General features: G+C 50.5%; 3 protein-coding genes, 3 long non-coding RNA genes and 1 other non-coding gene across 12 annotated transcripts; 2 read left to right on the forward strand and 5 right to left on the reverse strand.

The window, feature by feature from the left end:
• Window positions 1-7,214: 7,214 nt before the first annotated feature.
• Window positions 7,215-8,732, reverse strand: LOC125404916 (uncharacterized). Its single transcript, XR_015004238.2, has 3 exons — window positions 8,576-8,732; window positions 8,324-8,379; window positions 7,215-8,025 (listed from the first exon to the last, which is right to left on the reverse strand). It is a non-coding gene; the product is annotated as an uncharacterized LOC125404916 (long non-coding RNA).
• Window positions 8,733-24,052: 15,320 nt separating this feature from the next.
• On the reverse strand, window positions 24,053-45,283 carry Pard6b (par-6 family cell polarity regulator beta). Its single transcript, XM_085696189.2, has 3 exons — window positions 44,940-45,283; window positions 38,553-38,775; window positions 24,053-26,840 (listed from the first exon to the last, which is right to left on the reverse strand). The coding sequence occupies exons 1-3, from the start codon at window positions 45,003-45,005 to the stop codon at window positions 26,017-26,019; spliced, it is 1,113 nt and encodes a 370-aa protein (XP_085552315.2). The 5' UTR covers window positions 45,006-45,283; the 3' UTR covers window positions 24,053-26,016.
• A 304-nt stretch (window positions 45,284-45,587) lies between these two features.
• Window positions 45,588-50,274, forward strand: LOC146892728 (uncharacterized). The gene is made up of 2 exons (XR_015004239.2): window positions 45,588-49,039; window positions 49,946-50,274. It is a non-coding gene; the product is annotated as an uncharacterized LOC146892728 (long non-coding RNA).
• A 31,816-nt stretch (window positions 50,275-82,090) lies between these two features.
• Window positions 82,091-151,399, forward strand: Ripor3 (RIPOR family member 3). 5 transcript variants are annotated; one of them, XM_048441148.3, is made up of 22 exons: window positions 82,096-82,517; window positions 125,227-125,342; window positions 131,670-131,816; window positions 133,496-133,574; window positions 135,756-135,779; window positions 136,012-136,068; window positions 136,919-137,068; window positions 137,155-137,218; window positions 137,483-137,526; window positions 137,624-137,749; window positions 137,826-137,971; window positions 139,032-139,161; window positions 140,453-141,001; window positions 144,046-144,176; window positions 144,881-145,004; window positions 145,480-145,615; window positions 146,042-146,203; window positions 146,897-147,058; window positions 147,505-147,707; window positions 148,756-148,839; window positions 150,211-150,301; window positions 150,679-151,399. In XM_048441148.3, exons 2-22 carry the CDS (start codon window positions 125,236-125,238, stop codon window positions 150,771-150,773), a joined length of 2,811 nt encoding a protein of 936 aa, XP_048297105.3. In that variant the 5' UTR covers window positions 82,096-82,517; window positions 125,227-125,235; the 3' UTR covers window positions 150,774-151,399. The 5 variants fall into 5 exon arrangements, with proteins under 5 accessions (XP_087767091.1, XP_048297105.3, XP_085553111.2 ...); XM_085696985.2 differs by having other exon boundaries at window positions 82,098-82,517; window positions 136,015-136,068; XM_048441149.3 differs by lacking the exon at window positions 82,096-82,517 and adding an exon at window positions 120,663-120,809.
• LOC125405116 (small nucleolar RNA SNORA42/SNORA80 family) lies at window positions 86,257-86,388 on the reverse strand. The gene has a single exon (XR_007233468.1). It is a non-coding gene; the product is annotated as a small nucleolar RNA SNORA42/SNORA80 family (small nucleolar RNA).
• An 875-nt stretch (window positions 151,400-152,274) lies between the features above and the next one.
• On the reverse strand, window positions 152,275-200,876 carry Ptpn1 (protein tyrosine phosphatase non-receptor type 1). 2 transcript variants are annotated; one of them, XM_048441146.3, is made up of 9 exons: window positions 200,696-200,876; window positions 169,635-169,725; window positions 166,776-166,876; window positions 164,892-164,990; window positions 160,020-160,157; window positions 157,336-157,545; window positions 156,866-157,027; window positions 155,995-156,215; window positions 152,275-155,234 (listed from the first exon to the last, which is right to left on the reverse strand). In XM_048441146.3, exons 1-9 carry the CDS (start codon window positions 200,756-200,758, stop codon window positions 155,021-155,023), a joined length of 1,299 nt encoding a protein of 432 aa, XP_048297103.1. In that variant the 5' UTR covers window positions 200,759-200,876; the 3' UTR covers window positions 152,275-155,020. The 2 variants fall into 2 exon arrangements, with proteins under 2 accessions (XP_048297103.1, XP_048297104.1); XM_048441147.3 differs by lacking the exon at window positions 200,696-200,876 and adding an exon at window positions 173,483-173,616.
• A 4,497-nt stretch (window positions 200,877-205,373) lies between these two features.
• On the reverse strand, window positions 205,374-207,247 carry LOC125404750 (uncharacterized). Its single transcript, XR_007233360.3, has 2 exons — window positions 206,985-207,247; window positions 205,374-206,077 (listed from the first exon to the last, which is right to left on the reverse strand). It is a non-coding gene; the product is annotated as an uncharacterized LOC125404750 (long non-coding RNA).
• Between the last annotated feature and the right edge of the window lie 77,787 nt (window positions 207,248-285,034).

Below are 285,034 nucleotides of genomic sequence, written 5' to 3' on the forward strand. Positions count from 1 at the left end.
GAAACTTTTACCCCTTAACGCCTCAGGCCTGCTCAGCATATGTGCTAACCTGACTGCCGGAACCTTCTGGGGGAACTGGCTCTCACCTGGGACCCACTAAATGTTTCCAGAGCAAAACACTGGCTCTAATAGTAACCCCCTCCCAGGTACCTCTGACGCTCTGGTGTGGAAGGCCATTGAAATGTCTGTTTGGGGAAGTCATGCTGCTGGGCACAATAGCAGGTGCTCACTTAACCTCTAAGCCTGTGTTGCTGTTACTGGTTGGGCTCCCCCAGACTCTCAGGCCCACTGTCTGAAGGGGCTGAACCTTTACTGCTCCCCCTTTCTGGGTAGGTGTCTTGTGCCCTGGGAACAGCCACGGTCACAGTCTGGCCTCAAGATGGAAGCCTCACACCAGGGTTGCCTTCTATGCTTGCCTTAAGGGATCCTAACCTGGCTGGCCATGGTCATGGGGAACCTTAACTCCCAGTTCTTCTTCACCCATCCTGGACAACCAGCTCCAGGAAACCGTTGGGGTGGGTAAGGCAGAGAAAACCCAGGGCACTGGGAAGCAAACTTGACGACAAGCAGACCCGGTGTGTCTGCCTGGTCAAGAGGCCTCTCTGGGCCTCACAGGCCTGAAGCCATTTCCTGGCGGCCTCCATGTTTGCAGGGCAAGCTTCAAGGCGCTGAGGAGAGTTAAATATAGTCTCGGGCTCCCCGCTGCTCCACCACCAGCATCCACGCCCGAGAGCGCCACCTTGTGGCCGGCTCCAGGCTCCTTGGTGGGATAGAAACCATCTCAGGGGAAAAGAGTGGATCAAGATGGCTGCCCAGGAAGCACTGAAGGGGAGGGGGGAGGAGGGAGGAGGAGAGCAGGCATGCGATCCTCCCCTCCCTGCTGGCCACTAGCCCATTCCTACGGGTTGCCAAGTCACCTCCAACATGGCTTCCCCAGAAAACTCCAGTTGAGGCCTGGAGAGGAGCCGTAAACCCAGACCTCTGGAGCCGACCCTCAACATGTCAGTCAGCTGCAAAACTCTCCCAAAGCCAGGAGCCGCCTCCACCTCCCTCGCCTGCAAAGACAGCGTCCTGCCATCAGCAATGGTTTCCAGGGAGATAAACCCCTTCGTGTTTTTTTTTTTTTCTCTTGAAGGAAGGAATTAGGAAAGAGACGCCCTGCTTCTTGCAGACCCCAATCCTTTCCCAAAGCTCCTTAAACCTTGTTTAAAATGGCGGTGGCTGACAGCGAGCTTGACCCCCACTCACGGAGGGCTGGTTAAGCCGCCTCAGGCCATCCTTCCCACCCACCTTTTGGAAGAGACAGAATAAATAAACAAACAAACAAACAAATAAATAAATAAATATTGTGAAGGAATGGCAATGCTGCCCTCACGCTTGCTCTACACTGCAATGCCGCTGAGCTGGCAGCTCAGAGAGGGGCGGGTCACCGTCTAAGGTTGAGAGCTGGAGTCCAAAGTAGGCTGGAGCCCACAGCCTTCAGGCCTGTGCAACCTGCGGGAAAAGTAGGTTGCGGGTGTCTTTGGGGCGGGTGGGGGGGGGGGTGACACGACGACAGCTCAGTGGGCAAAGTGGCGACTGTGCAACCCTAAGGATCTGGGTTCCGATCCCCGGTGCCCACATAAGAAGCTGGACACACCTGCACATGTGTAAGTGAGGTCTGAGGGTTGGTAGGGGTGAGGCTCTGGTGCAGCATAGGCCAGGTCTGAGGTAGGTAGGGGTGAGGCTCTGTGGTGCAGCATAGGCCAGGTCTGAGGTAGGTAGGGGTGAGGCTCTGTGGTGCAGCATAGGCCAGGTCTGAGGTAGGTAGGGGTGAGGCTCTGGTGCAGCATAGGCCAGGTCTGAGGTAGGTAGGGGTGAGGCTCTGGTGCAGCATAGGCCAGGTCTGAGGGTAGGTAGGGGTGGGGTATGGCTCTGTGGTACAGCACAGGCCAGGTTTGGCTTAGTAGGCAAGTGGCCCTGGCTTCTATCCACAGCTCCACAAATAACCCAAAACAAAAATAAACAAGAAAAATCCAGAAATTCTAACTTTCTGGGAAAAACCCTGACAATTTCCAAATATCAACTGTGTTTGCTTGTTTTTCTTCGGGACAGGGTCTCACTGTGTGGCCCTGGCTGTGCTGAAACTCCCTGTGTAAATCAGGCTAGCCTTGAACTCATAGAGATCCTCCTGCCTCTGCCATCTTGGTGCTCAGATTAAAGGCACATGACACCACCACCCAACCAGCATACACTTCTAACTAGTCACAGACCATAAACAGGACCCTGCTTCAGAAGCCCTGTGGGTACCCAGTTCTGACTGGTGCCCACTTGTGCAAATCTGAGTCTGGCCCCTTTCCTCTCAGAGAGACAAAGCCGGCATGGGCAGGCTAATTACCAGGCACAGAAGACCAAGCTCACCCAGGGTATGAGCCCCTTCTCCAGCTGACCCTGTCTCTGTTGCCTGATCCCACACCTGAGGGCTCCCAGGCAGGCACTTCTCCCCCTAAGAGGACAAGCAGATCAAGTCCAGCGGCCGCCAGCAGGAGCCGCTCCCACCCCACAACACAGACCAGTGCGCAAGCATCCTCTCCCCAGTGTGGTATAAACAGGACCAGGTATGATTCCAAGCCCTGGACCCTTAGCACAGCCGGACCATTTCTGGGTTGTACCGCATAGAATCCACAGAAAAGGTCCTCAGTGAATGGGAGGCAGGAGGCATGTTAGCAGGTCCAACCCCAAAAAAGATCATGCTAAGAGATCATGGGTGATGGTGGCACCATGGGGTCCGATCCTGCAGGCCACCATTTCTCTGTCCCAAGGAATTGGAAGAGCAGGTGGAGGGGTGCTGAGGACCCTGAGAATAGCAAACTGTCAACTCTGGCTCTGCCCCTGTCCAGGGCCACCAAGGCCCAGCTGATCCAGAGGGACCAGTTCTTGTGAGAATCAGTTTTGTTTATTTTGTTTTTAAACCAAGGTTGTTCGCCTGCAAAAAACATTTCATTTCCTGAACCTCCTCCTCCAGCTACGTGCTCACTCACTGATCACATCAGATTGTGATGCTGATTCTTGGTCACCAGTGGGACCTAGGGTGGTGCCCGGAAGCAGGGAGGTACAGAGACAGGCTTATTGACTGGCCCACTAATGGAGGGGTGATCCCAAAATATTTCCAACCCACAGGAAAGCACTCAAGGGCTGTCACCCCCCACAAATCATTCACAGAACAATTTTCTCAAGATAATCTCCTAAGTGGCCTCAGACAGGATTCCGCAGGCCACAGCCCACGCACCTTTTCATTGGTCCGTCTCTTTGTAAACTCCCTGGGCATAAATTGTTCTGCTCGGAGGGGAAGGAGGCACAACCTCATTTAAGGGACGTGCAGGGGACAACCAGTGAATCACGCTTTCTCTTTCTTCTTTCCCGTTGCCCCTTCTGCTAAAATGCCATTCTAAGCTTGCCAGTTGGGTGGGCAAACACCTGGAAGGGCTGGCACTGCCTAGGAGTGAGGGACAGAAAGTTGTTCTGCCTATGGTCGCTTCCCACTCAAAAGCAAAGACATGTCCAGCGGCTCAGGTCAAAGACTTCAGAGCTTCCCAGCCCCTCCTTTCTCTCCAGTTTCCAGCCATTCAGTCGGGCAGTTGGTCCTCGATTCTTCCCTCAGAAGGAAGGCTCTCACCATCTCCTGCCGCCACCACTCGGCCTCCTGCAAGGACTGGGACCTGAGGCCCTCTTTTGACCTCTGTGGGCACCAGGTATGTAGGCAGTATGCAGACATATATGCACATGACACACTCATATACATAATATAAAACATTAAATTTAAATGAAAGAAGTAGAAATCAACCAGGCAGGTTGCAGGTCTTGTGGCTCACTGGGGAAGGGCAAAACAAGGTCACACATTCAAAGTCATTTGGACTGTGTAGCCTGGGCTTTTTTATCTACACACACACACACACACACACACACACACAAAGCAAAGCCAGGTTCCTTAAGATGGTTCAGTGGGCAGAGCCAGCCAGCCAGTGTGAGTTCCATGATGGAAGAAGAGAACAGGCTCCACACCACACAGCTGATGACATATAATTAAAAGAAAAACCATCTTGTGGTTTCTCAAGACAGGGTTTCTCTGTATAGCCCTGGCTGTCCTGGAACTCACTCTCTCTAGATCAGGCTAATCTTGAACTCACAGAGATCCGCCTGCCTCTGCCTTCCAAGTGCTGGGACTAAAGGTGCGCACCACCACCACCCGGCTTCTCCAGCTGAGAATTTCAAGCAATGAGTTTTCATCATATTCACTTCTTTGATCATATTCTTCTCCCTCTGGTCCCTTCAGATGCCCCTGCCACTCAGTCCTTCCCAACTCCATGGCTCCCTTTTTCTACCCCCAAAATAATCTACTGAGTCCAATTTGTGTTGTCTGTTCATGCGTAGGTGTGGAGCCATCCACTGGATCATGGCAGACCTACCACACATCAACACCTTTATAGCAAACTGACTCTCCTCCTTCCCAGAAGGCATCAGCTGCCAATCATTTCTCAAGCAGGGGTGAGGGCTGTGAGTCCCTCCCTGCTCCATGTTGACTGCTTGGTCTTAGGTAGGGCCTTGTGCAGGTGACCACAGCTGCCAAGTTCATGAGTTCAGGGTCCTGTCTCGTCCAGAGGACACTGTCTGGCTCGGGTCTTTCATGACCTCGGACTTTTACAGCATCTCCACCCCCTGCCCCCATTGGAATTCTTCTAACACAACACCTATAGTTGTAATGCCCCAAGGCCAGCGGGTCAGAAGGCCAAGACACACCCCAGTTCTCCCACAGGTTTGTCAGCTGGACAAGGAGAATATTCTCGATTTCACAATGACACAGTCTTGCTCATATTTTTCTTGAAGTTTAACACCATCTTTGGCTGACTTATGTTTCCATGGTGTCTTAGTTAGGGTTTCTATTGCTGTGAAGAGACACCATGGCCACGGCAACTCTTATAAAGGAAAGCATTTCACTGGGGCTGGTGTACAGGTTCAGAGGTTTAGTCCATTATCGTCATGGTGGGACATGCTGGCATGCAGGCAGACATGGTGCTGGAGAGGTAGCTGTGAGTCCTACATCAGGACCAGCAGGCAGTAGGAAGAGAGACTCTGGGCGTGGCTTGAGCATTTGAAACCCCAAAACCTGACTCCAGCAACACACCTCCTCCAATGAGGTCACACTACAAGACCACACCTCCTCCAATGAGGTCACACTACAAGACCACACCTCCTCCAATGAGGTCACACGCACTACAAGACCACACCTCCCAATAACGCCCCTGCCTGTGAGCCTTTGGGAGCCATTTCTATTCAAACCACCATACATGGTTTAAACAAACTTCCATATCTTTTAATAATTGTGATAATTATAAATAATAAAAGTAGAAGCAGAAGTCGGGCAGTGGTGGCGCACACCTTTAATCCCAGCACTTGGAGGCAGAGGCAGGTGGATCTCTGTGAGTTCGAGACCAGCCTGGACTATCTAGAGTGTGAGTTCCAGAACAGTCAGTCGCTACACAAGAGAAACTCTGTCTCAAAAAGCCAAAACAAACCCCAAACCAAATTAACCACCCCCACCCACAACCCCATATGCACGCGTGAACTGATCTAGCAGAGTACAGAGTACTGTCTCTGTCTCCAGGACATTAGTCACTTTTAACTCAGGCCCCAGGCCTCTCTCAGCCCTCCCTGCTACCTCAAGCAAAGACCATGGGTGTGAGAATGCCCTGGTCCTTCATTTTTTCCCTCCTGGCCATTCTATTCCATGTGAGGAGATGAAACTCTGTCTACTCCTCCTTCCACAGTCCCAACCACAAACTAAAGTTGGGATACACCAAAGCTCACCCCAGGAAACCAACGAGTTTATTGGGCTTGCTTACAGAGCATGAGTGAGGGGATACTGGCTGGAGGATGGGGGACCCCAAAGCAGCCACTTTGGTAGCTCACTCCACCATGGCTGAAGAGTTACCCTAAGTATGCAGATGGGTCCCCTTTTCAATGAACCCTCCACAGCCTATATACTGTAGCACCTCCCCAGACCCTCAGTGAAAGCAGATCTGCAGACATCCAGGCATGGTGGTGCACACCTTCAATCCCAGCACTAGGGAGGCAGAGGCAGGTGGATCTCTGTGAGTTAGAGGCCAGCCTGATCTACAGAGCGAGTTCCAGGACAGGCTCCAAAGCTACAGAGAAACCCTGTCTCAAAAACAAAGGCTGCATACAAAGGGCTGTTGGCTGTGAGGAGGCTGAGTCTCCCACGGGAGCCCGGTGACCCTCCTCCTGTAAGGGAGTGACACCAGCCAACAACTGGACGGTGATGGGCTCTTCGAGACTGAGCACGGTGGATGGGATAAGGTGTCAGCCACTTTGCTCTAAGTACCTCACAGCACGACAAACGTAACCCTGTCCTAGCAAGAACACAGAGCTCGTCTGGTCCAGGGAGCAGGATCTGGAGAGCCCTGAGTCACTTCCCTCTTCAAACACCTGGCTCCCCCCTGCCAGCATGTGGCTTCCAGAGACCTTCCCTGAACTGCCTGTCCTCAGAAGAGGAAGCAGGAGAAATGTGGGACTACTACACTGCCTGCCAACTCGGCTCCTCTGTCCCGGGGAGGACAGTGCCAGAGGCCTGCATGGCTCTGCCAGCTCCCACTACAATGGCGACCCCTCTACCAGCAGGGTCTTTCTCTTTTCCATCCTGGAGCTCTCTCCTAACACAGGTCCTTTGCAACGAAAGATCCCTGAACCAGAAAGGTTTGTTTTTAGATTTATTTTTAAAAGTTTTGAGTGTATGTGTGTACATGTGTGTGTGTGCGCGCGCGTGCGTGGCCTCTTGTCTGTGTTTCAGGTGTCTGCAGTGCCCATAGAGGCCAGAAGACGGCATCAGACCCCTGAAGCTGGGGTTACAGGCCATCCAGTGTGGGTGCACTCAGGCACTGGGCCGGCCGTCTCTCCAGTCCCTCATTACATTTCTTACATTGCTGAAGATAGGGACGGAATCCGGGGCCTGGAGTGTTCAAGGCAGGTCTCTACCACTGAGCTGTGCTGGCCCCCTTCAAATGAACTGCTATCTCTATTGGTGTGTGTGTGTGTGTGTGTGTGTGTACTGCTGGGAATGGTACATGGTACTACCCAGGGCCTTGTACACAGCAGACAAGAATTCTACACGGGACCAACAACTCCAGCCCTGAGGTTTCTTTTCTTTTTTTTTTTTAATATTTATTTATTTGTTTATTATGTATACAGTATTCTGTCTGCAGGCCAGAAGAGGACACCAGGCTTCATGACAGATGGTTGTGAGCCACCATGTGGTTGCTGGGAATTGAACTCAGGACCTTTGGAAGAGCAGGCAATGCTCTTAACCGCTGAGCCATCTCTCCAGCCCCCAGCCCTGAGGTTTCTGAGACAGGGGTTTGTTATACATCAAACTCCTCCAAGCTCTCTATCAACTGCTTCATATCAACAGCTCCACTCTTTATTTCAAACACTCGGTCCCACTGTGGGAGTCTTAAAAGAGAGTGGGTGTAGAATTTGGGTAGGTGACTTCATTCATACACCGCAATAGACCACCCACCACAGCTGGAGTCCAGTTTGAGATCTCCTTTTTTTGGTTTTTTTCAAGACAGGGTTTCTCTGTAGCTTTGGTGCCTGTCCTGGAACTAGCTGGCCAGGCTGGCCTCGAACTCACAGATATCCTCCTGCTTCTGTTTTCCGAGTGCTGAGAATAAAGGCGTGTGTCACCACCACCAGGCTGAGATCTACTTTGTTTTTATGTGTTTAAAATAGAACCTGTGACCAGGATGCATATTTTTCTTCATAGCAACCATAGCTGCCCAGGGCCTCCAGGCTTCCTGGAACCCACGTGGCCTACACACCGTTCCTGGCATCTGGCTCAGCCTGGGGGAGAGCTGAGGGGGCTAAGACCCTGCAGCTGAACCAGGTCCTGCCTTCAGGGTCCTGTGTGACACCAGGTGGTAACTCTGGACATTCTCAGTCTGCTGCACTGGAAACCTGGGGTTGCTGGGGTCCCTGTGCAGAGATGAGACTGTTGTGGGGATGGATCTCAGATGAGGATGAGTCCTAGGTAGTAGGGATGGGACCAGGGTGGGGACGGGTCCCTGTTGGAGATGGGAGTTGGGGGAGGGGGTGTGAGTCCTAGGTAGGACTGGGAGTAGGGGGAGGGGATGTGGGTCCCAAGTGGGGATGGGACCAGGGTGGGGATGGGTCCCAGGTGGGGATGGGTCCTAGATGGGGATGGGACTAGGGGGAGACAATATGAGCCCTGAGTGGAAAAGGGTCCGGGTGGAGAAGGGTCCCGGGACGGTACCTGGGTGGAGACGATCCGAGTGGTGTGGTGATGGACCTGGGAGGGTCTCTTGGTCTCTGCAACGGGGCTGGAGTAGGGGGGAGAGGAGTGTCAGACGCATCTCTGGGTAGCTTCAAGCAGCCACAGTCTGGAAAAGTGACTTCCTGTCCCCAACCCTGTTGACGGCATGGTGAAGCCGAGGTCGTTCTCGGTTCAAGGCCCCCGACATGCAATCTGGCGACCGCGCTGCCCCGCCGGGTTCTCCGCCCTTACCTCTGTCCGGGCTCTGGGATCAGAGAGAACGCGAACTCGTGTGTCCCACCGGCTCAGCTGGTCGTCCGAGTGCCACATCTGGAGGATGTCCTGTTCTGGCCCGCTAAGGTCCCGAGGTCCGCCTGGCGGAGGCGGAGCAGGTGCGAGCGCAGGACCCAGCGCCGGCCGAGCACACAGCGCCGCCCAGTGGCAGCAAGTGAGCACTGCAACGGCTGCAACCCGCAAAGCTGGGACGCTCGGAGCACACCCGGGTATCTGCGTGCATTTTCAACAGCCCGGTTCCTTGCACGCCAGCTCCCGCTGCATGGCAAAAACCCACACGGAGCTTTTAAACCAGACCAGGTGTTGTTGCTCACAGCACTTCCCAGATAGAAGCAAGGGGATCAAGAGTTAGTCACCCTTGGCTACATACATAGGGTGTTCAAGACCAGTCTTGGCCTTGTAAGATCTTGTCACAAAAGCAGCCTCCCCACCCCCCCACAAAAGACCTAATTAAGAGTCCTGGAAATGAGGAGCCCATTTTAGGGGTAGCGGGTAGGCAGCTCTCCTCCAGGAAGCTTTTATTTATTTTACAAGTATTTATTCAGTGTGTGTGTGTGTGTGTGTGTGTGTCCTTCCAGCTTTTAAAATCAGTTCCAATCCCTCTCACAAAAGTAAAATGGTGCAGGTGAGGCGGCCCGGAAAAGGAAGGTGCCTGCAACCAAACCTAAGGACCTGGATTAGACCACTGGGACCCACACGCAGAGCGAGATCGACTTCTTGAAGTTATCCTATGAGCGCCACACACCTGTGGTGGCATGTATGCACCTATTACATGAACACCCATACTAATAAAATTAACGCCAGGCAGTGATGGTGCATGCCTTTAATCCCAGCACTCTGGAGGCAGAGGAAGGCAGATCTCTGAGTTCAAGGCCAGCCTGGTATACAAAGTGAGAAATGGGACAGCCAGGGCTACACAGAGAAACTCTGTCTCGAAAAACCAAGAAGGAAGGAAGAAAGGAAGGAAGGAAGGAAGGAAGGAAGGAAGGAAGGAAGGAAGGAAGGAAAGGTAACAGATGTAAAAATATAGCACACGTTTGAAAAAGCTGCAGGAGGGAATTTGGTGAATCACACTCCTTGGTGGCTCCTTCCCATAATTCCAACAACCTGGAAGCTGAGGCAGGAAGACTACAGTGAGTTTGATGCCAGCCTGGGCTGCAAAGTGAGGGTCTGTCTCAGAAAGGAAGGAAGAGAGAGAGGGAGGGAGGGAGGAAGGGAGAGAGGGAGGGAGAGAGGGAGGGAGGGGGAGGGAAGAAAGAGGAAGAAAAAAGAGAAAAAAGAAAAGAAAAGGAAAGGAAAGGAAAGGAAGCTCTGACTGTGAGCCGCCCAGGCAGGAGGATCACCTGGACTGAAGAGTGGGGCCGCCTCCCTACAATACAAATGGGAAAATTCAAAAGGCAAAAGAGTCAAACTGTAGTCTAGTGTTGAATTTCCAGCTGATGTCTTTTAAAATATTACATTTATTTTCCAATGGGCTGATCTTAGGGCTGAGAATAAATACCCACTGCCCTCGTCCTTTCTCCCCACTGTGTATGCATTATACTCTATCTGGCACCCTAGGCATCTAAGCGCACTTCATCTGACTGTTGTGTGCTCTAGCGATGGTAGCTTTCCTCCCCCAGATGTGTGGCTGCTGGGTTTCCATATCCATCTGTTCCCTGTGACCTTCCGGCCAGCGTCTTCTAGAAAATTCTTGGCAGAATCCCAGGTGCTTGAATTCCTATTATAGAAATCCACCGAGGCACACGTGGCCATCCATCCATCCATCATAGTTACGACTTTCCTAGTTCTGGTCACACGGTCACCTGCTGTCTAACAAGCCGGCCAGGGCTGAGGACAGCTAAAAGAGCCCAACTGCCCTTGGGTGGCTCCAAGTGAGTGGCTGAGGTCTGGCAGTGTGTTCTGCTGTCACCCGGCAAGGCTACATCGTGCGTGGCTTCAGCTGTGGCCTGGCACGATGCTGTGGAGGGGCAGATTTTGGGCTGAGAGAGAGGAAGCTGGGGAGGAGTGTGCTCAACGTTTGAATATTTGGGGTCTGTTTCTTTAGTGAGTTAGTTATAATAGCCAACCTTTAGCGTGACCTTGGGAGGCAGAGGCAGGAGGATTAATGTTTTTAAGTTTGCAGCTAGCCTGGGCTAGATGAGTTCCTGTCTCAAAAAACCGACCTGGACTCTTAACTGTAAAATGTGAGTGGCTTGGGGAGGCTTTTCTGGGGAAATTATCACACTCCGGGTAGAGCTGGGAGCTAGCAATCATTGTGCTTCTAGAAACCGATGCCATTGATCGGTGTTGATATTCAAAGTCTGAGAGCCACCCTAGTTCAGAGCTTCACCTGGCCCCCCTGTGCCAGGGACCCTGCCCAAGCCACAGGAAGGTTTTAAACAAAGGGTTGAATTTGCCCTGCACCACGTCTAGCCTGCCAGAGGGAGCGGAGCTGCGACCCGCCCTCAGGCCCTGCTAATAGAGGTCTTGCCCAGGCTCCTCAGCCCTTGGAAAGGCCTGGGAAGTGCTGTGCGCCTGAGGCCTGGAATGAAGCCTGCAGAGGCCGCACCCTGCCCAAACCAGTTTGAACCAGCTGTGGGAAGGAGCCGGGCCAATCCCTTGGAGCTCCCTCTGGCGCCCAAGTGGGGCTCAGAACTGCAGCGGGTTTAAGAGGTCTGTCTGTGCGGTTGGGGGCGGGGCCCCAGCAAGGCCTGGGGATGGGAGTGCGAATGCGCAAATACGGGGTGGCGATAGCAGGGTGGGGTGGTTGGGGGTGTCTGCCGGTCTCTGCCCTGGCAGAGTCTCCCGGGGACCCCAAGCTGTGCCCCAGGCCACGCCCTTCCGCTCCAGCACCTTCTGGTTTTACCTCTAGGGCTACAATGGTTGTCAACCTGCTTTTCAAGGTTCTCTTGACCTCTACACACAGGTCTAAGCCCTGTGGTGGTTGTTTGTCTGTAAAAGCCCCCACTTGAGGTGGAGGAGAGTCAGAAATTTAAGGGCATTCTTGGCTACACATCAAATTTGAGGCCTTGATATGTATACAAACCTATCTCAAAGAGCGAAAAACAAAACAAAACAAACAAAAAAACCCATGCAAGTTGTGGCCTAGCCATGCTTCCCAGATTTGTGTGCACAGTGGAAACTTTTTTATGTCACATTTTAATTTTGATTGCATTTACTTATTTATTGTTGTGTGTGGGTGTGCAGGTGTGGGAGTCAGAGGACAACTTGTGGGAGTCAGGTCTCTCCTCCCACCATGTAAATCCCAGAGATTGAACTAAGTCAGCAGGCTTGGCTACGGACCTCTTCCAGACACTCTGAGTTAATTGGTGTGGGGGTGGGGGAGGAGCCTTAGCGTTGAGCTTTGGATGACCCAGGGTCAGTTCACTGTATCACTCTCTGGACTTCCTCAGCGGTGGCACTTCCAGGCCCTGCAAGTGTTATCACATCAGTGGCCCAAGTGTCACCATGTGCCAGGCACTGTCCTCAGCTCACCGGGTCCCCATCCCACCAGTGAGAAGGTCAGCCCTGCCGTGTTCCCATTGTACGAGGTGGAGGCGGGGCGGAGGAGCGGAGAGGTTAGGCCACGCCTCGGAGACCAGGACCCAATCAGGGATAGTCTGACACCAGACACACCTAGCCGCCACTGCCATCTTGACCAGCGCAACTGTGACCATCCACAGGGGTCCCTCGATCGGGCCTGCGGCTGTTCTGTCTCAGAAAGATCTAGGGAGAGTCTGGACCCTCGCCTGAGATCCCAGCCAGCCCCTCCCCAGCTGTGCGCAGTTCTGTTCCTGTGGTCTGTGGTCTGAAGAGTGTGTAGACCACAGGCAGATAATGACGGGGACTCCATCCACGCAGGTCTAGGGAAGTCATCTCCCATGTCGGGTGCGGTGGTTGAGATAGAAATGCCCCCCCATAGGCTCACATATTTGAACACTTGTCCTCCGGTTGGTGGTGCTGTTTGGGAGGGGGTTATGGAACCTTTGGGAGGTGCAGCCTTGCAGGAGGAAGTACATCAGCCAGGTTACTCCCTGTTTGCTCTTCCTGCTTCCTGTGTGCAGCAGAGTGCCGATCTCTGAGCCTCCAGCTCTGGTTGCCTGTGGCCGTGGCTGTTATGGCCCCCTCCTCTGGAACAATAAGTCAAACCCCGCGTTCTTGCCTAAGTCGCCGTTGGCCGTGGCGTTTTAAACACAATGGAAAAGTAGCTCACAGGCCGCAGCTGATTTGGGGTCACTTCGGTTCCTACCTCATAAACTGAAACCCCAGTAAACTCATTGGCTCAACAAGCTGAACCTAGGCAGAATGTGTGTTCCGGTTGGCCGACAGTGCCCTAACTGGAGTGAACAGGAATGGACTCAGTTCTCTCCAGCAGGTTCACCATCAGTCAGGCCCTGGATGGCTACTGCGTATGCCTGCCAGGTCTCAGCCACAGGGGGAGCTGGCGTGTGACCATATCACACAGACAGCTTTTCTGCACAAAATACATGAATAGCTGCCTCCAGCGGTCTCAGCGAGCCCCCAGAAAAAGCTGAAATCATGGCTGGTGAGATCCCTGTCAGGTAATCTTGTCATCAGCCCTGAGGACTTGACTTGGATCCCCGAGACCCACATAGTGGAAGGAAAGAACTGATTTCTGCAAGTTGACCTCTGACCTCTACTCTTGTGCTGTGACAATGTGCACACCCAAAATAAACAATTCTTTTCTTTTTAAACAAGAGCGGAGGCCGATGTGGTAGAGCCCATCTATAGTTTCAGCACGCAGGAGGCAGAGGCAGGCAGATCTCAGAGTTTGGGGCCAGCCTGGTCCACACAACTGTCCTCACGTTCTGGGATATCTCTTTTTTGTTACTGTTGTTTTTGGTTTGGGTTTTTTGTTTTTTGTTTTTTTTTTGGTTTGTTTGTTGGTTGGTTGGTTTTTAAAACAGTCTCTCTGAGGTGCCCTGGCTGTCTGAGTATTGGGATTAAAGGTATATGCTACCTCAGCTATCTAGGTCCTCTTGAATATGGCAGGCAGATTTGGAAGGAACTCTAGTGGCCACCACACAGCGGGTGGACCTAACCTATGTGGGTTTGAAAATTGCCTGCACGGCTACCCTGTGTGATCTTGGTGGAGTCGCTTAACCTCTGTCAGCCTCCTTTCCTTCATTACCTAACGCTGCTGCGCTGCGGCCTGCCAGTGCGCTAAGGGCTGCTGGGTACTCACCATGTAGACGCCACTTCAGAGCGTCTGACAGAGAGAAAGCCTCACCTCACTCTGCACTACACTGGGAGCAGAATGGACAAGCTGGTGTTTTCAAGAGAGGGCACAGTTGGCCAGGTCACAACGTTAACGGGTGAACCTGCCGGGCAGGGTCTTGATGAGCAAGCATCCATTGGGTCCTCTGAGACACTGCAGTATGTGGGTGTGCCAGGGGCTGCTGTGGAGACTAGAGAAACCGATACCCTGGAGGATGATGGGGAGGGATTCAGTGAACTCTGTGGGGTCTCTACAAAGAGGATTCCCAGTGAACCAGAGATATAATGGCCCGCCCGATTATGCAGGCTGGTCGGCCCCTGCCAGGCTGCAGAGCCGGCACCTGGCGCTGTGCTGTGGAGACCAAGGATGGCAAATTCTGACTTGTCCTGGCTATGCCTGCCCCCTGGTGGACATATCTATTATGGCACCCTCTCAGAGCTTGGGCGGTGGTTCCATTAGTTGCTTGGGAGTTCAGCAAAGGGATTTGTTTCTCTAGGGCACACTCGATGTCACAGGGCCGGCTCTTTATGAGAGCTGAAAACTCGGAGATGGAGAAAGGCTTAGGAGACAGCAGAGGTCCCTCCAGCTGGCCAGGAAGGAAGTAGGTGGCCTCACTGTGACCAAGAGCATCTGGTGTTCAGGAGTCTGGGCTGCAGGCCTCAAGTGTCCCTGCACCCTCCTGAATGCACCTGGAGGAGGCCTGAGCCTCGCCAGGACACACCCTCTACTCAAGACATTTGGTCCCCCTGACCCCAGGACAGTTCTAACAGAGCGGCAGCAACCTCTCACACATTCCTGACACACGTAGATGAAGTTCATTGTTGACGTAATGTTGACAGACGGCAGCGTAGATAGAGGTCTGCCTCAGACATAAAAGTGACCCAGGATCCCCGGTGTTCCAAGGCAGTAATAAACCATCCGGGGAGTCATTAAAATACTTATGAATATATATGTATGGGAGGGGGGCATAGGCACACGTGTGCCACAGCATGAAGGTGGAGGTCACAGGACAGTTAGCCAGAGTCCAGTCTCTTATTCCGCCACAGGAGTTCTAGGTTCTAGGTTCTAGGTTGCCAGGCTTGGCAGCAAGTGCCTTGAGTCATTTTACCAAGTGTGCTTGGGGATTTGGCCAACGTGAAGCCTGAGCAGGCCAGTGTGGTGTCCTGATGGCTGTTGTTCCTAATGTGATGTTGAGGAGAAGGTGGTAGAATTTTTCCCATAGCCTCAGAAACATTTTTCTTTTATTATGTGTGGTGTGTGTGTGCATGCATGTTTACATGTGTGGGTGTAGTATGTGCACAGGCAAACCCGGCCGTGTGTGTGTGTGTGTGTGTAGGCCAGAGGCTGACGTTGGAAGTCTTTCTGGGTGTCTCTCCACCTTATTCTCTGAGGCAGAGTCTCTCACGGGAATCCCAGGCTTGCCATTTGCCTAGGTTAGTCAGCTAGCTAGTTGCCCCAGGGAATCCTGTTTCTGCTCCCAAATGCTAGGATGACGGGCAGTTGCTGTATCCAGCGGGCACTTACAGGGCCCCGGGGACTTGAATTTGCATTCTCATTCTTGGGCAGCAAGTGCTTGATCTGCTGAGATCTTACACCCCCCCCCCCCCCCCCCCGCCTCCACGTCTTCTTTCCTGGGACAGGACGGAAGAGCCTGGTCCCCAGGAAGGCTGCTGTATTTGTCTTGATCATGGGTGTGTCCACCATCTGACAGAGGAGACAGTGGCATATCTCAAACGGCTGAAGTTTGAGGTTTCCTTCCTTGTGCGCAGCCTCCCTGACCTGTGACTCCAACCCTAGGCACCTCTCCTGTTCACAGTGTGTAGTTCAGGGCTGCCTAGTGTGCACGGAACCCCGAGTTCCATTCCCAGCACACACAAACTGACTTGTTTCTGTAATCCCAGCACTCGGGACGGGGAGACAGAAGAATCAGAGCTTCAACACCAGCTTTGTGGTGTCAGCCTGGACTACATAAAACTCTGTCTGAAAAAGGGAGAAGAAACTGAGTATGGTGGCCCACATCTTTAATCTCTGCATTTGGGAGGCAGAGGCAGGTCTGTGAGTCCAAGGCCAGCCAGGATTACAGTGAGGCTGCCTAAAAATGAGGAAAGAGAGTGTCTTAGCTGTGTTTCCATTGCTGTGAAGAAACAACATGGTCACAGCTACTCTTTTAAAGGGAGTGTTTAGTTGGGACTGGCTTACAGTTTCAGAGATTCAGTCCACTATCATCGTGGTGGGGAATGCGGCAGCACTCAGGCATCATGGTAGCTGAGAAGTCTAATCTGGATCCACAGGCAGCAGGAAGAGACAGACACTAGGCCTGGCTTGGGCTTCTGAAACCTCAAAGTCCACCCCCAGTGACATATGTGTGCCTCGTCTTTCCCAACTGGGGATCAAGCATTCACACACATGGGCCTATTGGGGTTGGGGGAGACATTCCCATGAAAACCACCACAGAAAGAAAGAAGAAGAAGAAAACTAAACTGCCTGAGGGAGTCAGCGGCCCACAGAAGTGGTGATTTCAGAAGCCATTGGAAGGTGAAAAAGAAAAACTGGGGGCTGGAGAAATGGCTCAGTAGTTTAGAGCACTGGCTGCTCTTCCAGAGGTCCTGAGTTCAATTCCCAGCAACCACATGATGACTCACAGCCATCTATAATGAGATGTGCTGCCCTCTTCTGGCGTGCAGGCATACGTGCAGGCAGAGCACTGTATACATAATAAATAAATAAATCTTTAAAAAAAAATAGGGACATGAAGCTGCAGTCCCCACTCTTGGGAAGCCAAGGCCAAGAGGACAGAAAGTTTGAGGCCCAGCTACATAGCAAGACCCCACATCAGAGTCATCCCTAAATTCACGGTCCAGGCTGGACAATGGCTCAGTGTATACAGGCGCTTGCACCAAATCTGATGACCTGCCTTCAATCCCCAGAACCCACATGGTGGAAGGAAGGAGAGAGCAGACTCCACAGACTCCTTCAGGCTGTCCTCTGACTTCCGCCTTGTTTAAATACACATGGCCCTCCTAGGCTCATCTATTCGAATGCTTAGGTACTGGGGAGTGACTCCACTTGAGAAGGATTAGGAGGTGTGGCCTTGGAGTAGGCGGGGCCTTTGGTGGAAGTATGCCACTGCTGGAGGGCTTTGAGGTTTCCAAAGCCAAAGTCAAGCCCAGTGTCCTTCTCTTTCTGCTTCCTGCTGATCCAGATGTAGAATTCTCAGTTCCTTCTCCAGCACCATGTCTGCCTGCATTCTGCCATGTTCGCTGCTGTGACAATAATGGACTAAACCTTTAAACTGTAAGCCAGCCTCCATTAAATGTTTTCTTTTATAAGAGTTGCATGATTATGATGTCTTGCTGTTGACTGAGGTTTCTGTCCTGCTTGGTTCCTGCGGTTGTTAAGTCCCAAAGAAATCACACAGAGGTCTACATTAGTTATAAACTGATTGGCCCATTAGCTCAGGCTTCTTATTAGCCCTCATAACTTATATTAGCCCATTATTCTTGTCTATATTAGTCATGTGGCTCGGTACCTTATTCGGCGAGGCAGTCACATCTTGCTTCTTCTGTGTCTGGGTCATGACTGCAAACTAAGCTTCCCTCTTCCCAGAATTCTCGTTACCCCCACCTCTATTTCCTGCCTGGTCACCCCGCCTATACTTCCTGCCTGGCTACTGATCAATCAATGTTTTATTAAAATACGATCGACAGGGTACAAACCATTGTCCCACAGCATCTTGCCACGGTGATAAAACACTGAGATAGCCCACACACACACCATAGCATACTTGCATGCGTATACAAACACATAAAATAAAAATGTAAAAACAAAAAAATCATGATACTCAGATGATCATGTGACCCCAACCTTTGGTTTATCCTTGTATTTCTAGCTCTTGGGAGGTTAAGTTGAGATGATTGATTATTAGTTGGAGGCTAACCTGTGCTACATAGTGAGACCTTATCTCCAAAACAAATCAGATGAAACATGCAACCTAAACAGAGGTGACTGCCCAAGCTTCCCAGCATGCACCTGTATCGCAGGCAACATTGAGCACAGCTCGGAAGAACTGTGGGTGACTCTTTCAGGTTATCTCTGCCACTGCAGTGCCGGACTGCAGCTAAGCCCCCTCTCGACACGTGCCTGGGGCCAGGCTGCAGAGAAGACCCCTCTCAGCACATGCCCAGTGTCTCCTCAGGAGAATCCCCAGAGGACCAATTGCCAGTGGAAGCAGATGCTGGTTTTCAGAAAGAAAAAGGGAGACTTCTCTCCCTCCCTTTGGTCCCTCCTTCCTTCCTGCCCTCTCTCCCTTCCCCCTTCTCTGTCCTCTCTTTCTCCTTCCTTCCTTCCTGACAGGGTCTCCCCCTTCTCTGTCCTCTCTTTCTCCTTCCTTCCTTCCTGACAGGGTCTCATGCAGTTCATTTTGGCCTTATACTTGCTGTGTAACTGGGGACGACCTTGAACTTCTGATCACACGTGTGAGTCACCACCCATGGCTGGGCTACTTTTCACAAGTAATGCTCAAACACAGAAACACAGTTCAGGAGGATGCCAGGGGACAGGGCCCTGTAGGAAGAGAGCTTCCCTTGCACGAAACCTGGGGTTCATTCCTACCATGACACTGGCTGGAAAGGCTGATGTGTGCTCCAGGGGTGGAGGCAGGAGGATCAGAAGTTTAAGGTCATCCTCTACTATGTTTTGAGTTTTACACCAGCCTGGACCACGTAAGACCCTGTCTCAAACTACACTAAACTAATTAACTAATGTTAATTTTTATCATTTATTTATGAAGATGTGTGTATGGGTACACACAGGCCATGGTGCCCATATGGAGGTCAGAGGTCAAAGGTTAACTCATGGGAGTCTATCTATTCTTCTTCCACCATATTGCTCCTAGAGAATTAACTCAGCTTGACCCACTGGGCCATCTCACTAGCCCCCCATCCCCTCACCCACTGGGCCATCTCATTAGCCCCCACGCCTGTTTCCCCCCCTTCCATTGTTTTTTTGTTTTTTAAGACAGGATCTCTCTGTGTAGCCCTGGTTGTCCTGGAACTTGCTCTGTAGACCAGGCTGGCCTCAAACTCAAGAAATCAGCCTGCCTCTGCCTCCTGAGTGCTGGGATTAATTGCATGCACCACCACAGGGCCTCTGCTTCTGTTCTGAAGCCCAAGGGTCAGACAGGAATCCAACAAACTGTAGTTTTTGCTTTGGTTTCCTGTAGATGAAACAATATTGGGTGCTGCACTGTGATTCGGGGGTTCCATGTCCCTAGGTAGATTTCTTTCCTAAGTGTGAAGCCCTCTGTTAGGTAGATGCCCAGCATGGAGACACAAACCAAGGGGACACGATCATATCTACCTGTCAGCAAGAAAAATGTAGAACAATTAGCATTGGGAAGAAAAGTCGAGCCAGGCAGATGTCAAGGACGGAAGACGGTTGGTTGTCTGAGCAGCCCTAATGAGGGCAAGGCTGAGGGCCGGAAAGGAGCATCAACCAGGCCATGAATTATGCATGGCCGCTGTTAAATATTTCATCCACTCTTAAGCACGGTTTATCTTAGCACAGCTAAATGAGGAACGAAAAAAAAATGCTGCGGTCGGAAGCTGCATTGGTCTAGTCACAGAACAGCCACCGAGCTCCCAAAGACGGCAATGCAGGGGCACACTGGTGCAAGAGCGGCTTCACCTCCCCCTTCCGGCCCGCCAGCCTTCCAATCAGGACCATATTCTTCGGCTCAACATGCTGGTTTTAAGACTGTATGCAGGGTTCCTAAGGGGCCTGAGTTCCCCTGGGAGTCCCGCAGTAAGTGGGCAGTCCAGCAGGATGTCTGCACTTGAGGAGCAGAGGCGGGAGGTGCCTGGCCCGCCTGGCCAGCTGCCCAGCCCGGCTGCTTGTTGGCGCTTCTCCCTTTACCACGGATTTTCTCCGGCTTCCTTGGCTCTGTGTGCCCGGCTGTTGGAGGCACACGCCAGCCCCACTGGGCACGGGCACTGGGAACACAAGCCAAGGCCTCCTGGGGAGGAGGGCACTGAGGCCAGCTCCCAGGGAACAGGCTCCAGGGGCAGCAGAGCCACACGGGCTTTCCTGTGGCCTTCTGCAGGGGCTGGGAGGACCACAGTCGGGAGAGCTTTGCTTGTGTTGCCGGTGTGCGCCTGTGCAGGAAGCTTAACTGCACATTCAAGTGGATCGTGTGTGTGTGTGTGTGTGTGTGTTCAGAATTTTCTGATCAGAATTGGGCTGGCTTAGCTGGTCTTATAAAGGCGCTTGCTGCCAAGCCTTATGAGCCAAGTTCCATCCCCAGGACCTACATAAAGGAGAAGAGGACTGACTCCCACAGATTGTTCTCTGACCTCCACATGTGTGGTACAATGGCAAATGCACATATACACTCACAAGTAAATAAAAAGCAATAAATTAATATTTAGGCCAATGAGATGGCCCAGTGTATAAAGATGAATTTATGTGCTGAGTACAACCCCAGAACCTACTTAAAGGTGGCTAGGAAGACTGACGTCACAAAGCTGTCCTCTGTCATCTACGCACACCATGGCATGCACACTCTCCTCGATTAAAAAGGCAAAACAATGAATAAATGAATAAAGCTGGGCGGTGGTGGCACACACCTTTAATCCCAGCACTCGGGAGGCAGAGGCCTCTGAGTTCAAGGCCAGCCTGGTCTACAAGAGCTAGTTCCAGGACAGCTAGGACTGTAACACAGAGAAACCTTGTCTCGAAAAATCAAAACCAAAAAACCAAAACAAAATAATAAAATAAATGAATAAAAAAAGTGTGCCTGTGGTTTTGAGACAGGTGTTCTTACAGAGAGCACAGGGAGATCGCTGACTCTCAATCCTCCTGCCTCAGCTTCTAGGTACCAGGATTACAAGTGTGGACTTTTATCCCTGCCAATGTGTATCAGTTAATTTATTCAGGGACTAGGGAGATGGCTCAGTAGTTAAGAGTACTGGTTGCTCTTCCAGAGGACCTGGGTTCAAATCCCAGTACCCACATGACAGCACACAACTGTCTATAACTCCAGTTCCAGGGGGTCTGATTCCCTCATACAGACATACAGGCAAAAACACTAGGACACATGAAATAAAAATAAATAAAATTTTTTAAAAATTTATTTATTAATAAGGTCTCATGTAGCTCAAGTCAGCCTCAAATCTGTTATGTAGCTGAGGATGACCTTTGAACCCCTGACCCTCTGGCCTTTACCTCCAGAATGCTGACAACCAGACATGTACCAAAGGGCTGAGTTAACGCTGTGAACGCTGTGGCCACTGGGCAAGCGCTCTACCAACTGGGCTGTAACTCCAAGCCCCATGTGTTTTTACTTATTTTCTGAATTTTTCACATTTATTTATGTATGTGTATGTAGGTACTATGTGTGCCATGGTATGAATTTGGAGGTCAGAGGCCAACTTTCAGGAGTCAGCTTTCTCTTTCCGCTACGTGGATCTGGGGGATCAAACTCAGGCATCAGGACTGGTGGTAAGTGTCTTTCCTTGCTGAGCCATCTCACCAGTCCCCTGTGGGTTTGGAGACCAGAGGGTTCCCCGTGACTCACCCAAAGAAGTGGTACCCTGTGTGGGTCACGGAGTTGTAGCCGCTTTCTGATTCCAACCGAGTCAAAGATCGCTCCCATCTCCCTGGGAAGCCATGTGGATGGCACTGTTGCCCGTGTTCGGCACTGTCCTGGCATGCTTGGAAGGCAGGCACTCTGACTTGCCCTCCAGCCCTCCTCACCCATGCTCTCCAGCTCTCTGCTAAGTTAATGATTGAGTTTCTGAGTCACTAAGCACACATTTGGACAGTCGGTGAGGGCACACACCTGAGACAAGTCACTGGAAATAGTCTGATTAGGATCTCCGGCCCTCCTGGTCAGGTAGCCTGGGAACTAAAGGTATGTTCTAGAAGAACTCGGTGGAGGCTGTGTGCTCGCGCTGAGAGCAGTCTGCTCAGGTATTAGAAATGAAGGAATGAGTGCTATTTGCTCTCACGTCCTTAAGCATCTTGGGAATCCGGACGGAGAAGAAGGCTGTGCTGATAGGCATTGGTGGTTGTACTGGGTCCAGTGCCAGCGTCTCTCCTCACAGATGACACAGCACAGAAATGCAGACTGAGCCTCTCGGGGGCTCATTGTCGGCATGCCTTCCGCGAGCCTTGCCCTGCTGTAGGGAGTGACTGGAGCCATCAGAAATGTTTCTGAAGGGCCACATTCCTGCACCTTGGTGACCTGCAGGCCAGGACTGTTCCAGACGATTGAGTTACTGCCATGAGAACTTCAACCATACTGGGGGGCTAGCCTTGTCTACAGAGCCAGCCAGTGACACCACCGCAAACAAAGTCCAAGCTCCTGGAATGGGCGCTCTCTCCTTGAAGTGGCACCAGAGCAGACAGGGTAGAAGGCAAACCCCTTGAGGGCTTATTAAAGCTAGAAATCACAGAGCCAAGGGTGCCAGTCAGCGCTACAGTGCTTGCCCAGCCTGTCCAAGTTTCTAGGCTCAAGCCCCTGTGGGGCAGGGAAAAAACAGCCAGGTGTTGTGGCTCATGTTTTATAATTCTCAGGACTTGAAAGTCAGAGGCAGGAAGATGAGGAGTCCAAAGTCATCCTGGGGTACATAGTGAGTTGGAGGCCAGCCTAGATTGTCAGGAATTGTTAGGAAACCCTGTCCTAATGTCAGAGAGAGCAGGCAGAGTGGCTCAACTCTACAGCCCCAGCCCTCAAGCTGGAGCCTCTGATCTGCACTACCCATTCCAGACCAGCCAGCACTACACAGTAAGACCCCACCTCAAGAAAACAACAGATTAATTAGGCCGGAGAGGAGGCTCTGTGGTAAAAATGCTTGCTGAGCGATGGAAAGAAAGGACTCCTGAACGTTGTCCTCTGACCTCTACGAGCTCTAAGCTACCCTCTCATACACAGACTCCACACACAAACACATACGCTTGAAAATACTGCAGTGAAACTCATTACTTACAAAATTAATGGGGGAACAGTGGTGGTGCACGTCTTTAATCCCAGCACTCGGGAGGCAGAGGCAGGCGGATCTCTGTGAGTTCGAGACCAGCCTGATCTACAAGCGCTAGTTCTAGGACAGGTTCCAAGGCTACAGAGAAACAAAACAAAACAAAACTAACAAATAAAAATTAACAGGGGTTGGAGAGATGGCTCAGTAGTTAGGAGTGCTGCTTGTTTTACAGAGGGCCCAGGTTCGGTTACAGCATTCATAGAGTGGTTCATAACCATCTGTAACTCCACCCAGTTTTCTGGGATCTAAAGCACTTTTCTGGTATCAGTGGGCATCAGGCACGCACACAGTATGGAAACATACACACAGGAGAAACACTTGTACACATCAAATCAAATTTAAAAGTAAATAAAAATTAATGAGGGCAGCCAGAAGAGATGGCTCAGTGGCTAAGAACACTGGCAGCTTTTGCAGAGGTCCAGAATGTTTCGTGTGACACTGTGGGTTTCTGGAATACCCTAAAAGTCAGAAGTGCAGATAGCCTCGGGCCGACACATACCCAAATGGTATTCCTGGAAGTGCTGAACCCCTTACTCTGAAGGTTCAGGGGCCCCCATTTGTCAGCCCCATCCACTGTAGCACAGGCCACAGGAGGCAAGAGTATGAGTTTCTGGCTAACCTGGGCTACAAGAGGAGCCCTTCCCTCACACAGTGAAGAAAAGCTACTTCTACAAGCTGTTCTCTGATCTTCATAAGTAAGCCGCGGCACACATACAAACACACGTGTGCTCAAACACAAAATAAATTATCTAAATACTGCATGGTCTACAGTTGGATCACAGAGATCCAACTGCATCTGCCTCCTGAGTGCTGGGATTAAAGAAAGGCATAAAAAATTTTAGACCTAAAATTAAATTTTAAACCTAAAATTAAAAAAAAAAATAACCCCAGGTAATAGGACGATAGCCTGTGCCCGTGATCCCAGCTACGGGAGACTGAGAGCCAGGAGTTCGAGGCCAGTCTGACTAGTGAGGAAGACCTGTACAAACACAAAAACAACAGAGGCTTGGTGTGTAGCTCAGGGTGGAGATGTGGTAACGGAGAGACCATGTGCTCAGTCCAGAGCACTAGAAAGGGAAGTCAGTGAACCAGCTGCGACTCAGTCTCCCCCCTATGGACCTAATGGATGCCTGATAGTCTAGAAGTACTCTTTTGATACAATTCCAAACAAGAAAGTAGCCTTTGCACAAGTCCGTCTTTATTTGTAAAAAATAATATGTAACTAAAGCTAACTTGATTTTTAAAATCAAAGTTCATTTAGTGATAATGTACATTTTATAATAAAATTGTAGTAAAATACTGACATTTGATAGTTTAAACAAAGTATCATTCATGTAAAAATCATGTTATAGCATGTAAAATTTAATTAGAAAATTCATGGTTCACAACAGCACAGCATCTTGTTGACACAGCTGAGGGCAGAACAGAATTCACAGTGAGGCTCGACGTTCGCAACAACAGACCCGCATGCCAAGCCGCTAACGCTCACGCTCTCGTAAGGTGCACTGAGAACCCAGCCAGCGGGATCGGACCCCCCACAACCAAGGCTCGTTGGCCTCACAGAACGACTCCGGGTCACTTACTTCAGGAAGACCTTGGTGCAAACTCTATTGTCCTCCAAATTAAAATACGCGTCAGCAGCTTCAATCGCCATTTTCGGACAGAAGATAAATCTGTGTCTTACAGTTAAAATCTGTACAAAAGTCAAGCCCTGAAGTGTTTTCCCCAAGAGAAAAATTCTAATGTTAAAACTCTGTTTAAAAAAAAAAAAAAAAGGAGACAGAGAGAGAGAAGAGAGAGGTAGTATGTGGAAGTATTTGGACTTAAAATGTTGAGCCCGTGTGCTACTTAGCTCATGAATACAACTGAGCCTTCCATACCTAACGTTACCTTCCACCTGAGAGCCACACTGTGCTAACTCACTCCCGGTGTCAGAGCTGGACCGCTGCCAGCAAGTGGTGCTGTGTGAGAGGAAGAACTCGGTGAATGCAACAAAGTCACTGGGTCGCCGCGCCCAGCCTTGGCTATGCGCCTGCAAAGAACGCCTTCAGTATTGAGTCCAGCTCCCTTCACTGGGTGAGACTTCATCTCCGCGCTCTCACCACAGAGAAAGAGTGTCCTTCAACTCGGAGTCTTCGCTGTTGTAGGAACACATCTGGGAGGCATGCATACTTGCCCCGCCAGACGGTTAGGTAATAAATAACTGTCAGCCTCGGGGATCCACACATGTGGATCACGGTGCCTGTGCATGCCACACGAGGGCCTCTGGCGAGGGAGGACAACTGCTGTCCCCTCCTCCTGAACGGATGCACAGAAGAGAATAAATAACTCAGATAATTAACACCCCTTCGGGTGGTGAATGTGACTCGGGCTTCCCGAGGTGCAGGCAGCGCCCTAGAATCCCCAGGAAGAAAAACTCCATCTTTTGCATAAAAAGTGCACGCTTGTCCTGTGTGTTAAGTCTTTTAACTTGGGGTCCTTTTATCCAACATGATCCACACTGCCTGGTACACTGGAAGAGTGTGGAGCACACTAACTGCACAACGCACGCACGCACACACACACACACAAACACACACACACACACACGTGCGCGAGAACAATCTCCAATGAACTAGGGGTCCACTGGTGGTCAAGAGGTTAAAGGGCAGTCAGTAGGAGAAAGGCACCCTGCAACTCTGACGCTACAGGGTGGAGACAACAACAGGGGGTGCTCCAGGGCTGGGTGGTGGGAAACACCCCTAAACATGGCCAGCTAAAGAACAGAACGAAAACTGCACTTGAAAAAACAATGTCACAATCAACAGAGGAACCTTTTTAAGGGTCAGAATACATCAAGGTTGGGAATCCAAGAACTGAGGTTCCCAGTGGACCAAGGAGACATCAGACATCACAGAGGACAAACGAACGGCTCTGAGGGGCAGGAGGAGACAGGGCACTGCAGCAGGGCTGCAGGCGGGAGCAGCATCCAGCGTTGTAGAGAGCAGCACCGTCCCTGCAGCCATGCCTCTCACATGCACCATCAGTCTGCCAGCAGCCACCCATCCCAGCCACGCCTTAGGCTTGCCCAGAGAACACCGAGGCCCACAGTGCCAGTCTCGTGCCACATCTGTAGCACCTGGAAAACATGCGTGGCAGGTTCACAATGTTATGATCGTGCCGTCTTCCTCTAAAAGTCTCTGGTCCGGAGCCCGGGGTTCAAACTCTGTGTCCAGGCTGCTGGGCACAGGCACCGGGTCCTGTATCGGGGAGAACCCGTTCTGCCCTGACTCAAAGCTGAGCTCAATCTGGGTCAGGGACTCCAGGCTCTGGGCATCAGGGGCAGCCTTCGGGATCTGCTGTGGCTCGCCACTGTCTTCGATGATGATGTCGTCCTCATCGCTATCCTGGTCCTCTGGCTCAAAGCTGGCTTCCACCTGCTGCGGGTAGCCCAGCAGGCTGTTGTCGGTAGACTGGCTGGAGCTGCCAGAAGTCCGACTGTTCCTCACCACGTTGTTCCTCTGGTTGGCTGGCCGCACAGTGATGATGAGGTTGCGGCTGTTGGCTATCATCATGTCGGTCACCTGGTCCAGGCTCTTCCCAGACACCTCTATACCGTTTACTTCTAAAACTTCATCATTGACAGCGAGCAGTCCTGTGCTCTGGGCCAGACCCCCGGGGACGAGCCTGGATATGAAGATCCCGGGGACTTTCTCTAAGCCATGCGGTGTCACCCGGACACTGGAGCCGTCACGGATGTAGAAACCCAGGGGCTTCTCCGTGCCATACTTGTACAGCCGGACCCTCCGGTGGGTCTCCGGGAGGATGTCCACATCTATGATGGATGACACCGGCCGGAAGTCCTGGGGCATGCTGATGACGATGTGGGGCTTCTTCCTGTGGTTGTCAGGACGTAGCACGTTGCTCAGCACGTTCTTCTTCCGGATCAGGGTGTCCGTACCAAAGGCACTGTAGTCAGCTTCTTCTGCTCGGAGAAAGCAAACACAAGACGGTTACAGAACTGCTGGAACATAGTTACCCTCTATGGACCTGGCAAAGGATGGCGCCAGCCAACATACATGCTCAGTCGTTAGTCAGAACTTCCTCAATGAGACAAGGACTGCAATGGTGCCTGTCATGCCATAAAGAAAACACTAGAGGGCCCCCTCAGACACAGCTCAAAGGTACTAACTATCAAACTGGCCAGTGAAATTCTAATACAGCCAGGCGTGGCCCACACATCTAAGTTCAAGGCCAGCCTGAGCTATATAGCAAGCTTGAGGTCAGCCTGGATTACAGGGTGAAACCCTGTCTCAAAATCTAAAAACCAAAACAACACCACAATAAACTGCGGCTCACAGACTTCCCTCCCCCTTTTCTTGGGTAGTGTCTGGCGTTGTTAGGCTGCCCTCAGTTCCCCAGGCAGCTGAGACACTTAACTCTGGGTGTAGGTATGCCACCACTCTAAGATACAACTTCACTCCACGCAACCCCCTGCAGTGTTTTGCCTTGTACTCAAGGCAATCCTCCTGCCTCAGCCTCCTAAAAACTGGATTACAGGATATGCCACAATGCTCAACTCTTTGTCTCTTTTTTGGGTTTTCAAGACAGGGTTTCTCTGTATAACAGCTCTGGCTGTCCTGAAACTTGCTTTGTAGACCAGGCTGGCATCAAACTCACAGAGATCCGCCTGCCTCTCCCTCCCGAGTGCTCGGATTAAAGGTGCATGTGCCATCACCACCTGGTTTCATTTTTTTTAGACTTTAAATTTTTTTTATGTATGTTAAAGTTTTGCCTGCATGTATGTCTGTGTGAAGATGCCAGATCTCCTGGAACTGGAGCTATATAGTTTTGTACTGCCGTGTGGGTGCTGGAACTGAATCTGGGCCCTTTGGAAGAGTAGCCAGTGCTCTTAACCACTGAGCCATCACTCCAGCCCCCTATAAACTCATTTTCAAAAAATCAGTTTGGGCTCGCAAGATGACTCGGTGGTAAAGGTAATTGTTGTGAAGCCTGAAGACCTGAGCTTGGTTCCCAGGACCCACATGGCAGAAAAAGAATCAACTCTTAGTTCTTCTCTGAGCTCCACACACACACTGTTGGCACACACGTACACACACAAAGAAGTAATCTTAAACCAGACATAGTGGCTCACACCTGCAATCCTAGCCCCGGTGCAGCAGGGGCAAAAAAATCAGGAGTTCAAGGGCAATCTCAGCTACATAGTGAGTTCAATACCAGCTTGGGCTACATGAAGCCCTCTCAAAAATATTTAATTTAAAAATATTTATACATTTATGGGAAATTTGCCTTCATCTATGTATGTACACCACATTTGTACCTGGTGCCCCCAGAGATCAGAAGAGGGCATTGGATTCCCTGGAAGAATAGAAGAGATCTTAACAGTTAAGTTATTTCTCCAACCCAAATAAAAATCATTTGTGCCAGGCATGGTGGAGCATGCCTTTAATCCCAGCATTCAGGAAGCAGAGACAGGTGGATCTCTGTGAGTTCAAGGCCCACCTGGTCTACAGAACAAGTTCCAGGACAGCCAGGGCTACACAAAGAAACCCTGTCTTGAAAACAAACAAATACAAAACCAACTTGAGATGTGGTTCCACTCTGCAGCCTAGGCTGGCCTGGTACTCACTACATTTAACAAACTGGAGCAATCCTCCTGCCTCTGCTGTGCTAGGATTACAGCGCTGTCCCAACATGTCCACTTAAAGCAGCCCCTTTAGATTATGTTCTCTTTCGTTTAATTAAAACACTTCCACTCTGTATATTTATTACATCCAAAACAAGGACAAGGGAATGGGCACTCAGTTCAAGGAAATCAAGAAAGCAAGATGGCTACGGTGTGGCAGACAGGAAGGGCACTCGCCCCGAACTGGTGAGGCCCTGGGTTCAACTTTGGCACCAGCAACTGTAGGGGTGGGAGGGAAGGGACCTAACCCACGCATCAACCCTCACAGCTTAATTAAGTGAAGCAAGAAGGCAGCAAATACTTAGAACACTTGTCTCTCGGCAAATAAAACTCCCTTCTGCCCCATGGGCTCTCAATCTCTCACCTCCTGCTGCAGCAGAAGCAGAAGTGTGGCCCCAGTGCCATGACAGACGGGTGGGGGTGGTAAAGGCTGGCAAACTTGGAGCTCCTGAGTCTCCATTCTCAACATCCCCCTCCTTCACGATGAAAAGCCCTGTTTTTTCAAGTAAAACTTTGGGTTTTTTTTGTTTGTTTTGTTTTTGTTAGTGAGATGGCCCAGTGGTTAGGGTGCTTGCTGCTAAGCCTGATGATCTGAGTTTGAGCCCCACTGCCCATCAAGTCGAGAGCCAACTCCTGCAGCTGTCCTCTGACCTCCACATGCGCACTGCAGCACACGTGCCAGATACACAGAAAGAAGAAAAAACGCTGGTGCCTATTAAGTAACAACAAAAACATGTGCTGCCTAATTGTGCACCTGCAGCTGAATTAATTCCTCAAGCCAGCCAGCCTGTCACATGCTAGAGACACCGCTGTCACCAGGTGAAGGCGGAAAACACACAAACACCAGGGACTGAAGGGCAACAAGGAAAAGGAAATGAGCAGGAGGAGGGCTGAAGGCCACGTCAGGGCTGGGTTTGGTGCTTGTGCGCAAGCCTAGACTCCTGAGGCTTGAGAGGCCCAGGAACACGGAGCCCAGGCTGCGCTGCGCCAGGGACCTTATCTCAAAGAACAAAGCAAAATCTAAACCAACCAACCAAGCAATATCCAAAGTCAAAACTAACTGGGAAAATGGTCAATTAACAAAATATACTTCAGTCATAGGAGTGCAGGGCTTGGGACATGGAGGCAGAATCAGGAACCCAAGGCCATCGTCCTCAGTTACCCAGTGAGGACACTCTGAGCTACACGGCATTTTGTCTCAACAAACCCAAACCACTAATGTGCTCCTTTATCCCCCAAATACCTAGCTGAGATCCACGTTCCTGGAGGCTAGAGCTAGCCAGGGCCCCGAGCAACAACAGCAGCCTCCTCACAGGACCTCCCCACAGCCAGGAACCCCCATCATGATCTTCAGTCCCCAGTCCAGGGGACTAGGGGTACAGAATAATCGGAGACGGAGTGAGCCCAGGATTCTTTACTGGACAGGTGACTTCCAGGTTCCTACCATGCGGGTAAGGTATGGGCACCTCAGAGGGTAGGAGTGTCTGACTCCTTTTCTCAGGCTGTGTGACCAGGGCCAGGGACACCATGTCTTGGCATCCCCCACCCAGAGCCTCTCACATGGAGTCTGTGCTGTGCCCTTAGGCAGAAGTTTGCTTTATAGTTTGGTCTGAGAAGTGAATTAATTGAAACGGGAGTTTTTGGCAAAATCTCACGAAAAGTCGTTAGGATTACTTGTATACTAAACTATTTACTTCAGAACAACCAATAGCAGACGCCTGCATAACATGTCGGGGGAAATTCCAGACCACAGCACTGAGAAAGCAACAGAGCTGCTTGCATGCCTGCTCATGGGAAACCCTACCGAGAAAACCCAAATCTGCATAATTTGGCAGGGCCTAAGACTCCCTCTGAATGCTCGCTCTAAATTCTCAGAAGCACGGTGCCCGCACAAAGGCGCCTCTGTTCTCCCACCCAGCTAATCAGTTTCCAGCCACTGGGAAAGAAACAGCTGGCCTCAGGCCAGGGCGCAGGGTGTGAGCATAAAGTGTAAAGGTGACCGTCCAGGAGGGCCCAGCTGGAGGCCAAGGTCACTCCCAGAGGCCCCGGGAGTCCCACAGACCCACAGCAGACCTGGCTGGGGCCATACAGGAACACCCCATCGAGAACTCTGTCCCTCACTCAACAACCTCTGCTCACTGTCCTTGTCCAGGATCCACCCAGAAGCTTCTGAAGGGTCAAAAGGCATATCTTCCTCACACCGGCTCCCAGCTTTACTAACAGTGAGCCCTGCAGATTCTCTCTCTGAGCCGAGACTTCTTTAAGCCTTAGTTCTGGGAGCTGGTTCCCTCATCTGAGCTCACCGAGGGCCCAGACTCATACACTCTGAGTGAGGGTGAGCCAGGCCCACGGTGATGGTGGTAACAGAAGAAACGGCCACAGTGAACAGAAAGCAAACCTGGCCAACAAAAGCCTCAGCACGGCACCAAGCATTCCTGGACAGAAACACACGGTCCAGTCCTCAGGAGGCTGGAGAGCTCGCCCCATTGGAAGGTCAGAGGAAGACAGAGCAGCTGGGCTTGGTGGCATGGCCTGTAATGTCAGCTACTTGGAGGCTGAGACAGGAGGACTGGCTCCAGGCCAGGCTGGAGACCTTAGGGAGGGAGACCTTGTGTCAAAATAAAACAAAGGGTTAGGCAGGGCTGGACACTGGGGAGTGCGGGAAGAGGATCAGGAGCTCAAGGCCAACTTTTACACGGCAAGGTCAAGGCTAGCCCCCCTTAACAAAAGCAGAAAAGAAGGGCGGGCTGAGGTTAGCACAGAGCTCACACTCCAATGGTAGGACACTGACCTAGCAGGCATGAGGCCCTGTGGTCAACCCCTAGGAACAAGAAAAGAAAAGAGTGCCAGGTGTGATGACATTCACATCACTCGGAGCTGAGGCACAGGGAATGGGGCACGGGGGACAGACGGGACAGCCACAAGGAACTGTGAGTTCAAGACCAGCCTGGGCTACACAGCAGACCTTGTCTGGTTCCACAAGGCACGTATGTAAAGGAATAAGTAGATACGTTTCAAGGAAACTTTATAGAAAGAAACGTCAGGCCTCTACTTGCCATTCCCATCTAATGCACAATGAAATGAAGATCCTGGGCAGCTCTGGGGCTGGCAGAGCAGGGCAGGATTCTCTGTGGGAATGAGTTGTCTCCTGAGAAGAGCAGTAGCAGGTGACTGGGTAGGTGGGGAAGACGGTTCCAGATGCAGAGAGGGCGTGTATGTTGAGGGGTGTGTGTGTGAAGAAGTCTGAAACACTGGGAAGGAAGGGGGACAAACTGGAGGTTCAGAGCTCCTGGGAAGGGCCTTGGGCTGTGAACCCAGAGATGGTAATCTCATCTGTTTTTTTTGGTTTTTTGTTTGCTTTTGCAAAGTTCCCCGCAGCGGGCTGGAGAACACTGGGCTCTGTAGGCACTGAGAATGGTGACCAGCTTGAGGCAGAAACAGTAGGGATAGGAAGGAGCATGTGGAGATAAATCAGGGCATGCGGTGAGCTTAGCGACTGAGCACAGGTTTTCTCAGAGGTGGGATCAAGCTTCTAGAAGGAGCAACTGACATCATCTTGTAAACTATGGCTCTACAGTTTTCGTAGTAAAACCTTTTTGTGCAAGTATTTATTTTTGTATTTCTTCTTTCTTTCTTTCTTTAGTTTTTTTGGTACAGGGTTTCTCTGTAGCTTTGGGACCTGTCCTGGAACTCGCTCTGCAGACCAGGCTGGGCTCAAACTCACAGAGATCCGCCTGCCTCCCGAGTTCTGGGATTAAAGGTGTGTGCCACTACCGCCCGGCATATTTTTGTTTTTATTTTGAGGCAGGGTCTTATTGTTACAGAACCTTGGCTGGCCCTGAACTGACTTTCTACCAGGATTGCAGGCCTGTGCCCCTACTCCTTCCTCTTGTGAAAATAACTACTATGAGGAAAAGAAAGAAAGGAAGAAAGAAAGAAAGAAAAAACCTGTGTATTCCTTGGTTGAATTAAAATTAAACCCTGGCTCATTAAAATGTAACCTTAAAACACAAAGTCATGTCCAGTGCTAGGTCAAGGTCTAAGAACTGGTTTTCTGCCAGTTACAGGTGTGTGAACCACATGTAGAGCAGGAGGCCCTGCCAGCACCTCACAAACGCAGGACACAGCACGTTAGTCACACACAGAACACCAGTACAGCGAGAAGACAGGGCATGGAAACGATTAGATTGGGGAGAGGGTCTGTGCTCTAACATATCTTGGGATCCCAGACTGAGCAGGTCTGCTTGGAAAGCTCTAGAAACACATCACCTGGACTCTGTTCCAATGCTACAGGAATGACCTGGTGGATTTATTTTGTTGTGAGACAGAGGGTCAGTATGTAGCCCTAGATGTCCCAGAACTCACCCTGTAGACCAGGCTGGCCTAGCACTCAGAGATCTGCCTGTCTGCCTCTACCTCCTGAGTGCTAGAATTACAGGCGTGTGCCACAATAACTAACACATTCATTTATTGCATGTGACTGAGTGTGTGTGCCTGTCTGTGTGCCCAGGCGTGCATGTGGGGGTCAAGGGACAACTTGAGGATTCAGCTCTCTCTTCCCACCACGTGGGTTCCAGGAATCAGACTCTGGTTGTCAGGCTTGTGGCAAGCACCTTTCCCCAGGGAACAATGTTGCTGGCCCACAGGGAAACACTGGTGCTGGTGGTCAAGTCCCCACGCCGCTGGCCTGACATGGGCAGTTGTTAAGGCAGCCCAGCACTTTTAGCCTGTCTAGTGCAGCCTGTCTCGCCGCAGTCTCAGCCTCGCCCAGACACAGCAGGACAAACTCCAGCCCCAGGAGCCCTCTTTGTGAAAATAACTTTCAGATATCAGGTTTTTGTTTTGCTTTATTTTGGCTTCCCTGAAGACAATCAGAGAAACAGAATGTGGGATTTTTTCCCTAACAGAAACTTGTCTTTCTGAAGCGTGGGACATGATTGTCTAGGCACCAGCTGTGAGTGTACACACTCGAGCACCAGCTTTCTCCCCAAAGAAACTCCATTCAGTAGCTTATCAGGAGATTCTCAAAGATCACACACTCTTTAAACTCTAAGTGACTTTGGTTAAGTTTCTAGAAAAAAATCACTGCGGAAGACGGCACAGTCCAGGGTGGTCAGCCTAGTGCTTGCACACGGAGGCCTTAGTTTTGAGACCTAGAACCACCACGAAACAGAAAGGAAACAACAGCTAAGAAAATAGACCAAGGCCTCACCTTACCCAGCACACAGGAGGCAGAGGCAGACAGGTCTGTGAGTTCAACACCAGCCTGGCCGACATACCAAGTTAGCAAGTTCCAGGCTAGCCAGTCTTAAAAGAAAAACCAAACAAACCAGAACAGAGACTGCTGCGATTCTGCAGTAAGATGCAACCAGCCTTAACCCAGGCTCTCCGCTGGCTCCACGCAGGGTCAGTGTGCTTGAGCCTCTGTTCCTTCTGTTTAAAAATCGTTCCATCCGATTCAGAGTCAAGTCTCTGCCTTGTTTGCTGGGACCTGGTGGTCAGCAGCACATGAATAAACCAGGTATGCCTAGATCTGCAAGGAAAACTGGCCAGGGAGGTCCTGAGACCCTCCGGCAAGCCAGAGGCAGAAAGCAGGGAGCTTCCAGTCCACAGGACAGATGAGGCCCTGAGGTAGGCCAACTGTGAACTTGCTGGTTCTCGTGCAGGACAGTCAGGCTGCACTTGCTCACCCAGGACTCCTAGCTGCAGTGGTGCCCTCACACGATGCTTCAAGCAGTAGTTGACGGCTCGACCTCTTTCCAATTGTCACTAAAGTCATAGTGTATTCAAGACACGTATGCATATGCTACATTTGCACATACTCTGTGCCTTAAGAATTCTCGCCGTTTTGTGTGTGTGTGTGTGTGTGTGTGTGTGTGTGTGTGTGTGTGTGTGTGCGCGTGCAGCATGGAGCTCATGCGGAGGTCAGAGGACAACTCCAGGAGCGTCTGACAGTCTTCCACCATGTTGGGCACTGGGGATCAGACTGAGGTTATCAGTCTTGGTGGTAAGCACCCTAACCCACTGGGCCATCTCACTGGCTCTCACGATGCACTTGAGGTTGACCTGGAACTTAGCCCAGGGTACCCACCAACTAACTCTCAATCCTCCTGTCTCTACCTCCTGAGTACTGCGATTATAAGGGTCAGCAACCAAACCTGACTTAAATTTATACATGTACACACAAAAATCAAATATATAATACATATATTTACATTACACTTTTATGTGTGTTGTGTGTGTGCACATAGCCACAGCACATATGAGGAAAGAGAGCAAACTTCAGAAGTGAGTTCTCTCCTTCCACCATGTATATTCTGGGGACAGAAAAACTCAGGTTGTCAGGCTTGGTGGCCAAGAGTCCTTATCCTCTGAGCCATCTTACTGTCCTAAGCCTTAATTGTTTTGTTTTGTTTTGTTTTTTTTTTTTCTGAGACAGGGTTTCTTTATGTAGCTTTAGAGCCTGTCCCAGAACTTGCTCTGTAAACCAGGCTGGCCTCGGACTCACAGAGATACACCTGCCTCTGCCTCCCAAGCGCTGGGACAAAAGGCATGCGCCACCACCACCCGGCCCTAAATCTTATTTTTTAAAACTAAAAATTCCGTCAGCAGTGGTGGCACAAGTTCTTAATCTCAGCACCCGGGAGGCAGAGGCAGGTGGAGCTCTGTGAGTTTGAGGCCAGCCTGGTCTACAGGGTGAGTTCCAGGACAGTCAAGACTACACAGAGAAACACCATCTCAAAAAACAACAACAACAAAAACTCAAAATAACCACCACCACAATAAAAAGCAATAAAATCATTTAAAATTCTGTATTTAGTTTTGTTTGTGCTTACGTGCATTCGTGTGTGTGTGTGTGTTGTGTTTGTGTTGGGGGGTATCTTGTGAATAATGGCGCACAAGTGGAGGTCAAAGGGATTAGTTCTCTCTTTCTACCCTGTGGGTCCCAGAGATTGAATTTAGGACATCACGCTTGGTGGCAATTATCTTTCCCCTCTGAGGGACCTTGCTGGTCCCCTCATCAAAGTCTAAGGGCTATTAATTTTACTGGGTATTCTACTTTTGTCACATAGAAAACCTTTATCCACATATAAACAAATTTCTAAACCTTGCTGCCCACGAAGCTGGCTATGGTGGTACACACCTATAACTCAGTACTAGAAGGCTGGAGTGGGCCCAAGTCACGGTTGGACATCTTGGGCTATAGCGCATTGAGTCTCAAAACAAAAAGCCAATGAAAACAAAGACAAAACCCAATGAACAGATGTAAAATAATGAAATGAAATTCCATTGACCACACTGGCAGAAAGACTGAGGCTTGATCAAAGGGGACCCTAACAACACGTTCTAAGGGGTGTAGCTTAAAAAGCTATCTTCAGACAACACCGCGGCTCACATGTAATCCCTGACCTTGGGAAACTGGAGCAGAGGAACTGATGGGAGCTTAGGACCAGCCCTGGGTTACTGAGTAAGACTCTCAGGGAGAGGGGACACGATTCAACTGGTAAGGGTGTTTGCTGCTCTTACTGTGTCTGTCTCTCTGTGTTGATTCCCAAAACCAACACGGTGTAAAGAATAATCCCCATGCTGTCCTTGACCTCCACAAGCCTGCTGCGCTGCGGCATGCACGTCCCTCTCCTCTCACAAAACAAATGTAAAAAATGTAGATACACATATACACATATAACTGCTAATAAGAGAGGGTCATTATTAGCTTCAAATGATGGGTCTCATCAAGTGTCTCGCCCTCCCCTCTGCCTGCCCATGTGACACACACTACCATTCCCTAGGTCTGGCTTCAACCTACTGCCTTGCTCACTAGTCTTGCTGCTCTTACAGCTTTTCCGTTGTTTTGTCTTTTTGAAACAGGGTCTTGTAATGGAGCCCAGGCTAGCTTCAGACTTAGTACTCTACCTGCCGTGGGCTCTTGTGCTGAGATCACAGGCATGGCCCTCGGGTATAGCCTTCACATTTCTGGCATACAGATCCCTGGACTCCCACCCTCAACTCCAGACTGTCATTTCTAATCTGCATGGTGAAATAATTTGTTAAGCCTAGAACCAAACTCCTTATTTTTCCTGCAAGCCCACTTCTCTGCTGGTCTGTGACAACGACTGGTTATTGGGATCAAAAGCACAGCTGTGCTCTGCTGTGCCCCTCGCTGTCGGCCAGTTTCCCTCCTCACCTCTCTGCCACCTGCTCCTGACTTTCCACACAGATTCTTGCAAGCAGACACCAGGGCCTTTCGCAGTCGGTCTTTGCCCATAGTGTGCCTGCGTGGAGCTTGCCATCCACCTAAGGGCACTTGGGAGCATTAACTCTAACTCCCTCAGGACAGACTTCAGCCCCTCAGCAGATGCAGCCAACAGACTTCAGCTTCTCCAAATCCAGAAACGCAAAGTAACAAGGTTGTGGACATGTCAGAGCCCTGGGAGCAATCTAATACTTACCATCCTCCCTTTCTAGCCGCGTTCTGGGTTGGCCTGAAACCAGTGAGGTCTTTATCCCACACCACTCAAAGCTCCGAAGTGGTGCTTTACCTTTACCACCAGAGAGAAAGGAGCGAGTGGTGGCCAACAGGACAGGTTGTCCATCCCTCCCGTCTGTGGCATCAGTGTCTGTCTCCTTGTCTCACACACAGGGCAGGGCCAGTCTAAAGGAGTTTTAGGACTCAAGGCACTTTTTGAGAGACCATATTTACAGCCCCCAAAGCCATCACTTCCCTTCTCCTTTCCCAGCTAGTTTTATATTTACACTACTGTTGTAAATGGAAGATTCTGTTGGGTGCCACTAAGAGCTGGGTGCCACCCTTCCCTCAATTTGTCCGTGTGGTGACGCTACAGACAGTACAGCCACTCCATAAAGAATGGAGACCAGAGCAGCCTGCTGCACTGTCCAGGAGACCAAAGCAGCCTGCTGCACTGTCCAGGAGACCAGAGCAGCCTGCTGCACTGTCTAGGAGATAGTGAATGAAGCCTTGGAGGTGGATGAGCCTCTGCTATCAAATTTACTCTTCCCCATCAATCCCACAGTGGAATGAAGACTTACTATACACCTAATTTGGCATACCCTGCCTTCCAGACAGGGTTTCTCTGTGTAGCTTTACTTTTTTTAAAAAAAAAATATTTGTTTGTTTATTTATTTATTATGCATACAATATTCTGTCTGGCATGTATGCCTGCAGTCCAGAAGAGGGCACCAGACCTCATTACAGGTGGTTGTGAGTCACCATATGGTTGCTGGGAATTGAACTCAGGACCTTTGGAAGAGCAGGCAATGCTCTTAACCTCTGAGCCATCTCTCCAGCCCCCTCTGTGTAGCTTTAGATGTCCTAGAAGAACTCCACTGGCCTCAAACTCAGAGATCCTTCTGACTCTGCCTCCCAAGTGCTGCTGGGATCAGAGGCATTTATCACCACCCTACAGCTCTTACTTTGACTTAAAAAAACAAAAAACTCTGTGAGGGGGCTGGAGAGATGACTCAGTGGTTAAGACCACGGGCTTGTTCTTCCAGAAGTCACGGGTTCAATTCCCAGCACCCCCACAGCAGCTCACATCTGCCTGTAACCCCAGTTCCTGACACCTCTGGCTTCTACCTGTACACATGTATGCAGAACCATGAACGCACACACACTCACTAATACACAATTTAAAAATAAAAATAAACATAATTTAAAAAACGCTAAGAGGGAAGGGCAGCGGCAAGACTGTTACAGCAGGTCAAAACACTACCTGCTGCCAAGCCTGTGAAAAAACTGATTTCCGTAAGCTGTCCTCTGACTTCCACAGGAGTCAGTCAGTCTCTCAGTCTCTCTCTCTCATTAATGGTTAAAAGCACAGATTTTCTTCTGTACATTCAGAGACGGCTTGGACATTAAACAAGCCAGCAGTATCAACGTGCGTCAGCCCCTTGCAAGGTGCAGACCCACTAGGTCAGAGGCAAAGCCGCTCCCTCGGAGGGAACGTGCGGGCTCCATACGAGGGTACTCACCCTTCTTCTGTATAAAAATCCTGAGCAGTGGGTTGGCGGTGGAAACGGCCTTGTGGTAGTTGTCATCGTTGTTTATGGGCAGCAGGTCCCCGTGGATGTCCGCGTAGCCCACGAGCACGTCGACATTGGGGATCTTGTGAACATGCTGCAGCAGCCCATAAAACTCCTCAAACTTTCCAGGTTTGGATCTTTCCAGCGAAAAGCGACGAAACTCGGCTCCAAACTACAAATGTAACATATCAGAAAACAGGAAGTTAGCAGCCATGGTGGTGCATGCCTTTAGTTCCACTTGGGAGGCAGAGACAGGAGGATCTCGAATGTCAGACCACAGAAAGCCATGCTGTGAACCTCACTGCAGGAGCCGAGGAAGAAAGGCACAGGCCGCGGGCCCCTGCCTGCAGCTGCTGCCTCACTCTGTGCCCAGGTCTCTAACTGTGCCTGGAGCCCAGACCAGGGCACCAGAGGCATTCCTACCACTGCAGAGCACCCCAGAAGAGGAACTACCCTTTTACAGCCCGACAGAGTGAGGTCTAAGTGGGGAAAAGGACTTTGAGCTTAGTGGCCTGAAACAAATGACATCATCATGTAAGAAATAGGTCTAATGACAGAGAAGAAGCATCTTCCCCGAGTTAGTCCAAGAACAAAAAAGCTAATTAACAAACACATCAGCTTTAAAATCCTGCCCCATCTGGCTAAGGAGCACAGCTGTCCCATCCATCCATCTGTCCAACTGTCGGTCTGTCCCTGTGCTGGGCTCTGTGTTGGGCTGCAGGGACCAGGAGGCCAGCCTGCTTCAAAAGCTCAGCAATTAGTGGATAAGGAGAATAATCGCCTCAGGGAGGTTGGAGATCACAGGACAGGCAGGGAGCACCCTCTGTCATCCTATTCACCTTCCAGGTTCCCTAAGGCCACACATTAAAGGAGTTCCTAAATCCCAGTGGGACTGGTGTGGTGTGCTCTCAAATGGGAAGCCCAATAAAGGCTCTTCAGGCTTCTTCAAAAAGTGTCCCATCACACAATTTTAGGAGTCACTGGGTATAGAGCATATTAAATGTTTAGTTAAATGCCAGGGGCGGGGCTGGAGAGATGGCTCAGCAGTTAAGAATACAAGCTGCTCTTGCAGAGGACAGGGGTTCAGTTCCCAGTACCCTTACAACCACCTCTAACTCCAGTTCCAGCGGATCTGGACCTTCTGACCTCCAAGGGTACCAGGTACACATGTAATGCTATACACACACATACAGGCAAAACACTCACATACAGTAAACAGAGGGGAAAAAAGGAAAGGAAGGAGGGATTTTTTTGCTCATGGGGGGGGGATCTTAATTTTTTCTTTGAGGCTGGAGGCGTAGCTCAGTGGCAGAGTATAAAATTAGCATTAGAACCACAAAGAAAAGCGCAAAGTAAATGTTCGCCAAACATGTTTGACCGGCAGACTTGTTTTCTGTCTAAATTCCTAAGATGGCCAGGAAGCATGAATATTCCACGGAAACGTCAGGTGCCAGGCAGAGAAAGGCCCTTATCCCAACAGGCTTTCACGATCATCGCAGCCCAGGGCACCCAGCCATCCAGTCTTTCCCTACCTATGGCCGACGTCCTCTTGCTTGCATACCCACGGTTTGACATTAAAACAAAATTCACTGGTCTTACTCCTAGCAAATTCAAAGTTTCCAAAACACATTCCTGAGATATAAACACTAACATTTGTCAAGAAAAATCAGGTGACTCATATCTAAAGCTCTCAAAAAGTTAGTCACACCTACACATTTCAGAGTAAATAAAGCCCAGGGAACACCCTCCATATCAGTCCGTCTGACTGATGCTATCAAAGGCAGTTTCTCTGCTTTCTGAAGTCCACAGTGCAGGCTGACTCACCCCAGGCTATCACCTCCCCTCCCCAGGAGTCTGAATGGGAATGCTCCTAATGATTTAACCCTTTAGGTTTCCCCAAAGCTTCTGCATGCAAGTTCTTGGCTCAACATCTTCTTCTCTGGCTTAAATACTTAGATTAAAAACAGCAGGTGACTACAGCAACCAGTGTCGGCAAGGAGGGGAAGCGGTGGGAATGGGTTACCTATGCAGCAAAGTAGGATTGTGAAAACTTTTAGGACATGAAGAAAAATTAGAGATCAAATTAACCCAATCAATAATTATTTACCTCGGATTTTTTTTTTTTTTTGGCTGGACCAGTTTGCCTGGGTCTGGATGTACATGGACTTGCTTCCCAGCCCCTGTTGGCATAGTCTAGAACTTGGTTCTTTGGAAGGAAGAGGAATGAAACCTGGTCCTCTGGAAGAGCAGCCAATGCTCTTAACCATGACCCATCTCTGTCCCTAACTTTGTGTAGTAGGATCTCCCTGTGTGGCTTTAGTTGGTCTTGCAGAGGCAGCCGAGATGTGAAGTGTTTTTAGAAGGACTGTAAACTCTCCGTGTGCCAATGAATAGCAATTAGGAAGCTGTCTGTTTCAAGGCTGTCTCAAGGCTGTTTGTGAGGGGCAAGCGTCTTGGCTGTGAGGGTAATGCAACCAGGCCCCAGTTTGTCAGTTAAGCTCTGGTACAACAGCTACAGCCCCCGCCCTTGGGACCAAGGTTACCTAAGGACGTGATTACAGAGAACTTTCCCAGTTCTGGAGAAACAATCAGGAAGATAAATCAGTTACCAAAGAAATCACCCAGTTGCTGGCATCACACTTCTAACCAGACCTATATTTACACCTCCCATTACTGTATTATCTGTACCATGCCTCCCTTTCCAGAGTAAAGATGATAAAGTCGACACTACTGTTTCTCTTTCTTTCTTCAAGACAGACAGACAGACAGGGTTTCTCTACACAGCCCCGGCAGTCCTAGAACTAGCTCTCGTCTCTAACTCAGAGATCCGCACGCCTCTGCCTCCTGAGTGCTGGCCCAGTCACCTCCCAGCTGACTCTTTTGTCTCTGTGACGAAGGCTCCTAGTCGTCATGACCTGCGTACTATCCAGTTTGGGTTCCAATCTCTTAATTGTGGTATTATAAAACTGACATCGAACCAGCAAAATGGCTCAGCAGATAAAGTGCTTGCCACCAAGCCTGATAACCTGAATTCACACCCAAGGCACACATGGTGCTGAGAACCCACTCCCAAAGTTGTCTTCTGACCTCTGCACCCACACTATGGTACTGGTGAACCCCCTCCCAAGACTCATGCACACAAAGTAAATGATCAAAATGTAATAATTTAAGGAATTTTTACCATCATGTAGCACAAAATGTAACTCTTTCTTTACAAGCCGCCTGACTAAGCTAGGACTACTGCACACACCTTGACTCACAGCAGAGGAAGGCAGACCTCTGTGAGTTCAAGGCCAGCCTGGTCTACAGAACAACCGGAGCTATGTAGAGAGACCCTGTCTCAAAAACAGAACAACAACAAAACAAAGCATGAACTGCCCTTGCAGAGGACCGAAGCGTAGTTCCCATCCACTTCTGGTGGCTCACAAGCACAGGTGACTTCAGTTCCAGGGGAACCAACGCCCTCTTCTGGATTCCACACACACCTGCATTCATGCACACATACACATATAATCTTTTCTTCTTCTTTTTAAATAAAAATTAAGTAAATTCCAGCACTCATGAGGCAGAGACAGTCGGATTTCTGAGTTCGAGGCCAGCCTGGTGTGCAGAATGAATTACAGGACAGCCAGAGCTACACAGAGAAAGCCTGTCTTTAAAAAAAACCAAGAGACAACAACAAATTTAAGGTCCTATGTTTTCGTTTATTGGCACGTGGAACAGCCGGACTGCATTTTACTGAGTACGTGTTCCGGTCGCCTTGCTGCCCCGGGGAGTATACTCGCTAGGAGTGCGGGATGGCAGCTGAAATACACACCACATACTTTGGACAGAACTATGTAAAATATTCAAAATCAGTAGATGGAAAAGAAAAATAAAAAACTTGAAATCCCAGTCCCCAAGAACTCGGTTTCCTACCACCAGAGACCCACTCCTACCTGATTTATTGGCACATCTAGAATTGCTACTCATTTCTTCCTATGATAAAAAATTAAAGACTCACTACCAAGATCGGACCATAAAACTGAGTGGTTAGCATTGCGCAACATCACAAGTGGTTTTCTTTTCTGACCTCAAGTCCCACAAGCCAAACTACAAAAAAAAAGTGCCAGGAGAAAGTTCATGTGCTGGGCACAGACAGTCACAACAGGGCCAGAGAAAAGATGTTCGTTTCTGGAGTTACTGTTACCCTTGCATTCAAACAAGTCACCTTAATTGGCTATTATGCCATGGAGAACTCTGCCTGGGAAGAGTATGCTTCTTAAACTACCATACAGTTTTATATTTTTTGTAGATCAGGCTGGTCTTGGACTCAGAGATCCACCTGCCTCTGCCTTCCAAGTGATGGGACTAAAGGTGTGCACCACCATGTCCAGATCAGTTTTATTCTAAAATACAAAACAACAACAACAACAAAAAAAAAAAACTTTAAAAAAAAAAACTTTAAAAAAAATTCTGGGTACATATGGTCTCTGTATGTGTGCTATGTGCAGCTGCCCTGGAAGCCAGAGCATCAGATCTTCTGGACCAGTGAGGGGCTGGAGAGAAGGCTCCGTGGTTAAAAGCAAGGCTGCTCTTCCAGAGGCTCTGGGTTTGGTTCCCAGCGCCCATAACGTGGCTCACAAGTAAAACTCCAGATTCAGGAAATCTGATTCTTTTTGGCTTCTGTGAGCATTAGGCATGCAGGTGGTACACAGACATATACGCAGCCACTTATATACATAAAAATAGGAAATTTTTAAAAATTTACAAGTTCTGGGCTAGAGAGATACCTCAGCGATTAAAGCATTGGCTGCTCTTCCGAAGGAAGAGCAATTTCCAGCACCCACATGGCAGTCCACAACTGTCTGTAACTCAAGTTTCAGTGGATGTGACCCCCTTGCACGGGCATATACGCAGGCCAAATACCAACACACATAAAAATTAAATAAACAAAATAATCACTTTAAGAAATTTAAAAAGCTGTACAGGTGCTTTTTGCTTGAGAGGGGTGAGAACTGAACGTGGGTGTCCCACAAGAGCAGTGCCCATTAGTACCATCTTTCCAGCACCAACAGCCCTATTATTACTAAACAGATCTGTGTTTGAATCTAGTGCCTATTCTGGTAGCTAAGTCCCTCCCTCCTTTTATTAAGACTGAATCTCACTGTATGGGCCAGGCTGGCCTGGAATTCTTCCAGCTTTACTAGTCTGGCTACATGGTGAGTTCCAGATTAGTCTTAAGTCAAAGTAGATTAAAAAAAAAAAAAAGACATTAAAAGCAAATGTAGATCTGTGATTCTTAGTGAACAGAACACTGCTCTCAAGCCCGGACACCACACTTCACCCAAAGGCTCCAGCAGCTTCCTCAGGCTCCTTGAGCTTTCACTCAAACCACTCCTGGGACCGACATTCCCCCACGGGTCCCTTAACCAACACCCCATGGGTGTGCGCTACACCGCTCCTGTGTGTCTCACACCTCAGTTCTATCCTAAATTCTCAGGGTCAGCAATGCCCTCTGACCACTGTTCTATAAATTGTTCCGTAAAAAGTCATCCGGCAAGACTTGGTTCTAGAGCAGAGCTAGGAGGAAGTCACACCCTGTAGAAGCTGGTCATCTTGTCTCAGAATTCTCAAAGAACCAGTCTGTATTATTATTCCAGCTCCTTCTGGCCTTTCAAAGTCAGGAGAAGCTTGCCTACTTGTTCCGGTGGCTGCAGATCACCTTCAAATTCCATCTGAAAAGCTCCCTTGGGAAGACCGCATTCCCTAGCTAATCCCCCACAGGCCACTCTGCTCACCGGGCCTTGAGACTGAGGAATTCCTCGGACACTGAAGTCACTATCAGCAGACTGGCAGACCCGCCAAGGGGGAAAGCACTCGACGTGAAGGGTCGCACTGAAAAAAGAGCGGCTGCGTCTCAAACTGTCAAGCGCTGCTCCAGAGTAAGGCGATAGGGCTAATTCCACAGATTAAGTGCATACCAAAGTTACAGCTGGAAAAAGAGGCTCTCCTCCATTCGACGTGCCCCTTAACCCCAAGAAGGGTGACATGAGACAACAGGGTGCTCCAAAACCCTCTGACTCATGCCCGGGTGAAGGGCTTCCCCAAAGCTATCTTATCACTTAGCATTCGAGCGGTCCCCATCCCACCCTTAAAGCAAGGCGGGAATACGAAGGATGGAAAACAGAGGCTGTGATGCGGAACAGACGCAAGCGCTCCCCGCCGCTGCTCTCCACCAAGTTTCTCTACTACGTGCTCGGTCCAGCAGATCGCCCTCCGCCCGCGTCCCCACCGAGGAAACCCGCGTCCACCATCCCGCCACCCCGCTCCCCGCCGCCCCGCCCGGCCGCGCACCTTGCTCTTCACCTCCATGGTGCCCAGGCAGCCGCTGCTCACCCCGTGCCGGTGGCCGCGGTTCATGCTGAGCGCCCGGCCGGCGGCCGCCTCGACGGGGGCCGGCCCTCGGGAGCGCGGGCAGCGGGGCCGCGGAGCGCGGGCTCGGGACTCGGGACTCGGAGCGCCGCACGGCGCCTCGTCACCGCACCTGCCGAGGTCCGCGCCGCGCTGAGCCGGCTGCTCCGCGGCGGCCCGAGGGTCGGACTGGCAGTGCGGCAGGCGGGGACGCGGGTCCCTCCCAGGGAGGCTCGGGGGCGGCGGCGGCCGCGGTGACGAGAGGGCGGAGCACAGTCCTACAGCCGCCGCAGCCTCGCTCCTCGGCTGCCTCCCCGCGGGCACGCGCGCGGCCCGGCGCTCGTGCACGCAGGCACGGCTGCAGCCGCGGCGGCACGTGCGCGCGCTCACCTGCAGCCTCGGAGCAGCCTCAGCGGCTCGCGCTCCGCCCACACCCAATAGGAAGCGCGCACCTGCGCCCGCGGCGCCAGCCAATCGGCGCGCGGCCTGCGCGGCTCGCGCGGCGCGTGGGAGGGCCTCGCGGGCCAATAGCCCCGCCTACTGCCTCGCGATTGGCCCTGCGTTGCGAGGGAGGGGCGGGATCACCTGAAACTCGGGGGCCTCTCTGCATTGAGGAGGGGAGCAGGAGGACGCATGCGCCGGCTGGGAAGTTTCCGCCCCGAGAAGGCACTCGGGAAAGGCAAGCCGGAAGCGCGAACGCACCTGGACAGCGGCTCGGGAGGGTGTGTGTTCTGCGCACGCGCGGGAACGCTCCTGTGCACCCCAGTCCCGGGCGGAGTCCTGCCGCGATCATCGGAGGCGGTTGGGCTCCCGCGTCCCTCTTCGGCCCGAGCCGCCGTGTTACGGAGTTTAGGCACCCACTGCAAGTCTTGGCCGCAAGATTCAAGTTTTCCCGCCTCTGCGGGGGTCACTAGGGGAGAGGCTGGGGGCCCTGGCCCTGGTTCCGTGGGAGGAGGCTTTAGCCTAGATGGACGGTTCTCAACCTGCGGGTCGCGACCCCTGGGGCGGGGGGTCGGGGTTGCCAGCTTACGATTCATCACAGTAGCAAAATTACGGTTGTGAGCTAACAACGGAATAATTTTATGGTTGGGGGTCACCACAGCAGAAGGAAGGTTGGGAACACTGCTCCAGATCCTATCTGTCCTTAGGGTAACCTGGGCCCCGGCAGAGGACCAGAGAGCTGAGGTCTGCCATGATCCCGCAGGCCCTGGCTCCCTGCAGACCTCACCATCCGCCCTCTCGGGGCTGACGTCTTCTCTCCATGGAGCCATTTCTTGGCCGTTGGCTGTTTGTACCAACGCCAGCCTTTGGGTTGTGTTCTGTTCCCCCAGTGACTGAGCTGTGTCCCTGGGTAACACAGCACCAAACCTACTCTCTGAGCGCCCCACACTGGGGCTTCTGCCTCTTTTCAGTTTTGTTTACCTGTTGACCCTGCTGAAGTTAGAAGAAAAGTGAAGTTCAAGAGACCCTCCAGATTCCCCCGGGAGCCAGGATGGGCTGAGAGCTGAGGAGTTCATCAGAGGGCTTCCCTTCTGTCTGCCCCTCTCCTTTTACTGCAGAGCCTGACACCTGAGCCTTCCCTTTTCCACTGTGATGGGGCCCAGTCTTCCTATTTTCTTTTGTGCATGTGAAGTTTTTGGTTTTGTTTTGTTTTCAAGACAGGGTTTCTCAGTGTAGCTTTGGCTGTCCTGGAACTAGCTCTGTATACCAGGCTGGCCTCGAACTCACAAGAGATCCACTTGCCTCTGCCTCCCTAGTACTAGAATTAAAGGCATGAGCCATCCCTGTGAGTTTTGAGCTATGTTCCTCTACTTAAACGAGAGGTTCCCAAAGGCTGGCATACCCCTGTTTTGCTAAATTGAAACAGTTCACAGAACCAGTCTTCTGATATGCTCTCGGGTATGCCTTTGGGGACAAAGGAGCCAAGTGTGTGACTTCTCCAGGCTACACCCTATGCCTTCAAAGATGAGAAACTCTTTCCCTTGAACAAATTGGCTCACTGGATGTTAGTAGGAGACACAGGTTTCCCTGGCCTTTGAGCACTGGACAGAGAGAGACTGTCCCAAGCTGAATTGTTGGGGCTCTGTTCCCCACCAATACCTATGTAGAGCCCTAGGGGGAAATAAGAAATTTGGCCAGCCTGGTCTACAGAGCGAGTTCCAGGACAGGCTTCAAAACTACAGAGAAACCCTGTCTTGAAAAACCAAGAAAAAAAGGAAAGACACCTAGTTGTGAGCGGGCAGCCAAGCCTGGAATCCTTGTGTCAGCCCAACAGTTGCAGCTGTCTGGGTCCCAACACCCCTTTAAGTAAACTACGAGGTACCTCAAAGTTTGTGTATGTCTATGTGTATGTATCATATTGGAGTTAAAAGCGAAACTGGTTTAAAACAATACACAATATGCATTTCAAGCAGTCAAAGATGATGTCATCATTTGTCATGTCCCTTCAGGACAACTTCATTTGCTCCTGAGACAAGGAAGGTGAGAAGTGACACCTTAGAATCATGAGAACAATTGGACTTTGGGAAATCCCCTAGCAAGGGTTCCAGGTACCAGTGGATCTGTGCGGTGTGCCAGGAAACATGTCCACCTTTGCGGACCTCCAATCTCGGCTTCCTCCTGCCTCTGCCCTGAGCAGGGTCACACTTTGAGAACCCTGTGGCCAGAGCACCACGCAATGATGCCTGGGTGGCTGCTGTAACTGTTATCGGGATTGCTTTATCAGAGGCTCTAAGGAGGAAGCTCACGGGTGCCAGCACACCTGCGTGGGCCCTGCATTCCTGGAGCTGTCGTCACATCCGTCCTCCCGTCCTCCCGGGTGTGGCATCCTTCTCTACCTGGACTTTCCTTTCTAGAAGAGAGGGCCAGCCAGAGCTTCCTGGATCTCTCAGGCCGATCTGCTGTGAGCCAGGGCTGTGTAAGGAAGGAATGTAGAAAATGGTTTGAGTTTGATAAAGGTGTTGTGGGGGAGGGGGCGCCTTGTCAGTTTTGCTTAAGAAACCTGAAGACCAGAGGAGCTATGTGGATTAGGCCTTAACTCCTGCCTCTCCAGTTTACAGACTGATCCTAACCTCATTTCTCTGCTCTCCCTGCCCCCAAATCCTCAAGCCGGCGCTGATGCGGACTGACGTGGGGCATGAGAAGCTTCGCGAATTAGTACTCAGGGGGTTGAGAGATAAGTAAAGTGACTGACCCGGCTCCATAAATTACAGGCTCCTGAGATCATGAGTCTGGAGTGGGTCACCAGAGCTCCACACCCACACACCACCATCCCAGCCCTGAGACGGATCGAGCGGGCGAGGGTTAGGGTTCACCTTATCTTCTTCCAACATGGACTTTCTTTTACATTACAGTCGGCCCGGAGTGGTGGCTCAACTTGTAATACCAACACTCTAGGAGGGTGAGGCAGGTGGATTGCCTAAATCCAAGGCCAATGTGATCTACAGATTGAGGCTCTGTCTTTAAAAATAAAGACCGGACCCGGTGTGGCAGTGCAGGCCTTCACTCCCAGCATCTAGGAGGCTGAGGCAGGTGTCTTGAGCTCAAGGCCAACATGGTCTACACAACAAGTTCCAGGCCAGCCAGCAAGTTGGCTGAGCCGGCACCACAAAGTCTGACAGCCTGAACTCCATCCCCAGAACCCACAGAAACAGACTCCCACAGGTTGTCCTCTGACCTCCACACAAATGCTGTGGCATGTTCACCCCCACACATACACACCCACAGGAGAAATGCAAATATACACAACCAAAAGGCAGTCTGGGCATGGCTTAGCTGGTCAGGTGCTTGTGGAAGCACAGGAAACTGCGGTTCATCCCAGAACTCATGTGGGAAAAGAAAATCAGGCCATGGTGGTATACCCTTGCAGTCCCGGCACGAGGGAGGCAAAGGCAGGAAGACCGCTGCACCTTGCTCACTGGCCAGCCAGCCTAGCCTATTTGGCAAGTTCCAGATCAAAAAAAGAAAGAAAAAAAAAGTGGGCAGCACATGAGGAATGACTCCTGAAGTTGTCCTGTGGCCTGCACGGGCACACACACCCTTAGGTACGTGTGGGTGCACTTGCAGAACTGCGCAGGCCAAAACTCCAAACACTGAAATTCTTTAGACATCTACCTTGTGTGATGGAAGCGCTTGGTAAATTTCCACGGTGATTTTTTTTTTTTTTTTAAGCATTTGACATAAAGATCTTCTTCCTCCAACTCTTAGAGAAGGGAGGGAGTGTGAAAACCCAGAGGGGGCGCAAAGTCACACACGGTGCCCTGCAAGGAATGTCTCTACCAGCTCTTTCTCTTTGGTTGCTCAAGTCGCAGTCCTGATGGAGCTAGTTAATGATTTTTTGAGGAATAGCTGAAGTATGTGTTATGAATCTCTGGCTACTCACCCGAGCATTCTAAGCCCTTTAGTCGAGGTGGAATTCGTCACATGTTCTCTCTTCTGGTTAATGACTTATAATGCTTTACTGGTTTGGAGGGGCCTGGGGCCCATGGCTAGGGAGTGACTGTTGCTCCCTGTAGCCTTTTAGAGTTCAGCTGCTGCTTTAGCTAAGAAAACTATCTTTGCAGGAGGCATCTGGGCCAGGCAGCAATGCCTCTGCCTTGCCTTGTTCTGGTACTGCCGCGGGTTAACCCTCTCAGGGACCCAGTTTCTCTGTCTGTAGCAGGGGCCAAGGATGAGGTCATCTTTACTATCCCTCCCAACTCAACACTCCGTGGCTCCCGAGGGATCTCAGAGAGTGATGGTATTTCAACATTACCAGCATGGGCAGGAATGGAAAAATTAACCTTCCCATTGTGATCCATGGTCAGGTTGCAATTATTGGCCAAGAGGCTTTTCCCAGGAGGAACTGATGAAGATGGTGATTGTATTAGCATTTACATGAAACCGAACAGGTGCCAAGACCGGGCCTAAGTGCTTCTGCACGGTTTAACTAATTTAATCTTAAATTGCAGGAAAGACTGTAGTGTCTGGAGATGGTGACCGGAAGATCTGGCTTGTTTTCCAGGCTGACAGGTCACTGAAGTCCTTGCTGTGCTCCTCACCGGGTGGCGTGGACCCTGTGCACTGAAGCACCTGGCACTCTCTTCTCTTCTATGAAATGGGACGATAGTGTCGGCAGTGTGAACTCGTATCTAGTCATGTGGCTCAGAGGAAGAATAGCACAAGACCGCTTTGCAGGCTATCAAGTCTGGGGCAGATGTGCATGAGTCTTACTGGCTAAACCGGTGCCACCAACAGCTCCGAAGGCAGTGCCTAGAAATAAAATGGAAATGTGGCAAAACTGTTTTTGTTTTCAAAGGGGGCTGGCTACTTTATGTGCGTGTGTGCGTGCGTGCATGTGTGCGTGTGTACACTCGTGAGCGCTTGTATTCATTCGCAGGAGAGTACAGCTTCATGCACCTGTGCTCACAGATGTGGAGACCAGAGCAGGGCCTGGCTGTCTTCCTCCATCACTGTCCCCAGATAAACTTTTTAATGAACGTCTCTTTAACAGGTCAACAGTCAACCTGGAATGGTGGGGTTTTTGTTTGTTTGTTTGATTTCATTTATTTTTATGTATATGGGTTTTAGCCTACAGGCATTTCTATGCTAATCACCCTCTTGTTGCCTGCAGAGACTAGAAAGGGTGTCAGTTCCCTGGGCCTGGAGTTTGGAGCCTTGTGTACTGCTGTGGGGGGGGGGGGGGCTAGGAATCAAACCTAGTTTCTCTGGAAGAGCAGCCAGTGCTCTTAACTGATGAGCTGTCCTCCAGTCCAAATGGTGGGGTTTTGTTTGTTTGTTTGTTTGTTTGTCTTTGAGACAGTCTCCCATAGTTGTGTAGACTGAAACTGACTCTGTAGCCCAGGCTAGCCTCCAACTTGCAGTGATCCTCAGGCTCCCAACATGCTGAGATTACAGATGTAAGCTGCCATGCTGACCTTAGAATGGTCTGTATGTGTGTGTGCACACAAGTGTTATATGTGTGCATTCGTGCATATATGCATGTGTGCACCAATGTGTGTGTCATATGCACATGCACATGAAGGCCGGAGGTTGACACCTAGTGTCTTTTATCACCTCCACCTTATTTTGTGAGACAGATTTCCTCACTGAACCTGGAGCTCGTAGGTTTGCCTGGGCTGGACCATTCAGGGGTCCCACCCCCTTCTCTGCCTCTCCTGCCCCTCCCTGTTCAGGTGAGCCTACTTTTTATGAGAGTGCTCAGTATCTTCGCTCAGGCCCCCATGCTTTCAAAGCAAGCTCTTTATTGACAGAGCCATCTCCCCAGACCTTAGAGATGTCTAAGACCATGGATTAGGGACAGGAGGGGCAGTTCCCTGGTAGAATATTTGCCAGCATGTCGATGGTCCTAGGTTTAAGAGTCACTATAGGGCCGGGCAGTGGTGGCGCACACCTTTAATCTCAGCACTCGGGAGGCAGAGGCAAGTGGATCTCTGTGAGTTCCAAGCCAGTCTGGTTCCAAGCCAGAACAAGTTCCAGGACAGGCTCCAAAGCTACAAAGGGAAACCCTGTCTTGAAAACAAAACAAAACAAAACAAACAGTCAAAAATCCAGTTTTTAAAATATTTAGAATAGATTTTATGACTCATGCCTAGCCTTGGGAAACCGAGGCAGGAGAATTCAGGGAATTGTCTTAGTTACTGTCCTATTGCCGTGACCATGTGACCATGACCAAAAGCAATTCAGGGAGGAAAGAGCTTATATTTCACTCACTAATATATAACAGTTCATTTTTGAAAGCAGTGAGGACAGGAACCTGGAGGCAGGAGAGGATACTGAGACCATGGAGGGGTGCTGCTTACTGGCTTGTTCTACATGGCTTGCTCAGCCTGCTTTCTTATAGAACCCAGGACCACCTGCCCACAATGATACCACCCACGATGGGCTAGACCTTCCCTCAGCCATCACTAGTTAAGAAAACACCTTCTAGGCTTGCCTGCTTACAGCACAGTCTTCCGGTGGCCTTCCCTCAATTGAGGTTCGCGCCTCTCGAATGACTATAGCTATGTCAGGCCAGCTTGGACTGCAGACTCATTCCTAAGCTACAGAGTGAGACTGTTAAAAATCAACCAATCAATGAAACAAGAACAGATCTCAGCCTACAGGTGAAGCCTGTCTCTGCTGCACATAGTGTGGGACCTTAGTCAAGTCCTCAGAGACTCCATTAAGACATCTGTAAAATTAAGATAATAAGAGCTAATTGTCTGATGGTCTTAATTCACACACAGCACACTTAGACTACATCACAGGAATGAGGACTCCACGCAGGGTGCCTTCGCTCTCATTACTGCTGTCTAATTATTTTTATTGTTCGTTGTCTTAATAGGCTTCATTAGAGTAGTAGATGTCACCATACCCCCACACGTGCACAGGATCCTGGCAGAGATGTGGCAACAACAGAAATGAGTTTCTAAGGAACCCCCATGATCCCAACATTGGGAAAGACGGATGGGAGCAGAAGGATGCAGAAAGTTCCGGGCCTGCCGAGGACTACAGAGTCCTTGTCTCAAAACCAAACTCAAGCTAAACAACATAAATGATGCACTTCCCACCCCAACCCTTCGTGGCTTACAAACGGTCACCTAAGGTCAGATGAGGAATCCGGGAGGATTCAAATAGAGTGCCTGTTCCATTAAACCCTTGAGAGGTAACCATGAACGTCCTTTGTAGGCAGTGGCCCAGGATCATGAATGGAGGGGACCACTAGAGTTGATACCAACCAGAGAACCCTAGGTAGGACAATCTCTCCTTAGCGGAGAATCTGGAGAAAGAAACATCCACCTTCCTTCACCTGTTAACAGTTATCCAATGCCTGTTCTGTGCCCAGTAGTTGAGAAAACATCACAGCTGGGCAGTGGTGGCAAACACCTTTAATCTCAGCACTCAGAAGGCAGAGGCAGGCAGATCTCTGCGAGGCCGGCCTGGTCTACAAAGGGAGTTCCAGGATAGCCAAGGCTACACAAAGAAACCCTATCTCGAAAAACCAAACTAAAATCAACCAAACAAGCAAAACCAAAAAACTCTGCTTTTGTGGCACTGACACAGCGGGGAGAGCAAACTTGGATTGACTCAGTGGATAAAGGGGCTTGCGGCCAAGCTTCCTGATGACCTGAGTTTGATGCTGAGCCCCGGGTGATGGAAGAGGAGAACCAAGTTCTACTTCTCCTCTTCCTCCTCCTTCTCTTCTCCTCCCCTACAACTCCTTTCTTCTGGTTTTCTGAGCTAGGGTACCTCTGTGTAGCTCTGACTGACTGTCCTGGAACTCACTCTGTAGACCAGGCTGGCCTCAAACTCAGACATCCACCTGCTTCTGCCTCCCAACTGCTGAAATTAAATAAAGGCGTGCACCACTACCGCCCGGCAAGAATCATCTTCTGTAAGTTGTTCTCACAAGCACTGGCAACACACACACACACACACACACACACACACACACACACACACACACACATATCCCTGGAGATGTAGCTTAGTGGTGGGTCACTTGCCTTGCATGTGGGTGTGATTCTGAGCTTAATCCCAGCCCACAAGTGACCAAGGAATAAAGAGGAAGATACAATATTTGAAGTAAGTGAATTGCTATGGTGAGCTACAGACAGGGTTGGGGAGGCCCGACTTGGGGTGAGACATTCAGGAAGAAAGGAGACTTCCATTAGGGAACTGTAGACCACACCTGTAGTTCCAGCAATTAGGGAGGCCGAGGCAGGGGATCACTTGAGCCCAGGAGTTGGGCCACAGAGGAATACCCTGTGGATTAATTAATTCCGTAGTGTGGCAGGGCTGCCTCTGGGGGTTGGGTTTGTGAGTAAGGCTTAAGTCTGTGGCTGGGGGCAGGGCAGCTTACCCAGGCCCAGTGAAATAGCTGAAGAGTGCTTGCTCTGGTGGGTGCCTGGCACATTCGAGGGCTGGCAGGGAAGACACCAGCTGCTATTTTGAGCTATTACTCAGAGCTCAGGACAGAGAGAAGAGGTAGAACAGAGAGAATGACTAAGTCAGCAGGAGGGTGAACTGTTTCCTGGGTGAAGCAGCTAGGGCAAGAATGAGTGGGAGTCCGCTGGGGAGGGGGTGGGGGCATTCCAGGGACAGAGCGCAGGGGGAGGGACAGGGAGCTGACAGGGTGGGCTGTGAGCCAGCCCGGGGCTGGGCAGGGACTGGAGGAGACCTCTATGGAAAATGGGTGGGAAGCAGATGGGGAAAACCTCAGAGGCTCCTAAGATGCTTAAATGCGGGGGTTGGAAGAATCGGATTTGTGTTTCCTTTCTGTAAGATTGACTGAGGGAGGCGGCATGGGGGGCGGGGCGGGGAGTTAATGAGTCTGGCAGGCTGGGTGTGATTAGATGGTCAGATGAGTGAGGTGGCCCATGGGAGGAGGAAGGGCATTTATTCAGCTCCTAGTTTGTGTGTGAGAGACGTGAGTGTGTGTGCGAGTGCATGTGTATGTGTGATTGTGGTGTGGAGCGTGCGTGGGTGGGTGTGTGTGCCTTTGTTGAGATCTCGCTGTGAAGCAGGCACAGGTCAAATGCTAGGCTAGTTTGGGGAATAAAACTTTGCACAATGAAGATAGTTGGAGCGGGAAACGAAGTAGACAGGCAAAGACCAGAATTCGGTGGGTAGTGAGCTTGGTGGCCCAGGCCTCTCAGTAGTAGAGGTGCTGAGGGACTGCAGAGGGCAGAGGCCCTGGCTGAAGGTGGAGAGCTCACTGTAGTCCCTGTGGCTGAGGGACAGGCATCTTCAGAGGGACGCCTTTGTGCTGGACACACTCTTGTGACACTTGTGATTGGTGAACATCAGCTACAAGTCAGGCAGGATCAGGGACTGGAGTGTGTGTGTGTGTGTGTGATTCTATATACATACATACACACACACACACACACACACACACATATATATGCACACACATACTATATACACACACACACACACACATATATATACACACACATACTATATATACACACACACACACACACACACATATATTGCCAGGTATGGTGATACACTCCTTTAATTCCAGCACTTGGGAAGTAGAGGCAGGAGGATCTCTGTGAGTTCAAGACCAGCCCAGTCTACAGAGCAAGTTCCAGGACAGCCATATCTACACAGAGGAACACTGTCTCAAAAATACAAAAGAAAAAAACTTTTAAGAAAAGATTTGTTGTCTTTATGTGTATGAATATTGTGCCTGCATGTACAACAGATGTGTGGCTGGGGTCCGGAGCCCCTAGAAGTGGAGTTACCGGCAGTTGTGAGCCACCATGGGGTGATGCAACCTAACCTGGATCATCCGAAAAAGCCACCAGTGCCTTTAACCACTGAGCAGTCTCCCCAGCCCTCCCCCTTGAAAACAATAAAAGTACAGCTTGTGTATGTGTGTCCATGTGTGTGAGTGCCCGAATGCCCAAGGAGGTCAGAAGCAGCATTGAATCCGCTGGAGTTGGGGTTACCCCGGAGGCTGTGAGCAGAACCACTTGGATGCTTGAATCTGAACTCGGGTCCTCTTGTTGAGGGAATTCGGTCCAAGGTACATCCTCTTGAAGGGCATTATGAACTTTTACACACACGCACACACACACACACACACACACACACACACACCGCCCCCCTAAGCTATCTTTTCAGTCCAGAGTATCTTATCAGCTGATAGTCTGGAACGAAATGAACTTCAAACTTCAGAGGGCAGAAAACGGCAGCTTTCCCACCTCCTAACTCACTTAGGGACCAAGTGTTCCACGAGCCAGGTGACATCAGTCGTTCGAGAGGTCTGAGATCAAGGTGTGAGCAGGGTTGGTCCCTTCCAGAGGTTCTGGGGACAGACTGTCCTAGGCCTGTCTTCCAGCCTCCTGTAGCTGCCCCTTACCACGGGACTGCTGGGGTTTCCAGCTGAGTCACCTTAGTGTCTCCCCTTGGTGTTCTTGGCCTTTCCAATGCAGGTTTTTCAGTCTCCAGGCTGTGATAAGGAGCTGTGATAAGGACCCGATTGAATTTAGCACCTACCCTAAGAAGCCTATCTGAAAGTGATAAGTGTTTTAAAAACCCTGGTTCCTTTATAGTCCCCTTCCCCTCCTAGGTTCCCCCCTTCCTTCCTTCTTCCCTCACCTCCTTTTCCCTCCCTCTCTTCCCAGAACCAGGCAAGCAGCTCTCCCACTACCCCACCTAAGCCTGCCTTGCGCACACTCTCTAGTCCAGTGTGCACTATCACACTGCGTGTTTTACAGCCTGACACAAGTGGTGTGGTCTGGGGAGAGGGAAGCCCAGCTGAGTAAATGCCTCTACAGACTGACCTGTGGGCAAGGCTGCTGGGCATTTTCTTGGTTAATGTGGGAGAGCCCAGCCCACAGTGGACAGTGCCACCCTGGGCAGGTGGTCCTGGGTGCTAGGAGAAAGCAGGTTGAGGAAGCCGTGAGGAGCAAGCCAGTGAGCTGCGGTCCTCTATGGCGCCTGCTTCAGTCCCTGCCTCTAATGTCTGCTTGCGTTCCTGCCTGACTAAAGGTACATCTGTGCGCCACCACACTCAGCTTGGCTATGAAATTTGTCACAGCAATAGACACCTTAACTAAGGAACTGGCGAGAAGGCAGAGTGGTTAAGAGCACCGGTTACTCTTCTAAAGGACCCACATGGTGGCTCACAACTCTCTATAACTCTAGTTCTAACAACATCCTCTTTGGGCCTCCAAGGGCGCTAGTATGTGCGTATGGTTCAGCTAGGCATGGTGGTACAGATCTCTAATGTCAGCATTAGGGAGGCAGAGCCAGGTGGATCTCGTGGACCTTGGTGAGTTCAAGGCCATCCTGGTCTACATCGCCAGTTCTAGAGAGGGCCATGCGAAGAGACCCTACATTAGAATAAAGAAATAAATAAACCTTGAAAGAAATTAAGAGGGCTGGCTCAGCAGTTAAGAGCTCTGGCTGCTCTCCCAGAGGACCTGGGTTCAATTCCCAGCGCCCACATGGCAGCTCACAACTGTCTGTAACTCCAGTTCCAGGGGATCCAACACCTTCACACAGCCATACATGCCATAAAATAAAAATAAAAAAGAAAGAAAACCTAATTAAGACCCCCCAGGCAGATTCTGGGCCTACCCATAGTGGGTGTCACAGTCACAGGTTTTTTGGTTTGTTTATTTGGGTTGTTTGTTTGTTTGTTTTGATTTTCGAGATAGGGAGATGGGGTTTCTCTGTGCAGCCTTGGCTGTCCTGGAACTTGTTCTGTAGGCCAGGTTTGTCTCAAGCTCAGAGATCCAGCTGCCTCTGTCTGAACTAAGGCTTCGACATAGCCTTTATGAGGATGCAATTTAATCTAGAGCAGGGACTTTTGATGGGATGGCAGCAGTAGCAGCAGCGGCGGCGGCCGTGGCCGGCTCTGTGGGAAGTATTTCCCAGCATTCCAACAAGAGTCTGGTATTAACACATCAGACCTCTGACCCTCCATGGGGTTCCAGCCAGGGCTTGAAAAGAGGTGCAGAGTCACTCACTCGCTATGTAGCCCAGGCTGGCCTCAGGCTCACAGGGACCCTTCCTCAGCTACTGTGGGCTGAGATGACAGACTTGAGCTGCTGTGAGGGCCCAGCTTCCTTATTTAGATGAAGGTTATGGAGGTTAGTAATAGACCTGCCCTGCCCCTTAGGTCTGTCATGTGGACCTGATGTAATGCTCCTAGCACATTTGACTTGGTGCCCAGTATACAGGAAACTCAAAAAAAAAAAGAAAAAGAAAAAGAAAGAAAGAAAGGAAAAGGAAGGAAAAAGGAAGGGAGGGAGGGAGGGAGGGAGGAGGAAGAAGGAAGGAAGGAAGGAAGGAAGGAAGGAAGGAAGGAAGGAAGGAAGGAGAAAAAGAAAGAAGCCTGCCTCTGACCTGGGGGTGTGGCATGTGTGAGACCTTGGACCCTAGCACTGGGGCACAAATTGTCACTCTACTGCATACAGTCCAACCCTTAAGAGGCAGAGAATGCTTGTGAGATGGCTCGGTGGCTTTTGCCGCCAACCCTGCTGACCTGAGTTTGGTCCCTGGTCCTTTGTGATGGAAGGAGAGAACTGTTTTCCTCTGCCCTGGATCCTCACCAGCCCAGCAGGCGTCCCTGCGGGCCCCTCCCCTCAGGGCGTGGCGGCTTACAGGTTTCCTTTCCTTGGGACTCTAACTTCCCAGCGAACCCCACACCATCGTCACAGTCACAAAGACCGTACACCGACACTATTACCCTCAGCTTGTAAATCTGGGTGTTTGTGTTTGACGGATGTAGCACAGGCTAGCCTCAAACTTGCTATTTAGCCAAGGCTGACCTTGAATTTCAGATCCTCCTGCCTTCACCTCCCAAGTGCTGGGATCACAAGTGTGTGTCACGTGTTTAGCTTAACTGGGAACCCTGTAAATTTGTAAATGCAATCATAGATCAGGTAAATTCCTGGCCCTGCCCTGTTGGGCTTTCCCTAATCTTCTCTACTGCCCATTATAGGACATGGGGCATATAGATGTCTGTGGCTGGCTTAAGACCATTTTATTATATTTTTTAATTTTTTATTTATTTTTTTGAGGAAGGGTGTCAACATGTAACTCTGGCTGGCCTGGAACTCTCTCTGTAGATCAGGTTGGCCCTGGACTCACAGAGATCCACCTGCCTCTGCCTTCTGAGCACTCCACTCCTGGACTGAATTGTTCCTTTAAGGGTAGAAGAATAGTAGAGCGTTTTCCCTGCGCTCTGAAACAATCCACGGGTATAAGGTGAGCTGAGACTCAGGTTGCAAGGCTCATTGCCTTCCAGAACCTTCTAGAAGCCGTTGCCTCACAACCCACACCTGAGCAGGAAGGGAAGGGTCAGCCTTGGAGAAAAGACTAGTGACTCCAAGGAAGGGGACAGGACAGTTTAGAGAACTCTTTATTCCCTCAGATATTTAAGAAGCGAGCTTTTAGAAAAAAAAATTCAAGGAATGCCAGCCAAGCTTATGTAAAACTAAACCAGCAGGGACAGAGGCTGGGGACAACAACAAAGCCAGCCAGAGGCAGTTCCCGGGAGGGAATCTCAGGGAGGCCTAGGAGCACAGGTACAGCCAAGTGGGCGGGGCCGTGCCACCCTTGGGGCCTGGATTCCCCCGACAGCGCTCCCTCAGAAGGGCTTTGTGGGTTGGTTTGTTTGCTTGTTTCCTTGCTTGTGTTTTGTTTTGTTTGAGACAGAGTCTCACACTGTAGACCAAGCTAGCCCAGAACTTACAAGCTAGCCCAGGCTGGTCTCAGACTTTCAGTCCTCCTGAGGGCTGGAACTGCACACTGGTACCAACACTGGCCATTTATTTTGGTTTGCTTCCCACCCTCCCCCACCCCGCCGGCCTCCGTGTAATTCCAGACCTGTTTGTATCTGGAGAGCGCCACAGGTATGCCTGGAAGTCTTCTTGATTGAGGCATTTCCCTCTCAAGTTCAGGCAAACATTTCAGGTAGAAGGTGTGTACCGCACAGCCCAAGGGCTTCTAGGTGTCCTAAGGCTGTTTCACCAGGAGTCACCGTCCAGGAATCTGAGGAGTGTGTTCAAAAGCGCTCACCAGCAGCGTAAGGCAGGACACCTTGCATGAACCCCCGGTTCCCTGCTAGGGCCTCAGGAGACCTTGTGGAAAATTTGCCTCACTGGCGTCCCCTTCTGATTCTTCAGCCCTCAGCAGCCGATTCTTTTTATCAGCTTTTGGGCTTTCTTTCTCCACCCTTTTCCTCAGTTGATCAGTTCCACATTGTGGAGGAAAACTCCTTCCTGGGTGTCACCTTCAAAGTCAGAGTATGCTGGGATGGTGACATGCATAGATTTGTTGTGGTTTGGTTTTGTTTTGTTGGTTTTTCAAGACAGGCTTTCTCTGTGTAGCTGCTGTCCTGGAACTTGCTCTGTGGACCAAGCTGGCCTCGAACTCCCAGAGATTCGTCTGTCTCTGCCACCCAGGTACTGGTATTAAAGGCGGGCACCAGTACAGTCTGGCTTTTCTTGTTTGGTTTTTTGTTGTTGTTACTGTTGTGGTGTGTTTTTTTTTTTTTTTTTCAAGACAGATTTTCCTGTGTAGCCTTGACTGTCCTGGAACCAGCTACATAGTGATTTTGAGGCCAGTCTGTGGTGCATAAAACCCTGTTTCAATCCAGCTAACCAACTATATCCCCTTCCCCGTTCCTACTACTTAGGAGGTTAGTCTCTATGAATTTATTCTACAGATGAATGTACTTTACCTGCATTATACAAGGAAATTCTTCTGCAAAGGAAACTGCCCTTCCCTTCCCCCTTCCTTCCAAGGCTTCCATTATATACATACCAAACATAACTTCTGATAAGTCTTGCTCGGTACACTCTCTGCAGCGTGTCATGGGATATTTCTTCTCATGTGCCCTCCTAATTCTTTTTCCTGGTTGCCTAGCTTTCCAAGTCACAGGCACACCATACTTTACTTAGGCATCAAGGTCACTGTGACTCACTGTGTTGCAGTGAGCAGCCCGAGGGGTTGTCCTGTGCTCTCACACATCTCTAGGGTAGGCTCCAAGAGGTCAGAGGGTGTGCACATTTCAGATGTGTCTAAGAAAGATGGTCTGCTGATAGACGGAACGGGTTCTCAGCAGTCTTAGAGAAACAGTTCACTATGGAGCTCTCCTGCAGGCCAAGAGGCTGAAAGATAGAAGAAAAGCATTTATCAAGGTATCAGTAAAAAGGAACAACCAGGACTGGAGAGATGGCTCAGAGGTTAAGAGCACTGACTGCTCTTCCAGAGGTCCTGAGTTCAATTCCCAGCAACCACATGGTGACTCACAACCATCTGTAATGAGATCTGGTACCCTCTTCTAACCTGCAGGCATACATGCAGGCAGAACACTATATATATAACAAATAAATAAATTTTTTAAAAAAGGAACAACCAAGCTCAGCTGAGATAGGAGGATTGCTAAGAGTTTGAGGTCAGCTCGGGCTTCAGTGTTGTGATCCTGTCTAAACAAACAAACAGACCAACAACACCTCTACAGCTCCCTGAACCCGGTGAGGCTGGATTTTCCTGACGCTGGCTTCTGTTTTGTTTTTCCTACTAGTAGGTGTTCAACCCAGAGCCTGCTGCATGCTAGGTAGGTGCTCTACCAGTTAGTTGAGCCACATCCAGCCCATTGTTTTCTTCTAAGGGTTTATTTATTTATGTATTTTATGTATATGGACATTTTGTTTGCCTGTATGCACACCCAGGAGGGCATGAGATCCCATGAGACCAGCCACAGATGGCTGTGCGCTCCCATGTGGGTACTGGAATTGAACTCAGGACCTCTGGAAGAGCAGTCAGTGCTCTTCACCACTGAGCCATCTCTCCAGGCCCCCTGCCTTCCTTCCTTTCATTTTTTTCCTTCTGTTTGCTTTGTTTGTTTTTTGAGAGAAAGTCTCACTAAGTAGACCAAGCTGGCCTTGAACTGCAGAGATTCACTTGCCCCCTCCTCCTAAGTTGGGGTATTAAGGTTGTAATTAAAGGCAGGCATGTCCGCTCTAGCCTCTCTCTTCCTGCCTCCCTTTCTCCCTTCTTTCTCCCACCGCTTTTCAATCTTTGTTTGAGACAAACCATTGCTATATAGCCCAGGTTGACTTTGAACTTGAAGAAATCCTCCACCCTCCTGAATGCTGGTTTTACAGGCATGTGTAGCCAGGCGAGCTTTGTCTCCCTCTTAAAGAGTCCTGTGGTGCCTGGTAGAGAGAGAGAGAGAAATGGCTCTGTGCTTAAGAATGCTTGCTGCAGCTGCTACAGCCCCTTTGCATGTCAGTGTGGTGATTTCTCAGAAAATTAGGAAACAGCCTTCCTCAAGACCCAGTAATACCACTTTTGGGTATATATCCAAAGAATGCTCTATCGTGCCACAAGGACATGTGCTCAACTGTGTTCATAACACCATTGTCTGTCATAGTCAGAAACTGGAAACAACTTAAATGCCCCTCCACTGAAGAATGGATAAGGAAAATGTGCTACATTTACACAATGGAGTACCACACAGCAGAAAAAAATAACGACATCTTGAATTTTGCAGGCAAATGGATGGAGCTAGAAAACATCATTTTGAGTGAGGTAACCCAGACCCAGAAAGACAATTATTACATATACTCACTCATAAGTCGTTTTTAAACAGAAAGAAAACCAGCCCACAAATTACAATCCCAGAGAACCTAGACAACAATGAGGGCCATAAGAGAGACATGTATAGATCTAATCTACATGGGAAGTAGAAAAAGACAAGATCTTCTAAGTAAATTGGGAACATGGGGACCTTGGGAGAGGGTTGAAGGGGAGGGGAGAGGCAGGGAGAGGAGCAGAGAAAAATGTAGAGCTCAATAAAAAAAAAAAAAAAAGAATGTGGGCTGGAGAGATGGCTCAGAGGTTAAGAGCACTGACTGCTCTTCCAGAGGATCCCGAGTTCAATTCCCAGCAACCACATGGTGGCTCATAACCATCTATAATGAGATATAGTGTCCTCTTCTGACATGCAGGTACATGTGCAGGCAGATACTGTATACAAAATAAATAAATAAAACTTAAAAAAAAAAAGAATGCTTGCTGCTCTTCTAGAGAAGAGCTCGGTTCCCAGCACCCACATCCATAAATCCCAGTTCCAAGGACTCCTTCTTGGGCATAAAAATAACTCTTACAAGCAACAAAGTTCTGTGATCAGGCTGGCAAGGTGGCTTGGTTGACAAACAGACTGGATGACCTTCACACCCGAATCCCTCAGAACTGTGCTGCCGGTCTCCTTTGCCGTGCGTCTCTGTGAAGGGCACAGTGATTCTCTGGTCTCAGGGACTCTGACTTAATTTATCCCCTTCTCTCGCTAAGCTCCACGAGCCACAGCGGCTCCTTCTGTGGTGGTCAGCAGTTCCCAGGCTAGACTTCCCTTCTCCTACCAGAACTGAACACCATACCCCAGTGTCCCTGTTCTGTCTGCAGCCGGATGAACTCGTGCCCCCAGTGTCCCCGTTCTGTCTGCAGCCGGATGAACTCGTGCCCCCAGTGCCCCCGTTCTGTCTGCAGCTGGATGAACTCGTGCCCCCAGTGCCCCCGTTCTGTCTGCAGCCGGATGAACTCGTGCCCCCAGTGTCCCTGTTCTGTTTGCAGCCGGATGAACTCGTGCCCCCAGTGTCCCTGTTCTGTCTGCAGCGGATGAACTTGTGCCTTCTCTGTCTCTGACTGCACCCACTCCTGGCGCACAATGGTGACACCACTCTCAGTGGCCTCCAGGCCTGGTCCCCGTCATCTGCTTTTGGTTCCCATCCCGGCTGCTGGACACCTTTACAGGCATGATGTCACTCCCCTCCCACACCTTGGAAGACAGGAACAATTATTAGGCTGTATTTCAGGACAAGGAAACCCAGAGCTGCAAGAGTGAGGGAGTGACTCAAGGCCATTTGTCCAGGAAGTGGCAACACGGGATCTGGGTCCTATGGGTCTTAGCTGGGTCCCAAGTACTGGTCCCCATGTCCTCTAAGGTCATCTCATGAGCTGAGCACTGCGGTAAACTGTAATCCCAACACTCAAGAGGTAAACATAAGACCAAAGGCTCAGGGATAGCCTTGTCTACATAGCAGATTTGAGCTAGCCTAGATTACACGAGACCTTGTCTTAAAGAAGGTCCAGTAAGAAGTCAAAAATGGAAATGGCAACTGGGTGTGATGGTGCACACCTTATATCCCAGCACTCAGGAGACAGAAGTAGGAGAATCTCTGTGAGTTCGAGGCCTGTCTAGTCAACACAGAGAGTCCCAGGATGACCAGAGCTATATAGTAAGACCCTGTCTCAAAACAAAAGAAAACAAAATAAAAACCATGCAAAAAGGCAGGAGCAGAGGCTGTAGAGACAACTTAGCAGGTAAGACCACTTGCTGCTCTTGTACAGGGTCCAGGTTCAATTCCCAGCACCGACATGGCAGCTCACACCCGTCTGCAACTCCAATTCCAGGGAACCTGAGACCCTCTTCTAGCCTTCTGGCCTGGCACACATATGATGCATAGGCATACACGCAGGCAAAACACCAATACACACACACACACACACACACACACACACAGAGGCTCACAGAGGCACACACACACGAAGGCACATGCACACAAAGGTGTCCCGCGCTACCGTCTCGCCAGCAAGAACCATGCGGGACACATAGGATCCTTCTGCAGTAAAGCTTTATGTCTCTTGGGAGCTAGAGCATAAGCCAACATGGCCGGGGACCCAGATAAGATGGAACCCATCCCTTATATAGGAAACAGACCCTGCTCTGGACGTGTCTTTCCTGGATTGGTCAACTGCTCCCAGTCCCAGGTGAAACCTTGGGAGTAGTGGAAAATACCAACACATGTGAGCTTTCTAGCTCACCTGGCGGTGCAGCGCCATCTATGGTGGAGAGTGTGGTTGCGGCCCTCTACATCTCCCCCTAATTTTACTTCTTTGCAGAAAGGCAACTCCCTAGGAAGGTAAAGATAGAGGTCGCACTTCCCAAAATGAAAACATTAAAATGGGCTTACACGGAATCTGTCCCTAGGCTCATGACATCTGGAACCTATCCGGCCTGCCCTCTGCCAATTTTCTGGGAAAGGGAATATATGGCAGGAAACCCTTAAGCAGAGCGACTTATCTCTCAGAGAGGGTCATTCTCTGTGCGATGCTCTTAAGCTCGACAACCTTCAGGGCTAGCTAAGCCAAGCACTCCACCCTGTGCAATGGACCACAGTCCTAGGGGTGCAGGAGCTGGTTGGCTTAAACCTTACTGTTTTAACATAGATAACCACACATCAGTAGAGGCCCCCTGTTCCAGGGCAGCCAGCGCTGTGCAAAAACCACTTTATCCCTATGGCTTTGGGATTTGAGTCAGCAGACCATCCAGAGGAGAAACACTATTCCATAGCATAGGACTGTTCCAAAACATTTCCACCCCCACCCATTCTTTGAAGTAGGGGATGAAGGACACAATCCAGGACTGGAATTCTTTGGCCAGGCTTATGTCCATTCGCGTGGAGTTGATTGTCATGATGGACCGTCTCAAGGAGGACAGCAAATCATCAAAATTCTCCTGCAAGATACAAAGACAATTCTCGGGACAAGTTAGCCACTTTTATAAAGTTCTCATATGGTACACTGGTCATATATAAGGCTGGAGTTTTCCATACATAGCCCAATTGGGCAAGCTGCCATAAGCTATCCACCTGTTTTTTATTTTACCTCTAATAGATGTATCTATGGTAGCCTGTTGATCCAGGGCTGTAGCCACTGTGGTAGATAACTGATTGAGGGTCTTTGTTTTTTATGATATAGGCCGTGCTGTCCCAGTGGCGCCTAGGAAAAACCCAGGCCCTGTTTGTTGATATTAGGTTTAAGATTTATTGGCTCCCGTACTCCTTGCCAGTACGGTGGCCTCGGGTTCCAGAGCCCGCCCGCCATCCAAGGGCTGTGTGCGGCCCTGGACCTGCTCGCTGCTGCGGGGATCCCTGTGTCCCAGGCCAGGAAGTGGTGGCTCCACCCCCAGGCGCCCCTGCCTTCCCCGCGGGGCTAGCCTAGTTCTCTGAGGCTGTGTTGGTGGCGGAGTGTGGCGGGAGCTGACACTCAGACCGAGGCGGCACAGGCAGCAACATCTCAAGGTCCGCGCCAGAGCCGCTGCGGCTCAAGGGGCCAATGGGAGAGGCGGCGAACAGGGCCGCTTCCCTACTAACCAACTCTCAACATCTGTGCCACAGCAAAAGCGGCTGTAAACTCTCACAGATCCAGCCAACGACCCAATCACCCCAAAATCCAAGGGCCCTTCGCATCCACCTCCCTGTGGATCCTGAAACATCAGACAAGCCAAGCGTATACATAGCAATCTTTTAGGAGGACTTGAGTTCTTAAAATGTTAAGCTGTTCTTAAAAACTTAAGTCGCACTATGTAGATGTAATACGGTACTGCCTGTTTACTGCGTTTAAACCTTAATTGCGCTTTTATTATGATAAATACGACCAGCCCTGCCTGAAGTCAGCATCGTTTAGCATAGCCAAATGGAACCAAGCCATTTTACCCTCAGAGACCAGCACAGTTTTAGGTACATTGTAAGCCTTCTGGCCCGGCTGCCTGTGGCACCGCTGTGACATCCTCCAGGCCAGGCACCAACCGAGCCGCACCAATTGAGCCGGCGCAACGTGCTCCCCACCATAGCCATAGAGCAAAGCTCCGCTCCAGCCGCCCTCCAGCCCCAGCTGCACCCATTCCGAGCCCAAACCGGTGTACGGAGCAAAGCGGAACTCAGAGAAGCAGGCTTGAAAGGACCTCATTTAATCTTTTAGGGAATTTGGGCGTTGTTTAGTCTCTTTGGCTGCTTCCTGCTGAAATTGGGCCGTTGCATTTTAGGGGTAAACTTTATAACATTTCAGGAGGTCTCGGTGATTCAAACCACATAAATCCCAAGTACATCCTTAGGCTCTCCTTTTCTGTGGAGACAAAAACAGAACCTCTTTCCCAAAACATCATATTCTTAGCAGTTTCTAAATTTAAATATCTTTCTCCTATCCAGTACATAACAGACAACACATATAACATAACATAAAGCTTTTGACCTTGTAAATCAGCCTTCTCCCCCATTTTTATTTTTTTTAAAATCATGGGGGGTCCTTTTTAACTTATTTTCTTTTTTGTCTCCCCCATTCTTTACCGGAGGGTCATTTTTAACTTATCTGGGTGCGCGCACAACCTCCCACTGCTGCTCAGTTTCTGATATGCTCTCTGGACTTTAGAACGTACCTCTCTGAGCACGCATGCCTGCAGTTCTGAATCCTCCTTGTGTCCAAGGGGTCTCCGGCGGTGCAAAGTTCTTCTTCTTCTTCTTCTTCCCGGGTATGGCACCAGATGTCCCGCGCTACCGTCTCGCCAGCAAGAACCATGCGGGACACATAGGATCCTTCTGCAGTAAAGCTTTATGTCTCTTGGGAGCTAGAGCATAAGCCAACATGGCCGGGGACCCAGATAAGATGGAACCCATCCCTTATATAGGAAACAGACCCTGCTCTGGACGTGTCTTTCCTGGATTGGTCAACTGCTCCCAGTCCCAGGTGAAACCTTGGGAGTAGTGGAAAATACCAACACATGTGAGCTTTCTAGCTCACCTGGCGGTGCAGCGCCATCTATGGTGGAGAGTGTGGTTGCGGCCCTCTACACAAAGGCACACACATTTGTGAGCACACACGCACAGAGGCATACACATTTGTGAGCATGCACACACACAGACACATACACACACACAGGCACATACATACACAAGGTTTACACAGAGAGATAAGGGCTGGAGGGCTGACTCTGGTTAAGAGCACCTTTTACCCTTGTGGAAGACCCGAGTTAGTTCCTAGCATCTGAGACAGACAGCTCACAATCACCAGTAGCTTCAACCAGCTCTAGGAGACCCAAGAGTGTCTTCTGGCATCCTTGGGGATCCATACAACATAGTAGAAAACGTATAGATAAAAATAAATCTTTAAAATAAGAGAAAATTGCTGGGCATGATGGTGCACACACCTTTAATCCCAACACTCGGGAGGCAGAGGCAAATGGATCTTTTGAGTTTAAGGCCAACCTGGTCTACAAAGCAAGTTCCAGGACAGTCAAGACTATTACACAGAAAAACCCTGAGTGAAAAAGCAAAACAAAACAAAAAAGATAAATCTTTAAAATATTCCAAAGAAACCAATCCACAAAATTTTAAAACATGGATGTGCAAAGACCCAGCTTGATGTGGGAGTCCCCTCTGTGTGTTGTGATTACCATTAATGAATAAAGAAACTGCCTTGAACCTATAGCAAGGCAGAACTTAGGTAGGCAGGGAAAGCTAGGCTGAATGCTGGGAGAAAGAAGGGCGGAGTCAGAGAGAAGCAAGGAGCTGCCTGAGTCAGACATGCCGAAACTTTGCCAGTAAGCCACTGCCACATGGCGATATACAGAATAATGGAGATGGGTTAAATTAATATGTAAGAGTTAGCCATTAAGGGGTTGGAGAGATGGCTCAGTGGTTAAGAGCATTGCCTGCTCTTCCAAAGGTCCTGAGTTCAATTCCCAGCAACCACATAGTGACTCACAATCATCTGTAATGTGGTCTGGTGCCTTCTTCTGGCCTGCAGATATACACACAGACAGAATATTGTATACATAATAAATAAATTAATTAATTTAAAAAAAGAGCCATTAAGAAGCTAGAGCTCATGAGCCAAGCAGTGATTTAAATAATACAGTTTCTGTGTGATTATTTTGGGGCTGAGCAGCCGGGAACCAACAAGTGGCTCACCCTTCTCCAACACCAGCCTTTGTTTTCTTTTCTCTTTTGAGACAGGATATTCCTCTGGAGCCAGACTGAACCAGAACTCACAGTAATCCCCGGCCTTACAGGTGCAGCATAGTAAACCACCATTTGATGTTTTCAAAGATTCAAGCAGAGTCAGCTCCATCCTTGCTCATGGCTTGCAGGAGCTGCAGGTGTCCCTGTCACCACCACCTTCCAGCCCTATGGCTCAGCCTCCTCTGTGGTTCAGGATCTGACTGGTTCTCACCACCTCCAGGGCTCCCACCCTCAACTGGTCACCATCGCCTCCTGCAAGGACCATCGAGGGAGTTTCTTTGAGCTCCTTCTCCACTCAGCTCCTCTGCAGTCCAGTTTGAGAAGCCAGCATTCTGGTAAAATCCAGCCAGATGATGTCTGTCCTCCCTAATAGCTGCTCGGTCCCAGTCAGGGGTAAACGGTTAGGATAGCCAGACCACTCTTGAGCTTTACTCCCTAACTTGCCTCGTCTCCCCGTCACCCCACCTGCCCCCAACTTGCTGCTGCTGTTGAGAGCGATCACATCCTCCTCCTGCATTCATCACCACCATCTCTATTTGCTTATTCTCTCCCCTTACCCCCTTACAGGAGCACACGTTCCCAGAAGTCAGGGAATTAAGAATTTTCTATTTCATTTCCACACATGGGAGGGCGGAGTCTAGAATTCAAAGCCAGCCCGGGCTCCATGAGACCCTGTCTCCAAACACTGAGAAAACCAAAAAGTCTTTTATTTCAGCATCCAGATCCATTCTATCACACAGTCCCTGCTAATGAGGAGCTGAGGGCTGTCAAATCCTGTGCATTACGTAAGGAAGCATCAATCATCAGGCATCGGAACAACATCCCCTCTCTCCCAGTGAGGAGTGTACTGTGATACCATAGCTCAGGGAGTTAGTCACTCACGTGCTTGCTGCACACACCCCGTGTCACTGTGGGGTAAACACACAGCACGTGTAATTAGGCACAATTGCAACACTTGGCTGCGGTGGCCTATGAGGTTATGTTGTGTTGTGTGGCTTCTGAGCTGTACCCGTCATTAACTTAGAGTGCTTTCCTACTTATAAAATCAAGTGTGCTGTCAAGGAGCTGGCTGGTGGCAGCTCATCCACCTGCGTGTGTCATTTTTCCTCCAGCTTGATTTAATCTCTATTGTTTTGCTCAAAGTGGCCCTGGAGGGATTGATCTGTCATTACACACCAGGCAGGGCTCCCTCTCTAGGATTTTTTGGAAAGAAGAAGAAGAAGAGGAAGAGGAGAAAGAGGAGGAGGAGGAGGAGGAGGAGGAGGAGGAGGAGGAGGAGGAGGAATTTTTTTTATCTATCTATCTATCTATCTATCTATCTATCTATCTATCTATCTATTTATAGATAAGGTCTCACTGTGTAGCCCTGACTGACTTAGAACTCTCTTGTGACCGACCAGGTTGGCCTTGAACTCACAGAGGTCCCACCGCCTCTACCTTTTGAGTGCTGGGATTAAAAGTGTGCACCGCAGCTCCTTGTTTGTCTGTCTGTTGGTTGTTTGTTTGTTTGAGACAAGGTTTCTCTGTGTAACAGCCCTGACTGTCCTGGAACTTGCTTTGCAGATCAGGTTGGCCTCAAACTCAGAGATCAGTCTGCCTTTGCCTCTCAATTTCTGGGATTCTGGGATTACAGGTGTGCACCACCATGCCCGGCCACATACACGTTTTTCTTTCTTTCCTTCCTTCCTTCCTTCCTTCCTTCCTTCCTTCCTTCCTTCCTTCCTTTCTTTTTCTTTTTCTTTTTTTTTTTTTTGCCACAGCACCTTTGAGGCAGGGTTTGTGCAGCTCAAGCTGACCTTGAATTCTGCAAGCCCCTGTGCTGGGTTAAGGTGTCTGCCTATGCCGCAGTCTTAGCTGAACTACCTTGCCAGCCCGTTTTCCTGGTTCCTGAGGTAACCCTATTCTGGATATTTTTGAGAAGACTGGAAACCCTCCTGTAGGCTAAGCTGGCCTTCACTGGAAATGATCCTCCTGCCCGGCCTACAAGTGCAGGGACAGCAGCTCCAGAGCACACACTTGATAATGCTGGAAGTAATGATGAGGGAGGCAAGCAATGAGCTTATAGTTAGACCCACCCAGGAGGTGGGGACAGTGCAGGTGTGGGGGGTGAATTGTTGTGAGCAGGGGACACAAAGAGGGGGTTGGTTTACAAAGGGTTCCTAAGACTGTCCCTAGTTTCTTCCTTTTATTCCTCCTCCTCCTCCTCTTCCCTCTCCTCCTCCTCCTTCTTTTAGCTTTGAAGCCTGTCCTGGAACTTGTTCTGTAGAATAGGCTGGCCTCAAACTCATAGAGATCTGCCTGTTTCTCTTTCTTTCTTTCTTTCTTTTCTTTTTTCTTTTTTCTTTCTCTCTCTCTCTCTTTTTTTTTTTTTTTTTTTTTTTTGGTTTTTCAAGACAGGGCTACTCTGTGTAACAATAATTCGGGCTATCCTAGATATAGCGTTTGTAGACCAAGCTGGCCTCGAACTCATGGAGATCCACTTGTCTCTGCCTCCCCGAGTACTGGGATTAAAGGTGTAGGCCACACTACCTGGCCAGCTACTACTTTCTAAGCAAGTACGGAGCAGTCTTCTCTTGACTTTCCTAAGTCCCAGGAAATGCAATTTCTAGGTCCCAGAATTCCCAGAAAATGCAGAGTCAGTTCAAATCACACAGAAGCTCCTCTGTGCTTCTATGTGTGCTTGGCATGTTCCTGTCCACGTGGCTGTGCAGGTGAAGTGCAAGCATGAGTGTGTGTGGAGGGCAGAGGTCTATGGCAGTGTCTTTCTTAATCTCCCTCCTTATTGTTGTATTTTATTTTATTTGAGGCAGAGTCTCCCTGTATAGCCTTGGCTGGCCAGAAACTCTCTAGGTATCCCAGGCTGGCCTTGAATTCACAGAGATTCACCTACCTGAGCTTCCTGAGTGTTGGGGTTAAAGGTATGTGCCATCGCACCTGGCTAAATTTATTTTTATTCTTAAAATTTATTTATTTATTTATTTCAATTTTTAAGATAGGCTTTTACTGTATAGCCCTGACTGTCCTAGAACTCGCTCTGTAGACCAGGTTGGCCCCTAACTCACAGAGATCTCCCTGCCTCCTGAGCACTGAGATTAAAGGCATACACCACCACCACCTGACTGTTGGTTTTAAGTGTGTGGACACTCTGCCCTGCTTGTGTGTCTGTGCACCACATGTGTGCCTAGTGACCCCAAAGGTGAGAAGAGAGCATTGGAGCCCCTGGAATTGGAGTTATGGGTGGCTGTAACCTGGTATGTGGGTTCTGGGAATTGAACTTGAGTCTTCTACAAAAACAAAAAGTACTTAGAATGCTATAGGCGGAGGCTGCTTGTTCATTTCCCTGTTGCCCAGCCCTGAAATAATCACACAGAAACTACAGTAATTAAAACAGTGCTTGGTCTATTAGCTCAGGCTTCTTATTAACTAACTCTTACATCTTAAATTAACCCTTTTCTATTATTCTGTGTGCACAAGGCTGTGGCTTACCAGGTAAAGTTCTGGAATCTGTCTCCTTTGGCAGCTATATGGCTTCTCTTTTCCAGCCTGGCTATATTCTGTCCGGCTATAGGCTGAAGCAACTTCTTTATTAACCAGTGGTAATAAAACATATTCGTGGCATACAGAGGAGAACCCCACATCAGAAGATCGGGCCATTGTTCCTGCCCCTATTCTTTATTTTTTGCTTATGTGCAGTCTGTGTGAATTTAGTCCATGTGGGCGCAGTCCCTTCAGAGGACAGAAGAGGGCACCAGATCTCTTGGAGCTGAAGTTACAGGTTATTGTTAATGTGCCTGATATGGGTGCTAGGAACCGAACTTGGGTCTTCTGGGAGGACACAAAGGACACATAACTGGTCAACTCTCCTTTTCTCTCTCTACCTTTCTCACTCTCTGTCTTTCTCTCTCTCTCTGTCTCTCTCTTATTATTTTTTTTTTTTGACAGCGTTTCTGTGTGCAACAGCCCTGATTGTCCTTGAGCTTTTTTTTTAGACCAGGCTGGCCTTGAACTCACAGAGATCCACCTGTGTCTACTTCTCGAGTGCTGGGGTTAAAGGTGTGTGTTACCACCATGCAGCCCTCTCTTTTATTTGTAGATGTTTTACCTGTCTGTATATGTAGCACCTGCATGCAGTGTTCCCTGAGGCCAGTAGGGGGTGTCATATTGCCTGGGATTGGAGTTACACTTGGAAGCTGCCATGTGGGTGTTGAGTCTGAACTTGGGGTCCCTGGAAGAGCAGTGATTGCTGTCAACCAGGGAGCCATCACTGCAGCTCCCATCTTCCTCTTTCTTTTAAAGATTTAAATTTTTAAATATTTTATGTGTGTGTGTTTGCCTGCATGTATGTATGTGCACCACATGTGTGAATGCTGCCTTCGGAGGTCAGAAAGGGATTGGAACCTCTGGAATTGGAATTACAGGCAGTTGTGAGCCTTCAGGTGGGTGCTGGGAACTGGCCCCAGATCTGTAAGGACAGCCAGTGCTAACTGTCAAGACTCCTCTCCAGCCTGGCTTTTTTACGGGGCTGCTGAGAACCCAACCTCAGGTCTTCCTGGTGGTGTTCTACCCAGTGAGCCACCTCCAAAGACCCCTCTCTATAGATGGCGCGCACTCCAGATTAACCTGGTTCCTGATGAGATCTTAGAGTTGGGGGTGGAGCAAGTCCCTCCCCCACCTCATTTTTGAGTCAGTCAGGACCTGAGTGAGCCTTCCTGACCCCTGGTCAGGTATGTTCTGCACAGCACCAGGGCAGTGGCCCTACCTTTCACCCCATTAGCAATGTCTCATTTTCTTCCCACAACATTCTGAAAGTCTTGATCCCTCACAGACCCAGTTTAGGCAGCCTAGCAGTCTAGGTTTGTGACATTCCTGTCATTCTATTTACAACCCTTAACACAGTGCTGTGGACTCAAATATTTCTTCATCAGGTCTTTTTTTTAAGTTTATTTGTTATCACTGCAGTGCCAAGGATAGGACCCAGGCCTTTGCTCTCTAGGAATATGCTCCACTGTCAAGCTCTGCTCCCACCTAATAAAAGAGACTTCCCTCAACCTGCCACTGCTGTTGTTGGAACTGCTAGCAAAGGTCCTGTGCCACCTGAGTCCCCAGTACAGTGGGGACTCTTCTATCCCAAGAACAGTGGTAAATTCTGAGTAAATGAATGTCAGCAAAATCACATTGGACATTCAGTGTCCTAGTGAGTGAACTAGGGGATGTTAGCAAAGATCCCTGTCTCTTCTCATCCTCCTCCCTCCCTCCCTCCCCCTCCCTCCCTTCCTTTCTTTTTCTTTTTTTAAGCTGGGTCTCACTTTGTAGCCAACCTCAAACTTACCGCAATCCTCCTGCCTCCGCTTCCCAACGCTGGGCTCACTGGTATGAGCGACCATACCTCGTTTATTTTTCTTAATTTATTTCTTCCTTCCTTCCTTCCTTCCTTCCTTCCTTCCTTCCTTCCTTCCTTCCTTCCTTTCTTTTGAATTGTTGCTGTTTTTGTTTTGTTTTGTTTTGAGACAAGGTTTTGCTCTGTAGCCCTGGCTGGCCTGGAACTCACTACATACACCAGGCAGGCTGGCCTCAAACTTGCAGTGATCCTCCTGTCTCTGTCTCCCAAGTACTGGAATTATCAGCATGCACCACACTTGGCCAAGTTTTGATGGAAAACTCTTTTTTGGGGGGAGGGTGAGACACGGTTTCTCTGTGTAGTCCTAGCTGTCCTGGAACTAGTTCTGTAGACCAGGCTGGCCTCGAACTCAGAGATCCGCTGGCCGATGCCACCTGAGTGCTGGGATTAAAGCCGTGTGCCACCACCGCCTGGCATGATGGAAAACTCTTATTTGAGGTTGAATGTGTGAGCTCATATCTGTAATTGTAGCAATGGGGATGAGGAGGTAGAAGAATCCTAAATTCCAGGGCAGCCTGGGCTACATAGTCAGACCCTGTCTCAAGGAACAAAACCAGGGCTGGGGGTGTAGTTTAGTGGAAGAATACTGGCCTAGGTTGTGCAAAGCTCTGGGTTCAAGTCCCAGCACCACAAAACAGACAACACCTAAAGTCTGTCTGCTTTGAGGTGTAGGGACTAGGGTGAGCTTTTATACTTCTGTGCCTCAGTTTCCTCCTTATTTTAGTGGGACTACTCATGCCTATGGGGGCTGGGAGGGTGTAGGGAATGCACGGGGATTGAGCACCTTCAGTGGAGAAGAGCTGGCTGGAGACACTAGTCCAGAGGCCGAGCTGGCAGTATGCCCACTGCATGCACACTTGTCGGTTAAGAAAGTGGCTTACAGAAAGCAGTTTGGGGTCCCTTAATGTAACCACACACTAGCAACGCCAGCCTGTAATGGCCTGCTCCTGGCTGACTCTCATTTCTAGCCCCATTATGAAGTATTTGTGCTTGGGATATAAATTATAAATCTAAACACAGGCAGGGGTTGTGTTGTGCCCGCCCCCCCCCCCCAAGCAGATTCCGAGAAGCACGAAACAGCCAACCCAAATAAACTGCGCACTGGCCCATTGTTTCCAGAACCACGTAAACCATCGAGCTTTGAAGAGGGGCCTGGGAGCAAGCGCCCCGCCATCAGGGTTCAATTTAGGCTGTGCATATTTGAGTGGTTTACTAGAAATCTGTGGCAAAGACAGGCATGCATGGCGGGGACCCAACAGGAGTGTCGTATCGAGTCTCGAAAGATGCCACTGAGGGTCTCGTCCCAAACTCAGGCCTCTCACAGAAGGTCCTGCACACCAGGGGCCAGCAGGATTCCTCAGCTGGTGGAGTCATCTCCGGAATGCAAGGCTCCCTCTCCGTGGAATGTCAGAGGACTGAGAGTCAGCACGTGGAGAAACACAGGCCCTCCAGACGCCCCCAGAGAAGCCCCATGGGTGCTTGTGTGTGGAAACAGTTTACTTAACTGGACTCGGTTTCTGCAAAGATTTAACGTGGGCGGGGGTGGGGGGGTGGGGGCGAGACTGGGCCGGGGCGTTGTGTGGCTTCTCCAGCTTTCTTTAGGGTCAGGCCCCGACCTCTACTAATCGCCCCTAACTGATAAGGTTTCCAGATTTCAGCGCCGCTTCATTTCTCTGCTAAACTGAGGTTTCTGGTCCATGCCAGAGGAGGACCTTGTCAATCTGAAGGCTTTCTTGGCTCAGCAGAGCCTGGGGGGTGGGGGGGCTCCAGGATCACAGTCAGTTTGTCATGAGGGAGGAGGTGTCAGAAAGCCTGGAGTGAGGCTCCAGAGAGGTCAGATGAGAGCCCAGAGGTGACAGGGGCTGATGCATTAGAACATTTATCTCCAGGATGGACCAGGTAATCTGACCCGGTCAGAGCTGAAAGTAGTTGCCATCGATAAGGGCTTCCCTCCTGGTCACTGTCTCCAGTCCCTCCCCCACAGGGATCCCTGTCACACTCTGATGTCTCTTGTCATTTTCAGGAAAGGGATAAACTGCAAAGAGCTCAGTTAGCCTGGTCACCTGGCTTCCATCCAGCCCTCCCATGGGAATTAGGCATGGGACCCCAAAATGCCAGAGGGTTGACAGTAAAAGTCTCTCCCCTCAGCCATGGGGAGATGAGAAAAGGGTAGGATAATGGTGGTGTACATTTATTAGTTAATTACATTGCCTGGTTAAAAAATTTGTTATTTTTTGTTTGTAAAAAAGACATTTTATTTCAGGCAGTGTCTTTAATCTCAGCATTTGAGAGGCAGAGGCAGGAGGATCTCTGAGTTTAAGGCCAGCTTGGTATACAGGGAGAGTTCCAGGATAGCCAGAGAAACACTGTCTCGAATAACCAAACCAAATAAAACTGTGTGTGTATGTGTGTAGGCCTGAGTGTACATCATGTGTGCAGGTGTCTTCAGGGGCCAGAGAGGGTGTCAGATCCCCTAGAACTGGAGTTATGGGCAGTTATGAGCAATCATGTGAGTGCTGGGAACCAAACCTGGGTCCTCCACAAGGCAAGTAGATAAACAGTGAGTTATCTCTCCAGCCTGGCTTGGTGTTTTGAGACAGGGTCTCATATAGTCAAAGCTGGTGGTGTCTTAGTTAGGGTTCTATTCCTGTAAAGAGACAGACACCATGATCACAGCAACTCTTACAAAGAAAACATTTAATTGGGGCTGATTTCCAGTTCAGAGGTTCAGCTCATTATCATCATGGCGAGAAGCATGGTGGCATGCAGGCAGCCATGATACTGAAGAAGGAGCTGAGAATTCTTCCATTTTGACTCACAGGTAACAGGAAGAGGTCTGTCTCACTGAGTATGGTTTGAGCATGAGTCCTCAAAGCCCGCCTCCACAGTGACAGTGACACACTTCCTCCAACAAGACCACGCCCACCCCTATAAGGCCACACCTCCCATTAGTGCATTGCTTTTGGTGGCCTTGCCTTGCAAACCACCACAGGAATATGATTTTAACTGTGTAGAGGAGTGCTACTTTCGCCTATGCTGCATTTGTTTAACTATGGAAATGTGTTACATTTGTTTTCCCTTGCCTGCTTAAGGCACCTGATTGATCTAATAAAGAGCTGAACAGCCCGTGGCTAGGCAGGAGAGAGATGGGGCTGCCAGGCAGAAAGAATAAATAGGAGAAATCTAGGCTCAAGAAGAAAAAGAAAGAATAATGAGAAGGAGGAGAGAATGAGGGAGCCACCAGACAGCAGACACAGAAGCAGTGAAAGTAAGGTATACAGAAGGAAAGAAAAGGGAAAAGCTTGGAGGCAAAGGTAGATAAAGAGGAACAGGTTAATTTAAGTTAAAAGAGCCTATGCTAGGCTGAGCATTCAAAACTAGTAAGAAGTCTCCATGTCAGGATTTGGAGCTGGTTGGTGGCCCCAAAGAAAAGGCCTGGTACTAAAATAAAACAAAACAACAAAAAACACAAACAAACAAACAAAAAAACCTGACTGTTTCAGCTGGGCATGGGGTGCATGCCTTTAATCCCAGCACTTGGGAGGCAGAGGCAGGTGGATCTCTGTGAGTTTGAGGAGGCCAGCCTGGTCAACACAGTGAGTTCTAGGACTATGTAGACACCCTGTGCCATGGAGTAATCCTTCTGTACCCTGTGAAAATGTGTTGCTCTCATTGTCAATAAAAAGCTTATTGGCTGAGAGCTAGGCAGGACTTTCGGGACAGAGAGAATGCTGGGAAGAGGAAGGGTGGGGTCTAAGCAGTCTGGAGCCAGACAGGGAAAAAGCAACATGGTAAGTTCATAGATGAGGTAAACGAGCCTCAGGCAGCACCTAGATGAATAGAACCGGGTTAAGTTGTAAGAGCCAGCTAGAGACAAGCCTAAGTTATTGGCCAAACATTTATAATTAATAATAAGTTCTATGCGGTTATTTGGGAGTGGCCTATGGTCCTGTTGAAAAACTCCACCTACAACCCTGTCTCAAAAAAAAAAAAGTTTCCCTTTACTGTGGGCTATTAAAGGTCTTTTGTAATGCTGAGGATGGTTAGTGAGAACCCTTGTCTAACATAAGACCCTAGGTTCATCTCCAGCACTGCAAAATAAGTATGGAAATATTTAAAATATTCTAGGGCAGGCGTGATAATGTATTTCAAAATCCCAGCACTTGAAGCCTAAGATAGGAGACTCTCTCCAAGTTTGACGCTAGCCTGGGCTATTTAGTGAATTCAAGGTCAACCTGGGTTACATATCCAGTCAAAAAATAGTGGGGTGGGGATGGGGGTGAGTCCCAATATTTAAATGACCATTTGTTCTATTTGGGCCTCATTTAGCCCAGGCTGGCCTTAAACTCACTACGTAGCCCAGGCTGGTCTTGAATTCAGTATGTACCAGAGGATGGTCTTGAACTCTTCCTGTCTCTGTCTCCCAGGTGCAGGGGCCACCATTCCCCATGACCTTTTCATTTTTATTTCTCAGTAGGCCGTTGTGTGTGGAGGGCTCTGCTTGGATTTCTCGTTGTTTCCTCATGGTCCACTTTCGCCACTGTGCAGTACTCAGCACAGCTGAGGGACAAATAGTAACACATTGTCGCTACCTGAACTCCACGTGTCCTTCAGGTCACGTTCATTTTCCCTTATCAGGTGGATCCATTTTTAAACTTTAAAATATTATAAAAAGGGGTTTACAAAATAGCTCAGTGGATAAAGGTGCTCACTACCAAGCCCAGTGTGACCTGAGTTCAATCCCTGGGACCCACAAGAACTGACCCTGACTTCTGAATGCACACCACAGCACTCATACACATACACACATTCATGCACACACGCACAGACATGTACAATAAATGAATATAAGTACAAAGGGGTCAGGTTCATGGAAGATATCATCTCTGGTCCACTTGACTCCTCCTAGATTCTGAGAGTACAGGGACCTGAGCCCGGGGCTGTTGTTTCTACAGGAAGAGAAATTAGCCAGTCTCATAGAGGTGTGAAAGCCAGGCCTATTCCTGGGAGACACCAGGCCCATTGGGGTTGAAAGAGGTTTGCCTGAAGAGAAAGTCTTCTGTCTCTAGGAGATCCAGGGCTGCTGAGTGCTCAGTCTACAGGACATCACCATGTCACGTGATATTCATGTCAGTATGGCCCCACCCTGTAGGACCCCCCCGCCCCCACACACACACAGGAAATACCCTGCCTTCTGGTTATGCTGGGAACCAGAGGACAGAGTCAGGGCTGGCACTGCGGAGCGTGTCATTTGTCTTCTATGGTGATTGCCCTGCAGGGCTCCTAACATTAGCCGGTATTTGCCCAGTGCAGAATGGGACAGTGCCCCCTGGAGGAGTCCCATGGTATCACAGAACAAACTCAGCAAGGGTCAGGAGCACTGGGCTTTAAATGAGACAGGGAAGGGGTGCCAACTGACTGTCTCCAGGGTCTTTCTGTGACCTCTGATCTTGTGCTCGTTCCTTCAAATGCTCCCCACGGTTTATGAGCTTGAGAAGATAGCATTACTGAAACTGAGCTAGGGCCAGCACAGAACCTTGTGGTTGAGGAGGTACCCTCGGACACTCAGCTTCTTGGGGTAACTAGTTGCTGTCCAACCTGGAGGGCTGTTGGTCTGTGGTGGCTCACTGTTGCTCAGGTTCCTGAATTCCCTCTCAGTGTGATTCAATACGGAGTTCACAGGATTCTAAGGTGAAGTTTGAGCCTAAGCCTTGCCTTGACTTTTGTTTTCCAGACAAGGTTTCTCTGTGTAACAATTCTAGTCATTCTGGAAATAGCTCTTATAGACCAGGCTGGCCTCGAATTCACAGAGATCCATCCACCTCTGCCTCCCAAGTGCTGGGATTAAAGGCGCGTACCACCACCACCCAGCTGACTTTTTTTTTAAAGGTTTATTTATTTATTTTATGTGTTTGGGTATTTGCCTGCATGTATGTATGTGCACCAAGAGGAAGCATTTCAGTTTGGTTTACAGCTATTCAGGACTTCTTTCTGGCTTTATATATTTCTTTTAATCATATTTCATTTCATTAGCGTGTTAGGGGGGCATGCTATACAGTCAAAATTATATTGACTGGGTACCAGAATATACAATGTAGTCCAACTTCTTGGGAGTCTCACTTGAGGCCAAGAGTTCAAGACCAGCTTGGACAACATCTAAAGACTTTGGTCTTGCCGGGCGGTGGTAGTGCACGCCTTTAATTCCAGCACTTGGGAGGCAGAGACAAGCGAATCTCTGTGAGTTCCAGGCCAGTCTGGTCTACAAGAGTTAATTCCAGGACAGGCCCCAAAGTTACAAAGAAACCCTGTCTCGAAAAACCAAAAAAAAAAAAAAAAAAAAAAAAAAAAAAAAAAAAAAAACAACCAAAAAAGCAAAACCTTGGTCTTTTCTTTATTTTCTTTTTGAAGCAGGGTCTGTTGCCCAGGCTGGTCTCAACTTGCTACGTAGTTAAAGATGTCCTTGAACTTCTGATCCTCTTACCCCTACCTCCCAAGCACTGGAATTACAGATGCCCAATCACTATTCCTGGCTTTTCTACTTTAGAGACAGGGTCTTGTGTAGCTCAGGCTGGTCTTGAATTCCTGGTCTTGCTGCCCGGGCTTCCTAAGTGCTGGGATTAAATATGTGAGTTTCTACTCCTGGCTTGAGACCCCTGTGCTAAAAACATAAAATGGGAGTCAGGTCTTGGTACTGTACTCCTTTAATTCCAGACATCTACCGCTCTGGAGGCTGAGGCAGAAGGACAAGTTCTAGGCCTGCCTGAATTACAGAGTGCACTTGAGGCTGAAGACTTTTCTGAGCAACCAGGAAAGATCCTGACTCCCCCCCCCCACCGCCCAGTGAAAAGAAGACTAGGGGGCAGCTCACTGGAACAGTACTTGCCTGTCGTGTGGGAGGCCCACACACGGCAAAAAAGTGACCTCATCAACTGACTAAATCAATTAAATCATGCAACTTAAAAACCATTGTCTGTTCCCATTGTGTGTGCGTCCACATCCGTGTTTACACATGTGCACATCTGAGGGAGGAAAGAGGACAGGTGTCCTTCCTCAGGTGCCATCCATTAAGTCTCTCATCGGCCTGGAACTGCCATGTAGGCTGGGCTGGCTCCTAGCCATGATCATTGCTGTCCTTCCCAGGGCAGTATCCAGGAGGTCACCACTATGACCTTGGGGGACTTCAGGTCCTAAAGTGTGCAAGACCAACTCTTTCCCCACAGAGCTCCTTTCTCAGCCCATCCTGGGGCCTTCCCACTCAGTAGTGTGTCTCAGAGGCTGGCGGCTGTGTCTTTTTTGTGTAGCTGTTATTGCTTGAGATAAGGTCTTGTCATGTAGTCCAGGCTAGCCTCCCACCTACTACCTCCTTACTTCAGTCTCCTGAATGCTGGGATTACACGCACAGGTCACAGCACCCAACTAGTGGTTGCCTACTGCCCCGTAGTCCAACTTGCTTCCATTTTATTCAACTGACTGTTACATAATGGCTAGGTAAGTGCTCTCCATTTCCTGTACCAACCCATTTACAGTACATGTGTGTGTACACGTGTATGTGTATATACATTTATGTGTATGTACATGTGTGTATGTAGATATGCGTGTGTGCATGTGTATATGTATACATGTGTACATGTGCGCGTGTGCATATGTATATGTATGTGTGTAGTGTGTGCATGTGTATGTGTACATTTGCATATGTATGTGCATACATGTGTGTATGTATATATGTATGCATGCACGTACGTATGTGTGTACGTGTACATGTGTATATGTGTATGTATATGTATGTGAGTGAGTGTGTGTGTGTGTGTGTATCTGTGTGTGTGTTCTGCTATTTGGAGATGCTCATTCCTGTTGTTCAAAGTTCCTGCCAAGTTAAGCATGATAGTTGACTTGAGTCTGTCATCCTTAGTTACACAGTGAATTCTGGGGCCAGCCTGGGCTACTTGAGACCTTGTCTCAAAAAAATAAAAAATTAAAAAACCTGTATTGCTGGCTGCCAAGCCTAACAGCTTGAGTTGGCTCCTGGAACCCTTGTGGTAGAATGAGAGGGCTGGCTCCCCCAAGTGTGTCCTGGCATGTGCTCTCTCCCCACAAGTGTGTGAGTGAGTGAGTGAATGAATGACAAGACAAAAAAACCAACCGGGTCTGTAGAAGCTGGGACCCTCCCTCTGGAACCCCAACCCCAAAGCGTGGTACAGAGCGGGAGGCCCTGCTGGGAAACCAGGTCAGCTCAGCCGGGTCCCTGGCAAGGAGGAAAGGGGCTAGGGCCCGGAAGGAGGTAAATGGCAGAAGCTGGAGGGAGGGATTCCGACCCTGCCTGTGAGTGATTAATGTAGCCCCGTGCAGCGCAGTAAACGGAAACTTCCAGGCGTCCCCTCGGCTCCCTCCCAGGCCAGACAGGCATCGGACCCCCGCATAATTAGTTTGAGTCTTCGGGGGCCAGAGCCTTGCTCAGACTTGGAATCAGCAGAGATGGGAGTAGGAGGTGGCCTACTGCAGCTACGGCAGGGGAGTGTCCGCGCAGCACGGTGACACGACGGGCCAGCGCGGCATCCGGGGGCGCAGGGCCGGGGCTGGAGGCTTCCGGGAACCCCGGTCCCTCTGCCGCTGCACCCTGACACCCACCAGATAAGCTCTATCATAGCGGCCAGAGCTGGGGACAGCCGGATACAGGGGCCACCGAGTGCATTCCCAGAAACAGCACTCGTGGTGGCCAGCGGGCTGTGGGGAGCTCCGCCCGCCCGCAGACAGTGACAGCCAGCCGGCGCCGGACCGCGGGATTCGGTCCGGGAGGTCCAGACCCGCTCCACGGTGAGTGTCACTGCGGTCCCCAGGAGGCTGGCACGCGCAGGTGGAGAGGGGAGGGGCCGGTTCCTCGCACTTACCTTGAGCAGTGGGACCAGGAGAAGGAGTCTGGAAGGGAGCCAAGAGAACTTTGCTGTGTAGCCTTGGGCAAATTCTTTTCCCTCTCTGGGCCTCCAAGTGTCCCAGTCCATCTCTAAAGAGAGTGGTTATCCGGAAAATCTTTAAGGGGCTCTTGCATGACACTATGCCTCAGGCATAGTGCCGGGCACTTTTGAAGCGGATTGGTACAAGGAATATTTAGGGGATACCAGGGGTTCCCCCTTGTAGAGGTTCGCTGGAAGTGACTTGTCCAGATAACAAAACCCATCAGTGTCATTGACAAGCAACGGAGTCGGGTCTTTATCCCAGGCGTGGGATGAGGGGAGGAAGCATGGATGGAGTGGGCTAGACTGGATATCTATTGCCTTAGGAAGGGGCAGAGGAGGCCAGCATCAGTTCTTCAAGCCACTGTCAGCTGTCAGGAAGGCGACGGTTGCACTAGCTAGGTCAGGCACTCTGCTGGGAGGACAGTGCCTGTTGCTACTGCCTCACCTTGCTGCCTAGGGGTCCCCAGAGACTTGAGAGAAAAAGGGATGCCGTTGGGGGTGGGAGAGAGCTGGGGGTGGGGAGTGTGGTTCATGCCTTGACTAGGTTTTGTTCCAATTTTATTTTGCCTTTTCAAAAATCTGTTTTAAATCATCCTGGGCCCCCGCGTGGCTCCTCTGGACAAAACAGAATTGTGAAACACACTAGCACTTTCCACACGCCTCCCCTGGGGGGGAATCTCGTATTAATACCATGGCAGGCTATTTGCATACCCGTCTCTGCTGCTGCGGCTGGCAGTGGGCTGGGAGCAAGTGATAGACAAAGTTAGTTTGGGTGCTAGGAAGGAGGCTCAGCTACATTCCAGAGCCAGGAAGTCCTCAGCAGCATGGGGCGGCAGGTGGGAAGCCCCCAGGGCCAGGCTCCCATCCAGAGGTGAAGGTCTCTACACCCAGATGTGGCCTGTCTAACTTCCTTTGGAATGTTCCACTGGGCAACAGTCCTGGGGTGGACCCACACCTCCTTCCCTTTCTGGGCGGCCTTAGAAACTCCTGCATTGAGGATAGGTGGAGGCTTGAGCTGTGGTCCCAGGAACCCCGTCATTCCTGGAACTAGCTCTTGTAGACCAGGCTGGCCTCGAACTCACAGAGATCTGCCTGCCTCTGCCTCCTGAGTGCTGGGATTAAAGGCATGCACCCCCACTGCCCTGCTGGGAACCTGGTTTTGTGAATTTAGCCTCAGTTTCCTCATCTGCAAAACAATAGGTTTATTTGAGAAACTCTCATTTCTGTAAACTGGATTCTGGGAGTCTGGGCAGGAGCATTCCCAGGATGAGGATACTGTAGGTCGGGACAGGGCACTTGTCTAGGATGTACTAGGCCCTGGGTTGGGTCTCCTCCCAATGATAGGGTCTCCTCCTAGTGTGAGGGTGGGGCGGGGTGGGGGAGGCAGGCGGGGGGCGGGACTTGGAGAGTACTTCCTGTCCATCATCCTGTTCCACAGGGTCTGGGGATGAGGACTTGTCCGGAGAACACCAGGGCAACAGGAGGGTGGGGTGCCAGGAATGCAGGTGGGCTTGCAGACTTGGTTGCTGTCCCATCCGCTGGAGGCTTGAGCTACAGGTTTGGAAGCTTGAGCTGCATGCAGGCTTCGAGGCTTAAGTCCTCAGAGCTGAACAACACGGGGGGGGGGGGGGGGGGGGGGGGCGGGCGGGAAGCGCGCACGAGGCAGGGAATGGGGGTGGGGTGTCAACAAGCTTAACATGGCTGCCTGGGCTCCTGCCTAGCGATTTCACCTGGAGGTCTCAGAGCTTCTGCTATGTGTGGCTTCCGGAGATGGAGCTAGGCCTCCAGGCTCGTGAAGGCAGGTTTAGACACACTGAGTGGACTACACTGGCTTGACAGGACTTCTTTACTGTGTGGTTCCCACACAGGGGCGGGGAGCCTTGCTGAGAAAGCCCACTGTCAGATTCTTAGGAATTGGGTGAGAACTGCTTGCTGAACCCAGAATTATGTAAACGTGCCACAAATTCCGGTAATAAGGTAACAAGTACACAGAGCTTGTCACTTGCCCTTCTCACTGGTGGTGGTGGGGATTGAGTCTGGGCCTTGCACACGACAGACAAGTGCTGAGCTGTGTGCCCGCTCTTGGTGTTTTGAGATGGTCTTACCAAGTAGCCTAGAACGGCCTCAGCCTCACAATCCATTAGCTGGGATTACAGGTACACATGTCACATGTCACTATGCCCAGTTTATGAAGTGCTGGGGTTTGAACCCAGGGCTTTGCGCATTTTAGGCAAGCACTCTGTCAACTGAGTTACATTTCTAGCCCTCTCACCATTTTTTATTTTACACATGTGAGAGTTTTGCCTATAGGTATGTTCTATGCCTGTAGGTATGTTATATGCACCACATGCACGCCTGGTGTGGCACTGGATCCCCTGTAACTGGAGTTACAGACAGTGTAAGCCTCCATATGGGTGCTGGGAATTGAACTCTGATCCTCTGGAAAAACAGCCGGTGCTCTTAACAGTCCCCTAACAATCCTCTTTCTGGCTCCGCAGCCAGCATCTTTGTGCTAGGAACAAAGCCAGGGTTTGGGCTGTGCTCAGCATGTAGCCCACCACTGAGCCACGTAGCTCAGAACTCACTGTGTCAGTTCCAAGCCTCTAAGCTGCGTCCTGTCGCGTCTGAATGGCAGGAACACAGAAGGTGGCAGGTCACTGCACAGTCCTTCCCAATTCCACATTCAGCGATTTCATCTCTGAAGTCTGAAATGGGCTTTGGTGGGAAATTGCCCAAAGGCCCAACCTGGGTCTGGCTTTGTTATTCTGTGTGCTGTTGGGTTTGAGAAAGTGCCTGGTTAAGGACTTCACAGTTGTCCCTGTCCCTGTCCCCCCCTCCCCCACCAGTGGCACAGGGAAGGGGCTGCCTACACTTGGTGACCCAGGGAATTCCCTCCCAGGTGCAGGCACTGAGGTACAGGGACTGCCCACCAGTATTCCCGGAAAGCCGTACTCCTTCACTCGCGGTCTGTGCAAGAGTCAGAATAAAAACTGCCAGGAAGGCTCCAGGCAAATGAACGGATCATTTGAGGTCTTCAGAAAAGTCGTGTGTGACGCCCCTGCTTCAGCCTCCCGAGGGCTGGGACAGAGCATACATTGTCTTGCTTGGCTATGTAAATCTTGTAGTAATATCATTCTTATTTAATTTTTTTAAAATATGTTGTTTTGCTTGAGACAGGGTTTCTCTGTATAGCCCTGGCTGTCCTGGAACTCACTCTGTAGACCAGGCTGGCTTCAAACTCAGAGATCCAGCTACCTCTGTCTCCCGTGTGCTGGGATTAAAGGCATGCATCATCACCCTGGTTGTTAAATAAGCATTTATTTCTATTTTGTGTGTCTACCTGCTTTGTCTGCATGTATGTCTGTGTATCACATGTGTACAGTGTTCAAGGAGGCCAGGAGAAGGCATTGGGGGGCCTGAGTCTCTGGAAGTGGAGTTATGGATGGTTGTGAGCCACCATGTGGGTGCTGGGAACTGAAGCTGGGTCCTCTGTAAGAGCAGCCAGTGCTCTTAAACACTGAACCATCTCTCTAGTCCCTGTAAAATTTACTTTTATTCCTAAAGTGTACGATATACATTCTTCATTTTTTTTCTTTTTCCTCTGTACGACCCATTTCAGTGCCAAGAGCCTACAGGCGGAGGCTGGGCAATGGTTAGGAGCCAGTTTGCTCTAGCATGGGACACTATGAGAGGCCCAGGGTGACAAACCTGCCATAAATCCAAATCCATGCACACGATATACATTCTTGATGCATGTGTGCATGTACATGGGTTTGTGCGAACACAGAGTCCTGGGTTGATTAGCCTTTGACACCACGACACTGGCTCCCTGATGTACATACCACTGCCCCGCGGCTCCGAGATCTTATCTCTGACAGGCCTCCACCTTCCCGGAGTTTCAGACCCAAACCCTCTGCTTCTCTCTTTCACTGGAGGACAAATTACCAAACCCGCGGGCCTCTCTGGCTCCAGTCTTGGGGTGAGAGCAGGGAGAACCATCCCCAGGAAGGGCACTCAGGTTCCTGCCTCCAGGGTCATCAGAGCAGGGACACACACTTCAGAGTTCACTGCACTCTTGGGCTTTGCACCTAGGCTTCTGCACCTGTGGTCCCTGCATCTTTGGTGCTGCAAGCTCTGCTTCCAAGGCACATTCGGAGTAGGTTCCCTCAGTGGCAGCTTCTGGTCTTGATCTTGCCAGCCTCTATGTCCCCGTGCATTGAATGACGGTGCTAATAGAAACAATGTCTTGGAACAATTCAAAGGAACAGCTAAGCCAGTCCTATGGAGGAGTTAAGACAGCATTCTATTTTTAGAAACCTTAGGAGCCAGGTGGGCCCTTTCCAGCCGCCCCAGAGCTGGCCAGAGCAAGGAAAATCTTTCTCACGCCCAAGTCCCGCCTCTCCTCCGTTGCCGGGCCAAGGAGGAGGCCCAGGTGGGGGCATTAACTAAGCTGTGATAGAGGAGCGGAGCCAGGCACACGGCGATTTGAAAAGGCCCTACGGTGTGTCATGCTTTATTATTTGGTGCAGTAGGAAGTGTTCAGAGGGGGCATCCTAGATATCCCTGTGGCTCCTCACCAAAAATCCTCAGGACTCCAGTACCCTGCTTGATAACCCGCGTGAAGTCAGGTGTCTCAGCCTGCGCCCTTCCTCCCTCCGTTCCCCTCCCCTCCCCTTCGTTTTGGAACTCTACAGCAGCAGGCTGGGCGGGATGCAGCTCAGGGGCAGAGCACTTGCCGAGCCTGTGTGGGCTCTGGATTCCATCCCCAGCACCACAGGCTGGATCGCACGCATGAGCGCACCCTGAGACCGGTCCACCCATGTTATTCCACACCTCTTCCTTTTGCTTGACCGTGTATCCTGGATGATTTTCACATCAAGATTTGAACATTCTGACCTGGTGAGATGGCTCAGTGGGTAAAGGCGATTGCCACCAAGCCTCGCAGGGGAGAAGAGAACTGGCTCCCACGAGTTGTCCGGTGGTTTCGGCACCTCCACTTCTGTGTACATGTGCGCGCTCACGCGTGTGCGCACACACCTACACACCCACACCCGAATTCCACCTGTCTGCCTTCTAAGATGGGTTTAAGGGGTCAAACAGTTTGACAAACACTCTCTAACCAGGTCCCATACTTTTTGGACACACTTGTATAGAGCCCAGCAGCTTCGACTTTCCAGTAAAAAAATGGAACTACGGTGGTGCTGTCCTCAACAGCGATCCAGAAATCCATGGCTTCTGGTCACCTCCACTGTCCCAGCAAAGTCACACCTATGTTCTTGCCTTTCTTCCCAGCCCGGGTCCCCATCACTCAGAACACAAGGCCTGAAGGATCCACATCCTTCTAAGGCCAGGTCAGCATACCCTCTCCATGCCTGCCTCTCTTAGCCAGGCCAGAGATGGCTCTACCTTAGGACCCAGCATCGCTTCCTCTCTGGTGAAGCCCGTCTCCTGGACCCTCCAGGGCTTGCACAAATGCCACGTCTCAGACTAGGCTTGGTCTTAGGTAATTGCCTCGAATGCAGGAGGGTTTGGGTTCCATCCTCTGCAAAACCAACTAGCAATACCTTCTTATTTCAGATAAAGCCAAGGCAAGTGGAGTATGAGCTCAGATTCCGTAGTGGCTGCAACTGCCAGTGTGTTGTCCCTGAGGGTCCCCTGCTATCGCTGACCATATGTCCTGGGTCTTTGTCTTATGGCTCCTCCCAGAGGGTTGGGAGCCTGACAGCTAAATGGCAGGGGGACCTGCCAGAATAGACACTCAGGACCCAATGGCACCAGCCTCTGGGGACGCTGTGGGAACAGGACATATTTTTGCTCTGTGATAGGCATTGGCCGCGTATCCCACACTCAGGGGCTCACTCTTTCTTTGGATCCTAAAACCAGAGCCTTTAAGAGTTTTTGCAGAGGGGAGACCGAGGCACAGAGAGTGACAGTCATACGGCTTGTAGGTGACAGAATGGGTGTGCATCTAGCTCCTCTGGTTCTCCCCACCCTGAGTTCATGCCACTCGTGACTGGATCGAGCAGCTTAGCATTAAGTCCTCAGTCATACATACTCAGATCCTGAATCCTCCGCCACAGTGCTGTGTGTCTCTGAGCAGATTACTTCCCATCTCTGTTCTCTTTAAAAGGCATTGTTATTATTTTATTGTGGGGATGTGGTATGTGTATATGGGCACATGCATGACATGTGTGGAGGTCAGAGGACAGCTTTGTGTCATTAGTTCTCTCCTTCTGCCTTTATGCGGGTTCCAGGGATTGAACTCAGGTCTGCAGAAGTCAGAAGAGGGCATCAGAGGCGCTGGAACTGGAGTTACAATGGTTGTAAGACACCGTGTAGCTGCTGAGACTCGAACCCTGGTCCTCCGCAAGAGCAACAAGTGCTCTTTAATGGCTGAGCCATCTCTCTAGCTCCCGATAGTGAATTTCAACACATCTGAAGTGGAAATAACTCTCTTCTGGAAGTACGATTCCTTGGTTTTTGTTTTGAGACAGAATCTTGCCAGGCTCGGGTTCTACTTAGCAGAAGTTCAAAGCAGGAAAAACGTGGGTTTAGCTGGGGAGGGGGCTCGGTCAGTAGAGCGCTTGCCTAGCATGCAGGGAGCCCTGGGTTCCGCATAAACCTGGTATGATGACTACACAGCTGTGATTCCAGCCCTCGGGAGGCAGAGGCAGGCAGATCTCTGAGTTTGAGGCCAGCCTGGTCTACAGAGCGAGTTCCAAAACAGTTAAGGCTGTACAGAGAAACCCTGTCACGAAAAACAAAGAAACAAGCAAAGATCAAAGTCATTCTTGACTTATAGAGAACTTGTCAGCACCCTGGATGCGTGCACGTGTACGTGTGCGCATGGTGCGGGTACACACATACACACACACACACGCACACACACACACATGCACATACACGCACACACACGCATGCACGCACGTGTGCACACTCAATGTACTTTCCTCCTGCAGACTAGTGATGAAACAGACTGCTGGTGATGAGGGGGTCCCACTGGGGGCTGATCGCTAGTGAAGGGTCCCACAGATTGTTTGGCTTTCTGGAAGCTAGGAAGAAACTCACGGTCTTGCCAGGCCTTCAGGGACTGTGGAGAGCATGTGTGATTCCTGTCACCCTAGGCGGAGGCCCTGGCTGCCTGCACTAGCTTCATCTGCTCCCCAGGCTGGCTGAACACAGGACAATGATGCTGAGGGTTTCTGTTCAGGTTCCAGAGCATTCCTGGCAGAGGAGGGGAACACTTGGCAACACAGAGCGGCTGGGAGATGGTTCCAAGTAGGCACCAGATTTTAGCACCCAAGCTGTTAGCCAGGAGCCTTGCAGAAGGCTCTGGACCCCTTGGTCCTCAGTTAATGGATATTGAAGGAATCCTAAGAGTTCCTGGGGTGAGGAAGGACCCGAGTGTGCATGGAAGGGGCAGAGGCAGCGTCCTTCCAGAACGCCAGCTTTGGGGTTAGCTCACGCCCTTTCCCTCCTCCCTTCACAGGAGTCCTCCCCAGGGCCCAGGGTCCTCTGCCTTACCTGTCACCAACTTAGACCCTCAGATCTGGAAAGCAAGACCCTGAGATGCGAGGTCAGAGTTGCCGGTTTCAGCTCCAACAATCGCCTCTAAAACCCCAGCCTGTATGTCCTCATCCAAAAACCTGGTAACTGTTAATTACACCAGGGACAACTCACAGGAAGGTCTGGGAGCCTCAGTCAGAGACATAAGACACGGGGAGCACAAAAAATCCAAACTAGGGCCGGGAAATGTCCAGCTTGTCGGAGTGTCTGGGCCACGGGAACCCGCAGGCTGCAGGAAGCAGAGCAGGAGGAGATCGGGGCTCTCCCTTGGCCAAATCCTCTCGCTCTGCTGGGCGTTCTTGGATACCAGGCTACTGACGGCACAGAGCTCCCGGGCGAGATCAAATGAGGCAGAAAGCACATGGCTTTGGTCCTGGTAAATACCATGGTGGCTTGTTGGTGCACTGATCAGGAGTTGGTATCCCTCCATGCATGCATGCAATTGGCGTCCAGTGAATACAAACGGTCAGACTGGCAGAGCTGAGGGCACCTGGTGTAAGCCTGGGCCTCGGGGCTGGACTGATTACTTCCTGTGTTGTTGATGTATTTTTATCATTGTCAGCTTTATTTGAGACTGGGTTTCTCTGTGTAGCCCTGGCCATCTTGGAACTCACTCTTTAGACCAGGCTGGCCCTGAACTTGGAGATCCCGCCTGCCTCTGCCTCCTGAGTGCTGGATTAAAGGCGTGCGCCACCCACCGCCCGGTCTTGTTCTTCTATCTTATTTACTTTCTCTTCTTGTGTTCATGCCGCAGTGGGCATGTGCACGTGAGAGGGTAACTTTCTGGGGCCGATTCTCTTTGACCTTTGTGTGGGCTCTGGAGGTCAAACTCAGGTTCCCGGGTTTACCCTGCCGAGCAGCTCCCTGGCACAATCCCTATAGAACTCAGCGAGTCTGGCACTTGCTTTTTAGCCCAGCTGGCCTGGAGTTCTTGGCAACCCTCCTGTTTCCCCATTGCTCCTCGCTTGTAACTGAGCCTTAAGAGAATAGAGGAGGAAGCCTGGGACGTGTCCAGGTGGCTGGTGACCTGCAAGATGACCGACAGCAGGGCATGGCCATTCCATTTCAAAGGTGGGGAAGCCAGAGCCTAGGATTGGGCTTTACCCCACCTCCGCCCCAGGGGAAGAATGTGACAAGCCAAAGCCAGACCCACTCCCCAGAGGCAGCTCCTGGCCCTCTGCCCCTTGCAGGAAGTGGACATGGGGTGAGCTTATAACCCTCTGTCCCTCTGTGGCAGACAGAGCCCTTGTGCATTTCTGACATTTTTGCATCTTGGGACAAAGGGTGAAAAAACTCAGATGAACTGGGCTGCTTCCTGGTGGAAAAACACTTCCAGCTGCAAGGCTGGTCTTTCCTCTGTCTCCTTCTGTCCCCGCTGCTCCTCACTGGAAACGTAGAAAACTCAGGACTTGGGGATCCAGATATCGGGGCTCAGGGACTCAAAAAATTAAGGGTATGGGGTGGGCCATGCATACTAGCCCCACCACTGCTATCAGAAATCCTGGAGTGAGTGAGCAGATGGACACACTGATGCTTCAGGGCATTCTGCCACTGTCCCTACCCGGATCCCATGGCCTCTCCCAGCACAACTACCAGAACTTTCCAAAGTGACCCAGGCATAGGGCCTGGGAGTCCGACAGACCTTGCTTGGCCCATCCCCGAGTCCCATGATGTAGGACGAGCTGTGATACATCTTATTCTGTTTCCTCATCCTCAGGATGTGAACGGTACCATGAGGCCTGCCAGAGAAAGTGGGTCCTGGCTTGGCCCAGAGTCGGCTCTTAGAGGTTTTTATGACCAGATAGTCTGAATACAAATTAGTTTTGGCTATGAGTCCCATCATACTCTCTGCTAACTGGGCATGGGCAGTCACCTCGATTACCTCTTTGTACACATGTCTATCAGCATATAAATCACACATAATGATAATGGGTTTTATTATGGCGTTTTCATTTTCACTGTATAGAATGTGTTTTGATCATGGTCATCCTTTACCCCTCTGACCCGTTCCTGATCCCTTCCTAACTAGCGCCCAGTTCTACTTTTTTTTTTTTTTTTGGCCCAATGTGCTCATTATGTGAGCATGGGCTCCTTACCAGTAGCTACACCTGTGAAGAAAACATCTTCTCCTTCCTCAGCAGCTGTGACCCAACAATCACTGCACATCAGGGAGGGACCTGTGACTCCTTGTGTAATCCTTGTGGTCTCCTTGTGTAATCCTGGCCGGCCTGGGACCTATACCTTGTTATGTAGACCAGGCTATTCTGAAAATTAGCAAGATCCGCTTGCCTCTGCCTCCAGAGTGCTGGGATCAAAGGCATGGGCCACCATGTTTGGTAAATCTTCCCTTAGTTTTGAAACTTGGTCTCATGTAGCCCAGGCTAGCTTCAGCCTCACCATGTAGCTGAGGATGACTTTGAACCTGAGCCTCCTGTCTCCATTTCCCAAGTGCTGGGATCAAAGATGGGTACCACTACAGTGGCCTTCCTTTTTTTTTTTTTTTTTTGAGACAGGGTTTCTCTGTAGCTTTGGAAGCTGTTGTCCTGGAACTAGCTCTTGTAGACCAGGCTGGCCTCGAACTCACAAAGATCCGCCTGCCTCTGCCTCCCGAGTCCTGAGATTAAAGGCATGCACCACCACCACCCGGCTACAGTGGCTGTTTTATGTTGCTGCTTGGTGTGGTGGGTGCGCAGTGTTTGGAGAACCCTGGGCCTAGCGGCTACCTGTATCTGTTTCTTGGTGATACTGAAAGAGTCCCACAGACTGTCACTAAAAACCACTGTCATTGATTCTCTGTCTGAACCAGTCTCTGAGGTTGTAGGAGCCCCCCCCCCCCTTACTCCTTGCCTCGCGGTCCCATCATCCCAAACCCCACCTTAGCCTTAATGGTTTTTTTGCTTGTTTGTTTGGTTTGTTTGCTGCTGTTGTTGTTTGGAGTTTTCTGTTTGTTTTTTTGGTTTGGTGGCACTGCTAGGGACTGAACCCAGAACCCTGAACACGCTAGGCGTGCATTCTACTGCCGAGCTGTATCCCTTGGAAATCGCATGGCCTTTCTCTGTGTGTCCTGCCCTTTTGTGAGGACATCGGCCACTGGATTCAGGTTGTCCCTAATGCAGGACCACCTCCCCTTCACCTCACATCTGTGAAGACCTATTTCTAAGTCTGGTCCCAGGTCTTCAGTGCTTTTCGCAGATCATCCCCTGACAGACCCCACTGTTGGTGGGGTCCCCTTTCCCCTGTGACCTCACTCTCACTGTGAGCCCAGTGTGCTCCAGGTTCCTTCTGCTTTAGCAACCGTTCTGTTCTGAGGAACAGAGAGGTGAACTCAGTTTCCCAAAGTCACACAGCCAGCAAATGCTAAATCTGGGAGACTTTTCTTTCTGCCTCTGAAACTGGATGGGTTTTGAGACCCTCCCACCCCACGTCAGAGTCAGGACTCCTAAGAGGACACCTATAAGGGAGATGCATTCTTTCCTGCCTGGCTTTCACCATCTTCCAGGTGTTCCAGGTGCCTCTCTCTGCCGTATGCTGGTCCTGCCACTTTCCTGTGGGGAGAAAAACGTGTAGGGGGACATTTGTGGGGGAATAGGGAGATTGTTCTGCAGTTGAGAGCTTCTGCAGAGGGTCAGAATTACATTCCCAGAATCCACAGAGTGCAGCTCATAACTGCCTGTAACTCCAGCTCCAGGGAATCTGAGGCCCTCTCCTAGGGTACCCGAGTATATGTGTGCTTACACACACATACATAGACACACACACACCCCAAGCAAAATGTTTATATTTTTACACTTTCACACGTGAATAGTGCATTTTACATTATTTCCATTGTTTCTTCTCCACCCTCCAGCTCCCACCTCTTTTCAAATTCATAACCGCTTCTGTAATTATTACCATTTTACAGACACACACACACACACACGTGCACACACACACACACACCCGAATGAGTCCATTTAGTGTTGCCCAAATGCACATGTGTTTGGGGCTGATTCCTTGACTCTCAGAAGCCGTCGTTGTTTTTTTTTTTTTTAACAACACAGTTTTTTTAATATTTATTTATTTATTATGAATACAATAATCTGTCTGTGTGTATGCCTGAAGGTCAGAAGAGGGCACCAGACCTCATTACAGATGGCTGTGAGCCACCATGTGGTTGCTGGGAATTGAACTCAGGACCTTTGGAAGAGCAGGCAATGCTCTTAACCACTGAGCCATCTCTCTAGCCCCCAGAAGCCGTCGTTTGTCTGTAGCTTTTAATATAGGAATGAGGCCTCAAGAAATTTCCCCCATCCACACTGGCATAGTTACCAGTGTGGGTGTTGTTCGGGCCACCATATTGGTGAGATTTCACGAGTGCAGTAGCTATCTGTCTTGCCTGGAGGACACTGTCTCTCTGCAGGATAAAATAAACCTTAAAAAAAAAAGAAGAAAAGAAAAATGCCAGCCATGTATTGATGTGGGATGTCCTTCTCTATGCTGTGAATATGTGTTGCTTTTATTGGTTAATGAATAAAGCTGCTTTGGCCTATGACAAGGCAGAATAGAGCTAGGTGGGAAAGGCAAACTGAATGCAGGGAGAAGGAAGGCGGAGTCAGAGAGATGCCAGCAGCCAGTGGAGAATCAAGATGTAAGGTAACAAGCCATGAGCCTCGTGGTAAAATATAGAATAATAGAAATGAGTTGATTTAAGTTGTAAGAGCTAGTTAATAAGAAGTCTGAGCCACTGGCAAACAGTTTGTAATTAATATAAGCCTCTGAGTGTTTATTCGGGACCTGGTGGGTAGGAGAGAAACCTCTAGCTACAGTAAAGAAGTATGCACAACACTCATGAACCTGGCAACATTTGGGGAGTCAGTATTGGGGCTACATATTGAAAGTGTGACTTGTGGCTGGTCATAATCACACCTTTAATCCTAGCACTTAGAAGGCAGGTGGATCTCTGTGAGTTTGGGACCAGCCTGTCTATGTAATGAGCCAGGGCTATGTAGAGAGATCCTGTCAAAAATAAAAATAAAATAAAATAAAATAAAAAGTGACTTGTTTGTTCTGCTCTGAAGCAGTAACTCTGCCAGGTCAGCAGTGGGAACCTCTTAGGCCAGACCAGGAGAAGTCCCTGAAAGAATGTGGCCTTTGCTTTGATATGGAGGAGAACACTGAGGACAGCCAGGGTCTGACAGAGACAAATGATTGAGCCACCAGGTGAGATAGGAATTTACATTCCTACATGCATGGATCCCCACCTGGGCTAAGGTCTGCTATTCTGAGATGTTGGAGCTGGGATGGGGGTAGAGGTGGGCAGGGTCCTGACTTATGGGGCTCTGGGCCAGGAAACAGCTGCTGTGTCAGCAAGGAGAGTAGTGGGCAGGCTGGAGGCCCCTAAGGAGATAAGGGTTCCCCCAAGGATTTTTCTGGGAGCAGCTAGCAAGAGGGTCAGGAGCCAGCCACATGCCTGGGTATGAATCCAGGCAATTGAGCCTTCGGGAACTATGGGCTAATTGGAGCCCGTGAGCTGAAGGCCTTTAGTGAGATCTCATTCAAGGTTCAGTGCTGTCTGCTAAGGTGAGGAAGGCTGTGGAGACAGTCTGTGGAAGGGCCTGAGAGAAGCCTCAGAGGGCATCTAGGAGCCCCTCAGTACTCAGCCCAGCAGCCCACAGGCTTCATGTGAGACAACTGAGGGTGGTGGACCTGTGAGGAAACACCGGTGGCCCACAGGCCTGCTGCCAGCCCATCTCACATCTGGAACTCAGGCCTGTGTTCCTCTCTGTCTAGAAGGAGAGACAAGCCACCAGGCACTTGGACCCTTCTGCCCACAGGAAGATGAGAAGACAGATGCACACTGCTGAGGTCTGTCCTGTAGGTCATGGGCAGGAGGGGTTGAGTTAAGGGGCATACCTCTGATGCCCAGGTAGAGAGTTTGGTGGGTTCAGCCCGGGTTTGGGGGTCACAGAAACTTTGGTCCTGGAACCCCTGCACACTTAGCCTCGACTGCTTCGACTAATCCGGACCAGTTAGCGCTGACACCCTGAAGAGGTTTGAATGAGAATGGCCCCCCAAAGGTTCGTACATTTGAATCTTTGGTTCACAGTTGGTGGATTGTTTGGGAGGTAGTAGGAGGTGTGGCTTTGCTGAGGGAAGTGTGGCCTTGCTGGAGGAGGTGTACCATTGGGGGTGGAGATTTCCAAAGCTCACACCAGGCCCTGAGTCTCTCTCTCTATCTGCAACTTGTGGATCAGATGTGAATTCTCAGCTACTTCTCCAGCACCATGCCTTCCTGCCTGCCACCAAGCTCCCTGCCATGATGGTCATGGACTCACCCTCTGAAACTGTAAGCCAGCCCCCAACTAAATGATTTCTTTAATAAGTTGCCTTGGTTACGGTGTCTCTTGACAGCAATAGGACAACAGGACAGTGAAGGAGCTCAGCCCCCATGAGGGTGCATTCTTAGCTATACAATGCTGTTGATTTGTTCATCTCCACTAAGCCAAGTACAGGCTTGTGGGCAACAGTGGGCCCCAGGCCAATCACGCAGGGAGACGGCAGAGCCCAGGAGGGCAGGACCAAGAGCCTTGGACACACCCCTTCCATGCCCTTTTACAGGCCTCTGAGACTTCTGGCCACAGTTGGATCCAGCCACTGGTTCTTTGAGGCCCTAAGAGTTTGCCTAGTGGAGTGAGGATGGAGGATTTCCTCAGAGAGACACCTTCCTTTCTCTCATGGGCCTGGAGCTCACTGAGTAGGCTAGGCGGGCTGGCCAGCGACCCCAGGGATCTTTCCACCTCTGCCTCCCCTGCCCTGGGGTTACAAAGTGTGTCTGCCACACCTCGCTTTCACAGGGGTGCTGGGACCCAAACCCAGCTCATGCCAACTCTTTATGGATGGAGCCATTTCCCGAAAGGCTTTTCTTTTGAGAAAAGGTCTCAGGATATAGCCTAGGCTGACCTCCAATTCACAGTCCTCTTGCCTCAGTCTCTTTAGCCCAGGGATGACAGAGTGGCCGTGTGCCACCATACCATTAAATGTTATTTAGTGTTCATAAAAATAACACAGGACTAAGAAAACGCCTGGTCCTGTGGGGAGGTGCTTATGTCATGCCTGGTTTTAACTTTTGTTTTGTGGGGCTGGGAAAGGAACCCAGGCCTTTGAGTGTGTTGAGCACACAGCCTTCTGCTGAGCTGCAGCCTCTGCCCAATTTTAGATGAGGTGCCCCAATAAGAGATCAGGTAGGTAACTGGTCCAAGGGTCAAGAGCTAACAAGGGCATGTCTCCTGCTGAATACCAGATGACCCCACAACATGGTGGATTTGGACACGCATTTATTATTGCATGTCCTCTGTGGAGCAGGGACCCAGCATGGGTGCTCTGGGTGTGCCACTTCAGAGACTGTCATGGAACTGTATCCAGGGGTCAGTAGAGGCTGCTCCCCAGCTCTCTTGAGGGAGCACTGGGCTACGTTTTCCAGTCACCATGAAAAAACACCCTGGCAAAATCTTGGAATTGAACTAGGGAAAGAAGGGTCCATTCTGGCTCACAGTCCATCATGGAGGGCTAGTCCTGGTGGCAGGAGTGTGAGGCAGCCTGTCACTGTCACCCACAGTCAGGAAACAGAGAGAGAAGACTTCAGTCCACAGCTCCTGGTGTCCCTTTTATTCAGTTGGCCCCTGGCCCCTGGTCCCTGGACCGGCCTCCTACTTTAGGATGGATCTTCCCACCTCCTAACCTAATTAAGGTGACCACTCACAGCCATGCCTGAGGCTTGTCTCCAGGGTGCCTTTAGATCCAGCCAAGTGACAATCTTAACTGTCACATGGGTTCAGCTTCTGTAGACTGCTGGCTGCAGGTGCTTTGAGTATGTTGCCTTCAGGGTATCTTCAGCATGGCGCTTGCTTTGTTCTATTGTGCAAGCCTAGGAGAAGGTCTGGAGGGAGATGAAGGGAGAGAGAGGTGCTTACATCATGCCTGGTTTAACTTTTTTGGGGGGACCTGAGAATGGGACCCAGGGCTTTGAGCATGCTGAGCACAGAAGTCCCTGCTCAATCCTGAGCTATAGGTCAGCAGGGAGATTAACATCTCACCTTTTCCTCTTTCTCTCAGCACTGAGTAGACTTAGGGCCTTGCCCTAGGCAACACTCTATCTCTGAGTATGTCTGTGGCCTTATTTCTTTACAGACAGCTAGCTATCTTACTTTGTAGCTCAAGAGGGCCTCTGATTTGCAATCTTCTTGCTTCAACCTCCAAAGTAAATGGGTTATAGGCATGAGTCACTACACCCTGCTTGAAAGCCGCTGCCTCTTCTGACCTCACCTTTGCCATGTTCTAACCATTAGGTCGTCTCTCTCTCTCTCTCTCTCTCTCTCTCTCTCTCTCTCTCTCTCTCTCTCTCTCTCACACACACACACACACACACACACACACACACACGCACGCACGCACGCACACACACACACAGCTGGACAGAGCCCAGGCTTGACAGCGTGGCTTGACTTCAATGTCTTTTCTCTGCAGAAGCTGAGCTAGCTGGTCCTCTATCTGTGGACACACTGGCCAGCTGGACACAGCACTTTGCAGACCACCTGCTGAGGACCCATCCTGGGCCTTAAGGTTGCTCAACTACCACAGGGATATGTGGAGAAAACTATCTGTTAACTTCCCACCTTCTGCCGGGCAGTGGTGGTGCACACCAGCACTGGGGAGGCAGAGGCAGGCAGATCTCTGTGAGTTTGAGGCCGGCCTGGTCTACAGAGCGAGTTCCAGGATAGGCTCCGAAGCAACACAAAGAAACCCTGTCTCGAAAAACAAAACAAAACAAAACACTTCCTGCCTTCCTCTCTCCTTGCTTTCTTCTCTGCAACCATCTGGCATTTCTCAGAGACCATCAGTGAACAAGGACCAGGGAGGCTATATCCAGTGTGATCAGCTTCATCCTTAGGGCTTAGGTAGTGCTCTGTCCCAAACGTCCCTCTGCTCCTTGTAGCTCTCCCATGGGTGACTGCGTGTCTCAGGTGGGGAATTGGCACTTCAAGGCAGGTGGCAGCAGGGAGAGGGGACACTCTGGGCCCAGCAGCAGCCGGGTGGCTTCTCTGCCTTGGTTGATTTCTATCGTGTCTGAGATACTGCCCAATCAGCTACTGCCATTCCTGCTGCAGTCACTCTCCTTGTCCTAGTGCGATGAACTCCCCAACCTGACCGTGAGGGACCAGTATCGCCAGGGAAAGTCGAACTCAGGCTTCCTTTCCATCCACAGTGCTTCCAGGTCCCAGCCCTGCCTGCTGGGGCGGGGTCAGGGGTCACGCCTGGTGGAGACAGCTCAGTTCACTGTCTGGTAGCAAAGCACAGCACTGGAGCGGTCGAGGGTCTTCCTTTCTGCAAACCTTCCCCAGGCAGGTGGCTGCCTGGGTCCCCAGAAAAGTCATAGATGCTGTCATGTCTGTCATCTGCCACAGTCCTGATCCTGTGGGTGACAGAGGCCATCCACCATAGTCCAGGGGTCATGAGAGGTGAACCTGAGCCAGGTGCCCTCAGGGGGCCAGAAGAGCAGTGGACGGCTGGAGGCAAGTGTGTGTTTATGTTCTACGAGTGTTCGAGTGCATGCATATATATGTTTGAATACTCATGTGAGTTTTCACACGTGTACACATGTGCATATAGGTGTGGGTGTGTATATTTGCACTCCAGTAAGCATTCACCAATCTGCGTGTGTTGCTATGTACACGTGTGAACAAATGTGTGTGTTTGCACTCCTGTGAGTATTCACATGTGTGTGTGTGTGAGTGAGTGTGTGTGTGTGTGTGTGTGTGTGTGTAAAGACTCATTGGCTCCTGGGTTCAAGGCCGTCCATCATCAGCATGCCTGGAGAGCCCCTTCATGAAGAGCAGGAGGGATCAAATCAAAGGAGGAAGTGACAACAGGAAAGCCTTTGAGGGAGGCACTGACCACCATGGGCCTGAAGAGACAGAGCATGTGGGTGGACTGAGAGTGGGGGAGGCTGGCAGGGGATACCACCTATGAGAATGTCTTTCCCTCTGTCCTGATAGCCTCAGTGCCGCGGTCCAGGATGCTGTGGCCAGAAGCCTCTGTCAACTGACTACAGGAACTGGGTAAAGGCCCAGCCTCAGTTTCCCCACCTGTGCACTGGAAAGAATATGCCACCTGTGGATTCTCCAGGGGCTGACGGGGTGAGCCCCAAACTGATGGTGGCTGTGGCAGTTGGTGAGGACTTCACGGCAGAATGGAGAAGCAAAGGTCCCAAACACTTCCTCCCCCCTCCCCCTAGTCTAAGCCCACCTAGGGGAGAAGCCAGATCGCTAATGCGTGCCTACCGTCTGCTGCGGCTGGCGTTTGCCCTGACCATCTCAGCCAGTCAGCACAGTGGGCAATGGCAGCATCCCCTTCTCACAGAAAAGCAAAACAAGCTCAGAGAGGGGCTGGAGAGACAGCTCGGTGATTAAGAGTACTGATTGCTCTTCCAAAGGACCTGAATTCAGTTTCCAGAACCCACATGGTGTCTCACAACCATCTGCAATCACCGCATGAACATGGCGCACAGAAATACAGGTAGGCAGAACATCCACACACATAAAAAAAATGTTAAAAAGAGAAGAAGCTCAGAGAGGTTAAGTGACTTGTCCATGGTCACAAAACGAGAATGGGGAAGCTGGGCTTGTCTCCGGGTCTGCCTGACTCAGGAACCTCTGCTGTCCTGCTCCCCTGGAGAGGACCTCTCTTAGAGTCAGGCATCAGGCATGTCATAGGTCTGCTGGACATCAGATCTAAGCCTGCCCCTCACACTGTCAATAGGATGTTAGGAACCAGTGCAGCAAGCTGGGAAGTACCTTTGGGTTGGGGGCGAGGGTATCAGGGACTTCCCTCGAGGGCCGTGTGGGTGGGAAGAGACTTTGTCAACTTATAGTTAGTGGTCCTTCTCAGAGGGGCTTCTGTGGTCCAGAAGTCAAGGGGAAAAAAAAAATTGGTAAAAGTTTTTGTTGGGGAGAGGTACAATGCATGCATAGATGATTCCAGGTCTTAGACTTCACCAGAGCAGGGATCGTTTGACCACAGCGGACTGTGAGATGTACAGGTGTGACAGCACAGGCCTGTGATCTCAGCGTAGAGAGGGTAGAGGCAGGAGGATGGTGAGTCTGAGGTTAATCTGGGCTACACAATGAGCTATTAAAACTTAGAAGAAACAACAACAAACATCCAGAATGTTCTCTCCTGTGTTCTAAGAAACCAATGTCGGGCTGGAGAGATGGCTCAGCAGTTAAGAGTATAGGCTGCTCTTTCAGCCTGGTAGCTTACTCTCAGGCAGGAGGATTGCCCTGAGTTGGAGACCAGGCTGACCTGGTCTCTGTGAACAGAGACACACCCAACAGAAGCTGAAGAAATGCAAGGTGAGGGATGTCATTGCTGAAGGAAACATGCCCCAAGGACAGGACAGGATTATAGCCCTCCTACCTGTGAAGCCAAAGACTCAAGCCCAGGGATGACCCAAGTATGACCTAGCACCTCCTGGAGCCCTGGCACACCCCTCTGAGCCATACTGTGAGCCTCACGGAATTCTAGCACAGCCTGGTACCTGGCACTCACACCCCGATTTTCCTGGTGTGGTCAGTGGTGATTACTATTGATTGCACGTGGAACTTTACTTTTCTTCTTTTTGTGGGGCTGGTGCTGTGCTGTGTAATCTTCTGCACTGGGGCTGTGGCTCTAGGTCCAGGAAGCTTACTTGCAAATCTATTTGGTTTCTCTTTCTTTCCCTGAGATTTCTGTCTTTGGTACCTCTGATGACCAAAGCAGCTGCTCCTGGGTTGTCTGGGACCCACCCACGCTTCCCTGGGGTCTAGAAGAGGCAGGAGAAGGGTAAAGTTTGTGGCTGATCCTTTTCCGCCTCCACAGTCAGCTTCAGGAGCCTCCTGAGCCGTGGTGTCTGTTGGGACCGTTGATGGGAGAAGCAGGTGGAAGAGCAAGGCAAGGACAGACGTGGCTCCATGGAGGCCTGGCAGGCAGCAGACCAGGCTAGTGTGGAGTGAAAGGGGCCTTGCTGGGGGCCCAGCAGACCCAGGTCCTAGTCCCAGCACCCAGCACCAGCACCAGCGTTCACCACTGAGCCTCACTAAGGTGAAGCTTGGTGCAAGCTCACTGCCTTCCCTCCCTGTTGTCACCATGCTCACCTCCCCTCATTGGCACCACAGTCGCCTTGCCTGGATGACCCCTGTGCTGCGTGAGCCCCAGGGAAGGGTAGACACACTTGACACACTTCTGCCTGGACCCTGCCCCCCCTCCCCATTGCCGTGTGATCTCAGGAATGCCCAGTTTCACCCTCTGTCCTGGATTTCCAGAGACAGCGATGATAACAGTGGTTCTAACTGGGGAAGGTTGTTAGAGGACAGCCTGTTCCTAAACTTCTTTGTCTCTCCTTCAAGTGCCCTCAGAAGCAGGGAGGGTCAGGTCACTTGGGACACACAAGAACATCTGACTTCAGTGGGGTTGTTTGTATCCCGTGAGTCAGAAATTCACTCAGACACACTTCTGGTCCATGTTGGCCACAGTGGGGCACACCTGTTGATCCCAGCACTTGGGAAGGAGAGACAGGCAGGTCAGGAGCTCAAGGCTGGCCTGGGTTATGTGAGTCCTTGCCTCAAAAAACAAACAAAAAGTCCAAAAAAATAACAACTAAAAAAGAAAAGAAAAGAAAAACCCAGGATCTAGAGAGACGGCTCAGCAGTTAAGCACATTGGCTCTTGCAGAGGTTTGGTTTCCAGCACCCACTTAGCAGCTCACAAGCACCTGTAACTTCAGTTTTGGGGGGATCTGATGCCCTTTTCTGGCCTTTGTGAACACCTGCATGCACATGATATACATATACAAACAAGCACACACACACACACACACAAATAAAAATAAATAACTTAAATATATCAAAAACCAACACTAACATTCAGACTAAGAAGGGCTACGTTCATTGCATGGAGCTACAGATAGAACACTGAAAGCACAAAACCTCAGCAAAGTTCTTTAGAAGAACACCTAGTTTGTTCACTAACCGAGGAGTCTGGGGGTGGGGGTGGGGGCGCTGATCAGTTTAACTGTCACCTTGACACAATCTAAAGTCATCTAAGAAGAGGGTCTTGGTGAATTATCTAGGTTGGGTTGGCCTGTGGGCAGTCTGTGGGGGATTGTCTTGATTGTTAATCGGTATAGGAAGACCCAGCCCACTGTGGGCGGCACCATGCCCTAGGCAGAGAAGGTCCTGAGCATTATAAAAGAGGAGAAAGCTACCCAAGGGCAAACAAAGCAAGGGGCTGTGGTCTGTTCTCTCTCTGCTCTCCACTGTGCCTGTGGTGCCTTGACTTCCTGCAACAGCCAGGAATGTAAACCAACTAAACCCATTCTTCCCCATGTTTCCTCTCATCACGGTGTTTGTCTTGGCAACAGAGAGGAGACTGGGTTTTGGGGGAGGCTTGCTCAAGCCTTTTGTAGTTCACTGAAATCCAGAGTTCCACAGCGCTCACCCCTTTGCTGCGTATATCACCTCCCCTCCACCGTCTCAGAGTGGGCACCCCATCCCCAAACCATGGGTCTTTGTCTCAGGAATGGACTCAACTGGGATGCCCTTTCTTGTAACAAATCTTTCTCTATCCTATCAGTTCACAAATAACAGCACAGAAATTTCTTATTAATTATGAAAGCCCGACCTATGGCTTAGGCTTGTTCCTAACTAGTTCTTACAACTTAATTAACCCATTTCTATTAATCTACATTCTGCCATGTAGCTCAAGGCTGTTACTTCTGAACATCCTGCTTGTTCTGCATCTCTTGATGTCTCCCCCTTTCTCTTCCCAGAGTCCTCTCTGTTTCTGGAAGTCCCACCTATACCTCCTGCCCAGCTGTTGTCCACTTAGCTTTTTAATGCGCCAATCACAGCAATACATCTTCACACGGTGTATAGATACCCCACGATACTTACCTGACTCCAGATTCACATTTCCGAGGGAGGAAGCTGATATCTGGGCTTGTCAATTAGGACCATACATCTAACGCCATGTTTGTGACCAGTGAGTGCATGGTCTCTGCTCTGTCCAGTGACTGAGGTGCGTTCAGTTGCCAGTGACCAGACTGGGAGACATGTGTTGTTTCATAGTGGGAGCTTTAAGCAGGGGTGTAGGCCAGTGAGTCCCCCAGGACTCAGCCAGTGAGTCCCCAAGGACCCGAGATGCCTACCTGCCTTGTGTTCTACCAGAATAGGATTAACTTCTTCCTAGTTTGTAGGAAAAGTTTAAGCTTGACTTTGGTTAGAATGTTGATTCAGGGGCAGTGGTGGTGCACACCTGTAATTTCAACACTCAGGAGTCAGAAACTGGTGGATCTCTGAGTTTGAGGTCAGCCTGGTCTACAGAGCGAGTTCCAGGACAGCCAGGCAACACAGAGAAACTCTGTTTCAAGACAAACAAACTGAACACTGATTCCCAGATAGTCCTAAATTTGCTTCTCATTTCACTCTTTAGTCCAGGTTGGCCTCAAAATCACACTGTAGTCCCAACTGGCCAGGAATCTGTGGCAATCCTCCTGCCTCAACTCCCCAAGTGTTGGAATTACTGCCATGAGCTACCATACCCAACTCTTAGGGGTTTGTTTCTGGCTCACTCACAAATGCCATTTAGACTCTGGTTCAGGAAATGTTTTAATCACTGTCCCCGGGGAGGTGGTCAATAACCACACGTCCATCGTGACCAGGAGGGGCCGAGGGTCCATGTCAGATGGCGGTCAGCAGACCGGCTTCTGCAAACAGCCGCATTCTTTTATTACTTCCACACCAGGAAAAGGCTTGATCCTGTAATAGTGTACCGGCGTCATCGGCTGGGCTGGAAGAACTTGTTTGGCTAAATTTAGAACCCGCAAGAAGGTCGGAGTGGGTACATTAAGAGCCCAACTCAGCCTCTGAGGCTCTTCCTGGTGAGCTTGGCCGTGAAGGCCCTGGAGTCCTTGAGTGCAGTGTAGAATAGAATCTTGCGTCCTCTACCTGTCCACTATGGGAACTCTACCTGTCCGCTATGGGAACTCTGCTGGGGAGTCTGGCTCCAACCCAGGCTCTGCTACCCTTCAAAGAATGGAGAGGACAATAAGATCTTCTTATAGGACGCTGCCAGATCCGGCCAGACATTTCCCATTTTGTGTGTGTGTGTGTGTGTGTGTGTGTGTGTGTGTGTGTGTGTATCTGCTGTTTTTTTTTTGTTGTTGTTGTTGTTTTGTTTTTTAAATTTTGAGACAGGGTTTCCCAGTAGCTATGGAGCCAATCCTGAAACTCACTTTGTAGACCAGGCTGGTCTTGAACTCGAGATCTGCCTGGTTCTGCCTCCCAAGTGCTGGGATTAAAGGCAGGCGCCACCACCGCCCAGCCTGCCGTGGCTGTCGTGGAGACCAAGGACAGCTTCAGGAACCAGCTGTTTCCTCTATCAGGGCATCAGGTTTGGTGGCAAGTGCCCTTGCTCACTGAATCTTGACAGTCTCAGACATTTTCCTTTCTGCTTTTAGAGTAATTTGTTTTGTTTTATATGTATGGGTGTTTTGTCTGCATGTATGTCTGTGTGCATATAGTGCCTACAGATGCCAGGAGAGGGCGTCGGATTCTCTGGAATTGGAGGTATGGGTGGTTGTGAACCACTACATGGGTGCTGAAAGCCGAACCCAGGTCCTCTACAAGAATAAGTGCTCTTAACTGCTAAACTGTCTCTCCAGTCCCCCAGCCCCTTCCTTTTGAGACAGGGTCTTGATAACAATGCAGGCCGGCCATGGCTTCCCCCAGCCCCTTGTCCCAGGCTCCTGAGTGCTGGGTTTTTATCTATTTATTTTTATTTTGGTTTTCTGACAGGGTTTCTCTGTGAATCCTGACTGTCCTGGAACTCACATCATACTCCAGGCTGGCCTCGAACTCACAGAGATCTGCCTGTCTCTGCCTCCCGAGTGTTGGGACTAAAGGTGTGCACTGCCACACCTAGCATGCTGGATTATAGATGTGTGAATCTGGCCCTGATTTTTACTGACTTTCCCATGCTTGTCTGTTTTTCTGCTTTGTTTTTGTTGGCATTGTTTTTGAGATAGGGTCTTATTATGTAACCCTAACTGGCCCCTAGACCAGGCTGGCCTTAAACTCACAGACTTACCTAATTCTGCCTTACAAGGACTGGGATTAAAGGTATGTACCACCAAGCCCAGCTGTACTTTCCCCCCTCTAAAACCTGGGGGTAAGAGGGAAGGGCAGAAAGCGGTGTATTAGATCAAAAGAGAAGGCAGGAGTAACAGTAACTGCTTCTCCACAGGCTCCTGAGGACGACACAGCAGGGCCTTGGCTAAGCCGCTCAGTTCACAGCCCTTGTTTTCTGGCTGCGTGCTCTAGCTGGCCCTTAGCTGATTGCTTGTTCGTGGGAGTGGTGCTGTGGCTGAACACACACACACACACACACACAGAGGCGCGCACACAGACCACGCAGACAGAGACCGGAGGCAGACAAAACTCAGCCATAGCCAAAACTCTGCGAAATCGATGTGTGTGCTGTTGCAGCCACAGCTTTCCAAAACGCAGAGCTCAGTGAAATAAATATTTTTCCTGTGAGAAGAGGCTCAGTTCTGTGAGCTTTAACAACCCAGCTCTTTCCAGCCTCGCTCCCCGCGGCTGGAGTCACTGTGCCCATCTTGATGTACTTAAAGTGCCTGGGCGACCACAGTGCATTGTTTCCTTGCTTTCCCTCCTTCCTCCATGTCCCAGGGGCCCTGGGTGAGACAAGAGCTGCTCCTGGGGGTAATTTCTAAGCCCTTGATGCTCCTCACCTTCACCATTTCTTGGGGTCCTGACTATCTTTCCCTGATAAGTCTGCACTAATTTTTTTCTTTTCAAGAAAGATGGGGTCTCGTGTGGTCCAGGCTGGCCTCCAGCTTGCTGTGTTGCCTGGGATAACCCTGAACTCCTAATCCTCCTGTGCCCACCACTTCCTGAATGCTAGGACCACAGGTGTGTGCCACCCACCACACCAACAGCAGAGATGGAATCCAGGGTTTCGTGTATGCTGAACAAACATTTTCCAAAGGGGCTATGTCTCTAAGTCACCTCTATTTATTATTTAAAACAGGCTTGGGAAGGAGAGGTGACTTGGTGGGTAAAGCTGCCACCCCTGACGACCTGTGTCCAATGGAATTCAATACCAGAAGGAAATTAAATTAGGGACACAGAGCCAGTCCAGGTGCACGTTATCCCCTGCGCTGCTTGAGTTCAAGGCCATCCAGGGCCCTGTAGTGAGACTGTTGCGGAAAAACAAAGAAAACTCACTGAAAATTTTAGGAAGACAGGGTGGGACAGGGTGGTGACAGTTTTAGATAAGGAACAGGGATGGTGTCCTGAGAAAGTGGTGGTTAAGATGTGGCCTTCAAGAGAGATGGGAAGGTGTTAATTACTAGTGACTCACCACCCATCCCCTAAGCCTCTTTCCCAAGGATCTTTCAGGCCTGACTGTGCCGGTTCGAAAGTCTCTTCATGGTTACTGTGACTTCAGACACCCATCTCCCCTTTGACACTGCAGAGGCTCTGGTGGCTGGGTAGGTGCTGGACGCATGCTGGCTCAGTGTGAGCCTGCTTGCTGTCTGTGGGAAGATGCTGACTCAGCAGTGACATGTCACCCTCCAGGACACATTGAACTTGGGGGAGTGAGACATAAAGAGTCATGTTGACCTGTGACACAGTAGTGCTAGGCCTGGGACATTTGTGAAGGTGCCGTATGAGTGACAGTTGGGGCTCCCTCAGGAATGAACGAAAGGATGATTGCCAGTACCCCTGTCAGGGTGGCTGGAAGGGGAGCTGTCCCCTTGCTCTGACAGGACAAGGAGGACTTCCCACAGAGGCTACTTCTGGGGTTCATTTCTAGTGAGTTTATTCTGCTGCAGGTGGGAGCTCAAGGCTGGGCATGGCAGCCCACAATAGGAATCTTGGTATTGGAGATGCTGAGGCAGGAGGATTGCTGAGAGTATGAGGCTAGGCCAGGACTACAGAGTGAGACCCTATCTCAAAAAACAAAAGAGGAGCAGAAAGAGGATCATGGAGCCCATTACAGATGGAAAAGCAGCATGAGCTGAGGCGGGGTGAAAGGTCAGGGGGCACAAAGTCAAGGGCGAAAGGTAAGACGTCAAGGTGAGGGGAACAAAGTCAGAGGTATAAAATAATACATTAAACTTTGCCGGGATTAAAGGCTTGAGCCACCACTACCCAGCTTACATTAAACATTTTAAAAAGAACCCCCAACCAGAAAAGAAACACCTTTGTTAAAAAATGGAGATGTAGGGGCTGGAGAGATGGCTCAGTGGTTAAGAGCACTGGCTATTCTTCCAGAGGTCCTGAGTTCAATTCCCAGCAACCACATGGTGGCTCACAACCATCTGTAATGAGATCTGGCGCCCTCCTCTGGCGTGCAGGCAGACATGGAGGCAGAATGTTGTATACATAATAAATAAATAAATAAATAAATCTTTAAAAGAAATGGAGAGGTAATTCATATGATCTTTGCCCTCCTACAATACACACTTGATCAGTTAGTGCCCTCACAGAGTTGGACCATTGTCACCATCTAGTTCCAGGATGTCTTTGTTACCCAGGGACACTCACACCACAACCACCTATGGTAACTGTCCTGTTTCTTCCTCCCCATTCCCAGATGTCACCTGCCTTTTTCTGTCCCCATATGACCATCTGCCTTTTGTGTCTGCTTCAAACGCACAGGGTTTACAAGGTTCCCGTACCATTTGGGTCACAGGTTCAAACCCTTGGTTCCCCAGTGGGTGCAGAAGTAGCTCCCTAGGGGCAAGGCTTGAGGGTTACAGCCTGGGCTAGCAGAAGTAGCTGCCTCCAGGCAACGCTTGAGGGTTACAGCCTGACTTTGATGCCTGACTCACCAAGGCATGAACAGTCTGCTCCACAAGCTGCTGCCACAATGGACCTGATGCTTCAATCACAGTGATGAACCTACATCCCCAAACCAGGTAGTCTCTCACTGATCCTGGGGTACTGGTTAAGCGAGGCTGACTGGACAGTCAGCCCTAGGAACCCACCTGCCTCTCTCCAGTGCTGCGATTCCAGAGTACATTGCTGGACCCAGCTTTTTTATGTGGGTGCTGGGAACCCAAGCTAGAGCACAGGACCTTCACTGGCAGCCATGCCCCCAGTCAGTCCTGCTGCAGCGCCCGTTGGTGTTGATTCCTTAATATGACTGAACCTTGGCCCAGAGTGTAGATCGTCTACACTGGCTTATCCATCTGCAGCTGGGGAATATTTGCGTCCTTTTCTTGGCTGCCGTGGACATTTGTTTGTTTCTCTTTGGTGCATCCCTACTGGATCTCTGGGTCAGATTGTGGCCTGGGCTCCAGCCTTTGTCTTTACAGAGGTGTCTTGGGATTTTCATGGCTCCGCATCATGAAGCACTTGCTATACCCGGATGGGCCTGGTGATTGCTGACTGACACAGAGGGAGAAAGATAAGTCAGGAAGGCCTTGGAGTATGAAGTTTTGAAGAATTTGGAGGTGTGAGGGACCTGAAGAGGCTGCATGCAGGAAAAAGCTGGGAGACTGGACCGCTCCACAGGTCCAGGTCAGCTTCTCCCTCTCAGGGCCTCAGACATGCCACAGCAGACTAAGGAGGTTTGACTGTGGAGGAATGTCTTCAACTCCATGGTTCCAAGGAAAGCCAGCGAGAAGGGGCCAGAGATGGACACTGGACTTGGGCTTCATTGGACGGACTCTGCGTGGTGCTGATCTTGTGCCCACTCAGAACACCATGACCGCAATGTCTGCTTCCCACAGGAGGGGGCCGTCCTGCTTTCCTGTCAGACTGGGGCTCCCTGTGTGGGCAGCCATGCCCAGCACTGGTCTCACATGACCTTTGCAGATTGTTTTTTTTTTTAAATATTTATTTATTTATTTATTATGTATACAATATTCTGTCTGTGTGTATACCTACAGGCCAGAAGAGGGCACCAGACCTCATTACAGATGGTTGTGAGCCACCACGTGGTTACTGGGAATTGAGCTCAGGACCTTTGGAAGAGCAGGCAATGCTCTTAACCACTGAGCCATCTCTCCAGCCCTGCAGGTTGTTTTTAAAAGTTTTTAAAAGTTTATTTTACGGCTGGGCGGCGGTGGTGGACACCTTTAATCCCAGCACTCAGGAGGCAGAGGCAGGTGGATCTCTGTGAGTTCGAGGTCAGCCTGGTCTACAGAGTGAGTTCCAGGACTGCCAGGGCTACACAGAGAAACCCAAGGCCACTCACTGATGGAGAGACTGTCTCCCAAAATCTCTCTTATCCATGGAACCACTGTCTGACTTGCTCTTTCCCTGTAGCATGGTTCAAGAGTCCTAACCTCAGATCCACCAGGGAAACGTGTAGCGACAGGTCACAGGAGTGGTTTCCGTGTAGCGTCTGAGACACAAAACTGAACACAACAGAGGGGACCAGGGACTTCCTTTACTTGCTCAGAACTCTGTAGAATCAGACAAGCTGCTATACCGGGGACCTAGTGCCACTCGGGTGTCTGTGTTATCCTGAGGTTCTGGTTCTTGTACTGATATCCTCACCCTCCACGGCAGCGACAGAGCAAGAACAGGGGCTCTTCTGATTAGGGCTGGAGGGTGGAATCTTCCCAAATGGAACCAGTGCCATGAAAAAAGAGGTCCCAGAGAGATGCCCCAACTATTGTTAGTTGTTTTTACTCTTGGGGGGAGGCAGCACCCAGCTCCTAAATAAATATACATGGAGAATTATTCTTTCTTATAAATGCCCATCCTTACCTTGGCTTATTTCTAGCCAACTTTTCTTAAATTATCCTGTCTACTTTTTGCCTCTAGGCGTTTACCTTTCGCTTACTTCTGTATGTCTTTTCTTTCCTTCTTATTCCATGACTGGCCGTGTGGCCGTGTGGCCGTGTGGCCGTGTGGCCGTGTGGCTGTGTGGCTGGCCCCTAGTGCCCTCTTCTACTTGTTCTTGCTGCTTGACCCTCTCAGATTTCTCCTGCCTTCCAGTCCTGCTTATCCTTTCTCCTGCCTCGCTATTGGCCATTCAGCTCTTTATTAAACCAATCAGGTGTTTTAGACAGGTAAAGAACCACAGCTTCACAGAGTTAAACAAATGCAACATAAAAGAATGCAGCACATTTTTGCATTATTAAGCAAATGTCCCACAGCATAATTGAATGTAATACATCTTAAAATAATATTCCACAACAATCAAACCTTGTTTGTTTGTTTGTTTATTGATCAGGATGACTACATGTATTGATGCAACCTCCTAGCCTATCACATGGCCATGGCCAGTGAGTGACAGTATGCACCAAGTAAGATGACACATTTGAAAATCCTTTTATTTCACTTTCCTTTTTCCATATGTTGCAAATGTTTTTTTCCCCTTGGATTTGTTTTTTCTTAAATATTGTATTTATTTTTATGTTTATGTCTTGAGTGTTTTGGCTGCATGTGTGTATGTGCTCAGGCTAGCCTGGAACTCATTATCTGGCTGAAGATGACTTTGAAATTCTGACCCTCCTGCCTCCACTTACAAAGTACTGGAATCACAGGCATGAGTCTGGGTTTCGGTGTGTGTGCACATGTGTGCACAATCATGTGACGGCCAGAGGTCTACCTCAGTTGCTCCTCAGCTGTCCCCTTCATCTCTTTGGCTTGGAACTCATTGCTTGGACTAGGCTGGGTGACCACAAAGCCCCAGGGAACAGGTCTCCACTTCCTTGGCATCTGGATTGTAAGCATACTACTACCATGCCTGGCTTTTTTCTTTTCTTTTCTTTTTTTAAAAATATGGGTTCTAGGAATCAAATTCAGGTCTTCAGGAGTACTTGACCCACTGAGCCATCTCTCCAAGCCCCCCCCCCCCTGTCCACCAACATATAGCTCTTCCTGGTTGGCTTCAATCTTTCTGCTTCAGCCTCCCAAGTGCTGGGATTGCATGCATGCACCACCACACTGGTTCCTCCAGAGAATTCTTTTATTGTCTTTCTACTACTTGATAAGCATGTGAACCAAATGCCACTCTTTTCCGCATCGACCCCACTGTGTCAGGGTCTGGTCCGTGGGTTTCCTCCATGACAGTAAACCAGAAGCCTCATTGGTTCAGGATCCCTGCAGCCTAGGATGCTCCAGCTTAGGGAGGCTGCGACTAATCCTTGGCCTGTGGTGAGGAGGGATGAGGCTATGCTTCTGTCCCCAGTTCACCTTCTAGGAGCATGTCTCTGACAGACAGCTGGAGTGAGCCGCTAGAGCCCAGATCTGCAGGCCTCTGGCCAGGGCTCTTGGCACCCACAGCATTCCTGCCTCCCATTAGAAGCCAGGCCCTCATTGCTCTCCCTGGAAGGGAAGGAGCCACCTCCTGCCAGTGGGAGGGGGTTGGGCTTGAGGGCATTCATCCCTGGAAACTCTTCCACGAGGTGGCCAGACTCCAGCTCAGCTCAGCATTTGCAGGAACTGCCACTGGGCCAAGTGGGTCCACGTCGGGAGGCAGGAAAAACAGCAGAGTCCAGGGGATGGGACCAGAGCAGCACATGCGGGGAAGGACCGGAGGAGGTGTGGCTTGGGGTGGGTGCTGGCTGAAGCAAGGGTCCATCAGAATAGCTCAGTGATCACACATCTCTGGGTACCACATGCTAGAGCCGGCATATAGCTGCCTAGCTCCCGACTCTGCCATCCTGTGTTTCATACCCAACACACTGAAGCTTGCTCCCTTCTGATTCCTTTATTTGTTCCTTTAGCTTTCCTTCCTTCTTTTCTTTTCCTTTTTATTTATTCTGTATACAGTGTTCTGCCTGCATGTATTCCTGCTGGCCAGAAGAGGGCACCAGATCTCATTTATGGATGGTTCTGAGCCACCATGTGGTTGCTGGGAATTGAACTCAGGACCTCTGGAAGAGCTGCCAGTGCTCTTAAACCTCTAAGCCAGCTTCGTTTCTTCCTTTTCTTTTAATTGGGACTTTTGCTGCATTTTGTTTTGAGACAGGTCTCATGTAGCTCAGGCTGGCCTTGAATTCACTATGTAGCTGAGGCTGGCCTTGAACTCCTGATCCCACTTTACAAGTGTGTGTCACGAAGCCTGGCTACCACCAGGTATTGAGTCCAGGGTCTCGTGCACTCCAGACATTCTGCCACTAAGATAGAAAGACACACACAGCAACCCACCTTTTAATTTTTCTCCTGGGACAGGATCTTCCTACATTACCCAAACTGTTGAATTTGGGATCCTCCTGCCTCAGCCTCTGGAGTAGCTTGGATTATAGGCTGGGCTGCCAGACTCAGTCTGATTTGTTAATTTGTTGTTGTTTAAGACAAAGTCTCACTCCATAGCTCAGCCTGACCCCAAACTCAAGGCAAATCTTCTGCCTCAGTCTCCCAAATTCTGGGATCACAGAAGGGAGTGGGTATACCCAGGGCTTCATTTATTATAATTTTATTATTATTATGTGTGTAGCTGAATGTGTATATACACACAGCATGGTTTACTTAGTGTATTCCAGGCCAGCTGTGACTTCATAGAAAGATCTTATCTAAAACCAAACCAAACCAAACAACAAAACAAAACCCCTTAACCCTCCTCGAGCTGCTCCTCTCCTCTCCTCCCGACTTGGATACTGCTCCAGCTCTTCGGTTTCCCTGACACTCCACTGACGCAGGCCCCCAGGTGGGTTGGCTGGGAGCTGTGAAAGATTTTTCTGTAACCAGGGGTCTCCTGGCAGCCCCATGTGGGTGAGGGAGGGATTCGCCCATTTCGTGAGTTCATTTCGTGAACTGTCTTCAAAGAGCCCCAAATTCTAGTTTGTTCCCATATATCATCTTTCTTTTCCACAGAAACTCAGAAGTTAGTAACGGGGCTGAGGAGATGGCACACATACAAGCGTGAAGAGGCTTAGCTTGGAGCCCCAGAATCCAAGTTAAATCAGACAAGGCAGTGTACACGGACATCTCAGTGGAGATGGAAGCCGATGAGCCAGCTGGTACACAGTGGTGATGAGACCCTACCTCAGAGTGGAAGGAGGGGACTGGAGCCAGAGGTTGCCCTTTGACCTCCACACTCTCATACACACAACCACACATATGCACACAGTTCTCCCCCCTCCCTCTGTCCTGATGGGATCTACCTCTTCCAGATGGTTACCGCTTCTCTGCGAGCCAAACCTTCGTCCTCTGCTAATTTTCATTCAACTGCCATGCATTCCCAACTAAACCATCTCCCGGGAGACTCAGGAAAGAATGTTTGGCAAACAGTGGACTAATTGATAAACAGCTCATGGTTCGCACTCTAGTGTCAGCCTAGAATGTTCTGCAATACTTTGGAAATTCCAGGATTATGATTTAAGCCCAAACTGGTCAGCTACACACATCTGTCCGGTGCTTGGGACCCATGGACCTCACTTTGAGCGTGTGAACCGAGCGAGCCTCATCCTCCTTTGGGTGGGAGATTATCCCTGTTGGTGAATCAAGGATGCAATACTGAAGGTGACCAGTAGGGGTCTCCCTGCTGGAAAAGAGGTTTGTGCTCTAAGGGCTGGAGAAAAAGCCCGCAGCGCTTGCCCAGCAGATGTGAGGTTCTAGGTTTCTGCACTCCAAAGCAACACCCACCACCTCCACACTGGGAGAGAACACTGGGTTCTAGAAAACATTCTGTCCGTTTGGGAAGAAATCACCCTGTCGGGGAGATGAGTCGACCATCTGGCATAATTTCTGAGAAAGGACGGAGAAGGGAATGGAAGACGCTGCTGTCCCTGTTCCCTAGCGCTGATGCGCTGTGGGTCAGGGTGGCGCTTGGGCCAGGACCCAGGTCCTGGACCAGCCTCTGTCTCCCCAGGAGCTAGGACGAAAGAGAAACATCTCACTGGACTTGGAAAATCAGAGCAGGCTGTCTGCAGCTCTCTCGTGACTTGTTTGTTGTGGAGTGAGTGACCAGATGGCTTATCTCTGGTTGATCACTTGGTCCCTTCCCAGGCTATGAACAGTCTTGGTCAGCAAACAAGCAGGCTGGCTGGGGAGCCCTGTGCTCTGGGTTCTGCTGGTCTCACAGCGGCCAGTGTCGGCAGAAATGGTTGTCTTATGTCAGTCTTTGCCTTAGTGGGACAGGACCTGGTGGTAACTTCATGTATGAGGGTGTGTGATGTGGTCTATGAATGCAGGCATGCACACTCCACAGTCCGTGTGTAGAGGTCAGAAGATACCCTCAAATGTGTCATTCCTCCTTCTACCCTGCTCCAGCGATACAGGCTCTCTTTGTGGTTCCTTGCTGTGTGTGCTCCTGGCTTCTGAACTTCCAGGGATTTGCCTGTCTATGCAGTCCATCTCATTGTAGGAACACTGGGAGTGCAGATGTTCCTGTAGCCAGACGGATGTCGGTTCTGGGGACCTGGGCTCAGATCCCCACACTGGCACAGAACGCACCACATGCACTGTGCCTTCTCCCCAAACCTTGTGACTTATTTTTGAGAAACAGAAAGGGACATAGGGTGGTAGGCATTGAGCTCTTGACTGTCCTGTCCTGTTCCTCTATTGCAGAACCTGGCCGTTTGCAAGTCTTCTTCTTCCTCTTCCTCTTCCTCTTCCTCTTCTTCTTTCTCCTCCTCCTCCTCTTCTTCCTCCTCCTTCTTCTTCTCTCTTCCTCTTCCTTCTCCTATCTGTTCCTCCTCTTCCTATTCTTAGTCTTAGTCTTTGCGATGGGGTTGCCTGTAGCCCAGGCTGATCTCAGATTTGCTGAGACGTGGCTGAGGATGGCCTAGCAGTTCCCGCCTGTCTCCATCTCACAAGTACTGGGATCATAGGCAGGTGTGAATCACCACATCTGGCTTGCAAAATTCTCATCGTAAGAAATACCTAATCAAAGGCTGGGTATGGTGTCACGCGCCTTTAATCCCAGCACTTGGAAGGCAGAGGCAGCTGGATCTCTGTGAGTTCAATTCCAGGTGGGTCTGTATAGGGAGTTCCAGGATAATTAGGGCTATGTAGAGAGACCCTGTCTCAAAAAGGAAGAAAGGGGCCAGGTGGTGGTGGCACATGCCTTTGATCCCAGCACTCAGGAGGCAGAGGCAGGCGGATCTCTGTGAGTTTGAGGCCAGCCTGGTCTATAAAGTCAGTAGTAGGGCAGCCAGGGCTGTTACACAGAGAAACCCTATTTAAAAACCAACCAAACAAACAAATAACCACCCCCCACAAAAAGGGAAAAAATAAATACCTAATCAATGTATTTTAAATATTAATATATTAAACCAATTAATATCCGCCTGCCATGAACATTTTTGTGCATATAACCATGTTGCCCCACCTCATGCCTTGACAAAAAACCAGGAGAGGGAGGCAGTGATTATTTCTTTGCACAGGAAAAGACTAGAAAAACTGTATTTTTTTCTTTTTAGAAAACAGATGTAAAATATCGCATTCTTAGTGTCAAAAGTGTTTCTTGGGAATGTTTGAAGAAGCAGTGTCTTATTTTGTATGTAGCTACGTGTCACTGTACTGAGATAACCCTGAGTCTAGGATTTAATTTTTCCCAATTGTTATCACCGCAGGGATGGCACACATGCACGGTGTGTGTGTGGTCAGAGGGCAACTTCGTGGAGTCAGTTCTTTCTTTCCTTCCTTCACGCGAGTCCATCCAAGATGAAGTTCCGGTCTCCAGGCGTGGGCAGTAAGCACCTTTACCCCCTGAGCCTTCTTGCCTGGCCACATTCAATGGTTTCCTCTGTTTTTAGTTTTGATCCTGGGGATGGAACCCAGGATCTTGCAGATTCTAGGCAGTACGCTGAGCTACACCCCAGTCCTATTGTGGTTTCTTTTCAGTCATTCTTATACTCCTGTTTGTGGCCCAACACTTAAGGCATAAGGGATGGAGCCCAGTGTGGTGGTGCACACCTTCAATCCCAGCACTCCCGAGGCAGGGGCAGGTGGATCTCTGTGAGTTAGAGGCCAGCCTGGTCTACACAGCAAGCTCCAAGACATCCAGGACTACATAGAGTGACCCTGTCTCAAAATAGACAAAACAAGCCAGACAGTGGTGGTGCATACCTTAATCCCAGCACTCAGGAAGCAGAGCCCCACCTGGTCTAGAGTGAGTTCGTTCTAGAACAGCCAGGACTACACAGAGAAACCCTGTCTCAGAAAACCAAAAACTAAAAAAATAAAAACAAAAACCAAATAAGATAGTGTGGGTGGTCGGGCAATGGTGGCACACGCCTTCAATCCCAGCACTTGGGAGGCAGAGGCAGGCGGATGTCTGTGAGTTTGAGGCCTATAAGAGCTAGTTCCAGGACAGGCACCAAAAGCTACAGAGAAACCCTGTCTCAAAAAACCAAAAAAAAAAAAATTATAAAAAAAGATAGTATGTGTGGAAGGTGGGCTGGAGAGCCGGCCTGGCAGTGAAGAGCACTGGCTCTATCAGAGGATCTGGGTCCGATTTCCAGCACCCACATGGTGGCTCAGTAACTTCAGTTCCAAGGAATCTATTGTCTTCTTCTGACTTCTGTGGACACCAGACAAGCACAGTACACAGAAAAAAGTATATGCAAAACACTATACATATCTAAAATAAAAATAAGTTTAAGGTGTGGGGGGTGGAAAGCCGGCCTCCCTCCGCTGCTCCACTGCACACCCTAGAGGTGCCTTCTGGGACTGCCACCTTGGCCGATAACGCCCTGCTGGAAACCGGTCACCGAGGAGGTGTGACAGCGGTGTGTACCACAGGCTGAGGACCGTCACTTGGGGAGCTGATTTCCTGACCAGACTGCACGGAAGCCTCTTGTCCAGATTGGGTGTAGCAAGCTGGTGGCTGGTTTTATCTATATTTTCTGCTATTTTGCTTTCTCTTTTATGTTACTTATCATGTTTACTTTTGTGGTACTGGGACTGGAACCCAGGACCTTTTGCTGTGCTTCTCAGGCAGCTCTGGCACTGAGTCCCCAGCTAGAGCAATATCTAGAGTCGCATCGGCTACTGGATAGCCCAGGGTGAAGGGGTGGCCGATTGCCTGGGTAGAGTGGGCTGGAAGAGGTGGACTCTGGTGTGTCTGAGAAAAGGGGGTCTTTGATCGTGATCTCTTGCAGGGACAGGGGTTGGGACACTGCTGGCTGCAAAGTTGCAAGAAGATGTAGGTTTTGTCAGGGCACTCTGTCTCTGAGGGGAGAAGTCTGTCCACCCTAAAACACAGGTGGGAACAAAGGAGAGCTTGGTCACATGTGTCTTTCAGGCATGGTCATGCTCACATGGACATGTTTTCACCTGTGTGTGTGTGCGCGCACACATGTGTGTGTGCATGGGAGGCCAGAGGTTGACCTTAGAAGTTTTCCACAATGTCTCTTCACTATGGCAGTGAGGATTGGACCTACATGTGTGCAAGACAAGCATGCTACCACAGAGCTACCACGGCACTACTCAACATCTTGGATCTGAACACTTCCTTCTGGCGTCGGCCATCCCTCTACACCATATTCTGAGGATCACCTGCTTTTCCTCTTGAGGGCCAAGTGCAGACTTGCCTTTCCCTCTCTCCCATGTTCAGCTGTGAATGGCTATGCTCACACTCTGTAAAGTGGGCAAGGTGTTGTGTGAGCCATTTGGGGGACCCACCTGTTCACCCACAGTACGGGCCCTTGGTGAGTCTGTGGGTTTGGAGAGTCAAGGGCAGGGCACAGGCTGAGCAGGACAGGACGGTGTCAGGGCTGTGCTGGGCAGAGGAATCCCTGGTCCTTCCTCCCATGGCTGCCAGGGGCAAGGCTGGGGCAGGAGCTCTGCTCTAGCTGAGACCTGTGTTTAACACCTGTTAGGCACAAACACACAGACAGTCTGCTCTAAACAGAGGTTTTCTTAAAATAATTCAGCAGCCGGGTGTGGTGGCACATGCTTGCCACCTCTGCATTCAGGATCCAGCAGCAGGAGGACAGAAAGTTAGAGGCCTGTAGGAGCTGCATAGCAAGACCTTGGATCAAAAAAAGTAGCAAAATCAAACCACTGCCACCCCCAAAACTTAACAAAACCACCAATGAAGCCAGACTTATTCTCTGAGAGCTTGGCCCCCAGAAGTTAGGCTTGGCAGCATGCGGCTGTAACCCTAGTTCTGGCAAGGCAGAGACAGATATATTTGTGGGGCTCACTGGCCAGTTAGTCTAGTAGAATTGGCAAGCCTAGTTAGTGGCCTAGTGACAACTGTATGCCCAGGGCCTGCATACAGTAGGTACTCAGTACATCTGACTGTGGAGGTTTGAATAGCTATAGTCTCCATAGACTCATGGGTTTGAATGTGCGGCCATAGGGAATGGCACTGTTAGGAGGTGTGGCCTTGTTGAAGGAAGTGTGTCACCGCGGGGGGTGGGCTTTGAGGTCTCATAGGCTCAAGACTGCCAGTGTGACACGGTACACTTCCTGCTGCTTGTTGATGGAAATGTAGGACTCTCAGCTCCTTCTCCAGCACCATGTCTGCCTGCACACCACCATGTCCTGCCATGTTGATAATGGACTAAACCTCTGAAACTGTAAGCCAGCCTCAATTAAATGTTTTCCTTTATAAGAGTTGCCATGGTCATGGTGTCTCCTCATGGCAATACTTAAGGAACCTTAAGTAAGACACTCACTGAGCAAGCAGATGGAAGGAGAAACCTCAGAAATATCTCTTCCATCATTCATTGTTACTACTAGGTCACGCCCAGAGGTGTGCATGGAACAGAAACGGTCCAGTCTGGGAACAGAGATTCTTGTGAAGGATGTAATGAGCCCTGGCTCGGGCAGAATGAGGGATAAGGCTTCTCCAGTCAGGGCTTGCTCAAGGATGTCTCTGGAAAGAAGAGGCCTCAGCTGTGAGCCCTAAAGGCTTAGAGGAGGCTTCAAGGGAAGACCCTGAAGAAGAGGAAGCTGGCAGAAGGGCAGCCAGTGTAAAAGCCCCGGGGCAGCCCCAGCGGAGGACTTTGATGGAGCAGTGGATCCAGCTGAGTGGGGAAGCGGTCAGTTTTTTTTTTTCTCTTCCAGGCAAGTCACGTGAGCATGTGGTAAAATGAGAGGTTGGCTCCCTTGGGGGCCCCCTCTGGGTCAGACAGTCTGGTTCCAGGGCCTTCTGCTGGGTCGTCCACCCCTCTTGTTTAGGCTCATTCCCATCCGGGTCTGATTTACCAGTTCCTCTCAGGCTATACCAAGGGAGCTATTTCAGAAACTGCCAAAGGCAATTCAAGCCCTGGCCGTCATTTAGGAGAGAAACAAAAAGAGCCATAAATGAGGGACTCAGGCATAAAAGCAGCCTAGCCCCACAAGCCTGCCATGCTAAATTTAGCCACTTTGCCTCGCAATGAGGTGAAATTGCAGGTTTCTGGTGGGCGGTGACACAGGGTGACTGTGGACAGCCGAACTTCTGCTTCCTGTGGCTGCACCTGAGGGCAGAGGCCCAGTACTGTCCCCAGGGTCCCACAGAGTCGGGGAAGCAGGACCTCGTGAAGCCGCCTTCAACTGGTCTGCAGGGTCCCAGCGGTACCAGACACCAACCAGAGCCAGGCAGCAAAGGGCAGGACTGAGAAGAGGTTGCCCTGTCTGCCACCAAAGGTTTGGAAACTGCAGCTGTTGTACCTGCTCCTCTGTCCAGGGGTCCGGTTGGTCCTGACTGTTCACCTTGCCTTCTGCAGACAGTTGGCTGCCCAGGATGACTTAGAGCCACCCAAGGGTCCCTCTGCATAACCAGGGCTTCCGTTCCCAGCTAGCAGCTTTAGGGTTAATGCCAGCCACAGCAGAGCGAGTTGGAGGGGCCAAGGGGTCTCCAAGGGCCCCAGTTGTCCACCTTGCTTTTCGCTTTTGTTGTCCTTGTGTGCAAGCATCAAGGATGCTAGAATGTTCCCTGGGGCTTGTCAGCATCTGCTCATGAAATCTTGAGCTGGCCTGTCTTAGTCCAGGGAGCCCAAACTCAATCCAGGATTGGGAAACTACCCTTACCTGGCTGGACAGGAGGGGGCGCTGCTGGCAGCACAGCTCAGTTGCTGTGTGGCCAGAGTCCCTTCTAGCCCTGCCTCAATCCAGGCTTTTTCCTCCCCTCAGCTGCTGGCTCAGGGGTGGGGGGTTCTTTAGTGTCCCTGGGGAGGTGAGCACAGCTTGGTTCCAGGGTAAAGCGCAGTGTGCTGGCTGGAGTCTCAGTCCTGGGGTTTCCTGTTGACCACCTTGGAGGAGCCATCCTCTCCCCAGCCCGTTTTCTTTTGTTTCTCTTGTTGCTTTGAGACAGTGTCTCAGTCTGGAGTTTTGGCTTGCCTGGAAGTCACAGCTATCCTTCTGCCTCAACTTCCCAGGTGCTAGGACGACAACTTCGGTTTCTTTTCTAAGATTTACTTATTTTATGTGTATACGTGTGTCTGAGCGCATGTGTGTGCGTCATGTGCTTGCAGGAACCTCCGTGTCTGAGTGCATGTGTGTGCGTTGTGTGCTTGCAGGAGCCCTTGGAGGTTCCTGAGAAGAGGGTGTCAGGTGCCCCGAAACTGGGGTGACAGGTGATTGGGAGCTGCCATGTGCGTGTTGGGAACTGAACCCAGGTCCTCTGCAAGAGCAGCAGGTATTCTTAGCTGTTGAGCCATCTCTCCGGCCCCAGCTTCTTTATCTAAGAGTTGAGATAGCGGACCAAAGTGGTCCAGCCTCAGGCAGGGAGCAGGTTGTGGGCTGTGAGGCCTGTGGGGTGTGGGAGACGCAGGGCCATGTCTGCAGCAGGGCCTGGGATAGTAATCCAGTAGGCACTGGTTCTGTGATGGCGTCATTGGTGACTGGTGATGTGGCTCAGTGGGTAGTGCTTGCCCGGCATCTCCAAGGCCTTGGGTTCTGGTACCACATTGACTGGGTGTGTATGTGATGCCTGTCATCTCAGGAGGTAGATGCAGGCGGATCAGCCTTAACTGCACAGCACGTCTGAGGCCAGCCTGGGCTACCTGAAACCCGTCAACGCAGTCCTGCGCACACCCATACCCTTTCATTTCCATATCACTCAAGTTCCTTTAGTTCTGAAGTGGCTGAGCAGAGCAAAGGTGACTGATATGTGTGGCCTGAAAAGACAGATGTCCCACCTAACCCTCCATCTGCCCTTTGCCTATCTTGCCTGGTGGTCATTGTTCTTTGGGGCTGCTGGGGTACTAAGGGGTAGATTCATCCTCTCTTGTGGATCTCAGTTCCCTGACCATGAACTGGAGTCTTTCAGATACCCCTGAGCCCAGAGAGCCACTTGAGGGAGCCTTGCCAAGGAGGAGGGCAATTCCCACTGTCCATCTGTGCTGACTGCGGGACCCAAGGATTCTGGAGACAAAGGGTTCTGACCTCAGTCCAGACCTGGAGATCCCATACAGGAGACACCCAAGAAAGTTGGCCCGGAAAGGTGGCCAGGGCCAGAGGGTGGAACTGTCCAGGATGTCAGTCCTTGGGGACAACTGCAGAGTGTCTCTGAGTTGCTGACTCCCTCACAGTGAGATGAGTGGGGTCATAAGGCCTCATAGCGCTGGCTTGTGTGAGCCCTCTCAGGGGGAACAGTGGCTGTCGCTGGCTTGTGGGAAGCCCCAGCCTCCTGTCCCTAGTCCTCAGGGGACAGTGACTGTCACTGGCCTGTGGGTGCCCCAGCCTCCTGTCCCTAGCCCTCAGGGGACAGTGGCTGTCGCTTTCAGACACTAGGACTGTTCAGCATCTGGACAGAAACTTAATGAAGACTTCGGGAACCCCAGGGATCCTCTCCTGGATCCCTCTTTCCCTGGCCTGGTAGTGGGAGAATGTAACAGCCACCCTAGACTAGACTAAAGGCAGGAGCCTTGGTGGGTTGGTGAGACCCAGTAGAAGGAGGGACAGCCCAAGCTGGAGTGTTCATAATTTTCATTGTGGCTGACTGAAGCCAGGAAGGGGATGCAGTGGCTCAAATGCCTCCCTGAGGTGGTATAAGCCAATGGCAGGGGTAAGGTGCTTCTCCTTGGGGAGGGGGCTGTGTCCCCAGTGATAACTGGATGCCAGGTGAGACACATACACTCCTGGGCTCCAAGCTGCCTTTGCGGTTCCCCACTAGGGTCCACAGAAGGTCTCCACTACCTCTCCGACCCTCAGTTTCCCCATCTGTGCAGCTAAGCCATCAGTTGCTCCTGCTCCTTAGGAGGTAGTGTGGATTGAGTAGGGGAACTTATCGGCTGCATTTATCACAGGGCTTCACCTCTCCTCACACTGCCTCAACTTCCCCATCTGTGTGCAGGAAACACAGTTGCCCCTGGACAGTCAGTAGGGACTCAGCAGACACCGCAAGACCCCTTCACCAGGGCAAGAAGTTGCTCCTTTGATCCATTCAGGGCTCTGGTCCCTAGTCAGTGCACAGTGAGTCACACACACACACACACACACACACACACACACACACACACACACGAACATGCACACACACATGCACATATACATGTACACACCCTTGAGCACGGGGAACACCCAGCACATCTAGCTCTTGGTTCCTCTGAGAACCTCTGAGCCCATTTTAAAGTTGTAACCACCATGGCCCTGGCCAGGCCTTGACTGGAGCCGAGGCTGGCTTTGTGTGTCAGATGCCTTCCTGTATACTGTGCCGTGGGGCAATGCTGCAGGGTAGGAGGCAGGCTGGGAAGGTTTGCAGGACTGCACAGGCAGGCAAGCAGAGGTGCAGCACAGGTGTGCAGAGGTGCAGCGCAGAGGTGCAGCACAGGTGTGCAGAGGTGCAGTGCAGAGGTGCTGCACAGGTGTACAGAGGTGCAGCACAGGTGTGCAGAGGTGCAGCGCAGAGGTGCAGCACAGGTGTACAGAGGTGCAGCACAGGTGTGCAGAGGTGCAGCACAGGTGCAGCGCAGGTGTGCAGAGGTGCAGCGCAGAGGTGCAGCACAGGTGTGCAGAGGTGCAGCGCAGAGGTGCAGCACAGGTGTGCAGAGGTGCAGCGCAGAGGTGCTGCACAGGTGTACAGAGGTGCAGCACAGGTGTGCAGAGGTGCAGCGCAGAGGTGCAGAGGTGCAGCGCAGAGGTGCAGCGCAGAGGTGCAGCACAGGTGTGCAGAGGTGCTGCATGGGCCTCTGAGCCCCTGACAGAGACAGACTGTGAGCAAAATGCAAGACCAGCACTGGGCAGCTGTGGGAGCTGTGGACAGAGGTTGCAGCATGCCTGGGAGTGGAAGTGAAAGAGAAGCCAGGGACAGGGTTCCAATACAGGGCAACCTGCATTGCTGGGTGGAGCTATTCCTAGGTTGTGTGTGGGCACTAGCGTTCCTGCAATCCTCAGACTGGTACCACCCTGGCTAAGGAACAAAGTATGAAATGGCAGCAGCCGAGATTTAGGTTAGATATGAAGAAGTTTCCGATCGCCTGTGCTAGAAGATGCCAGCTCGCCGTGCTGTACTCCCCAGGGATGTGGGGCCGTTTTTCCATCCTGGAGATGGTTTGGAAGAAAAAAGAGAAGCTATCCGGGCATCTGTGGGCCTGGATCCGAGACAGGCAGTGGGCCCAGGTTCGAAGCAGCCCTGGATGTCTCTGCCACCGGTCTTCTGATCCACCCATGGCTCCTGGCTACCTCTGCCCAGCTGGGAGGCCAAGGTCCTCCCTAGGGGGACCTGGCTCCCTGGGGATCCGTGTTCTGCACCCCATCCCCCCAGATCTACCAGGGGCTGCAGCCCTGCTCTATTTCCGGGTCACAGCTCTGGTATCACAGGGCCTTTGTCCACACGCTACTGTCTGTTTGTGCACTCAATGTGCCCAGTACAGAGCTGGCATCAGCAGGCGCTGGGCTCTGGATCCACAGGGGGCTCAGCAGGGAGGGGGAGCAGACAGTGGGCTGGGCATGAAGACAGACAAGGCCTGGCTTTAGACCCCACAACTGCCCCCGGCTGCCCCACATCCCCCCCACCCCATGCAGCTGCAGTCGGCTCCTGTGGGAGTGGTGGCACAGTGTGGGCCAGATGCTGCTGAAGACTGTCCAGGCACGCTGACTCTCTCCGGTCCTCTCCTCTCAGGTGGCAGCCATGTCTGTGAGGTTGCGCTTCCTGTCTCCTGGGGATGCCGGGGCTGTGGGGACCGTGGGCCGCAGCGCCTCCTTCGCTGGCTTCAGCGCACAAAGCCGGAGGGTCTCGTAAGTGCCGTGGGGATGGAGGGCGCACGTGCATGGGGTGGGGGCACGGAGCTCAGCCAGCGGCCTGGGATGGCCAACTGTGTGGGGTATGCCCGTTCCTGGACGAACGTGTCATTTCCTGCCAGCTTGGTCCACATCGTCTCGCTTCCCAAATCACCCTGCTGAGCTTATCACCAAATGAGAAACCTGACTCAGAGAGGTAGCCCACTACTCCAGGGTCACACAGCAAAATGTCTTCCCAGTTGGCCTTAGCCTCCTAGGGGTGGAGTGTGAAGGGATGCTCTTCCTGTTTAGAAGTCTGGACGATGGGGCCACCTGTCCTGGCCCGGTGACCTGAAGCAAGTGACTTCACCTCTCTGAGCCCAGGTTTTCTCACTTTTGAACACGGAAGGGGCGTGGCTTCCTGTGTGGTTGTTGTGAAGGGGAGTTGACACTGGGCAGGCCGCTGGCTCCAGCTGCTATACTGGGGCCTGGGGGTGGGGCTTTCTGATGACAGCAGCTGGCTCGGTCTTGTGGGTTGGGCCTCGAGGACTAATCCATGCCTGCCACTCCACCCTGGGCTCGCTCCATCCTGTCCCCATGAGTCCCTTCTGCCTCTGGGGCCAGAGCCCCAAGAGCTCAGGCCCACCAGTCCAGGTTCCGTGGTCTTAGCTGGACACGGAACAAGCTCCCCAGGGAACTACCTCGCAGCTGGTAGGCTGGAAGTTGTACAACCAAAGGCACCTGAGCGGGTGGGTGGGCACAGAGCCTGGATGGGCTGGTCAGCCGATCAGCAACCAATTCCCACAATGCCACACACCTGTGCTGTGCTTAAAGACCTCAGCCGCCCCTCAGACCTCAAGGTCATTCTGGCCTCCTGGCCAAGAGGCCCTGAGTTAACTTAACCTGTGCTTCAGCCACTCTGTCTCTCTCTCCCAGTCCTAGAACATGCTGTGTGGCCCAGCGGAATATTCCGCCCCGGTCTATTCCTGCTGTCTCGGCAGTCCTGGGGAAGACTCCAGGCCCAGCCCAGTTAGGTGCCTCTCTCACATCCACCCAACAGCCACCCTGTGAGGCTGCCTGCAGGTTACCCTCTGCCCTGGCCTGTCCCATCTGAGTTCTCCCTAGAGGAGTACATGCCAGTCTCGGGGGACCCCTCCTTCCTCAGCAGACAGCAGTGGGGAGGGACCCAGGCCTTGCCCCGCTTGATCTTCCATCAGTGGAATCAAAAGCAAATCAACTCAGCCATGGCTGGTGCTATGCTGGGCCTAGGACAGGGTGCAGAAGGAGGTGGTGTCGCCTGAGGGCCTGAGGCGCAGGGGCTTCATTCAGCAGGAGCCAATGGTGGTGATGGGACGTGAAGACAGCAAGTGGAAAGGTCCTGAGACAGCGAGGAGCAGGCTGCGAGGCACATGGGCTGTGGTCAGAGAAGGAGGGAACACTGGGGACACATCCTCAGTGTCCGGGACCAGTGAAGGCTTAGGCGGACGTTCTGGATGGGAGAGTTTGGCAAAGACCCATGGTGATGGTTCTAGTCGCTGACTGTGAGCCTTGGCAAGTACAGTGGGTGACTCTGTGAGGAAGGCACATAGTAGGCGCTGCATAAATGCTGCTGGGAGGGGTGCGTGCAAACCAGAGGAACCAATGCTGTTTCTCGGCTCTGTCATCTCATGCTGCTTCTGCCTGGGCCTCCTGGAACTGGACCCTGGGGTCTGTATGTAGAACTAGACAAGGAACACACAGCCTGGGACCATCTCACATGGCCCACTGAGGCACAGAGGTCTCTGTGTGGTTCAGGAGGAGAGGAGGGGCTGCTGCCCATCACTAGGCATTGACAAAGTGTTCTTCATGGCCACCTGGTGACAAATCACATGCCACATTTCCATCCTGCTGCTGGCTTTCAGGCCTCAAACACCCCATATCCATGGGAAGTGTCTCCTCAAACCCCATCAGGACTTCTGTCCAAAAAGTCCCAAGGAAGTCCCTAACTCTGCTGCCCCTGGACTTCTGGAGGATGGAGGTGATTTGGTCCTTGGTCCTCTTATGATACCTGTGATGTCTGTGTGTGACCTAGAGAAGTGAGCCCTGATGCTGCGAGGGCCTGGGTTCCTCAGGGCCTTAGCTACTCCTGAGGTCCTGAGTGACTCCCGTTCAACCTCAGCCTGGGAAGTCCCCTGTCTAAGATGGGGAAGGTTGTCTGTGGTGATAGTGAAAAGGCATAGTGGGTTTTTTGTTTGTTTTAGATTTTATTTTTATTTTGTATGTACCACATGCATGCAGTGCCCACAGAGGCCCGAAGAGGGCGTTGGATCCTCTGGAACTAGAGTTACAGACACTTAGGAATCCAAGCCAGGTTTTCTGTAAGCGGAGTCCGTGCTGTTTAACTGCTGAGTGGTCTCTCTAGCCCCTGCATGGATGTTTTAATTTCCTTTCTCTATCCATCTCCCCAGTGTCTGACACTGGTTGGGATGCAGGCCTCACCTCTGACCCTTATTCCCATATTTCACACAACAGAGGTGAGGGACCACACCAGGGTGGGTAAGGCAGAATGACCCTGGACAGCCCAGCAGGCCTCCACTCAGGGCAGGACACACGTCTGGGTTGCACCCTGCCGACCCCAACTCTTTGACCAACCGGGCCTTTCTACCCCACAGATACAGAATTGACTTGGGGAAGTTATCTGATCATTTAGTACTAAGGCGTGAATGATTGCTTTCGTACAGGCATTTCCCTTTTCCAGCCTCTGTGGGTGGGAGAGCTGTGCCAGGTGCCCACAGTAGTTTCCACTAACAGGCACAGCAGCAGCTTGGCATCCAGGGCTGTCCTCCCCAGGAGTGTCGGGCAGGTGTCTCTGAAGCCAAGAGTTGGGGCGGGTCATCAAACTCGGTTTTAGTTATTTATTTTGTTTTTTTGAGACAGGGTTTCTCTGTAGCTTTGGACCTGTCCTGGACTAGCTCTTGTAGACCAGGCTGGCCTTGAACTCACAAAGATCCGCCTGCCTCTGCCTCCCTAAGAGCCGGGCAGTGGTGGTGCATGCCTTTAATCCAAACTCGGTTTTAAACCACTGCTGGTGACCGACCCAAAGACCCATGGAATAGCGCGTCTGAAGCATGCGGAGTTGAGCATCAGCATAGTAAAGCTGTCATTGTCCTACCATGGGTCACAGGACACAGGGCCGTGGCCAGCCTGGTTGATGGGCATGCACTCAGGAGTCTATGCAGTCAGCCCAGGGACTGCCCTGCCTGGAGGCTGGGGCAGGTTCAGCATTTGAGCAGAGCTCTGTCTGCTCCAGACCCTGCCCAGGCCCGACCAGCACAAGGCTGGGGACAGTCATGGCAGGCAGTGCTGCTTGGTCGCTTGTGATCACCGGGCGCCAGGCTGCACGTGCCTGGAAGCCTGTCTGGCAGGCCTGGGGCTGTTTAATATTTACTGAGTCCTCCTGAAGCTGGTGACACACATCCACCCCCAGAGGCTGCTCCCAGCCCTGTGACACCAGCCAGCCATGCAGCATGAAGCCTCATTTCACCATCCAGGCTCTGCTGTGCCAGCCCTCGGAGCCACTGTCCTCAGAGGCTCAGAGACAGCGCTGGGCTTGGAACCTCAAGAGCCGAGGGAGAGGGAGAGGGAAAGGGTGGGCCTGTGGACCCCTGAAGTGAGCTGCAGCGTCACCCGGAGCCACCTCTTGCCTCACTGTCCCTCTGGCTGCCTGGACTCTCTTCTGTCAGAAACCCACTGTGCCCTAGTCTGCAGTGTGGTCTGTCCGTGCCTGAGATGGCAACTCTGTGGAGGGCCCGGTCCAAGAGGTGGGTGATGCGACCATGGGGGAGGGGGAGAGAGAGAAGGGAAGGGGGGAAGGGGAGGGCTTTGGAAAGTCATCTACTACAGTCTGTGAATGTCAGTACCAGAGACAAGCCATGGTGGCATACCCTGTCCCAGGCACTGCTGGGGGGAGGGGGGGTCGTCCTCTCCCTGCCCACTCTCTTTTCCTCTCAACGCTAGGTCTTGTCGGATAGGCTTGTTCCAGAATTATCTCTTTGGCAAAGATGTGGTGCCTACTGTTTACCAGACGCGGCTTGGAGGTCTTTGTATTTATCAGTCCCCGGAACCCTCCCGGCAATCCCAGCCCTGGACCCCATTTCACTGAGAGACAACTCAAACCCAGAGAGACTCCATCAGTGACCAGGGCCACACAGTTTGGTTGTGGGAGAGCCAGATACTGACCTCACCAGCTGGCCTATATCTCTCAGGGCAGGCGTTTGTTTGTCTTTGTTAAGGCTCTGTCCTGTCCTGTCCCCTGGAATGGTGGTCACTGTAAAGCAGGAACTCAGCAAATGTCTGACATGCCACTGTCATGACAAGGAGAGGGGCAGGCATCTCGACCTCCCCTCCACAGCCGAGGAAACAGGCTGAGTGGGCTAAGTGCTCAGAGTCATACAACTGCAGTTTGAATACAGGGACTGAGTACGAGCACCAGACCCTCGTGGGCTGGTATGTGCTGGGCTGTCAGCTTCAGGGACTCCGGGCATGGGTTGGTCCCAAAGCAGGGTGACAAGCAGACCTGGTTGGAGTAAGTTGCATGTCTGTGTTGTGTCTCCCACCTGTGGAATGCTTAGCATCTCACCCAGCCAGAACTAGCCCAGTGACTTTTCTCAGGGCTGAGGAAAGAGCAGAGCCATGTCCCTGTGCCCCGCCCCTTGCCTGACTTGCTCGCCCACAATCCTCTGCCTCCCGCTATAGATTGTGACTCTCAGGGGGACCCAGGCCACCAGGGACTGCTCAGTGAGCTCCTATCTGGATGGACAAGCCCTGAGCACCTGGTTTTTAAAAGCGCACTTGAGATGCTGAGGCCGGAGGACTGAGGCCAGCCTGAGTGACAGAGTGAGATCCCATCTAAAAGGGAAAGAACCATGAAAAAAGGCTCAGGGACATTAGAAAGACCCCAGAAAGGCCATGTCTTCAGTGTGTGAGTGATCCCAAAAGCCCAGAACTAGTGAGCCCCAGAGGCAGAGGGCCATATTTTGCCCTTCTAATAAATGGACCTATCTATATATCCTATAGTTATGCAGATGGGCTCTCATGTGACTGGGGCTGGCCGGAACTCTATGTTGCTAATGACTCCCTTGGATTCCCTAGCCCTCTGCCTCTACCTCCCCAGGTGGAATTCCCTATACCCCAGGCCTGGCTGTGCCTTTCTTAAGGCAGGGTCTTAATACACTGCTCAGGTTGGCTTTGAACTCCTGGACTCCTAGTCATTAGGGTCACAGGTGTGTACACACATCCTCTGTGTGGCTTGGGGACTGGCAGCACAGAGGGGTTTGGGAATGGAGCAGAAATGCAGTCTCAGGCCCCCTAAGTCCCCTGTGCTGAGGAGGGGTTTGCAGTCTGTAATGAGTGACCATCCTGTCCACCACGCCTTTGTACCTGTGCCCTGTGCCCCACGCCTTCTGGGTCCTCCAGTTCTTGGAGCAGGATGTGGGACTTGGCCCTTCCATTTATGTGTCTCTGTCCTCCAGCCCCTGTGGCCGTAGCCTTCCCTGCTTCAGTGTGGCCCGCCGTTAGCTGAGCATCTATCACCCAGGCTGCAAGAGAGCTGGGGCCGGGATGTAGTTGTTCCCAATAATTTGTATGTAAAAAGCTCCTACGTATGATTGGCTTCATGTGACAGTCACAGAACTGGGGTCTCAGCTTCCTGTTTCACAGGTGACAAAACAGAGGTTTGGGTGTGTGCTAGCACCCAGGGAAGCTGCTTTGATTATAGAAGGCAGAAACTTAAGTAAGCTGTTACCCCTCTGCTCAGACACCCGTGGCCATGAGTGATGGGTCTGAATGGGGGTGGGGTCTTTCCCTCCAGGCTGCCCAGGACCACACTTCTCTGTCCTCGCATCTTCACTTTGCTTGGTCGATGGCCACTCCCTGTACCTGGCATGCCATTCATGGAGTCCGACAGCTCACTACATATGCCCTAGAAGCCCCTTTCTTTTTTCTTTTCTTTTTCCTTTCTGTCTATCTGTCTTCTTGTCTGTCTGTCTGGAGACAGAGTTTCTCTGTGTAATCCTGGCTGTCCTAGAACTCCCTTTGTAGACCAGGCTGGTCTTGAACTCACATAGATCCACCTGCCTCTGCTTTCCAAGTGCTAGAATTAAAGGTGTGCGCCACTACCGCCCGGCAGAGGCTTGCTTCTGATTCTAAGGTTTGTAACTGTCCTCTTCGTCCTCAAACCCAGGCCTCCCATTTTCCAGATGAGGAAACTGAGGCTCCAAGAACCTCAGCTTTCTGAAGAGCACACAGCTCGGAAGTGATGGAAGTGGAGCCCAGCCAGCTGTCCTGACTCTCTGTCCCCTCCCACAGAAAGTCCGTCAACAGGAACTCTGTGAGGTCACGGCTGCCAGCCAAGTCCTCCAGGGCTTATGGAACACTGCGTAAGGGCTCGCTCTGCCTGGACCCCCGGCCGCAGCAGGTGAAGAAGATCTTTGACGCTGTGAAGCGAGGCCTCAGGTGAGTGGGGAGAGACAGACAGACAGACAGCAGTACGAAGAAGTATGTCAGGCAGTGTAGGTGCTGTAGAGGAAAATGGGTGAGGCAGGAAGGGGTCGGGCATGGTTTTAAAGGAACTGCTCTGAGCAGCCTCGGCTGCAGCACAGCCACAGGGGAAGAAGTAAGGCGCCTGGGGACAATGGGAAGGCCAGAGGTCTCCGACTTTGGAGTCCTAGGGACACAGGGTGACATCAGAGGGACAACGGGACACTGCTTCAGGGTCATGTGAGCTGTGGAGGCCTTGGCTGTTCATCTTGGGAGAGCTGGGAGTCATGAGGGGTCTGTGGTGAGGGAGGTGCTCAAGTTCCCAGGCCGGGCCTTTAAGAACCTCTGACTGCTTCGGGCTGCTGATGGACTCGTGGTGGGGGTGGTGAGAAGGAGACAGGATCGGTTTGGGGTCACATTGGGAAGGATGTGGGGGTGCAGGCGCGGGAAGGAGAGAGAGAGAGGAGAGAGCTGACTCCAGAGACAATGGCAGGAGAGGTTTATCTATTTGAGTAGGGGTAGATGCAGCAGGATGCTAACCCTGTGATTGCTGAGTGTGGCCTGAAGGAGGCGCTGATGTCCCAGCTAGGAGAGCTGAACAGGCCAAGTTTGAAGGAAAATGAACAAGCCCATTTGGGGTCCCTCTTGTGTTGGGGCACCTGATGTCACTGTCACTCAGTAAACTGACCTTGATAAGATAAACCTGGGTTGGGGGAAGAGGGTTCCACGCTGTGGATGGGGCAGGAACAGTCACAGAGGGAGGGACACACCTTGGCCCCCCAAGAGAATGGCCTCGGGAGGTATTTTCCACCTAAGTCCCCAAATGTCAGACTGGAGAGGCACACCCCTCCTCTGCTCTGTCCAAGCGGATGGAGGACACACCGAGCCCTGAAAAGAGCAGTTTGCAAAACCCTCACTCTATCTTAGATAATACTCTCAGGATAGGAGAAGTTAAGGCTCAGAGAAGGTTCTGGAAGGTTCTGCTTGGGCTATAGACTGTGCTGAAACAGGTGTGTGTCCTTGGCCTTGAGGAGGGAAGGAACCTTGGGGAAGGACTGGCCTGACTCCCTGCTTCCTTATTACCCAATCAGGATGCTGCAAACCCCCGAAGTACCCTGGGTTTGGGGTTGGAGGGTCCCCCTCTCATCTGGAGCAAGGGAAGAGGGGCAGAGCCCAACCAGTATGGTCAGACAGCCAGCAGCCCTGCCCGAGCCCGCTGTAAGAGTGAGCACAGCCCTGGGTTGTCACTCGAAGGAACTTGCCTTCCCCGACGCCACTCTCGCCCTCAGCTGCAGGCTCACTTCTGCAGCTCCTCACTGACTCCTCCTCCTTTCTGGCCCTGGGTCCATGGTCTCATTTTCCTCCCCCGCCAGTCTTCTCACAGCCCCTGCCCCCTGCCCCCTTCTATCCACCACGCCCTCCTCAGTTCACACGTCCCTGGCCAGTTCCTGGCTGCCTACCAGGATCCGTGTGTGAGCATCTTTGTAACATGCCTAGTAATGGCTAGACTGATTTGTGGAGTTCTTGGGGTAACACAGGGACCCCCCAGACAGTGAGCTGGTCAACCTCATGCTGGGAGGGTACCTGGTCGGTTGTCCTGCTCCTCCTTTCTGCTTGGATCCTGCCCCTAACCCCCCACCCACTGTCTACCACAGGGAGCACCTGTGTGAGCAGCAGGCTGAGTTGGATTACCTGTGTGGTCGTCACACCGACACCCAGAGGAACTCCAGGCTGGTGAGTGTCCGGGATGAAAACAGAGCTGCTCGCAGCAGCTGAAGGACAGTGGTCCCCACCCCAGGCCCTTGGGATTTGCCGTGAACTTCTCAGGGCTCTGCGAGAAGTTGTCAGGTCACTGCAGAAGCGCTTATGGTCCCAAGCCTCAGGGCTTGGCCATCACACACACCAGAGCCAGGCAGTTTATGTGACTCAGCAAAGTGGCCATTTTTGAGTGTCCCCAGCCCTGCCCTGCCCTGCCCCAAGTTGAACCTGCGTGCTATTGTGTCCAGGGTGAGAGTTTTCTGTGGATGCGAGGATGTGGGGCTCATGGTATGGGGCTCATGGACTCTTGAATGGTCCCTCTTCTTTAACTTAGGGGTCAGAACCTGTATCCTAAGTCAGGGCCAGTCACCCGCTCTTCCTAAGCCAATTAAAAGAGCCAAGTTAGGGCCAGAGAGATGGCTCAGTGGCTAAGAGCACTGGCTGCTCTTCTAGAGGTCCTGAGTTCATTTTCCAGTAACCACATCTGTAATCACAACCATCTGTAATGAGATCTGGTGCCTCTTCAGGCATACATAATAAATAATCTTTTTTTTTTTTTTTAAGAGAGAGCCAAATGGGGCTGGAGAGATGGCTCAGTGGTTAAGAGCATTGCCTGCTCTTCCAAAGGTCCTGAGTTCAATTCCCGGCAACCACATGGTGGCTCACAACCATCTGTAATGAGGTCTGCTGCCCTTTTCTGGCCTGTAGGCATACATGTTGACAGAATATTGTATACATAATAAGTAAATAAATACATTTTTTTAAAAAAAAGAGAGAGCCAAATGAAAAGCAGAAAGCAGAAAAAGGAGATTTATTCAATGTGTTAAGAAGAGGAAGAAAGGAAATATATATATAGCTCCATAAAAACAATTTAAAAAAAGAAGAAGAGGAAGAAAGGGATCCAGTAGATAGCCCCAAAGTCCACTGGTCTCTTCAAGTTTGAATAGAGGCAAGCATTTGCACATCTAAGCAGTCCTGTCAAGGCGTGGCACCGCCCCCTGTATCCGGGCTCCACTCTGAAGAACTGTGTGAAATGACAAGTCCTCCACATCAGACTGGAGTCCTTCCCCCTCCCCCCGCGTGAACTTCCTGAGACATTCCCGTTTCTCTGGTATCCGTTTCCATAACTAGATAGCCAGATTGAGAGACAACACCTTAGACTGTCTTCATTTCTACAAGGCAGATTATGGCGCCACCTGCTGCCCAGGGGACGCGTCACCCAGCTCGCCTTGGTCACACGCCAGAAGCAAAGCCATATACCCTGTGCTTCTCCTCACAAACTGTGTGCCCGCGCCCCTCTTCCGAATCCAGCCTTATGTGGGGCCTTCAGTATGGGGCTGAGAGAGTGGGAGGAAACAGTGGGCTGTCTATCCAAATACTGCCCAGACCCCTGTGGTCCCAATTCTCACCGACTCAGAAGACTTGGGTGTCAGCACAGGGAAAGGCAGGGTCTGGCGAGCTTGGAGCTTTCCTCTGTAGCTGACTAGGTGATGGCCAACACAGAGGGAGGGAGAGGCACTTCTGAGACCCACCCATCCCCAGGGAGTGTCGCTGCTCCCATGCCACATCTGTCCGTCCGTTCTCTGGGCTTGGGCAGACGATGTATAAAGAGGCCTGTCTCTGCAGCCACACTGCCTGATGCTAAGTCACACCAGTGTTGGGGAAGGACAAGGACCCCATAATGAGGACAGAGTGCCTGGGTCCCAAGGCATGACATCAGGAGGACCAGGCAGCCTACTGCATCTGCAGTCGGCAAGCAGAGAGAGATGGGAGCTGCTAATTAGATGACCCTAATTTTGTTATGTAGCCCAGGATCCCAGCCTTGGGTGGGTCTCCCCATCTCAATCAACCCCATCTAGAAGCTCCCTCCCATCCAGAGGTTCATCTTCAAGGTGATCCTGGACAGAAGCTGTCAAGTGGACAGTCAGTATTGCCCAATAGGAAGAAAGGGAGGCTCGGAGAGGTTGAGTAACTTGTCTGGGGGCACACAGAGAAATAGTGCCAGACCTAGAATTGGCTTACCCACAGTGCACGCCGTTTTCCCCCTGGGCATCCATGGCCACGAGCAGGGCAGGCTGCAGGCATTGTTTTTTGCCGTTGGAGCTCAGGTGTCAGTAATGAGAGGTCTCTGGAATTCTGACCTCCTTCTCTCCGCAGGCTTTCTACTACGACCTGGACAAGGTGAGCCCATGTCCCTGTGTGGTCTCCAGCGTGGGCAAGACTGTCTGAGGTGGCCTTCCATCCCAGCTGCCCTTGGGCAGAACACTTGGGCGTCTCATGTTACAAGCAGGGAAACTGAGGCCTGATGTGAGCCTCGCTGAGATCTGAGCCCAGTGCCCTGATCCTGGGGAGGAGGTGGAATGGTGGGAACATAGCCGCTTCTGAAGAAACTTTTTTTTTTCTTCCCTGGGAGAAGCAAACACGCTTGGTAGAGAGACATGTCCGGAAGGTGGAGTTCCATATCAGTAAGGTGGGTGTCTTGAGCATTACAGAGTGTCATGGGGGGGTGTGTGCCACAGGGAGTCATGTGGGTATCTCTTGTGAGTCAGTGAGAGCCACACGGTGTTGCTGGACATCATGTGGGTGGCACAGGCCACCATGGGGGTGTCATGAGGGTGTAGCGAGTGTCCAGGTTGGGTGGTTATAGGCAGCTGCAGAGAGGAGGGCTAGGCAGAGCTCCTATGGCTGACAGCAGTGTCTCAGCCCTGGGGTGGGGCACTGTCACGGGTCAGTACACAGGGCTTGCTGCTTGGTCTTGGGAGGCTCTAACTGTCCCTGTGTAGACAGGAAAGTGGAGGCTCAACCCACAGGGATGCGTCTCCTAGCGAGTCCCTTAGGCTTGCCTCCTCCTCCTCCCTACCCTCCTTCTTCTTCTGGAGATAGGGTTTAACTGTGTAGCCCTGGATGTCTGGAAGACACAATATACTCCAGACTGGACTTGAACTCACAGAGAGCTGCTTGCCTCTGCCTCCCGAGTGCTGGGATTAAAGACATGTGCCACCACACCCAGCTCCTTTAGGTTTTCTTATAGTCCATTTGCAAGAACTTTCAAGAGTTCACCTTCCTCCCCAGACCCACAGGATGGGCACTGTGTTGGCTCACTTTCCATTCCACAGTTGGGACTCACACTGGGGCACGACATAGTCACTAGTGTCTACTGTGCTGAGTGTGTGAGTGGTCCTAGGTGCCGGGGTGCGAGGCGGTGGCTAAGAGACATGCTACCCCAGGACAAGGCTGGACTAGAAGACAGTTCTTGCAGAAAGGGATGGCGGGCAGGGGCTGTCCCTTGGTGTGGCCCACAGACTGTGTGTCTGCTGCAGGTGGATGAACTCTATGAAGGTTATTGCATCCAGTGGCGTCTGCGAGATGGTGCCTCCAACATGCAGCGTGCCTTTAGCAACAGTACCCAAAGCCGCGCCTCCCGGGAGAGCCTGCAGGAGCTGGGCCGCAGCTTGCAGGAATGCATGGAGGTGGGCCAGCCTCTCTAGCCCCTGCTCTGGGCTCCTGGATAGAGGGTGGGGCTCGCAAATGACGGATCCACTCATGGACCTTGCAGGACATGTGTCTCATAGAGGGGGCCTTGGAAGTTCACCTGGGCGAGTTCCATATCAAGATGAAGGGTGAGTGCCAATCAGGCTGGGCTTGGTATCAGTTCTTCCCAGCTGCCGAGAGAGTCTGCTAAGGGTGAGTGGTGCAGGCCGAAGTCCCAGGGTCTAGAGGCCCAGCCCTGATTGTTGCCCTTGTGACAGGAGATGGGCTCATTGCTCTGTGGGTATAAATCTCCTATCCTTCCCATGTTGCCAGGCACGCCCCTGTACCCTGAGGTCCCCATTTTCCCTGGGTAGGGTTGGGGGAGAGGAGACTAGCCCATTTCTGTGTTCCAGGCTTGGTGGGCTATGCACGCCTCTGTCCCGGAGACCAGTATGAGGTACAGCCAGGAAGGTCCTGGGAGGGAGGTCCATGGGTAGGCAGTGAGGGGGTTCCCCTGGGGCTGCCTCTGCACCCTTCCCGTGTCTCACATGCAGGTGCTTATGCGCCTGGGCCGCCAGCGGTGGCGGCTGAAGGGCCGGATAGAGCCGGATGACAGCCAGACCTGGGATGAGGAGGAGACGGCCTTTGTGCCCACCATGCATGAGAATCTGGAGATCAAGGTGGGGCAGAGCCCAGGGTGGGACCTGGCGCCTGGGTGCTGAGCTCAGACACCACCATCGTGTCCCTCACGGCCAGGTGACCGAGCTTCGAGGCCTGAGCTCCATGGTGGTGGGTGCTGTGACTTGCGACATTGCTGACTTCTTCACGGCCCGACCGCAGCTTGTGGTGGTGGACATCACTGAGCTGGGCACCATCAAGTTGCAGCTGGAGCTGCTGTGGAAGTGAGTGGCTGCTGTGGCATCCCTGCCCTCATCAAGGCCATCCCTGCTCCTGGTGCAGACCCTGGGGGCTGGATGTACTCCAGACCTGCTCCTGTAGAGCCATCTCTGACCTCGCCCATCCTCCCCCATAGCCAGGTTGACCTTGTCACCTCCTCCCCCACACCTCCTGTGACCTTGAATTCCACTCTCAGTTTCAGAACACATGACAGCGTGGACTGAACCAGGACCCTTTCTGGGTCCCTTTTCCTCCTTAGTTCCTCAGGGGAACTCCCTTCTGCCCCCCTCCTCTTCACGGCCTTCTGCCTTTGGCTGTCCCCTGTCCCTTCCAGTCTGGGGCTGAACCTTGAGGTTCTCCTCTGGGCTGCAGACCTGTTAGGGCGGTCCAGGCTCAAAAGGCCTTTGTTGGGTTTGGGGCTCCCTCCTGCAGCCCCAGGAGCCCATGGTTTCTAAAGTTTCTGTTGTTGGCACCTTGCATTTCCAGGGCGCCCCTTCTCTCCCCTGAGTGGGTGTGGCAGGGTAGGAAAGAGCTGGGAGCATCCAACCCAGTCACCTAGGATCCCCTCAAGTGCATGCCACAACCCTAGGCTTTAAGTCCCTGAGACCAGCTGGTCACAGGTGCCCTAGTGGGGAGGTACTGCTGCCTCTGGGCTCTGGATCCTCCTGGTGGGTTTGGTGCACTCTCCTCAGCTGAGGGCCCTGCAGCCACCTGGCCTCTACCCCGAGTCTCGCCCACCACGCTTTAAGTGTATAGCATGAACATCACTCCTAACTGACTCGAAGGCTTTGGGCGAGAGAAAAGTGGGGTGAATTTGATTCTGGCCCTCTCTTATTGGAGGGGACATTGGTCGAAGCCAATTCCTTGTCATTCCGGGTAAATAACCCAGGCACTCACAGTTCATTCCGGGTAAATAACCCAGCCACTCACCAACTAGTGGAGGTTGTAGGAAGATCAGCAGAGCTCCTGCATACACAGGTTACTTTGAAAGACAAGGCAGCTGCCTGTGACTGCAGAGCACTGGGTCCTATCGGGGCCCCTGACGGTCTCTGCTCTCCTCTGTAGCCCCTTGGACTCCGAGTGCCGGCTGGTGTCACCCAGCCCCACTGGCAGGTTCTCAATGGGCAGCAGGAAGGGCTCACTGTACACCTGGACACCGCCTAGCACCCCCAGCTTCCGGGACAAGTACTGCCTGGTAAGTGAGCCTGTTCCCAGCAGGCTGAGATGCTCTGGGACTGGGCAGTGAGGAGCATGGCCTGCTTGGGGTTCCGCCTTGGGGTTGTAGGACTGTGGGGCCCAGTCTTCCGCGGCTTGAGGCCATGGGAATTAGGCTGGGTCTGGGACCTGCTGGCGTGTGTGTGTGTGTGTGTGTGTGTGTGTGTGTGTGTGTGAAGGGTGTCCTCTGTCTAGCCATGGCCTTGGCCTCACCTTGCTGGGGAGACTCAGAGCTTCCAAGTATGTGATCTGGAGCCATGTACAAAGAAGCAACCTTCTCCTCATGCCTCCAGGGCCAAGGTCCCCTCGGAGACAGGGCCACCGTCCTCTCCTCTCCGGGTGGGGGAGGGGGCATTGAAAACTATGCACAAAGGAACCCTCAGCATTTCTCTTGCTGGCCTTGGGATGGTCTCTCACTTACAGGAACCTTCCTTCCTTCCTCCCTTCCTTCCTTCCTTCCTTCCTTCCTTTCTTCCTTCCTTCCTACCTTCCTTTCTTCCTTCCTTCCTTCCTTGCTTCTCTCTCTCTCTCTCTCTCTCTCTCTCTCTCTCTCTCTCTCTCTCCTTCCTTTCTTTTGGTTTTTTGAGACAAGGTTTCTCTGTAGCATTGGAGCCTGTCCTGGAACTAGATCTTGTAGACCAGGCTGGCCTTGAACTCACAGAGATCCGCCTGCCTCTGCCTCCTGAGTTCTGGGATTAAAGGCATATGCTACGCCCGCCCCACACTGCCCCACACGTGACTGTGTTCACTCCACAGACATAGAGGTAATTGCAGTGTTATGCTGTGCCTGTTCACAGGCCATAAGCAATCTTCAGCAAGAATATCTCTCCTCAAGTTTGCACCCAACCAGGGTCCCAGGCCGCAGGGCTTGTCCCCCTTTAGGTGTGGACACTGGTACACGGGTGGGGAGACACATGACATCTCTCCTATACAGAGCACAGCGATCTCTGGGCACAGAGGGGGACTACTGGAGCTAACTTAGGGTCTCCAGGGATATACTTCCAGAGAAGTGGCATCTGAGCTGGGACCCTTGGTGCTGAGGGCATGTGTGCAGGGTGCTTTGAGGCAGAGAGCACAGTCAGCACCAAGGTCCTGAGGCAGGAGCTTGGCGAAGATGAAACAATGAAGTTGAGGTTTGCCAGGGAGAGTCAGAGGTTGACAGAGCATCCACGGCTTTGGATGCCAGTCACCTTGGCAGATCGACATCACCCTGAGCACCTCAGCACAGTCCCTGGGGTGGCTGCTGAGGTTGCTCCTGCATCCCCTCCCAGTCTGTCCTCCAGCAGCCAATGCAGCAGGCCTTGCTGCTAGGTGGGCCTAGGGCCACCTCCATCCTCGGCTACCTGTCTGAAAGTGAGCTCCAGGTTCCTCGCCTGCGGAATCGGAGCCAGGAGCGACTCGAGATGGACTCCTTCAGCTCTGAGGACCCCAGAGACACTGAGACCAGCACTTCGGCATCCACCTCAGATGTGGGGTTCCTGCCCATGCCTGCGGTACCCACAGCTTGCATAGAAGAGGGGACCAGGGAGGAGCCCCCACCCCTCGGCCTGCTGCCAGGCCTGACTCATCCAGTCAGCAGTGTGTTTGTGGAACAGCCTGGCTGGAGGGACTTGGGAGGAGAGAGGCTGACCCTGCTGCAAGATGTCCCAGTCCACAGCCCCATGGTGCCACAGAGCCAGAAGGGCCAGGAAGAAGGAGATGGGGATGGAGTTGAGAGGCCTGTGCAGGAGGTCCTGGATCTGCTGCGGTCTGCAGATACTGCTCAGCCCCAGCTCCGGGAGCTGGAGTACCAAGTCCTCGGCCTCAGGGACCGGCTGAAGGTATGCCCGCCCTGCACTGGACAGCAGCACCACCTTGCTGCCAGCTTGAGGCCTGGGAGCAGGTGCAGGGACCAGGCAGCCCACATGAGCATCCCGGCCTCACCCCTATGTGACCTGGGTGGGCCGAGCCTCTCTCGCCCTCAGTTCCCTCACTTTTCAAGGCCTAGGAGGAGAATACCAAGGGGAGGCCGGAGTGCACAGTGAGTAATTTGCTCCGTGTCCAGTCAGAACCTGGCTCCATCGAGAATCTTCTGATGTAGGTGGGTGCTCGGGGCTGTCATTTAGGATTAAGAACTTTGGGCCAGACAGAGCTGAATTCAAGGAAGGCCCTGCAGCTACCTGTCCTCCACCCGCGTCTGCACGGCCACCCAGTACCTTCCCCTCAGTGGTCATTCAGCCAGAGGATGTCCTCCGGCCCCCTGCCGTGGTTCTCAGAGCTGCTAGCCTCGACGGATGGCCTTGTTTACATTTTTAAATACATAAAATAAAATGTAGATCACACACACCAACTTCTATAGCCCATTCTTGGGTATGACACAGCTTTTTTTCTTAAAACACTCCAACACAGACCTCTCTTCAAAAAAATCTCACCTAATATTACTTTGTTTTGTTTTCTTTGTTCTCAACCTGGACCTCACACATTCTCATAGCAGCACAGCTGGGAGAAAGCTCCACCTCTCATGGTCCACCCAGTGTCTTAATCCACCCTGCCTGCCGGCCACCTTCGAAAGGCCCTGCCCAGCGTCCCAGGGAGGAGAGTTTGGGGAAGGATGCCTCAAACTCCTTTACTTGCACCTCCCCTGTGTTTGCGTGTGGAACAGTTTGAGTTGCAGGCACACAGCTTCTGTCCTGTATTTTCAAAAACCACACGCACTTTGTACGACCCTGAACTAGCACAGCTATTCAGAGCCTTCTGTTTTCTGGAAAACAGCCAAGGACAATAAAAACAATGACAGGTCCCGCCTTCAGCTTGGATTCTAAAGGGGAGTCACCCAGGGCCTTCCTAGATGTCTTGAGCAATGGGCTCAGTGTTGCTAAGAGGCCCAGGCTGGTCTTGAACTCCAGATTCCCCTGCTTCAGCCTCCCAAGGCTGGGAGGACAGGTGTGTGCCACCATGCCTGGCTAACTTACACACACTTATTACTATTTATCTATGTGTGTATTTATGTGTACGTACGTACACACGTGTCAGGTGCTCTTGAGGCCAGGTGAGGCCATCAGATGTCCTGGAGCTGGCCTTATAGATGGTTGTGAGCTGCCATGCGGGTGTTGGGAATAGAACCCAGGTCCTCTGCAAGAACAGCCAGTGCTTTTACCACTGAGCCATTTCTCCAGCCTCATACACATACATAGATGCATGGGGATATAGTTACATGCACATGCGCAGTGCGCAAACACACCCTCACACACACACTCGTGCACACACATGCACACACTCACAGTCCTGCCTGTACACACAGTCGACCCCCTCCCTTACCCTCCTGAAGCTCATCTACCCTTGAAGACTCGTGTGCAGCCCTGGGAAGAAGGCACAGGCTCTGCTGTTGTCATTTCTTGAGGAAAACCCTCAAGATGCTCAGTGTGCTCCTTTAGGGCTGAGGGCATCTGCATGGCTGCTCTGCCTCCCTGCAACTGCTAGTCACGGTCACATGCGCAACCGCCTGTGCTGTTTGCCAGGAGTTTTGCTGTGTGCATGGCCTCGTGTGCAGGGCTGTTTGTGGGCTCGTAGTCCCAAGCACAAGCTCCGGCATGTCTGGTGGTAAAAACCCGAGAGTTAGATGATTCCTTCAGGCGGGAGGTGCAGAGCACTGTCAGGAGCCCAAGGGTATCGACACTATTGACTACGCTGTCGCTGTCATCAGGGCTGGGGGGACCTGACCTCACCCTCCAGGATCCACACAAAGAAAAGGCAGGCCTGGTGGCAAGCACTTCAGCACTGGGGACGTGGAAACAGGAGGTTCCCTGGGACTCAGTGCCCAGTCAGCTCAGCCTAACCGGCAAACTCCAAGTCCCAGCAGGAGGGACCTCAGAAACAAAATTAAAAAAAAGACCAAACCAGTAAAACAAGGTGACAGCTCTTGAGGCATGACACCCAAAGTTGTTCTTGGATGGCCCCTCTGCACACACAAGCACATATGTACAACTTGCACAACGCACACATACATACACTGGAAAAGAAAAACAGGTTTTAAACAAAAGTGCACACGTGGGCCTTGTACTTACAGGCTGGCAGTTTGCAGTGTGGCCTTGGGGTCATGGCTCAGTGTTTGCTAATTTGCTGACATAACTACCTCAATGCATAAGCACCCACTGTGTCCATCCGTGTCTGTGTACATACATGCACACATGTGCTTGTCTCTGTGTCCATCCGTGTCTGTGTACATACATGCACACATGTGCTTGTCACTGTTTCCATCCATGCCTGTACATACTTGCACACATGTGCTTGTCACTGTGTCCATCCATGTCTGTGTACATAAATGCACACATGTGCTTGTCACTGTGTGCATCTGTGTCTGTGTACATAAATGCACACATGTGCTTGTCACTATATTCATCTGTGTCTGTGTACATACTTGCACACATGTGCTTGTCACTGTGTCCATCCATGTCTGTGCACACACATGCACACATGTGCTTGTCACTGTGTCCGTCCTTGTCTGAATCCCCTCAGGGTGACTGTCAGCGTGAGTTTCCACATTTGCTGAGAAATGAGCCATTGAGCCATTGGGCAGCAGCACAAGGGCAGGTGTCCGCTGGGATGGAGTGGCGCCTCCCTGTTGGGGAAGTCCTGCCCTGCGCAGTCCACACCTGAGCCTCTCTCCCTGTGGTCTATCCCATGGGTGTTGGGGACAGGTTTATCTCTCTGGTGACCTTATCTCAGGCCATGCTGGTGGGACACTGGAAGTGCCACATCCCAGATTCCCTCTGCGGAGCTGGCTTGTGCTGGGGCCGGTGTGTGTGTATGGGGGGGGGGGGCTGGCGCGGTCACATCCTGGACAGCTGTGGGAGGGCAAGGCCGTCATCCTGGTGCTTGTCCACAGCCCCGAGGGGTGCAGCCGGAACCAGTGTCAGTGCAGAGCTTGATGGACTGTATCCTGGAGAGCTTCGCCTTCCTGAATGCCGACCTTGCCAGTGACGAGCTGTCCCTGTTTGGGGGCTCCCAGGCTCCTGAGTGAGTGCACACCGGTGGGGACACCTCTAGGCCGCTGTAGCTCCATGTTGGTCCCATCACGTCTAGTTTTATTGTGCTCAGTGCCTCCTCTCTATACCACTGTCCCCACATAGCTAGTATGACCACTGAGGTGACCTCAGGCAGTAGCAGCAGCACACAGCAAAACCCTGACCTTGACCTCAGTGGCTGCCACACTGAGCAACCGCCCTAGTAACTCTCTTGCCCAGAGTTCTCTCTGGACCACCATCCATCGGCCTTGCTACCTATGCTGATGGCCCAGGGCCACTTCTGTCCCCAGACCTCAGCAAGACAGAAGGGGACAGTCTTCATTTCTTTCTCTCATCCAGTGGTCCCACAGGGAGATTCCAAGTCTAATGAGCCAGCTGGGTCTTGGGGGAGGGGCGGCGGTTCAGCTCTGCCCTGTGAGCTGTGATATCCCCACCCTGAATCTGGGCTTCCTGCCCACTTCACAGAAGAGCAAAATGAGGCTTTGGTGACCATCCAGAAGCACAGTCTCGGGTCCCCTGGGTAGCACTGCCCTCCACACCTGGTGGATTTCCAGCCAACTTTCTCCCCCTTCCCGCCACTGAACTCCCGTACCTGGGGCCTGACTCTCTGATATGGAGCTCTGGGGGGTAGGATGGAGGCCAGGGAAGGGGTTCCTTTGCTAACTCAGTGGTCACTCATTTCTTTTGTCTCCTCAGGAAGGACAGTCCTCCGCCTCCTCGGCCGTCATTGAAGATGTCACCCAGCGAGCTCACAGCTGGTGTCCCGGAGCTGGACACACTGCTCACCATCCACCTTCAAGTCTGCAAGGCTTTGCTTCAGGTGTCAGGGTAGGGCTTGGCTGGGGTGGGCTCTGGGCTCAAAGGTGGCAAAAAAAACGTCTGAGGTCAGGTAAAAGGAAGCCGCTCTGAGAGCCGATGCCATGGAGACTCTGCGGCAGGAGGTAAGGAGCCACATGGGAGTCAAGCCCCGAACTGAGAGGGTGGTTCTGGTATACACGTGTGGGTACCACACCAGTCCAAACTGGTTCAACCCCAGGAACTGAACATGGTGGGCTTCAGGCTATGCTACTCCCAGGGGTCCAAATGCTGGGAGATGGGCCTGGCCATCTTCCCACTGCTTTGTGATGTGTGATGGTTGGCTGAACTTGGGTGGGCTGACCCTAGGGGCTCAGTTTAACGAAGAGAAGGGTGCTTAGCCCGTGGTCTAGAAGCCACCTCTGGGATAGGGCAACTGTGGGCTGCTGAGAGCAGAGACGTACATGCCAGGCTAACCCCAGCATCCTGGCTGATTCTAGAAGCTGGCCTCCCCTAATCTGTCCCGGATGGTCCAGGACTGCCTCCTGGAGGAAGCAGAGCAGCAGAGGCAGGTTCTGGAGGTGCTTTCAGTCCTTGACTCAGAGCAGGTCAGCAAGGCCAGGTCGGTTGAAGAGAGTAAGTAGCAACCAGCCTCACACCCACGGCACGGCCTTGCCTCTCTTCCCCTTCCGTGGATGGGTGGATTAGCTGGGCTTGCACACCGGTGTGTCTCTGTATGCTGGGGAGGCCACTGTCGGGTTCACCAAAGCCATCCCCACCCACATCCTGGTGGTACCGCCAAGGAGCAGCGGCTGTCACCTCAGTTCTTTGTCTACCCCTGCGGACCTCTCTGGGGAGGCCAGCTTCCTAGTTCATCAGGGTGGTTGTGAGTGGCTGACCTTATGAGTGGGGACAAGGAAGGTGACAGGAGCAACATGGGCCTGAGAGGAGGTCCCTGTATTGGGTCTCCTGCCCTCACTTCCAGCTTCGGGTCCCAGTGAAGGGGTTTCTGGTGCCTGTGGCTGCCTTCGCCCAGGCTGCTGAGCAGCTGCTCGCTCTCAGTCATCCCACAGACTCCTCACAGGAAGGGTGGCCTGGCATTGTGGCAAGGATGTACCCAGCCTGGCAGCGTCCTGGCTTGCCCTGCCTCCACACTCCTCAGCCAGCTCAAGAAGATGTTCCTACATCGAGTCCGAGGGAAGTACCCCGGCCAGCTGGAAATAGGTAGCGTCCTTCTTGCTTGCTGCTTTCCCCGGGAACGGTGGTGCTACAACCGGGGGCATCTTCACAGTTCTGGCCCTGCGAATTTCCATGCATGTCCTCACTGCCCTGCCCCCTGGGGAAGCAGGCTGCAAATCCCTGTGCCTCCCACCAAGCCTTGAAGGGTTGTTAGAGGAGGGTGTGCAGGCAAAGTGCCATGGGGTGTCCTGGAATCGGGCTGGACCTTTCCTGAGGGCAGCTGTAGCCTTTTCTCGTGGAGCACAAGAAGGATGGTCCTCCCTAGGGTGGTGCTCCCGAGGGTGGTGCTCCCGAGGGTGATGCTCTCAAGGATGGTGCTCCCGAGGGTGGCTTTTGGAGTCTGGGAGTCTGGTCCATTCTCTGGGCTACTTGCTGCCTTGAGCGTTTCCAGGCCTCTAGCTCCAGGATTCAGAGTCCACTGTAGCGGTTACTTGCTAGCTGGTGCACGCCTCTTCTCTGTCACACAATTAAAAGACAGGAAAACAGCCCATAGCTGAGTGAGTGAAAGTACTTTATTGGCAACTTCTGGGCTAGAGAAGGCTCTAGAAGTACAAGTCTGCTGACTCTAAGGTGGCCTCCCTGGGATCCCTTTTCCCAGAGTCCCTTTAACTGACACAGACCTGTTTATGAGAGTCCAGCTGAGGCCTCAGCTCCTCTCAGGGCCCTTCCCTCTGCCAGTGTGTCGCAGGCTCCTGGAGCAGGTGGTTGGCTGTGGTGGGCTATTGGCCACAGCGGGGCTCCAGGAAGAGCAGATGGTCACCTGGTTCCAGTTCCACAGCTACCTGCAGCGGCAGAGCGTCTCTGACCTGGAGAAACACCTTATCCAGCTCACCAAGGAAGGTAGGGCCCGGTCATGGCAATGGCCTGGAAGCAAGTTACAGCCCACCCTGGGGGCTTTGTCCCTTCTGGTTTGGGCACAAACCAGATGCACGCAGCTCTCCCTCAGCCGTCAAAGCCGAAAGCAGGAGGTGAACAGCCTAGAGCAGCCCCAGGGAGAGGAGGTGGGAGCTGTCAAGTCTGCCCTTCTGGTTTCTTTCTGAGTCAGGGTCTCCCTATGTAGCCTAGCCTGTCTTCCAACTCACCATCCTCCTGCCTCAGCCTCCCAAGTGCTGGGATTACAGGTGTGTACCACGTGCCCAGCCTGGCCAGTGGTTCTGTTCGTTTTTCAGGGGCATGTCAGATCCGTTTGTAGAAGCGTCTGTCGGGATGTGGTGATGCTCCCTCTGTCATGGAGCTGCCCCTGCAGCTACGGTAGCTGATGGTACCGGCCTCCCCTTCTGTTTCAGTTACTCTCATCGAGGAGCTGCACTGTGCAGGTCCAGCCAAGGGCTTGAGGAAGCTGCACGGGAAACGCCTGGGCCAGCTGCAGCCCCTACCCCAGACTCTTCAAGCTTGGGCACTGCTGCAGCTGGATGGACCCCCGAGGCTGTGCAGGGCTGCCAGATCACGCCTGGCTAGTGCAGCCAGGAATAGGCGCTTCCGGGAAAAGGTATGGTGCACGCATGGGCATTCTGGCTGGGTGTGCAGGAGTATAAAGTGGGAGGGGCTGGAGAGATGGCTCAGAGGTTAAAAACACTGACTGCTCTTCCAGAGGTCCTGAGCTCAATTCCCAGCAACCACATGGTGGCTCACAACCATCAACCATCTGTCATGAGATCTGGGGCAGCATACAGGCAGACAGAACACTGTAGACATAATTAATAAATAAATCTTTAAAAAAAGAGTATAAAGTGGGTGGTGGGGGCCACACTTACCAGACTTGAGGTCAAGTGCTTTAAGAAGGCTGAAGTGGGGCTGGAGTTACTAGGGCAGTGGTTCCCAACCTTCCTAACACTACTCCCCTTTAATACGGTTCCTCATGTTGTGGTGACCCCCAAGCATAAAGTTATTTCATTATTAACTTCATAACTGTAATTTTGCTACTGTCATGAGTTGTCATATGAATATCTAATATGTGACCCCCCCCAGATGGGTTGAGACCCACAGGTTGAGGAATATACCCAGCACCAAGTCACAGCCTGGGCTTGGTCTCTCAGACCTGCACAGCATCTTTCTGAGGGCTGTCTTTAAAATTTTAATATTTGTTCGTTCATTCATTCATTCATTCATTCATTCATTGTGAGTGTGTGTACCACATGAGTCTGGAGGTCAGAGGGAAACCTGAAGGAGGCAGTTTTCTCCCTCCACAACATGGGTTCCAGGGTTCAAATTCAGGTGGAGCTGGGCATGATTTGCACAGGCCTTTAATCCCAGCACATGGGAAGCAGAGGCAGGCAGGTCTCTTTGAGTTTGAGACCAGACTGATCTACAGAGTGAGTTCCAGGACAGCCAGGGCCACACAGAGAAACCCTGCCTTGAAAATCAAAACCAAAAAAGTTTTGTGGAATTCACTTACTAACCAGCTACTGACCAGTCTGGGGTTAGCCTCCTCCTGACAAAGGGCTGAGTTTGGGTCACTGAAGCACCTGCAGTGTGTCCGGTCCAGCTGGGGACCTGCTTGCCCTGACCTCTGTCTAATCCTGGTGTCCCCCCGCCAGGCTCTGCTGTACTACACCAACGCCTTAAATGACAGTGACACCAAGCTTCAGCAGGCAGCATGCATGGCGCTGCAGCAGCTTGGGGTGAGTCCCGTCTTCCCTAGTGACTGACAGGAGGGCCACCCATGGTGAGGGCTGAAGCAGTAGGGCAGCGGCAGCTTCAAAACGCTTTCACTGGAACGGTGTGTGTGTGTGTGTGTGTGTGTGTGTGTGTGTGTGTGTAGTAGAGGGTGTCACCAGTAGCAAGAACTGACACCCTAGTAACAGCCAGCCCCCCAGACTCCAACAGCAGAGGTCCCCACACCAAGGAACTCCCTGCCCAGCTCAACATGTTGTAACATGATAAATTCTTGTGAATGAGAAAAAGACAAAGTGCACAAATGTGAAAGCTGCGCTGTCTGTCACCCTCGACCTCAGCAGGAGCGACTGGCCACCTCTGGCACATTTCCTTCTTGCTTGCAGGGACATGCGTACCCTGAACTTTTGCTACTAAACATGACTTTACATGAGCCGAGGACTACGTGCCTACAAGCATGAGGGACTGAGTGGAATCCCCAGAACTCCATAGAAAAGCTCCGAATGGTGGCGCACACCTGTCATTCCAGTGCAGGAGAGGTAGAAGCGGGGGATTCTGGGACTAGCCGGCCAGCCAGCTAGCCAGCATAGCTTACTTGTGAGCTCCAGGCTAGGAGAGGCCTCATCTAAAAACATGGTGTGGATGGCACCTGTAAGTTCTAATTTTGTTCACATCGTGTGTGCGTGTGTGTGTGTGTGTGTGTGCACATGTGCATTGTTCAAACACAGAAAAATAAAGTATTCATGCATTGAGGGAAAAAAGCCAGGTATGGTGGCAAATCCTCATGACCCAGGGCCAGCCTGGGCTTCATAGTGAGACCCTGTCTCATAAATGCCACTATGAGCATTTTTGTAAATAAGGTTTTATAAAAAATCACACTGGGTTCCAGCTCATCCTGGGCTGGATGACACAGGACAGCTTCAGAGTCTGTGAGCCATGCCTTCCCCACTCTCCCTGCACTCCCACAGTGCAGGTGAGGGGACCTTGTTAGATCAGCTCCATCCGTGGTGGGGATCTGCCTTGTCTAACCTTGTTGCCTACTTGTACATGGGAGTTGGCTCAGTGTAGAGAAAACCTACTGCCCCCCACTCACTCGGTGCTACCCCAAGAGGAGGATTGTTGCTAAGGATGAAGGGGTCAAAGGTTGCGTGGGAGCGCTGTCCCTGGATGTGCGGCAATCAGGCCTTGGTTCTCCAGGATACAGGACAGTCAGGGTGTGCTAGATGATGTCTACAGACAAGCTGATGGCCTTGCTTGCTGGTCTGCACTAGGGTGTGGAAGCCTGGAGTCCTCTAGAGAAGGGCAGACAGGCCCCCCAGGAACCATGCCAGTGCGGTCTATCTGCTGCCTAACAAGTCTTTCTCCTCCTGACCTCATAGGGTATTGAAAGCATTGAACAAATCGCCAGCCTGTGTCGGTCGGACCTGGAGGCCGTGCGAATGGCAGCACGGGAAGCAACACTGTCATTTGGTAAAGTGCAGCCAAAGCCCCCTCCCCACCCCGGGCAGCACAATGGGGTTCCAGGGTCCCAGTGGAGATGTCTGTGCTGCTAGGAACACGGCTGCAGGCTGCAGGCCACCTATGCTTTGCAGCCCCTGCTCAGTGCAGGTTCCCCTCACAGCAGGTTGACAGCTAGGGTGTAATTCTCCCTCCCCCCACTTCGTTTATGGTCCTTGGCAAATGGTGGGCAGGGGCAAAGTCAGGCCAGTGCTCAGGAGACCTCCGGCATAGAAAGCTGTTTCAGGTGTGGATGGTTCACTCAACAGCAGGGGCAAGGGACCTCCAAAGACTATTGTCCTGCCCCTCTAGAGGGTGACGAGCTGGTAATGGATACCTTTGTGTTCCAGGTGAGAAGGGTCGCCTAGCTTTTGAGAAGTTGGACAAACTCCAGTCAGAACAAGAACTCTACCAGGAAGCAGATGTTGAAATCACAATTTTCTAAGCTGTGATCAATGAGCTCCAATCCAGCACCTTTCTTCCTTGACGCTTCCTGGCTTCCACAGGGTTCAAGTTTTGAACTGAGCTCCCTAGGCACTCCCTCACAAGTGTGAGCTGGGTCAGTACCCAGCCCAAGGGCACAGTGCTGTATTCAGAGCAGGAAGGGGTATGTGGGACCTCCAAGGATGTGGCCTACCCCAAATGCTGTTTTTGCTTGTCTTGCCTTCCTGGGGTGCAGTGCCAGGGGCAGCTGGTGCTGGCTGAGGATCAAGGGTTCCAGACAGACATGCATGGAATGTGAGCTCTGTGCATACCCTCTGGGACAGCTAGCCAGTGGTCAGGCCCACTTCTCACACATGCCAACCTGCGGCTCATTCGATGAATCGCTTCAGAAGCCAGAGATGAGGTGAGGTTTTCATTGAGGTGGCTACAGAGGCACACAATGGGTTTCCTACTTCAGTGGGTAAAACACTTGAAGCTGGGCATCTGAGATGTCCATGAGGGGCCGAGTGGCTCTCGACAGCCCCATTTGGTTGCGTGGACCATGTGTGCTGACTTATCTTGGTATTTATTTGTCTCATTCATGTCTATTCTCTAAAATCTCAATTAAAATCTCTGTGGTTTACCTTACTGCCCAAGTAGATAAGGTTGTGTCTGTACAGCCGTGCGGGAGAGGGTGGCAGGAACCACAGGACTCTGTAGAATCCATTGGAGATCCTCGCTACACTTGATTTCCAAGGCTTATGGCAGACTGCCCTCCTCTGGGGACACTCTCAGAATACCCCAGGCCTTGGCAAGCCTTTACCTGACGGGGTTTGTCCCATACCTGAAGCCTTCTGCTGGGACAGTGGGCACGGCACTTCCATGGTTCTGGGGCTCTAGGGTCATAGAGGGGACTACTTACTGCACAAGAAATTGTGAAACTCTGAGAGGTATAGGGTTCTGCTTTTTCTTTTTTTTGGGGGGGAGGGCGGGCGAGACAGGGTTTCTCTGTGTAGCTCTGGCTGTTCTGGAATTCGCTCTGTAGATCAGGCTGGCCTTGAACATAGAGATCTCTCTGCTCTTGTGGTGGCATTAAAGGTAGGGCTGTGCTTTCTACCACATCTGTCATTGCAAAGTCTGAACTAAAACAGTCACTTGGGGACCCTATATGCTGAGTCTTGTACACGAACTTTTGGGTCTCATTTCAATCTCTGTCATGTATACATCAAATGTGACTTTATGGATGTCCTGAGATGGGATGACCTTGGTGTGACAGGCAGCTGGCCGAGGTGTGGTGTGGAGTCTGTGGGTCTTGTTCAAGTACTGCAAGGTGCCACAGGGTGGGTTCCTGAAAGAACAGTGTGGAGGTCCTGAGTGAAGGCAGGCTGGCCAGCCACTGGCACTCAACCCAGAGCATGCTAACCCTGCAGACATCTACCTCATGCTGTCAGGGATGGACAGATGGCTGCCCATCCTGGCTCAGGTCTGTCAGGTAAAGAAATAGGAAGCATCTCACACCTATGTTCTTTAAAAACATTTATTGTTGCAACTAAAATGCAGACCCATTAGTGATACGGCAAGTTGGAAATGGTGCAGTCCGACAGTTCTGTGAGGTCACAGAAGACCCTGAGACACCCCCACCGGGGCATGCACCACCCCACACACCTGCAAAGGTACTATATCGGAAAACTTTTTTGTTGTTGTTGGTTTTTATTTTTGTAAAAATGATTTATTCTACAGCCATCCAAAAAAAAAAAAAAAAAAAAAAAAAAAAAAAAAAAAAAAAAAGAACGACCTGCTGAGTAAATATTGGTTTAAGGCATACAGCAGCTTGCTACCTCCAACACAGGCAACGGGGTGGAGCGCGCCCGTTCTCCAGGACATCCACCTAGAAGGCTACTGTACATACCCCACAACTACAGATACAGTCCACTGCCAACTGCTCCCAGCCTGGACCCTGGCTGTGCCACCTCCCCAGGTTCTGTGGGCAAGGCCACCACCATTCCCACCAGTGGCTCTGTGCTGGCTTCTCTGGGTGAAAGGCAAAATGTGAAATGCTGGCACGAGGCAGTTTGGATTTCCAGCTGCCTTCGCTTCTTATTGTAAAAAAGCCACCCAATGTGGAGGTCTTGTGTCCCCTCACAGGAAGAGTCATGAGCACCATCATCAGTCTCTACCTGGCTCAAGAGTGACATACCTCTGGGCAAGGTGACCCAGGCCAGTGATGACAGCAGGCTGATTCCCACAAGCTGCCCTGCTTCCAATCCTGGCCTGCTCCAGAAGAGCGTGAACTTGGAACGGAGGGGCTGATTCCAGAGGTGGAAGGACCCTGCTTACCTAAGTGTCCAGGAATGAGGTGTGACTGGAATGTCAGGTGCCGTGGAGCTTGGCAGGGCAGGCCAGCGAGCCTGGTGTCCTGCTGGAGTGAGGCAGTATCTGCACTGGACAGAGCTGCTTCCAGAGTGGCGGTTACGCAACAACGGCCACATCTGGTCAGAGTATGCAGAGGTGGCTGGACATGGGCTGCTATTGAGTGGGCATCAACATTCCCCATGTCAAGAACATGGCACCACCAGGGCAGGAGACTTCGTGTTTTCAAACTCTCAGGGAAAGTGGAGATTGGGAACGGGATTATGAGGTCATGGGGAGAAAGCCCAGGTTTCATTCTCGCATATCACATCAGTAGCCACAGGGCCTTTACACACAGCCACAGTGTCCCATGTTCCCAATGCCCTACAGCCCCTACTCCTGGCCCCAGCTCTGGCTGGACAGCGGCTCCTGTCAGTCTCAAACCCAGGACTCATCTGATACTGTACTTGACAGAGCCCTGGGTGCCAGGCTGACACCTTACATCATCGGCTCAAGGACGTGCTCACACAGTGGGGACGCCTTTGGGAAAGGTGAATAAATAAAGAGCGGGGCTGTTTCTAGGGAGGGTGTGGGGCCTCGTGCTGCCGTAAGCCAGTGCTCTGTCTCTGCCGTTCCCTTGCACTCCTCACGAATCGTGGGCTTGGGACTCCAGGGAAGGATAAAGCAGAAAGGGAGATACATGGCTGAAGGAGGTGATGGCTCTGTGTGAACAAGCCTCCCCTGCAGCTTGCTCGGCTGGCTAGCGGCTTTCCTTCCCCGGCATGGCCACTGTGGCCTGCAGCCAAGAGGTTGGAGGGCAAGCTGTGCTGCTGGGTAGCAACCCCATGAAAGCGCGTGCCTTGGATGCTCCAGAGCACGCGCCTCCCCACAGCCTGGCCACTACAGCACTGGAGGCAGCCATGGGAAGCTCGGTGGTGTTTTATGAGTCCTGACTCTGAAAAGCACCACTAAGGAAAAAGTCTTTGCAGTTTGCAAAAATCATCTGATGCCTTCAAGGATGGTCACCGGCACAGGACTGAACGTTTCAGAGGTTGGTAACAGTCCTGCGAAGTGGCTTCCATGACACCAAGGCTCCTTCCTCCTCCTGTCAGTCACGCTTGCACCTCAGCAGTGTGGGTTCTACCACAATGGTGCTTACTTTCCAAATGAAGTGGAAACCGCAGGGTGAGTGCTGGCAGCCACCTAAGATGAACTTGACCCTGAGGCAGGGCCCCAGGGAAACCCACTTACAGGGATGAGATGTTGAGGGTGAGGATATCAGTAAGATGGCTGTCTCAAAGAGGGAGGGTACAGATGAATTTGGAAATGCAGCGGGGACACCTGAGCAAAGCAGAGCCGGGCTTGCTGTTTAGAGGCGGCGTGTGCTGCTCTCCTCACAACAAGGCGGCTCCAGGACACCTGCCAGCTCAGCGTACACAGCGGGGGTGCCCAAGCCAGCAGGAGCTTTACATCCTGACCGTTTGGGAAATCAATGTAAATCATGAGTCTAATCACACGCAAAAGGGCACAAGAGAATCTCATGAGTGCCTAGCGTTTTTTTCTTTTTCCAGAAATAACAAAAACCTGCCTTTATAAATGTTAAAAACAACAATGTGTTGTAATTTTTTTTTTCCAAAAACAAACGAACAGAGAGAGAAAGGGGAGGAGTGAGGTGAGAGCGAGTGAGAGTATTTGGCATTTCCTCTACTTCTCCTCAACAGGTTAAGGCCCTGAGATTAGACTGTTCTTGGGACCATGGGGCTCCTGCCAAGCCCAGTGCACTGATGCCCCTCCTGGGGCTGGCCCTTCCAGTTCCACCACAGGCTTGCGAGCTGTTCCTGACAGCGGGTCAGACGCCGCAGAGCAAATCCTAAGCTGGGCAGCAGCAGCGCCCAGCGCACTCGCGCTCACAGCAGTCCGTCAGTGAAAGCACACCCGGTAGCAGAGGTACGCACCAGTCGCCAGGGCCGTGGCCATGCACATGTTGACCAGGAAGGGCTTCCAGTGAGTCGGCCAGTGTGCCTTTTGTTCCTTGTCTGTTGCGGACGGCTCTTCCTTGGTGGGAACAGATGCCTGGGTGCCCTGAAGACCTCCAGCCACTATTCGTTTTCTAACTTCAGTGTCTTGACTCATGCTGGGGAGAGGGAAGAGGCAGGTTATTCACCTCGAGAAGATGGACAAGGGCATTATCACAAAGGAGGAATTCTGGAGAAGCAATCATTCATGCTGCACCGGGTGGGAAGGTCAGCACAGACAGCAACCTGCTTGTCTTCTAGCCCTTGGGGAACTTGGGCAATACCCATGGCCAGGGCTGGGTTTCATCCAAAGATCAAGTCAGCCTGCAGCCCACCAATGTATGTGCTTTATCAGAAATGGAAACTCCTAGCTGTAGTCAAAGATGCGCTCAGCTCCATATCCCAGTTACAGGGGAAACATGGCTTCCTTAGTCCTGGTACACTGGTAGCTCTGTATCTTCTATGACCAAGGATGCTAGAATGAGCGCAGCTAGCCATGCCTCTCCACACTGTGTTCAGAGCTCTGGGTGGGTCCTACTGAGAGCCAGACTGTGTGGACCATATCTCCAAACTGCCCTCTAGCAAAGAGAGTTGCCCCGGGAGCTGCCTCACTGAGCCACTTCCTGCAGGCATATACTTTATCATCCCTACTCCACCACACACTGCTATGCACACGCCCCTTCTCCAAGTGGAGGGTCTGCAGCTTAGGTCTACTATCATCTCAGTGCTCCAATTACCCTCAACCAGGGTGAGCAAGTAAGCTGCTCAGATCAGGCAAGCACCACAAGGTGGCACTGGAATCCCATTATAACCTATCACTGCAGAGGGACACCCAGGAGCAATGGGCACTTTCTGCCAGGATAGAGGCCCCTCCATCACCTGCTCATGCTATGCATAGCACTTAAGGGGTCTCTGCCTTCCTCTCTGGCCAGGCTGTCTTCATTCTCACAGGTCTCCTCGCTCATCCACTGGTGGTTGGAGAAGAGTTCCTTGCATTTCCCATTGTGAGGCTCCAGGATGCGTTTGGGTGGCCGGGGAGGTGGGGGGACATGCTCGGGTGGGGGCTCCAGGTCCTCATGAGAGAGCTCCTTCCACTGATCCTGGGAAGAACAGTGACAGAAGCCCATGAGTACTTGCTCTGGGTCTCTCCAGTGAGCAGCCAACAGCTCAGCAGCAGCTCTGGGGTTCTTGGTTCTAGACAATTATCTGGGAGGTAAATTTGTTCTTTCTGAGGTGGGGTCTCAGGTGGCCAGGCAGGCCTTGGACTCCTGCCATCCTGGCTCTACCTCCAAAGGGCTGGGACGGTCTTTAGGGAACCAAGTGTGCTCTTCTGCTCGGGGCTCTGCAGGGCACCTGGCAGGCAGCAGGGCGGCCGCTTAGTGACTCTAGCAATGGCACATGCGAAAGGGAGCTTTGACCTCAACAGAGTTGGACCTGTTTTTAAAAAGGTTTATTTATTTCTTATATATACAGTGTTCTGTCTGTCTGTATGCTTGCTGGTCAGAAGAGGGCACCAGATCTCATTACGGACGGCTGTGAGCCACCACGTGGTTGTTGGGAATTGAACTCAGGACCTCTGGAAGAGCAGTCAGTGCTCTTAACCTCTGAGCCATCTCTCCAACCCCAGAGTTGGACCTTTTACACCTGGAGTTACTTTCAAAGATAAGTCTTGATGAATGTGCACAGGTTGCATGGTCTATCCTCAGCTAGAAACTGAGCCCCAACACCAACACACATATGCTAAGCAGACCTGCACTGAGGAGTCGCCCATGATAAACTTTGCACCCTCGATCACAGCCAGGTAGGAGAAGCGCAGCTGGTCGGCCGTCTGGATGAGCCCCATGCGAAACCTGCGCATCTCCAGAAGCACTTTTTTAATATCCACAGAAGAGGGGTCTTTCCTCTTGTCCATCTGCAAGGCAGGAAGACTGGGTCAGCCAGAGGAAAGTCACAGAGGGCTGGTAAAAGGGACTCAAGGAAATGGGAGAAAAATGCAGCAAACTGGGACCCTCTAAACATGAGCTATGGGACTCTAGGGCAGCTGCCGTGACAACGGGGAGTGCCCTGTGAACAAAGCTAGAAGGGACTGAACCACTGTCGTGGGAACTGGTGAAGGCAAAGGCCACAGCAGAGCATGTCCCAAGAAAGAGTGTCTGTGAACAGTGACAGGGCGGGCTCAACAACGCTTCCTTTCTTCCTGGGCTTGCAAAGCCTCCTCACCAGCAAGAGGCAGGTATCAGCCAGACAGAAGGTCCCCGACCTGCCGATGCCAGCGCTGCAGTGCACCACGATGGGGCCATGCTCCGGGCTGAGGGAGCCTGACTCTCGGACTTTGAAAAGGAAATTGAGGAAGGAGGCAGGTGACTCAGGGACTCCAAAGTCAGGCCATGTGGTGTAGTGGAAATGCAGGATCTCCCGGGCCTCCTGGGTCTAAAAGAGAGACTTCTGGTTAGGCTGGGCACATCGTTTGCACAGACCCCATGTGAGCATCAAGTGACTTCCATACCCATGCACAGGTGGCCACAACCATTTTAGCCTAGAAGTCATCACTGGCACCCTAAATTTCAGGAAGAGCTCCTGTGGGGGGGCACTGGCACCCTAAATCTCAGGAAGGGCTCCTGTGAGTATGTGTGTGTATGTGGGGGGGGGGTGCTGGCACCAAGTCTGGATTGCTCAGGGAGACCTCTGGGATGGGTCAGGCAACTGTTACTTTGGAAGAAACTGTGATTAATTCAAGTCTCCAAAGACAGATTACCATACAGGTACCATCAGCCAGGACTCCAGTGGCAACAGCCTATGGGTTTGCCACACACTCATTCACCTTAGGTTTGCCATACACTCTACACTCACTTGTAGAACTGTCCCACGGTGCCCTGCAGTTGAGCAAAAAGAATGGCCTCCAGCACTGCTCCCACTTTGCCTTTTCCTAGATGATCCAGTAATTTTACAAATATTTATTTGGGGGTTAGGGATGCCACATGTCACATGCACATCTGGAGGTCAGAAAACTTGCAGGTCACTGGCAAATGCCTTTGCACACTGAGCTATCTCACCTGCTCCACAGTCCAGCATTCTTTTTAAAATAGAGACAGGATATCTCTGTCTAGTCCTGGCTGTCCTGGAATTCACTCTGTACACCAGGCTGGCCTTGAACTCAGAGATCCGCCTGCCTCTGCCTCCCTAGTGCTGGGATTAAAGACACTTTCCAACTTAGGTTCAGTATTCTTAAAGGAGGCCACTGCAGGCAAGACCCCAGGGGGCAGGGCTAAAATTACAGAGAGGGCTACAGCCTGGGAGAGGAAAGGAGCAGCTACAGATGCCCAGGCTAGGCTTGGTGATACTAACGCGCCATCTGTCTGCAAAGTACAGGAGGTCTCTGCTGTGGTACAAACACATGAAAGACATGGCCAACCCTCAGTGTGGCTATAGACACAGGGTGGTGTGCACAGCTGGGGGCCCATTTAAACCCTGCAGCGGCTCTGCCTACTGCCCTGGCAAAAGCAAATACAACCTGTACTGGGTGCAGAGACGGAAGAGTTTCAAATATGTTTAAAAAACTGCTTTAGAAGAAAGTATGCAAAAAGTCTTCTTTTCATCCCTACAAAGAGCATGGGGATCCTCACTACCACCTTCCTCCAGCCTGTCCATCCCTTCAAATGGATTCTGTTCTAGGTTCCAGTCCTAATACTGAAGCCCTTGAGCTGGCCTTGTGCCTGTAATCCTAGCACTCAGGAGGCGAGGCTGGTGGACTGTAAATGTGAAGCCAGAATGGGCTACCAGTGAGATCTATCCCAATACAAGGAAACCACCCCAAAGCAGCAAGCCTAGACAAAGCCTCAGCGCTCCTGCCCTGGCTTTGCCACTGACAGACACACTTCTGCTGCTTGTTCTGAATTGTCTCCCTCAACAAGCAGATGCTTCCCAGAGGTTATCAGAGGTCACTCTTAAAAAGCCACGCTGGCAAATACTGGAGAGCACTGAACAGGGTTTACCACACCCCCACCCACCAGTGACCTCACCACACACTCCAGGCCACTACAGGTTCTCACACCTCTCTAGACTCCAGCAACCTGAGCTAAGTTCTGGACTTGGGTCTCATCACGAGCAGGGAGCTAAGAGAAGTCTAAGGATATGTGACGGTCACTCTGCAGCAGACCCCAACTCTTCCTTATGGCCCAACAAGCCTTACTCTGGTGGTTTAGCCATTACCCTACCTCCCCTCTGCTCTCTGGATCCTACGTGCCTACTGACCTCTCACCCAAGACCTCCCAGGATCCTCGTAAGCCCACGTCTGAAAGAACCTAGAAAAAGCAAAGACATGGGGAGATGTCTCTCGGCCCTACTCAGCAGTTAGGCAAAGTGGCCAGCAGTGGCTCCACCATGCCTGGGACTCACATGGCCTCCTCAGTCACAGCTCTGTACCAAAGAGTTTCTACTGTCAACTCCAGGCTCTTGCCATGCCCCTGAACCTCCTTTTGTTGGCAAGTCTACCTAAGACCTGGTGAGAAAGTCTCAGCTACAGGAGACCTGGGCAGTGAGGTGAGCCCTCCATAAGGCAGACCAGACAAAAGGTGCAAGCTTGCTGTCATTTCTCCTACAAGCATAGCTTCAGCCCTCCAGCTCCATAGGCAGAGCAGACCACTATCAGGTAAGAAGCTGCCTTGCCTTAGAACTGTGTTAACTGGTGCCAAAGATGAGAGAGTGCTGTAGGAGGCTGCTTGTATCCTGTCCTTTGTTGGTGCCTGGGCACAGGCTCCTACAGCAGCAAGACCCACTCACATGATGTGGGGCCACTGCACAGGGCTCACAATTCCTGGGAATGCTGCAGCTGGAACCAGCACCTGAGGACTTAGGACAAAAGCAAGCCAGCAATTTCTAGAAGACTTTACACATGCCATACTTACAGCCAGGTTTTCCAGCTCCAGCTGTCGCACTGTGTAATATGACTTGACATCTTCAGCTATCAGTGTCAATTTCAAATTTGTGTCTTCAAAGACCATCTCTTTTTCTTCTTTCTGTGGCCAGTACTGGGCACATTTTAACTGGGGGAAAAACAACACTAGATTACCCTGAGTGGCTGCTACATGAGACAGGAGACTTGGAGGGCGGTCTACTAACTATGAGAACTCGGAGGCTGGGGTTTCCCAGGTAAAACAGTTCCTACCCTGACCTGTAAGGCTCACACTTCCCACCCAGCAACAGCAGGACAGTATAGAGGACCCTGGTCCTTGTGATGTGAAACCACACCACATAGCTGTGCCCTTCACAGACGTCTTCAATAGCATCTCAATATGACCAGAGCCCCACAAGGAAACCCACAGCAACAGGGCGGAGGGTTGGAGCCTCATCAGGCTGAGAGGCTGCAGTCAGCCAGCTAGAGGTGGGAGGACAACTTGCAAGGTGCAGCTCACTAGTTCATCCCAATCTGGTTCAGTTCAGAAGGTACAGCTGTCCTGACCCTCTATTCTGCGACCTTCAGAAACCACTTGATCAAAAAAAAAAAAAGAAAAAAAAACCACTTGATCTTCATTCAAATGCTGATAATTACAGCTTTGATGAACTCAAGGATTTGGTCTGGGAAAGGAGACGGGGCTGTATCTCCATCTCACAGACCCCATGAAGGAAGTTCAGATGCTCCAACGGTCCTGTGGCAGACAGCTGTTCTGGCTCTCTGAGGCAGGACTGACAGGGTGCTCAGGCAGAGGAGACCCCAGAGACCTCGAACTTCCTCAAGGAATGCAGTAAGCTGTTCTTTGGTACAGAACACAGAGAGCTCACACGCCTGGCCTGTTCCAGGGCTGGCCTAGTCTGCTGGGAGATGTTCCCTCTCTCAGGGTGAGTGGATGGGGGAGAGTATGGAGGGGAGACACTGGGAATAAAGATGACCTAGGGATGGAGGGGGCAGGGTTGCTCAGGCTAGCCAAGCAAAGACAGAGGTCAAAGAGGCTCTTTGGAGAGAAGGTCCTGATGGCTGACAGGGTAGTATCTCAGGGGAAAGCAGGAGACAAGACAAGGAGGCCAGAGCACAGTGGGACTGGGACCTGGGGCTGGGAAGAGCCAAAGCTGAACAGAACTGCAGACCTGTTGGTCCTGTTCTTCTAGGGCCCAGTGCTGCCTTCCCCCGAAACCAAAGCAAAAGATAGAGAAAGCAGTACAGGAATTAAGGGTCTAAAATGCCAACAAGGGAAGGAGAGAGTTTGGTTTCAAGGTCTGTCCTGCTTAACCCATGACCCATCCCACCTTTAAAGACCAACTGGAGAGATGGTCTCAGCTAGGGCCACCCTGTCAGCATGGGAGCAGATCATAACACAAAGGCTAGGTGCTAGTGAACTGTGCACAGAGAGACTTGAATGAGTCACTTGTTCCCATAGTCAGACCCCAGGCCACCATGCTAGGGTGGGTACTTACCATGAGCAGGGAGAATGCCAAGGGGCTGTCAGTACAGAGGAGGTGGTAGGTGTCCTCACCTTAGAAGCAAGGCAGGCAGACTCTAACTTTTACTTCCAGAAACCCAGAACAAGCCTGACAGCTCTCTACTTAAGCAAAATCTACAATTTCAGAGGCATTTTGGCACACAGCCAAATGTCCATCAACTAACATTTAATTAGGTGTCTATAGGACCACACTCTGTCATTTCCCATAAAAATTTCTGCTTTTAAACACACAACAAAACAGCACACCATCCCTACCTCCAGTTAGCTGGTGGCATGCATTCACACACTGCCTTGGGCGGAAGCCTGACTTTTCCTGGAATGTGAGCAGGCCATCGCTGGAACTGACACCAAGGCCCTCTGCCCAGCCCCATCCAGGAAGGCTGCAACGCCAGTATGCTGGCATCCCAAGTTTATAGTCATTTCCATCATGAAGCCTGAAGTTCACGCAAGTCCTTACCAAACCAAGAGCCAAACAGTCTGGGGAAGAAACTGTGGCAGTCACTGCTGTCTTCCTGACAGGGTGACCTGTTTTCATCCCCAAAGGATGTAAGCTAAAGAGCCTGGGCTACCAAGTGCCTGAACCCCAACTCTGGCTCTCACAGGGTTTTACAAGACAAACAGACTGTGTTCTGGAATACAAATTACATTCACCTAGCTCTCTCCCACTGTAAAAATATCAGTCCTGTGCTTACATACAGCACACACCATGTGGCCACGTCTAAGCTAAGTTTCAACTAAGTTCTTGAACTAACAAGAACTCTGGCCCCTAGTAGCCCCCAGGCTAATACACACTGTCTATGGCATAGCTGGTTTCATAATTACCGGGTCCAGCACCTACATGTCTGAGAGGAAACAGTGCAGAGTTCACATGCAGCTCAGGCCTCTGCGACCCAGCTCTACGGATGGGGATGGTTGGAAGCAGGTGAAGGGAACAGCACATGTACCATCCTGGATTCTACCCACCCCTGGGACTGTTGATGTGCACCCCACACAGAGCACACTGCTCAAACGGCCCTAAGTGGAGCAGAATAGTTCTAAAGAACCACTGACATAATGCCATGGGATACAGCAACCAGAGGACCGGCTGTACTTCCGATGGCTAACATAGGAATCCTGTGGAAGGTGGTCATGGTGGATCTACATATGATAAACCCAGGGTACTGAAAGCCAGACCTGGTGGCAGTTATCCAACTACAGAGCAGACCTTATACTTTGACAACGGCTGCTCTAATGCAAACTGCTAACTACAAGGGGCCATCAGGACCCCTAGCAACACATATTTACATGTATAAGCATGTGTAAAGCATGTGTACCCTTACAGACGTGCACAGTAAATCCTGCCATGTCTGGTGACTTTTTAAAAAAGATTTAATATTTTATTTACTTTTTAAGTGTATGGATGCTTTGCCTGCACATATGTCTGTGTTCCATGTGCTTGCTTGGTGCCCACTAAGGTCAGGAGAAGTTGCTGGATCCCCTGGAACTTTTATTATAGGCGGCTGTAAGCTACTCTGTGGGTGCTGGGAATGGAACCTGAGTCCTCTGCAAGCAGTAAGCAGTCTTAGCCACTGAATCATCTCTCCAGTCCCCATATGTAATGATTTTGTGATAATGGTTTGATTTAAAATTCCACCCTCTGGTTTTGTAAACTGACCACACTGGCAGTTACTGCATCTGCATCTGTTACTATTATGTTCTATAAAAACAGGAGGTGGAAGCCAGACAACAATGTAGAGTTAAGCAGCCTCAAGGAAGCTAGCATGAGTGATTGGGACCCTCAGGCTCTGTGGGTGCGTGCCACTTGCTGGTGATGCCATGCCCTCCCTCTGTGCACTGGGTTCCACCCTCGGGTGTGACTGCCGCCCCCATTTGGAGGGGATTGGTGTGGGAGAATTGTCTGTATTCTGTCAATCATATTTTAATAAAACGCTGATTGGCCAGGCAGGCAGTATAGGCGGAAAAACCAGACAGGAAGAAGAGGTGATGCACTGAAAACAGGAGAATTCTGGGAAGCAGGGAGGTTCCTCTGCCACTCCTGCACAGACCACCAAAGAGGAAACATGTAAGCTGCCCCGCTGAAAAAGGTACCAAGCCATGTGCTAACGTAGATAAGGAAAATGGGGTAACATAAGTTATAAGAGCTAATAAGTAGTCTGACCTAATGGGCCAATCAGTTTATAACCTTTTGGAGTCCTGTGTGTGATTTTCTCTTTGGGATACGCGGGCTGTGGGGTACCAGGCAGGAACAGATACCCCCAACAAGCCGGCCCCTCATGTTACAGGGGATGGAATGATTCTTTGGCAGCCTCATGCTCTAAACTTCTAAGAGCTTGAAGAAGTTAGAGCAGCAGTGAACAGTACCCCAGTTGAGCAACAGACAGCACAGTGCCTGTGCCTGGTAAGACCTAGGGACACTCTGTTCCTGTTCTCTGCTCCTGGCTATTGCTCCAGTTGGTCCCAACAATTCTCAGTTTATCTTTTCCAGGGACCTCAAACGCTGGAGCTGCAAAGTCTGTAAGTGACAACCATGTCCAGGGAGGGAAGAAAGGAAGCTGGTTCTGCCCCATGCTGATCTTGGGTAGCACTCAAAATCAGACTTCAGTGCCCATCACAGGAATGGGAAGAGAGAAGGGACAGGTCTGGTTGTTTGATGACACCTAGATCTGAGACACAGTGTCACTGTGACTCAGACCCTTGGACCAAAGGGCAGGGTAACAAACAAACCTGAGACCTGTCTAGGCTATGGTTTGGGGAATGAGAGAGACAGGTCTAGGTAACAGGTCTAGTCACTCAAGGTTTGCAGGCTGCATCATTGACTGCCCTTAGAGGTGAGCATGTCGTGAGACCCAAGTGACACAGGCCCCACTCTGGAAATGTGAGATCGAAGGCTGCTGAAGGGACAGAGCCTGAGAGGAGGTGCTCCCAGAGTTTCGAGAACTCACAGTGCCACGTGTCCTGAAGCCAACTCACCAGCAGATGCTATGGTGGCCGTCAAATCTACTAGAACCCAGTGTCCCACAGTTCTGCAGAGGCACCTCTGCCATCAAAAGGCAGAGTCTTACCAGCCAAAGGTGGGCTTGGTATACACTACATAGGCAGTACCAAGAGAGTAGAGCCAGTGAGACAGAGCGTCTGCATCAGGTGCCACAACACCTGGCCTGCTGCTTCTCTCTCTAGTCATACCTGTCTTGCTTGTAACAAATGTGTATCTATGCAATATTTATGCTTTCAAAATAAAAAGGTGTCACGTAAAGGAGTTTGAAAATAGGAACTCAGGGGAAATAAGAGCTTTATGGACTGTGTACATAGAACGCAGCAGCAAGGGGCATGGCGTGAACTTACCGAGCCTTTCTCCATGATGCGGTTGAGCATGACCACACCCCTGCTCTTCTGCTCCCACACCATCTCCCAGAAGTGCCCACACGTGTTTGGCAAAGGGCCCTGCAAACACACAAGATATACACTCTACAACACTGGACACACAAACACAACATGCAGTCAGCCAGGGACAGTGTTGAGGTTCAGGCAGAATGGCTGCCAAGGCTGTCTGCTCTGTGGTCAGTCACCCAGTCCCACATTCCATCACATGGTGAAGGTCACCTCTGCACCTCAGCACAGAATGTCTTTTGGTCTGGGGTGGTGGCTGAGGGGCTCTACTGGCTCCTATGCGGGTGAGAGGCGGCACAGGGCAGGGCCTCTACTGTGCTCTGGCCATTCCAGACCCTGTTTTAAAACCTTCTAACGTCAGACAAGTCGCCCCACCCCTCTCTCCCTGAGACCACTGATTAAAGGCAGCAGTTGTTCACAGGCTCCAGTAGTGCTGTAGGTGAAGGACTCGCACAGCACCGAGATGGAGCAGAGTCAGCCTCTCTTCTTACAGCTAGCACCGTGGAGTCTGAGCATGGACAGTCTTGAGAGCCGGACCAAGAAATGTGACAGATGTGGTCCACAAACCATCTCAGAGGTGACCTGGGCATGGCTGGTGCCTGCTGAGCACCAAGCTCGCCTAGCGCTAGTGGATGGTGATAGAAGAATGGCAAGTCCTGGGAGCTCGCTTTAGTCCTGTGGGACACTACAGAAAAACCCACACCAGGGCTGGCCACACCTTTGGGTCAAAACCTCTTCTAGAACAGCTCTCACCTACTTTGATCCAAGCCATACCCTGTAAGTCCCAGCATGTTTCTCTTCCCTATGCCAGCACCTGGCGTCTTCTCGTTCTTCCCTGAGTGCTCTGTCTGCAAGTGTGAGGCAAGGACACTGACAACAGCGAAACGCAGGTGACTTCCCCTCAGGTAACAGAGCCAGCGGGTGGCAGGTGAATGTCCAGGGTACCTGATGGCCACCTAGGTCCTTCAACCTCTGCACTGCCCAAGGATCCAGGTTGGCCCTGAATCCACAGGGCTGAAAACAGTCCACTGACGCTACACACACTGATTGGTCAGGGAGGGAGGACGGGGAGGGGGGTGGGGGGGAGACTGGACGGGACAGGGACACACCTGGGATACTTCTGGTCATGCAAACTGGCTTGGGACAAAAAGGGAAAAAGAGTTGTGATGGATGAGTGCTGGCTCTGAGCTTCTGGCTTCACTAGGATTCGATTTCCATATAGCAGGCAGAGGTCATGCTCAAAACACCCTATAGCCCAGGGTATGTGATAAGGAATGACAAAGGAGACTAAGATAAACAACACATGGCCACTTATACCAACCTGCTGGTAATAGGCTAAGACTGAAGAAAAGGATTGAGAATAAGCTTTTATCCTCTTTCCAGACATTCAGTCTTCTGGTCACACACCATAAAGGTGTGTTACAGGATGTCCATCACGCTTACTCAGAAGGTAGCCCAGAGCTATGGGACTTTTAAGAGATGTCATATCTTCTAATGTGGCCCAGAGGACCATTGAATGGCACTTGGGACAGAGGTACCTGACCAACCGCTAGCCCTCTTAGTTGCTGCCACAAGCACTCAAAGCCGAGGTCCACACTTCTATGGTCACAAGGTCTAAGGTCTTCTCCTGCCCATCAGGAGACCACTGGCAGCTGAGTGTGTCACCACAGACGCTGTGCCCACAATGAATCTGAGGGAGCACACTTCCTTTCTTGTTGCTTTTTGGCCAATGAGAGTCCTGAACTTCTCAAGGACATGTTGATCTCATCTGATGAGAACACAACAGTACTCTCAAGTTCTTCAGGTGACATGAAAAACACAGTCCAGACAGCCTGTTACCTGGGTGAGAATATAACTCCTCTGGGCTTCCTCCATTTTTATCAAACTGGCATTGATGTAGTCATTATCTTCCTGGTGCAATTTAATCCGACTGTGATCAACTGAAAGACAAAAGCAGAGCTGGGTTAATGCTGGGGTCCAAGTGCTTACATTCTAAAGGAAGGCAGAGAGAGGGACCCACAGTCTAAAGAGAATGCACAATGGCAGGGGCCTCACTATTCAAGTGACACTAGTCATCTTTGGGGTGACTGACATTCTCAGAACAGCTCTGAGTACCAGAAATGTCACATTACACAGCAACTGCCATCAACCCAGACCATGCCCTCCTTGGGAAGGCAGATCCTAGGTCCTTTCAAGTGACAAGCATCAAAACACCCCTGCCTCCAGTCTACAGATCACAGGAGAACAGTCAAAGGATCCACTTCCTGGTGCTCAACACAGGTTCCCAGGGTAAAGTCAAGGCTGTAAGAGGTAGCAGTTCATCAAGAGCTGCCCCAGCTTGCTGTGACATACAGATGTCTCAGGTGGCACCAACATGGTGACTTGGCCCAAGTCTCAAGCACTGCAGAGAAAAGAGTATTTACCTCATGTGCAGCAGTGAGCCATGTGCAATCAAGTGATTTAAGACTCTTTGGATGGCTGGGCAGTGGTGGCACATGTCTTTAATGCCAGCACTTGGGAGGCAGAGGCAGGTGGATTTCTGTGAGTTTGAGGCCAGGCTGGTCTACAAGAGCTAGTTCCAGGACAGGCTCCAAAACTACAGCAGAACACTGTCTCGAAAAACCCTTTGGACGTTTTGATCAGACACACTGACAAGGGGGTTTAAACTGGGCAGTGGTGGAACACATCTTTAATCCCAGCATCCAGGAGTTCAAGACCAGCCTGGTCTACACAGTAAGCTCCAGGAAAGTCAGAGTTGCACAGTGAGACCCTGTCTCAAGGGAGGGGGCAATTTAATGAAGTAAAAGGCCCTCTCACAGTAAAAGTACACAGATGTAATTCCAGCAACAAACTCCCTAGGGAAGTTCGGAGGCTCCTGACAAAGCTCTGTGCTTTTGTTTGTTTCCCTCACTACTTTGTCACAGAGCAGTGGCTCCCAAGGGCTGCCATTCTTTCCCTACAGCTGTCACTGGCGGGAACCTGTTCTTTCTGCTATAGCCCAGGGGAACCTGGTGGGATGATTCAATCATATCTTTCACCTGAGCCTAGAGGGGAAGGGAGCAGAGTACTGAGCCCAGAAGCCTGAGGGTTCTATTCAGAAGACAGTTGTACCTGCTATTTCCTGAAGGTCAGGGGGTACCTGGGTTACTTTTAAGTGGACCAAAAAGATTAGCTAGCTAGCTAGGTAGGTAGAGCGAGCCCATGAGGCCTGGTAACACTCAACTATAATCCCAACACTTGGAAGAGGGGAGGAGGATCATGAGTTCAAGGCTAGCTCTGGTGGCACCACAAGTTTCAGTCTGGCCTGGGCTGCATGAGCCTACTTCTCAAAACACAAACAATAAAACTTTTTTTTTTAAACAATAAAACTTTTGTGAGAGGCACTGATGATCTCAAGGACTCCAACAACACCAGCTGGCCTTGAGCAAACTCTTCATCTTGTTAACTTCCTTGCTAAACACAAGCTAGTTAAAAGAGGGGCCTGGGGATGCGCAGGGTCTACACTCACAATGCCCAGCTCCATAGCCATGGTACCAGCAGCACTCTGAGCTGGAAAGGTCTCTTTTCACTTTGAACCATCTTTCCTGCCCCAAACCTGAACAGAAAATTCCTTTTTCTATAAGAGTATGTGGAGAGAGAGACAAGAATATGCTTGGGGTGCAGTGCTGAGAATGATCCCATGTGCTGCAAGGGGACACTGCAGTGCTGGTCCCCATCTAGGACAGCTGGTGGATATCCCGGGGCATCCTGGCAGTGGGGAAAGGGGACAGTGTGATATGGTCACATCGCTGTCCTCAGGTCCAGCCAGGACTCCAGAGCATCAGCAAGGGTTTTCACTGTGTCACTTTGTTCTCAGTTACCCTCCACCTAAGGACCTACAAGTGCGCTTCAAATGGCTTGTGTTTACTGAATGCACACCTGAGGGGGCACTAGGCTTAGTGGCTTACACTGCTGCTTCACTTCCACACACTCCTGTGTGGTGAGTGTGACTCCCATAGTGACAACCAGAGCCACCAGGGTGGCCGGCCAAGAGACACAAGTTTTGTATTACAACCCAAGACCCACTTTATGTCTCCCAGGAACCTGATCAACAGCCATGTAGATTTGAGTAGTCACAGCCCTCACTGAGGAATAATGTCTACAGATCTCAAGCCGAGTCAGGAACCCTGGGTCCTAATGGCAGATTCAGGTCCTGAATCCAGTTTTGGCTTTTCTTGCTTTCTACACTTTACACATTTGGTTATTGACGCTGAAGGTATTTCTAGACCAGGAGCCAGGCAGAGAGAGCAGGTTCAGGCCAGTGGGTACTGCCAGTCCTAAGCAGTCAAAGTGAAGGGTCGGTGGAATCTACACATCTTGTGGAGTGGAGTACCTGTGAGCATCACTGTGGCTCATAACCGGGCTTGTAAGAGTCAGGGGCACAGCTGCTGAGTCACCCCGAAGAGGCAGTGCACTAAGCCCAAGCCACTCCACTTCGGGGAGGAAAATGACTCACCACAACACAGAGCTAAAGAGAAGGGCTCTCAACCACCAGATTTCCAGAAACTGGAGCCCCAGTGTCTGCAACAGTGAAAGCAAGCTATGACAGTGTCTCCTGTGCTTACAAGAGACAATGAGGTCACAACCTCTACCCCACCCGGGACAGTGGCAGCTGTAACTGGGAAGTGTGATGGGGCAGTGGGAACAGTGAGTACTTACAGGGGCTGACATCCCGGTACCTGTTCCGGTTTTTGTTCTTAGGAAGTTTCGCCACTCTGCATGGGAAGTCACTGGCTTCATGTCGAATATCCTACAAAAAGGATAAAGAGTTCTCTTTTGGAATCTATACCAGGAATTTATCCAGAGATGAGCTGAGCACTGGCTGAGTTAATGGAGCACCAGAGATGAGCTGGGCACCAAGGACTCAACATTTCAGACATCAAAGAGGCCTGGCAGTGTGGGCAGGCCAAACCGATGATGCTCAGCTATATCCAAGGTTATAGGAACAGAACACGCTGAGCAGGCCCAGGCCTGGTGGGACACAGAAGAGGAAGGGTGTGCCACTTAGGAGGGCCTGCTAGCAGAGGCCAGAGGGCTTATGTCAGGAACAGTGAGTGGGCAGCGGGGAAGAATGGCAGATGGCTGGAGGATGTGGTGGGCAGGCTAGATCTTGAAGTGCTGGAATGTCAGGCCTGGGAGTTCCAACTGGAACCTTCTGGAAAGGAACATGTCAATAAACACTCCACCATCCAACTGCTGTCTTTGGAGGCAAACACGCCCCTGCACGAACAGAAGCAGCTTCCTCCTGCTCATCAGACACACAGGCCCACCCTGCTCTTGCTGGGATGCCGCCAGTCTCAGGGAGCAGTCTGGGGGAAATCTGCTCTTTCATTAGCAATGACAAACACATGTGCACCATGAACCTGTACGTCTACAAACAGTTTAAACTCTTAGGGTTGGTAGACTTTACCACAGTCAGAAGGGGACAGGAGAAGAGGCCATAGGGACAGCAGTCTACAAGCTGGAAATCAGACAGCTCAGCAGTAGGGCAGTCCCGCAGTCCCCCAGAGATACACAGGGTGTGGACCCTTGGAAGGAAGGGTGAGACTCCCAGTGGGGAGTGGGTGAGGCCCCCTCTGAGCAGGGCTAGATGCCACCCCAACCCACTTGCCTTCCCTCCAAGCTGCTATGCCAGCTCTCACTTCTGCAGATATCAAAGGATGACTTTCAGGGAGAGTCAATCAGGTCTTTAGATTAGCTAAAGTGAACGGGCGGGCGAGTAAGATGTACACACCCAAGCTTGGGCCCTGCCCTCTTTCAGATGCTCACACGGGGCTGCAGCAGCTCCATTTCCTTTCCTGGTGGGAGGCCTTCAGCCATCTCACCAGACAGCAGGAAGCACTGAAGGATGCCAGCATCCGGGTGTGCATGTTTGCTCAGGGCTCTAGCTGCCTGCCTGTGGGCCTCTACTCTCCCTCACACAGATGCCACTGAAGGCGGATCTAACAGGAAAGCAAGGGTCAGGGAAAGATCCCTTCAGAGGACATGAACTGCAGAGTTCAGAAAGCCTGAGAATAAATACTACCAACACATTCACAACAGTAAGCTCTCATAAGAAAAGGATGCTATGATATATACTAAATAAAAATGTATTTTGTAATGTAAAACAATATAGCAAAAATGACAAGCTAAGTTGAAGAGATAAGGAACTCCTCCAGCCAAAGATAGTAGTCACACCCCCTTTTCCAACAGGTTTTCCACAGCACGAGAAATAAACCAAGAAAAGAGGGGGAAAGAAACAAAATGGAAAATGATGGCAAAGGAAACTTCCGTGGAAACTGAAGGCTGACAGACTCTTGCCAATATGACCAAGACAACAGTGTCAACAGCTTGTCTTCTCTAGCACACTAACTGTGACACATCAGTCTACCCAAGGAAGTGAGACCTGAATCCAGCCAACAGGGTATTCCAACTGTCAAAGAAAGACAAAGAAAGGTCTTTAGGATCTCGATGACAGCCAAGCACGGTAGGTCTGCAGACCCACGTGCAGACCTCTGGTCCGCAGCTGGATGCCTCCATGAAAACCGGCACTGAGAGTCTGAACTGCTCACAAAGCTAGTATTAAACCACTTGGGCACAATAGGCCCAAGCACCAGTTGTGGTGGCCATGCACACCTGTAATGCCAGCATTCAGAGGCTGAGGCAAGACTGCTGCTGAGCTCAGCCTGAGCTATAGAGTGAGATCTCCTCTCAAAGAATCAGAAAGATAGTAAGTACTAAGTTTAATCTCAGCACTCTGGGGGCAGAAGCAAGTGAGCGAACTGTTGTGAACTACTTGAGGCCAGCCTAGTCTACATAATGAAACCTTGTCTCAAAACAAAACAAACAACAAAAAATAAGCAGAACAATAGTTTTGTATTTTGGGAAGTTCATTTCCACCACTACTTAAGTGTCTTGTACATCCAATTGGTCAGAAATTCCAATTTAGATGAACAGTTGACACACCCTAACTTGAGATATCTACTTCTTTTGGAAGCAAACAGGCTTAAAAGCCTGACCACACAGAAATATTTCCATGTTGCACCAAACACTTTGCTGAGTGAAACAGCAGCGCTGGTTTTAACCCATTTGTCTTGTGCCACACAGCGAATGTGTGCTTCTGGCTCCATGGTAGAATGCATTATTTGCTTACAACTATCTGCCATGGGGAAGAGCAGCAGAGTCTGCCTGAAAGTGTCAGGAATCTGTTAAGAGTGAAGTCCTCACCTCTAACCCCAGGCCGGGGTCAGGGCAGGCCCTCAACATAACCTGCTGACTGACCGAAAAGACGGTGCTAATGCCGTAAATGGACAGCTTTTGACTCCATACCAGCATGCTTCCCGGCACAGGGTGGAAATGCCCCAGAGGGAGCATGCATCCGAGAACACCCCATCAAACCCATCTTAGCTGCCACAGAATGAAGCTCCTGGGGCTTGGTTTGGTTTCTGCAATTGTCATACACAGCCTCCTGACAAGATAGTACCAAAGTAGCTACAAACACAGGGAGTAAAGCAGAGAAGCTGGGTGAGCCCGTACACACCTGAAATCCCAACACTTGCAAGCTGAGGCAGGAGGATAGAGGGTTCAAAGACAGCTTGGGCTGCCCCAAAAATTAGATAGATAGATAGATAGATAGATAGATAGATAGATAGATAGATAGATAGATAGATAGGGAAGGAAGGAAGGAAGGAAGGAGAGTAATTTTCTTCAGTGGTATAGCCACTGGCAAGATGTTTATTCCAGTAAGTGACCCCCACTCAAGCTCATGCAAGCAACACTAATTAAACTCAAGAAACAAAAAAACCAAAAACAAAAGACAAAAAACAACACCCTAAAACATGGAAGAAGGAACTTGTTGGGAAGATAGGTCAGTAGGAGGCGGAGAGGGATTTGAAGGCAGCACTGAGGGGTGAAAAGTATGTCAAGAAATTAAAAAACAAACACAAACCACCCATATTTAAGCAGGAAGGGTTATTTATTAAGTGTCCTGACAGGTGCCATGTGTCTAAAAGAGGGAAGCCGCCAACAGCACCTGTGACCTATTAGAACTCCAGAGACGACGAAGTCCCTGTCACTGGTCAATCTAGGCCTTTCTCTGAATGGCTGTCTGATCTGAGGTGCTGGGGGAAGCCATAGTTTCTCAGAAATAGTCAGATGAGAGACTGAAGGAAGGGCAGAAAAACCAGACAGTGGTGACTGACAGGCAAGCACTTCCTGGAACCCAAGAGCAGTCATGGCTGAGGCACAGAGATGGTGCTTATTATGTCCGGCCAGCTCACCTATGATGGGAATAAGTACCTCATAGCAACAAGCAGAGAACAGACTGTATTAACCAAGTCTCACTATAACTGAAACAGAAAATTTACATGAAACAAAGTATAATCAAAACCCAGATTATCAGAGGTTGTCCTCTGAATGGAAAACAAAACTTATAGTCCAGGCTAGCCTCAAACTCCCTTTGAAGCTGAGGATAACCTTGAACTAATTTTTCCAGTCTCCCCCAGTCCTGGGAGGATGTACCAACACACCTGGTATACTGGGTGATGAGGATGGGGCCCAGCTCTCATGATGCTAAGCAACTCCACCAACAGCTCCACCCCCAGTCTGCTTCAGTCTTCACACACAGAAGTTATAACACTTTAACTTCCTGCAAAGACTTAAGAAATGATGTAGTTAAATGGCCACCTGCTGGGTATGCCTGAGGCCCCAGGCTTGATTCCCAGTAACACACACACACACACACACACACCACACTTAATAAAATTTCTACCTTATTTACACATTCACATAACAAATATGCAAGAGGTAATGAGCTTAATGCAACTATATTTTAATACAAACTACTGTGCTTAAACAATAAGAGTCTCATTAGCTATCAACACCAAGCCAGTTTTGATTTAAAAATTTTAAAGATTCATGCTAATTACGCGTGTCCCGTATGAACCCAGGTGCTCACAGAGATCAGAAGAGGATGTCAGATCCCTGTGGAGCTGGACTTTTAGGTGGCTGAAGTCTCACCCCTGTGGGTGCTAGGAACCAACTGGATCCTCTGGAATTGCAGTACTCACCCTTCACTACTGAGTGATTTTAAATGATCATATTGAATAAAAATAGATGCTAGAAAGAAAGCCTATGCCCCGAAGGCTTCCCAGAGCAAGTGCAGAGAGTGAGGAAGAACAGACATGCCAGGCAGGGAAGTATAGGTTCCAGCAAACCCTAAACCAGGATTAGAACAAAAGGTAGTGGACATTCACTAAGCTAGAAGGGAACTCTGCTGGGGCCAGCGGACAATTTCACTCTTTGAGCACCCTCTGCTCTGAGCATGAAGCGCCAGCCAATTAATTATATTTAGAAAAACCACAGATAGTCTAGGCTGAGACACAGCAGAAATGAAAGCCCAGGCTACCCAATGAAGTGAACCTGCTAAAGTTCCAGAAGAGGACCAGCTCTAGCAGACAAGCGATGCTCCAGCCAGATACAATCTGTTCCACACAGTCCATGGTGGGACTACAAAGAAGGCAGGAAGTGAAGAGTCTCCAAACAGTCAAGGCTTAGGAGGCTGAAAGTGACCACAGGGGCAGGTACCCAGGCTGCAAGAGCAGCAGACCTCCCCTCCCCCTCTCTCTCCTTCTCTCTGTGTGTGTGTGTGTGTGTGTGTGTGTGTGTGTGTGTGTAAGATAAAGCTGCAGAACAGCAGCAGCTTCAGAGCAGCTCCTAGAAGGAACTTTCCAGCCCTACTGTCGGGACAGCTGCTCACAACACCAAACTCTTAAAATACCTGCGGGGACCTCTGTCACTGCTACTGACCCCAAGCCATTTACAAGAACAGGCCACTGTACGCAATCTCATAATCTCATTAACAGTGACTTCTTGGTCCCTAAGGGCTGTGGTTTCAGCACTGAGAATAACAGCCTTGAGAAGGCCACCTGTGACTGGGGGAGGGAGAAGTCTGGCTCAAGGCCCTGTAGTGGGTGACTTAACACAGGTAAATGAATTTGGTCTTACACTGCAATTAGAAGTAGCATTCTGAATTCAATGCAGAGGCCACAGGCACTGGAGCTGCCACTTACCTTACAGGAATTACACGAATAATTAGGATGACTGCCTGCCTTAGACTCTCAAGTGTCCCCGACTTTGACCCTAATTTTTACAGTCCTTGACACAAGCATCTTTTAAAAATCACTTGTGTTTTCTGTAAAATGTCATGAATTTCACCTTGGGCAGAAATCAATAGTGAGAAAATGAATCAGACTTACAGTAATTTATGTCAATCAAACATATTGGAACCAGTATCTACTGAAGTGCTGAGAACCACAAAACCGTTCCCGTAAAAGAACGAGCTAAAAAAAAAAATCGACTTTCACTTCTGTTTTGTTTACCTTCTGCTTTCCATCAGGCCAGTAAGAACTTCACCCCAGCTCCTGGCTGCTTGCCGGGGAACAGTGGGACAGTTGACTAACAAGGACTTGGCAGGCATCTGTAAAAGCAAGGTCCATAACTTTCCTGGCAGGAACCAGGCTGCCCACCATGTTTCTTCCTTTCAAGGTCCCAGGGGACAAGCAACATATGACACCAGCGAAATCCCTGCCTTGAAATGATACTGCTCTCCTTACACAAGGGAAGGATGCTTCCCGCACACTTAGGAGTGTGAATGAGCAGAGAACAGCTCATTACAATGAAATGGTTTTGGTTAAGACTTTCCCAAGTACTTGGAAAGCTGTGGGAAGCTAACGAGAACCAAGAGAAAGACACATGCACTACCACCACTGGTCAAATGAGTTTGCAGAGTATCTTCTAGATGCCATACACTTCTACCTGCCATGAGAGGGACTAAGGATGAAGGAGGAACAGAAAGGAAGGAATGGCAACACTCAAAGCACTGGGAGGGATGGATCTGTCAAGTCACAAAAATAAAATCACAAGCTGAGGCAGAGAAGCTGTGTGACTTCCCAAGCAGGGAGGCAAGGGTGAGGCTGACACAGGCGCTTATTTCCTTGACTCATCCTGACGCTGTACCCAGACCTGGAGCAGCATCGTTAGACCCCAGCTGCTCAGTCCTGCATGAAGAGGTGGAGGTAAGCTTTCACTCCTAGGTGGAAAATAGGACTGTGGGTCCAGGCATGGGGTGCACGCCTGGAATCAATCCCAACATTAGAAGGAGACAGAAGGATGCCAAGTTTATGAGCTACATAGAAGGATCCTGTCTTTTTTTTAAAAATATTTATTTATTAAGTATACAATATTCTGTCTGTGTGTCTACCTGCAGGCCAGAAGAGGGCACCAGATCTCATTTCAGATGGTTGTGAGCCACCATGTGGTTGCTGGGAATTGAACTCAGGACCTTTGGAAGAGCAGGCAATGCTCTTAACCTCTGAGCCATCTCTCTAGCCCCAAAGGATCCTGTCTTAAAACCAAATCAAACCACAAAGTATGTTAAATTCATTATTTTCAACATTTTAGTAAACCAAAGATAAAGAAAACTAGGAATAATAAAATTAAAGAAAATTTGGGCTGGGTATAGCCTTTAATCCCAGCACTCAGAAGGCAAAGGCAAGAGGATTTCTGTGAGCCTGAGGCCAGCCTGGTCTACACAGAGTGTTTCAGGACAGCCAGAGCTACATAGTAAGACTCTGTCTTGCAGGCTGGGATGATGGCTTAGTGGTTAAAAGCACTGCTTCTTGTTCATACAGAGGAACCAGTTTGGTTCTCAGCACCCACGTGGTGGCTCATAACTGTCTATAAATTCAGTTATAGGGTGTCTGACTCACTCTTCTGGCTACCAAGGGCATTGCACACAAGTGGCACACAGGCATATATACAGGAAAACCACTCATATACGTAATTTTTTTAAAGGTCAAGAAAAAAAACTGGGGGTGTTTTGAGGCAGGGTTTCACTGCACAGTCTTGACTGGCCTGAAACTCACTATGTAGATCAGGCTGGCCCAGCGCAGCTGCTGCCTCTGCCCCTGGAGTGCTGTAGAAGTGAAGGTGTGTGCCACATTCAGATAAGAAAAGAGAATTTCAAGGCCTACAGCAGCATGCAGAAAGTTGAAGAAAAGTTACTCCACCCTAAATCCTGGAGGAAGAATGGGCAGAATGGCTCTGGTTCACACCATGTCAAATATTATCTCAACTGTATTTCTTAGGAGGCAGAGGCAGGTGGATCTTTTTGAGTTCAAAGCCAGACTGGTCTACAAAGCAAGTTACAGAACAGACAAGGCTACACAGAGAAACCCTTGGAAACACACACACACACGCATGTACACACCAAATGTATACACAATAATGTTATATAGCATACTATATATACATATACATAAAATATTTATTTATTTTTCAAAGGGGACAGGCAGCAAGCCTTTGCTAGCAACATGCGATCATCTGCAGAAGTGTCTAGAGCTGGAAGATGCCAGGTCCTTTCCTTAAGGGGCTGTTCCACATCTCAAGGCCACAACCCAACCTCCAGAGGAAGTAACAACCCACAATCACACTGCAGGACCCCAGCCGGTCACTCCCAACCCCCTCAACTTCTGTGGCATGAACATCCTCTGAAAATGTGCACATTATTCTCCAAATCCTGAGATGACAGTCCTTGGCAAGAGCCAAGGACTCCTAAAACTCAAGGTTGAAAAGGAATTCAGGAACACTAATGCCACACACACTACCACAGGAGGGCTGTGACCTCCTGCAGGCTTTTCTGAGAAAGCAGTGAATTGAAGCCACCTGTGCGTACTAAAGCAGTGTGCATGAAGGTCATGAACTTGCCACCAATTTCTGCCCCTGCCTTCAGTTTGGATCAAGTGTTGGAAGGGAGAGATGGTTCTGTCAAGGTCCATGTTCTCAGTGAGGGCAAAGACTGTCTGTGGCCACAAGCTCGCTGTGCTGTGCAGAAAGCGAGTCATGAGTATGTAGTGTAGGAAGGGAGGTGTCAAGGCTGGTTAGTGAAATCTAAAGTAATGAATTTGAAAGTGGCTGTGCAGAAGACCAGTGACAAGTCGCCTGTCCCTACAGACTAAGGCTAGCATCAATGGTAGGAAACCAACTAAATGCCGTGCTTCAGGTGCTCAATGGAAACTCCACACACAGGGCCAGGGGGAGTAGGGACTGCCCTTCCCCACAGCATGCCCAGGGCTGCTGGGCCCCTGCCACGTGACAGTGAGCTTTGGCCCAGTCTGTAACAGCATACACAGCTGCTAGGTTTTTTGCCTCTCCTTTCTAGACAGGGGACATACTCAGAGGAGCTGTTACTCATGGGCACAGCTCAGTTAAGGAATATGTGGGGTCTAATGATGACAGAAAGAGTCAATGGGAGGGTATAGATTGGGATGCATAGTATGGACAGACAGCAAAGAAAATGTACCACTGATCAAACTGACACTACCATTCCCCGGCTGCCACAGAAGGCTCAGGGGTTATGGCAGCAATGAGCACTTCCAGCTCTGTCACCTGGGGGAGCAGCAGGGCATGAGAGAAGTTCCTCAGACCAGGCCTTTGCTCAGTGCTGCTGCTGCAGGACTGTCCCCTCCAACAGGCACATTCCTGAAGACCACATTCCACACAAACAGATTCTGGGACTCCTCCAGTTCCCAGCCCAACAGGAATGAGTGGATCTACCTGGGACAAGATTTCCACAGGAAGCCCTGGGCATGCTGATGAAGAGACCAGCAGGGAACACAGCACTGGTGGCACTAAGAAACAATCTGCTGAGCTCTGCTTGCTGCCTCAGCTGACAAGAAGGCCCAGCCCACACAGACTGCACCTGGCAGCTGAGGCCCCAGGCATCTTCTGGCCTTGAGATTTTACCCTCCTTCCTAAATCCAAGGTGGCAAAGACTCCCTTGACTCTTAAAAAGGAACTGGCTATGATGCCAGGATTCATCCCATAACTCAGAGAGGAAGGGTGACACACCTGATTAATGCTTATAATTGCTGCCTCCCCCCTAACACTGGGATTAAAGGGTATTTCACCATGATGGCTGGCAAGGGACTTTTTGAGTACAGAAATTTTAGCCTGTAATCCCAGTATCTGGGGGGTGAGGAAGAGTATGAGTTCCAGGACAACCTGGGCTACATGGTAAGACCATCTCAATTTCATTACATATACAAATGCATTACTAGTCACTAAATACACACACAGACACACACACCTCTGGCCATGCTGCGGCTTCACAGATAGGGGTGGGGAGGAAGGGTGAAAGGAGGCTGCATTATTTCACAGCTCAACATGAATCTGCAATGACCTCACTGAGATTTCAAGAAAAAATCAGAGTGGCAGAATCACACTAAACACCTCTAGTGCGGAGCTGCTGTGCCGGAGTCAAGGTCTCAATCACTTTTCTGCAGGAAAGATGAAGTACAATGTAAGAATATATTTTCTTTTTTTGGGAGGGGGATGGGGGCTCGAGACAAGACTTCTCTGATTAGCTGCTGGCCTGGAACCCAGAGATCCACCTGCTTCTGCCTCCTGAGTGTTGGAATCAAAGTGTGCATCACCGTTTGGTTAGAAAATAAGTTGACAAACAAACAAAACAAGGGTAAAAGGTTGCAGTGGGACTCTGGTGTATAAAACACTGTACCCAAGATTATCAGCTGGTCAACGAAAAATCCTTAACACTTAAAAAGTCTGGATAAAGAAAGGAGCAACTTCACTTCCCCAGGAAGTGTCAGGAGGCAAAATGCTCAGAGATCCACTCTTCAGGTCACATACCCGCCCCACCTTCCTCCCTGGACTGTACCTGAAGCCATTTCTAAAGAAAAAGCACCCAGGCACCACTCAAGTGTTTGGCGATGCCTCAGAGCAGCCAGGGCCTAAGCTGTTCACCATAACTCCTACCTTTCCTTCCCAGCATTCATCTCTGCATCTTGCCCTGGCTCTCTCCTGACACAGGATCCTGGTTAACACACTGCCCAGCCACTGCAGTCAGATGTAGTGTGAATGATGTAGGAGCCTACCTAATGCACTTGAACTTGCAAATGACGCTCAGAATGCTGAGAGAAAGGCCTACTCTGGCTGCAGTATGACGGTCAGAAGGGTTCTTAGAACCCTGATACTATCTCCAGAAACAGAGGTATCCCATCTCAAATGCACCACACCTGCAGTCAGCTGCAAGATAAAACTGTATGCAATTACATCCAGATGACTCTCCTTAAACTAGCTGCAAGCCCAAGGCCTCAGACCCCTTTGTCTGTCAGAGAAAAAGTGCCTCACTGAAGTCCCCTTTCCCTGGGGAGCAAGTTCCATACTTGGCACCAGCATTTCGGTAATTAAAGGAATTTCTTTCTTTTGAAAGGAAAAGGGATGGTGTGTAGTTGACACCTGAAAGCTACCTGTAGTGACAAGTCTACAGGGGACTCTAGGTCAGGCAGCAGGGGTACAAAACAAGACATAAAACTGAAGGAAGCAAGACAAGCCCAAATTCCAGTTGCGCTTGATGATAGCTAAGGAGAAAGGGAGTGAGACACTGAGTGGTGTGAACTGTTCTGGAGCATTCGTTCAGCAGGACAGCGGAGAGAAGGAGCCCCCTTACCCCCTCCCAATCAGAGCCAAGCTGCTCTTTCTGGAATTAAATTTTCTCGTGACTGGTGCAAAGTTAAACTGCAACACTAGAGGAAAATACCACTCAGTGCCAGGGGAGGCAGGGGACTGCCATAAAGGCAAGGATGTGGCGCTGGCCTGGAGGGTCTGTGAAGCTGAGGCCTCTATCCATGAGGCTTCAGGCACCTGTGTTAGGCCAGGTAAGGCCTCTGATGGCGGGGGTGGGGTGGGGGGGGGGCTTGCACACGCCTGAAATGTTTGGACAGCGACACAGCACATCTGTGATAGGCATTTGCACCAGCTGAGACTGAGTAAAGGCCAGATGAGAAGGGCACCAGCCAGGAGTGAGGGCCAGAGGTTGGGTATTCATTTTCTTTTGATATGGATGTTGAAACAGGATCTTGCTCTGTATCCAGAGCTGTCCTCATTCAAACTTATAACAACTCACCTGCCTCAGTCTCCTCAATGCAAGATTAAGGTATGAGCCACTGTTCTGGGGCATCAGTTTCAAGAACGCTGAAGAGAGGTACCAACTGGCAGTGCGAACACATGAAAGAGTGATGACCTTAGTATGGCCAAAGACAGAAACACCACAGGTTTCCACTGAACTTCAAACTCCTCAGGCTGCCCTAATGCAGGACAAATAAGGATCAAGGGGACAAGACAGAAAAAGGAGTCATGCCTGTTACAAAATACCGCCCAAGTAAAAGGGTCAAGGTCACACTTAAAAAAGAATGTGCTAGATCCAGGCAGTGGTGGTGGATGCCTTTAATCTCAGCACTCAGGAGTCCCAGAACTCTGAGTTTAAGGCCAGCAAGATCTACAAACTGAGTTACAGGACAGCCAAATGTACAAGAAACCGTGTCTTGAAGACCAAAACCAAAACCAAAACCAAAAAAAAAAAAAACCCCAAAAACAAAAACAAAAAAACCAACCAACCAAAAAAACAAAAAAAGCTAACTAAAAAAAAGAAAGAATGCACTAGAAAATGTATTGGGTCTTATGGACATGTGACTTACACATTTTTATGAAATGTGCTATTTGCACAGGTTAAAGGCTGGACACGTAAGTGATTTCTAGGACTAACATACTTTTTTTTTTTTTTAAAGAGAAACTTGCCATGAGCTGGAGAAGACTCAGGCTCACGGGGAGGGATCAGCCGACAGCAGAGTGTGCTGTTCAGAACACAACTTACAGCTAAAGCCAGCCGCTCAGAGATCACAACTATTAAGTGGGGAAAAGTCCAAGACCCTTCTGTCACACTGTGACAGGCATACTTAGGAGCAACATGTGCTCCCAGGAAACCAGTCCCCTCCGGCCTCAATGGCCCCTCCTTGCTGCAGCACTCCCAGGCAGGCCTGTCAGGAGCAGTTCACCAAACCTTCCCTTCTGGTGTTCCCATCCTTTGACAGGTGAAGTGATAGATGCCAAGCCAGGAAACAAATGCTGTGTGAGCTAGCATTTCACCAGCTAGTTTAGAGCAGGTCCCCAAAGACACCTTAGCCAGCTGGGGTCACCAGAAGAAGCTCAGACCCAGGCAATGTCTGGTGAAGGACAAGTTGGGCCATTGTGGGTACAGGAAGAGGGAGATGAACACTGAAGTGATAAACCAAATTGTCACAGGCTGCCTGCCAGGCTTCCTGCGCCCAGTAAAGCTCAGTGGAACCATCAGGAAGTGGAGCGCTGTTTCCCAGAGACTTATCCAGTCACAGCCTTGTTCGGTACAGGCTGCTCTCAAGCACTGGTGGATAGGGAGTGCCTGTCCTGTGTAGTGTCATGGCCTCTCACGAGGGGCTTTGTCTGAAAACTTAAGAAACAGCGGGGAGGGCAATGACATTACCTCTAAGGTTGCTATCTTGTGCAATGTGATCCCCAGAGAGGAGAATGACACCAAGTTCATGCATGTCTGTGATGAGTCACCTGAGCTCCACGGCCTTCATGGCAGCATTGCTCGTGAGAACCCAGCAAAGCACTTAAATCTGCACTAGGCTACCAAAACAAACCATGTACTTCAGAAACAGGTGTCTCTATAGACCAGAGGCAACCCAAGATGCCCACACCTAGGAATCCAGAAAGTATGGAGGTCATGCAGACGCCCTAGGCGCGGCCTGCCACTGTTTTCCAGCCCTAGAAACTCCAGCCTGATGGCATAGTCTTTGGGGCTCAAACCTACTTCCTGCACCCCAAATGTAGTCTGTACTCTTTAATCCCTTAGCATCAAACTGATTTTAAGGAATAAAGAAGGGGGATGAAGGGAGGGAGAGAGGGAGGGGAAGGAAGGAAGGAAGGAAGGAAGGAAGGAAGGAAGGAAGGAAGGAAGGAAGGTCGCCTCCAGTGGCTTAGGAGTCTGGGAAGGGGTCTGCAGACACAACCCTCCAGGCAGAACTCCAATGATGCTCACTCATAAGAACCATTGCCAAGTGAAATCCTGTGGCAGTAACAGAACCCCTCAGGTACACGGCAGCGGTTACAGTTGCGTGCAGGGTGTGTACTGTAACCTCCACTCCCTGCACTGTTTCTACAGGAAAACACAGCCAGAATGCCAACCAATGTCTGAGCTTCTGGGGCGTGACACAACTGTGGATGAGAACTGTCTGGACTTGCATGCATGGTTACCATTCTGACCCTATGCCAGCTGAAAAAAATCCATCTGAATGTTGTTTTATGAAGTGATCCAAGTAAGATTTAAGGTGCTGTGCAGCGAGTAGTAAGTAATAATGACACTAAGACACGGCACAGCTTTCACCAAAGCCTCTCTCAGCACAAGGACATTTAAAACTTGTTTCTGAAGGTTGCTATCATCCATTGTTCGGTGTTTCCTCACCTCTGTGGCTATAGGCTCTGCTTGCTTCTGCCATCTCCGTCAATGGGCACTGCCAGGGTACAGAGAATCCCCAAACACAGAGGCAGACAGAATCCATGACAGACCAGAATGACAAACAAGCATCTTATGGCTAGCCTGCAGCCCACGAGACACTACTAGATACATTCAAGAAGCCACAGAGCTGAGTTACCATGTCCATGGCTAACATCACATTCTTGTCTTCTTACAGGGAAGCAGCAGTCTACAACTGCTAGTGATCACAGCAGTGGCCACAGGAAGGGGTTCAGCAGCACAAAAAGGGGGACTCTAGGTGGGGCACCAGCGCTCAGGCACAGCCCAGCCCAGCTTCTGTGTGGGCCCAGTGACAACACTGTCCTCAAAGTTCAGTTCTCACTCTTCCACCTCTGCCCTTCAGCCTGAATCCTAAGGAGGGCTTTTCCGGGTGTCAGAGCTCTGAGGATTCAGAGGCTTGGCCTTGTTGGCCGGGCACATCAGCAGAGCGGACAGTGTCTGCTCCCTTCATACTCAAAGGCAATCACATGGGAATCCCCTTGAGTCAAATGTACTGCGGCTCAAGCACCCTGAAAAACCTCCCGCACTGGAGTGGCTCACTGGTCAGACAGCTTACTCCCCGGCAGAGTAAGGCCTTCCCTCTCCTCCATTCAGTTCACACCACTCATTTTGTAAGCCCTGGAGAAAGAAGTCAAGAATTGTCAATCACAGACTGGTCTTCAGGACTGGAAAAGGACAACACTTCAAGAAGAGAGAAGATTTTGAATGCAGATAAACACCTCACCTGCCCAGAGCTTTTTTGCTGGGCACTTTTTGACAAGATCAATATCTCAGGAAATACCAAACAAATGAAAATGCAGAGATAACAGGCAAAATGCTGAGAGCACACACCTCCCTTCTCGCTAGCTCATGTTTAGAAGGTCCCTGGCTATAAAAATCATATGCTAAGGGAGCTGCTTCCTACAGGCTGACAGCCTGACTCAGTCCCTCCACTTCCTCTCAGCTCAACCCAGCTCCCACCACTGCCATCTCTCCCTGGGCCAGCGCCCTAGAACACAAAGCTAGAGTAGCAGCGCCTGTGCGTGCCAGGGGCATGCAAAAGAGGAACATCAACATGGCCTAGATGGGTCCTCTGAGGTGAAGTGTAGGCACATGCAAAGTTCTGTGAGAGTCACCAACAAGTGTACATAGAAAGGGTTTTTAAGCTTGGTAGGGGCTAAACTAATAATACGCATGCACATGAGAAAAAATAAACACAGAACACAGTAATCCTAGGCCTCCCTGTTGGCCCAGCACACAGGAACTTTCTATGTGCTAGCCCTGTGAGACAAACCACAGACTCGACAGTAAGTAACCAACCATCAGTCACAGCACAGTCACACTGATGCTGTGGGAGGAGCCAAGCACCCAACACAGATCTGGGAAAGAGCAGTCAGAGAGGGGTGCAGGGAGAGATGCCTCAGGTGCACCTGGGAAGAAGAAAGAGAATTCTCTCCAGGGAAGGCAGATAGCACATGCAAGGTTTCACAGTGACAGAATCTGTTCAGGACAGGACAGAGCCTCCGAAGTTGCACCCAATGTGGGGAAGGCAGAGTGTGTTGTGTTCAATGCTCTGAATTCAAGGCCTCCAGTATTTATGGGTAAATATATATGAGACAGAGATGAGCAGTGGCTGGGGCAACATCGAGGAGTTAAAGAACAAACAGGGACACACTAAGGATCCAGGCCCAGGATAAATCAGAAAGGTAGAGATTAAAAGAGAGAGAGAGAGAGAGAGAGAGAGAGAGAGAGAGAGAGAGAGAGAGAGAGAGAAAGCTATGGGAACCAAAGACAATGTTCAAGAAGTTCTAGGTAGCTTTCTCAGTGCTGCCCACATTCACGAGGAGTGCAATGCCCAACCCCACAGTGACAATGGTCAAGAACAAAACAGAGCAGAGTATATGGCCTTTAATCCAAGCACTTGGAGGCACAGCAGGGGCATCTCTGTGAGTTTGAGGCCAGCCTGGTCTACAGAGTGAGTTCTAGAACAGCCGGAGCTACACAGAGAGATTTTGTTTCAAAACAAAAACAAAAGAAAAAGAAAAAAAGAAAGAAAAAGAGAGAGGCAGACAGAAGAAAAAGAAAGAAAGAAAGGAAGGAAGGAAGGAAGGAAGGAAGGAAGGAAGGAAGGAAGAGAAAAGAAGCAGACAGAGGCCAACCACACTAAATGGTGCTCAATCAGGATGTGAATGTGAAGCGTCACGGGGTGAGAAAAGCGGAAGGTGGCTAGCACAGAGGACCTCCGTGTCAGACATTATGTCAGTGGCTTGGGAACATGAAGCTCAGCTTCCCTGTGCCTAGGAGTAACTGGAAGGTCAACAATGGATACAGTGCTAATTTACTGTAAAATCTACCTGCAGCTACAGGATTCAGGAAGCTGAGGCAGGAAGGCCTGTGTTTAAAGCCAACCTGGGCTACAAAATGAGACTGAAGACAGTCTGTGCTATGTTACACAGACAAAACCCTGTTTCAGAAAAATTAAAATAGGGGCTGCCCATAGTCTTGGCAAATAGAGGAACGGCTGAAAATCTGGATGCAAGAGAAAGACAGAAGGGGAAGGAGATAAATGAAGGACCACGGACGAGGGCACTGTATGTAGGCAGAGGAGCTGCAAGGTCCTCTGAGCGGCAGATGTGGAAGGAAATGTGGGACAGAAAGTTCCCAGGACATTGACACAGCCCAGGAGTGGTGCAGCAGTCTTGAGAGGGAGACAAGACAGACCCTGAGCCAGGTAAAGTGGAGGAACAGAGAACGATGGGAAGGGCATGCTTAAAATCCAAGCAGCACAAGCAAGGCCAGGCTAAACTCCCCGCCCAGCACAGCAACTCAGAAGAGCCCCAAACCACGAATGTGGGCAAGCGCACACACCCGCACCTCTGTCCCTCTCCTGTCAGAGAGTAATCAAGGAACTGAGTGGTGAGGCAGAGCTTGTACTGTGCAAACTCCATTGCTCTCCTAAAGGCGTTTGTCTAGTGCCAGTGTTGGCCCACAGACAGCTGTGTCTCTGCAAACAGGTCCACAGGCATGGGACTATGAACAGTTTCTCTGCTCTACCACATGTGTTCTAAGATAACTACTCAGACATACATGTGAAGGCACAGTAAAACCAGACAGGGACAGCTACAACCAAAGTCACTCCACCTTGAAGACAAAGCAGGCACTGCTTGTTCTAGGTCGTCATCCACCAGTAGGGAAAACCCTCTCTCTAAGGTCTTCAAGCCATTAGTAATCAGCTATTTGTTTCTGTTCTGAGAATGCATCTTTGTGTATAACCCAGACTGGCCTTAAACTCACAATCCTTCTGCCTCAGCCTCTCAAGTGCTGTGTCTACAGCTGTGTGTTCTCATGCCCAGGACAGGAATTGTTTTTTAAAAACTACTTGTACTGGCCGAGGATATGGCTCAGTGGTAGAGCCTTGGCCTGGCATGCAGAAGCTCTGGAATTCATTCTCGGCACTGCAAGCTTGTGCACAGACACATGCACACACAGAGTGCGATGTGCTCTGTGGCTTCTCATACACATTAAGCTTCATAACCAGAATTAAAAGGAAAGAAAGGCTGGGACTACACCTCAGTGGTAGAGCACTAGCCTCGTATGAGAGGTCATGAGTTCAGTTCCTAGCACCACCAACACCCCCAAAGTAAACAGTCGAGGCTTTCAGAAGGATGGTGTCTGTAGACAATTAGCTTCGACTGTTTCTATGTGGTCAGGAGTGTGATGACTGTAAATAGAAAACTGGCAGTAAGCACTAAGCTATCCACAGCTACTTGAGATTTTTGTTTTTAAATTTACTTAACCACAAATCTCACAAGCTGTAATCCTATGTGAAGGGTTAAATGCTTAAACATCTGTGACTCAGCCATTCAAAGTGAGATAACTCTATCAAATTACAAAAGAAGGGGATTGGGGAGAATGCCCAGTATATAATATAGTCACCTAGCCTGACACCCTGAACTTGATTCCTAAGCTCCACATGGTAGAAAGAGAACTAACTCCTGCAAGTTGTTCTCTGATCTTCACATACATATGACAGAGACACACAGAACACATGGACACAAACAGACACACAGATACAGACATACATACCCAAACACAAAGATAGGAAGAGTGCTAGTAGGGATATAGCTTAGGGGTAGAGTACTTGCCTAGCATGTGTGAAGCTTGAGGTCAACCTAGAACACTGTAATAAGAGTATCAACAACAAAATAGATGACTATAATTGATTTCTTTTTATTTATTTATTTTTTTTGGGGGGGGTCAGGGTTTGTCTGTGTATCCCTGGCTGTCCAGGAACTTGCTCTGTAGACCAGGCTGGCCTCGAACTCAGAGATCCGCCTGCCCTGGAATTAAAAAAGTGCCAGTGATCTTAAATCTTCTTACAAGGTACTATACTTGAAAGTCACTCAAAGAAAAACCACGTGGATAACAAGAACTACTAGTAAACAGACCATATGATAGGAGAAGCCACCCAACACCATTAAAAATATCCCTTAAAACCCACAAACACCTGAGACCTTTACTCTCAGTGCCTGCTGCAGACTAAGGGCCGACCACACTCGCACCTTCAGTGTACTCTTAGGAAGAAGACAGCTAGTGTCTGAAGGATGTTTACTACTTTTGCAATAGGAACTTACATACCCAAGGCTGGCACTCACTGTAGAGCTGAAGCTCCTTCTGCCTCTACTTCCCCAGCACTGGCATTCTAGGCATGTGCCACCACGCTTGGTTCATGCAGAGATGGGAATCAAACCCAGGGCTTTATGCACACTAGACTAGCTAATCCTCATTCTTCCTGGGAGTCTTCTATTTTCTATGCAGGAGAGGCAACTTTATCACAGTGGATACTGGTGCCCCTGTCTAGTAATGTACACTGACATGTGACAGAGCCACTGTCCACCGTCTTTAAATGCTGACACCTCCATTCTGTCACCCCGACAGAGGGGACAGATAAAAAGAAGGCAGGAAAAATGTGTGTGTACACATAAGAAGAGACAGGAGTTGTTCTCCACTTGGATTCCTAGCTCTCATGGGAGCAGAGCTCCTATTACTGTGACCTGGGACTCTGTCACCTGGACTACAAGCTCCTAAGGGCAGGGAGCTTCCTAACCCAGCACTGTCTATCACAGAGAATGGGGGCCCATCGACTGAGGCACCTGACAATGAGCTAAGCTGGCAGTCGGGGGCTTAGAGCTAGAAGAGCACCACTGAGAACCCCGAGAGTCCTGAGGCTGGCCCTGAGCTGAGACTGTGCCATCTGCCCAGTGGTGTGGTGTGCTCCAGTGCAGAACTGGTTTTGTCCTTTCGGGGACTCCGCTTTGTGAACAAAGAACCAACTGTTTCACAGTGTGAAGAACTGCCAATAACCATGGTTCGTTTTTGTCTTGTTGCACACACACATCTCTATGAGTTATAGGTGTTCCAGAGAAAGCTTGTCCCATAATTTGCTTGAGGGGACTGCCATTGCTTTTACTACTCTCTCCATGTAAGTCTTCCAAGGCTGACGTCACCCCTGGACAGAGGGGACAGACTGGAGAAATCATTAAGCATAAACTCAAACACTTGACACATAGCACTCTACCTAACAAGCCATGGAGCCAGGCATTAAAACAAGCTTCTAGCATTTCTCAGCACAAATAAACTTGGACATATTACTCTTCCCAAAGGGCCCATTGAATTTAACTGCCCGCTTGGACACCAAACATGATTCTTGGAAGTCAAGCATATAGCACAAGACTACAATCCCAGCACCGGGGAGACCAAGGCATAAGGAGATGTGAGGACATTCCGGGTTACACAAGGAGACTATAAAACACACCACCACATGCACACAGAAAAAGTTCTTGGAAACAGCTGAACATAGGACAAAAATAAAATCACACTCAGTTGTCTGTGGTGGAAAAACAGTGATGATGGCTTCCAATTTCCTTTAAAGTAGCAGGGGCCTGAGGATGAAGGGAGGCTGGCAGGAAAGAAGCCACTGCAGACAGGGGTCTTACTTCGTATTGTGCAGTCAGGGGATCTCCCTTAGGCCACCTTCACCCCTCTACTCTGATTTTGTTAGTGACACCACATCAACCATGTTCCATACCAAACACTGTGCCAATCCCAGCACTAACAATGTACTTGAAGAACCCCAACCCGCCATGACTCGAGGCCCCAAGGACTGGCAGCACACAGCACCAGGGACAGTGTAAGCCCACAGGACTGAGACAAAGTGAAGACTGCAGACACGTTCAACCAAAGAAGCAGTAACCCTTGGCTCCAGGACCAGGGCCAAGGTAGTTCACACAGCAGGACCCTGGTTCTAAGGCATATCATGCTTCCCCCATAGCCACATCAAAATATAACCCCTAATAGGCTCCTGTTTCTAAAAATAGTGCACAGACCAAGCAAATGACTGTGGGTAGTCAATTAGTGACATCTAGGTAGGAGGTTACAAAGTCAGGCAAAAGTCAGCTCCACAATCCAATCATCCTGATGACCCAGGGAGGCTGTGCACGTGGAAGCTCAGGCAGTGGCCACACTGGCAGTCACTGGAAAGATGGACTGGAGTCCCTGGGGGAGCTGGGGAAGAACACTGAGGCTCTATGACCCAAAAGTCTTCCACAAACACTCCTTATTACACACCCTGTGTGAAGGCACTGCACAGAACCTGGGCTCAAAGAGAACTCAGACGGTGGGTACTGTGCCGAATAAGGAGAATGAGGCTGGGGTCTGATGACAAAACCAAACAATTGCAGCTTCAGACAAAAGAATGTCAAAGGCAACTTCACTCACATTTATTACATTTGGGAATTTATAAAGCATACTGATTTACAACCTCAAAGGACATCTTATTTCTAAGGATGAACAAAAGGTTCTTATGGCTCTAACTAGGGTATTGTGAAATTTTAAAGTTTATATCCCTCTTGGAGATGAGCAGGATCACAAAGCAGCCACAGTGATGCCAAACCCAGGGTAAGAACACAAAGTCTCCATTCTTCCAGAAATGCCAGACCTCTTCTAATTCTTCAAATGACTACAGTTGGGGGCAAAAGATGCAGGCTATGCTGTCAGGCTGTGGTTGTTCTCAGCCAGCATGCCACAGATTGGACCCCAGGTAACTCCTCAAAGACCCAGAGCAGCCTGTGTGGGAACCTAATCTCATTGTTCCTTACCTTTGGGAGTGCCTGTCCTGAGTGGCTAGTGAAGGAGAGCCTCACAGCCTGGGACTAAAGCTTTGGCACACAGAATCCTGCTAAGAGTAACCAGAACCAAAGACAAACAATGCCTACAACGTGGAGGAGGCTGAGGAAGGCCGCTCAATAAGTCAGCAGTCTCTGAGTGGCACACTGCCTTTGATCCCCTTGGCAAAAGCTGCATACTTCAAAGAGCAGAGCTACTTGCTGGGACAGGAGGGTGTCGCTGAGCAAAGAGTCAGTGTGGAAATAATCTCCCCAGGCTCCTACTTGCAGCTGCCCCAGAGCACCGAGAAGACAGCTTCTGAAACAGAGCCGAGGGCAGAACATAGGCAGTGCCCTACATTCAAATGTGTCTCTCTAGAAAGTGAGCTTTAATGGTGAAGGCCATAAAACGAGCCGTGAACAAGAGACTAAAGTTAGCACAGACCACGGATACTCATCACTTCCTTTATGATCTATAACACCAGCAGTAAAGGCATTTGCAAAAGAAAGATGAAGAGATGCTTGGCTCTGCCCCTCCTCTGCCCAGATGGGCCCTGGCCACTGAGTGGACACTGCCAAGGGTGGCAATTCGCTGACCTGAAGATGAGCCAAGGGCAGCCATTAGAGCCCGGTTTGACCCGAAAAATAAAAAGCATGTTTCACACAGTTCTTCAGTGGTTAAAGAACGCCACCCCGTCACACTGAAGACAGGAAGTTGTGGAAGATGGCCCACACCCATCTCCAATTGCATGGCAACAGCAGCTGGGACTGGGAAATGCCATGCTCCTTTACCTCCCTGGGCCTGTCTACTAAGGCCAGGCACTCCCACCTTTCAAAAGCAACATCTTCTGAAAGCTTTACTGAGAAAATCATGGTGGCTGCCACCAAGGGGTGGAGCAAGTTGCAAAGGCAGACTGGCTGAAGAGCAACCCTTCATGAAAAGCCACTTGCTTGTCAACCTTTGGCTTCTAATGGTGATTCCCTCTGTACCATAACTACTTTGACCAATTTTGTAATATGTTTATTTGGAATGAGGAAAGGTGGTTCAAGTTCACAAAGAATAAAGCAAGAAGACAGAGCCTGCTGTCTGTTCCTGGCCAGCTTCAATGGTGTCAACTCAAACTGGCAAAGCATTCCCACTAGCAGAGAGAAGAACACACACGGGCAGTCCTCTGCACTGTGAACGGATTTTCCATACTGCCCATGGTGCTGACGCTTCTAGGATTTACCCATGAGAAACACAGGAAGACTGGAGTGGTATGTTATTTTGATAAAGAAATTTTATCTGAAGACCAGAAGCAAAGCTAAAGCCACTAGAGGTAATGGTGACACACACCTTTAATCCCAGGATTTGGGAGACAGAGGCAGATGAGTCTATGTGTGTTCAAGGCTACCCTGGGCTACACAAGATCAATGCAGAAACAACTCCAGGTGGTGGTGGCTCATGCCTTTAATCCCAGCACTAGAGGGAATATGAAATGAGGAGAGGCTTTGTTTGTTTAGTCTGGAGTCGCCCGGCTTTGGTAGAGGTAAGACTTCTCTAGTGGCTTGACTGCTTTGCTTTTCTGGTTTTCAGGTTGAACCCCAATTTGTCTCTGGGTTTTTATTATTTGTGCTAGAGAAGACACAGTAGCTAGTGCAGGCATCACCTGGCAGCCAACCTACCCGGCACATCATGCTCCTGAAGTCAGAACACCCGATTCTAAAATAGCATGAGTAGCCCGTGGACCAGTCTGCACTCTCCACATCTCTAATGTGCTTCTTCCGTAGAGAAACCCTGGTGTATGAATGTTTACTGTCCAGTCCAAGGTAATGTGTTAAAATCAAACCACAGTCAATAGGCTTCCACGGTGTAAGTGGTTGCTCACGTACAATAAAGTGGATGCTGTTCCTGAAACTGTCTCTGGAGTGGTCCATCTCCTCGCCCCTTACCAACCCATGAACACTGCTGTCTTGTCGGGGATAGGCTGGTAACACCAGCAATCTAGAACGGCTGGGACGTAGCACATGACTGAGACACAGAACCCTCTAAAACCCAGCTTCAAGAGATGGTGGATTCTCAAGTTCAAGAGAATTGTGAACCTGCTGGTGAGGCTAAATCACCTGCTGTAACTAGGGCTGCCCAGAGATGTGGCCTCATGTGACTGACAGCTTCCTCTTCAGTGTCGCATGGCTCCACCCACCTACAAGGTGACAGGAGGCTATTAGGCACAGAAGAGCTATCACAGCAGGGGTCTCAAGCTGCACCAAGGAGCAATCAATGGCAACACCCAAAGTAATAACTATACAAGAAAATGCCCTCCTTACAGTAACACCAGGAGCTGGAGAGCCAGGCTGCTCTCCCTGCAGTACAGTGCCCAGCACCAGTGGCATTGCATACCTGTAACTCCAGCTGCAGGGAATCCTACACCCTCTTCTGGCCTGTGTGGGAACCTGCAATACATATGCTCGCCTGTACCCAGACATTAAGAAGACAGACACACACCTTGGAAAAAAAGCAGCAGCAACAGCAACCACTGGTGTTCTCTCGCAGGCCCTTCTCTCTAGAACCCAGTCACACATGTCTGACTCAGAGAGGGTCTGCTTTGAATTTTTTCTTCTAGAAGCAAAAAACTCTGCTGGGATAGTAGAACAGTACACAAGTTACAAGGGGCAAACCCACAACACGATGACAAATGCTCGGTTGGGGTGTGTGGCTTACTGACACGCTCTCTCTCAGTCAGTTCCTTTATTTCTTCGGCTGAATGAGGCTGTGCTCAGAAGTGACTTCATTTGAGACGTCACGGACGTGTGCACTGCTGTAGACAACTCTGCCGCAGCGCGTGTCTTTCTAGCGGCCAGTCTGCTCAGAATGAACAGCAAGCTGGTGGCTGGAATTCAGTCATTATTTAAGTAAGCTTCCTCCTTGGGATGAGGTGTGCTGGGCAGTGAGATGGCCTGAGAAGTAAAGGCACTGCTGCCAGAGCTGGTAACCCAAGTTCCATCCCCAGGACCCAAAAGTGGAAGGAGAGAACCAACTTCCTCAGTCTGTCCTATGACTTGACACATGCGTGAACACACAAGTAAATAAACAACACTCTTTGGAAAGGAAATGGTGTGTCCATAACACTGAAAAAGAAAAAAAGCACAAGAAACCGTTTCTAGATGGAGAAGTGGCAATGAGCCCCTCTCTCTGATCAATGCATCTTCAGAATGGGACTCTGGGAGCCCAGTTTGTGGCACTCATCCTCTAGGCCAGTGCCGCCAGTCAGCCACAAAAACCACAGACACAGCCCAGGCTTCTCCCTATTAAAAAAAAAAAAAAAAAAAAAAAAGACCAACCCACCAATCAAACGAACAAAAGCAACAACCCCCAAAACAGCAACAAAAAACAAACAAAAATCCAGGTCTGGCTGAGAGAGAAGGACGTGGGGTCACGAGACCATTTGGCAAAGGTACCAGGCGGCATGGGCTTGGATGTATTTCCCAGAGAAAACCGAGACCCACCACTTAGCCAACAGGCTGATGCTGACTGAGTGTAAAGTAGAAGGGCTGAGGTCTACCCAAGGCACTCGCTACTTAGTGAGCATTGGCATCTAAGAAACGCCAGTCACAGACTGGATGGTTTCCTGAGCATTTAAAACTGGACCATCGCATACAAGGCTGAATACCACTCACGCATGAGAGCGTGGTTCTGTCTACAGTGTGACCCATGCCAAAGTCACAGGAGTATTAGACTCAGGCTTAGACTCTGGCTATCGGGGGAAAGGCAGCCTGTGAGATATGGCAGTCCTTGTTGCCAGTTTTCAGACATTCAAAATCTATGGACTGTCAGCAAAGGCTTGGGATGTGTCAGACATGATGGTACATGCCTGTAGTCCCAGGAATTCAGTGACTGAGGCAGGAGAGTTATGAGCTTTGGGGCAACGTGAGCTCCATAGTGAAAATCAGTATCAAAAATAAAGAGAATTAGGGGCTGAGGGGAGGGAAGACCAGTTGGCAGAGTGCTTGCCTAGGGGACTTGTGATTCATACCCCACCACACGCACACTGTATAAACCCAGCACAGCAGCACACACTGGGGGGGGGGGAGGGGAGAATAAGGGTTCAAGGTCAGTTTGATACTTAGCTAGCCCGGAATGCCTACGACCCTGTTTCTAAAGGAAGAGAAGAAAAGCCGCTGAGGTGTCTGTGAAGTGGAGCTGAGAAAGGGAGACTGTGGTGCGGCAGGGTGTCTCCAGAGTGGATGGTTCTGTCCAGCGGTGGGGACTTAGGTACTTTCTCCTGGAGGCCAGCAGATGTGTAAACTCTCATCTTATTCAAATGAAGCTGAGAGCAGATGTGGGCTCTCTCTAAAATTACAACATAAGGGCAGCTGCCCCTTGTGCACCCTGCTTTCGTGAACTCTCAAGAGTCAGTTCCTCTGTCTTTTACAGGAAAACCACCCAAGCACTGACTCGAGAAGGGTGCCTAACTGCGGCCGGACACTCACTTTCCCATGTTGCTCACTCCAGGGAGCCCTCTCAGTGAGAACCTTGAATGTCCCTTGAGAAAGAAAGAAAAAACAAAAACAAAACAAAACAAAACAAAAAACCCACCAACCCTTTTAAGCTGCTAGCCACACTAGCAAGCCTATAAATTTCTGAGCCTAACCGTATGAGCTGGTGGATGGCTTCAGCTTTACAAGGGTTATTTCAAGAACTATAAGAACTTTTATTACTTAAGGTGAACTTAACGGTCATTTAGTTCAGGTTCTTTTTATTAAAGGGAGGGAGAGAAAGGGGGAGTGAAGAAACAAGGCAGAAAGATGGGAGCCACCTGCCTCTAGCTGAGACTGTAACACACTGCCAGCCAACGAGAACAGCAGATGAGGAGAAAGTTACACTCTTCCCTTGACACTGAGATGGTCAAGTGAGATGGGCTGAACAACACTTGCCTTTACTAACTAGAGTCTGCAAAACACAAGGCTTGGTAAGGCTGCTGACTGACAGAGAACCATAGCTTATTTCCCAAAATTAAAATGATGTGTGAATCACAGCACTGAGTGTGGACTTAACAGGTGTCATGAAAGTATCAAAAGCAATCACACAGAAGTGACAGGCTCAGCACTACTGTTTTTTTTTGTTTGTTTTGTGTTTTTGAACAGGGTCTCACTATGTAGCTCTGACTGTCCTGAAACACACTAGGTAGACCAGGCTGGTCTCAAACTCACAGAGATCTACTTGTCTCTGCCTCCCAGATTAAAGGCTAAAGGCATGCACCATCAGACCCAACAAGTAAAGTCAGTCAGGAGGTGGTGGTGCACTCCTTTAATCTCAGCATTTGGGAGGCAGCAGCAGGAGGATCTCTCAAGGCCAGCCTGGTCTATAGAGCCAGTTCCAGGTTAGTCAGGGCTACACAGAGAAACTCTGTCTCAGGAATTTAAAAAAAAAAAAAGTACATTAGCAATAAATTGCAGGGTCTATGGGTAAAGAACTTGATAGGCCAGATTAGGAAGCAATCAGTTTGGGCTTGGAAGATGGCTCAGTGGGCAAAGCGCTTGTTATACTGGTGTGAGGACAGGAGTCTGGATCCCCAGAACCCATGGAAAGCTGGGACAGAGCTGCCTATAACCCCAGTGCCGCTACATGTGATGGGAGACCAGAATTCTAGCTGAGACAGGGAGCTGCCTATAAGTCCAGTGCTGCTAGATGAGATAGATGGGAGACCAGAACCCTCGGAAGCTCATAAGCCAGACATCCTGGCATAAGCAGCAGTGAAACAGACATCCTTTTATGAACAAGATGGAAGAGCAAAAACCAGCACCCAAGCTTGTCCTCTGACCTCTACATGTACACTATAGCACAGATACATGCCCAGGTGCACATGGTGTATACACACAGGCTGTACACACAACAAAATAAAAGCAATCGCTTGTCATCTCTGCAATGTGAAGGACATGTAAGTGTAGGCTGGCTTATGGGCACTTAGAACACCAAGGTGGGTGACAGGGTGGCCGAGCAATGGAAGGTAGGGGAGGGACTCTCAGAGCTACTCAAGTCAAGCACTCTGGCCTACTCAAAACCCACTCAGGGCACTGTAGGTACAGACGTCATCCCAGAAGCAATGACTCAGACAGAACTCCCGGTTTCTAGAACATGCCCAGTCTTCTTGCCAGTATTAGCTGCTGCTGGAAATGAGCACCAGTGCTTCAGGAAAGAAAGGAGGGCAAAATACACAAGGAAGGGTTCTAGAAGAGACTAGAAAAGGAAAACTCTGTGTGTGTGTGTGGGGGTGTGTGAATGTGGCAGCTCATGTCTATCAGAGGCCAGGCTGGGCCACACTGCAAGATGCATCTCATAAAACATCAAACAAAATCCCTAAGTGCCAGAGAGGTGGCTCAGGGGTACAATGCTTGCCTAGAGTGCATAAGGTATCATTCCAGCACCACAAAAAGAGAAAACAAAGAGAAAAGACAATTATCTCAGTAGAGTATCATCCAAAAAGCCTCCACAGGGAGCTTCTCATCATTTCCATCTCAGCGCTCAGTATACCAGCATTTTATTCCATTACTCAAAAATACCAGGTCCCGCGGTTCCTACTAAAATGCAAAAGGAGCAAGGCAGGCCAGGAGCCCAGCAGAGGGATCTGGTCCTTGAAAACCATTTGTTCTTCCCTGTTTTTTCACTACCCCAGCTGCTGGACCAGACACTGAATGGGTCCCACTTGATCCCCAGAGCGCCCAGCTACTGTAACTGCAGTCGGGTTGGCAAACAAGGGGTTTGTCCCTCCTGGCTCTGCTGGAACTCCCTGCTAATTTCCTACCAGCCCAGACAATTTCAAAGGTCTCACATCTCCTCAAAGTGCCCATCAGAAACCCAAATTTAGTTCATACAAACCAGGCCAAGCAAGAACATTTAGGTCTCAGAGGTCACTCAAAGTCTAAGAACTTCGCCAGGGTGGTAGTGGTTCACGCCTTTAATCCCAGCACTCGGGAGGCAGAGGCAGGCGATTCTGTGAGTTCAAGGCTTGCCTGGTCTACAAGAGCTAGTCCCAGGACAGCTAGGACTGTTACACAGAGAAACCCTGTCTCGTAAAACCAAAAAAAAAAAAAAAAAAAAGCCTAAGAACTTTCCAATCTCTATGTCATATACCCCCCCCACAGACACATCAAAATGAATCGTGGTGTATAAGTTTTTCTTTTCTACACAAACTATAAACACACACCCCACCTTTGAAGTCAATGGTGTCTAAATAAACATTATTGGAAGGCATCTCCTGGAGTACGACAGCATTAGCTGTCTACAACAGTAAGGAATTTAGGGCATTACTGATATAACAGGACTTTAACCCTGTTAATACAGAGGGCTGTATTTTCGTATGAAGGCAGCTGTAATAAGTGTCAGGGGGAAGAGTGCCCCACTACACAATGCCTGCCTGTAAAGGAGTTGTCTTGCCTTCAAGTCAGGAGCTACTGGGGTGGGAGATGCTCTTCATCTGAAACAAATCATTCACTGGAAGTGGCAGAATCAAAGCCCTGACCAGCACTCTCTTCCAGACACTGAAGGGGGGCAGTGTCCACACTCCTTCCGTACAATCAAGCCAAGTTTCCCACTAAAACATTTGCAAATTAATCCTTTTGCAAATTCCGGTAGAAAGCAATTCTTAAGACTATTTCCATATGCAAACAACCCTGACTCTACGGCCAGGGACAGTCCACAGCGTCAGCCACTTGTTAGCTAGCAGTAAAGCTGAGAAACGCCCAGGCTCCCTCCAAGACTCAGTGCCTGAAGAATATTTTTTTCTTAGGCTGCCACACTTTTGAGTCCCCAGCACTCAAAAGTCCACTTCACTGTTTGTTCTCTGCCCATTTGTTAACAGAGTCTGTAGTTCCTTTTGGTCTAAGTAAAAAAGAAATTAGAATAAGGAGAAATTATTTCGCTTATTATACTGTGCTTATACAGTGTAAGCAAAGTTACACACTCCTTTCTAATTATGACAAACTCAAATAGGACTTTGGATTATGCTGCCCTTATTTTGACACACTATCAAACATTTATTAAAACAAAACAAACAAAAATCCTTCCATTTTCTACCAATTTCTTCACTACCATTTCAACAGATTTCTTTGAACTCAAAAAAATAATGGCTTGGGTAAGTTGGGCTTTAGGTGATAACACGCCTTTAATCCCAGCACTCAGGAGGCAGAGGCAGGCGGATCTCTATAAGTTCCAGGACAGCCAGAAGTGTTACAGAAACACTGTCTCAGGGGGAAAAAAAAAAGCAAACAAAGAAGCCAACCAAAAAAGGTACAACTGTAAGATAAAGAGCTACCTTTAAAATGTAAAACAGGGACATACCTCCATATCCATCTTAGAAAATACAAATATTCACACCAGAAAAGTCCATAGTGGGGGCACTTGGAACAAGCTGTGGAGACTCTGACCTCTTACTAACTTGTGGGGGCTTAAGTGTGGTAGAGAAATTGCAGAACGAGGGAAATGATTCCAAAGGCAGCCCACTCCGAGCCAACAGCAATCTCAACACAGCCTTAACAAGGCTGAGATGTCGGGGCAGACCACTCCGACCTAAGCATGTACAAATGTGCTACTAGATCAGTCTGTTTCAGAATTTAAGATCCAACTGTCTCTACTTGGGCCAGTCGGTTTAGCGAACACCATCTACACTTCAGAATGACTGACACGATAATTTCCACGCAATGTCACCCTGGTTTATCCTTGCACTCAATTTGATGTGGAAAATCTGCCCACAGATCTGACTCCTTAGTGGAATCCATCCAACTGTCTCAGAGACTAGACCTGGAACACAAACGCTGCTATTGATTGTTCTACTTACACAGATTACACTCGCTATAAATATCAGCCCAAGAGAAGCTGACCCACATCACAGCCCAAGTAAAAAGAACCCTGTCAAGGAATCTGGAAATCAAGGCCACCCAAAAAAAGCTTTTGTCAGTCCAGCACACCACACTGCAGCCTGAGGCTTTTTACTTTTCCAAGTGAAGCTCAAAATAGATTTCAATTCTCCAGCTGATGGGTCTCACCCGCTGCCTTTGAACCCATAAGCTGAAAGCAGAATAAACTGCTTGCCCCCTTTACATGAGGAACAGGATCTATTTTGCACATGCTTATTTAAGATGCTGGGAGAGTGTGGTTTTGGTTAATCCTCACAACCCCCGCACTGACATTTAATCGGAAGACTTATTTTCTTTAGAGGACTTAGCTGCTCGTAAAGACATCTTTGTGTTTTCAATTCGCTGTTTCATAGCCACAGAGAGACAGAGAGAGAGAGAGAATATACTTTCATAATATTTTATTTATGTACCACCAGACACCCTCAAGCAGACCGGATCTCAGAAAACAGGACCATCTCAGCCCCCGACTGAAGGATAAAAGACACTCGTCAAGGAACGAGGCCATTTACAGAGCGTTAAAATCATCTCATTTCCCTGCCTGGAAGGAAAGAGTTTGGCAACCGGGGGAATGGATTCTGTGTCCCCCTAGGTTAGCCGTCTAATCTCACAGCTAGACGCTCCCTGTTCTGTTCAAAGAGCAAGCCTTCTTCTCTAACAGCCCTACCGTAATCCCCATCTCCAAGGCAGCAGACCCTTTGGGTTCAGTCACCCCCACCTTAACATGTCTTTCTCTTCCCAACACTTGTCACCAGCTGCGATGATCTGTATTTGAGTGTCTGTTACTCCAAGCCTCTCTGGGGCAGGGTAAGACTACGATAGCGTTCAACACACACCATCTCCAGTGCCTAGGGCCGAAGACTCCCCAACTCACGATCAACAAATGAATGGACAGGAAGGGGTAAGGGGGCTGTCATCCTGGGGCCTCCACGACCGCACACCGAGGCCAGAGCAAAGGAAATGTGCGGGGGTGGGGTGGGGTGTTGCCGAGCTCACCTCCCTCCCCGGGAGACAAAGGAAGAGGGCCTGAGGTGGTCCGGTCCAGACAAGGAAGCAGCGGGGGTGTGGACCAGTGGGGACAAAGGGTGGCTGGGCCATGTTGGGGTCGGGGTGGGGGTGGGGGCTCAGGAGAGGACACGGTCCGCGGAAACCTGTAGGCGGCTGTGGGAGGGGGGTGTGCGAGCCCCGAGGGGGGTCTAGACGGCGGAGCCGCGCGACAGGGGTCTCCTGCTCCCGGAGGGCCGAAGAGACTGTGCGGCCTAGGGGCCCCAGCTCCGCACCTGGTAAATGGCCGCCCAGTTCCCGGCCTTGTCGATCTGTTCGAACTCCTTCTCCATCTCCATGGCGGGCGGGGCCGGCTGCCCGCGTCCCTTCGGCCGTCTGCCGCGCTAGGCCGAGTCGCTCTGCGCCCCAAGGCCCGCCGCCCGCCGCCACCGCAGCCCCAGCCTCCCGAGCCGCGGCTTCTGCATGTCAAGCCGGCAGCCGGAAGTACGCACCCCGCCTCGCCGTGAGCTCCGCCCTCTTTATGGAAGGGCCAATCAAATAGCGAGAAGGCTCACCGGCACTTCCGTGGGGGCGGGGCCGGGGCGGAGCTTAGTGAAAGAGGCCTGGGCTAGAAAGAGGTGACCGGCTGCGCGCGCCGCTTGACGCTTCTCGGGTTCCGCGCTCGGGCGGGCGCGCGCCCGTTGCCCAGGCGACACCTGGCGGCGCGCCCAAGGAGCTCGGGCGGAGGCGGGATTGGCGGGACCGTGAGTTCGAGCCTCACGCACGCCGTTTGAGTCACGCGGCGAAGGCGTGCCGAAGGTGTGGCGAAGGCGTGGTAGTTGGGGTGTAGTGTGTATGTGCGGGGGCGGGGGGAGCGGCATTTCCTGTCCGGTTTTTCTGTTTTCCCACCTCCCAGGGTTTCTCTGTGTAGCCCAGGCTGCCTTGAAGCTCGCGCTGTAGAACAGGCTGGCCTCGAACTCAAGGAGATCCATCTGCCACTGCCTCCCAAGTGTTGAAATTACAAGTGTTCACCACCACTCCGGGATCCCCTCTTTATTTCTAACTCAGGGTTGCACTATACCAGGTTGACCTTCTAACTTGGTGTCAGGCCAAAGATGATCCTCCTGCCTCCACCTCCCACTATACCAGTTTGGCTTCCTAACTTACTGTCAGGCCAAGGATGATCCTCTTGCCTCCACCTCCCACGTCTTGGAATCACAGGCATATGTTGCAGGGGGATGGAATCAGAACTCTTTGCGTGCTAGGACACACTCTGCTCGCTGAGCCACATCCCAGCTTCTTGTTTGTTTTAGACTGTGAGTCACTCTGTAGCCAGAGCTGTCCCGGAATTCACTGTGTGTAGCCTAGGCTGGCCTCCAGCTCACGATCCACTGGCCTTAGTCTCCCAGGTTCCATGCATGTGCCAACACCCAGCTGTCCACTTTGCTCTCGTGAAACAAAAGAATTTCATGAACTTTCTACCCAGTAAGAATGAGTGAAGGGGGTCTGTGCTAGTTTCCTCTCAGGAAAATCCTGGTTAGATGTGGTGGTGCTTACCTTTAAACCCAACATTCCCGAGGTGGAGGCAAAGTTTGAGGTCAGCCTGTTCTACGTGATGAGTTCCAGAACAGCCAGAGTTATACAGTGAGACTCTTTGTCTCAAAACAAATAAAACAAACAAACAAAAAAACAACAAATAAAATCTTCCTTGGGGTGATGGTGGTTCACAACTGTCTGTACCTCCGGTTTCAGGCCCTCTCTGACCTCCAAGACACAGGACACGTGATAATATACATACATGCAAACAAAACATTCATATAAATAAATCCAAAAACATTAAAAAGAAAGAGCAAAATCTCCCTGAGGAACTCATCTAGGTGCAAATTCTCCGGAGTGTTCAGACGGCCCAGGGTAAATACCGAATGTTGAATCTGGGCTCCTTGAGGTAAAAGAATGGTGAGTTGCCGTCCTATGGGATGCTTGGCTGGAGTTGGGAGTTGTTACCTTGCACTCTGGGCTCAACAAATGATAAAAAGGAAGACTGCATGGGATCAGTGCCCTGTGCGCAGCACTAGCTCCTGGTGTGGTAGAGTAAACTCCAGCTTGCTCTTGGGGTGCTGTGGTAGGCACTGTGCCTGGCATACAAAGCCCCCATTTCCATTCATTCTCCACAACTACCCTCTCATAGAGGCATTTTGATTTCTGTCATAGGGCTGACCAGAGCACTGCACAGAGACAAGTCTCTTACCCAAGACAACATTACCAAGCTGAGCTAGCAGCTAATTGAACATGCCTGGAATCCCAGCACCTGAGAAGCTAAGGCAGGAGAATCACCCAAAATGTGAGGCCAGCCTGGTCTACATAGTAAGTGCCAGGTACAGAGTGAAAACCCTGTTTCAAAAAGCCACGAGCAAAGCAGTCTTGCAAACAGGAAGGAGGCTGAATTCCAACTTGACCTTCGTAGGATCCCTGGTTTAGAAACTAGGCTTCCCGGGGCCAGACTCAGGTTCTATGGTCCCATGATGTATACTGGGGTGGATTCCTGGTAAGTTCTGCTTCTTGGTTTTCTCCATTGTGAAAGGGGGATATGCCTACCTTGGGATGGGCACATGTTTGATCCCAGCACTCACGAAGCAGAGGCAGCTGGATCTCTGTGAGTTTGAGGCCAGCCTAGACTACAGAGTAAGTTTCAGGATAACCAGGACTACCCAGAGAAACCCTAAAAATTTCATATGTATATATGATAAAAGAGCATCTACCTCATAAAAGGTGGTTGGGTTCATCAGGGATTCAGTCACTATTTCAAATAGTAGCAAATGGGTAAGTAGACAATTTTTTTTCATGGCACACTTGCAGTTTGAGGTCCAAGGACAACTTGCCAAGGGCAATAGTCTTCTTCATGTGTGAGACCCAGGGATCAAACTCAGTTTGTCAGACTTGCCAGCAAGCAGCTGTCCCCAGGGAGCCATCTCGCCATTCCACTAATCCTTGCTGGATGAAGACAGCTGGCCTGAAAAGCAATATCCTTAGAAATAGAGTGCTCCCTTTAAGAGAAAATTAAAGTTGACTATTCTGGTGAAAACTTTGAGACCCCACCCTTGGAGGCTGCCTAATGGAAGCCATTGCCTATTTAAACGACTCTTAAGACTCTGAGTAGGTGGGCTCCTCCTGTCCTATGGCACACATTTGTCGAGTAGCTCGGTGGAGTAAAGGTGACTCTTTCACCCCTGTATACAGAGCTCAGTAGGTGAACGAATCACGTGCCCATCCGGAACCCAAGTGCTGCTCAGGCCTGCTGGATGTCACCCAGTGTCCGGGAACCCCCATCCCTTTCTCTTTTGCACTGCTCAGGGTAGTGCCCAGGACCCACACTGCTGGCAGCCGCTCTAATCCTGGGCCACATACCTTCCCTCTCTTTTTACATTTGATTTGACACAGTTTCACCAAAGTGCTTCAGCAGACCTTGAACTTTGATCCTCCTGCCTCAGCCTCCTGCGAAGCTGGGATGAGAAGCCTGTGCCACCAGGTCCAGTCATTCACTGTTCACAAGGCCCCAGAGTTGACTGGCATGGCGGTACTCCTTCTGATGTCCGAGACCCCTTCTCTGCTTCTTTTATCTCCAACAAGCTGTCTTTCCTTGGCAGTATCCCCATACTCTTGTCTTATTTCCACATCGTCTCTTGCTCCTCCTGACTGACAAACCTCCCTGTTATGTTCTGTAAGATCATTGTCATTGTGTCCCAGATTGATGTGGCCGGTCCAGTGATCCAGATCTCCTCCCAAGACTCCTAAGTCAATTACATGCAAAACTATTTTCCCAAATAAGGTCACACTGGTGATGTGACTTTTTAGGGGCCCCACTTAACCCACTGAAGTGGCAGACGATGAAATCCCATCAGAAGTCCTAACTCTGGAGGAGAGGCTGAGCCTTGGGGTGTCTCATGTCCACTGTCCACATACCAGCACCAGAGATGGCCATGCCTTCCTGATGAAAACACCACGAGACTTTCTTGTTCTGCTTAGAAAAAAGCCTGGTTCAGAACTGGAGAAATGACCCTGTGGTTAGGAGCGCTTATTGCTCTGAGGATCCCATCCAGTTCCCGGCCGCCACACAATGACTCTCAACTGCCTGTAAGTTCTGGAGGACCCAGTGCTTCTTCAGGCGTACACACACACACACACACACACACACACACACACACACGCTTAAACAAATGTGTATATTTTTTAAAAAAGAATAGCTGGTGATGGTGGCGCACACCTTTAATCCCAGCACTCAGGAGGCAGAGGCGGGCAGATCTCTGAGTTCAAGGCCAGCCTGGTCTACAAAGCGAGTTCCAGGACAGCCAGGGCTGTTAAACAGAGAAATCCTGTCTCAAAAAAAACCAAATAAAAATTAAAAACGAAGAAAGAGTAGCGATCATCCCTAGCCCTAGCTCTCATGCCCAAGTGACCATGGTGACCTGCCCCATCTGCCTCCCCACCCTCTCTCTCCAGTGCCTGCTTCCCTCTACTCTGGGTCCCTCCCAGGTATGCCTGGCTGGTTTCCACTGCAGGACCTTTATGCCGTTCAATCCCGACCAGGACCCTCTGTGTATCTTCTTTCCCTTCAGATCTCAAGCTGAGTGTCACTTCCCAAGCAGGTCTCCCGCCTGCAGTTAATGCCCCCGTCATCCTCTGCTGCACTTTTGCCTGCTCGTCTCTGGGCAGTCCTATTCCAGTAGGACGGAACCTCTCCTTTCCCACGTCCCAGGCACCTGATGTTTGCTGGAAAGAGAGACTTCAATGTCCCTAAGTGTCAGCTTTCCCTGAAGCCCTGTGGACAAAGCCAGCGCTGCCAACCTAATAGTGGCAGCCTGTGTCACCATGGCTAAAGCCCTTTCTAGTCAGGCCGGCCTGTAAAATGCTCCAATGTTCTCACTCAGGTTCACGACTTTCTCTTTCTTTTCTAAGGGAAGAAATCAACACTTCAAGTCAGTGACCAGTCAACTCTTTAATCATCCCAGGACGTGTGGACAGGGAAGGAGAGCTGTTTTTGAAGCATGGGGCTATTGCTGACCCCTGACTGAGTGAGGCCAGCAAGTGGCCTGGACAGTAGTGGCATTGCCCTATCAGTAGCTTAGAGCATAGGATCCAAAGTAACAGTGAAGCTAAGATTTTAATGTCGCTTCATCTGGGAGGTCCCTACTCCTCCCCTGACAGCCCCCACTCGCACCCTCCACTACGTGCTATGACTTGATGTGGTTTTATCATCATCCCTTGGCCACTAACCGTAAACTTGGTGACTACGTGGAGCTGAGTTGTGTTGCCCAACACCATCTTCCTTGAGCTGGAAGTCTGCAAGTCATTCTTCCCAAACCCCCACCCGTCCTTGGAAGGTTCTAGATATCAGGATGACAAGGGCTTCTTTGCCTCTGACAGACTGAGTCCCTTCGAAGGTCCAGCACAACTACTGAGTGCTGGGATCCCACAGGCAGGAAGGGCGTGGTCCCGCCTCTTTGAGCCTTAAGACTGGATTTCCTAGCAGAGTTGAGCACCTGGGCTGCTCCATCCCAGGCCCTGAGATGAAGTACCAGTTGGGAAATTCAGAATGCTGGCAGTGGAAGGCACAGGCTCCGCTCTGGGCCTCAGCTAAGCTCCAAAGTCCCCTGTTTGATTTCCTCAGGTGTAGACAGTTGCTGCTCAGAGAGAGTAAAGAGGAACAATCAATGCACATCCCAGCGCCAACAGTTGGTCTGGATCAGAGAGCGTGTGGCTGTCACGTCAGAGTTTCCGAGCCCAGCGTCTGCCTCTCATAGCCCATGTGCCTGGACCAAGTTTCTTAACCTCTTAGTGTTGGCCTAGACAATTTCCTATGAGAAAACCCAACTGAAAGTAGCTTTTGCAAAATGGGAAGTTTTTGGCTCACGAAAATGGGAAGTCTAAAAGCCTCTTGCTTCAGGCACAGTGTGAACTAGGGGCTCAGACAATGTCATTCTGATTCTCTGCTTGCCCTGTGCTGGCTTTGGTCCTGGGTCAGCTCTCCTGAGATGGCCTGGGATGGCCCAGCAGCCCTCTCTCACAGCACACATCCTGGCATGTCATCTCCTAAGTTGCATGGAGGGAGGGACATGTGTCATCCTTAAGCCAATCTCTGTCCAGAGGAGAATTTGGCAGATGAAAGGACCCAGGCTCACAGGGTTCAATGACTTAACCAAGGCCATGCAGCCAGTAAGGCTAAAGCAGGCTTTGAGTGCAGACCTCTAACCTCAGAGTCCGTGCCCTCCTCCAGGATGTTGTACAATCTCCCCAGAAATTCCCATGAGCTCTAAAAATAGCACAAGTGGCCCTGAGAATGCCAATCATGGTGACATCTACTACTTGAAAGACTAGGGCGTGGTGGCACACGCCTGTAATACTAGCACTAGTGGGTGGAGGCAGAAGGTCCAGAGGCACAAGGTCATCCTTGGCCATATAGAGGGTTCAAGTCCAGTCTGAGCTACATGAGACCCTGTCTCAAAAAAACAAAACAAAACAAAAAACACTGTGAAAGTCTATACTATTTGAATCTTATTTGAACTGCAGCACAGAGGCTAGACAGCTTACCCACAGTTACCGAGGTGCTGAACGTCGGGTGCTGAAGTTCTGTTCATTTGAGTTCGGCACCATTTCAGGAAGAGAGGCGGCCCCACCCGAAGCTCCGCCCCACTCACATCCTCACTGGACTCTTCAAAGCCTTAAAGAGACTCTCCCACCTCTCCGCCCCCGGAAAACATTTCAGACTTGAGTCCAAGCCATTATAAATAAACACACAAATATAATCCCAAGCTGGCCGTCTCGTAAGAAAAGACGGAGGAGGAGGCATTTAGGGGAACGGTTGGGGGGGGGGGGAGGGGGAATCACGTGTGTGCTAAGAAAGGCTGCAGAGAGGCATGGGGGCGTGGTTGGAGGAGGGAAGTGGAACCCAGAGATGGAAATGAGGTTTGGCCTCCTGCTTTCAGCAAAGGTGGAGTCTGGGAGGGTCGCTAGAGGCCAGGGCACTTCTCCATCCTCTCTGATGGGATGGGGCAGTTGTTGCACTGCTGTTCTGAGTATGGATCCTGGAACCTGGAGGCCTTGGGCAAACTAGTTCCTCATCTCTCTGACCTTTAATTTTCTGTCTTACGTAAGGCGGGGAGGCATTAGTTAAATGAACCGGAGCATCAAGTGCTCTGCTCTCTCAAGTGAGCAGCAAGGTCTTCGTACATTCGGTTCTTGTGATGTCAACAGTGCAGGTTACCAGCTAGCTCTAGAAGCTTCCGAATGCATGTTGTAACTTACACCTCTGGGGCTTCATTCTGCCGCCGCGAGCAAGTAGGGTTGGCTTAGTGGACAGCTGCCCGACTTATACAACCGCTCGGCCCCGCCCCCAGCCCAGCCTTGGCTGGTTGTACTTTCATTAATCTTGAAATTGTAAATCACATTTTACTTCTTATTTGTCTTTTCAGTGTTGGAGAATTGAACCCAGGGCCTTGTGCGTATCAGACAAGAGCTGTACCACTGAGCTACATCCCCAGCCCTCTTTAAATAGGTGGTCTTCGAGGGGTGATGTAAAGGATCCGGCTCCTGGAAGGCGTGGTCTTAGTGACCAGGCAGCAGCAATTGAAGGGACCAGGGGAGTTTTCTTGTTGTTTGTTTACTTGTTTTCAATTCTTCTTTATATTTTATTTTATATTAATTATTTATTTTGGTGCCCGTGACTCCAAGGGAGAAAACAATACTGCCCAAACAGTGGGAGAGGCATCCTGGAGCCGTTTAATCCTGGGCAGTGGGAGTTTGGGGATGCAGCTTCTCACATCCTGGCAGGACCCGAAACAGGGTCAGGCTATAACCCACAGTGCTCACCCCAAGAGACATGATGTTCACCAGCCAGACCTCCCAAAGGCCCCACAACACCTAAATAATGCCACCAGCTGGGCACCAAGTGTCCCAACACACCAGGCTCTAGGGCACATTTTATTTAAATCCAAACTAGAAAAGAGTCAGAGCAGTCTCTTTGAAGATGATATATAGTCTTGCTTTGTTCTAGAAGAGACCAACGGCGGCCTGTCCTAAAACAGGGCAACTGCAGGAGTCACTTCTCTCCTTCTGCCACGTGGGTGGGTCCTGGGAATTGAACTTGGGTCATTAAACTTGGCAGCAAGTGCCTTTGCCCACTGAGCCAGTAATAGGGGTTGTTAAACGAACGTCTATATGCACTGGGTATGAACCTCCCGCTTGCTCTGGTGCTAAATGAGCAACTCTTGGGCTCTCTGCAATGACCTGGTGGGAGGAAATTGAAGCCTGTGTTTTGTCTTCGGTTGCATAGCGGTGAGGGGATTGCATACATAAGCAGAGCAGACCTTTGGCTTGGCTGGGCCTTTGTTCGTGTGTGTGTGTGTGTGTGTGTGTGTGTGTGTGTGTGTGTGTTCGCGCGTGCGCGCACACATGTGTGTAAACCAGAGGAAGCTTTGGGTGTCCTTCCTCAGATGCTGTCAATCTTGCTTTTGAGTCAGGGCTCCTCACTGACCTGGAACTCACCAAGGTGTCAGGGCTGGCTGGTCAGCAAGGCCCAGGAATTGGCCTGACTCTGCATTGGGGTTACTCAGCCTGGATCTCTTCTCTTATCCCCCAAGTTCTGGGGATCAAACTCAGCTCTCACGCTGATTTATCTGCTCAGAGAGACAGGGTCTCCCCCTTAGCTCAGGCTGACCTTGAACTCTTGTAGATCCTTTCTGTTTTAGTCTCTTAGTTGCTGGGATCACAGGTGGGTGTCACCATGCCCAGATTCACATTCTGCATTTGGAGGTGGAAATGGCCTCTGTCTGAGATTCCCACTGACTAGAACGTGGGTTCCTTAGCAATGGGGAGAGGCCACAGAGAAGACTCCCATTTGGGATGTGGAGGGACCCGAACTTGGGAAATGTATTTTCAGCTATCCAGATGGCCTCTCCCTGACTGCGGGGAAGCGCCGAAGGGTGGAGCTTTGAGTCAAGGGCTTTGGCTGTCCCTGCTGCTCCTGGCCTGGGGTAGATCAGAAAGCCAGACTCTTAGTGGGCAGGGTCAGGGGCGAGAGGAAGTGGGGGGTGGGAGTGGAGTGGGGGGTGTTTGCTCAGAGCAGCCTCTTCAGGGGACAGAGGCTGGCTGCTAGGGAGCAGCTGCTGACCTTGGGAATGTGAGTCTAGCAGGAGGGCGGCAGGAAACACTTAACACCTAGAAGGGGTATTGCGGGGCTCCTTTTCTACTTTGTGTGTCCCATCTGTTACCCTGACAGCTCCTGACAATTGTGTTGATAGCACTGAGCCGGTGGGTCAGATCCTAATTGGATCTAATATCAATTCTCTTTTTTCATACAAATGGGTTTAAAACTAGACATTAGCCCATCCAACTAGGACTAAATTCTCAGCATCCTTTGAAGTTAAATATGCTACTTTGGTACAAAGGCTATGAATGGATTTCATGTGTGACCCACTTTTCAAAACTGACCCTAAAGGTGGGTGGGGGTGGTGTGGGGAACACGTGATCTTTTGTTTGTTTGTTTTTGATACAGGGTCTCACTGTGCAGCCCTGACCTGACCTAACTGTCCTGGAATTCACGCTGTAGACTAGGCTGGCCTCAAACTCACAGAGATCCGTGAGTTTTGCCTCCCAAGTGCTGGGATTAAAGGTGTGTGCTACCAGCGCCTGACTCAGAGTCTTCTCTTTACCTTCTCTCCGTTCTTTTGCTGAGAATGTAAAATACTGGGCACGAGTTTGAACTGTGCAGACAAGAGCTAAGTGGAAGGATGGAGGAGAACAAGCTAGAAGGACCTGCCCTGGTCTCACCCTGACCACACACAGCTGGTTATGTAAGAGAGACGTCCAAAGGACCCACGTGCAGCCCCGTGCCTAGTTCCTCTTGTCCATTGCTTCCAGGTGTCTCCTCATTGTTACAGTGAATTCTGCTGCAGCCAGAGAGCTGGTTCTGTGGTCAAGAACACTGGTTGCTCTTGCCAAGAAGAGCTGGGTTCCATTCCGCACACCCCCATGGTGGCTCACAGCTGTTTTTAATTCCAGTTTCAGGGGATCTGGTGCCCTCTTCTGGCCTCCATGGGTACCACACACACATACACAGTGCACATGTCAAGAAAACACACATAAACCAAAGAAACAGTTGAGGCTCTGTCAGCCGGGACCCTAGTCAGTAACGAAACCCATGCTAGACTTTCACTGGAGCCACATTGGGGGGTGGCTGTTCAAGAAAAAGAACTAGGTCCCACTTCCACAGCCAGGAGTCCTGCTCCATATGGGACCGGGTGGGAGCGGCGCCCTGGGAAGATGGTAAAGGTAGTGGGAGACAAGGAAAAGAGGGGCCTTAAGAACGATGGTGTGTGGTGCTTGCCAAGCAACAATAAAAACGGTCAAACCTCCCCAGAGATTCTGAGCAGCGTTGGAAAGACCCTAACTGCATCTGGGTCTTAAAGTCCTGAGCCATGGAATTAGAGACTAAAGGAGAAGCTGGTATTCAGGGAGCAGCTGGGCTTGGAACAGGCTACCTCCCCCACCATGGACTGCCTACATCCTCACCTCCCTTCCCCCTTCTCACCCAGCATGCTGAAGAAGGGAGGTGGCCCCATTCCAGGGCTTTTTGGCATCAGGGCCTGGATATGTTGGGCAATGCTGGGGTAGGGGCGGGAGGCAGTCTGCTGAGGGCTTTCTTGGGAACGTTGCCCCTCTTATAAAAGAGACATGCTGGAGGGATGGGGTGTCACCAGCTGCCATGAAAGAGAGAGGAGAGGAAGCACCTGCAGGCTTGAACAACAGCAGAGACCAAAACCACTAGGTTTGTCCTGTTGGTAGAGACCACACCCACTTCCCAATGTCTGCGGCAGGGTCAGGTTGGCTCTTTGGTTTCTTGTGGCTGGCAACATGATAGTGACCTCTTTCCTTTCTTTCTTTCTTTCTTTCTTTCTTTCTTTCTTTCCTTCTTTCTTTCTTTCTTTCTTTCTTTCTTTCTTCCTTTCTTCCTTCCTTTCTTCCTTCCTTTCTTTCTTTCTTTCTTTCTTTCTTTCTTTTTTTTTTTTTTTTTGAGAAAGGGTCCCAGGTAGCCAAGGATGGCCTTGAGCACCTGAGTCTCCCGCCTCTACACCTGAGTCCTTGGGATTGCAGGTGTGTGCCACCACACCTGGTTTATGTAGTGCTGTCAAGCACTTAGCTGACTGAGGTGACTTTGGTCACCTCCCTCCAGGTATTCCATCCTCCCCCCAGCACCCCTAGCTCTGGAAGTTAAGAACACTCATTTGGAAAGAACCCAAGTCACCCTGTCCCCACGCCCTTCTAAGTCAGAATCTCCCTCATCACTCCTGACTTCTTCATTTCAGGAGATGTGGCTGTAGAGGCCTAAAAACAGAACTCCCACCTTCATGGGAACCTTGATGGTTCCCATGGCCCTTCTCTTGGAAGTGACCCGGCCTTGTTGGAAGGCATCGACTCTGTGGGCACAGATCTCAGGTTTCAGACAGGATCCGGGTGAGAGGAGGCATCTCCCGAGTGCTTGCCGAATGAATATCAGAAATGAATCATCTAAATCCAGTTTAATGAGTCCCTAAACACAGCTGCTCTCCTGCCCTCCACGCCTCGTGTCATCCAGGACAAGATGGTTCTTGAAAAGAACGAGCACAGGGAAATGAGGTCAGCTCCATCCCCAGTTCTCAACCCCTGCTGAATCCTTCCCCTGCCTCCTCAGCCCCATCCCTCTCTAGCCTGGGACATCTTGAGAAAATGAGACAGACAAGCAGGAAAGAGGCTTGGGAACCATGAATGAGTGTTTTGAGGCTGAGCATTTTTTGTTTTCTAAATTTCTTTTCTTTCTTTCTTTTGAGTTTTTTTTTTTTTTGTTTTTGTTTTTGTTTTTGTTCTTTTTTCGAGACTGGATTTTTCTATGTAGCTTTTGAGCCTGTCCTGAAACTCACTCTGTAGACCAGGCTGGCCTTGAACTCCACAGAGATTTGTCTGCCGGCCTCTGCCTCCCAAATGTGCCACCATCACCCAGCATTGTTTTCATATCTTTTTTTTTTTTCAAGATAGGGTCTCTCTGTAGCTTTGGAGCCTGTCCTGGAACTAGCTCTTATAGACCAGACTGGCCTTAAACTCACAGAGATCTGCCTGCCTCTGCCTCCTGAGTGCTGGGATTAAAGGCGTGTGACACCACCACCCGGTTTATGACACACGTCTTATGGCAACAGCTTGAAATGTGGTCACAAGAAGTACCTGGGGTGCTCTCCACTGCTGACAGTCCAAGCTGAGTTTGGTGAGCATTATATTGATACAGGGTCTCCCATCAAACCCAGAGTAGCCTTGAACTTGAGGCAATCCTCCTGCCTCAGATTCCCACATGCCGAGATGACAGGCATATGCCCCCCCCATCACCTTGTTCACCATTTTCCTGGCTCCCCGTTTCCTCCTCTAACCTAAGTGCCTCCCCAACCCTGTAATTTTTCCCTTTGCCGGATCATCTGCTCTTCTCCAGCACTTTTCCAGCTCTGTCAGTCACCAGAGTTGCTCCCCTCGCTCCTTGCCAGCCATGCTGTGTGGTCCAATCCCCATTTTTGGACACAGCTAAAGCAAGCCCTCGCCCCACAGGCATTTCTGAGAATTATGGATGTGTGTCCCTAGCTTTCCTTGTCGCTTGTCCGTTCTTGCTCTGGATCGTGGATGATTCACTGCCAGCCTCCCTCTGCCCTTCTCAGGAATGCTTTCAGGGCCTGAGGATGTGGCTTGGTTGGCAGAGCTCTCATCTAGCATGTGGGTAGGCACTGAATCCAGCCCCCAGAACCATGTGAGTCAGGTCTGGTGGGGCATGCCTGTAAACCAAGCCCTCGGGAAGGAAAATCAAGAAGATCAGAAACTTAGGGTCATCCTTGGCTACATATTGAGTTAGAGGCCAACCTAAACTACATGAGACCTGGCCTTTAGGAAAATAATGACAGAGGCTTACTTTTGGCTACATTTGGTTGACAGCAGCTCCTACAACGTGGGGCAAAGAGCAGAGAGAGAGAGGGAGAGAGAGAGAGAGAGAGAGAGAGAGAGAGAGAGAGAGAGAGAGAGAGAGAGAAGAGAGAGAGAGAGAGAGAGAGAGAGAGAGAGAGAGAAACAGAGGGGGGAAGGGGAGAAGTGGGGAAAAGGGAGAGACAGAAGCCTGTTCTTCCCCCTTCTCCCCTTCCCTTCCATAACCCACTAAATAAATATCCAACTTCACTCTGCCTATCCATCTTGGTCTCTCACCCACCACACGCTCCCTGCCAGGGACTTACTGCCCCTTGTGGGCTCCTGCAGGGGACTGGCTGCCTTCGTGGCCTGCTGCAGTTTTGGGACCCGCTGCCCACTGCCTGCCACCCCTCCAGGACCTGTGGTGTGGTCTCATGGCCCGCTGCCCACTGACACCACTTGGAAACCTTCAGCATTTTACTTAAACCATTATGCCAGGTGGCCAGGGACCCAGCAGCAAGCCCTCCACAGCCCTTCTGCCCCTGACAATCTCCCTGACACTCTGTGGCCGGGCACTTGCTCAGACCCCTGAGTGGACTCTGATCCTCCCCACAGGGCCCTGTCAGGAGAGCAGGTCTCAGTCTTTAGGAGCACCCCATAGCATTCAGTTCTGATGACGTGGAACAGGGTGTTCACCAGTTTGCCAACCTGCTTCAAAGGCAGACAGATGACCAGAGGAGTCTCCCATAATCCCTAGAGAGACTGATTCATTTGACCAATGAGAGGCTATCATGATGTCCCCTCCTTTCCTCAGTGTCTCCCACCACCCGTACTGGGGCCTCAGATAGGGTGCTCCCATCCAATCCTCTTTCAGAGGATGCAGCTCCAAGGACCCCAGAAGAAGACAGGAGGCTTCAACCTTTTCCAGCTCAGTCGTCAAACAGATGTGTCTTCTTTTGAACTCAGAACCCAAACACTCCTGGCACCTCTACAGTAGCACCATCTAGATAGTCCTGGACCTAAACAGGGTTTGAGATTCTTATCCTGGATTCCACTAGGCCTGCTTTTGGGCTAGGTCCTTCACAGAGTAGCAAGAGGAAGTTAAGGGTCTTTGGAGCTCCCCAGGCTAAATTCAAAGGTCAGTGGGGCCAGCCACCTCCCTGCGGGCCCCATGGAGAAATCATTAAGCTGAATGTCAGCCTCCATCCTCTCCCGTGGCTTCAAATAAGGGAGGAGAGAGTGTATGCTGCCCCTCCACCCTTCACCCCCCCTCACCTCCCACAGTTCAGTTGCGCTGGAGATGGGGGACCCAGACAACCTGAACAAAAACTCTGAACTAAATCTGAAGCTCAAGTTCTTGTCAATGAAAATATTTAAGAATATGGTGTCTGGTCCTATAGCTGAGGCAGGCCTGGGCATCCAAGACAGCACAGGATGGCTTCAAACTTGAACTCTTTCTGCCTGTGTAAGTGTGTGATGTATGAGAGTATGTATGTGTGTGTATGTGTGTGCGCGTGTTCACGTGTGTGAATGGGGATGGTCAGAGGACAGCCTCCAAGTGTCAGTCCTTGCCTGTCCCCGTCTTTGAGACAGAGTCCCTGTGCTTTTGCATCAGCCAGGCGAGCTGGCTCACAAGTGCCAGATCGGCCTGTGTCTGCCTCTCTCTTTCTTGTAGGAACACTGGGATTCTAGGGGCATGGCTACCAACTGTGGCCTTCCTGTGAGTTCTAGGAACCTGAACTTAGTCATCAGGCTTGTGAGAGGCAGGCAGTGAGGAATATCCCCAGTCCTGGAAATTATTTCTTTTTCTCTCTCTTTTTTAAATAATTTATTGCCAGGCAGGGGTGGCATATGCCTTTAATTTCAGTACTCAGGAGGCAGAGACAGGCGGATCTCTGTGAGTCTGAGGCTAGCCTGGTCTACAGAGCGATTTCCAGGACAGGCTCCAAAGCTACAGAGAAACCCTGTCTCGAAAAACCAAAAAAAAAAAAAAAAAAAAAAGAAAATTATTTTTATCCTTTGTGCATGTATGTCTGTGAGGGTGTCAGATCCATGGAACTGGAGTTACAGATAGCTATGAGCTGCCATGTGGGTGCTGAGAATTGAACCCACATCCTCTGGGAGAGCAGTCAGTATTCTTAACCACTGAGCCTTCATTCCAGTCTCTGGAAATTTTTTCTTGAATTTAAGAGCATACATAGAAAAGTATACACACACAATGGTAGGAAAACATCACACATGTATTAATAAATTCACAGTTTGAACAGTTTCTATGAACTGAGCATCCTAATATAAAGAATATGTGTGGTCTGTGTACAAGTGTGTATGTGTGTGCCCACAGAAGCCAGAAGAGGGCACTGAACCCTGGAGCTGGAGTTTCAGGTGGGTGTGAGTCAGCCAATGTGAGTGCTGGGAGCTGAAGTCAGGTCCTCTAGAAGAGCAGGAATGGCTCCTCTCTAACTCACTGAGCCGTCAGAGCCCTTTCAAGGTTTGAGTGTGGAGAAGCTGGCAGGTTGCGGGATCTGAGGGAGATGGACGGAAGCTCGTTCCTTCAAGGTTGCTTGGGGCACATTCACGAACTCCAGGCTCTGGGTTTGTAAGACACAGGCAGATATTGAATCTCTGCTCCTGAGATCATGGAGGAATCAGTGAGCGCAGAGCGCTGTGCACCAGCTGTCCGTACCCTCCGTGCCTGCTTCTGCCACCTTGAATCCCATTTTTACTTCTGCCCAGAGGGAAAGCAGAGGTTTCGGCAGAGAATATTGGGTACCGACTATTATCTCATGAGTACCTCGACGAGTTGAAACATATTCGGATCCAGTCAGACTACGTCATATCCACTCAAGTTCCCATCCTCCCTGGGAAGCGGCTGTGCTCCTCCTCTGAGGATGAGGCGCAGAGGGAGACGCAGCTTCCAAGGGGCCACAGAGGATGGCTGTAGCCAGGAATCGGGTGACCCTGACAGCACCAAGCTGATTTTGCCCGTTGGCCCAATTCTCATGCCCTGATGAGTCCTGTGGTTCTTGGGGATGGTGGGTTGGGGCCGTGCAGCTGCCTCTAACATGGCGTCTTTGTGGTGCTGTCTAGGAACTTAGATGTATCTGGGGCCAAGGTTGCGGTGCAGTCGGCCGAGTGCTTGCCTAGCATGCATGACGGCCATGGTTCCATCTCCAACTCTGCATAAAACGAAACTGGTGGTGCACATCTGTAATCATCTGTAACCCCAGCACCAGGGAGGTGGAAGCAGGAGGATCAGAAGTTTCTGGTCGTCCTGCTACAGTGAGTTCAAGGCCACCCTGAGATAGACTCTGTGTCAAACGCGTGCGCGCACACACACATACACACCACTATCTTAGAATATGTTCATAGTTGATTGTTCCTTGGCCTGTTCCCATGAATCTGATCCTTCCTATGAGCCTGGTAGCAGCACCTGGAGTGTCACAGGGGACACAGCTGGGCACAGCAAGTGGGCTTCACTGCAGCTTGTGGTAGAGACACAGTTAGGGAGGCTGGCGTCTGCTGCTGGATCAGCCAACAGAGGACCAGAATTCCCCAGTGCTTTCACAGTACCTGTTTTGGGGTCTGGATAACAAGCATGAACAGAGAAGAAAATTTTTAGAATTATAGAATGTTTTTAGAATGAACTTTATACACGTAGAGAATGTTGTAGAACCAAGCTTGGAAAGAAGTAAGATCTCCTGTGAAGAGAATCTCTCTCTCTCTCTCTCTCTCTCTCTCTCTCTCTCTCACACACACACACACACACACACGCATATGCACATACACGCCTTTCCAGGCAGGGTCTCTCTGTGTAGCCCTGGCTGTCCTGGAACTCACTCTGTTCCCACTGGCTTCTATCTCAAGAGATCCTCCTGCCTCTGCCTCTGGCTTCTATCTCAAGAGATCCTCCTGCCTCTGCCTCATGAGTACTGGGGTTAAAAGTGTGTGTCACCATCATCCCGTGCCCCGGGGAATATCAATTCTACCCATCAAATACAGTTTTCTGAGGTTGGTTGCCTGGGACATACTGGGCATGCACAGAAAAGCAGCCCCTGCTTGTTTTGACTGCAGAGTTCACTGGAAGGCCAGGACCAAGGTTGGTGGGTCTTTAAATTTGGGAAAGCAGTTGGGAAACCAAGGTCTCCGTCCCCACTCTACCATCCACCTGTAAGCTAGTGCACCCCAAACCCCTTATCCAAAAGATACCAAGGTGGGTTTTAGCTTTAAGAAGCATGTGACAAACATAGGAAGATATTTTCTTAACTGAAATTTATTTTAAACCGGTACATGAAAATAAATTGTAAGTATTGGCTGGGCTGTGTGGTGTTTCCATACACGTCTACACTGTGAGATTTTAAATTGACTTGAATACATCTGTCTCATTTATTTCTTTTGTGTGTGCATATGTATATATGTGTGAGTGAGGTGCATGTATGTGTGTCTATGTAGTGTATATGTCTGTAGTATGTGGTATATGGTGTGTGTGGTGTGTATATGTAGTGTGTGTGTGTGTGGTATGAGTATGTATGTGGTGTGTGTGTGGTATGTATACATGTGTATTCAGTGTGTGCTGTGTGTGTATATCTGATGTATGTATGTATGTACAGTGTAGTATGTGTATGTGTGTGTATATGGTGTATGAGTGAATGTCCTCCCCAGTTCCTGTCATCAATGTTCCATTAAAAAGATCATTTGCTTCTTCTGAGTCCTTGTTAGTTTTTTATGGTTTTTTGTTTGTTTGTTTTTTGAGACAGGATTTCTCTGTAGCTTCGGAATCTGTCCTGGAACTCCCTTTGTAGACCAGGCTGGCCTAGAAATCACAGAGATCCGCCTGCCTCTGCCTCCCGAGTGCTGGGATGAAAGGCGTGTGCCCCCACCCCCTGGAAAATCCTGGTTAATTTTTATTGTCAATTTGACACAACCAAATTGACACCTGGGAGAGGGAGCTTAAATTCAAGAATGCCTCCATCATATTGGACTGTGGCCGTGTCTGTGAGGAATTGTCTTGACTGACTGATGTAGGAGAGCACAGGCCACTGTGGGCGGCACCATCACTAGAAAGTGGGTCTGGGTTGTATAAGAAAGCTAACAGAGCAAATGTGAGAGTCCTCCAGTAAACAGTGCTCCTCCATGGTCTGGGCTTCACTTCTGTCTCCAGGTTCCTGCCTTGGCTTCCTTTGATAATGGACTGTTTCCTATATCTAACATAAGCCTTTCCTCCCATGAGTTGCTTTTGGTCAGTGTTGAGGAATATTTTGATCGTACTCTGATACTCCTGAGACTGGCAATAAAGTTAAACCTTGAATCAGAGGGTGGAGTCAACATTCAGCTGGCCAGAATTAACCATAGAGTTTTTGGTAGACCCAGATTAGGATAGAGAGACACAGAAAGGAATAGGGAGGGGCTTAGAAAGATTCATGGGGCTTTTCGATCTGGAAGTGTAGAGAGGCAGGGTCAGTTGATTGCTCCGCTGAACCTCTCTGGATCATCAGGTTTTTACCCCAATATCTGACCCTAAGTTTTGCTTAATAATAGAACCACAGACGTAATCACTTCATTTGTTGTCCAACATGTGGCAAGATCACGTTGCAGCTTTTAAAGCACCACGTCTCTGTGCTGCTGCAGGACATCAGCTTTTCCCATCAGGGGCTTTTCCTGTGTGGTTTCCCCGCAACAGCCACACCCCAGGCTGTGCACCCCAGCCCCAAACACTGTGGTCGCAGCTGTCATCCAGACAGCAGGTGCTCTGCCGTACTGTGTCCTAGCTGCAACAGCAGGTGCTCGGCCGTACCGTGTCCTAGCTGCAACAGCAGGTGCTCGGCCGTACCATGTCCTAGCTGCATGGGCTTCTCCCACTCTTCTTCCTCCGTCTGCTTTTCAGGTGTGATGAGACACCTGGGAATTCTCAAGAGGGAAATTAGGTTTTATTAAAAAAAAAAGTCTGTCCCATATTAAGAATGGGGAACAATATTACGGTGCAAGTAGTTAGGACTCTGTATGGTTTCACAATGGATGGTTTGAAAATGGAAAAATTCAATGAAGGGGTAATTAACTTAGCTGGAGTTGACATAATGTCAATTGTAATTATTATCAGTTAGGTAATTCATTTTTCATCCTTAGAAAAGTGGTTTGATATTGGTGCCAAATATGAAAAATTGATGATATACAGTCCTTAGGAATACTGACTAACGAAACTAAGACAAATATTCACACACAGAGGAATTTAGAGCAGAACCTACTACTACACCATTGAATTATGAGACTGAAAAGGAGTGGCCTAAAGTTATTGAAAACCAAACTTAATTTATTCAGTTACCATTCAAGAATCACCACCAGATGATAGACACCCCCAAGACTATGCAGAAGCTGTCAGAGATCCTGCAGACATGTTAGATTTGAAGAGATTTAAGAAAGCAGTCATTTCATATGGTGTGCATTCATCCTTTGTGAAGCAGATGTTAAATTCACAGGCCACTTGAAAAGAATTATTCTTTTATAGCAATCGAGAGATTTAGCTATAGCAATATTGGAAGCTGGTCCTCAGTTACAATGGAAAACATGCAGGAGAGAGGATGCTAGGGTCATAGAACAATGAAGTAGGTGAGAGGTATGGAAATTTCCCAAGATCAGCTTCCCAGTGAAGGTCAATATGCTGATTTGCAAAGGCAGTTTAGATTTGATGATAACACCTTGGCTCTACATCACATGCAGCTTTGAATGCTTAGGACAGGGTTGAAGAATCAGGAAAGAGAACTGAGTCATTTACTAAAATTATACAAGACCTACAAAGATTTTTTTTTTTACAAAGATTGACTTCACCTATAAATGGAATGATATCAGATCCAGAAGTTAGACAGGTATTAATTGAATCTGTGGCTTTTGAAAATGCTAATTCAGAATGTCAAAGGGTGATTAAGCCTTTGAAGGCAAGATCAGCACCCATAGATGAATGGATTCAAAACCCAACTGATATTAGATCTTACATTTATGATGATTCTTGGGTAGGAGAAATCATTTCTAAAAATTTTAAGAAAAATCAAAAGGTTGGATGTTTAATTGTGGTAAGCATGGTCATCTGAAAAGGGATTGTAGACAATGCGCTCCTAGAAACAATGTTTTTTCTAGAGATAACCCCAAAAGAAGGCCCAGATCTGGGATATGCAGAGTGTGGCAAAGGCCGGCCTTGGACTAGTGAGTAAAGATCAGCAAGGGGCAGGCAAGGTAACCTCTGTCATTGGGAAAGGCCGGAGGGGGCCTCTCACACGCCCCAATGTCAAATTTAGTTCAGTCATTCCCTGGCAGCATCAGTGCAACTCATCCACAGAATGAATTAAAGATTTAATGCTTGTTGTTAAAAATTATACTGCTCTGGATGACAGAACAGCTTTATAGATAAAATTTTCAGGAGAGACCATAAAACAAGTATTCTGGTAAACTTCTATAAATAATAAAATACCAAACCTAAAACTATGAATAAATGGCATTGTAATTGAAGATTTACAAGACACAGATGTAGCTGTAGCAGTAATTTCATCAAAATCTTGGCATCCAGATTGGCCTCTTCAGGAGATAACTATTAAACTTCTAGTGATTGAAATTTTATCTCAGGTAAAACCAAGTACAAGGTGGACAGAATGTGTAGGACCAGAAGGACAGGTAGGGACATTAAAGCTATATGTGACTAACATAGAAATGAATTTGTGGGAATGGTATTTGTTATAGCAATGGAAGCACAGATTAACATTCCTCCAATCTCAGAAACAAACCATAAAATAAAGACTGCTTCTGAGAGAACTATTCAAGGTGTCACCAAGAACAGTCACAGACCATTCAGGGTGTACACAAGCAGGGCACAACAGCTGCTGATCTTTCAAAGGTACCCACAGCCCTGCCTTTGAAATGGTTAGCTGGCAAACCTGTCTGGGTGGAACAATGGTCTTTAACATCAGAAAATTTACAGGCATTAGAACAGCTGGTACAGGAGCAGTTAAATGCTCAACATATTGAAGAATTAACCAGTCCTTGAAATTCTCCTATATTTGTCATTAAAATGAAATATGAAAAATGGAAAATGGTAACAGATTTGAGAGCTATTAATAAAGTAATCCGCCAAAGGGCTCTTTGCAATCTGGAATTCCCTTGCCTTCTTCATTACCTAAAAAGAACAGGATAGAGAAAAATTTGCCTTCACAGTGTCTACTTATAATTCCCAGCCAGTTTTTTTTTTTTTTCTGAGGCAGGGTTTTTTTTGTAGCTTTGAAGCCTGTCTTGGGACTTGCTATGTAGACCAGGCTAATCTCAAACTCACAGAGATCTGCTTGCCTCTGTCTCCCAATTTCTGGGATTAAAGGTGTGTACCACCACTGCCCAACTTCCTAGCCTGTTAAAAGGTATCAGTAAAATTTCTTCTACAAGGGATGTTAAACAGCCCCACCTTGTATTAATATTTTGTAAAACGTTCATTAAAAATAACAACTTACTAGTTGATTCAGACACAGAGACCTTAGGAAAAAAATATTTGTGAAGTAAAGAGAATTTTGCCATGTTGAGGATAATATAAATTGTTCCTGAAAAAATATGAAGAGGAGATTCTATTAATTTCTTAGAATATTGGATAAGTTTACAAAAAAATTCAACCACAGAAAATACAAATTTAGGACAGATCAGTTACAAGCTCTTAATGATTTTCAAAAATTACTGGAAGATATTACTAGTTATGGCCCACAATTGGATTAACAACTCAAGAACTAAGTAATTTATTTCAAACCTTACAAGGCGATAAGGGCTTAAATAGTCCAAGAAAATCATCAGTTGAGGCTGAGAGAGAATTGACTTTGGTAGAAGAGAAATCCCAGGGTGCACACGTGGATCTCTTAGATGGAGAGCTTCATGGTATCCTAGTCATATTACCTTCTATTCACTCTCTTACTGCAATTCTCATGCAGAGACAAGACAATATCTTAGAATGAATAAACAAAATAAAATATTAATAACCTATGCAGAAAAGGTTTATGAATTGATTCTGAAATGAAAAGCGAGACTTCATCAATTAACAGGAATCGACCCAACAGAAATTGTGGTACCTTTTACTAATGCTGAAATTACCTCATTATGGACAAAAATGAATATTGGCAAGAATTTATGATAATTTCTTTTCTTTCTTTTTTTTTATTTTTCAAGACAGGGTTTCTCTGTGTAACAGCCCTAGCTGTCTTGGAACTAGCTGTGTAGACCAGGCTGGCCTTGAAGTCCCAGAGTTCTACCTGCCTCTGCTTCCTGAGTACTGGGATTAAAGGTGTGTGCTACCACCACCTGGCAGTAATTTCTTGAGAGAGATTCACAGCAAATATTCCAAAAGCAAGATTTCTATTTTTAAAAAGAACTTATTGAATTCTTCCTCAGTTGTATGAGAAATACCAATTTCTGGAGCCCCTATATTCTATATGATGCAAATAAGTCAGAAAGGCAGGTTATAAGTCAGGAAATTTAAGTAAAGTGGCTCAAAGCCCTTATGATTCCATTCAAAAGTCTAAATTGTATACTATTCTCAAGGTATTATTAGATTTTCCAGAACCTTTTAATATATTAACTGACTCTCAGTTTGCAGAAAGAGTTGTTTTACATATTGAAACTACTGTTCTTATTCCAGATAATTAATAATTAACTATTATTTATTCAGTTACAAGAAATAATCAAAAATAGACATCATCCCTTGTATATAACTCATATCAGATCCCATAAGGGCCTACCAGGCCCTCTAACACAAGGTAATGATGAAATTGATCAGCAATTGATAGGAAATGTGCTAGAAGCCTTAAAATTTTACAAGAAACACCATGTTAATAAGCAAAGGTTTGAAGAAAGATTTTTTTCCATTACTTGGCAACACACCAAGGAAATCATAAGGAAATGTCTTACTTGTTCATACTGTAGCTTTCAAACCTCCATTTAGTTTGCTTCCTGTTGCTCTGATAAACACCATGACCAAAAGTAACTCAGGGATGAGAGGGTTTATTTCATCTTACGCTTACAGGTCCTGTCATCAGTGCTTATGAAGGGGGAAATGTAGGAGCCAATCATGATGAACAGATCACCCATAGGATGTCCTCTACTTCCAACCATATCACCTGCCAGAGTAGGACTCAGCCATCATTAAATTTAATAAGAGGCTGGAGTCTCAGTAGTTTACCTGGTTGCAGGAAGAACCACAGGCTGAGATTACCTGAGCACCACCCAAAAACAGACCATCCAAAGGAAATGCCTAACATTCCAACCACTGTAGATAGGACCACGTGCCAGCGCACATTCACCAGGACACCTCTAGACAAATGTCAGCCAATCAGGGGTCCTGAACCTCAGAAACTCTTCACCCCCTCCTTTACTACTATAAAACCCTATTCTAACTGAGCTTGTGACTTTCCATTTATCCCAATACATTGGACATGCGGAGAGACGGAGTTTGCAAACTTGGATAAAATAAAAGCTCTTTGCTTTTACATACGGGTCTCGGTCTCCTTGTTGGGTTTTGGGGGACTTCGTGGATTTGGGCATAACACCCAAGAGGATGTGGTTCTTGGGCTGGACTTTAGCTTTGAGGATGCTGGGCAGAAGGCCCCCTACCTTCTGATCACATCCTAGTCACATAGACTGTGAATGATAGAAAAATTTGGGGGAGTGGTGGAGGGATGGGGGAGTCAAAGATGCATCCACACTCAGGATGCACAGGGAGCTTCAGCCATCCCTTACCTGTCCCTAAGGTTGAGAGTACCAGGCAGCCGGCCCAGCCTCACACGGGTCAGGCATGTTGCTGTGTACAACAGCTGACAAGAGTCACCCACTGTGTTCAGTGCAACTGCTTTTTTCAGAACTTTGTTTTGTCCTCTGAGATTTAAAATTCAGAGTGAGTTTGTGTGACTTGGCCTAGGCGTGGCTGAGGTCACATGACTGCTCAGACTAAGGCCAGGTGGCAGACCTGCAGTGTCCACACAAGGGCTCAAGCTGCCAGCACAGGAGGTGGGAGGGGTTTTAACTGGGAGAGCATTGCCTACCCCAACTTCTCCAGAAGCTAAACTTCTTTGGTAGTAGAGGAGGGGACAAGTATTGACTCAGGGTTGAACTTCCTCAGAGACATACCCCTTGTGGAAGGAAGAGGCACCCTGAGACGGGCCCAGCTGAAAGCACAGGCCAGCCTAACTCAGAGGGGACAGCACTTCCTGCTCTTGCTTGTGAGTGCTCCATCCTCCTGGACATGCACCAGTTTTAATCTGGGCTAGCCTTGACCTTGGCTTTATTCTGATAAATAAACTGATCTTAGGGGTGATGACGTTGGGTCAGTTCTGAACTCTAGTCCCCCAATCCCTGAGCTTCTATGTGAAGGTTCTCAGTCACTCCACCGTGGACTGCCAGCCCAGGACACCATGATGTCAACTCCATTGGCCATATGCTTGAGACAAGCTCCAGAGTCCCCAAACCTGAGGGTCCCCCAGCTGAGCCCAGAACCGTGCGTGGGACCGATGAAATGTTTTTCTTTGTAGAGATGGATTTGTCTTACACAGGATGGTCTATAACTCTTGGACAGACTGGACTCTCCTGTCTCAGCCTTCTGAGTGCTGGGACTATAGACCAGTGACATCCTCTGCTAAGATGTGACCCATCTTTCTTTCTTTCTTTCTTTCTTTCTTTCTTTCTTTCTTCCTTCCTTCCTTCCTTCCTTCCTTCCTTCCTTCCTCCTCCTTCCTTCCTTCCTTCCTTCCTTCCTTCCTTCCTTCCTCCCTCCCTCCCTCCCTCCCTCCCTCCCTCCCTCCCTCCCTCCCTCTTTCTTTCTTTCTTTCTTTCTTTCTTTCTTTCTTTCTTTCTTTCTTTCTGTTTTGTTTTTTGAGGCAAGATTTCTCAGTAGCTTTGGAGCCTGTCCAAGAACTTGCTCTGTAGACCAGGAAGGCTTCTAACTCACAGAGATCAGCCTGCCTCTGCCTCCTGAGTGCTGGGACTAAAGACATGCGCCACCACCGCCGGCTCTAAACTGTAGTTTTTAAGCCTCCATATTAGTTTGCTTTCTGTTGCTCTGATAAACACCATGACCAAAAGTAACTCAGAGATGAGAGGGTTTATTTTATCTTACACTTACAGGTCGCAGACCATCATTGAGGGCAATCAGGGCAGAAACTCAAACGGGAACCCAGAGCAGAAGCCATGGAGGAACGCTGCTTACTAGCTTGCTCACTAGCACATGCTCAGACCTTTAAAAGAACCAAATCAGTTTATATTATGTGTATGACTATTTTGCCTTCATGCATGTGTATTCATTGTATGTGTGTCTGGTGCCCATCAGACCCCTTGGAACTGGAGTTACAGATGGTTGTTAAGTTGCCATGTGTGTGCTGTGAGCCAAACCTGTTTCCTCCGCAAGAGCAGCAAGTGCTCTTAACAGCTGAGTCATCTTTCCAGCCCCTCAGCTAAGTTTGTTACACAGCCCAGACCCACCTGCTTAGGGATGGTGCTGCTCACGGTGGGCTGGACCTTCTCACATCAATCATCGGCCATGACAGTCTCTCACAGATATGGCCAGAGATCAGTGTGATGGAGGCGATTCTTAAATTTGAGCTTCCCTTTTCCCAGATGACTCTTGGTTATGTCAAAGTGACCTTTTGTTTTTAATTTGTTGGTTTTTAAACTAACCAGGAAAGTCTCTAAGTTTAGATTCTGTTTGCCATACAGCAACCCGATAGGAACAACACATTGATATTCATACAGGATTAAAACATTGCCATGGTCACATAACTTTGATATCTTTTTTTTATATTTGTGCCTTGTGTGTGTGTGTGTGTGTGTGTGTGTGTGCATGTGCACGTGCATGTGTGTGTGTGTGTGTGTATGCATGTGTGTGATTATAGGAATGGGAATGCCATAGTGTGGTGTAGTGGTATTTCATTTGTATTTTAATAAACAAAGTTTGCCTGAAGATCAGAGAGTAAAACAGTCCCACTGGTTAGCCTTACAGACCAGGCAGTGGTAACACACACCTTTAATCCCAGTAGCCACACTAGTTTCCTTAGAAACAGGGCGATGCATGCTTTTAATCACAGTGGTGCGTGTCTTTAATCCCAGCCCTAGAAAGGACTATAAATTTGGAGGAGCCAGATCATAGACACAATCTCATTCTGAGATTCCTAGAGGCAGGATCGCCATTTCAGACTGAGGTCAAGGTAAGAGTCAGTTGGTGCTGTTTTGCTTTTCGGATCTTCAGGTTGAATCCCAATTTCTCTCTCTGAGTTTTTATTAATTGTGCTTCAGTGTGGAAGTGGAGGTTGATTGGATACCCTTTGTGTGTGTGCGCATGTGTGCATGCGTGTGTGTGTGTGTGTGTGTGTGTGTGATTGTAGGTATGAACATGCCATAGTGTGGAGGTGGAGGCTCGCTGGATATCCAACCGTGGGTGTCAATCTTTGCTGTCCACCTGACCTGAGACAGGGTCTCATTGCTCCTGTGTTCCCCAGGCTAGCTGGCCAGAGGTGCCTGTCTGTCTGTCTCTGAGTTCCCCACTCTGGGCTTGTGATTTGGATGCATGATTGAAGGCCTCAGTTAAGGCGTTTCAGTGGGAAAAGCAGCCTGGCCTCTCCACATAAGCCCTGTGAATCGTGAGGCTCCTTTTAAACACCAGGTATGGAGGTCAAGGTCAGAGAGGATGGTCTGAAGAAGGAAGCAGGCTTAGAGACTGGAGGATGCTGGACTTGTCTTTGACGAAGATGGTCATGGCTACAGCTCTGCCCACCCTTTGCTGGTAGCTCCTAGACTCACTTTGACATTTACAACCCCCCAAGAGTGTAAGACCTTGTGATATGGCTCTAAACCACTTGTCCAAGAACATCTGTTTGGGTAGCAACTGAAAGATCATTCACCCTCTGGCAGATAGAGTCACCTTCATGGTTGAAACGAGGAACCAACAAACGGGTGCTCAGATGAACAAGGGGCTTCTCGGGACACACAGCGGCTAAGGGTCGAGGCCTGCCACCCATGGCTTTACCAAGAAACACCACGGGAACTCCTGGAAACAAGCAGACACTGGTTTCTGCCTGTTTTCTTGACCCTTTTTCTTTTCTTTTCCTTCATAGTGTTTCTTGGTAATAACGCTGGAACTTCTATGGAAGTCCCCATGGCTGTGAGATGAAAACCACAGTGTTGAAATTACGGGGTCACTGGCTCCTCTCTGCTGTCAGTGCCGCTAAAGATTTCCCTTTACAGACACAACAGTCAGGTTGCTCCAAGGACTGCGTGGAGCACAGGGCCTTTGGAAGATCTGCTTGGATGTCGGCTGTTAGACCGCCTTCTGCTTCGGAAGGTCTCTGAAGGTTTGGAGACAGTGTCAGGATTAAATACAGCCCCTTGAGAGGGGACCAAGAGTTGGAGCAAGCAGGATCCCTCCCTTTGGCTAGGCTGTCTACCAGCTGAGCTCAGAAAGGTCATTGAGGGCCAGCATTTCCCCAAAGGGCTTTGGCCTTGACCTATTCAGCAAAATCTATACATCTTGAACTTGCAGCTCCCCAGTGGGTGTGGCCCCAGAGGCTCTGTGTGATCACACACTGCCTGACTGCTAACCCTGACGTTTGCCCCACAGTTCTCCTCCAACTTGTCCGCCTCCACTATGCAACTGATGAAGCCCTGTAGAGTGCTTTACTTATTGTTTCTGAGGTAGGGGCTCCCTATGTTGCCAAGGCTGGCCTTGAACTCTTGATTTTCCTGCCTCAGTCTCCCAAGCGCTGGTGTCTCATGTGTGCATTATCAGTCCTGGCTCTGTCCAGTAGACTCTGAAGCCGTTTCTTCACTTCTTCTGTCTGTAAGTCAATGGGGAGGATGCCTTTCTCTATTGATCTTCGCTTTTATCTATCGTTTTTTGAGACTGGGATTCATGAGCTCTGTCTGGCATGGAACTCACTATGTAGACCAGGCTAGCCTCAACTCACAGAGATCTGCCTGCCTCTGCCTGTTGAGAGCTAGGATTAAAGAAAGGCACACACCACCATGCCTGGCCACTTTAAGAAAAAAAGTATTTGTATGTGTGTTGGGGGGGCACGTGGTTTGTATGTTTTAACGCCATTAAAAGGCAAATGTGACCACAGTAAGCCTAAGTTCCACAGCCACGAGGCCTTGGCGTGTACTGTCTATGTTCAAGCGTCTCTTCTTGCCTTCTGTGTGCTGCTATCACATGGCTGTCATCATAAAGACGTATCCTCAGGGATCTGACTAGGTTCTGAGCCCTCGTGACCTTTATTCAAGCTCCCCTCTGCGTTTCTTATTTGGCTCTTACAAGTTGTTCTCAGATGTGGAGGTTGGCCCTCCCAGAAGACATTTTGTTTATCATGGCTGAGTGTGGGCATTGATACTGGCATCCAGTGAGTGAAGGCCTCGGACACTGCTGAACTTCCTGTCACACACAGGTCAGTTTCTACCGCCAAGGAATAACATCCAGGCAGGTCACGAGGTCAGCAGAGCTGAGCCGAGAAACCCACAGGCATCTGGACCCCTCTCTCCTGCTAGCCACCAACTCTCTCAGTGTGGACCCAAGCGCCTAGAGTCGCTCTCCATGCTGGGCATGAAGTTTGGTGACCAGAGCGTGTCTGAGCAGGTCTTTGTCTGTGGCTATCACAGGCGCTTAGGAAAGACACCGAGATGATGAGGTGTTTTCGATGGGTGTTTGTGTTTTTTATCTCTGAGACAGGGTTTCTCGGGATAGCTCTGACTGTCCCAAGTGCGGCTGCCTGCCAAGTGCTGGGACTACAGGTGAGTGCCCCCACACCTGGTTCCTGTCAACGTCTAATAGGTGACACCTGTCCCTTTCTGCATGGTGTTATTGCCATCATTATTTCCCCTCTGCTTTTCCTTCATTTTCATTGTGTTTAGATGTTGTTTTGCTCTTTCTTTCTGGTTGTTGGCGTGCAATGGCCTAGAATACAGAAAGAAAAAAAAAGAGAGAGACTTCTCCTTCCTGCTGCACAGCGCCCTCCCTGGTGAGGTGTGGTCTATGCAGTGTGGAAATTCCCCCAGCCCTGACCTCCTAGGCAGGAGACTGGGGACTGGCTACCACTATGGTAGTATTGAGTCCATAACTTGCCAACAACGAGGTGCCTGCCTTCTGTAGCTTGCTTTCCTCCCCGTTGGTGTTTTCTTTGTGTCCCCCAGTGAATTGTTGGCCCAGGGAGCCCTGCCAAGGTTCATGGTGTGCTATCAGGGGAGTTAAACCAAGCCAGACATCAATTAGATGAAACTGCGGAGAGGCTTTGTGGATGTTCGGGATGGGGTCTCCCTGGCAGCTAGGCTGGCTTTCAACTCTCATCCTCTTGTATCAGCCATCCCGGTGTTTGGGGTTATATGTGGCCCCTCACCCAGCTGTGGTTCTGTCTACAAAAAATCACTCAGTGGGCATAGTGCTTGACCTGAGCTGGCATCACCAGTACCCACTTAAGAAGCTAGGTGCTGGGAGACAGGGCAGGAAGATCCTGGGGGCAGGGTTGGGGGGTCACCCTTCCTAGTTTCATTAGTGAGCTCCAAGTTTAGGGAGAGATCCTGTCTTCAAAAACAATGTTGAGGCAAGGGCGGTGGTGGTGCATGCCTTTAATACCAGCACTTAGGAGGCAGAGGCAGGATTTCTGTGAGTTCAAGGGCAGCCTGGTCTATAGAGTGATTTCTAGGACAGCCAGGGCTACACAGAGAAGAACTCTGTCTGGAAAAACAAAACAAGACAAACAAAAAAATGTCAAGAGTGATTAAGGAAGATGCCCACGTTGACCTCTGGCATCCACATGCACAAAAACATGTGGGCTCACACACGTATACACACACACATACAGACACACGATTGGTTCACGCCAGGCAGTTTTCCCACTAACAATCTCCTGCTTTCCTTTTGGGGCTCAGGCTGCACCCCCACATCCCTAACCAGGTTGTGCCCACCACTGGCGGCATCCATCACAGTCTTAGGGCAGGAGGCAGGGGCTCCTTTGTTGTGTTTTGTAGAAAGCGACTCTTCACTGGAACAGAATCCACGGTATTGTGCTCTGAGTCTCTAGCCTGAGGCGCCTCTCCCTCCTGTTGAAAGACTTTCTGGGAATCATCAGTTGAGTTAAAGTTGATGGGAAGCTATTGGCTAGGTTCTATACTTGCCTTTGTTAGAGGAGGTGCCAGGGGAGATGATCACCAAGCAGAACAGTTGGGTGTAAGCAAAGGGTCCTGAGTTGGGGTCCCCAGAGCCCACACAAAGTCCGAGATGGGAGGGTGAGTTTGTAACCTCCACGCTTCCACACAGAGATGGGAGTGGGACAGGAGGCTCTCCAGCAGCTAGTCCAGCGTACAGAGAAGCGAACAGTAGAGCCTGTCTCAACAAGGCAGAAAGTGAAGACAGACTCCAGAGGTTGTCTTTGACCCTCACATGTGCACTGTGGATATGTGCTCAGACTCACACACAGGAACGTGCATTTATAGACACACAAATGTCCACAAAGACCCAGGATTGCTCAGGGGTCAAAAGTACTGGCTGCTCTCATAGAGGACCTGGCTTCAGCTTCCAGCATCCACATAATGGCTCCCAACCACCTGTAACTCTCTTAGTTCCAGGGAATCCGACGCCCTCTTCTGGCCTCTGTCAGTACTGCATTCATGCGGTGCACAGACATACAGGCAGGCTAAACACCTGCGCACACAAAAATAAATAAATCTAAAGTAAAAGCCATGAAAAGACCAAAATTTTCTTCTGTGTATCTCTGTGTGAGTCTCTCTCTGTATGTGTCTGTGTGTGTTTCTTTCTCTCTCTCTCTGTCTCTCTCTCTCTCTGTCTCTCTCTGTGTGTGTGTGTGTGTTTCATTAAATATTGCTTACTTTGAGCAAAGTTAACTTTTTCAGTCCTTTTTGCTTGTTCAGAGGTTGGGAGCACTGACTTCTTTTCCGGAGGTTCTGAATTCAATTCCCAGCAACCACAAGGGTGATTCACAACCATTTTTAATGATATTCGGTGCCCTCTTATGGCAGGCAGAACACTGTATACATAATAAATAAATAAAAACAAAACAAAACAAAAATAAAAAAAACAAAACAACAACAACAAAAAAACTACACCTCAGCCTGGCAGACAGATCCCTAAATTTGAGGACAGCCTGGTCTATAAAGCAAGTCCAGGACAACAAGGGCTACACAGAGAAACCTTGCCTAGAAACCCAAATCCTTTTTCCCCCATACAGTTTCAGATCCTCTCAAACTGAGAGCCAGCCAGGGCCTGAAGCCATGGTCTCCAGGAGAAGTTGTGCTCTTCAGTGTTGAAGGGACTCTGGTGTCTTGGTAACGGGGCCTGAAATGACACAGGGCAGGGAGCAGCTTCAGGGTGTCACTCACAGGGTGAGAATCTTGGTTTCCTCATGGCTTTGGTCAAGGAGTTGGACCCTTCAGGGACTGTAAGCTGGGTGCTCACAAATCATGAGTGGGGTGGTGAATGATTTCGCACTCTGGAATCACTGCACTTGAACAGACGAGGCAGGAGGATTGCTGTGAGTTCAAGGACAGCCTGGGCTACATAGTGAACTTGAGGTCAGCCCGAGTTGGGACAGAGTCTCAACAACAACAACAAAATAAGTAATCGACTAGAGAGATGACTTGGGAATTCAGAGTACTGTGTTTCCACATCTAAGGTGCCCAGCACACACAGCAGGCTCATAGACGCCAGCTCCAGGGGATCTAGCGCCCTCTTCTGGCCTCTATAGGTGCTGTACTCATATGCACAAGCCTACACACAGTTGTCCTTCTGCAATTAAAAACAAATCTTTAAAAAATAATAAAACAAATAAAACAGACAAAGCAGGGTTGAGGCTGTGCGGCAGCTGGGGCCTTGTTCAGCAGGTGTGAGGCCATGGCTTGGTCCCCCAGCACTGCCACAAACACACAAGGCAAAAGGAAGGCCTCTTGTCTTTTCATCAATAAATATTTGATAATTGCCTTTTCTCTTCTTCACCAGAGGGGTCACACTCCCCCAAAATGACAGGAGACTTAGTGTGGAGTTAGTGATTTCCAAGGTGTTTCCCCACAAGGGGTCTCCTTCCCCATGCTGCTGTTCTGAGCTCTGGTATCTGGATTCCCTTCTTGTCTCCTGATAGCCCTCTGTGTCCCACTTCTGTTGCCGAGTCTACACAGGAGATGGGCACAGACAGACAGACAGACACAGGCGAGCAGTTGAACTCAGAGAGACTCAGACAGACAGACAGACAGACACACTCCTTATGCTTCTAGAAGGCAGGGTGCGGCAGATCTGTTCCTACTCGCTCTTGGTCTAGCATGCTCAAGGCCCAGGATTCTACTCCTGGTATTTCAACAGCAACAAAGCCTTTAACATGCCCCCTATATACACATGTACCCTATACACATTTCCACCTGACACACATAAATGTATGCGCCCCTACACATACATGCATACACCACACACAACACACACACACCCCAAGTCACCATGTCTAGGGAGAGACTTTCACGGCTTGGCTCTTAAGTTAGAAAGTGATGTCTGTGATCTAAGCGGTTTTCTTTATCTCTGGACCGTGTCCTGCCGTCAGCATCCAAGCTGGGTGGGTGGGGCATTCTAAAAAACCCTTTGCCTCTTCCACTATTCAGCAGGCAGGACAGCAGCTGGAGTCTGAGATGAAAAGGCAAAGAAGGGGAGTGCTTGGGTTGCAATGTGGCCTAGGATCCCCCAGTGCCAAGAGGGGCATGTGACTCAGCAGGAGAGCACCTGGCCAGGGTTTGGGGTCTGTCTCCAGCATGTCCACCCCCAGCACAACACAGAAATCCAGGACTAGAGAAATGGCTGCATTAGGACAGTACTTGCCGCATAATCTCAAGGACCCAAATGTGGACCTCTGGTACCTGTGGGAAATGTTGGGTGTGGTATGGGTCTGTGGGCCCGTGGCTGGGGAGGCAGAGGCAGGAGCATCCCTGGGGTGGGGTGGCCATCCAGTCCAGATGAATTGGTGAGCTCCAGGTTCGGTGAGAGACTGGCTCAAAGGATATGGTGGAGGCTGGAGAGGAGGGGTGGGGAGGTTAAGAGCAGGTACTGTTCTCACGGAGGACCTTGTTTTGTTTTGTTTTTTGGTTTTTTTTTTTTTGTTTTGTTTTTTAAGACAGGGTTTCCCAGTAGCTATGGAGCCAGCTCTGGAACTCGCTCTGTAGACCAGGCTGGCCTTGAACTCACAGAGATCCGCACACCTCTGCCTCCCACAGGCTGGGATTGAAGGTGTGCATCACCACTGCCCAGTGAGGACTTGTTTGATTCCCAGAACCCACGTCAATGGCTCACAACCACCTGCAACTCCAGTTCCAGGGAATCTGACACCTCTGACCTCCAAGGCACAGGCCTGGATGTGGACACACCCACCCACTCCCACTCTTCCTGGGTCCATCATTCCCTCATCCTTCTTCCTGGAGTTGGGAAGAGGAAGACTTTGTTTCCGATTGTTCCTAAATGCTGATTAATGGCCAGCAGCTCTGAAGATAACTGCATTTGAAAAATATTCTGAAGGCCAAGGAGAGGTCACTTTCATTTCTGCAGGGAAACCAGACCAAGCAGAGCGTGGTAACACAAAGCAGTCACAGAGACGGGAACCATCACGGTCACAGCCCTGGTGTGGGCCCCCATGGAGGCAGGTCTGGGTCCATCTTCCGCACATTTGGCCCCGTGGGGCCACCGCAGTTGAGGTCAGATAAGGTGCTTTCTCTTCTGAGAAGTCCGCCTTGACTTCACACGCTCACACCAGGCCTCAGGTCATAGAACGCATTTTGTTAGCCTGGCCAACATTGCTGTTTTGAGACAGGATCTCTTGTAACCCAGGCTAACCTTGCGTTTCCTTTGTAGTTAAGGATAACCTGGAACTTATGGATCTTCCTGTCTCCACCTCTCAGGTGCTGGCATGGCAGGCCTTCCAAGCACCACGCTGGGGCTACCACACTCTGAAATATGTTGACTTTGTGATCTAAAGACCAGAGCCCATATCAGACTCAGTTTGCTAAAGTAGCATTTAATTATTATTATTTGTGTGTGTGTGTGTTGGAGGAGAACCACTTGTTGGTTTCTGGGCACCCGGCTAGCTTGGACCCGAAATAATCACTGTATTAATCAGAAACTGTATTAATTAATTAAATCACTGCTTGGCCCATTAGCTCTAGCTTCTTATTGGCTAACTCTTGCATACTAATTTATTCCATTTCTATTAATCTATGTATCACCACATGGTTGTGGCTTACTGGCTAAAGTTCCCAGTGTCTGTCTCCAGTGGCTCCATGGCTTCTCTCTGACTCCGCCCTTCTTTCTCCCAGCATTCAACCTAGCTTTCTCTGCCTACCTAAGTTCTGCCTTGCTATAGGTCCAAAGCAGTTTCTTTATTCATTAATGATAATCACAGCACACAGAGGGGAGTCCCACATCAGTGTGTGTTCATCAGTGTTTTACCTGCGTTTAGCATATCTATTTACCACATGTGTGCAGTGCCTGTAGGAGCCAAAGGGGGTGTTGGATTCCCTGGAATTGGAGTTACAGAGAGCTGTGAACCACTATGTGGGCCCTGGGAATCGAACCTGGATCTCTACAAGAGGGACCAGTGCTTTAAATTCTGAGCCCTCTTTCCAGTTTCAAGACAGTGTTGAAAGAAAATTACCCAATCTCTCCCAGCTTCACTTTCTCCTTTTCAAAATGGGAACTGTAACAAGGCAGGCTGGCTTGTTGGGGTATCTGTTCCTGCCCGGTACCCCACATCCGGCAAGTCCCAGAGAAAATCAATCACACAGAGATCTCTATAAGTTATAAAGCTGATCAGCCCATTAGGTCAGGCTTCTTATTAGTTCTTATGACTTATATTAACCCATTATTCTGATCTATGTTAGCCACACGGGCTCAGTACCTTTCTCAGTGTGACAGCTTACATGTTACCTCTTCGGTGGTCTGTGCAGGAGTGGCAGAGGAACCTCCCTGCTTCCCAGAATTCTGTTCTCATTGCATCACCACTACTTCCTGTCTGGTTTTCCCGCCTATACTGCCTGCCTGGCCAATCAGCGTTTTATTAAAATATGATTGACAGAATACAAACAATTCTCCCGCATCAGGGAACAATGGTTGAAGTTATTTTATTATTATATTATATTTTATTTATCTTATTTTGCTGTTTTTAGACAAAGTCTCTCTATATAGTGCTGACTGTCCTGGAGTTTACCTCGAATCCACAGAGATCTGCCTGCCTCTGCCTCCTGAGTGCTGAGATCATTCCTGGCTCAGAGTTATTATTTAGGGTGTGTGTGTGTGCATGTGTGTGCGTGTGTGTATGTGTGACTGTGTTGTGAGAGTGTATACATGCATTGCTGGAGATTGAACTCAGAGCCTTATGCAGTCTAGGTAATGCTCTACCACGAAGAGCAGCCCTGGCTCTAACATTTTGTTTGAAAGCACCACCGTGGTAAAGTATATGAAGTTTTATACACTCAGCTTTGCAGGCTGGAGGAATGGTTCAGCATCCAAGAGCGTGTCCTTCTCTTCCAGAAGGATCCAAGTTCAGTTCCCAGCACCATGTCAGGCAACTCACAACTACCTGCAAGTCCAACATCAGGGAACTTACTGCTTCTGGCCTCTGAGGACACACACACACACACACACACACGCACACACACACACATTTAAAAGATAAAATATATCTTTCAGAGGTTGGAGAGATGGTTCAGCAGTTGAGAGCCCAGACTGCCTTTCCAGAGGACCCAGATTCAATTCTCAGCACCCACATGGCATCTCACACCTGTCTGTAACTCCATTTCCAGGGGATCTGACACCCTCACACAGACATACATGCAGGCAAAACACCAACGCACATAAAATAAAAATAAAGTATATATTAAAAATAAAAAATGCATCTTTTAAAGTGCTTGACATGCGTTCACACCTGAGTGATCCCCCGAATCTGTGGACAGAACATTACTGACCCTGAGAAATTTCTCTTTTCTTCCCTTCTCTACCTAGAGATGCCTCCCAGACTGCTGTCTACCACCCAAAGTGAAGATTTTGCTTTTCCCAGAACCTCGTGGAACTGGAATAGCAGAGTGTGTGCTCCACGGAGGCTCGAGAGACGTGCTGGGTGGGAGGTATTGGCACCATGCTACCACTGTCTTAATTTGTGTGTATACATATACACACTCGAAAGTAATGGGTGCTGAGCAATACGTGACACCCAAGATGTCTGAGTAATTAAAGTGTGTGTGTGTGTGTGTGTGTGTGTGTGTGTGTGTGTGTGTGTGTCAGGGATATGTGCCCTGAGATGAACTCACAGGCTCTGCTATAGGAGGGCTCACAGGAACATATAGACTCGGGTTACTTGAGGATGCTGGTGTGGCTTTTGTACCTGATCCTTGGTGTTCATATAGCTGCCTTTTAGGGATAGGCAGGGACTGTAGCTGGGACTCTCCCACCATCTGTCTTGTTTCTGCCATGGAATCCGTCCCTATCAGCTCCCCTTGCCTGCTCTGGTCTAGCCACCCTTGTGTGTGCTTATTGATGCCAGCTTAGGGTCAGTGCCCTGGGCATGGGTTTCTTTCACAGATCTTGGACACAGAGGTGTGTCCCCGCCTGATCTCATGGACCACCCCTCCTCCTGGTCCCCTGCCGCCCTCACAGCTTCCTCCTGCCTCCTCCCTGAATTTCTCCACATGGCAGCAAGATGCTCTTGGAATGAGGACCACTCAGGCTCCTTTGAATGCTTTCCCACGCTTGGCCCGGACACCCGGTTCCTCAATGGTGGTCCACAGAACTCTCCTGCATCTGGCAGCCACCTGGTATGTGTCATCGCCCCCAGGGTACCTCTTGGGTACTGAAATAAAGCACCCTTTAGTTACCTCGGGGCCTTTGTGTTTGCTGCTCCCACTGCCCTGCCTGGTGTCTTTACTCTCTCCCCATACAGAGGGACAGTTGTGACAGTTGTTCCGCAGTCAGCCCTCCATTCAGGGGCATCTGTTTTCCTTTGACCTTGTTGTTAAAACTCCCCGAGGGCCAGTGAGACAGCTCAGTGGGTGAAGGCACTTGCTAGCAAGTCTGCAGAATTTGGTTCCTGAGACTGCATGGTGGAAGGAGAAAGCTGACTGCCGCCGCACGCTGTCCCCTGACCTCCAGACACATGCCACGGGATGCACACCCCCACACATAGATAAATAAATATCAATTCAATAAAAATGGCAGTGATTAGATCCAAATTTTTCACTGAGGCACCTATGAATGAGCCCCCAGGGCAAATTCTAGAAGCAGGACTGCAGAGGCAGGCGGATCTCTGTGAGTTCGAGGCCAGCTAGTGCCAGGACAGGCTCCAAAGCTACAGAGAAACCCTGTCTTGAAAAACAAAAACAAAAACAAATTTTTTTTGATTCTATTGTTTTCAGATCGGGCCCTGATGCAGGGCTATCGCTGTGAGAGCAGGATGGTCGTTTGCCACCCTGACGGGATGAGCCACAGGCCAAAGAACTAACCGTCTAAATCTACCTTGGTGAATTATGTGCTGGGTTTGCTTACAGAGCATGGGAGAGCAATAGAACCTAGTCAGACACCATGACCACGGCAACTCTGACAAAGGAAAGCATTTGATTGGGGTTGGTGTACGGTTCGGACGTTTAGTCCCTTATCGTGGTGGGAAGCGTGGTGGCACCTGAGCAGACATGGCATTGGAGAGGTAGCTGAGAGTTCTACATCTGAATCCGCAGGCAGTGAGCCACTAGGCCTGGTTTGAGCTTCTGAAACCTCAAAGCCTGCCCCCCGGTGGCATACCTCCTCCAACAAGGCCACACATACTCCAATAAGAACACACCTCACAATAATGCCAGTCCCTACAAGTTGATGGACTTTTCCATCAAGTTTTCATTCAAAGTACCACAGGTTCTCACAGGAACGAGGGTGGCCTACTTGCAGAGCACGGGTGAGGGGTTCTTACAAAAACATCTGCTTGGTTGCAACGTCCCCCTCCCCCCATGGATTTTCTTTGCTTGTCCATATCCAGCCACCCTTGAGCCCTCCAGAGAGAGGAGATTGTGGAGATTGTGACTGACGGTGATGGTTGGCAGTGCCAACTTGCCACAAGCTAAAATCACCTGGAAAGTGTATCACAATGCAGGACTGTCTGAACCAGACTGGCTTGTGGGCATGTTTCTGTGGGGCCTGCCTTAACCTAGTGTGGGCAGCCCAGTCCACTGTGGGCACAAGCGAGCCCGCTAGCCAGCGAGCACAGGTTCATCAGCTCTGCTCTTGATTGTGGATGTGTCTAGCTGTTTCAAGGTCCAGCCACTGTGATTCACCTACCATCACTACTTGAGAGTCGTAGATGGCTTTCGTCGGGGTATCTTATCTCTAACAGAAATGAACTTAGGAAAGACACACCGGGCCCATCCTGCTTCCAGGGCCCGATGGATCCCAGCCATGTGCCGTCTCAGCCCCTGGACCTTGCTGCTGAGGCTATGAGAACGGTACCTGGCGGACTGTTGTGCGCATGCTCTTGCAGAGGAACTGGGGCAGTTTCCCACTTCACATCCCGTCCTGGTGCACGTGGGGCCCGTGGTCCTCTCCCCCAGGTAGTATTTGTCAATTTCTTTGCACGGTCTCCCGGATACACACATCTGCTCTGTCCTGGGTCTCCCAGCAGACCTAGGTGCTGCGGCTGTCCTCAGTTTCCCCGAGCACGGAGTAGTTAAGCAACCCGCTCATGGCTGCACAGCTGGTCTGGTGGGCGGGCTTTTAAAATGACGGCTCACCAGAATCCATCTGGTTCTGCAAAACCGGCCAAACTCCCAGGAGCTGTTTTCAAAAGACGCCCATATGCGACTGCCGCTGTTCAGCCAGCCCGGGCCTGAGAGCCGGGGGACTCGCAATGCCAGACAGTGATTCTGAAAAAGCCAGGGGACTCTGGCGGTGGCGTTCTTTCAATAGCCGTAAGAAATGTCGGCACAGAGCTAAACCGACAGAGGAAAACAAACCCATCTACCACTTCCTGTTTAGAGAAGGAGAGAGAGAGAGAGAGATCTTCCTCGAGACATGCTATGGAATTTTCCAAGCCACACCAACGTCTGCAGAGCTGTGTGATTAGAACAGCATCTCACGTGTAGAATAGAATCCAGTGCACAGCACTGGGCTGTGATAGATGGTGTTCACATGAATGTCTGGGGTTGGGGTTGGGGCTGGGGGTGGGGGAGGTCTGTACCTCAGAGGTATCAGAGGCTGACAGTCATGCTGGGGTGGGGGTGCCCCATGTTCTGCACTCAGTCCATCAGCCATATCTTAGTCAAGGGGTAAATTCTTGCTGCAAGAGCTGCCAGGAAGTGTCAGCTAGTAGTGGGCCTCCCTAATGATCCTGAGGGGGCATCATCATGGGTCTCTCTGTGTGTGCCACAGTGTGTGTGTGGGTGTAGAAGCTTCCCCATCATGTGGAGGTCAGAGGACAGCAGTGTAGAGCTTGTTCTTTTCCTTCACCTTTATGTGGGTTTTGGGGGACCTAGCTTAGCTAGCCAGGCTGGCATGCCAAGTGCCTTTCTCCAGGGGGCCATTTGCCAGCCCTTCCCCATGTTTTTGGAGCCAGGGACTCTGGCTGGCTTGAAGATCACGACTTCTAGGCTGGCTGGTCGTGGAGCTGGAGGGATCCAATGGTCTCCACCTGTCCTGCCCTGGGACTACAGGAGCGGGCCACCTCACCCGGCCTTTAGGGGGCACTAGAGGTTTAACTTGGGTCCTCACGCTTGCATGGCCGACACTTGACTGCCTGAGCCCCAGGCGTTACAGAAGAACCCAGAAGAGTTTGGACTCAGAGATGCAACACATTCCTCACCCCCTGGAGGAGCCTTGTGCCATATGGTTTCAAAATCGCATCTAACCATGACTGCCAACTTCAGGAGGCCCCTCTTGGCTGGTCTCCGGCTTGGGCTACGCCGTATGGCTGGATAACGCAATAAACACATGTGGATCTTTGCACTAATCAACAACAATAGATTAGAGCCAACAACACTTATTTTAAGATTTCTTCTCTGGGGTATTGTCATCAGGGTCAGAATAGACATTAATTAATATTTTGCTGATTATGTAAGAAGCTGCGTGTGGGGACTTAGATCGCTCTTGGCTCTAGATTCTGATTCTCTCTCAGCAGCGTTTATACCAGATGAGGGTAGGCTCGGTGGGCCACGACGGGGGTGGACTTGACCCTGAGGGCCCAAGGGAGCCATGCACCAGGTGAGAGCAGGCGAGGGACCTGAGCAGTATCTAATAGCAAACCCTGGCTACAAGGCGGCAGGCAGAGATTCTGTGGCGTGACTGGGGTAAATGTTTGGGAGACTCCAGCATGAGCCATGCCAACCTGGAGTAACAATTGTTACACTTAAAACTCGAGTCCAGCTGGGTGGCGGCGGCACAGGCCTTTAATCCCAATACTTGGAGGCAGAGACAAGCAAATCCCCAAGTTTTTGGCCAGCCTGGTCTAGAGAGAAAGTTCCAGGACAGCCAGGGCTACACAGAGAAATCAATCAATCAATCAAACAAACAAACAAAAAAACTCCAGTTTCCCCAAACTGCATTCGTCATAGCCCTTGCTATGTATGCTGCCCCCCCTCCCGCTCAACTCCGCCCCACTTTTCTTTAAAAAGCACATTTCTTTTATTTAAGTGGATATTTGTTTTTGGGACAGGCTTTCGGTCTGTCACTGAACACTCTAAAAACTCTGGTATGATGTTGAACTCCTAATCTCCCATCTCTATGTCTCTAGTCCTGGGGTTACAGGTGTGTACCCCACCCCACCCCTTGTACAGTGCTGGGGATCAAACCCAGGATTTTAATGCTGGGTTAGACAAGCACTCTCCCTAGTCCCAAGTAAATTTAGTTTCTAGATTTAGTGCGTGTGTGTGTGTGTGTGTGTGTGTGAGAGAGAGAGAGAGAGAGAGAGAGAGAGAGAGAGAGAGAGAGAGAGAGACTCTTAGAGACCAGAGAGGAAAATCAGATGCCCTGGAGCTGGAATTATAGGTGGTTGTGAGCTGCCAAGTGGGTGCTGGGAACTGCACTGGGTCTTTGGAAGAATAGAAAGAGGCCTGGATCACTGAGCTGCACCTCTGACTTTAGAGGAAGCTGTCTCCTTCCAGGGTGCACATCAGCTCAGGGCAGCGGAGGCCCCAGAATCTCAACAGCTTGTTGACAGTCCCCACCCACGCCAGGCTTTCGTGTAGCCCAGGCTGCCCTTGTAGCCCAGGCTGCCCTTGAACGCCTTCCTGCTCCTGCTTCAGGCTCTGAAGCGCTGGGGTCACCGCAGGGCTCTCACACCCACTCGTGAGACTTGCCGGTCCTTCCCTTTGGTTACATCTCCCGTCCATGTATGTAGCCCACCTCTGGTCAGATGCAGGCCATTGCCACTGCAGAGAGAAAACAGCACGTGCCAGAGCCAAGCATGGCTCCCGAAGGTGCTGCTCAGAAGTTCCGCTCACATTCTATCTGGGGAAGAGTCAAGGTGCCAGTAAGGAGGTCACCTAGTAAAATCCTCCTACAGCTGCCATCTAACACACGCCTGCGATGGCAGACGGGCGCTTATCCTGCTATTGGAGTGTGCGAATCTCTTCGGATCTTTGTCCACCTCGTCTGCTTGCACGGGTTGGTCCTTATCAGGCCAGTGGACCTCCGACATCACTAACAGAAGTGGGTGGGCGAGGGAGACGCTAGCTCCTCCCCCCAGCCATTTGAATGCAACTCTGCCCTATTTGGAGTGTGTGTGTGTGTGTGTGTGTGTGTGTTGGGGGGGGGTGCAGAGGTTAACCGAGGGGGGCTCCATCTGCATTACCAGAGAAAAGCCATCATCCACGCTGTGCACAGACCTTCCAGTGTGAATCACCCATGCGTCTGTCAGCAGCCCTTCCCCCCATTCTCTGTAACTAATCCTAATAAACTGTTTTCCCAGAGTGAACTCTGGGGGAATCGTGTTTTGGTTTGTGCTTGGGACCTTAGGAGGAGCGGGTAGACGTTATTCACCTCTCCTCAGGGAAAGAATTCGCACAACACCTCCACAGAGGTTGGCCGTGAAACTGAAATACTAAACCGAATGACTATTAACGTTCCATCCCGACTTCTGGAGGCAGGGCTGTGATCAGCTCTCTTTTGTTCCAAAGAGGGGTGGGCGATCGTAGCGGTGTCTGGGTGTGCTATGGTTATACGGGACCCTGCCCAGGAAAGACCGGCTCTGTGCTGGTCATGTGGTGTGCGCTCTAAGCCCTCCTCCCCCTTGCTCCGTGTGAACAACAGGTGGGCTTTTGCGGAGCGATGTTGAGGACCGGGAGCAGTTCCAGGCGTATCCACCAGGTGTCGCCCTCTCCCAGCGATCGGAAGGTGTGGCGACGCTCCCTGTCTCCCTGCGCGGCGCCAGCATCCCGCAGATTCCCGCCCGCACCCTGTTTGAACCAAGTTATCCGAACGGACGCCCAGGCAAGTTGCTCCTAAGGCATTGCTACCCACGAGCCGACCAGCATTTCTACACTCACGCCTCGGGTCATATAGATGGGAAACTGAGGCTGAGAGGGTTGGGGAGCCTCAGGGGTCCCAGCAGGTGAGTGGGAGTCACACCTGTACTATCTATTCTGTTTTTAAGAGGTACAGCTCCTCTGACAGACACTAAGCAAGAAAACAGGAGACTTCAAAACTTTTTTCTTAAATCATCTAATTGCACCTTGAAAATTATTATTAGCAGAGGCAGGCGAATCTCAGTGAAGTTTGAGGCCAGCCTGGTCTACAGAGTGAGTTTCCAGGACAGCCAGAGATACACAGAGAAACCCTGACCAAAAAAAAAAGAAAGGAAGGAAGGAAGAAAGAAAGAAAAGAAAATTATTATTATTTTAATCTAAAAATCTCTAGGAGGCTGAGGCAGGAGGATCGGGAGTTGAAAACCAGCCTGGGCTTCAGAGCAGGAGGAAGAGGAAGAGAAGGACAAAGAGGAGGAGGAGGACTACCCACTTGAGATTTGAGGCAGGTCTTTCCTGACAATATTCTGTTTTCTCTTGTTATCAAAATCTTCGTGGGCCGGCAAGAAGGCTCAGTGGGTAAAGGTGCTTGCTGCCAAGCTGGACAAACTTGATCCCTTGGTGGAAGGAGAGAGCCAGTTCTGACCTTCACAGACATGCTGTGGCACAAGTGTGGACGTACGTATACACACACACACACACACACACACACACACACGCACAAATACACGAAAGAGTGTAAGTTTTTAATCTTAAAAAAAAACAACTAAGAAATGAATACACACGGGGAAACATCATCATGTATGAAATCGAAGCAGAGAGTGGAGGGTGGGTGACTTTGCAGTCACGACTCTTCCTTCCCTCGACCTAACTACCGGGTTAGGACTTGAATGCCGAAGGGGTAGTGGGCTCTTCACAGCGGCCGCAGGCGGCAGGATCCCGCCGCGCTCCCCTCCCCCAAGCCCCGTTGGCCATCATGTCTCAGGAATTGTTGCTGAGCCAGCCAGGAGGTAGACGCTAGACACGTGAACAGATTCCTGTCCTCCAGCGTGTTCCACACCCTGTTCTGAGCAAGTTTGTTTTCCTTTTCCCCCTTAACAATGCACCTTGGTGACCCCCCCCCTCCAGATCGGCACCCGGAAAACACACTTCACACATTTCACTTCTGAATATAACCTCGAACCTCGCTGGTTCCCTGGCCATAGCTGGGGGTGTTTCTAGGCTTTGTAAGTTACAAACAGCACGCAATTAACACCCGTGAGCTCAAGCCAGAGGCCTGTTTTCTCTGATGCATTCCCAGCGACTCCACTGTCGGTCACAGGGCTCCGGCCTTTGAAATTTCCACAATGATTGTCTAAACGTTTTTCAAGGTTGAACCTACTCAGTGACATTTAGTCCAGAAGCCCAGGTGGGTCCTACTTCCTCCTGCCTGGCGCCTCGGCCCACTCTGTCACTTTGTCTCCGTCTAACCAGTGGAGGACAACGGTCCCCATGATCTAGCCTATAGCACTCGTTCGTTGTGTGCTAGTGATGGACTTTTAAAATAATCATCCACAGAAAACAAAAAAACCTAAAAAACAAAACAAAACAAAACAAAACAAAAAAAGCTGAGTGGTGGTGGCGCACGTCTTTAATCCCAGCACTCAGGAGGCAGAGGCAGGCGGATTTCTGTGAGTTCAAGGCCAGCGTGGTCTCGCGAGCTAGTTCCAGGACAGGCACCAAAACTACAGAGAAACCCTGTTTCAAAAATAAAAAAACAAATAAAATAAAATGATCATCCAGGGCCAGTGAGGGGGCCCAGAGGGTGAAGGAGATTGCTATTAAATCTGATGACTTGAGTTCAAATCTCAGAGGACCTGCATGGTGGAAGGAGAGAATAGATTCCCACAAGCGTCATTTGACTATACACACACACACACACACACACACACACACAGAGCAAGCACATACCCCTTCTCTGACAAATAAATATGGAAACATCTGCTCCAAGAAATACATGTGCAGGCCGTTCGCCTTGCTTTTCTGTTCGAGAAGTTGCCCCCCTCCATTTTTCTATTTCTATGAACAGCCATATTTCTTACAGACCCACGGGAACTGTTCTCCACATTTTTGCTTTGAGACAGGGCCTTGCTATGTAGCCCAAGCTGGCCTGGAATTCTCAGTTCTGCCTCGGCCTTCCCACGGTTGGAATGCCAGGTGTGTGCCCTTACGTGTAGTCAGGGTTCTTTATAGGTCGAGGGAACACGGCCTTTGGTGTCACATATGTTAGCAATGGACATGCTTTAAACACGTTGTATCAAAGATGGGATCCCATAGGCCATGGTTCATGCTCTCTTCTGTATGTGTGTGCCTTTGCAATGAAGTTATTGACTGTTGTTAAGGATCTCTGGTCTGCAGCTAGGGACGGGGCTCCGGTGGTCCGTTGGTAGATAGCTTGCTTAGCACTCAGGAAGCCGTGGGCTTGGTCCCCAGCACTGCAAAAACTGACTGTGGCGGCTCAAGCCCATCATCTCAGTACCTGGTAGACGGCCACAGGAAGATCAGAGTTCAGGGTCAACTCTGAGAACATATCAAGGTGGACTTCAATGGCTGTGGCTCTAAGGAACAGCACCGGGTCCACATCACCCACCACGCAATCTTAAGGAGACCCGGCCACCAAGACTGACAACCAGCCATCCCCATTTTACAGATGGGCAAACTGAGGCTCAGAGGAGTCAAGAATTTACCCAAGGTCTCCAGGCTGCTGAATGACAGAGGACTCAATTCCACATCCATATGTCTTCTGTGACTCTAAGACTCCTCATTGCCAGGCTTCTGCCTGAGAAATAGCTATAGTGATTTGGGTCTCCCCACACTTCACCTAATGCTGGAAGTGCCCGTCGTTCAGGGTACAGGCCACTGGGAGGCGCTAGAGACATGTTCCTTGCAGGGTGTGTAGGGCCCTGAACAGCCTACCTAGCATCCTGGGACGAAGCTGGGACCTGAAGATCCTGCTGGCTGGGGAACAGGTGGCTCACGGGCAGAGGGCTGTCTCCTGTCACACATGAGCAGCCCTGTCAGCCTCCACCTCTCTGCAGGGACTTCAGGGTTGCAGAGCTGTGCGGCTCCAACCCACCTAGGCCGGGATGTGGGGCGTGAGGATGACTCCTTACTCCATCATCCTGCACGGGTATGTGTGTGTGTGTGTGTGTTTGTGTGTGTGTGCACGTGTGTGTGCTTGCATGTTGCATGGGTGTGTGTTTGTGCATGCATGCATGCATGTGTGCATGTGCGTGCACTGTCAGCAGGGAGTTTAACAGAAGGGGTACCCCTTCCCACTGAACTAGTCAGAGCCCAAGCTGCTTCTAGACTTTCCCAGATGCCCTACAAGAGGGCACCACATGCCCCCACGATTGAGTATTTCTTTTGGGCAGGTCACGTAAGGGACAGAAGCCAGCCCTGGTTGAGAGTTTCACACACAGGGACACATCTGCGGCCTGTGAGGTGAGGACAGATGCCAGGCACCATGGCTCCTTACAGACCAGCAGTGGAAACTCAGAGAGGCACTGAACCTGACTGGTTGTCCAGCTCCAGTGTCTTTGCCCTGTCTGCGGTGCCCGCGCTACCCGCAGTGCCCGCGGCCCAGCAGGAAAACACGCACCATTCATGCCTCTGCCCCCAAGTGTCCTCCGCTCACACACAACACACCCTTGTTCTTAGTTTTCTTTTCTCTTTTACAAGTATTTATTTAGTGTGTGAGCAAGCACCGTGCATCGCATCGTGCATATAGAGAGGTCAGAAGACAAGTGAATGGTATGGAATCGGTTCTCTCCTCCTCCACGTAGGTTCTGGGGACAGAATTCAGGTGGTCAGACTTGGCAGCAAGCCCCTCCCCCACTGAGCCCTCTTGTCGGCCCTGTTTCCATTTCCTCACGTTGCAGTTTTGCTGTTTTAAGTCAGGATCTCATTATGTTTCCCAGGCTACGCTACGTTTGAGGCTGTCCTCCAACACACTCTTCCTGCCTCCTGAACACTGGGATTACAGGTGCGAGCCACACACCTGGCTTAGTTACCCCGCTTTTGACGAAGAGTCGAGTAGAAGCTGGCTCTCATTTCCTTTATGGTTTTACCAGACGAGAAACACTGGTGCCTGGGAAATGGGGCGGGTGTCCCCAGGGGCCAAATTCATTGTTTCTGAATCAATTTTGCAAGAAAATCTTTAAACATTTTAAATGTGAAATTTCCTAATGTTTAATGAGACTTCATTTAAACAATTAAAACCCCGGGAAGACAGAGCACGGCTGGAGCCTCCTGCTGCCGCTGAGAGCTGCCGTTCTGCAGGGCTTCCCCGGGGCAGTCAGTCTCTCCGGGGACAGCACGCTCTCCACCGCTGCTCAGCCTTGGCTACTTTATTTTTATCATGCTCATACACCCTTCGATTGTCTATTGTCCACCTACCCACCTGTCCTTCACCCACCCACCACCCATACCCCAACACCCACCAGCCATACATACATACACACATGCACACACACACACACCATCCACACACATACCCCCATTCATCAGCCAGCCATATACCCACCCACCATCCATCCACACCCACTATCCATCCACATACACACATACACACACACCATCCACACATACACAAGCACCATCCACACATACACACACACACCATCCACACACACACCATCCACACATACACACACACACCATCCACACACACACCATCCACACACCCACACACCATTCCGTACACACACATACACCCACCATCCACATACACACACCCACCATCTATCCACATACACACACACCATCCATACACACATCCACACACACACCATCCATCCACACACACATACATCATCCACACTCCCAGACACCATTACACACACACACACACACATACACCCACCATCCACCCATTAACCAGTTCGCCCACCATTTACCTATCTAATCATCCTTCACCCATTCACTCCCATCGCCTGTCAGTTCATTTCCTACGTTGTCATCATGGGTTCTTCACTGTCTACCAAATCCCTGGGCCAAGTCCTAGGGTCATGGCGAAGGCCAGCGTCTAATTCTTATCTTCGGGGAGCTCATTGTCGAGTCTAGTGGGCATTAGACATGGACCACAGACAAAGATAAAACTGTATCATATCCCAGTCAGATTCTGCTTGTCTGCCTGTCAGCTGTCATTAGCGAGCTCCAATGGAGCCTCAGTTTCCCCTCTGGGAAATGGGCTTTTTTCCACTCTGTGTTGCCGTTATAAAATACTTCAGACCTGGTAGTTGTTAAGTAACTGTGAGCTATCTTGTCCCACAGTTCTGCAGGGATGGAAAGTTCAAAGTCATGAGGTCATATCTGGCCGCTTCAAAACCCGGCAGAAGTCGTCACAGGGGAAACCGTGTGAAATGGGGAGCACCGTGGTGGAGACAGAGGCCAACTCTGCCTTATGCCCACATGTCTCTTCCATTTCCAGGGGGCTCCTGCAGACCCCACTCAACTCCCTGAGATCTGCTCCCCCTCACAATATCTCTTATCACTGGACACCCCATAAGGCCCTGCCTTTGACGGACAGGGTTGCATGGAAAGTCAATAGTTGGCCTAGGGACAAAGCCCACCCAGGTCCTGTCGGGATCAGAAGGTTAGGGGTGATGGTGTCCGGGGTGGGGGCACAGCAGGGGACTTGGCTCTCTAGGGGTCTCAACAGGCCTTTTGCGGGGTGGCATCCAGAACATCTCCCACTCTGAGTGAGGAGAGGGGTCGCTTTCTGGCTGACCAGCACCAAGCCCTGGCCAGACGCTTCCCTGCCCCAACACTGGCTTCTCCCTCATCACTCTGAGAGATCCGCCACTACTGTCTCCTCTGTGGGGGTAGTCGCGGATCAAAAGCCTGTGGCCCCTCTTGGCTAGATCTGCTGCGATTTTGTTCCCATTTCAATAGAAACTGTGCTTATTAGAGGATATTAGAAAAAACACATCAAACACGAAGGAAGAAAACCTATTTCTTGTTCCATCCCTTCCAGTGTGACCACAGTAAAAGAAGCCATTGTTGTTTTTGTCCCCCAAGCCAGGCTCCTGAGGGTGTGTGTGTGTGTGTGTGTGTGTGTGTATGTGTGTGTTATATTTGCTAGCCCTGCGGTGTTTGTCACAGTTCCTCTGTTCTGTTCCAGGCCCCTTCCCCATCATCTTCATGAACATACTTGAAGGCTGCTTTGTTTTGGTCACCAGATGTTAAGTGAGCTGTTGTGGTGGCTGGGTGACTGGGTGGGGGTGGGGAACAGGGTGTAATAACGTCGCTGACTGAGTCGAGGATGCCGGTGGGGTTCTAAGTGCTTGTATTAACCCTGACCCTCTTCTTCCTCGCAACCTGCTGTGACATGAGTGTGGGGGTGGGGGGGACAGGCTCAGGGCTGCGTGGCTAAGAGGCAGCATTGGATCCTAGGCCTTAGCCATACAGCTTAGGCTCTAACAAGTGACCAGAGCTCGACCAGGGCGGGCGCGGAGACTGATGATCAGCTGGAGCATCAGGGAGGAGGAGGTAATGTGAGTGGGAGGTGGGAAGGGAAGGGAAGGGGCCAGGCAGAGGGCTATGGCTGGGGAGGGGCAGGAATGGGGGGGTGGCCTAGAGGATTCTAGGTTTCCTGGGGAGCTAGAGAGTTCAAACAGGACCTGGCATGGCTGGGGGAGGTCTTGTTGTGCCCCATGCTGGTCTGGGTCCGGGTTCTGACTCAGTACCGGATTGTCCACCCTGTATACACAGACCCCAAGCACTTTTTGGAGACAGGGTGGAACTCCAGCCAGCAAGAACGCCTCTAAAGTTTAATTCTCCCATCAGCACTTGCAGAGGAGTGCCGGGATCCTGGCAACACCGCATTTGGTTTACACCAAGCTGGGGCTGGAGTTCTGCACCTCGCAGGCTGAAAAACTAGGCGAGCTGAGCCCCCTCCCCACCCAACCCTGCCTCTCTTGCTTGCTCCCTGCTTCTCAGCCCTTCTGGATGGTTCTGGCCCAGATCACTAGCAGGCAAAGCCCACAGAGAGGTGACTACAGATGTCTGACGACATGGTTGAGAGGGTGACATCTGACCGGCCACACCATGCGGGTACCCGTGGAGACAAGTTCTTCGCCTGCAGGGTGCAAGGTCTCTCTGGGCTATGCCTTCGGGCCTCTGGTACGTTGCTGTAACTTGCCCAGAGGGTCTGGTTTAGCTTGGGAGACTGTGTAGATAGCGATAGCGCATGTCTAGTCTAGCTGCCTCGGGAGGTAATGAGGAGCTGCGGGCATAGCGCCAGGGTATGGTCACCCCCAACCTCCTTTCCTTCCACAGCAGCCTGGGATCCACCACCAGGGATTCGCGGTCCTCTGCCCACTGTCACTTGGAGCCTCGCGTCTTCCTAGGAGAGACTGTGCCCTTCCCCTCCTCCCCAGCTGTGCTCCTAGCCCCCCCTCCTCTCAGTCCCTCAACCTCAGCCAAGCTCATATCTTATCTGCTCAAGTACTTCAGAGTTCAGGCCAAGAAGCCAAAGTCAATTTGAAAAAAAGTCTGTAAAAGGCCCAAACACAGCCATCAGTAGGGTGGGGCTGGGTGTGGGGAGGAGGCTGGAGAAGGGAGGAGGCTGGGGGAGGGGGAGGAAGAGGCTGAGGGAAGGTGAGCTTATCTGGGGTCCCAGCTGACCTCTGTGGCTCCAAGCCATTGTAGGGGACAGAAACGCAAACAACAGAGGGTCCTGCAGCCCAAGTGAAGGACGGTAAATACTCTGTAATAGGAAGTCAGGCTGAGGTGGACAGGGGAGCATACAAGTCATTAGACCTTTTAATAAATAGAACAGAGGGGGACACAACCCCACCAGCCTGCATAGAGATGTCCAGAAGCATCTAGAGACAGTGTGCGTGCAAGCGTGCACGCGTGGACGGGAGGGAGCGGAAGGGGGCGGGAGGGGGCGGGGGACATAGGTGTCAGAAGACATAGACTCTCATAAACTGGACCTTCCTCCTGTCTTTTAAACAACTTGAGACCATGCTACTGAGATTTTACAGGAAGAAGTCAATGGGAACCTGGAGGATTCTGTTTCAGGTAACCGACCAATAGAACGGAAGGTGGGAGGGGCCGTGGGTACAAAGGTGCAGAGCTGCTAAGTGTTGAAGAAGTATCTCAAGGGAGTGCTAGGTCTTGACTCCTCAGGTAAGTTAGTCCTCTGCAACCAGTTCTGAGTGTACCTGCGAGCATGTGTGTGCGCGCCTACGCACACATGCAACGTGCATCTGCCCACACATGTGCTTGTATGGTGTAGACTAGAGAACAGCCTTACCTCTCAATCCTTAGATGTTAATATTTATTTTTAGATTAATTGATTTTTTTTCCCCCAGACAGGATCTCTCTATGTAGCCCTGGCTGGCCTGAAACTTGCTTTGTAGACGGGGCTGGCCTCAAACTCAGAGATCTGCCTGCCTCTGCCTCCCCAGTGTTAGGATTAAAGGCGCATGCAGCCATACCAGTTTACTTTTTGATCTCACGAGTCTATGTGAGTGCACTCCACGCATGCGCAGTATCTAAAGCGGACAGGAGAGGCCCTTGGATCTCCTGGAGCTGGAGTTACAGGTGGCTGTGAGCCATGTGCGTGCTGGGAGCTAAACCTGAAAACTTCTCAGGAACAGTACGTGCTCTTAACCACTGAGTCACCTCTCCAGCCCTTACCTTGTTTTTTGTTTGTTTTTGCGACAGGCTCTCTCCCTGGCCTAGAGCTACTGAGGAGGCTGGGCTGTCTGTGTGTTGAGCCCTGGGGACCCACCTGCCTCTCTAGCATTAGAACCACATTTTTATTTTATGTGGATTCTAGGGATTGAACCCAGGACTCAGGCTTTCAGGGCAAAGCATTCTACCAAGTGAGCTGTCCCTCTGGAGCCTGGAAGACATCTCCTGAAGCCAGGAAACCAGACAAACAGCAGGAAACAGGCTCATCAGACAAGGTTTCTCTGTGTAGCCCTGGCTGTCCTGGAACTCACTCTGTAGACCAGGCTGGCCTTGAACTGCCTGCCTCTGCCTCCCAAGTGCTGGGATTAAAGGCGTGTGCTACCCACGCCTTGATTAAGTGAGTTTGATTAAGTGAAGAACAATTGAAGTCAGTTTATATCAACACGAATACATGTACAGGCATGTACACATACACAGGAGGGGGCATTCTTAGCCCTCCCAACACACCAGGGATACCTTGTCCATGTGGCTTGTGTCTACCGTGTTCACTCTGAAACAGTTGAAGTGACTGACTGGTCCAAGGTCCCACACTCAGCCATGACTGAGTCAAGATCTGAGACAGGTTTCTTGGTGCTGTTTCCTTTCCTTGAGATGCTCATATGTACCCCTCAAGGCAGAAACATGAACCATGTACTCCGTTCAACACAGCCACACTCCAAGAACACCACACCGAAAGTGTCCTCAGACACATCAACATACAGGATGGGATAAACCCTCACCCAGCTGAACACGGAGCAGCCCACAATCCTGTCTTGCTCCCTGAAAATCCTCTAAGGTCACCCCTGGTGCTGAACTCAAGCCCTAAGATGTCTCCTGCTGATCGGAACTTGGCATAAGTGGAAGCCACCAAGGCCGCTTCCTGATGGGCTCCTAGCGCCCAGTGGGGTCAGTGAGGTTCAGCAAAGTGACTGGGACAGCAGATGGGACAGGGCAGATGCGGGAGGGGAGGGGCTCCCAGCAGTGTGCCTGAAGCAGCAGCTCTGTCCTCTGTGCACAGCTGGGGGGCGGGGATTTAAAGAAAGAGAATGGCTCAGCAGTTCCTCAAAAGGTCAAGTGGAGTTGTTTCTATAGCTGTGCAGGCCTGGGATCAGCTGCTGGGGAGGCTGAGGCAGGAGGATCACAAGGTCAGGGCCTGCTTCTGTTTTCCAGGTTTTCCAGCTGAGTGAGTTCAAGGCCAGCCTGGGAGCCTTTCTGAGACCCCGCCTTAAAATAAAAAGGAGGAGGAGGTCTGGGGTGTAGCTCAGCAGTGGAGCGCCTTTTAAAATAAAAAGGAGGAGGAGGTCTGGGGTGTAGCTCAGCAGTGGAGAGCCTAGCATGTTACAGGACGTTATTGTTCAGTCCCCTGCTGCACACACGCTAGTACACTTGACATTCCATGGTGGCATTCCTGACTATCTATCTATCTATCTATCTATCTATCTATCTATCTATCTATCTATCTATCTTCAAGAAACCTCTCTCTCTCTCTCTCTCTCTCTCTTCACACACACACACATCCATCAACAAACGAAAGAAAAACCGAAAACGTGACCAGTTTCTACAAGGGAGTGCTATACAGCCACAAAAAGGAACAAAGGACTGGCGTGTGTTACAACATGAACTGCCTTTGGCGATACAGGCAGAAGAGGCCCTGTGTGGTGGGATCCCTTTACAGGAAGAGACAGGAAGCCAGAGGTGGGGGGAGGGGAGAAGGAGGAGCCTGCTAAGAAGTTCACAGTTTCTTTTGGGGGTGATGACAACATTCCAGCATGGTGACTGTGCACGGCTTGGTGAAGGCCGGAAAACACTGGCTTGCACAATTTAGAAAGTGAATTTTGTTCCGTGGATTCTTTGTCAACAACGCTATTATGTTTTACATTTTTATTTATTAGTATTGAGGGTGTAGGGGGTGAGCTCTCTCCTTCCACCTTTATGTGTGTTCTGGGGATTGAATTCAGGTCCCCAGGCTTGTGGGACAAGGGCCTTAACCTGCTGAGCTATCTTGCTAGCCCCAGAATGATGAGGGAAGATACTGCAGGTGGCTGCAGCAACCCCAGGTGAGCTGGGTGTGGTTATACACATGAGATGCCAGCACACGGTAGCTGAGGCAGGAAGGTCCCGAGTTTAAGGCTAGCTTGGCCTCCCTAGTGAGATACCATCTCAAAACTCCAAACCTAAGCCCAAACAAAAACAAAACCCAAGACCAAATAGTATGCACCTGGCGTGCTCAAATTCTATTTGATTTTATATTTATTTACTTACTTACTTATTATGTTTTTTTTTTTTCTAGACAGGTTTTCTCTGTGTTGCTCTAACTGTTCTCTGGAACTTGCTCTGTAGACCAGAGCCAGTCTCTGACTCCCGAGCGCTAGGATTAAACCCATGTGCCACCATGCTATTTTCAATGACAAAATTAGCTGGGGGCCGAAGGCAACCTGAAGCATGAGGTCCCAGTTCTCACCTGTGCTATGAAAATGGAGGGCAACTTGCTGCACTGAGCCCTGAGGCTTCCTTCACCCACTGGGTCACAGTGTCACACTATCTGCAAAGCGGGCTGGCGAGTCACAGTGCTGCCTCTTCAGTGAGCTGAGGACTGGGAACAGTGCCTGGGGCACAGCAGGTGCTAAGGGCTGCTGGTATCATTTCTGGCTCTTTCCCAGGCTTCCTGGTACCTCTCAGGTAAGCTGGGTCCACACAAGAGCAAAGCCAATAACAGCAGAACCTACTGAACAGCTGTGGGGAGGGAGGGGAGGAGTCACGGGGGAAGGGGAAGACGGGGAGGGTGAGGGACAAAGGGAAGGGAGGACACAGGCATCCTGGACGGAGGGCATAGCATCCCAGAGTTCAGGGGTTCAAGTCAAGAGGCCCCCAGGTTGCATGGCATGGAGAACCCTGAATGCCAGCCTTGTCCCCTGGACATTGAGCATGCGATACTTCTCCTTGGGTCTGTGGGGACCATGCTCTTCCAGTGAAATGACCGGTTTGCTTATTTGGTTTTGGTTTTGGAGATAAGGTCCCCCCCCTCCCCCCCGCTAACCTCAAACTCAGCAATTCTTCTCTGTCTCTTGCATATGGGGCTCCCAGGTATGCCTGCTTCCCTCTTGCTCCTCAGGCCACAGCAGCAGCCTCCAGCACTTGCTCCAGTCTGAGTCTAATGCCCAGGGCTCTCCGCTGTGACTGCCTGGACCTAGGAGACAACTCTGGATGGTGACAGAGCCAGGACTATTTCAGAGTGGACACGCCAGACAGAAGCCACATGGACAAGGTATTCCTGGTGTGTTTGGGGGAGGACTAAGAATGTCCCCTCCTGTATTTTGGGGGGTATGTGTACATGCCTGTACATGTATTCATGTTGATGTAAATTGACTTCAATTGTTCTTTACTTAATAAAACCAGTGTAGCACACGCCTTTAATCCCAGCACTTGGGAGGCAGAGGCAGGCAGTTCAAGGCCAGCCTGGTCTACAGAGTGAGTTCCAGGACAACCAGGGCTACACAGAGAAACCAAAAACTAACAAATCAAAACAATCAAAATAACAAATAAATAGATTAAGACAGGGTCTCATGGTGGCTATTCTAGAATTTGGTATGTAGACCAGGCTGGCCTCAAACACACAGCAATCTGCCTGCTCTCCCTCTGGGGGTTAAAGGATATGTTCCCATGTCCAGACCTTCATATTATTTTTTGAGATAGCATTAGGCAGATTGGTCGACCTGACAGCCCCAGGGGTCCTCCTGCCTCACCCATCCCCCAGCACTGGGTTGACAAGGGCTCACTACCACATCTGTTGCAGGCATCGGAATAGGGGATTGAACTCAGATTTGCACACCGGCCACTTTACTGTTGGAGGGACGACCCCTTCTCTTCCAAAAGCTTTCCCGAGGTTCCTCTTTACTCTAGACTGAGTTTTAGACTCTGGGAGCAGCCGTAAGGAAGGCAGACACCCACATTTCTCCCTGTTAAGGGACAGACGTGCTGTCAGGCAACGAGGGGCTCCATGAAAACACAGCTAGGAGCCTGCTCCCCAGCTCACAGGGTGGAGGTTCTGAAACCTTTAAGAGGTGGGGCCTAGGGGAAGGTGGTTAGGTCATTGGGACCCATCAGGAAGAGAAGCATGCTGATCTAGCCACCCCCATCCGCCCACCCGTTTAAATAGGCGCATATATGGGATAATATGGAGGCCGAAAGATTGAGCAACTATAAGGGGTTTCCATGCACATGAAGACCAAAACTTAATCCAAAATCAGAGACATAACAAGCCAACTGTGCTGTGTGCTGTTCTACTCTTTTGGCTTTTGGGGGCTCTACCACCCAGCTCCCAAATAAATCAGAGAGGCTCATTCTTAGTTATTAATGCCTGGCTTAGTTTGGCTTGTTTATTGCTGACTTTTCTTAACTTAAATTACCCCGACTACCTTTCGCCTCTGGGCTTTTCCTTTTCTCACTTCTGTGTGTCTTACTTTCACTCTTACACCATGGCTGGCTGGGCGCTGGCCCTTGATGGCCTCAGCCCCTTGTTCTCCCTCCTCGTTTACCTTTGCTCCTGCTCTTCCTCAGGTCTCCTATTTATCCTCTCTGCCTGCCAGCCCCGCCTACTCTTGCTCCTGCCTCACTATTGGCCGTTCAGCTCTTTATTAGGACCATCAGGTGTTTTAGACAGGCACAGTAACACAACTTCACAGAGGCAAACAAATGCAGCATAAACAAAAGCAACACATTTGTACATCATTAAACAAATGTTCCACAGCATAAACAAAAGCAACACCCTAAAACACCACTCCCCACCACCCGCGTTTCTGGCGACGCTCGCTGTCGCACCTGCGACTTGCCTACGGCCTCAGTTCTGCCCACTGGCAGTGCTCCATCCGCCACCACGCCACCATGCCACCACGCCACAGTGCCCAAAGCACTCAGTGCAGGCCTGAGACCGAGTGTTAGAAATAGCAGCTAATTAGAGAGCAAGCGCAAAGGCCTCAGCACGTGTGAGCCACCGTCTCTTTCATTGGATCATGTTAGAATGTTTGATTTTGAGTTGCTGACTTGGTTTTCATTAAAAAAAAAAAATCCTTTGAAAAGCCAGGCATGGATCCGGGGGTGCCAGTTTTTAATCCCAGGGTTGTGAAGCCAGCCTGGTCTACATAGCAAGCTCCAGGTCAGCCAGGGCTGCAGAGTGAGACCTTGTTAACTGTTAATGAGTTTTAGCTTGCGGTTAGGACAGAATTTCCGATGGATTTCTGCCATTTGTACCACACGCGTGTGAAGTGGTGTGTTGGATGGTTACATCAACTTGACACAAGTTAGAGCCATTTGGGATTAGGGCCCTCAACTGAGAAACCACTTACATAGGATGAGCCCGTGGCAAGTCTGTAGGGCATTTTCTTAATTCGTGACTGGTGTGGGAGGGCCTGGCTCACTATGGGCAGGTGGTCCTGGTGCTTTAAGAAAGTATGCTGAGGCCAGGCAGTGGTGGTGCACGCCTTTAATCCCAGCACTAGGGAGGCAGAGGCAGGCAGATCCCTGTTTGAGGGCACTTTGTAGCCTGGTCTACAGAGTGAGTTCCAGAACTGTAGGCTGAGCAAACCACGAGGAGCAAGTGGGAAAGCAGCGTGGCTTTAGGTCTCTGCAGCAGCTCCTGCCTCCAGGTTCCTGCCTGACTTGTCTCAGTGACTCCACACTGTAAGAAGATATTAACCCTTTTCTCCCCAACTTGCTTTCGGTTATTGTTTTTTTTCCTCTTTCTACTCTTTGTTTGGGAGCTGGGTGGAGGGCCCCCAAACACATGGAAACTTATATTCTTACTTTTGAATGCCTGGCCTTAGCTTGACTTGTTTCTAGCCAGCTTTTTTTTTAAAAATATTTATTTATTATGTATACAATATTCTGTCTGTATGCCTGCAGGCCAGAAGAGGGCACCAAACCTCATTACAGATGGTTGTGAGCCACCATGTGGTTGCTGGGAATTGAACTCAGGGCCTTTGGAAGAGCAGGCAATGCTCTTAACCACTGAGCCATCTCTCCAGCCCTCTAGCCAGCTTTTTAAACTTAAATTAATCCATTTCTCTTCTATGTTTATGCCTCTGGGTTTTTTACCTTTCTTAATCTATATGTCCTTCTTTCCTTCTTACTCCATAACTGGTTGTTGGCTGGATGGATGTCCCTAGCATCTTCCTTGCTTTCTCCTTTTCCCTATCCTCACTCCTCTATTCTTCTCTTGAGCCTAGATTTCTCCTCCTATCCATCCTCTCTGCCGGCCGGCTCCACCTATCCCTCTCTCCTGCCTGGCTGCTGGCCCTTCAACTATTTATTAGACCAATCAGGTGTTTCAGGCAGGCAAAGTAACACAGCTTCACAGAGTTGAATCAATGGGACATAAAAGAATGCAACCTATCTTTGCATCATTAAACAAATATTCCACAGCATAAACGAATGTAACGCATCTTAAACTAATATTCCACAGCAGGTAATAGTGTTTCATCATAGCAATAGAAACCCTAACTAAGACAGTTGTACCAGGAGTCGGGTTTTACTGACAGACCTGACCGTGTATTTTGGGGAGGATTGTGGTGGGATCTGAACTCTGGGCTGGAAAGGCTGCCACGGGCTCAGAGCTCAGTGGGTTGCTCTGTGGGAGAGAAGAATCTTGAGAGTAATGTAGATGATGGAGGGAGGCCTGGCTTGGGAGGTTTCAGAGGGAAGCAAAGGCTCCGTCAGGGCCATTTATGTGATATTTTGAATTACGAATCTGTGTTTCTGATCAGCCGGAGTGGAAACTCAGCTGTGATTAAGAGGAGACTACATGCAGTAAAGTGAAAAGTTTTGCCTTTGCTGGGACAAACGACGCTGGTCAGCTGGCGCTGAGAGCTTGGCCACACTGAAGAGACTGGCGTCTTTTTTTTTTTTAACCATGTTTTGTAGATTTCTTTTTCTTTTTTTAAAACTTTATTTCATGCACATTGAACTAGATTTGAACTAGTAAATCTTGAACTAGATTTAAAGACAGCTGCGAGCTGCCATGTGGGTGCTGGGAATTGAACCCGGGTCCTCTGGAGGAAGAGTCAGTGCTCTTAACCACTGAGCCATCTCACCAGCCCCGAGACTGGCATCTTAAAGGCAAGATCTTCTGGGAAGTGCTTCCTGAGTGTCAGCACACAAAAGCTGTGGTTCAGTAGGGCCGAGGTTGTACCTCACGCTGACCGTTGGAAATGTGTAAGACTTTCCCGGGGGGCACTAGTTTTTAGTCATGGCATGAGAGCAGCTGAAGCTCGGCATTGTGTGGCAGGGCTGGAGGCCCCTGGGAAAGGGGTAGACTCTAAACGTAGAATTCCTGTGATTGAGGGGATCATGGGAAGACACTGAGACCAGGTACCATGTGGCAGGGTATAGTCCCTGGAGAGAGCCCAAGGAAGGCTGTTGGTGAAGGTGCAGCCCAGTCACAGTGACCTATTGGTGACCAAACTTTTCCTAGGGAAATGCACACACATCTACTCACCCACAGAGGGAACCCAAGATAGGCCAAAGTACGCACACCACTGGAGTCCAACTTGGTGAACCATGAGTTTTATTGGGTTACTAACAGGAATATGGGTGAAGGGTCACTTACAGGAGCAGCAGTGACTCAAACACAGCAGCATCACCAAAGCAAGGGTGACAGCTTATGAAGTTGGGAACCTAGAGCACACTGCACAGCCTGTAGGCAGCTCCACAGCGCCTCAGTTGGTCTAAAGTTCTTCCAGGGAGCTAGGCTGGTTTGACAGTCTTCTTTGCCTACTCTGGCGGGGAGGAAACTAGTGAATTTGGTGAGTTTCAGGGAGATTTTCTGTTTGTTTGTTTGTTTAGCTGTTTTGTTTTGCTTTTACAGGCAGGATTTCTGTGTGTAGCCCTGGCTGCCCTGGAACTCGCTCTGTAGATCAGGCTGGTCTTGAACTCACAGAGTTCCACCTGCCTCTGTATTATGAGTACTGGGATTAAAGGCATGAGCCACTACTGCCTGTCCAAGTTTCAAGGAATTCTTGAAGCTACTTTTTGCTAAAGGAGCTCCCCTGCAGGATGGAAGGTTTTAATCTGTGAGGAGACTGTTAGTAAGACCCCAGCATTGTGGAAATGTTAGTACCATGGATGGCCACTAAGGCCAGCAGCAATTGTAGGGTAGAGGCAGCCTGAGCCTAGGGCACGAGCTGTGTGTTTTGGATGGTAGAGCCAGAGAAGTGTGATGCTCGGGGTCTTCAGAGCCCAGGGGTAGGAGGTGTCAGAGGGGCTAGGACACCAGGTACCAAATTCTTTGCACTGTTGAATTTTGGGTTTGGTTTGGTCTGATTTTGATGGTGCCCTAGTCCTTCCGTCTCAGAGTAAGAAGGCATGCATTTTATTTTTATTATTTTTAAGATTTATTTTATGTGTCTTGGTGTTTTGCCTGCATGTATATCTGTGGGAGGATCCCAGATTCTCTGGAACTGGAGTTACAGACAGTTATGAACTGCCACGTGGGTGGTGGGAATTGAATCCAGGTCCTCTGGAAGAACAGCCGGTGCTCTTAACCACTGAACCATCTTCCCAGCCCTGTATGAATATATTTTATTATCTTATTTTTCTCTAATGTCCCCACAGTTAAGAGATTTGGGAATTTCAGAGAGATTTTGGATATTTCAGAGAAAATTTTAAACTTTCAAAGAATGGATACTTAAAAAAAAGATTTATTTATTATGTATACAGTGTTCTGCTTGTATGTATGCCTGCAGACCAGAAGAGGGCACCAGATCTCATTACAGATGGCTGTGAGCCACTAAATGGTCGCTGGGAATTGAACTCAGGACCTACTAGAACAACCAGTGGTCTTAACCTCTGAGTCGTCTTTCCAGCCTGATGTTTGGATACTTTAAAGAGTGAACTTTTATTTGAGTTTTTAGAGACTGTGTGACCTTGAAAAGTGGTCGTGTGCATTGTGAACAGAAATGCACGCGGGCAGGTGTGTGCCTGTGCCATGATTGTGAATATAGAGATCAGAGAACAGCTGGGGAGATTGCTCTCTCCTTTCATCACATGGGGAATTGAACTCAGATCATCAGGCTTGGTGGCAAGCTCCTTTACCTACTGAGCCATTTCACCTGCCCAAGCTTTCATCTTTAATAAATGTTAAAATTGTGTGTCTTCCAAAGAATTGTTCTAAAGTAAAATCCCCTATTTAGTATCAGCAAACACTTGACTTGTTTGACTTTTTATATTCTCAGGGTCACATAAGAATTCCTTAGGAAAAAGGAGTCGGTGAGGAAAAAACTTGAAGAGTTCAGGGGAGGAAGAGCCATACCCCCATGTGAACCACCCTGACTCTGAAATCCAGTTGTCATTTACAGTCTGCACCTGCTGCTCCAGTGGGCACGAGGCTGCACACTTGGTCATGGTGTGCAAAGGGTTTCCACAGCTGCTGCCCCAGGGGGCTGGCTGCTTCCCTGCTCGGCAGCTGAGGTTGGAAGTCAACCAGGCATTGCTCCTCCTGGTGCTGAGACAAGGAGGAGCCTAGAACAGACATGGTGAAGTGTTCTGCATCCCACAGCCCCCGAGCCCCTCTCTCTGTCCCTTCAGCGTTCTCTGTTTACTTAATTTCCTAGGTGACAGTGGGGATCGAACCCAGAACCTGGCACAGGCTAGGCAAGTTCTCTACCAGTTGAGGTTCATCCCTAGTCCTATATAATTTTTAAATAGGTTTTAAATTTTAATCATGCGTATGTATGCATGTGCTTACATGCGTGGGTTTGTGTGTGCATGACAGAGAGAGAACAGAGACAGAGAGAGTGTGTCAGAAATGGAGATGAAGTTCCAGGCAGTTGTAAGCTGTCAGACATGGGTGCTAGAAGTCAGACTTGGGTCCTCTGGAAGAGTAATACATGCTCTTAACTGCTGAGCATGTCTCCAGCCCTGACCCCCTTTTTAAGACAGGGTAACCCTGACTGACCAGGAACTCACTGTGTAGACCAAGTTGGCCTCAAGCTCACAAGAGATCCACCTACCTCTGACTCCCAAGAACTGAGATATGGGCTATACCACCACATCTATCTATCCATCCATCCATCCATCCATCCATCCATCCATCCATCCATCCATCCATCCATCTATCTATCTATCTATCTATCTATCTATCTATCTATCTATCTATCTATCTATCTGAGATAGGGTCTTGCTATGTAGCTCAGGCTGACCTAGAACTTTTGGCAATCCTACTGCCTCAGCTTCCCAAGTGCTGGGATTACAGGCATGCTCCGCCATGACCAGCTAATGAAGGTCTTTGGATGGCATGTATAACATTTGTAAAATGTTTTCATATTTTGGGGAACTTTGAAAATTCCTACAGGGAAACGAAATCTCCAGTAACCTGTGTACTAGATAGGCATCCTGACTCTAGCACCCTGAGGTGGTGGCACCTCATGAGAAGTAGGGAGAAGCCATAAAATCCTAAATTCACCAAGCCAGAGGTGACATAGCAGAAGGGACTGAACTCAACTGCCAGCCCAGCAAGGAAACTCCCACCCCTACATCAAGATCCCCCCTACCACCCACTTCCCCCAAACCCTCTACCCCAAACCCCTCACCCCCACACTCCCACCCACATCTCCATACCAACCCTCTTCCCCACTTCCCCCCAACTCCCATCCCAACCCCCCTCACCCCCACACTCCCACCCCCCACACCAACACTTCCCCCTACCACCGCTCCCTCACTCCCACCCACACCCCAGCCCTACTCCCAATGCCTCCTCCCATCCCCCCGCCCATCACCTTTGCTAAACATTGGGAAGTGCTGGAGTGCTGGCACTGGGGACTGGCCTGTGAGCGGCCTGCCCTTCCTTCCCACCAGCTGACTGATGCTGACCTCTAGCTGGCCATGGGCCCAGCCCTAGGGAAGAAAGTGTGATTGATTTAAGCCCACTATAGCAAGTCCATCTTCCTGGGCCTGGGATTGGTCCAGGGGTGGTCCTGTGACCCATTTCTGGCTAAGGACATACTCTCCTGGAGACTTCTGGGAAAGTGTTTTGTTTCAGATAAGAAAAAGGCAAATGAGGCACGGCCGGTGGCCCCTTTCCCTCTCTTCCTGCTCCGGACATGGTTGGATGAAGAGGTGATGAGTGAGGGGCGGCAGCCATCTGTGACATGAGCCCCAGTCACTGATGAGTCTGGGTCCTGTACAGCAACCTTGGGGCGCCACGTACTCCCCATCTCCCAGCTCCAGATGGCTCTTAAACAAACAGTAGCAGTCGCAATGACCCCCAGCAGGGCAGCAGCCTTAGCCGAGGCTCAGGTAGCATCCTAGGGTGGGTTTTGTGCGTCAAAGGCAGACTTTGAAGTCTTCCGTGCACCCGGCCTCTGGCTCCGCTACACTGGGCAAGTGAGTTCACTTTTGCAAGCCTTAGGCATCGTTGTTTGGTTTTGAGGCAGGGTCCCATGGAGCCCAGTCTGGCCTCAACCTGTCCCGCAGCTGAGGATGATCCTCAACTCCTAGTCTCTCTACCTCAACCTCCCGAGTGCTGGGATCACAGGCACCCATGCTGGGTTTTACCTGATCCTGGGAGCCTTGGGAATAACAGTGGAACTCTACCAACTGTATGCCCAGCTTAATTTTCTGTCTGAAAAAAAAAAATGGACATTTTCAAGAAAAAAATTCAAAGTACTCAGCACATAGTGAATGCTAACAGCTTTCTCTGCCACAGTCATGGCATCTTCAATGTTTATCATAATATGCTAAAAATAGGGGACGACAACATGGACAGAGGCAGGAAATTAACTACACCTAATTAGAGGCCACCAGCTGGGCACAAGAGGAGCAGAAAGGATGTGAGTGTGGAGCTGACCACAAGCTGCTGAGTCAGGGCCTTCAGAAGCCTGGGGGGCTGGACGCGGAGCAAGGGAGCGATTGGCTCCTGATAGGGACCCCAGCTCTGTGACCATGACTCCCTGCTCCTCAGGAGCGCCAGCTGCACTTGGTCATCTTCTCCATCAAAGGATGTGGGGAGCTGTTCTGGGTCCCGAAGCTTGGACAGTGGCCTTGGGCTATTGACAGGGACAGGGAGAGCAGGGGAAAGGTCAGTGCGGCCTCCTACGGGAAGTGCCTGAGTTCCAGAGCAGCTGAAGGCCGAGCCACAGAAGCCTGGGTGAGCTTGGGAACCCAAGGCTCCATGGTGTAACCCCAGGGACAGGTCCCGTGCTCCACACCTCAGTCTGTCCCTGTGTGTGCTGTGATTCAGGCAGGCTGTAGTCCCAAGGAGGGAGGACAGGCCACCGTGCATTTCGATGCAAGGAACAGCAAAGCCAATGAGCTGTGGTTCAATCCGGGGCGGGGGGAGGGGGGGTGTTCACCATGGGCCAGCAGGGGGCAGATGCTGGCCTTGACTGGGGGTGCTCAGGGCTCTCTGGGGTCACGGTAGCCCCAGAGGTGGTGGCTTCTTGTTGCATTCATATAGGGGCTTCGGATGTAGCCCAGCCTCTAGAGAGTAGGCTTGTGGGCTGCACCCCAGGCCTGGTGGGAAATCTGGAGGAATTGCAGAGCATCTGAGCCCCAGGCTGACTCAGCTCTTTCGCTCTTATCTCAGACTGCCACGTAGTTGGGGATCTCAGTGGGTTGTGCAGACAGCCCAGGGTGGAGTTCCTTTGACATCAGTGGCTGTCACGAATCCTAATCCTTCCTGCCTGCCCATACTCTTTCATTCTGCTTGTGAAAACCTTCTAGATGGCTTCCTCTGCCTGAGTCTCTGGGCTGCACTGCCTGGAGGGCTGGTGTAAAAGGAAGTGGTTTGGATGGTTGAACCAGTGCCCACCTTGTGGGCATCATAGTAGTTGCTAACACACACATATGCACATACACATGCATAGACATATACATACATACACATAGACATATACACACAGATACATATACACACATGCACATATATACATATGCACAAACATATAATAATGTACACATACGTATTCACGTACAGACATACACATACAAACACAGGCATGCATGCATACACATGCATAGACACATAGTCAGAGGCATACATACATATTCATAGACATATACACATACACAGACATACATTCACATGCATATACATACACACATACACATAGACACACATAACACACAAAATACATGCATAGCATACATACATGCCACATGTATGTACACATACATACACACAATTTGGGTGTATACCCACATGCATACAGACACATATGCATACCAATTTAAGGATCATGGCAAAGTGGACAGGAAGGCTCAGAGACCCCTGCTCCCAGCAGCCTCCACTAGTGTGAGTTTCCCTAGAGCAGTCAGAGCCTCACTTGCCTATACCGTCCCATCCTCCAGAGCTGGTGGCCAAAGCAGGCCCATGCTGGGTGCTGTCCTATGACTGAGGACAAACATCTGGTGACACACATTCACCCCCTCCAGTATTGTCAGAGCACAACATGGGGTCTGCCTCTGGATGGGAGAATTAATCCAGTTCAGCCTGCCAATCACCTGGTCAAGGGGCCACCCCAGAGATGGGGGCCACTTCAAGCCTGCTGCGGAGGTGGAGGATAAATGGCCCTCTAATGAGAAGAATGTTCTTCCTTCCCAGAATCCCGCCCTAGCATAGCCCTGACAGATGTCGGATTCTGTTGGGCCTGAGTCAGAACCGGGCACAACTTTTCCTTCCTCTCTTTTGCCTTTCTTTGGTGCTGGCCAGGGCCCAGCTTGCCCTCCCTGGGACCCTGGGCTTCTCCATTCTTCTGAAGCTCATGCCCTACCATGCGGCTGCTTGTCCAACCCTGGCTGGCTGACCTCCAGGCCTAACGTAAACAGCAGGGCTCCCACCTAAATTTCTCCCCCAAACCATTGCCCTATGGTCCGTGAATTTCAGTCTTTGAATTTTTGAGACAAAAACCTGAAGCCATAGGCTCAGGGCCACTTTGGTGACCATTGTATTTTCCAAGACCCTAACCCCCCAAGCCGAGAGAGCCTCTGTTCTTAAAGACACCCCAGTGTTCCTGCGTTAACATCACTGGTGGCGTCCACACACTCAGAACCCCTGGCTCTGGCAGCTGGTGCTTTCTCTCTGCCCTAGCAAACCCTTTCACCTTCCATATCTTTTCTTTTCCCATCAACTTTCTCATATTTAAAAATTGCATTTTTAAGGCCTTGTCATTTTCAACGCCTCGGGTGAGCCTGCAGCGTCCACTCAGAACGTGGCCTCGGGTGAGCCTGCGGTGTCCACTCGGAACGTGGCCTCGGGTGAGCCTGCGGTGTCCACTCGGAACGTGGCCTCGGGTGAGCCTGCGGCGTCCACTCGGAACGTGGCCTCGGGTGAGCCTGCGGCGTCCACTCAGACTCACAGGTTCAGGCCCTACTGACTTTTGTTTGTTTTATCTGCAGTGCTGAGGATGCCCAGGGCCTTCGCTCCCACTGGGCAAGCGCCCTCCCACTGAGCTACACCCCAGCCCTTGGTTTGTTGAGTTAGGGCCTCATCCTGCAGCACACGCTGGCCATGAACTGAAAATCTTTCTGGCACCTCTGCGTCCCAAATGCCAGGATTAGGGGTGTGTGCCATCCCCATGCCCGTTCAGTGTCTGGGCGTGCTCAGAAGCAGCCTGGGATGGTGGCAGGCACAGGGCAGCACACGAGCATGGCTTTAGAGGTAGACAGCAGGCTGGGAGACGGCCCAGTGAGCAGGACAACTGCCACATGGATGTGAAGACCTGAATTCTATCCCCAGCACCCCATTAAAAGATGGACATTTGTAGACCTGAAAAAAACCAACATTGAACCCGCAAGGCAACTCAGTAGGCAGAGGTTCTTATCGTCAAACCTGAAGACCTGTTCAATCCTTGGGACCCGTATGGTAGAGGGTGAGGGACGATTCCCATGGATTGCCTGCTGACCTCCACAAACAAGCCATGGCTCACTCACACACACCCAAGCACATAAGCACACACACAATAAACAAACTCAAGTAGATGGCTCCTGAGAAACGACATTAAGCCTGACCTCTGACCACCACATGTATCACACACTAGAGGTCGTTAACCAGGTCAAAACCCCCAGAAATGGGGCTGGAGGGATGGTGCCGAGTATTGACTGCTCTTCCAGAAGACCCAAGTTCAGTTCCCCGCACTCACGTGGCAGCTTATAGCTGGCTGTAACGCCAGTTCCAGGTTCTGACCTTTGTGGGCACCTGGCATGCCTATGGCACACAGACATACTTGCTGGCAGAACCCTCCACACATAAAATAAAAATGTAAAGTTCCCCAGAAACACCCAGTATGGTAGAACAGAGCTGGGCAGAGTGAGACTTGGGGCCGTCTGCCTGCACACAAAGGGGGAACCCAGTTCTCTCTCTCTCCAGTCCCCACTGGGTGTAAGAACCACCCACACAAAGCTGAAGCCAACCCAGGAGCCAGGCTGCCTGATCTTACCGCGTGACTTGGGTGAGTAACTTAACCTCTCTGTATACCATAGCTTCGGGGCTGGCCTTTTCCATCATAGTCTGTGTGACTGGAGCCCCCTTGGGTGCCTGGCTGTCGCTGGTGGTTCCACACCCCTATCTGGAAGACTGACCAGGCAATGGTGAGGTGTCACGAAGAAAAGTGGGGCCATCATTGCTTCCCTGGGTCATGCGCTTGGCAGCATCTCGCATGGCGGTCAGCCACTTCAGAAGAGAGAAGTGGGGCTTAGTCACTCACCTGGGCTCGGCCGGCGAGCAATGGCTGGGAACAATGAAAGTGAAAACGTGCCAGGGCGTGGAGGCACACATCTGTGATCCCAGCACTTGAGAGACCGAGGTTCTATGCCAGCCTGGGCTACCTAGCAACCTGAGGGAAGGTGGGGGGAACAGACAAAAAAATGAAAGAAGAAAGAGAGGAAGAGTGAAGGAGAGGGAGAGAGGGAAGGAGGAGGCGGGAAGCCACACATATTTTGGATCCAGCTCTGACACCCCTCCCCAGCCCCGCCTTGGGCATCCCGAAACTCCACTCAGCAGCAGGGCCAGGTCAATTCCCACAGGCCTACAAGTGTGAGCAGGAGTCAAGTTCTTGGGGTTCACGGCCCACTTCCCGACTGATTGCCCTGTGACCAGAGACTCACCCCAGCTCCCCTTTCATCCTCGATTTCAAAGCTCTCTACACTCAGGCTAATTAGAGAAGACACCTCAGGCTGCAGAGAAGCGGGCATCCTCTTAATTAACTGCGTCCAGCCGCGGGGCCAGGAAGGCTGCAGACACAGCTAATTCCAGGCTGCCCACTCCCAGGATGTGGTCCAGGCGGCCTTGACCCGGCTGCCATTTCCTTAGGGTCCAAGGCTCCTTCCCTCTGTGTTGCTGATCTATTCCTGTGTGGTATTTGACTTGCATGCTTTAAAAATTGTGTTTGTTTGACAATGACCTAAAATAACAGTGACTGCAGTCACTAGGCTGCACTCGCTGTGTCCTAGCCTCCTATGGTCCAGAGAGGTTAAGTAACTTCCTCAAGGCCACAGTTGCTTGTCTGTTCATATCTGTGTGACTAGAGTCTGTCTCCCCAATGACGTTCATCTTGGTTCCTTCTTGGTTGCTCAGGGTATGGATAGTGCCAAGCACATAGTAAGTGCTTTGAAATACTGACAGGTCCAATGAATTTGGGGTCCTGTGCCTGTAGAAGAGGTGTCCATACAGACCTAGGCAGCTCATTCTGTCCTGCTCCTTTACTCAGTAGTTAACTCGGGGCTCAACAGACCATAGCTGTGGTTTGGGGGCCAGCTGTGGCCCTTCATCTGGTTGTGTAAATAAAGTTTTATTGAGACACAATCATGTCCGTTTTGTTTAGGATCTGTGTATATTCCACAGCAGAACTGTGTAGCTGCAAGAGAACTGGGAAAGCAAACCAGCTAGGACTTGCCTGGTATAGAGGAGGTGTTCTCATCCCATCAGCTGAATTTCCTTAGTTGAGATACCTTCTTCTCCTTCCTGGGTTCACTGACTTCCCAGGTGGAGTTAAGAGCCCCACTATGTGTTCCCACAGCCCCGCGCCCCCTCCTACAGTGCTTCCCAGTCTCCCCTGACTCCTTAGCCTTTAGAATTTCCCTGAGATCAGACTCATTTGCAACATAAATCTCAGGCTCAGGAGCTTGTGTGTGTTGTGAAGACACCTAGGCATGGATGCCACAGGCAGCCACTCCTGTGGACTAAGCCTCACACGACATTGTGTCCATGACTGCTGGCCCTTCTGACCTTTCAAGTAACAGCTACTACTACTCCCATCACCTGCTGAGTACCTACTGTGTGCAGGCCCTGTTACAGGTATGGATGGCACATAGTGAGGACAGTAGGCACGACCCTGCATCTGCCTGTAGTTCCTGGGGATGGTCCCTCAGACCCCAAGCAGGAGACAGTGTCCCGACTAGTTCACCTTCAGTAACGACTGTTTCCCAGATGCCAGCACGTAGTAGGTGCTTGATCTTGTTTCCTCGAGTGGCTGGCTAATCTTATATGATTAGGATGAGTCAAAGAGAATCAAATTAAAAGTCAGGTATTGTTGGATTAATAGTGGGTTTGGTATGTTTTCAGTGTGCCTATTGTTGGCTGTTCGGTAAATCAACAAACGTTTATTTGTGGGTGGCATAATCTGGACCAGAAGGCCCTGGCTGGGCCGCCCCATTCCCAAGGCTCTGTGAAGTGAATGCCACAAACTGGCAGTGCCTGTTCTAATGTGTGCTTTGATTGTTTTTCACGATGTTAAAACACACACATGTGCACACACACACGTGAGTGTGCGCGCGCGCGCGCACACACACACACACACACACACACACACACACACACACACACACAGAAAGCAAACCTCTGGCCTCAGTCAGGCCCTGCACTGACATGAACACACCCTCACAGAGATACAATTTAAAATAATAAGAGCGAATTTGAGAATAACACAAGCGCAGAGAGTGGACTGCCCTCATCGGGAACCGGGACCTGGGTCTAGCTACTCTGGTCACCCTAGGTCTCAGTCCTCCTGGGCAGGAGTCAGTGTGCCCCAGTCTCCATGCCTCCCCTTTGTTGACCCTGGGAACTCCCCTGGCCTGCAGCCTCTCCTCTAATCTACACTTCCTGTCCAGTTCCTAAAGTCACCAATGAATGACTCCTACTCCAGGGTGTCAAGGAGGGTCACTGAAGGAGCCTCTGTGGCAGGAGCTTCAATTCCTGTTTCCTGGTCAGGGAGTAGCTGTTCTCTCTCTGCCGGTGTGGCTCCTGCTCGCCCCTGACTGAGCCCCAGACCCTCTTTTCTTCAGCCCTGGCCATCAGCTGACTTCTCAGATTTGGTGCCACCGTCTCCTCCTCTGCCCCTCACGGCCCCAGCAGCAGCCCCAGTCACCCTGCTCCTCCTGTGGTACGAAGTCTCGGCGGCATTTAAGAAAGGGCCGTGACTGAGAGCTGGACATGGGCCAAGGGGACTTCAGGCTCCTTGGTGCCATGCTGCCCTTGACTCCATATTCTGGAGGCCCTCTGAGGTAGGAGGATGAGGTTGCCGAGAATGTGTTGGTGACACACACTTGGCTGGGACAGGGCCAAACAATTGCAGAGGCCAAATGTAGAAAGGAGACCCGGTGTCCACTGGAGCCTTTTTTTTTTTTTTTAATTGCTGAGCTGGAGAGGCATGAAATATGGCCCGTTTTTGGTCCTTCACACAGAGACCAGCAGACTCTTGTGCCTGCTAGGCTGTGCCTCTGGGCAATGGGGGCAGAGGACACACAAGGCCAGGGAGTGTCCGCGTGAGTGATACTGCCTAGCCAGCTCCTTGCTCTCCCGAGGCTACTACTCTGCCTGTGTGGAGGGTGACCCCGGCATGGAAGGTGACCAATGGAACCTTTGAGTAGGAACTTTTGATTATGTACGTTAAGGCCCAGGCTGGCCTTAAACTCATTGTCCTCCTGCCTTATCCTACAGAGTGCTGAGGTGATACACCTGGCTCCTTCATACCTATTGGGTGAGTGATGAAGGAATTATTCATTTTCTCTGTGTGTACATATGCTTGTAGGTATGCACACATGTGCGCGCGCACACACACACACACACACATATATGTACATGCATGTATGTGTTTGCTGTATTTGCATGCACGCACCGTGTGCACATGTATATATGCATCTGTGCATATGTGTACAGGCATGTGTGATTAATGTGTTTCTTCACACGGCATCTACCTTGGTTCTTGAGAAGCAACCTGTTTGTAATTCCAGTGGCAGAGGCTGTGCTGGGTGAGTTGGTCTTTGGGCTGAAGCATTTGTCCCCTCTCTGTTTGCCGACAGGGAACAGCAAGCTGCTTGTGCATCCAGCACACAGTAGGTCCAAAAGGGTGAGAACAGCCTGGGTCAGAGCTGGCTTGTTCCCCTGTGTCCCCAGCTGCATCCTTTTGGAACACCTCTGGGTATTGGCATGCCCTGTTTCCTCATCTCCCGCCATTTCCCCTCATCTTTCCCCATCTCTTCTCATACCTGAGCTCCCACCTCACCTCTCTGGGGAAGTGCTCCCTGAGTGCCCAGGCCCAGCTAGGTTCCAGTAAGCATCCTCACTCATGTCTTCCTGTCCCTTAGGCATCCCGTGGCTTTTCTAACAAGTGTCCACAGAAAACACACTGCTCTAGGTTTTGCTCAGCTCATCCCCACCCCCAACATAGAGCGTATAGAGCAATGGTTCTCAACCTATGGGTTGTGAGTGACCCCTTGGGATTGAATGACCCTTCCACAGGGGTCACATATCAGATAGTCTACCTATCAGAGATTTATGTTACAATTCATAACAGCAGAAAAATTACAGTTAAGAAGTAGCAATGAAAATAATTTTATGATTGGGGGGGTCACCACAACATGAGGAACTGTATTAAGGGGTCATAGCATTAGAAAGGTTGAGAACCATTGACCTAGAGCCTTGAGAATCGATCCAGAGTGCGGAGTGAGAGGCTCCAACATTGGGTCTGATGTGTCTCTGCAGTCGGAGTGTTGACTGTCTCCTGAATTCTGGGTGTTTGGGAACAGGCTGGGGACAGCCATATCTATTTTAATCTGCAAAACCTGGGTCTCAGGCTGGGGCTTTGGTTGTCATTAGAAAGTAAAGAATGGGGACTGGGTGAAGGTGGCCCACCCAGGGCCATTCTTGAGCTGGCCATGGCCTAATGACCACCAAATTCCACAGAGATCTCCTAGACCCTGCACAGAACATGGACCAACTTCCACGTTATTCTCACCAGGGAGCAGGGATTCGCTGGGATGGAGCCAGTCTCCCTCAAACCCTTGGTCATTATTGAACTTGGGGGTCACAACCTTTACCCCAAGTCAGGTCTGATCACCAGTGGCTCTCACTGAGCTGATCTAAAAGCAAAACGAAGGGACATTTATCCATTGTGACCACGTTGGGAAGAGGGGCAAAGAGATGTAGCAAGTCCCCTGCCCTGTTTGATAGCATGGGGGAGGTGAGCGTTGAGAACACAGACACTCAGTCACTTCCTGTGTGTCCTGTGGCTACGTCAAACCCCACAATAAAGTAAAGAGACAGACCTGCTGGTGACAGAGACCATTAGGTCCTGGAACAGGGCTGATGGGTGGAGAGACACAGCTGCCATAGCATGGCCACCTCTTGGTAAACAAGTGGCCTTCCCCCAAGAAGAGGGTCCAGAGACAACAACACTTTTAATACCCCTTGTATTTTTAATCAGCTCCCAGCATTCCTTAGCCAATGCAGCTTTTGCTGTACTTTCTTGGGATGAGTGTGACTGGGATGGAAGATTTGGGAAACTTGCCCTACTGACCCAGGAATCTGGGGCTTGCCACATCCTGGGAACTTGGGCAGGAGAGGTGAAGGCGGTTCTCTAGGAAGCTTGCTTCTGCAGTGGTCAGCGGTCTTTATCAGCCCCGGGCCCTCTCCACAGCCTGGCGTGGGCCCCACATTCCAGGAGCAAAAAGCCTGTCTGGCTTCCAACTGGAACCGCCTGGGGGCCGATGGTGCTCTGCTCTGTGCCCACCACAAGGAAATGGGCCTGGCTGGGAAATGGGCCTGGCTGGGGAACGGGCAGCGTGTGGCACCCTGGGACGGTGTCCCATACCACCTCCGGGAGGGGGAGACTGTGGAGATTTGCTTCAGAGATGGGTAAAGTGAACAGTCCCTTGATAAAAACGTGGCTGAGGGGACAGAGGGCAAGGAAATCAGATTAGAACAGACCCACACTGCCCTAAAGCCCATCAGCACCCTCCAGTCCCCGCCTCCCTGGGCCATAGACACAGCCGGATGCAGTTCTGTTGGCAGGCAGGACTGGATCTTTCCCTGTTGTCCTGAGCACAGGAAGCGGCATCTACCACACATGGTGTACTTTCCTAAACAGGACAGTTGTGAGTACCTCCATCACTCCCACGTGTCCCCCAGGGATGCTGTGTCATCTCTGGTTAGCCCACGGCATTGGGCCCACGGTGGATTTGCTGTATTCTTTTGCCATGGTCACAGACCTGGATGTGCCTCCCCTACCAAGGTTGTTGGGAGATGGAGTTAAGTTTGTGTGTACAAAACAAGCCCGCAGCCTGTTCTCTGATTCCCAGGCAGGAGACAGGGGAGCCGGTGCAAGCAGCATGTGTGACTGCCAACACCCCTGTGCAGCAAACTCACTTCCCAGGTGGGAGGTTCGGGCCCTGGGAAGTCTGTTGGCTAAGGGGACCCAACGTGTCTCAGCAGGGTGCCTGTGAGAGGGGAGGGGCCTCTGCAGGTCCTGGGCAGCAGCTGGGCTCTCACACCAGATTCTAACACACATCTAACATTACATTCTCACAACGACCAAGGCGGAAATGAAGGTTAGGGACAGTAGTGCCCAGTCCTTAAGTGATGTGGTTTCCCCGGACCATGAATCTCAGCAGACTTCTTGCAGTCTCGTGGGCTCGAGCCGGGTCCCAGGTTTGTCTAGCATCCCTCCATCACTGGCAGGTGGTGACACGGGAGAGCGGGTGTTTTGATCACAAATCAGGATTTAGTTATCCAACCCGGAGGTGACTGACACTCTCCTCTCCCGTAGCTGGCACACAGCATTGGGCTCCGTCCAGAGTCTTCCAAGGCCCCCTCTCAAGCCCTCTGCTTTGGCTGTCACCGTCTGAGAAGGGCAGTTTGAAGCCCAGAGAAGGCTGATGATTCGTCCATCACTGGGTCACCCAGCCAGTGTGGGACATGTGGATTCCAAGGCCAGGTCCTGGGGGACTCGCATTCAGCACCCCTACATGAGGCGACCTGGCACAAAATTGCTAGCTCAGTGTGTCTCTGCCAGGGTAGGGTTGGATCCCCAGAGAAAATAGGATGAGAGAGTCACAAGGACTGTTTGGGCACGTAGACAAAGAACTCACTCCTTGTGAATCTGTAGTTTAAATCCAGCTGTATCCTGTCTCTCTCTCCTCCTCCCCTGCATGGCTCTCCCCTCTCCTCCCCTTCCTTCTAGTCCTTTCTCTCTCTTTTCTTCCTTTATTGGTGGCTGTACCGAGGGCCTGATACTTGCTAGACAAGCCCCCTACCACCACATAAATCTCCCACCCCAGGAGCTGGGTTCACCCTGGGCAGGATGTCCCCCCAGACCTCCCAGCCCTGACGCTGGTATGGATACCATTTTCTGCCACATGAATGCCCCCTTTTTTTTTCCTTCTTCATTTTTCAAGACAGGGTTTCTCTGTGTAGATCTGACTGTCCTGGAACTAGCTCTGTAGACCAGGCTGGCCTCGAACTCACAGAGATCCACCAGCCTCTGCCTCCTGAGTGCTGGGATTAAAGGCATGCGCCACCACCACCCGGCTATGAATGTCATTTTTGTCCCTCCACTCGCCCTTTTATTTTGAGATCACGTCCTGATAGTTGACCAGGCTTGCCTTGAACTTGTTGTACACCCTAGGTATGGCCTTGAACTTCTGTGCGTGGCCCAGCATCTTATATTGTCATTTGCTGACGCTGCTAGCTCCACAGAAGTTTTGAGGCAGGACCCTTAGTGTGGCACGGAGTTCACCTCACTGTGTGACAAACATCAAGGACTGTCTCTAGTCTGTGAAGGAAGAGGTATGGTCTGGTTTATCACTGATAATTCTGTGGGTTTGTGTGTGAGTCTGTATGTGTGCATACAGGTGTGCACGCCTGCGTATGGACATGCACATGTATGTGGGGAGATGAGTATGACTGTGTGTGTGCAGGCGAATGTGTGTGCACGTGGAGGCCAGAGGTCGATGTTGGGTGTGTCCCTCTATCTTTCTCCACCTCAATTTTTGAGATAGCAACTCTCACTGGATCCATTAGGCTGGGCCAGCCAGGGAGCTGCCGGGATTTGTCTGTGTCCTGGTCAGGTTTCTATTGCTGGGATAAACACCACGAGGAAAAGCCACTTGGGAGTGGGGGGAGGCTTTATTTCAGCTCTCAGGTCACAGTCCGTCACTGAGAGAAGCCAAGGCAAGAATCTGGAGGCAGGAACTGAAGCAAGGCCATGGCTGCTCCTCATGGCTTGCTCAGTTTGCTCTTATTCCGGCCAGGACCACCTGTGGCACCACCCACAGTGGGCTGGACCCTTGCACATCAGCCACTAATTAAGAAAATGCCCCCACAGACTTGCCCACAGGCCAATCCTATGGAGGCATTTTCTCAGTTAAACCAGCCCCAACGCGGTGCCACCAGCTGGGAAGTAAGTATTCAAAACACGAGCCCATGGGGACACTTTAGATCCAACTTTAATGGCCTGGCACTCGGCCCTGTGTTTGAACGGAAGTAGAGACGGAGTTTCTGTGGAAAATACTTTAATCTGTGACATCGGCTAAGATTGAATGGAGATGCCCTGTGGGTGAGAGGAAGCTGCCTGTCAGCTCCAATCCTATGTATTTCTCTCCTTACCCCTCCCGCTCCCATCTCCTCTTCCCCCTTCTTTTCTCCTCCCCTCCCCTCCTCCTATTTCCTCTATCTCTCTTTTCCTTCCCCCTCTCCTCCTTTCTTCCCCCCTCCTCCATCCCTCCCCCTCTTCCCTCCTCCCTTCCTCCCCCCTCACCTCTTCCCTTCCTCCCCCTCTCACCTCCTCCTCCTCTTCCTCCTCCCCTCTCCTCTCTTCCTTCCCTCCCCTCTCCTTCTCCCCTTCCCGCTCCCCTCTCCTCTCCTTTCCTTCTCCTCCTCTTCCATTCTTTCCTTGTTTCTCATCTTCAGTAAAACGGGGCAAAGATTTGGACCTCAGTTCCATTTCCACTGCTCTATAGGGACGAGACCCTGGGATAGGTGTTCTCCTCTTGGGCCCCAGTTTTCCATCTGAGAGAGCAGCAGTTTGCTTTGGGCTCTGGACATAGTGCCAGGGATTTCCTAGCTCCAGGAAGGAAGGTGATGCCCCTCAGAGCTATAAATAGGACAGTGGCCAGGGCTCCTGCTTGCCCCAGATCCACTGCAGGCCCTGACCGGGGATTGGGGTGAAGCTTTCAATGAGTCTGCTATCCCAGGACCCAGCCTCAGCCTCAGCTTGGGCTGGGCTGTCCCTCCCAGAACTCCTGTCCCTGACCTTGATCTCTGCCACCTGAAGGTCTCTGCAAGGACTGGGCCCCCTGCCTGGAATGTCCTTTCTCAGAGGCCCTGGAGCAGCTTCCTTGTCCTTCCCTGTCATTCATGTGGGAGGTAATGTCACCCTCACCAGAAGCGCTGTGGGCCCTAGCTGACTTCCTCTACCAGCCCTTAGGAACACCTTGACCAGCCATGACCTGTGCCCACCTTCAGTTCACTCCCTGTGGCTCCCCTTTCCTATGCAGGACAAGAGGAATCACAGCTGTTCTGGCTGCCAAGTACAGAGCAGGTTCAGTTCGTACTTCTTACAGGATGGGGACCTGAGGGATGGATGGAGCTTGCAGAAGCACCCTGGGGAGACAGCACCCACCCAATCCGTGTCACCGAGTGGGCTGGCCAGCGCTTAAAGGCACATGCCACCACCGCCTGGCTCCTCGCTCATTTCTCACCCGCAGAGCCATGCTCAGGCCTCTGAGTAGCACCCTGTTCCTTCTGCCTGATGGTGGAGTTTCAGGTGGCATTTGCTGATGTTGAGTGGTGGCACCCCACTCAACAAGCATGGTACAAATGTCACCTTTGGTCCGGGACCAAAGCTGTCGTGAAGCTGTGTGTTACAGTGGAGGAAAGTGCAGCAGAAACTGCTTGGGTGTGTTACACACTTGACTTTGAATAAGCTCTGGTCATTACATATTCAGAAACATTTCACTATTGCTGAATTTTTCGCAAACCGACATTCAGTTGTGTGGCACCGTGTGGGGGCAGGACCCACAACGTAGAAGGTTATCCTGTCCATTCTACAGAATCACAGATGGAATTATCAGAAGACCAGAGAACAGGGGCCGCTTACTTGAGGCTTCACAGCAGGGAAGTAACAGGACTGGCTTCAGACACCAAGTACCCAGATCCTGACCTCAGCTTATTTCCCAGAATTCCTTGCTTGAGACAATGCCAGGGTGCTGAGCAGTATAACTCTGTGCCTTTAACTTGGAGCCCTTCTGACTCCTCAGGACCCAGAACACGTTGAGAATGAAGGGATCTAACTGAGGTGCCTGTCCAGATCAACACCAGTCTGCGGGCTGACTACTGTGCAGCCTGAGGAAGATCCCCAGCCTCTCTGAGATTGGGTTTCCCAGACCTTCAGTGAGTTCCAGGTACATCAGTGGGGCTTCGGGCTCCATAAGGAAGGTCTGTGTCTGGCCCTGCTTGGAGGGCGGGGTTCTGCTATAGCGGAGTGGGACTCTGCAGAGGTAGCCAAGGTCACCTGTGTTGGGTGCCAATTGTAGAGTTGGTTCTTGGTTCAAATCCTGATACTACTGTTGGCAACTGTGTGACCTCAGTCAGAACACTTCCTTAATACCATTTCTGATTATTTTCTCATTAGCTTAGCAAATAATGTACATGCATACCAGGCTTTGCTTCCTATCAGGCAACTTCTAGATGCTGGAAGCCCACTGGATGGACAAGGTCCTTCCTCTCCTGGAAAGAGCGCAGGCCCTTCTCCACATCTCCAGCACCAAGAAATGCCTGATAAGAGAAGATGGCTGAAGAGATGGGTCAGTGGGTGAGGTGCTTGCCAAGAGCCTTTGTAGAAACTTGAGCACAGCACTAGAGAGGTGGAGACAGGAGGATCCCGGCGCTGGCAGCTGCTTAGCCTACTCGACACATTCCAGACATGTGAGAGACCCTATCTCAATAAACAATGTGGGTGATGTCCACAGAAGGGCACCCAAGGTTGGCCTCTGGCTTCATGAACACACATGCGTGAGTATACCCCTTGCTCATGGGTCTCACCCTCAGGGAGCCCAAGCCCCTTCCCATGGTCATGTTCAACCCAATCTGGTATAATCCTGATGACACTTGTCCTCCTGTTTATGGCCCATTCTCCCGACCAGACTCTGGTGCCTTCATTTGGCATCCATCATGGCTGGCTCTGCTGCTAGGTCTCTAATACTGAGGACAGAGCTCATAGTAGGCGCTCAGAGAACACTTGTTCATAGTAGGTTCCCAGGAAATCCTCGACATGGGCATCCGCCAATGGTCTGTTCTGAATGTCCATTGACCCTTGGCAATAAAACAGAGGTTCCTGAAGAGGCATCCCTACACTCTTGGTGCCCACTCTGCCCTGTCCTCAGCCTGTGAGGGGAGCCCAGGCCCCAGGAGTGACAGATGACAAGGCCACCTTATCTTCTCAGCAAGAACTTCCAGGCTGGGGAATGTAAGGTGCTTTTGCCGTGGACTAGGCAATGGGGCCTTGTGGTGAAAAGCTGGGAGCTGGGCATAGAGAGGAATTCTCGGGCAAGTGGCACCCTCTTCCTGTGCCTGAGTCTCCATGGCTGTGAAGGGGACGTTGTCATGGAATTCACTTCCTAGCTGAGTTCTCAACCTTGGCACGCCAGTGCTAGGGCTGGAAGGGACTCCGTGGTGGGCATCCTGTGTGTTGTAGAGTGTTACGTGTGACACTGTAGGTACCCGTGTGTCACCAGAACATCTTCACAGTGGAGACACACTGAACTGTTCCCAGAGACGCCAAAGGTCTTGGGGGCAAGATCAACCCCAACAACCCTGTAGCGAGTGGTAATGCCATCATGGCACATGGCAGGACACTGCCAGCATTCAGGCTGTTTGGGAAGCAGAGCTGTCATCTGTTCAGGGGACACCAGCTCTGCTTCCCCCGGGGCAGCTGACTGCAACCCAGCCAGAGAAATTGCAGGCTAGCAGCACATTCAGCTTAGCACAGGTACTCAATGAATGGGCGTTCTGAGGAGGAGAGGGAGGAAGAGGAGGAGGAGGAGGAGGAGGAGGAGGAGGAGGAGGAGAAGGAGGAGGAGGAGGAGGAGGAGGAGGAGAAGGCAGCGGCTTCTGGGGCAGTGTGAAGGCAGCAGAGAGTGTCCTTTCTAAGTGCCGCTGGGAGCCCTGGGGGTCCTGCACCCCCAGAAGACAATTTGGCTGCTCAGTCCTGCTGAATTTAATAACTTAGCTCTATAAGCAGTGACATGGTTAGAAGGCCAGAAGTGACCAGTCCTGGCCTTGCCTGGCTTTGGTGACGTGGTGGCCCTGAGATTGTGGCCTTCTTGAGTCCAGAAGCAGGGGGTTGGATGCCCCCAAGAGGGGCCAGACAGGCCAAGGTCTGCACCATGGGCCTCATGGTGCAGTCACACAGCCAGAAGAGGCCCCTACTGCGGGGAAACAGACCTACAGAAGGCACCTCATTCCCCAAGGGGCCACTGTCATGTCCCTTTACCCCCACAGCCTGTACTTCACTGAGCACCTGCTGCATGCAGTGCTAAACATTCTCCATGGTGCCCCCTCCCCATCATGACAGGGGCTCTGTCCTCTGTCCAGTTGTGAGATATCGTGACACTGTCATCCCCAGGCCTGGGCAAGACTCCCAGAGGTGAGCCATGGGTCACAGGGACACAGAGTGTGAGGACTGGAATCCCTCCCTTGGCCCCGTCCTCCCTCTCTGTGCCCCGTGGCTTTCTATGCTATATTGTTTATGGTCTCAATCTGGTTCTTTTGCTGTCTCCCCAGTTCCCCTACACCCCATCACCCACACCCTCTCTGCTCCCCTCAGCTCTCTCCATGTCCCTCTCAGCCTGTCTCTTCTCTGCCCCCGCCTCCTTGCTGGCTCCCTGGATGGCCCCACCTCGCCTCTGCACTCAGTCTTTGTCCCCATGCCAGCACATTATGTCCCTGGTCAGAACCTGACGTCAGACAGGGCCTGGCGGGCGTCCACGGAAGGACGCTGCAGGGCAGGCGGAGGAGCTCAGTTTCCCAGTCCCCCAGCAGTGGCCGCCTGCTGATCCTTCACCTAAGCTCCTGCCAGCCCTGGATGGGACAGTGCTTAACAGCTGCCTTGCCTGGAAGTGGAGCTGCAGGCTACTGGCTGCTGGCTTTTCTTTCTCTTCCGTGAACCCGCAGCTCCTGCTGCTGCCAGGCCAGGCCCACCGAGTAGACTACACAGTGTCTAGTCCCGGCTGTGTGGCATTGGACAAGTCACACAGCCTCTCTGAGCCTCAATTCTATGTGAAATGAAACTGGCAAGGTTCCTGCAGGGTGACGTAGCTCACCAAGTGTCCTGTAGGTCCTGAAGGCCTGGCAAGCAAGGGTTCAAAACCCTCCCTGTTTAAGCTTTACTCCTCCAGGAGAATCAGGGCAGGCTGAATCCATATTGACAAAACTCAGCTGGTCATTTGACATTTGTGCATGCTCAGGGGGCCCAGATAGAAGGGGCCTCTTTTCAAACTTGAAATAGGGTCCTGCTGAGTGGGAAACTCTCCCAAGTCCAGCCTTTCTCTCTCTCTCTCTCTCTCTCTCTCTCTCTCTCTCTCTGTGTGTGTGTGTGTGTGCACGCACAGAGGCCTTGTGTGCGCGCCTGTGTGCACAGAGGCCTAAGGAGCCCAGAAGAGGGCATTGGATCTCCCAGAATGGAGATGTAAGCAATTGTGAGTCTCCCTGACCTGGGCTCTGGGGACCAGACTCCAGTCCTCTGGAGGAACAAGAAGCACTTTAACTGTTGAGCTGTCTCTCTGCCCCCAGGCAGAAGCTTTTCAAAGGCAGTGTTTCTTGCTCATGTCCCCGTGTGTTCCCAAGGCAGCTGTGGTTCCACTGAGGAGCACCGAGGGACCCCAGGCTTCATCAGGTGCAGACTGGGGTCAAACCCGACCAGTGGCTTCTTTCCCAAACCTGTCAGGGTGAGCCCAAGGAAGCACACAGTTGGAGGATGGACAGGGCCGTGTTCTCCAAAGGGCCCAGGTCTCGGGGTGCTCAACCAGCCCCTATGCTGCAGACTCCCTTTCTCTGTCGCATTCTTATTTGAAGCATGAGACAAACAAACAGGTCTCAGAAGACAAACTGGGCAATTGAGAAGCACACTCTACGGTTTTCACGGAAATGCGGCTTAGTAATGTGTGCGTGTGTGTGCACGTGCATATGCATGCATGCGTGTGTGCTTGTGTACTGTATGTATGTGTGAATGTGTATATGTATGTGTGTACGTGTGTGAGAGTGTTTGTGTGTTGTGGATATATGTGAATGTGTTTATGTATGTGTGCAGTATGTATGTCTGTACATGTATGTGTGTTTGTGTATTGTGGGTATATGTGCGTGTGAGTATTTGCATATTTGAATGTATATATATGTGTGTGTCTGTACATGTGTGTGCACATGTGTGTATGTGTGAGTGTGGATGTTGAGTGTATATGTGTGTATATATATGTATGGGCAGTTGTTTGTGTGTATGTATGTGTGTGTTGTATGTGAACATTTGTGTGTGGGTTTGTCTGTACACACCTGGACAGAGATCAGAAAAGGACCTTGGGTATCCTGTTCCCTCACACTCCACTTTGTTCCCTTTGAAGCAGGGTCTCTCACTGCGCCGGGAGTTAGGTTGGTGGCCAGCAAGTGCCAGGGATCCTCCTGTCTCCCACATCACACAGCGCCAGGGTTAGAGGCAGGTGCATGACCATGCCTTTTGTTTAACATAGGTTCTGGAGATTTGAACTCAGGTCCCTGAGTTCAGCAAGGGCTTTGACCCACCGAGCCATGTACTCCGCCCAGTTGTCATTTTCTATGAGATATTCCCCTGGCTTTCATCTGTATTTCTCATGAAAGCAGAACCTGGATGCCTGTAGTTTTTCCTAAATGCCTTTGCCTGCTGGTGTTGTTTGAACCTGTCACGGAGTCTGAAGGCTGTCTTGTGAGAACCGAGTCTCCTCCTGCCCCAGACTCTGTGTCCTCCTCGCCAGTGAACAGTTCTCAGGCTCTTTCCCTGCTTCTGCATCATCGTCAGACACATAATCTCCAGGGCCTGACCTCGTTTTGTGGCCGTTTCTGAATCCCTCCATTTAACAGAATAAAAACAAGAGGCACACGAAGAATACAGCTCAGCCATCATCTTCCTCTCCTTCCACAGCTGAAGTGTACCCTGCATACCTTTTCCCTCACCGGAAGAAGAAATCTGTTCCGGCACCAGCCCTTGATGTTTGTGCTTGGTGCAGTTGTCGTGGTCACGGAAGGCAGGGATGGCCACGGCTCTCCCCACGGACACATCATAGGTCCATACAAATATTTTCTGGAGAAAGGAATGGACGAATGGATAGGTTTTCTAAAGACACCCCCGACCTATGACTCTCTGTGGCCTGTTGTGGGCGCGTCTGTCTTTCTGCCCAGTGAGCTGCCTCTAGCCTCCCATTCTGATGCCTACGCTGGGGACACCACAATAAACATCTCTTTGAAGTCAGCCAGAAGCCTCTTCTGCCCCTCACTGGGAAGCACTTTTTCAAACATGGTTGTTAATAAATTCCTTATGATCTTCTGAACCCCAGCCCTCCGGCCAGTTGACTTTCAGTTTGACAGTTTCCCCCGGCTCGACCGCCCATTGTTCCCTGGGACACCAAGATTTACTGTCAGCCTTGACATCATGTTTTTCCACAGAAGCTTGAGTAAGGAGCCTCCCCCGCCCCCCATCCTGATTCACTGGAGTCCCGAGCCTGGGTATAACATTGTCAAGAATGGCGTGTGCCACACCTGTTCCTACCCTAGGGCCTTTGCACTGACTGACCCATCTGCCTGGAGCCTGCTTCCACTGGAGGTCTGTGGGGTCACACCCTTCTCTTCTCTGGGTCTTTACCTCCTCAGAGAGGATTTACCAGCCTCTGTTCCAAATGGGCATCTTGGCATCAGCTCTGCAGCTTCTATTTCTTTGAAGACATTGCTTTCGGCTGCCCTGATAGCACGGGATGCTGTAGTAAAGTTAGTATTTGGGGCCTTTCTACCAGGCTGGCCTTGAACTCACAGAGATTCCGTGCCTCTGCCTCCCGAGTGCTGGGATTAAAGACGTGTGCCACCAGCACCCAGCTGGGGACTTTCTTTTTGTCCTGCTCCTCTTTCTCATATGGAAGACCCAACAGACAAAGCCAATCCTGGAGCCTTGAGGAAGATACAACTGTATTTCAGGAGGGAAATGGTCTCTATCTGTCCGCTCTAGCTTCTGGCACCCATGCGGGCCAGGGCTCCCAGTCACTGAAGGCTGCTTCCTAGTCCAGGCCCTGGTTCTCCCTTAGCCTTGCAGAGCTGGGTGAACCATAAGGGTGATACAGACACGTCACTCCTCTCTGTGCTGTCTCTAGCTACAGTAAAGGGGAGGAGATCCTGGAGGTTCAGGAATGGGAAGGTGTTGGAAGGTACTGGAACCTTTTGGCATTCCTCTGCAGGCCCAGTCAGGCCTTTACCTGGAGAGCTGACCTTTGCCCCACTTCCTGGCCTCCAGCACCTGGCCCACACTAAGGGAGTTTCCCCTACCCTGAGAGATGCCAGAAGACTCATTTTCCCAGCTCCTCTTGCGGCGCAGGTACAGTTGCTGAAAGGCTTTGCCGGCTCTGAGTCCTGACCAGAGACCCCAGCTATGGGAGGGTGGCAGAGAGGCCTAGGGGAGGCAACCCAACCCCAGGGGGATGTGGAAGGTTCAATGCCGGAAGGGCGTGACATGCCAGGCCCACTACCTGCCTTAACAGGATGACTACAGAGAGAGTCATAGTGAGAATCAGCGAAAGCAGATATATTCAACATGGCCACATTGGGAAGAGCAACAGATAAAGAGGCCCCGTGACCCCCAAATCCTCTCTGGGGTCCCTACATGAGGTTTAGGTTTAATACAGGGGAAGAGGTGTGCATAGCTAAGCAGTTCCAGTTCGTTGTGATCCCTCCCATCTTTTTTTTTTCTTTTAAGACAGAGTCTCCTGTAGTTCGGGCTGGCCTCATTCTTGGTCTTCAGCTAAGGACAACCTTGAACTTCTGATCCTCCTCCTTGGTGCTGGGATGATAGGCAGACCCCTTCAGTAGTGCTGGGCCTCCTGGCTCAGCCACATCGGGTCCGCCCTCTCTGACAGCCATTGTTTGGCTCTAGTATCTTCTGCAAGTGGTCTGACCAGTTGTCAGGACTGTGAGAACTTCCTCAGAGGCAAGCTCCCCTCACGGCCTGTCACCAGGGCCAGCCTGGCCTCTCCCTCCCCTGCTTGGGGTTCCTAGAACTTACAGCTTCTCTGAGACCTCAGCCTCTGGAGGGAGTACCCAGCATCCCTGCTTAGGTCCTATTCTCTCCTGCTTGGACAATCGCAAGAGCAGAAGCAGGACCCTGTGCCCCATGGATGGAGATATTCATGGAGAGGCCTCCTCTGCACTGGGACTGGTAGCTGAGGGTCCTCAGGTTAGGATGGTGGCTTCTATTGCCTCCAAGTGCTGATGGACACTGGGCCATCTTGGGCAGTGACTTCCCATGAAGGATCCTATATTCAGGAACTACTGAGAAATGGACGGCTGTGATAGCTCACTTTGGCCCAGGAGACGATTATTCTGAGCATGAGAATCCCTGTCTCAGCTTCATCTGTGCTGGAGAGCTTGGGTGCAAGGTGAACAGCTGTGGGTGAGTTGGGGGACAGGCATGGACAGCTTCGAGGTGTTTGCATCTTCTGGCTACCAGAGGATGCAATCGCTAACAGTGATGATGGGCACACAGGGCATCAATTAGAGTGACCTGCACAATCCTCATGTGGGCAACTGTTGTGTTAAAGATGAGTCTTCCCAAAAGTAACAGCAAGACACTTAGGATTCAGGCCACCACTCATTCTCAGAAAACCCCAAATAACCAGAAATCAGGTTATGCAAACACTGCTGCTCCCTTACATAAAGAGAAGTGGTATTGGGGAGGGGGGTGGCTGGCAGAACAGCTTTGTCAGTTCATTAGGGACTGATGGTCCTTTTCTCTATGGCTCCTCCTTGGCCCAAGATAGCCACACAGATTCTAGCCATCACATCTGCGCTCCAGACAGCCAGAAGGAGGTGGGAAAGAAGAGACACCTCCTTTCTAAGGGCAGGACTTGGTGGTTACTCATATTCTATTGGCCAGAACACAGTCACACATAGCTGCAAG

This window comes from Myodes glareolus, chromosome 10 (assembly GCF_982192425.1).
Source record: "Myodes glareolus chromosome 10, mMyoGla1.1, whole genome shotgun sequence".
In the NCBI taxonomy this organism is placed as follows: domain Eukaryota; kingdom Metazoa; phylum Chordata; class Mammalia; order Rodentia; family Cricetidae; genus Myodes; species Myodes glareolus.

What these genes read in the sequence shown, in the direction of transcription:
- Pard6b (XM_085696189.2), bottom strand. Translation starts at nt 45,005, where the DNA reads ATGAACCGCGGCCACCGGCACGGGGTGAGCAGCGGCTGCCTGGGCACC. An exon ending in CCATGGAGGTGAAGAGCAAG is followed by an intron (nt 38,776 to 44,939) that starts GTGCGCGGCCGG and finishes TTACATTTGTAG; the next exon opens with TTTGGAGCCGAGTTTCGTCG. An exon ending in GATTTTTATACAGAAGAAGG is followed by an intron (nt 26,841 to 38,552) that starts GTGAGTACCCTC and finishes TTCTCCGAGCAG; the next exon opens with AAGAAGCTGACTACAGTGCC.
- Ripor3 (XM_048441148.3), top strand. Translation starts at nt 125,236, where the DNA reads ATGTCTGTGAGGTTGCGCTTCCTGTCTCCTGGGGATGCCGGGGCTGTG. An exon ending in ATGAGAATCTGGAGATCAAG is followed by an intron (nt 137,750 to 137,825) that starts GTGGGGCAGAGC and finishes CCTCACGGCCAG; the next exon opens with GTGACCGAGCTTCGAGGCCT. An exon ending in GGGGGCTCCCAGGCTCCTGA is followed by an intron (nt 144,177 to 144,880) that starts GTGAGTGCACAC and finishes TTGTCTCCTCAG; the next exon opens with GAAGGACAGTCCTCCGCCTC.
- Ptpn1 (XM_048441146.3), bottom strand. Translation starts at nt 200,758, where the DNA reads ATGGAGATGGAGAAGGAGTTCGAACAGATCGACAAGGCCGGGAACTGG. An exon ending in GCATCATGGAGAAAGGCTCG is followed by an intron (nt 160,158 to 164,891) that starts GTAAGTTCACGC and finishes TTTTTCCCCCAG; the next exon opens with TTAAAATGTGCCCAGTACTG. An exon ending in TGGGCGACTCCTCAGTGCAG is followed by an intron (nt 156,216 to 156,865) that starts GTCTGCTTAGCA and finishes TGTTCTTCCCAG; the next exon opens with GATCAGTGGAAGGAGCTCTC.